Source organism: Strigops habroptila, chromosome 5 (genome assembly GCF_004027225.2).
Source record: "Strigops habroptila isolate Jane chromosome 5, bStrHab1.2.pri, whole genome shotgun sequence".
NCBI classification, from domain to species: Eukaryota; Metazoa; Chordata; class Aves; order Psittaciformes; family Psittacidae; genus Strigops; species Strigops habroptila.
In genome coordinates, this window is record NC_044281.2 from 35,009,904 (window position 1) to 35,298,261 (window position 288,358).

General features: G+C 40.5%; 4 protein-coding genes across 13 annotated transcripts; 3 read left to right on the top strand and 1 right to left on the bottom strand.

Moving 5' to 3' along the window:
- The first annotated feature begins 4,790 nt into the window (after window positions 1-4,790).
- NRBF2 (nuclear receptor binding factor 2) lies at window positions 4,791-19,966 on the top strand. Of its 3 annotated transcripts, none has more exons than XM_030488737.1 (4): window positions 4,791-4,987; window positions 15,632-15,716; window positions 17,242-17,282; window positions 18,424-19,966. In XM_030488737.1, the coding sequence occupies exons 1-4, from the start codon at window positions 4,934-4,936 to the stop codon at window positions 19,138-19,140; spliced, it is 897 nt and encodes a 298-aa protein (XP_030344597.1). In that variant the 5' UTR covers window positions 4,791-4,933; the 3' UTR covers window positions 19,141-19,966. The 3 variants fall into 3 exon arrangements, with proteins under 3 accessions (XP_030344597.1, XP_030344598.1, XP_030344599.1); XM_030488739.1 differs by lacking the exon at window positions 4,791-4,987 and adding an exon at window positions 14,146-14,286; XM_030488738.1 differs by lacking the exon at window positions 17,242-17,282 and having other exon boundaries at window positions 4,800-4,987.
- A 7,706-nt stretch (window positions 19,967-27,672) lies between these two features.
- JMJD1C (jumonji domain containing 1C) lies at window positions 27,673-193,162 on the bottom strand. Of its 6 annotated transcripts, XM_030488743.1 has the most exons (26): window positions 192,730-193,162; window positions 138,120-138,284; window positions 84,699-84,812; window positions 67,363-67,468; window positions 62,408-62,532; window positions 60,995-61,138; window positions 60,685-60,877; window positions 58,925-60,597; window positions 55,651-55,823; window positions 53,131-55,328; window positions 49,962-50,163; window positions 48,014-48,228; window positions 46,845-46,997; window positions 43,918-44,007; window positions 42,406-42,533; window positions 42,009-42,222; window positions 41,312-41,526; window positions 40,600-40,878; window positions 40,054-40,222; window positions 39,550-39,640; window positions 39,314-39,444; window positions 38,067-38,189; window positions 36,839-36,978; window positions 34,473-34,649; window positions 28,926-29,057; window positions 27,673-28,578 (listed from the first exon to the last, which is right to left on the bottom strand). In XM_030488743.1, the coding sequence occupies exons 1-26, from the start codon at window positions 192,880-192,882 to the stop codon at window positions 28,489-28,491; spliced, it is 7,593 nt and encodes a 2,530-aa protein (XP_030344603.1). In that variant the 5' UTR covers window positions 192,883-193,162; the 3' UTR covers window positions 27,673-28,488. The 6 variants fall into 6 exon arrangements, with proteins under 6 accessions (XP_030344603.1, XP_030344604.1, XP_030344602.1 ...); XM_030488744.1 differs by lacking the exons at window positions 138,120-138,284; window positions 192,730-193,162 and adding an exon at window positions 89,904-90,150 and having other exon boundaries at window positions 58,925-60,618; XM_030488742.1 differs by lacking the exons at window positions 84,699-84,812; window positions 138,120-138,284; window positions 192,730-193,162 and adding an exon at window positions 68,055-68,117 and having other exon boundaries at window positions 67,363-67,470.
- Window positions 193,163-218,184: 25,022 nt separating this feature from the next.
- Window positions 218,185-260,255, top strand: REEP3 (receptor accessory protein 3). The gene is made up of 8 exons (XM_030488747.1): window positions 218,185-218,712; window positions 238,380-238,452; window positions 242,759-242,835; window positions 243,347-243,467; window positions 244,782-244,895; window positions 252,228-252,375; window positions 254,859-255,010; window positions 255,779-260,255. The coding sequence occupies exons 1-8, from the start codon at window positions 218,681-218,683 to the stop codon at window positions 255,833-255,835; spliced, it is 774 nt and encodes a 257-aa protein (XP_030344607.1). The 5' UTR covers window positions 218,185-218,680; the 3' UTR covers window positions 255,836-260,255.
- Window positions 260,256-262,977: 2,722 nt separating this feature from the next.
- On the top strand, window positions 262,978-286,451 carry LOC115608938 (solute carrier family 22 member 15-like). Of its 3 annotated transcripts, XM_030488498.1 has the most exons (13): window positions 262,978-263,177; window positions 264,037-264,269; window positions 264,367-264,513; window positions 267,979-268,111; window positions 268,799-268,963; window positions 270,499-270,628; window positions 272,386-272,607; window positions 273,562-273,702; window positions 275,659-275,744; window positions 279,407-279,515; window positions 283,801-283,873; window positions 284,355-284,513; window positions 285,454-286,451. In XM_030488498.1, the coding sequence occupies exons 2-13, from the start codon at window positions 264,054-264,056 to the stop codon at window positions 285,475-285,477; spliced, it is 1,605 nt and encodes a 534-aa protein (XP_030344358.1). In that variant the 5' UTR covers window positions 262,978-263,177; window positions 264,037-264,053; the 3' UTR covers window positions 285,478-286,451. The 3 variants fall into 3 exon arrangements, with proteins under 3 accessions (XP_030344358.1, XP_030344357.1, XP_030344359.1); XM_030488497.1 differs by lacking the exon at window positions 262,978-263,177 and having other exon boundaries at window positions 263,976-264,269; XM_030488499.1 differs by lacking the exons at window positions 262,978-263,177; window positions 285,454-286,451 and having other exon boundaries at window positions 263,976-264,269; window positions 284,357-284,446.
- The last annotated feature ends 1,907 nt before the right edge of the window (window positions 286,452-288,358 follow it).

A 288,358-nucleotide genomic window follows, 5' to 3' on the forward strand; every position in this document is an offset into this window, starting at 1 on the left:
TATGTACAGATGACTGGAAATTTTTTCAGACGTGGTCTTGGTTCTGTTCTTGTTTTTTAACCCACCAGCTCTTTCTTGCTTGCAAATCTGACTGTTTTCTAGTTCTATCAGTTGCTCTGGTAGCTACGGAAAGCGCCAAACTGTGGTTGCTGATTTCTAAGCTGTGCTGAGGTTCTTTTGGAAACAAAATTCTCATGCTAAGGCATTCTAATTGCAAGTTTTTCACCCATTTTAATGACTCTTTTGGGGTTTTGTTCTGTTTGCTGACCACGTGTAATTATACAGGAAAAGGTCACAGAGGACATTAAGAAGCCAAAATCTAAACAGACACAAAAGAAGGGGAAAAGGCAACAGGAAAAGGTTTTCATTTAATTTACACCTTCTCCAAGATTTCACTGTCCTGAACCTTTCAGCTCTCTGAATGAGGTTCCTTCAGCGCCAGTTGTCAAAGCCCTCCTTCATCCACTGCTTTGCCCACAGCCCTTCTCAGGCATTCCCCAGAGGCAACCCAAAGAGGCATGGCACATCTATGGGGAGATCCTGAAATCCAGTTATTCTGAAAAATCTGACAAATGGAAGGAGGCCCATCGGTCCAATAGCTCTGTACATGTGTGGTGGGAAATTGTCAGAGGCATAGGGGAATCCCTTTTGTTTCAAAAGTGCTTCTTCAAAGAAACAGACATCCCCATCTCTCTTTGAGGAAGGCACTGCGTGGGAGGCTCTGTGGGCCCTCCTACAATGCCATGACTGAGAAGCCTGTCTTTAACTGGAGCTTAACTGAAAATGCACAGTCCAGATAAAATGCAAAGGCACAAAGAGTAAATAAAGAAGTAGTCAATGCTAAGCAAAGTGTGGGCTGAGGAATTCTGCCTCCTAAGGAGGTGACAGTCAAATGAAGCTGGCTCATCATGTGTGTCAAAAGCAGCATCAGACAGGTAAATAGCAATTCTACACTTCCCTCCTACTCTAAAATTCCACTCTTAAAACACAGGGTATTTTAGGAAGCTTCCTGCTGACAGGCACATCCTGCCCAGAATTACATTTTAATAGTTCTTCTTTCAGATAAACATTTAATTTATACTTATACAGTCAACATGTTATTCCCATGCAGTCCCCAGGGAGGAGCAAAACATGCAAAACACAGAAAGGGTGGTAATGAAAAGAAATAATCATCCTGTTTTCATTGATGAATTTACAGATGATGTAGTATACTCTTTACTAGGGTTCTGTTTTCTCTGGAGGGCAAATTTAAATCTCTTAGATCAACTCCGTGAACACTGGTAGAAAATGGTAGCCACTTTCAGTCCAGTGCAATGGAGGTTATCGCGCCATCTGGAATGAATACGTAACATACAGCACTCCAGGATCTTGGAAGTTTGGACAAAAAACTACAAAGTGTCCCGAGACTATTCTCCAAGTAAAGGAGAACTTCTATACAAATTTAGATTTTGGACTAGCAGTAACATCACTATATCACATTGCAACTTACGTTACACAGTTACGGGTTTTACGCACTTTCCAGGGTTTTACTCACTTTCCACAGCTGCTTCAGAACTTGACAACATGGTGCTTCTTGAAGGGCCAGCACACAATGATATTTTCATTTTGCCACAGCCAGAAAGGACTACTGGGGGAGGGGGAAGGGAAGAAATCACATTAGAAACTAAATAACTTGAATACAGTGTTGCAAAAGGCAACACTGATGGTTCTGAAGCAAATCCTGCATATCACTAGCAGCCCTTAAAACATGAGGTTTTAAAAAGTAATCTTGTCATAGAATCATAGAATCATAGAATAGTCAGGGTTGGAAAGAACCTTAAGATCATCTAGTTCCAACCCCCCTGCCATAGGCAGGGACATCTCGCACTAACCCATGTCACCCAAGACTGTCCAACCTGACCTTGAACACCACCAGGGATGGAGCATTCACAACTTCTTTGAGCAACCTGTTCCAGTGCCTCACCACCCTCACAGTAAAGAACTTCTCCGTTATATCCAACCTGAACTTCCGTTGTTTAAGTTTAAAGCCATTACCCCTTGTCCCGTCATGTTTCTTTTTATTTGCCTTCAGTTTTTTAACAGATTTAGGTACAGGAAACAAAGCATCGACACAAGTCAAGGGAAATGTCTCATTTAAGCATCTGCTAACAGTCCCTGGATGAGAAGAGGCATCACAAGATCCCAGGGGGCTTACAGTTGATACCAGCCTTGCTGGAGGAACAGTAATGACCACTGCTGATCACAGGAACAACAGGCACCCTGTAACACATTGGCTTGACCCAGCAACATGGCTCCTAAAGCCTTTGTTCTGTTGGCACAATATTCCTCACTCATTTAGCTCCTATTCCACACCTGGTAAATTGGCCCAGAATCTTACTCCTTTTTCCACTGAAGATAATGTGTCTTGAAATAAACATTAAAGCCCCTCTTAAAACCCAATAAATTAAATTTGTCTTTCCTGAGCCTAAATACTCTTTCCAGGAGTAATGGAAAACATTTCTTAGAACTAGTTTGTCTTATTTCTACAAAAGTATTTGACCTAATGATCTATTTTAGCAAACTGGTATGATTTATGGAGAACTGATGAGCACATAGCACATGTCAGCTATGCAGCTATCTGTCACAAGTCAAATATTTTATGTAAAATTAAAAATTGGACACAAACAGATCAGCAATATAGTTTAAATAAATGAAGAATATGCAGTTCAGTCACCAATGATGAAAAAAAGTTAGTAAAGCAGCTAGAAATAACAGCATGACAGTATGCAATTTAACTGCCAGTGTAATGTAAAATCTCATCCTACATAATATTTAGCAAGATCACCAAAATTTGCCAGTGGCTAATGCAGTATGAAAAAGGATAATCAAGGAGTTAAGTGTGTAAGATCTCATGTACAGATGCAAGAGAATGAGTACATTGTGACACATTAACTCAGTGTAACTTCATTAATAATTGAACAACCAAGTTTTCTGCTCAGATGTAAACACCTTTGGCAGACTTTCTGCTATTGTAGCGTGTAGCGTTACCATAAGGAGAGAAAAAGACCAGGCAGCACAGGGCTAAAGGTTAGAGAAGGGCTTGTTGTGAAGAGGAACAGTGACCAAGTGGGATGGTCAAGATGGGAGCTGTACTACTACAGATGACAGATAAATGTTATCTTTTCATGAGTGTGTGTCCATGCACTAAAAGGAAGGAAAACACAATGGCTAGGTTCAGCAAAACAAGTAAATGTTATCATATGTCTGAGTGTAAGTACTGCCAGAGAAGCACCAAGTAGCCTTTCTTCTTCACCCTGGTTGGCCTATACCTTCAATGACTGATACAGGACAACTTCATCTATCTGCTATTCAATCAGCAGGCTCTAGATCAAAACCACTCTGAACTATATAGGATCTGACATGGTAATACATAATTAAACCAAGTGATAGATAAATTCTTGCAAATGAAAACAGGAACTAGCAAAGTATCTTTTGGAAGCTCCTTGCCTGAAGAGATTATCTTGTCTAACCACATATGTTGGAAGGAAAACTCCCCCCAGCACTCCTGTGTTGCAAAGCTAGTCCCCATAGCACAAGGATAGCTGAGAGCTACGTCAAGTCAGCCACACAGACTCCCTCAGAGACCCACAGACGCCACTCATGTCTGAGGATCGCATCTACAAAGGATACAAAAGGAATCCTGGAGTTTCTTTACTTGTTGCTAATTAGCTCTTTTATTTCTTGTTTTCTAGATGTCTCATCTTCCCCTCCCCCTGTCCCCTTCTATCCTCCTCTCTCCCCTTTTTTTTAATTGGACTTGTTCCCCTTTCAGTCTATTGCTGCCATGCTCCTATGAACTCATGCCATCCTTAGTTCCACCTAAGAAAGTTCTATACAACCCCTTTATGGCAGTTTTCTTCTCTGTAGTCTTCATAAGGCACAATATTGTATGGATAAGGACGATCATGACACTCAGTAAGTTAGCCCTGCTTGGCTGACCTTTCTCAATAAAGTTTATTTTGAATAATTAATACTGTTATATCGTTAGCACATACATGGTGATCAGCCATTTTGGTATCGCTGTCATTGTTACCTGTTTTCATATAGTGTATACAGCTCCTGCAGTGAAGAGCCTGCCCACGAAGGGCAATAGCTGTTTCTTCTCCCTCTCATGGAGGGAGCTGGGGCGGCCACCCACCTGACTAGCTTTATGCCTAGGGCTGAAATAACAGCCCGGACGCCATTACCTCTGCTCGTATGGGGTAGCGCGCCTCAGAGCAGCACTAAGCTCTCCGGGCCGGAGCTGGTTTCGCACCATTGCGCTGGAAGGGCGCTCCTCGCTGCCTGTGGCTGCCCTGCGTGACCCTCTGATAAGGGCACTGGCCTGGCTGCCTGCGGTGATGGGTGTTTTCACCGACACGCTTTATGACGGTGCCGGCTGCTTTTTTCCTCACAGAACCCCACGCACCTATAGGCCGACGACCTGTGCCTCGCGCAGCGACGAATAAAAGGGGGATAAACAAAAGGGGGAAAATCACGGATGCGTGCGGCGGCCGCGGGGCCCTGGTCCGGGCTGCGGCCGTGCCGGGCTGCGAGCGCTTCCTCTCCGCCTTTAGGAGGCCGCTCACTCGGTGCCTCACACCTCACCCCGCCACCGCCTTCCCTCAGCGGGGAACCGGCACCACCACCGCCGCCGCCGCCGCGCACCCTCCTGCCGACGGCCGGCCGTTGGAGGGGCGGGGCGAGGAGCGGCGCCCGTTGCCCTGGCAACGCTGCCCAGGTCTCGCGCGACCTGGAGGCTCTCGCGAGTCTCCGCCCGGTGCGGGCCGGGCGGAAGCGGCTGCCGTGTTTACAACCCGCCGGGGCGGGGACGCGGGAGCGGCGGCGACAGTAGCCGGACCGGGCGGTGGGGGCCGGCGGCACCGGGAGCGGCGAGGAGGCCGCCTCCGCGCCCATGTGCCCGCAGCCCCCGCCGTCCATGGAAGTAATGGAGGGGCCCCTCAACCTGGTGAGCGCGGGGGCAGGGGGGGCGACCTGTCAGCCGGTCCCGGCCCGCGGCGGCAGCGAACGCCCGCGGCGGGCAGAGGTTTACACCCCTGCCCTCCCACCGGTGGGTAACCGGAGGGAGAAGCGCGACTTGAGCAGTAAATAGAGCCCTCCCTGCCCCCCTCCACTCCCCGCAGCACCTGTTCAAGGCTTGTGCCAGGCCCTGCCACGGCGGCACCGGGCCCTGGCCTGCCTGGAGGCGAGCGCGGCCGAGCGGCTGTCCCGGACTTGAGCCGGCCTCGGGGGTCTGCGGAGTGCTGGGCTCGCCACAGCCCGGTCCGGTGGCTGAGAGGCGGGGGGAAGCGACGGCCAGGCCACGGAGCGCTGAACGGGTACTCCTGTGGGGCCCGCGGCTGGGGCCTGGCGGCTCCGTGCCCGGGAGAGCATGGGCACCGCGGGAGAGGAGGCAGCGCAGGGTGCATGTAGCGGCATGTTTGGATCGGAGGGGGAGTGGGGAGTGTATGTGTTAAGTCTGGGCCAAGTTGTAAGCACAAGGGCAAGGGCAGTTCTGGAAGGAAATATGTAGGTGACACAGGCCGTATCTATGTGAGCTTAAAAAATTTTAGAGACCTCCAGGGCCTGCTACTGACTAGGTGCCTCTTAATTTCAGAAGGTGAAATGCTTTAAAATCTTAAAGCTGCAATTACTCTGCTTAAACCGAATCTCTAAGGAACTTCAGCTGAAACACAGATATCTGAAAAATGCATCTTCACAGATTTTAAAGCAGTCTAAATCAGTAGGTTTCTGTCACATAAACAAGATCTAGGGTCAAGAACAGTTAATTCTCTGCTGGCTTGGGGGTTTTATCGAAGCTGTATCTTGACTATGCTTCAGACATGGTGACACACAGAGCATTCCCTTAGAAAACTAGCTTTGGTCCAGCAGTCCAATTAGCCAGGAGCAGCATACTAGGAATACAGCTGCCATGCTTCCAGGAATTAGTTTGATCCAGAAATTGTTTAGACATTGTCATATGAACCTCGGAGGCTTGAGTGAGTTTAGTTTTTAATCAAAGCTTGTTTGCTCCAGCCCTGATAAACTCTTACTTGCTCCAGGTATTCCTGGAGTCAGGTATTCCTGGATTGTACTCTTCAGTTTCAGAAAGGCTTGTAAATTTGGCATTGCAGAACACCCATGAAATTAGGCCTGAAAATGTAGCAGGAAGATTGTCTGTTTGGATCTGAACTGATGGTGCAGAACTACTCTGGGTATGTCTGTATAGTAAAAACCTTTTTAAAAGTAGATCTAGTGCATGAGCTTCTAAGGAGAAGGTGGTAACTGAATATTCACTAGCCAATGGCTGAAAGTAGCAACTTGGTGGCAGTGTAGTTATCACCAGTTAGTAGTGTTTCCTCCTGAGACCCCTTGCTAAGGAGTATAGGAGTGACAAAGAATATGACTAGAGCCTGGTTGATGATCCTCTGCCCATGATAGGAGTGTGCAGTTACTATACCTGTCTAGCACCAGGCTTACAATAAGATCAAAACACTTCTGCATAACGGATGATACAGGAAAAAGGTTGCTTTATATACTTTGGTACAGAAAATTATGGAGTTGCCTGTGCATATGTTCCTACTGCCTTTTAAGGAGTATCCTGAAATACAAAAACTTTCCTTGAAACTGCTGCACAACACAGTAGTGAATCATCTTATGTAGAAAAATTACCTATTTTTTCAGGTTGTGTCAAGCACCATGAAAACTCTTCATGAATGAGAGCTTGAATGGGTACAGTACTGTGGCTAGAACATGCCTACGTTTTTACAAGGACATGAACAAAAGTAACTAGAGTTTTGCAAAACTCTCCTATTCACAGCCTCTCTCTGCAGCTGAGTTTCAGATTTGCAGCAGCATTCAGGGAAGGTGCCAACCTCCAATATAAGAATGTTCATATAAGTTTTTGATACTATCCAGTGTCATGTATTTCATGTACTTGTCCTGTAAATCTCTTCTCTTGACCTAAGTGTAGTTCTTGTGGATTGAAAGAGCACAACTTTTTTCCAAAAATGCCAAACCATTATTCTGATGAGTCTTAGTTGCTGGAAAGCATGAATACTGTCCTGAATTTCTGGAAGCTGATCTGACCAAAAAAAAAAAAAAAAATCTTTAGCAGTTTTGCAGTATCCTGATGTCTCCATTTCTCTGTCAACATGTATCACACCAACTGCACTTAATGACTTGTACTGGTGGCTTTCAGGTTCAGTTGTTGCTTATACATTTAACTATTTGCTTAGCCTTCCTAATTACAGGTGGCATGCTGTACCTTGTTGTATTCTGTTATTTCAATTACATTCTTTTTCTACCTTCTGAAAGATAATGTTTCTAGCAAAATAATATTTTATCTTTCTGCATCTGGGTCTTAATTAGTGCCTTAAACTATGTATGATTTTTTTTTTCTTAAGCTTAGTTACATTTTGGTTTCCCTAATCCACTGATCTACTTCTGTAGATAGCACTAAACAAATACTGATTTGCTTTCCAGATCTCTTTAAAAATAATAATAATCTATCACTACAGTGGGGTTTTTTTACTGGAAGTTGAAATTACTGAGCTTCAGGTCTAGTGACTTCAATGAGAACAGACCTATCTTTTTAGAATTTGGGCTTAAGGGGTTTTTTTGTTTTGTGTTTTTTTTTTGTTGTTGTTGTTGTTGTTTTTTGGTGGTTTTTTTTTTGTTTGTTTTTTGTTTGGTTTTTTTTTTTAGCTATTATAATCATGCTGAGTCTAAACCCATCTTTCCTTCTTTTAACCTTTCTAGGGCTTATGCTACAATACTAAATGCTGATTTGATTTTTCTGCTGAACTCTCCTCGAGGTATTCATTGCATCCAGTGATACTTCATTTAGGAATAAATTGAAACAACTTTTCCCAAATCTGTTGCCATGGGCTGAGTTATTAGAGCCATGGGGAAGTGTTTTGTGGCAGCTCTGATACTTGAGCATTTATTTTGTCTCTTACCTTTGCCCTTTTCCTTCTTTCCCTCTCCCCCTTTAGGGTACTATATGCTTTGCAGATGAGAAACATCATCTAATCCTGAAAGAATGGTTTAAAGCCCTGATCCTTGTGCTTTTACTAATAAGGAAACCAGTTCTTCAACCTTACAAATAAAAATATTTAGGTTGTGCTGTGGAACTTAAACCAGGTATGGACTAAGTGCAGTCCCTGCACCTGCAGCAACCATGTAGTGGATATTTAGTCCAGCCAAACAATTGTTTCGCACAGTCCAGTGCCATAAACTATAATATCTCAACATTTTAACAGATTAAAATTTATACTGCAAAAACATGGAGGTAAATTTCGTAAGTCTTAGGTACAGGAGCAAAAGGTATCAGTTAAGAAGCACAACAGCACACTGCTGACCATCAGAATTTTGGAAGTAACACAGTGAAAATAGGAGGCAAATGGTGTCAGTCGCAAGAGTCTAGAAAGGAAACTTGCTTGTTGAACAGAGTCTGACATGCAGGACTTTGTAACTCCGCAGACTCTGCTTTAATACCTCAGTATCTTCCTACAGAGTATTTGCTAAGGAGCTATACTGCCTCTATGTTGTATTCTTACTATAAGGTAATAGCACTTTGTATGGTTTATAATAAAATGCAATCCAGAATCTGGTGAATATCTATTGCCTACAAGCTTCTTAAACTGTAAGGGAAACAGCTTGAAGAGCTGTTTTGTTGAAAAACAGAAAGCACGGCTCAGTGGCTGGAGTGAGAATAACACATCAAAATGTATATTGCAAGAATCTCATATAGTGGAAGCTTTTAAAATTAATGCTGTGAGACATTGGTAGCAACTGTTCCAGTGGAAGCCAATCAATGGTCTACTTTATGAAAAAGTTTAAAAGTTAGGTGAATAGTACATCCACATGAGGATAAAAAAACCAAGCAGAATAAATCTGCAATATGGGAGAGTAGGAAGAGAAAATAGAATCTATGTAAGCTTGCTGGACACTGAAGGATTTAATACATGGGCCAGTGTGTTTGAGACTTAATGACAGCCTGCACCTCTGTTATGTTCATTCAAAAAACAGGAATATTATGTTAATCTACAGAAACATCCACTGAATCCAGTTTGTTTTCTTTGATTTTTTTTTTTTTTTTTTTTTTAAATCTTAACCTGAAAGCTGCTCTACTTGCTCTTCCAAAATAAAATGGAAAAAAAGAGAGGCAGATGCACTCGATTCTGAACTCAAACTAGAAAAAACAAAATTGCAGGTAGTGAAAGTGGAAGTATGATTATATAGAAATGCCTAACACAAAGTCTGTTTTTACCACAGGAGTGGAAGCCTTGTCTTTTTTTTCCCAGTAACAACATCAACATGAGCTATATGGGGCCATTCATTTCAGCTAAGGGAAATGTAAGCTGTGAACCCACGGAGGCAGCAGCATGCCTGCTGAGTGAAGTGACCGGAGGTGCTGAGGTGATGCATCAAATAGTCAGCTGAGCAGCCAGATCAGTTATAGCCTCTTTGGAAAAGCTTTACAATGTTGTATTCAGTCATATAACTACTGCCGAAGCACAACACAAAACTGTTCCATGTTGCACATATAACAGCTTGCAATAGCTCCCAGTCAATAACATAATTAGCTAAGCTTTGGGTGGTTAACAGAAGCATTATTTCCTCACTGTTATCTGTGCTGTTTGGGTACCTACCAGCAGTGCCTTTCTGCTGCGTCACACTGGCATCACGTGCATATTGTCAAACCACGCAGTTCAGCTCTGAGTAAGCGTGCCTAACAATTTAAAGACCCAACTGAAGCCTTGGCTGAAGCCTTTCTGCCCCACTTGTTTGCAATTATCGCTCCTAGAATAGTTTGTTTACTGGACTATTTGATGTGATGATTCAATTGTCCCTACTGAGGTGTAGCTCAGTTGCTGGAAGAGCTTAAGCCATGTGATTTAGGGCTACATATAGGAGCCCAGATTGTTTTTGTTTACTATCAGGGCAGTGAAACTGTTCTCATTTAGCTTATAACCTCCATTTAGCAAGACTTGTGTAGTACCAGCTAAAGCACTATATGTGGGGACAAGAAAAGCATTACCAAAGCAGCTGAGAACTGTAGGTATACAAAATGGCTCTGGCAAGCAAGTTGAAGCATTTAGTGTTTTTATCATACTAAGTGGATGAAAAGGAAGAGAATGAGGTTGATTTGACTATGCAATAGGTAAAAGGATACCATACCTTAAAGAAGTTGCAGGTGATCAGGGAAAGAGCTGCAGCTATGCCTTTATGGGGTTTTGAAGACTCCACCTAACCTGAGCAGGGTGAATGCAAGTTGGTTTCATATCAGATCTCTTAATTGCATTTGCATGGTAAGGAACTCAGACTAACCATTTTGTCTGAAATTTGGAATAGGTTAGGAACACATGCATAGTCAAAGCTATTCAGTGAATTAATATTGGCTGGTGAAACAACTGTTTGCTTGTCTGGCCATATATTTAAATTCTGTTACTATTGCTTACAAGAGAGTTGAACTTCAGCATCTCTACACTTCAATACAAAGTGAGTGAGGAATCTGTTAATATTGAGAATACATTCTCATGAGAATTTCACATACTTGTTTTGCTTTATAGTCACACTAACCTGTAATTTACAGTTGAGTCATTATTCTGTCAGGCTTTCAAAGACAAAAAATTGAGCTAACATGTGGCTAGTGGTCTTGGTTGAGCAGCCACAACAGGTTCTGCCATTTTTTTGTTTCTTTTTCAGTCAGCTCTATCTTTCTCTACAGAATACAAAGAGTATTTTTAAGGAGGCTTGCTTCTGTTGATAAAACTATACATTACCATTTCTTTAGGCTTAGTGGCAAATATATTCCCATTATTTAGCATAAGTTACAGTACAACTCTGTATTATTTATGCTTTTACTGTAACTGCCTGTAAAGACACTGTTTTGCATAGTCACCCAGAGTTTTATTCATCATTATTGCTCTTTTTTTATTTAGTTAGTTATTTAAAAAATTACGGCCAAGTTTATCAGTTGTATTGTCTCCTAATCCAATTTTTCAATACATATGTAGACATACGCATGCAAACCTTTCTAAGTTCACTATTTCCTGCTAAGAATGGGCTTGGAAGAGTTTTCTGTAGGTGTAGCAGTGACAGAGTGGTTGTGGGGTGGAGGGAACAATGGTCCACCACCTCATCCTACCCTTTGTGGCCTGCTGCTGTAAACATCCATGAGGAATATACTTAGAACTCTTTTTTACAATATGGAACCAATGCATTGTGCACTTTCTGACTCTTCCTTTCTTGAAAATGCGTTCTTAGGAAAACAGCCCTGTGTCTTTAAGGAAATAAATCCCCAGATAGATCCCTCATCATTCAAAAAAACACCTTCATCTTTGCTTTCAGCAGTAGCAGAGCATAGGTATTGATCCTTTCTGAAGAGGATAACTGGTATACACAGTTCATAGCATAAAATAGATGATGTTAGCAGCAAACAGTAGTTTCATTTAAAACATTTACAAACTGTTCTAGTAGGCAGAACTTCCCTGTTAGTTTTCCTCAGGCCCCATCATGTAGCAGCTGGATTTTCCTGCCTTCATTTGTAACTTTTTTAGTAAGTAAGGCATTGTAATCTGTGCTTCATAATCATATTAAAATATATCATTTCCTAGAGAGTCTCTTGCAACGAACAGAAAGGCTGTAAGCTTAACATCTTTGCAAGGCTTTGTCCACTGAAGAGCTGTTCTCATTTGGGGAAGAAACTAAAACAGAACAAACACAAGACTGTCTGGCTCAGCTACAGGAGGACTGTTGCAAATTACTGCTCTTAAAAAAGGGTATTAGGTGTACCCTATTTGAAAATGAGTAGCACTACATTTACCTTTTAAAAATATTGTAGGATTGAGCGTGTTTTTTCCTGTTGCTCTCTTTTCTGTAATAGCTAGCCATCAACTGGGATCATACGGGAAAAGCAGCAGCTGCTTTCTTTTTTTTAGTCCCCCAACCTAAGATAGGATCATATGGTTGTAATGCTTTAAGTTGTAATGGCACACTGTCTCTAGAAAAAACCTAGCATTTTTGTTTTTGAGTTTGAGGGAGTGGTAAGAGATCTGGTAAGTGGGCCTTACAGCTTCATTTCTCATGGCTTGCAGTCATATCGTTGTCTAGTTTATGTTGGAAAAAAAAGAAGTTGAGTGTTAATTTTTGGGCTGCTAAAGAAAGCTTCAGGCAAAGAGGAGACCTGCATTGCTGTTTAGAGGATGGCTTGATTTTTTTTTTTTTTTACTCTGTTGCTCAGAGATTACACAGGCAATGATTTGGACTAGTTAGGTGGAAAAATCAAATAGGAGCATTTATCTGGAATGCAGGTACAAACTTAAAGATGCAGGTGTCATCTGTTAACATCTCAGCTACAGTTGGAAAGTTTGAGGAAAGCTGTCTAGCTTACCCGCTTTCTGTAGTTGATCCAGAGTGGTTCAAATAAGGCATGCACAAATTCCTTATGAACCAAATACACTGGAGCAAGGTGAGGAAGCTTTTTAGCTTGGTCATGCCTCACTCACATCTGCTTCCTCTTACTAGAGTCAAATTGTTATACCTGTCCATTTGCCTACTGGGAATTCCTGCTCATCCGGATTGGGAGGGACATCTGGAAGTAGTTGTTGACCTGCTTCCCCCCTTCAATTCCATAACTTGTTAATAAATTATAATTATTCTTACACCACATCCCACATTTATTTCCAGCACTGCAACCGGAAGAGGAAAGAGAAATCAGATATATAAACCCACTGCAGTTAGGCAACAGCTGTTTCTGTCATCATCACAGCAGCAGGGCCAAAGTCAAAGCAGCCCTGCTTGAGTCTATTGGGAACTAGCATAGCAGCTCCAGAACTGTTGGTGTAAACACCTTCCATGTCCATGACATCAGACCAGGGATAAACTTGACAGTCTTTTTCTTCACTTTATGATATAGGACCAATTCTTCCATTGCCAATTTTATAACGGGATGCAGGCCACTCTGAGTTCAAAATAGATTTACTAACAATGGTTGGATGCTGTGTTGCTAAGTGTAACTGAGCACTAAGAGTAAACCAGCAGACTAGACAAGATGTAGAAGCTTATCCATGATATATGGCTGTTAAGCACCCAGGTACTTCTGTTGCAGCTTCATCACTTGCTAGGAAACAGTACCACTAATTTCTTCAAAATGCTGGTGATGAATAATCTACCATGAAAATTGCAGAAATTCCTTGGTCTCTCCATAATTAACTAATTGGAACAAACACTCGCAGGGTAGAATAAATGAGCAAATATTTCCTTGTCAAGCTAGCAGGAAAACATACAAAATGAGGAATTCCTCCCTCATGACCGAGTGCAAAACACCTTTCTCACTCACAAGCTGCTTTCTCTCACGGGCTGTGCTGAAACTCATTTTTCTCAGCTGCGGTTCCTGTTGTTTCCACTGGGGAAGTCCGTCGTTCCGGATCAGAGTAAGATGGCCTGACATCTGTATATTTTGATGTAACAGCAAGAAAGGCATTTTGACCCTGTAAACAGAGGATCCTAGCTTTTTGTTTTGCTAGCATCTCTGGACTGTTGTTTTCCTAATTTTATTCACAGTCTAAGCCCAACTTCTTCAGACTCCCTTCATCTTCACTGGGAGTTAACTGAGAATGGAAATAATTTAATTGCTCAATCAACAACTGACTGTCCTCAAATGTTCTGCATGTGCTTAAGTGATTTGAGTAAGATCATGCTTCAGGAGTTTACAGAATATGAAAATAACCTTTGAAAACAATCATACTCAAATTCTTCTATGCAGAAGTTAATAAATGGAACCAGGCCACTGGCTTGTTGACTTGCTTTCTTAGCTCTTCTGTTTCTAGCTACCCTGTTTCCTCCTCTCCTGTTTTTCTAGACCTGCCCATGCAGTTTGCAGAAGTAGCTGTATCAATACTAATTTATTGAAAAATTGTTTTGCAAGGAGCTAGCTCAGGTGTTTTTATGTCTGTGACATAGCTAATTTGTAACTGGATGAGCTGCCAGGAATAACCAGGGAGATGGCTCTATATGAGTTGATACTGTTAGTTCATTCCTGTGGGAAAGAAGTTTATCTTTCTGGCATATGTCAATTGTAGGAGTCCATAGCAAAAGGCCATAAAATAGATGGTTTTCCAATAGAAAAACACTTCCTCTTCTGAGGTTATTAAGACTCAGAGCAGAACCAGCAGGGAATGCTGACAGTGCTCTGAGGATTAAATGAAGGTAAGGAAGAAGAATATAACCAGAATATTTGTTGTGAAGAACCAAGGAGTTGTGGGTTTTTTCAATAACACTTCGTATTAGCATATGAAATCAGTTTTAGAAAAGCCAAGGGTCTAAATGCAGTGATATAACTGTTAGAGATCGCTTAAGAACAGCTGTTCTAGAATGTTTGGATATGGACAAATGGGCTTATTTTTATGTTGATCCTGAAACATGCTTAATGTGAATCGGTGACTTATATTCACCAAACATCTAAAGTCTGATATGTTTTATGCCTTTATTAGGGTGAAGGGAGGGAACGGAGAATTTGTATGGGTCAGAGACAGAATTAGAGAGGCAAATTTCAGGCTTTCAGCTCTTGTTTCCCGTACAGGTTCCATCAGTGTGGATTTGGTAAAGGCTTTCTTGGGAAACAGTAATTTTAAAGAAACAGGCAAAGACTTTCTTCAGATTCAGAAGTGTCTTGTGTTGTTTCACAGAGTCAGTGCCTGGTACCTGATGTCTGTTTACTTCAAAGTGAATATGTAGTAAAGCACTCATGAATACTCTCTGTTACTGGCAGTCTTGCCAATTAGTGATTGTACCCTTTTGTATTACACAGGTTGTCTTGGAGGAAGTACCATAAAATTCATGTCTTTTAGTAATGACAAAAACACTCGCTTTCATGAATGTTGCAGTGCAGGTTATGCAATGCTGTTTCTCACTGCGCATATGCAAATACTTGCATCAATTGTTTGCTTTCAGCAACATCCTTAGTCTTCATAGTGGTTTACATTAGTGGCTTACAAATACTAGTATAGACTTAACTGTTGTATGACAACAGCATGACTTTGATATCTTTAACTATAGCTGTGCTGCTTCCGTTAATTGGTGTAAGCTGCAAACAAAAAACCAAAGATCTTTTGCAATTTCTTCACCCAAGAGGTAAAGCCTCTTGGGCCTCTGGGCAGGGGGCAGCAGAAAATGTCAAACCCAGCTGTAAGCTATAACATAAATCAAATATATTGCATTCTGACAGATAAATTGCTTCTAAATACTTACAGCTTCTCATAACTTCTTATGGCCTACTGGTCTTTTTACATGACTACAGTAAATGCCTGCCTACAAAGAAGAAGATGTGCTTTCTGAGGAACAGCTTCAAAAGGATATGGTTGTGTACACACCATCTTTGCTGCATTAACAAACTTCAGTTCTTGCCTGTGCAGTACAGATTCTCATAAGGTAGTATTAAAGAAGAAATCAAATTATAAAGCTTGGAAGGGAGTGGGAGATCTGAGCCTAAAAGCCTAAGAAATGGAATCAGTACAGGTTTCTTAGATATACTGATTATTTTTTAAAACAGGTATAACTATTTGTCAGTTAACCCTCGTTGGTGTAATGTTCTTTTTATTTTAAGGCTCACCAGCAGAGCAGAAAAGCAGACCGTTTGTTAGCAGCAGGGAAATATGAAGAAGCAATTTCGTGTCACAAAAAAGCTGCTGGTGAGTAGTAATTTCTTACATTCCATATCTTAAAATCAGTTTCTATATTTGCATGCTTCATGTAAGTAGAAGATCTAGTTACTTGCAAAATTTTTATTCTTAAAATGTTAATTTGTTTTTTAGTCCAGATCAAGCAGGCCTTTTGGAAACATTTTTTCTAATATGAGCAGCTGAAGTCACATGTTTCCAAAGTTGTTTTGATTGGTGTGGTGATCACTGTGAAGGCAGTTCTTGACCAAAGATGAAACCAACACGCAGTTGGGAACCTGGTGTAAGCCAGCTTCACTTTATACTTCGTATTTTCTTCACTGCTTTCATAGCCGAAGTCACCTGCTTTCTCTGTTGATAAAGGAAATACTTAGACAAATATTTGCTTGCAGAATACTTACTTCCCTTTCCTAATGTCTGAATCAAGACAGCTAAGAACAGGTGATGAGCTCAGCTTTCCCAGAACTTGGACAAAACAGCAAATTGCATTGCAGGCCTTGACACTGTGATTGACAGCCTCTCCTAAGTGAGACTTTGTGCATTTACCTGTCCATTTAATAGTCATACTTAATTATTTGTGTTGGAGTCTGTCAGCTGTGTGACAGTGCAGCTACTACTTGGCAGAAGAAGAAAGAGGAGGTCTTAATTGGTGCAACAAGTAGGACATTTCCAGTGGCAGGGCTTGTGTGGAGACAAAATAAGTGGCTGTTCTGAACATCGTAACCTAGATACCAGGCGTTCTTACTTTGCATTCGTAAACACTAGAAAACCCCATAAAATGAGAAACTGATAGTTTCTTTAGTATTTATGAATAATCAGAGCAATGAGGGATAGCACTTCTAATATGCAGACTTCTCTTCTTTGTTTCCTTCACTTCATATACCAGGACAAAACCCAGAAATGTATTGAATGTTTCTTGCTTTCTTTATCTGATGATTCTGTGCCATTATTTTACATCCTTCTGTATTTGGTTAAGAATTCCTTATACTTCATCATTTTCAGCACTAGCAAGGTAAGTGCTGCTCTGACTTAAAGCCAGCAACTTTCTGGAGGAGGTCGATGAAAGAAGGGGAGAACTACAGACTATATACCTCTTTGTCAAAAAGCATGACTTCATAATACTGGCATGCCATGGACGAGGGGATTTTACTTACCCCATTTTGTCTTTAAATGGTTGTATGTTTGAAGTCTGGTCCTTGGTTGTGTTTCTTCCATTCAGGGGAAAGTTGTTGTTCTGGGACTTTTTGGAAATGGCTGCTGTCCTCCCCTGAAAAACAAATTGAAACAACCTGAGCTAACAGGATGCCATGGGAAGGGTGTGGTGCTTATTACATGATCTTACAGTAATTTTTTTCAGACTTTTGAAAAACATCAGGTGTTTCCAGCCACTGTAACTTGGTAAATATTTTGCCTCTGGACTGCTGCTTTTATGTGGGGATTCAGAATACTGAAGGTCTGAAGCCTTTTCTTAGCTTTTATGGAAACGTTCAGGTTTTGTAACCCTCTCCTAAGTGTGTATCAATTTTCTCTTCTGCAGCATACCTTACAGATGCTATGAAGCTGACCCAGTCAGAGCAGGTGAGACCAAAATGCAGCAGATGCCAGATTGGCCATAGCTCTGTTGTATGCCTGTGTGTCATATTGTGCCATGACTGATCATACCCCTCTTGGGCATTAGCCTCTGCGTAGTTGCCTGAACTTGTGTCAACTGCACCAGGAGTTTTGGAAGTGCAGTGATGCTAGCCTTCCTTGAGAGTTTTTCCAAGTTTACTTGGAACAGGGACGAGAGAGAGAACTACTAACCCATCCAGGGGTTCTCCAACAATGGTTCCTAGTTTGCAAGGCATCTTCAAGAAGGTGATAAAACTAGTTTCATATTTAACATTTGCTGTAAGGTACTTAGGCTGTTCTGCTGAGGCACAAAGCTGAGCATCTCAGCTACAGTCTGTAATTTTCATTTTATTCATCCTGACTGGGGGATCCCCAGAGCAACAGCCCTGCACCTATCTATCTGTAAATTCAGCAGTGTAGTCTGCTCAGCACTTTCTTAGCAGCAGGCTTTGAGTTTAGCCAGTATTACCAAAGCAAATGACCCTTGAAGATCAGACACCTGTCTTTCATCCAAAAGGTCATTATTTTAGAAAAATGGAAGCGTCTTACCCAGGTGGTTCCTGTGAGTTATTAACCACCATGCCACCCCTTTCATTAACTATGGCTGAATCATTTGGGACCGTATCTGGTCTTGGAGCATTTTTCTGCTTAGTGTTGGCTGTTATTAATGTCTACACAGATACCATCACAGAAGCATACACATACTTTTTATTATTTAACTAAAGCGTGGCTGTGCATGCCAAGTGACTCCTTTCCTGTGTTGGTCATAGGTCAGTTAAACAACTAGGGTCTTCACTCAGAGGTAGTGTAGCCTGGTCAGTGACTTAAAAACAAAACCCAGGCAAACAAAAGACCATACGTTAACTCACTCCTTCACAATTCCAGGAGTTAAGCTAAATTTGGGGGGCATATCTGAATCTGTTGCATAGTACAAGCAGCAAGCACTTCTAGTTGGATTTAATATCTAAATAACAAAAGCTCCTCCCCTCCCTTGGGCATGCTGTGATGCTGTTTATGTAAATATTTACATGTGTGTAACTTTATGTTGTGAATGTTTGGGTGGGATTAGGGATCACCAATTAAGTTGTTTAATCTTGTTCTTACTCAGGCTCAGCTGTCACTGGAATTACAAAGGGATAGTCACATGAAACAGTTACTGCTCATCCAGGAGAGGTGGAAAAGGGCAAAGAGGGAGGAAAAGCTGAAAGCCCAGCAGAATGCTGACAAGGAAATAGCTGCACACCTTCAGACTTCTTATAAGCCACCTGCTGAAGACTCTGATGATCAAAACGTACTGGTTCCTGTTACTCAGAAATACAGTCCTTCCACAGAGAAACATCCACAGGATATTCAGGGTGTCTTTGACAGGGACCCGGATACACTCTTATTTCTGCTTCAGAAAAAAAAGGAGCCGGTGGAAGCATGTATTGGGAGCAAAGCTCCAAAAGACGACAAAACAGTAATAGAAGAGCAAGCAACCAAAATTGCAGATTTGAAGCGGCACATAGAATTTCTTGTAGCTGAAAATGAGAGATTAAGGAGAGAGAATAAGCAGTTAAGAGCAGAAAAAGCGAGACTTCAAAAATCTCCGGTAGACAAGGAGTTGGATGTAGATGCTGACTTTGTTGAGAAGTCAGAGTTGTGGGGTCTGCAGCAACAGCCAGAAACTGCTTCTTCAGCTGCAACTTGGCAAAAGTTTGCCACAACTGCTGGGAAGGCAAAGGACATTCCAATACCCAACCTTCCCCCCCTGGACATCCCGTCCCCTGAACTCCCTCTGCTGGAACTCTCCGAAGATATACTGAAAGGACTGATGAATAGTTAAAAACCAGGAAAAGTGCTCAATGTACTCACTCAAACTTCAGAAAAGGGAAAACCACCAGGACAGTGGTGATATCTGAGGGCAGAAACGTCTAACACAATCCTACTGTTGGAGAAAAGGCATTAAAGCAACCTTGTTACTGTGAAATACACATCATATCTGATCTACTTCATAAAAGTCAGAGGTACCATAATCGGTATAAGATGGCAAGCTCTTTAGTCCTTCTCCCAATGTTTCAAACCAAATGACTGCCTGGAGAATGTTTCAAGTAACAAAATCCTTTAGGGTTTTAAAGTATGCTATACGTAATAGTTATCTATAATGCCATAAATGATGGTGCAGAACCTAACTGTTATGGTTGCCAGTCGGCTGCCACATATTGAAAAAATGCTTTCTAGCATGAATTTAAACTGTGCATTTCATTATGCATAACTTTGTTAATTGAAATACAGTGCAATTTATACACCTCCTAGATGGATTTATGTGCCACGCTCTATACTCCTGACCATGTTAACCTCAAGTCAGGAGAGATGTTAATTTCCATTCTATGAAGGAACCAACTTATTAGTTCTGTTGACGAGTTTTTTTGGGGGTTATCTGTTTACATAACTAATCAGGGTGCATTGAATCTAGCTATTGGTTTCTGTATAAAGTGACATTGTTTAAAAAAAGAAAAATATACTTAAGGAAAAATACCCTTTTTGTTTTCAGCGATGCATGAATGGAAGTAATTCTAGCTGGCAGTATTTGATTGAAAAAGAAATTGTTTACAGCTTAACCTGATTCAAAAAGGATATGAAAATAAACACTAAGGTGTTTTGACACTAAATCTGTGTTAAATCTCTACAAATTGCAGAGTATAAGTAAGAAATGAAGATTTTATACTAACAGTGTTAGTACACATGTACTGATGAACTTCTTTGTTCATCATCCAGGAAAGCTGGGTTGAATTCAGAGGGCCTTGCCTCTATACATGCCATAACTTGGCCAATAGCTGGCTTCTAACACCTACAGAGGGCTGAAGTGGAGGAAGCAGCACTTGGTTTTGCTTGGGGACAGGCTCCCTGGAGCTGAATGAATGGTGCCACAAGAGCTGTGCACTCTCACTTGGCACTTTGGTTCCTGAGCCCTCCTCACACTCTGCCCCTCTCAGCGTGGGCAAGCCCATGCCTGCCCCTGAGCTTCACCAGCCCTAATCCTGTGGTGGAGTGTTACCTGAACCCAGGCTTTCTCAAGCGGACGCAGAGGGGCAATGTGTAGTGGAGGCATTAGTTAACTTTAGCAGTTACGGATTAATGAAAATCATTGAGTGTTGCAAACTAACCAATTTTAAGTTACTTGTGTGCTGTTACAAGGTAAGCTTGCTTTCCAAGAGTACCTTTTTCTTCCAGAGGAGACTTGGAAGTGCAGCAGTTTTCCTTACTGCTGTGCGAATTCTCCCCTTATCTCTCTATAGCTGGTGTCTCCTGTGCTTGCTTGAAGGAGAGTAGGGAGTGGAGGCTAGAAAAAAGCTCTGGAATCAAAGGTAAGACAAGTTCATTAGAGGAGGTCCCTTGTGCTGAATTGTATGAGGAAACTAATTTTGCTGGGGAAAAAGAAGTTATTTTTCAGTTGAAACAGTTCAGCACATGGCCCCACAGAACAGCTGTGATGAGGTGACCTGTGCGAGGTCAGCCCCAGCTTGCTGCTCCCACAAAAAGGCAAGTTACCTTCTGCACTGTCACGTGCCTGGCTGGCTGTTGCAGGTAACAAGGCAGCACTTAGTGAATAGTGCTCCTATTTGGGTAAGTAAAGCAAAGAAAATGGTATGTGCTTACACGAAAGAAAGAAAATTATTTAAGCACCTATCTCATGTCACTGCCCAGGGCTGTTAGCTACAAACAGACATTTCAGCTGTCTGCAAATAGCAGCCAGAGGAGAGGAATCCAGTTTTTAGCCTAGCTATCTCTGCTGAAGGGTCAGGATTCTTCAGAGGGCAGGTAGAGGAATTGTAAGCTCTACCTCCTGTTTAAGCCTGAACTATTTCTTCATATATAGCTGCATAAGCAGAACAGCAGATTGCAAGGAAGCTGCTTCCTTGTAGGAAGACAGCCAAGCAGGGGCAAAACTCCATACTGCCTCTTCTGAAAAATGTTGTTCAAACTTTTCTCTCTCCTGCAACACAAATGTTTGTTTGTTCTTGCAGTCCTGCCTACTCAACACAACTGCTGCTGAAAGCTACCTCTCAGCAGCGTGGCTTAGCTCGAGAGTTCCATTCCCATGAATGAGCCAGAAAGGAGAATGGCTGCAACATTCCCTTTGTTAGGACAGGAGCACTGAGCTGCAGCATGAGCCCTGCTGGGCATTACACGAGCCCCAAGAAGGTGAGGTGGAAAAATGGGTATTTCTGTGTAATACTGAAAGTGTCCCAGAGCTGGAGCAGGTGACACCAGTAAAGAGTCCAACTGGGACCTGGAGCACTGCACAGGTGCTGCTGCTGCTGAAAGGAGAGCCTGAGCACTGCCAGCCTCTTGTCTCCTTCCCTGCCATGCAGCAGCACCCAAGAGGCCTGCAGAGACATAGGCGGGTGGGAGCAGGTAGGGTCACCTCTTTCAGCAGCAACATCCTATAGCCGAGAATCCATTGAATAAAGTACGGAGTAACTTCCTGCTCCTTCCTGTCTCCAAGTGCTTTCCCTGAACATGTATAATAACATGAAGTTACTTACATCTTTCAAATATCCATGAAAAGAGAAGATCCTCGGAGTGCCGCAAGACTATTATATTTTTACAGAAAGCAAGATTTGAGATGTTTGAAACAAAAAATGCCAGACTGAAATTACTATCAGCGAGTGTTCCTGTGACTTGTGCCATCTGACCTGCACCCAATAGGGCAGGTGGGGAAGAAAGGGCAAGGGATGCAGCATCCATCTCTGTATTGAATAAAGTTACTTTTCCTTATAAAGTTCCTTACATTGCAAGGAAAAAGCGAAGTGTATGAAATAAATAAGAGGAAATAGTTTAGTTTTTCCAGGTAAGGAATTCTCCAGTCTGAATTCAGAGCTAAACGCTTACATGGTCTGAAGAATGAAAGGTTGTATAGAGAATCCTCGCCACTAGAGGGCAAGTTTTATTGATACATAGTGGCAAACCTAAGGAAACGTTTCTCCAGTGTCTGTTAGCGGTTAGTTTATGCCCCGACACTGTAGAACTGTTTTAAAGGATGGTCGCCGTTCAGCTCCTTCGAGTTTTGGCCCCGGAAAACGCTGCTGGCGCCCGGTTTAACCCCTGCTCCCTCCCGCCGGGCCGGCCTCGGGCGCCACCTAGCGGAGCGCGGGCGCCCCGCGCGGCTCCTGCTGGAGCGGGGTTCCGTCTCCTCCGGGAGCGAGCGAGCAGCGAGCGCCCCGCGGTGCGGCGTCCAGCGGGAAACCCGCCGCGACACAGCCGTGCGGCACCGGGCAACCGCAGCCGGCACGGGCGGGCAGCCTCAGCTGGGCCGGTTTGTACCCCACAGAGCTAAAAGGTTCTGAGGTTAGTTCAAAGTGTCTCACCAAGGGCCAGTTTTAAACATGTGCCCAGACACTGACTGCTATTCATAGTAGAGTTCACTTTACCACAGAAGCCACTCTTGTCCTGAACACAGAAATACTATCCCTGTCGAATATAGCCAACATACGCTTGGCAAAAAGAGCTTGTAATTACCCAGCCTCTGGCTGTGTTGCTGCAGAAGGAAAAAACCAAAGACAGGCAACAGAGAAGCAATGTGGAGAGTCTCTTGAGAGTAAAACCTGCAGACTGCACCACCCATGGCTGCTTACAATGGCAGCTAAACCCAAAATACACAAGTGTCGGGGTTTGCATTTTGGTTTCATATAAAGGGAAAGGGATCTTGTGACCTCATCCCCTGAGAGCATTTCCATTTTCAGGAACACTGGCCCTGAACTCCTTCCTAGTGTCCTGGCATCAGCAGCAGCTCTTCAGCCATCTGCAATTCCTGTTGACCTGCTTTCAGTGGTGGGGACTAAACCTCACCCAGGCCACCCTTCCCACCAAACATTTGGTGACCTTTCAAGGCCCCTTCCACACCCTGGGCTGTTCTGTGGTTCCACAAAAGCAGGCTCACTAGCAAAACAGATGGAGAAAAGCAAGTACAGTCACAACAGCTGACAAAATCCCTCACTGAACTGGACTAAAAATACAGCAAAAACCAAAATCAAGCAATCCAACTGTTCAAAAGTAACTAGAGTGGTAGCATAGCTGCTACAAATCAGATGTAAGCTGGGCACCATTTGCCAGACCTTTCTGCCTTGGGTATGTGGCCCACGGAGTTCAGCTGTATAAAAAGAAGTTCATTGCTCCCTCTGGACTCAGAGCTACAGCCGTCTTTTCCTCTACCTCCTTCTCTCCCATGTTTGTTTTACCAGAAGTAACCTAAACTTACCCAGGCTTTGTGCCTTGTAATCATCTGAAGTGCTCCCTCAGGCCCATTTGCTGCAGACGTTCAAGTACTATTGAGATCAAAAAACACAAAATCCCTAGAGCTGTGAAAATAACAGGATTTCCTGCCTCAGAGCTACTAAACCCCGCAATTCCACTAAGGAAGCACAGAGCTAGGATAAAACCACATGCTCAGGGACTGGAAAAAGAAACAGGCATCTGTGTCAAGACTACATCATATTGGTATGATTGGAAGACACCAGAAATGTTCACTTTGAAACATAACAGTAAAAATGCTGCAGTCTACCACTTAGCTTTAAAAAGGCCCATGTTTAAAATGCAACTGTTTGCATGCAACACACAGGTAAAACATGTCTTCAATTTGCTGTGAGGCAAGATTTTGCTACTTGCTATATATAGATGATAACTTCCTTTTCAAACCTATGAGAACAAACGCAAGACGTGCAGAGGTTGGTCTGTGTGCGTGGCTGAGGCTGCGGATCATTTGTTCCTTGGTCAGAGTTTCCTAGGCCGCCCTGCTGAGATGGAAAGAAAGGGACATGGCGGTGGAGGCCCCATCAGAGGAGCCCCCGCGCCACCGCGTGCTCCCCTGCCCTCCTGGGGCACACATATCATGGGAACACAAAGGCAGGGAAGAGAAAGCAGCACTCGGGCAACAAAGCTCAAGTCAGGCCGTGGAAAGCGGGAGCACTGCAGAGAGCTGACATTGTTTGAGACAGAGATGGGGGTTAGGAGGGGAGAGCACAGCAAAGCCTCCATCCGGGAGTCTCCACAGGGAGAGGCTGCTTGTCCAGTGCGGATGTGGGGAAAGCACAAACATCCTGCTCAGGAAAGCAGCAGAACAGGGTGATGGTGGCTGTGGAAGGACGACGGAAGGAAAATTCCCAGTGACGGGCCTGGGGTGGGGAAGGCTGTCAGCTGTGAGAGGGCTTGACACGATGTCACGGGAGAGGGTACAACAGAACTACCACCTACCGAAAAGGTCAGAGAGCATGAGAACGTAGTGCTGATCAGATGGGGTTCGGTTTACACACACAGATCTGAGCAACTTCCGTGAAGCTGGAAGAGTAAATAGATTTTAAAACCAAATTGTTATAAACCCCTGCACGCCTGACCTGCGTAACGGGGACTATGGTTTCACTGCTGGCAATTCCAGCAATCTGGCAACTTCTGTTTCAGCTAAACCATCCACACCACCACCCATCCATGCTGAAATTTTTCAGGTCGTAGCAGGCCTGCTTTATTCTTTGCCAATTACTTACTCTTCCTGAGTTACCTCTGCAGTTACAATAGGAAGAAAACTGTCAGGTCATTTACTGTATGACAGTGCAGTGGATGGAGATGATGAGCTGGAAAGGAGCAAGGGAAGTGGTGGTGAAGGGCAGGGCTTGCAGTTTTGGTGCCTTCGAGATGTGAGCTTTCAAAGGGTGGACAAAAAAAAAGCTTCATGGACAGCATAGCAGATGAGCACAGCCTGGTCTCCATAGGGAGGTGACACTGTATGTCTTAGTCTTGTTCTAAGAGTTGACAGTGTTCCTGCACTTCAAACAGCTTCAGCTGATCCCATCAAATCCTCTTGACTTCAATGAAATAGTTGAGATTGTAGACCAGAAAGCCTCCTACAGGGTCTTTAGGAAAAGAAAGATGGGAGAAACATGCCCAGTAACACCTCACAGGGCATGGAAATGGTTGAGGGGAAAACTAATCTGAAAACACCTCCCCACAAACTCCTCTTTAGTCTCAAGACGTGAGCAATGAAAATCTCAGTCATGCTGGCAGTGAGCACACCACCAGCCCCACTTCCTGCTCTGATTTCCTGTAGTGGAACACGGAGCTCTGCTTCATTGTGATGGAGCCAGAAGATACCAAGTAAGCTGAATTTGCTACACTATGTACTTAAACAGAATTTTTGTCCTCTCTGAGTGGTATTTGGGAGTAGCTGCTACCTTTAACAATTTGTGGGCTGCTAATGCACGCAGCACGCAGACTCCTTCCCACTTGATCCAATAACCGCTTTACAGCACTCCCCATCACGCTCAGCTTGTGCCACATTTTCCTTGTTCACTTGCTTTTGGCTTCTTCCCCTCCCGCCAGTTACTGGGAAACACCATCACTGCTGTGGGCAGCTTATGAGACTGCCCCATCCGCAAGCGTAGCAATTCCCAAAGCGATCTGCAGAATGCATCAGGTTTTGTTTTCATGTGTTGCAAATCCACTAGATATACCCATGAACCACAACACTTTAAAACTGTTCATCTGGTGGAACTACCTACCGTATTATTTACTATAAACTCTACTGGACAAATGGATAGTTAAACTCTATAGTGACTACAGTCAAATCCTATTCATGCAGTTTGAATTAACACATCAATTTATCTTTGCTGTGAAAGCAGTGAAAGATCTACTTACCCCAGTGTAGCACACAGAGCCATGCTGCTTGAGCCCACCAATTCTGCTTCTCCAAAATGAGATGTTTTGTCTTAAAATCCCAGCAATCTCTCAGGCTTTTCTTTGGGATGATTCTTGCTGCTTCACCATCCGTTTCATCCACATGCTTTTGCAATTAACAACTCTGACATACACTTAAGGATTCATCAGCAAAGGTGGCGGAAAAAAGGTCACAAAGGAACAACTTTAATATTCACACTTGGAAATATGAATTAGGCTCTGCTCAGCAGCTCCCTCAGCTACCACCTGAGCAGGGAAGAACCTCTTCAATCTCACTGGCAGACACAGGGGTTCCTCCCTGTGTCCACAAGTGCTGCAGGGTGACAGGCAGCTGCCTGTGGGGACCCCAGGGACGGTACCAAAGCTCAGCCCTGGAAGCACTGCATGCTGCCTGCTGTGCAGTCACTGACAGTGGAGCACCTGCACGCCTTTGATAAGAGGCAGAGCTTTGGCCAGGACAAGGCACTGCAACGTGGCACTCCCCAGAGTACCCCAGGGGAAACCAACCCATTCCCTTCAGCTACAAAGATGCCCCAGCACAAGGAGGCAGCTGTGATGACAGCCACGGCCCAGGCCTGAACAACTGCTCTTTGTGCAGAAGAACAAGGGGGGATACAACCATCTGCAGCAGGAATGCAAGTGTAGCAGCCTCAAGAAATTTCACAGATGTTAAAAGTACCTCACCAAAACTCAGTTCAGGGGGGAAGAGACAGCACTTGATAAAAATTCACTCATTTACATACCCTGAACTGTAAAACAAACAAACAGAAGGTATGTGCAACTGAAGCCCACTTGTTATTAAGCAAACATACACTGGCAGCTTTTGCATCTTCAGCCAATGCCCTGTGCCACACACAGCCTAAAGGAAGATACTGCATGCAACCAGTTACAAAGTTGAGAATCAACTGCCAAGCACAGCAACATTAACCCTAAAGTATTTCTTTACAACTTCAAATAAATTCCAAGTTTTCAAACCAACTAAATAAAAGGACTTCACATTTGGAACCAGAAATTGCTTTTGTGTTTCACTGTTTGTTAGGTAATTTATATGGGAGGTTTGTTGGGTTATTTTGGGTTTTTTGGTGACCCAAAACCCAGCCAAAGCAGGAACAGTAAACAGGCAACTACAGCCTTTTGGACACATCATGAGCTAATGGCTGCACCTAACAGTTGGTATCAAATCTAAACATTTGAGTAGTTCTAATAATTTAAATCCATGTATACTTCAAATTTTCAAACTGACTCCAAGAGCCGGAACTATGCGCTAACATTCAGCATTATTAGAACAGATACAATTAAAAAAACCCCATGTTCTTTTGTGGTACTACTTAAACTGTAAAAAGCCAAGATGCTGTAAAAAATTGTTCTATAGAAGCTCCTTTCCCCCTTCACTCAAAGTAAACGCTGGATTATTAAAGACCGAACGTAAGTGACGTTTGAATTGTCTTATCCTCACGGAGCAGCGCTCTGGCTCAGCGGCACGCGGTGCTCAGCACTTCCCCTCGCAGTTTTGCTTCAAACCCGGAGATGGCAGCGCGGTGCACAGAGCCAGGGCAGCACACTGTGACCGTTCCCATGGGAGATGCGGCACTGGGAGCGAGCGACGCGGCTGTCACACACAAACGTAAAGAACGAGTACCACGAGACAACGTTTGATAAAGTCATTTTAATGGAAAATGTAAAACCCCTTTCAACTTCAATGTACAAAGCATGTGTAACACTTGCACTTTTAACAAATTAAAGCAAGCCAATGTTTTAAAAAAATACATCATTGAATGTATATATGTATATATTTACATAGCATATTAAGTTTAATATTTAGCTTTAAAAGTTCACATAAATTTTACCAAAATGAGACAATTTTTTAAATAAATTACACCTTTTGAAAACGTTTAATTGTACACTGAATAGCTTCAATAAAATACTGAAGTGTCTGTATTTAATATCTACTTTATATACTTCATATTTTACAAAGTTTACAATTATTTGGCAGTAATTTTCAGATTATGACATGACTGCTGTGCGGACTCAGCAAGATCCCAAATGCAGGCAATAGCTGGTGTTTGTGTCCTACTCTCACAGTAACTGTCTCAATGTAGTGAAAAATATCTGAATTATTTTAGCAAACTGTACAAGTCACATTTACATTTGATCAACAATATAGCATAGAATTTTGTGGGTTTTTTTCCAAAAATAAATACATCATCTTAAATCTTTAACATTTCACAAACTTCATGTACATTATAATACAGGACAGCAGAACACTGCTGAATCGTTTGCAAGTCTAACATGTAATCACAGTGGCTGTGATATGAAGCTCTACCGTTGCAGTGTCAGTAACAAGTAAATATGATGACTATTTTTTCTTGGCACTGATGGTTTGTGAAGCTTAAATTAGTGTGCATACTGTTCACCTGTTAGAGAAAATAACCTCCAGCTGATGTTAACACAAAAAAGCAGAGCACGCTCAGTTTTCGTCCATGTCTTCCAGTTCACCTTCGTGAATCTTCAAAGCTCTCACCATTTCCTTCACTGCATGGTACAAGATATTTTTAACCTGCAAGAACATTGGACAGATTTTAGTAAGGCCTTCCATGAAGGAACTCTGCAAAGTGACTGCATTTAGGACTGAGCCATAAGCCTAGCGGATGAAAAAAACAGGAAGGCTACATCAAGCCAGTGCTAAAGGAAACACGTTCTTACACACCTCAAAACGTAACACAGAATAAATAAAACCAGCAACTCAACAGAGAGTCATTTACACCCCTGGCATTCATGTTGCTGCTCATTGTTATTCTGTGTGAACGGCAGCAAGGAAGTAGCTCCACACACTGCTCCGCATTTCAATGAGCCTGAGCATGCCCTGCCTTCCCAACAGCTTCCAGAGCAGAATTCATTTCCTACCTGCAGTTTATCATCGTAATTGATTTCTTCCTTTGACAGCCTCAGCTCCTGTGTTAAGTGAAATGACTGTACAAGATGTTCTGGAGATACAAAGTCTTCAGTTACTTGAACGCAGCTGTGAAAATTTTGCACCTATCCAAAATAACAAGAGGAGACAACTGATAATTAGTACTTTGGAGTTATTCTTTGGCAGAGATACCCGAGAAAAGAGTGGGCCTTGAGATCTCTTAAACCACAGGCTTATCAGACTGAAGGGCGTCTCTATACGTTTTATGTAAAGAGCAATTAAGTGTATTCATCTTAGATAAGTTAGTTTCTGGCAAAAGGTACACTTTGAACAATGCAGATGTGCCCGTGCTTTGGCACTTCTTCCTGTACTCAGCTCCGACATTCATTCGGCATACTCTGATGTGTTATATTCCACCCTTTGACCAGCTGCACAGGCACTGCTGCTGTGTACTACTGCTGCACAGCCATGCCCGAAACACTGCACAGATCAACTCCACAGCAGCCTTGCGCTGTAGGACCCAGCTCCTTGGGCGACGGACGCATGCTGGAAGCCTGCAGTCTGCCAGGCACGACTGCCATGTCTGCTGAGAAGGGATTGCCACTGGAAATTAAAAATAAAGTATTTGAACAAAGGGCAGGTTCAGAAGAGGGGGGGGTTAGGTTCTGTTTTCTATAAACACACCTTCTTCCTGGTAAGAGGCAACTACTGAGAGAAATGGACACCGCCTCCTGCCACACAGGTCGTACCTGGAGGACAGGGGAAAGAAAAAGCCACTTCCTGGTTGTGACCTCACTACCAACTCCTGTTTGTCCTCTTCAGTAATGTACTGCATCAGGTTTTCATCCCTAAACACTTATGAATTACACATGTCAAAAACCTTATTTCCCCAAATTCTAACAACTGCTCATGAAGTTGTGCAACATTGATTCTGCAAACTTACAGAGGCTGAGGGGTGGGGAGGGAGAGCCCCTGTCATCCCAGCAAACACACAGTCCCACCTTGCTCAGCACTCATGAAGATCTGCCTATTTTAAGCTCGAGCCTAGCAAATGCTAGATTTTTTTAGTACAATACTCTAGAATTTCTGCTGTGATACCCGACCTTCAGAAAACCTTTGGGGCCTACACAGCTGAGGACGCAGCACTTCATTTGAAATACATTTTCCTCTTCAAAAATACTGCTTGAGTCTGCATTTACAAGGCAGCCTGCCCCATTACAGGTGAAATCCCAGAGGCAATCCCTAGCTCAACACTAGTGTTGCACACGGAGTTTCTGCAGCCTTGTAGTCATCAAGGACAAAGCAGTGCCATTCCCTCTCGCAAATCAATCACAAAAGAAATGCTTCCGGAGACGAAGAGGGTTTGTTGGTGCCACACAACCCGCAAAGGGCAGGAGGCCAGGAGCAAGGGAATAGCTGCACAAGTGCCAGAACCTGGCTCCCACCAGCACTCGGGGGATTTCCTAGAGCTTGGCTGAGACATCCCTGCCCTGCGCAGCTGGCTCCAGCCCCCTCCTCCCTCTCAGGCTTCTTGCCTGCTTCAAGTCTCCACCTGCCCTAGTTTTCCTTTCCACTCCATGCAAATCCCACACCGCTCTTTCACTTTCTCCTTACTGAAATAAGGTCTTACTGATTCCCTCCCCCTCCACTGCAGAGTGGGCAATATTTGTTGCCCTCTTTCATTCTGCCGTGCCTTAAACCTTCTTCCCTTCCAGGGCCTGTCTTATCAGTGTGCAAGTCTTTGCAGGGAAGACAGATTTTACCCAGCCAGTCTGGTACTTAACATGGGAATGCCCAGCTGACAGCCCACAGGCAGTTCTATTTATAATAGTTATAATACAAGCTGATACAATGACACACACAAATAAGTATGTTTAGCAACGATTCCCCTGAGATTTGCAGGGTGAGGATTACAGCACTCCCACGACTGCGCCAGTTCCAGCTGAACCGAGGAACAGCTTTGCCCCAGCCCAAGCCACGCAGAGATTTTCCAGCAGGGCCCAGGGACGGGTAGAACGTTGGAGCAGCCTCAGACCTGGGCCAGGACAGGGAAAGGTGAGCGGGCAGGGTGGCAAGGGACATCCATCCTCGTGGCTGCAGCTCCTCACCACACAGCCATCTCCCTCCTGCCCTTACACACTGAGATCAGCCATTTCCCGCATGGCTTAGCTCCAGGGCCATGCTCAGCCCAGCAGCTCTGCATACGCAACTCCCAGACCTTTATCCTACATCCTTACCGCAACATCACCAGGATGTTGCATTACCTCCAGCATGTTATTTTACAATACATAATCCTGCTGTTAAGTCAAGATAATACCACTACAAAAACAACATTGTAATAACCTGTTCTACTACGAACAAGTTTTGCATGTAGCCTGAACAACACATTTCAATCACCAACTCAATTATTTCTAGCTTCTAATTTATCACTAAAATACTTTGCAAATTTGGAGTCACCAAATTAAAACCACAGAGGGCATCCCTAGAGGACAACTGTGATACAGGATGACCCAGAGTGGAGCAGGAGAAAGAAAAATAATTCAGAGTAACAGTAAAAAACCCCTTTTTTTAGCTGGGTAAGTTCCCAAGCAGAGCTAAGGGTTTGCTGTTACAAGCGCCAGAGAGAGAACAAGGCCCACAAGCAAAGCTGAGATCCCCTACTTCTACAGACAACTAGAAAGGAGATACAATCCTACAGCGCACCACGCACGGTACATTCAGGGAAGCATGTGCAGAGGAGACCAGTCCAATGCTGTATCTATTTCTGGTTTCCCACTAAGAGAGCAATTCCTTCCACAAGAGGTGCTGACAAGGCTACCCTGAGGGTCACAGCTCACAGGAGATGCCCTCCTCCCACCCCACCACTGGAACAATTTGCCTGTTGAAATGATCAGAAGGGAGATGTGACTGCTGTCTGGAAGTACACAGGGAAGAAGGGGAAACCTGGGAAGCAAGACAAATGCTTTATGCTACCATAAAATACTAAGAACAAGTTACTTTAAAAGGCACAAATCCATAGAAGCTGGGGGGAGGGGGGGGAGGAGGAATATATATACATATATATGTGTGTATATATATATACACATATATAAAAGAAATCTCCTCCATGTGAGAACAATAAAATTCTAGACCAGTGTATCAGAAGCAGCAGTGTGACAACAATCCTAACTGGCTCTAGGATGGAAGTGTCTGAGCTCCAGTATGCAGTGACCACATGCTGCCAGGCTCCCTAACTCCATCCCTCAGCCTGATTTTCTCTGCTCCACATTAACGATGAGCAAGTAAAAATAAAAATGTTAATTTACCACTAAATTTAGTATCAACTCTCATCCAATTTTAATTATTAAAGATTCATGACGTGCATGTAAATCTGAAACACTTAACATGTAAACTTAACCTGGAATGTATTCTTGTGCAGACTTATTTTTAAGCATTTAATGTGCTTTGTATATATGAAGTGTTGGTGCTGATCCTTAAGGTCACTATTTATGCATCTCTATATAGAGAATACTATACACGTACATGAAAGAACACGATGCTTTCATTTCCTCCTACGTGGCAGATTCACAGGAACTTCTTACTGAAGATGAAAAGGTTCTCAGCTTCACCCACTAAAGTTTAAAAACACCATGTTATTATCTCCTTGGTGCCAGAAGCTAGAACATTACCACTTCAAAAGCAATCTGGAGTTTAAAGCCAAAGAGATAAAGAGTGGTCTTATTTTTCGTCCTTAAACCTATGAACTGCAGGGAAGCCTGGAACAGTCTTCCTACTTCATGTTTTACCTTCTTTATACCTTTATATGCCACATGCTATACGAAACAAATTTCCCAGTATGTTTATTATTTTCTGTGGGCTCCTTTTTCACTCTTGTATCTGGGATATCTCCCTTGTTTCAAGAGATCAGAGTAAGGTTGCTGGAGGATGCAACACATGACTGGGAGTCCTAACTGATTTAGCCTAAAAAGAGCTAAGAATAACATCAACGCCGGATGTTCCTTCACCTTTGTGAAGCCACGTCAAGCCGTGGAGACATGGGACAGGGAAAGGCAATCTACAACAAACCAAGACCTGGTCACCTGGGTTGTTCTGGGGTTTTTGGGGATTTTATTTTGGTTTTTTTTTTTCTTTCTTTTGCCAGAAAACAACTCCACACAGATTGCCCAGGGTTAACATACCATCATGTGAAACCATCTAAAGACGCGCTGCAATGACAAAGAAGTCTAGTCTGGGAAAGGTACCTGTTGCTTTCAGTGCCCCAGCAACTGACACAGCCAGCAGACAGACAGGGACATGACACCTGTGATCACTACAACCCTGTCATTTTTTTCCCAGAGAAAACCCTACTGCCCTGGTCATGGTGACATGGTAAGCCATTGCTTCCTCTCTGCCCAGAAGAGGCGGCTGGTTGAAAGCTGATCTGCAGATTAGAAACCAAACAGCATCTTCTTCAGAAAGGCCTGGCCTCCCTTGAACCTGGATGGAGATCAATGATAGATCTTTAACAGCAAGATGGTTTACAACTCCTACTGCAGGGTGGGGATGCTCCTCATTCCTTGACAGTCAGCTACCTAATTAGTGGTGCTTGACAGCTGGCCAGACAGCAAGAAAGCAGGCTGTATTTTCTGTTGAAACAGGGAAAGGTTCATGGAGTGAAGAAATAAATCTAGAACTGACCAAAAATCATGTCTGAACAATCGTGCTTTCTTCCTCTTTTCACCAAGCAGCTTGCAGACTATGAGTAAAAGATAGATTAAAAAAAACCCCAACACCAAACAAAATGAAGTAAACAAACCGTATGTGCTAGGAGAGGATGAAGCCTGCCACATATTCATACTGTTTCTCGCCAACTGCCCTACTGGCAGTACTTCTTCTTACATAATTAAGAATTAAACCCTCCCAGCTGCTGCAAAGGTGACAACACACTTTCTGACGGTGAGGAAAGCTGCTGAAGGGTCAATGATGACTCCTGGTGATTGATACCTTTTGTGTAAAAAGTAACTTAACGTGGAGTGGGAAAACAACCTGCAAATCTTGTCACAGAAACATCTCGTTACACTCAAACTGTCTCTACAATTCTCCTATGGATGAGGACAGAAACACCACCACCTGACATCCAGGTATTTTTATCTGCTTGGGTTGCTCTCCCTGCCTCTCCTGGGTTAGGTTAACTTTCAGTTTAGAATTAAAAAAAAAAAAAAAAAAGTATTAACCTGACTTTGCCATAACTAACACCAGTTTATTTAGAAATCTGCTAATGAAATGTGGAAAAAAGTGGTGAATAATCATGTGCTCATTTTTCATTTTAAAGGAAAAAAGGAACAATATTATTTCAAGCGTTCAAGTTGCTCTATGTTAGTACTGGCTGGTCATCTACGCAAGCAGATGTACCTTACTATAAATACCTATACACTAATAGCTACCAGTAAGAAAATAAAACCAATTTCACTACAGATGTAGTTACGTCCTTGAAAAAAGTTATTTTATTGTGTTTATGGTTATTTAATCCTGTGTGTCTTTCTTTAAACAGATGTACTTACCTGATGCAGTGCTCCTGCTGGCAGAATAATAGCATCACCCAGAAACTGAATAACCGTACATGTTTTCACTCCGTATTCTTCAAGAAGTCTTTGGCGAAGTTTTTTGTTCACATACCAACTCTGATCACGTATTGGATCATGCTCTGGTAAAAGGTCTAGGCCTTGCTCTTTTGCTACCTGTAAGTAGAGAAAAGATCCCAAGTCAAAAGAAGCTGAACCTTTTGCTGATGAGTTGTAAGCATACCTAATTTAACGAACAACATTACTGTGTTCCCAATATCCAAATGAGACTTTTAGTTAGGGATTCAAAGGAACCTCAAAAAGAACTGGGAAGTCCCACTGAGCTGAAGACATCTACAGGACTCCCATTCCAAAACATAAAACTTTGAAGAACTCTGCACAATAATCTATTAATAAGCAACATGCTTTGTGTGACTTCTTTGATAAAGAAAATAAAATCTGACCTCAAGAGCTCCTATGCTGCCAATTCCTCAAGCTCACAACCTTCAGTTTTGACAGAGACACGCAACACCAACTTCAGCTCAGGAAAAAAAAAAAACCCAGCAGATACAACTAAGGGTCATATGGTCCTGGGCAACTCTGCTTGAGCACAGGGCTGGACAAAAGGACTTCAAGAGATCCCCTTCCAATCTCAACCACTCTGTGACAAGAAGTTATTTTCTTACCATCCCATCAAGGAATCCAGAAAAAAACGATGGGCATAAAAAAAAATATTCGCTGACAGCAGTAGACTTAACTGCAACAACCATTTGTCATCAAGTTAACCACAGGGGAACAAATATTACCCTTAATCTATTGCTAATTACTCACTCATAGTGACTGAAGATAAAAAACACATCGCTAATCCACTTTTCATGACTCAGGAGCCAATTACCTTATATTTTTATTTGTATTTATATTAATTATACTCAATATGATGCAGAGCTTGAAACTGCTCTTGTGTGTTATCGCCTTCCTACTGGACTAATAAGATACTGAGATTTTCTCTTATCAGCAGGCAAAGTGGTCCAAAGGTCTAGTCATCAATTAATCTCCAATTCACTATTTCAAAACTACCACACCACAAACACAAAGCAGTGGCAGCAAATGACAAACTTTGCATTACATAGCATCTGAAGTGCTTCTGCTTTGAACCTGCTGCTCTCAGAGTTTCACAGTATCCCTTAACTGCTCTGAAAGAAGAAACTCCGAATAATACCCATTTGTCCACCTATTCCTTTGCATTCGTGATTTTGTTCAAAACTCTTTCCCAAAGGAAAAAAAAAAAAAAAAAAAAAAAAAAAAAAAAGAAGAGCCACAATCTACTTTGTGAATGAACAGAAAAGCCTCGCTGTGTAATTCATCATCTCCTAGAATTAGCTGTATTTTATTTACTAATGCTCTATTTTCCCCATGGTTCAGCTTGCCAAAGAGCAAATGTTTGAGTCACCAGAGGACAGCTGCCTTGGGACTGAAACACTGCCTCATTGTCCAAGAGAATTTTTAGTGCTAAATTTCTTGGGCTCTTCCTACTCACAGTAGAGACCTTTGGCCTCTGGCTTGTTTATGGACCCCTTTAAGTTTAGCCCATTAAAACACATCCAATCTTTTTTCCCCATAGCAGAAGACAGTGAAGATTTCTTTTCCTTGAGCAACCACTTGGTATTTCTATCTCATCCAACAGAACTGCCTTCCAGAACATGAAAGCATGCTGAAGACAAGCCACAGAAAACAGCTTCCATGATGGTATCTCTAAATTTAATGCCATCAATGGATATTCATCGTACATGGTAACGACCTGAAAGGTTCTGCTGTGGCTCTAACTTGTTCCTCACTTGCTGCCAAAGGAAGATCTGCACTGTAGCTAATGTTGAAGAAGTCTGCTGCCCTTGGGTGCATAAATGCCCCACCGTTTCCATCTCCACTAAGAGCCAAGGCATGTTCTTTGAGCTGAGTGACATGACACACAGTTCTTACAAAGATTGGTGGCTGCTGAGTTGCAAGGTCAGGGTTTTTTGCATGGGACAATTCCCAAAAATGTTCAGCATCTGATAATCAAGAACACGACGACAGAAAAACATTAATATAAAGGATAATTTGTAGGAAAGGGACAAGAGTAGACCTCCATGCCCTCCTGAGCCTCCAGAGTTTGCAGGCTCCCTGTAACTCTTGAGAAGTATGTATCATGTTACATATTTTATTTGTTGATGATGTAGCAGGTCAATTATAATTTATTTTATGTGCTAGAAAGAATTTTGCTTCCTTTCCTCCTTTCACTAAGCACAGGGGTTTGTAGTTTTTGCCAGCCCTCTTTGATTTACCGGTTACTTAGATTATACTTAGAAAATACATATTATGAATCTAACCTTTTGCAGGAACTCCCTTATCTTGTCAGCATCTTTGCCAGCATAAATGTGCCATAAAGCACCAGGTAATTCACTTGAATCTTTCAACCGCTTCCTTAAAAGGTCATCCAAATCTTCCTCTTCCAACTTCTTCAAAACTCCTAAGATTCAACAAAAATGTTTTGGTTTGGTTTTGGGGGTTTTTTGGGGTTTGTTTTTGTTTTTGTTTCTTAAGCGAGACAGCGCAAAAACTTTAACTAAACACCTTCTTTTCAAACTTCTTATGTGAGATTGAGCAGATCAAAGTTTGCTGAATACAACAGAAGCCCCCAGGTTATCTTTCTGTTCAGTGTTTGTACAGAACATGAATGCTAAAAAGTAAAAAAAAAATAAATGTTTTTAAGGTAACTTTTTTACATTTTTTTAATTTGACAGAACACATTCTCCCCACCTGAAATAAACAAGCAGGGCTGACACAAAAAAATTACAGATGAAAAAGGCATTTTCCTACAGTCAGCAAAAGCAGCGTTTTACGTGCTGCTCTGCAGCAGCTAGTCAAGAAGCTAGAGCTCTCCCAGTATGCTCAAGTTTGGCTGCTATTAACTCAGTGCACACACAAGTGAAAACAAAGCAAATTAAAGACAGCAAACCTTACTGCAGCTCTATTAGTCACACCCAAAATCTACATTTGCTGATTACAGAATAAGAGGATGAAAGAATAAGGGGAGAGAAACAAAACTATTTCAGTGATTTAAAGACTGTTTCACATAAGCAATAAACCTCTTACAGACAAGCAACATATACCAATTTCAGCTCTCTGGTGCTGAAAAATTACATTACAGTCCAAATCCAATAGAGCAAACACAGTGCGTCCAGAGGGAGCAGAGTAAACAGAAGCTTTGGCAAATACATCATCCTGACATAACTGTTAGAACTACCACAGCTTCCAGAGAAAATCCTTCATTTTGCACTTTCATTAGCTCTGCCAGTCCTAGCACAGGAATGGTACATCAATTATAGGTAATAGCAAAAAAAAGTGAAAGGAGTTTGAAATACCATATCATAATTCATGAACTGCAGTGTATTTTATGCAGAATTAATGTATGTGCAAATTCTTGAAAGAAGGAAACTTCCAGGTTTAAGCAAGTACTTATGGATATATCTTTCATCTGCTTCAGAAGAACAGTGTCAATTTTAAAACTGGCAGATCATTCAGTCCACCTACACCTCCTACAAACTGTGTGTTTACCTGATTTGGAAAGTACTCCATTTCCTTTTGCTATGCCAACATAAACAAGGATGTTCACGACATCAGAAACTTCAATATGGAGATTTGTGGTTCCTATATCATGGTCTTTAGTAGCAGCCACACCTATGTAACAGGGTAAAATTAAGATTTGTTATATTGTATATTCACCTTCAAATAGAAATATGCAACAGCTAACTGAGAAAAGATTTCTGAAAGTACACTAAACATCACAGAAAAGCATTTCATGTACAGGCAGGCTTTAATGTGAAAATACTGAAATATACAAACTACAAACATGCTTTTGTTTCACTTGCTAAACAAGAAAATGTTACTTTTTAGCAGAGACCTTGAGATATCTCTTAGCCCAGGTTAACTGTCCCTACATAGCAATTGTGTCAGAACAAAGCACATTTCAGCAGAACAGTCAATGACATTCTCTGACGACTCATGTTCCTTCCCAACCTTTCAAGTTGTTTGGAGCAGAATATAAGTACAGTGAATACACACTGTTATCAAATCAAATCAAATGTGTCACATTTATGCCTGGCTGCAAACGAAAGAAATCCCCAAGCAAAGAGGAAAATTAATTTCAGTTCTAAGAGGCGAAAACATACACACTTAAGTCAAAAGGACATTTCAGAACCCTGAGTCTTGCAGCAGTATTACATGAAAGCGTCATCAGTGAGTTAGTTCTTCAGACCCATGCCTTGATCACTATTGTTAATATGTTTATTTCAAAGACATCTGGAGAACTTTTTAAATCAAAGCCATCATATCACAAATTACAACTGATTTCTCATCTGATTGCAACAATTTGTGAAACAGAACCGAACAAATGTGTTTGGAAAAGAAGGAGCAGCTGGAAAATATCTGAGAGAAACAATCTTTTCTAAACAGGTTTTTGAGTGTATGGCACACGATACAAATTATGAAAAATACACTGAGAATTATGTATGACCAGAATTTTGAGTACAGTAGCACTTCAGGGAGTATTTTGGCATAAGGCATTATTAAAGACAGGATTTGTCTTGTGTAAAAGTAGCTAACAATTCATATGCTTCAGAAGATGGTAAAAGCACAAGAAAAGATAGAAACAAAAGTAGAAACAAACAAAACTCAAGTATTTCTCCTACAGTCAGTGAATTATTATCTCCAAGTAAGTTCAGCTTTCTATCAAGCATAGTAATATATGATATTCTACACTTTTAAGGGAAGAGGTAACTGGTACAAATCTAGGGCACACTCACCATATGCACTGCACAGTCTGGGTCCCAAATCTGGACGGACAAAAAATCCTGGCAGATGAGAAGCCAAGTTCAGTTTTCCTTCTGGACTACAATATTCAGGCAAGGGTAAACTTTTTAGTAAGTCCTCATATCTGGAGGAGAAAAGAAAGAAGAATGTAACTGAATTTGTGTTATTACATAGAGGAAAAAAAACAACATGGATTGATTTAAGAGTATCTAATATTAAACTCAAATACCTTGCTGGCATCATAGCCTTGAAATCTTCACCAGAAGGCCAATCTTTCAGTTTTAGTAGAGCTGTCTCCCCATTTTTTATTTTCTGCCGTTCTGCAAGTAACGTAGAAATTACTCAAAACTAAGACACTTGTAGGTGTTTCACTTTAAAATATGTAACAGATTTCTGAACCTGTCTATAAAGTTCTCCATAAAATGTGAGATAATTGATTTTGAGACTTGAGAATGATACAAAACAAACTCAACTACTCGAGGAACAATGACATTTTAGTCGGACCTAACTAGTATATTAATCCATCTTCCAATTCTGCAAAGGAACAAAATCCAAGTTTCCATCACGTTCTCTGGAAACAGATTACCTAGATCCTTCTCTTTAAATCTTCTTTAAAACTTCAAAACTTTAAAAAAGTTTCTTCAAAGCCTCCAGATCCACAAAGAATGTTTTTAACTGCTGTTTCTAACACTGTGTTCAGAATCAATGGAATAATACATTTAAAGTAACGTACTTGAAACGTCTTCAAAACCATCCCAGAACTCCTTGACATTGGTGTTTGAAATAATACTGTCTTTGCAATTCAAGATATCAGCTTGCTGGTTTCCAAAATCTAGACTAATGGACTCAGCTTTCCACAGGCTGAAGTTCATTTTCTTATGCATACCGGACACTAAAACAGGCTGTAAAAAATGAAATAAAATTTAAAAATCAATACTTATCCTTCAATTAACCTGGAATACAAATACAGCTGAAATACACGCTGAAGACCTTGACCCTTCTGAGCTGTTAACACGTCCTCCCAACCGCAACTATACCCAAGATGTCATACGCACATTTTTGCATTCTGAATCTCCATAACAGTAATTTCTTACTCATTATTAGCAGGTTACTGGAGTTTAAACTACACAGGGTCCATATACAGGCTATTCCTGATAAGCCTTTGCCCAATGCTAACAATACATTTTCAAACACGGAGTTAGGCAAATTTGTCCTTTAACACAGCTCTCCCAGAGTTTATACTGAGGCCACTTTACAGACCGAACGGCTCAATACCTACCCTTCCTTGTTTCCAGCACTCTTTGAAGAGCTTCCAGTTGTTGCTGTTTTTATGGTCTCTGAGCCACAAAACATGCTTATCACAGATCCAGGAATACTGAATATCACTGTACCGTTTACTGCAGTCATCCTGAATACACTTTTTATCATCCTTTGGCTCATCTTTTATTTCAGATTTTACATTTATCTTTGGTGCTCTATTTGGTGGAATCTTGTTTTCTACTACTGAAGCAATTATGTCATCAAGAATGTTTGGCATAGTCCTTCCACTCTTGCCACTCTATTATAGCAAACAAGCGTATGATTAAACTATGTAGAAACAAATAAAGTTAATGCAATTCTCTTTGGCAACAGAATGACATTCATTACCAATTAGAAACTTGCAGTTATCTACTTCCTTTGTAGAAAACTGCATGCGTTCTTACACACAAAAAGTTAGAAATATACAGTTATTACAATGCTCAATATATAGGAATCCTCTTTACTTTTCAGGTTAAGGTTTTACCTAACTTCATGGACATTGTATGAATCCATTATCACTATATATAAAAAATATTAATGCAAGTGTGTGTGCACGCACATATAAAGTTTTAATTATAAATGAGCTTTTAAAGCTACACAGCTATCAGACTATTTTAACTACAATGTACCAAAATTAATGATAGAGACTTGCAAATCCAGATATAAAAACTGTGCATCTTGTCAACACTTACTGCTGTTCCTGTAGAGTAAACTGGAGCAAAAGCAATACCAGCATCTGTAGAACCTAGACGCAGTTTGCCTGCTGTTGTAGTTAATAAATCTCGTAAGGTTGAGCCCTGCTCGTTGTTCTGGGATGCAGGAGGAGAGCTTTTACAGTTTTGGGACTCCAAATTATCCTGGTCTTTCTCTTCCTTTGAATGTTTTCCAGAAGGACATTCTTTGTTCTCTAAAACAAAAATAATCATTTGACGTTTACACTGTTGTATGACCATGCAGACATAGGAACACCACCAGTATCCTGTATATTATAGTAGTGGTAATATACTGTAGCACTTCATTCACCTGAAAACACACCAGAGGATTAACTAGACCCTTCAACATGCAGTAAAACAGTGTGACCCTGAAAACGCCACCCTCAGCATTTCAGACATGCAGCTGAGTGAATATCTGTCAAAAATGAGAGATGCTGTAGCTGGAAATACTGCCGCATTACACATGCATTCCAACAGTGGTTCTTGTGGTAAGAAGATTCTGATGCCACCAGGAGAAGGCATTGCAGTTTCGAGATTAAAATTCAGGCGGAAAAGAACATCATCTTTTCTTTTTGTTGGACAGAAAATTGTGTGAATTTTTCCTAATTGATTCAATTACCTACCACTGGTGCCCCCAAAGTCACGGATATACGACATGACAGTTTCAAACATATACCTTTCTTTTCTTCTCTGGCTTTCTGCTCTGCAAGATCAGCTAACCAATGCAGTGGTGACTGCGACTCAGGTGGTGTTAACTTGCTGTCTGTGCTTACATCACTCCTTGGACTTGTATTACCATTTGTCTCAGACTTTTGAGGAGTATTCTGCTGTTGAGACTCAGGCATGCACAGAGAAATTTTATTACTGTGGTTAAGGACGTTCTGCAAAACCTGTAAGGAACAGATTTATTTTTAAATAGGTAACTTTCATTTAACAGATTTCAAAGACAAGGTGCTTGTATTTAACCATAATATATGCAAATCAAAATACAACTTGTATCACTCAAATACAAAAATCCACAAGAATCAGAACACCTGAACAAACTGCAATGTACACACGTATTTTAGACTCACCTGAGACACACCATTCATTGCAGGGAGCTTGCCAGCTTGTGTGCTCTGCTTGCTGGTACACTGACAATGGGATTTGATTTCAAATTTTTCTCTAATATTGTGCATAGCATCTAAAAGATCTGTCAAAACTAGAAGATAAGAAGAAAACCATCAGCAGCTCTCAGTCGTTTTGTATGTGTATATTTCACAGTATACACACCCTGATACCAAAACGCCATCTCTAAACCTTTTTTAAAATATAAACTGGTGGAACTGCTAAATTTTACAAACTGCAAAAATATTACAAAGGGATTGTCCAGTTTACCTTAACGCTTGTGTAGAAAGAGACAAGGTCTTTCATTAAATAATTGCACACCACTCTTCTGAATAATCTAACCTTCACTCTGCATTCCTATTGCATGGTGCACACCAGGCAAGCCAGTCATTCATTATTTACTCCTCATTGTTCAATGGGTGCATCATTGCTTCATTTAATGAAACCGTCAAACTACAGACTGAAGTGAGCCACGTCTTGACAAAGAAATTAGTATGTGATTATGTAATTTAAGGCTGTTTGGTAATGGGTATGTACAGAAGAAGAAAACTGAGGTTACGTAGGCAGTCTTCACTATGCTGTTTCCAGATAAGTGGTTCACATCACAATTTAAAATTAAAACAGTTTCAGTCTGGAACCTGTTCTGGGGAATGTCACAATTTGAATTTATTATGGAATCTAACCAACCTTCACTTCTACCTGAACTAACATGCAGCAACCCATAAAAAAACCCCACGACTGGGTCTGTATTTCCAGCTTAAAATAACTTGGGAATTTACTTAAGTTTAAGGGCACATTTGAATTTTCTATTCTCTGCATCAGTGCTGCCAGAGATCACAAGCGAAGTTGCACTAACAACAACTACACCTACCTGCAGTTCTTCATAAAACTTACTTGGCTGTAAGAAAAATTCTGAATTTAGCTGCGTTTAGTTTCTATTTTTTTTGGCTTAGTTTCTCATTTATCATAAGCTTTTTCACTGCATTTTGTTTTAAGATGCTCAATCAGATGTCCGATAAAAACCACACATAAAATTTTACTTTTCTTCTGGGTGGGTGGGTGAGTGGGACAGAAAACAGTGAAAAGCAGATCCCCAGAAATCTGTTGCCACATAATGCTCCTTGGCAATACTATTCTAAGATTTTCATTTAACAGCCAAGGTCCGACTTATTAAGTGCATTCTTGGTGTGTTTATTCTGCTCTGAAAAAGTACAAAACAGTCCCAACAAAGACCCTGCATCTCTTCACTGCTTGTTTCCAAAACCCCTTCAGATATATGTCAGCAAACTCCTCTCTCTCCTCACAATCAGTGCCCCCTGGCTGACAACTGCTCAGAGTCACCTGCCTTCCTGCAATGATTTCACAGAACTTGCAGGTTTTTAGATGGAAAATGGGAAGTTTCAAGAAACAACTCTGGCCTTTCTTCATAGAAAAGGTCTGGGAAAAACCACATCCTGCTTGTTTGCAGGTGGTCTTACCAGAGCCTGGAATAATCTGCGTTGGCATCAGGTGTTTGTGATCATGAGGCTGTCCCTTCACACACTTCATCCAGGCATATAACTCTTTATCTGCAAAATAGCATTGCCAGTTGTTTTACTTCAGTGTTACAGAGACAGCGCTAACTAACATTTTTCAGTTTTTAGTTAGAAACAGCTTTCTATACATACTGTAAGTCTTCTGTCCTTACATCCTGCATAACAAAAGATTTGCATACAACAGCTACTTTTCACAACCAGGAAAAAAATAGAGTTTTAACAATACTGAAATCTGAAACAGCCGCATCTGTAACACAGACCCTTGCAAATAACCTCAAAGTATATTCCACACATTACATTTAATGCATTGCCAACTTAGCGTAAGCTGAAATCCTTTACAGTTGCTACCGAGGCAGTGAGACTCCCTTGATGAATTCTAACACAGGAAAGAGACACAATTAGGCTGCTATTGTATAGTTCATTTAATTTAACAGAATCCATGCTACAACTGAAAGTGGATGTCTTCAACCAGAGGGCCGAAGAAGCAAAAAAGATGAGTTTTTAAACTGAATCAATTCTCTGATTTGGCCTACCATGCGTTAATGCACGGCATTAATGCAGCTGCATTAACACTGCCACCACTGTTAATGGTGGCACAAAGGAGACAGAAGTTGCATCACAGATTTATGCCAGATTAAAGCAACCAGGAAATCGCAAGTCTCTATGTTAAAAAATTGTTTGTGGCAGCAGAGAGGGCCTAACTGGTGGGAGAGAGAGGCTTCCTATGAAGTTTCAGGAAAATGGCCATACTAGAAAAATATGCAGTGTAAAGACAAGACAGAGGAAGAATGACAGAAAAAAATGTCTGGCCAAGCAACTGCTCACCAATCTGCTATGTGATTTTGGGGCAGAGATTGGAAGACAATTTCTCTCTCAATCTCCAGTCTTGTAATCTTATCCACTGAACTGCTAGTTTTTTAAGAGACTCTTCAAATCTTTTTACTAGTTTGCTCAGCTGTAGCAATGTAAACTAAGGAGTACACCACAGGAAGCATTTAGCACATTTAATGCATTATTTTCTTCCACTGTAATAGACACACAACGTACCAAATGTTCTTTTCAGATAAGTATTATATTTGTCAGCTATTTTGTAGTTTTTGTAACTCTTAAAACATTGAAACATATGACTGGTCACAAACATAAATCACATAAAAAACCAAAATAGCATATTAACATATTTTACTACTGAAATGCCATAACATGGCTTTCCACTTGATGGTGCCATGAACTGTCTGAAGATAACAATGGATGCATATTCATCCATGTAGTAATGAGAGAAATCATGGATAAGTATCTGAATATGAAATATTCAAACCTCTAACATTCCTGCTGAAGCAGGGAAAAACCAGTGTATCCTCTGTTACATTTAGCAACTCTAAAAACAACTACGGGTTCCAGGAAAAATGGTGTAATGTAAGGTGCTATTATACAGAGATGGGTGGGTGGTTCTGAACTTTGTAAGAGACTGCCAAAAGAGCGAGACAGTTCACATGAATCCTACAGCATCGTTAGAAATATAGCCACAGAGAGGGAAGCTATCATACTTCTGCTTTTGCATGTAACGTGATGAACAGTAGGGCGACAGTCTTCCCTGTTAGAGAATCAAAAAGAAGCCTGCTTTTTTTAAGCTTTTAAGACATTTTACTAAGATTTTCCTGGCTGGTTAACATGCACGCTATAAAAAGCCTCTGACTGCATATTCCCACTAGGGTAAATAATGTTCGGCATATATCCCAAGCCACGTCAGATGGATGCACACACACACGCACTCACAGACTTAAGCCAGTTAAGAGTTGCTGAAGCAGCCTCCAGCCTTAAAGCATTAACAACTGTTCTTGGCTTTGGAAAACACTGACATTACTTCCCTAGAAGCTTCAGGCTTTGATGGAAGTCTCTGGGAACATCCTATAACTGCAGTGCAGGAAGCCTCTCACTGCCAGTCAAGGACAAAATGGATGAGTTTATTTATCAAAGATTTGCCACCTAACTGTTAAACTTTATTTTACTAACATTTCACATCTGTGACATTATGCTGCTATGACAAACATGGAAACGCATTTCAAAACAGCATTATACTTGAATTGGTTCCTGGCGCAGTGTTTGACCACAGGACTGTGCAAGGGCACAATGCCTGCCACCCAGGGGAAGGCAGTCCTTTCCAACAAGCAGCCTGAGTACCAATGTCACAGTCAAGGGTTGAATGATCAGATCAATCTTCCAACCCATTCCTCCTTTCAACTGCAAAAAGGCTGGGTCACTGAGAAGTCATAGGTTTGCAAGTTAACCTTGTTCTACTTCACTACAGTCTAAACTAGACATTTCCATTTAAGCACAGGATAAGCAGAATATGTGTGTAGGTTGTTGTACTGTGAAGCCTCCATTAACACTCATTTTAAATACTATCTGAAGTATTTTTCTTTCTCTCTTTTTTTATAATAAAAAGCAGGCTGTTAAGCCAATATGACAAACCATGTACTTCTGAAGGGAGGACTCCAAAAAAGCACTCAAATCAGGGCAAGTCTTAACAGCAGTGAGTTACTATAAAGCAGGTAGGAGTAATGGAGTGCCAGTCTCACAGCTGAAGAACAAGATCTAACCTTGAGGGGCAAGGCATAAGCAATCTAAGACAATCCACACAAAAAGGCTGAAAAGCAGACAAAGACCTAAAACAGTCCCCACAGCAGTTGCTTTCGGAATGACTGATCGTACATTGACCCGCAAAAAAAGAGGTGAAGAGATCTAAGAGGAACCAAAACACACAAGCAGTAATTTAACACTTTACAGAAAGGCAGTTACACTAGTGGATCAGCAGCTCTACAACAAATGAGAATAAACAGGCTATACAATACTCTAGTTCATAAAGAACTGACCTCTAGAACTTTTTCTTTCCTTTGCCTTGTAACAATCTAGGCAGACCACAAATCCACATTTCTGGCAGACCCAATGAATGTTAAATAATGTGGCTTCACATGCATCGCACATCTCACGGACTCCTCTCACTGCTCTCTTCCATGCAATTTTGGCTGAAATACAAAATAAGCAGAATAAAAGGACTGAAATTTAAATGCAAAGCACAGTATGAATAGTCTTTATAGATGAAACATTCGTCATTTTCCCCTCAGATGCAACTGGGTGTGGGGGGAGGAAAGCGATCCTTCATAAACAGACCATCAACATCTACCCCCTTAGTCGCATTACACAACATCCCCATCAATTCTACTATCAACACACTGTAAAGTAACTAAAGCATCCAAAAAAACCAGACTGAAGGAATACAGAAAGAATATTCCTGCTTAACATGAGTGGGCTGCAAGTATGAAGAACTTCTTTAACATATACTTTTACCCCATGCAATGAGGAGAGCTGGGGTTTTCATCTGGTTGCCTATGGGACATGTTTCATCTCAAGGGCAGCCAAACTGGTGAGTTTGGACAGTTAAAAGTCAGCAGGAGGGGACAGAGTGCCTATCCTGGAGACCTGGCTAGTACTTCTGCTTTTCTGCTCCACCTCCTCCTCCTATTGCCTGGAGTTAGTGGAGCCATCAGCCCGTTTCCAACCTGTGCCCATCTGCTATGGACCAGAAGGACGGACTAACTGTGGATTTGGTGAGGAGGAGGTGACGGTGTTAGCACATGTTCTGTGGGCACATGCTGTCACATTATTCTCCTTTGTTTTGGGAAGGAGACACGTCAGAAACACATTGTCTGTTGGCAGCAGTCGGTACCTGGCTCACTGCGGACCTTGGCTTGCAGCTTGCTGCTCTGGCTGGAGAGCTGGAGGCCATGCTGGGAACCAAGGCTGCTCCAAACCCAACAACAGCCTGGCCCCAGCCCTGGACCAGCACAGCAGGGGGAAATGGGCTGGCCCATTGAGGACAATCCCTGCCCCTTCCCAACATATCCTCTTACAAAATAGCCTAGGAAAATCCCATATGACATTCCAGTGAAGTGAGCTACTCAAAAGGAAGCAGTGGGTCACGATGAATGCAAACAGCTGAGTAGAACTCCAAAACATTTAAGAACATTTGAGACTTACTTACCGTCTTTTTTCACCCAGGACATGGCTGTTTTCTCAGATGTTACTAACTGACAAAATTTATCACCTATGATATCTAGAATGTATTTACAAGTTTCTAGGTCCAGTTCATCATCTTCATAGTTTTCATGTGTCCATAAACTCAGTGCTTCATCATCATATTGATCAGGAGAGGAGAAACCATCTATCCTAACCACTCCGTTCTTACTAAAAGATAACCTAAAAATGAAAACAGATAGTTTAACTGCACGTATCGTTACATTCTGTGACTTACAGTTTACTTGCTAATTTACCTTACTGCTCATGTCTTACAACAACTAAGTTTACCTTTTTTAGCATCCTGCCGTATTTTTTAATTTAAAAATAAATCCTATTGCCAAAAATGGTTTAAAGTTAACAGTAAGGAAGTATGAAAACTAACTTCTTAGACATCCTGCATTCAGTTTGCTTATAATTCTCTCTCTGTAACATTTACTACTGCTTTAAAATTGCAAACAGGAAAATTACCCGATTTCTCTTTTTTTTTTTCTGAATTTTGGTTCTACCTATTCCCTACCTTTAATTTTTAGAGTGTTTGTGACAGCAATCACTCTGTTTGACTCGTATTTTCTAGCTCTTTTGTCCTACTGCTCTCATGCTCAGAAAACAGGAGTTCAACACTCTAAGTCTTCCTAAGCAGAACAAATCACTAATACAAGACAATGTTTTTTTGTATCCACTAGTTCCTGATCTTTAAAACAACTGAAGGCTTTCCTTTATCCTACCTGATACCATTCCACTACCCCTGGCTATATTTAGCCTACTTTTAAGCAGTGACAATTAATTATTCCGTCTTGCATGATACAGGACAATTCATTATTCATACGTGATTATTACAACAGTTAAGGAATTTTAAAGCCATGACAGTAAAATAGTCCTGAATTCAGAACTAAGTACCAAAAATGATATTTAGATATTTAATGAACAAGAAGAAATGAGAAATTTTCTAATACAACTTCCAACTGCTGTGCAAATTTTGTTTACAATTCAAGCCATGTTGTCTAAATACAATGGAAATCATTAAACTGCTACAAAATTTACCACAATAGGTTCAAAACATTGAAATTTTTAAATTCCATAACTGTGTTTTAAAATGTTGGCAAAACTTTTATCACTCGTATTCTCTCCTTTACACAGCGTGGAAAACCCCAAAATTCCAATATTGCCACATTAGGAAGCAAATATTCTTACACAGAAGGTATTCAGAGTCCAACCTTGAAATGATTCCTGGACTGCCATACCAAGTCTTGTAACTAAAGTTTCATTATAAAATATTAACCCAAATCTTGGGAACAACTGCCTGTCCAAAATGAGATGGATATATAGTGATAACACAGCCCATGTGCAAATCAAAGCTGTTTTGTTCTGTCCTGACAGCTGTGCTGCGTGCACCATGTACGTGATGCTGCATCCCGGGAAATTTTCTTCCTGACTTGCGAGTTTTCTTTGATTAGCCATTAATGTTGAAAAAAGGAGGTCACAACTCCTCTGTCCTCAGAAAACTCCCAGAAAACCTCGAGCAGCATTCCCACCATATACTGGCATCAGAACAACTATGGGTAAGTGCAACTCTGTGGTTGTACAGCTTGTCCAGAATAACTGAAGCATGCCTTTTGAAAATCCCACTTCAAATGTCAGACACCTGTGTAATGATGATGTGCTGTATTTTCTGCTTGCCTAAGGTACACTGGGCAGATGTTCTGATGTCTTTGCTATAAAGCTTAAACTGCAATGAATTCAATCCGCAAAAAGAAGTAAGAAATACAGATGTAAATACTGTTGAAGTAGACAGTGTCTTTTATCAGGCAGACTGAGCCAGAAAAATCAGACAAGCTTTCAAGCATGCAAGTCCTTTGCCAGTATTATTTTTAATAGTTAAAACACCACATTATCAGGAAAATAGCCGTACTTACCGCCGAAAGTAGTAAAATCTACAAAATACTGGTGAGTGAGATGGTTCTTCTCCTTTCTTACTTCTTATTAACCTACATTCTCTGCACTTTTGCAAATTTGGTCCTATTTCAGAACAAGAATCATCCTGCAAAAAGGACTCTCCTGTTTGCTTCAGCTTCTTTACTTTGCGCCAATCTTTTAACACTGAGCGAGGTATACCAGCTGCAAAAGGAAGGAGAGTTTCATGTGAGATACTGGCAGCCCTTATTCGCAGAACCAAGTCAGATCAGTCAGCATTCAATACTTCTGAAAGTACACTTGTTACCTGCATAACATATTCCATTATTACTTCCATTTGTCCGTTTGTCAGCACTGAAGTTTAAAAAGCATAGCTACCGACTAGACTTAGACAGGCAGGAGCACAGTTAACTACCTGCTGAGCTACCAGAAATACCTAGGACACTGTATTTTCTCTTATATTAGTGCATTGTTCATCACATACTCCACTAAAACCATCTTCAGAATTTCCTTCTTACAAAATAAATGAAGAAATACAACAGCTCAAGACAAGAAAGGTTTGAATTCTGTTTCAAGTGAGGATGTATGCAAAAAAGGCAACAATTCAACGAATGAAAGCTTAAAAAAAATTCCCACTTCTTCAAGATTTATTTTTGCTGAGAATTACGGGTATGATTACAGATGAACACTCTATTCACACGTAACTCATCTGAACTTAACGTAAAGTATCTGGCATAAGGAATAACAGAATCCATTTACTGTCAAGTTTGTTAGCTTTGCAAGGCTAAGCAGTACAATTCCATTTTCAATATGAAAGTCAGCAGATCTGACACTGAGTTAACACAAGGAGCAAATCTATTGAGTAATATGTGCAGTTTTCACTACACACTTTGAAACTGAACCCTGTTGTTTTTTGAACCAGGCTTTCATTTTAATGACTTTAAAAAATGGCACCAGTTTTATCTGCAGATAGACAAAGTATCTGTCATTTCATTTACCACTACTCTTGAAAGTTCATGTCCTGTAAACAGGGATCTGATGTAGGATGATAGAGAGGTCAGGGTGCTAACTCTGGACTTGGTACCTGGGTCCAGATCTGTATTTTTCCAGAGACGACTTGTGCAAACTTTGCAAAGTGACAGTGTGCCTATGCCTCAGTTCATGGCCTACAAAATGCACTCCAAACTCATCCAAGGAACATCACTGTAACTGGATTAAAACTTCAGAGTAGAAAAGGCCAAAGTACAGGCTTGCTAGTCCAAAACCAAGTTTTCTGCCTTGGAACCAGAGATTCCGGGTGTCATCTGGAAGCTGCTAGACTTCAAGCTCTGTGGGCAGGAACTTGGAAGATCCCCAGCACTTGCAGGACTGTAAAATGCCTTGCTTTGCAGGAGGGAGCCTTGCAGCCTGGAGCTCTGAGCACTCTGGCTAACACACAGGCTCCCAGGGCTTTCCGAAACAGCATCAGGACAAAGCAGTTCTCAACCCTGGCAGTACCCAGATACCACCCACATTGTGAAACTGCCTCCAAGCCCCAGATCCTGAAGCACAGTTATCTTCAGCCACCTATGCGGAGCCCAGGCAGCCATCCAGTGAGGACCCATCTTTCCTGAAAGCTCCCCAAGGATGACTACGTTTTATATAGACCTTTGTGGAAAGTCTTTTTAGTAAGAAAATCTCTGACCAGCTCTCAGAAATTACAGCAAAGCTCCCCTGAGATAAACTGACAGGAGTATCAATGTTCAACTATTTAATGGGTCAAGCAGGAAAGACAGAAAGACCCCCTGTCTGTTAAGATTTCAAAAGGATGGCAAGCATACGCTTTCTGCTACCACGGCCCAAACAGTTAATGTGCAGGACACCGGCTGTGTGACTAGCAACAGAACATACGAATTCCCACCCATTTCCCAACCTAAGTTCCATGAAATAGTTCCATCATGTTTTATCATATAGCACTTCTATAGTCAGGTACTGCTAGCCAAAACAAGAAGTTATTGCCTTACCTTAACTTAGTTAAGCAATCCTTCTACAATAAACTCACAAAAAAAATCTCTTGCAACAATGCACAGGTCAAAGACCTAACATGTTACATGTCTGTATTTAGTTTACTTTTAGAACTGAAACTGAGAAAGACTTTATAGGCATGTTCTCCTTGATCTTCCCTTTAGCTGGGAGGAGGGAGGGGAAAAAAAAAAAGTAATAGTACTATCACTGGACCCAAGCCAGAATAAGTCAGACAGACTGCAACACTTCCAGCACCCAGTACAACTTAGGGATCAAGTACTCTCAAATACCAGAAAAGTAACTATACACTAGGCAGTGAAAAGCCAGAGAATGTAATAATAGGGAGCAGTACTCCCTTTTCTTACTACTTGTACTTAAAAATTCTTGTGAAAAGTAATTTAATGGTAGACATTCTCATACTCAACCAGAACAAAGGCAAGAGAATAGTCCCTGGAGAAGAATAAATTGGGATAAAAAATAATCTAAGTTCTTAAAATAAAATCTCATGCTGGCAGACCAGTTTCTCTGTTCAGACAAATCTAGTTACCATCTGTTACATGCTACAGTATTACACTTAAATTGAAAGTTGCATTTCCCTAAACTTATTCATTCCTTAAACAAGAGGGATGTTAACACAATGTAATACACATACTAGTTAGGACTGTGAAATGGCTCTCCCTCAAATCTTTCATTCAATTAACCGAATCATAACAGAGTGGCATCAGGCTCTCAAGGAACTGCCTCTGGCTTCCTGATCAAAGGATGAATTAAAGTTCAACAATAGAGAATCTTTCCCTCCAGTAGTGCTCCAAAAATAAATGCATTATATCTTAAAAAAACCTCAACAAACCACCACATATATGTATCTCAATGGTAGTGGCACAACTATACTCACCAGTCTGTTCAATTCTGATGGACAGCATAAACCAGTGTACTGCTTAATTTTAGGCCAAGAACCAGTTTGTTAACATATATATACAAAATGCTGAATTTCTTAGACCAGGATATTTCAAATGGCCTCAAGACAGACAAATCTGGACCTACTCATTCACACAAGCATGCTTTTTAACTCTTTTCCCAACTATAATGTATGACAAGCCCTCCAGGATTAACACTGTTAAGACTTCACATTAGCATGTCTCTTCCAAATCAGATTAATATACTCACTGCTGTTACTGCTGCTCTGTAACTTCAGCTTGCTTTTTTCTTTGGCGCTCCTGCTAAGAACACCATTCGGTTTTACTTCTTCCTCTGTATCACCCTTTTTTTTCTGCAAATCATTTTGTTTCTTTTTGTAAGTTGGCTTGGGCTGCCGTTTAGTCCTTTGCTCTGACTTGCTCTCACTTTCATCAGAGTCTCCGCTTTCAGAGCCAGACTCGTAAGTTCGTTTTGCTTTTCTCCTAGGGTGCTTATCTTCCTTCGCAAACTTATCTGACAAGATTTTGCTATCTATGTTATTTTGCAAATCATTTGATGTAGAAGCTATTAAATTGACGGTACATGGCTTAATAATTTCTGAAACACTGTTCCCTGAATTCTCTTTTTTATTAGTGTTTTTATCTTCCTCAGAATGCCTTGTTAGCCAAGCCTTTTTCAGTTTAGTGTGGTAGTTTGGCTGACTCGCCTGGGAAGTCTGCCCACTGCCTACAGAGTTCGCTTTGTTTATTGTATTACAGACGATAGCACTGTCTAGGGAGAGAGAGGTTGAAAATGTCTGATTTTTCACAGAGTTGGACTCAGTCTCACTGGTGTTACTACTTTTAAACTGAGCTGCAGCCAACGCTGCCTTGTGCTTTTTCAAATGAACAAAGTCGGTAGAGGTGGAGAATCCCGAGCTGGGTTGAGCAGCGCTGCCTGTCTTGCCAGCAGCGGGTGTAACCAGAGCTGGAGTGCTGACCTTGCATTCCTGGGTCTGTGCCACTGCCTGACTTGCTGTTCTCGAGGCAGTACACTCCAGCGGTGCACACGCCAAAACCGTGTTCGATAAGGAGTATGTCACTTCTGAACTACCCCAGCTTGACGCACTGGTAGTTGTTGCTGCTGATGTGGTGACATCCGTTTTGGTACTGCAGATCATAGCTGTGGTAGGGGTGACAGCATGAGGAATGCTGCCTTGCGAGACAGCTGGAAATTTCTTTTCATACTGTGTGCGAGCACTGTCTGAGTTCATATTTGGCAGAATTATTCTTCCAGTCTCCCTGGCTTCCGCTGTTTTCAGGCAATCTGCTTGATTTGTCACAGCTGAAGATCTCTCACTAACTCGATCTTTGGAAGCAGACTGCATTACTGGTATGCTCTCGTATTTCGTGCTAGAAGGAGGACGCACAATAACAGATGCTGTAGCGGACTGTGACTTTCCACTCATTCTTTCAACATGCCAATCCACTTTTTCATTCTTTGGGGCATTATTTGACTTCCATATTTCTGACAAATTCTGTTCAGAAGTGCCCTTGTAAACAGCCTGAGCTTCCTTAGGCTCAGGTACTAAAGTTGGTGGTTTCTGCAACTCCTGTATTTTGCTACCACCAGCATTAACGGGTTGAACAGGGGTTAGAGTTGGAGGTGAAAGACTGCTATAGCTGCTTTCCTTCTTCTCCAGGTTCTGATGCACAGGTGGGTGAAACACAGGGGCTCTATGCAAGGCAGGCATACTCCGGAGTGTATTTGCAGAAGAGACTGACAACTGAGTAGGGCTCCTGCTGTCACTTCTAAAAGAATTTACAGAGTGAGACTGCACTGACTGTGAAAGCTGCTCAGGTATCTTGCTCACAGAGCCTTCACTCTCTGGTTGGTGCTTAATTAAAGGTGGGGGTTTTGAAAGAGAAGAAATGTAAGAGGGGAGAGTCTGGGGACTAGCTGCAGTTGAAAGACAATTACTTTGCTTATCAACATACGTACTTGAAGTTTCCTTTGATGGATACGATCTTGGCGGTTCATTTACAACACTGTTAGACAAGGTGGTGAAATAGTTACTCTGTGGCACCGAATGCTTCATTTTATACAGTTCTGACACAGAGCGTTCAGCATCTTTATCATATTTTACTGAATGGCTTTTGGGACTTGAAGATAAGGACGTTACCCTGGAGTAGTTCTCTCTCTCTCCCTCGAGTGCTTTTATTTTAGCTGTAAAAGGAGCAACTTCAATACTTTCTTGAAGTATCCGTCTGTGTTCTTCTTTGTATTTGCTCAGTCGCTCTCCAGTCTCCTGTGGTGGCCTTGGCAGCTGGTTCAACATTGGATCTGCAAAATGCCTGTGCATATGGCTCTCTTTTGCTGTCTGTGTTCTGCTTTGCTCTAGCTCTGTTTTTACTGGTGCAGTTGTAACAGAACGTAAAGGTTCAATAAACGCTTTCCTCTCCAGTTCTCTGTTTTAAAAGGTTAAGCAGACACAGGTTAGTCTGAATGCAGTGCAACGTGCTAAACGAAGACCTTTTCTTCCCATGCTCTGAACAAAGTTATCCATTAACACAAAATAAACTTTTCTTTATACCAGGTACAATTTTCAAAAGTCTTCAGATGACTCATGAACTCAAGTACCATCCCAAGCCAACAGGGCACAGTCTGTTTTGCAGCACACTGAGGAGCTATCACAGTCACCCACATTTACAAATAAACTAAAGGGAAGCTGGAAGACAACATCAGCTGCTGAAATGTACCCTCTCACACAGAATTCAACAGCAAACTTACTCTTTGTGATGCTCTACGATACTTTTGGACAATGGTGGGCTGGAATGCGTTGTCAGTTTGAGAGGCCGAAGGGGATCTGCACTGGATGGTCGCACAGGAATGTGACTCAGTAAACCAAGGCTGTCAGCTGAGGTCACCGGGGTGGGCTGGTGCAACCACGGGCTGGGAGAATTCTGTTAACACCAACCAAATCAAAAAAACTAAAATCAGATTTCAAAATAATCATGGGACCACAAGAGTTACTGTACTAAGTCCTACCAATGATCAGAGGGAGTAAAGTATTTCAGCATCAAATCATACACAAGAAATAAAATTTAACATTTTAAGTCACTTTTTTATCAACTGGAACATCTGACTGTACTTCCCCTGGACTTGCAGCATACAAAATAGTTTACAGATTTCAGAAGTATTCTTAGAACTGTTCCAGTATTCAGCATGAATAGTTAATTCTCAAATGGCATCTCAAGCCCATCAAAATTAAGAAACCAATGATAGTCTGATGGCACTTGACTTCAGTTACTAGCAAACAGACCATTAGCTCTTCAGTGAATTGGAAGAAATATTTCTTTCAAAAGACAAACATGGTTTAGTAATATTTCTGGAAAACAATTTCACCTCCAGCTTTACAACAAATCTCAATGTTAAGGGACAGAACTACCTCTTCCCTGGATGATTCCTCTCCTCTCCCCAACCAAATGATTTAAGTATAATAATCCTAATTAATCTGCTTTCTTTTGCCAGGCATTTTTATTTGGCATAATTTCAGTAGCAGCACACTATTAAAACCATAAATGTACATGCCTGCCATACTTTGCAGCACGGCAAACACACAGGACACATAATTTTCTGCTGTGTACCTAAATACTCAAAAGGTGGGCAATACCAACCTTATTGTTTACACACACTGTGATAGTTTTAATTTATGATACCGTTTTGTAATTGACTACTTGGGTAAGTTTCTATTTTTCCGTCTTCTCTGAAACTTGTGTAACTCTGCAGAAAAGAGCAGCTTTCTCTATCTCCCCCCCTTCCCTCTCCCCTCTTGAGACCTGCTCACAAGAAACATGCACAGAGGAGTGGAGAGGCAGGGCACCCTGCTGGAGTGGTGCTCAAGAGCTAGGGACAAGCCAAGAAGGGGCTGGGACAAGAGTGAGTGGAGCTCTCATGCACCACAATATGCTGTTCCACCCCTAACTCCTGGCACTGCCCAGAACTTCTTCCCCTCCTCTGCTCCCCACCAGTCCATCCCTCTCCTCCCCAGTCTTGATAACTCCCAGTTGAGAGCTGCTGCAGCAGAAGGGGAGCCAAGAGCTCTCATGACACACACACACACACACACCACAGAATAGATATGCAGGTGCTACAACTTTGAAGTTCCGGTTCCTACACTTTTGAATATTCAAAGCAACCGCCTGGGTTTGCACTGGCAGTTTTAGTGCACACGTTTCCTAGGCCAAGAGTTCCCACGCTGTGGTGAGTTCCCACGAATAGCCTATAAGCTGTATTAAAGTATTATGCAAAAAAGGCCCGTCACCTTCTCCCTAGAGGAGCTGAGGAACATCTGCTTGAGCTCCAAGCATTGCCCAAACAGCTTGCGACTCCACCTGCAACCATCTACGGCCCAGCCCAAAGACTGGAGCTCCACAGCCACCTGTGGATGGGAGGAAAAGGTGGGCTTGGGGGCATGCTTCCTTCAGCACACAGACATGGCTCAGCCCTGAGCCGAGGGTGGCTGCTACTGCTGTTGCAGCTGAAGCACATATCCCTTTCTGCAGTTGTGGCATTCATGCAAACCAACTTTGGAAACGCCCATTCTGGGTTTCTAAGATGTATTTAAAAAAGGCCTTCAGTGTGAGAGCCAGAAGACAAGTCACCACAAGACAATTGCCACATATCAACATAATTAAAAAGCTACGTGCCTTGGTATGCAGGGCTGCATACTTCAGGCAGCCAAAGTGAAAACAGTCTATCCTAAGTTCCTTAAAATGGACTTTAGCATGGGGTAGAGCAGGCAGCAACATGAAAAGATCAATCCATCTCTAGTTTTCTCTTAGGCTTTTCTTCTCTGCTGCATTTGACTTTATCACATTTTAGATCAAACTGACTTCACATTACAAGGCCAACTCAAACTGACTGTTTGGGAAAGACTTAGCCACAATGGTTTGGCTTTTCTCAAGAATGAGGCTGGGGAAGAATAGCTTTCCCCATGATGAAAAAGAAAAAAAATCTTTATAACCATTCAGGAACTCCAAGCTTTGACACGAAGCCTTACAATTTGGCAGAAGGACCACTGTCAGCGACATGCCTTTTGTGGTCCCTGTGAAAATCTGCCCAAATTAGGCCAAGCTGTAAGTCTCTGAAGCATGCACATGCTCAGTGGAGGTTTGGTTGAAGCTGGCAGTAAAGCCCTCCAAAGTTTTTGTCCGCACTACAGATGCTTCATCTTGTACTGTTTCTCTAAGGTGCCTGCAACAATCATGCCATATCTCAAGCCTCCAAGAGCTAGAGAAAAGTTTTTTCTGTAAATGCCATGTCTGCCTGACAAACACCGCTCCGCTGCCACAATGGGCACTAGGCTGAAAAACACAAACCATTTCTTCTGAGACTTCAGTTAAGTGTATACCCAGCACACAGACAGAGGAATCACCCTGACTTGAATACAGAAGAGTAGAAAGCAGATGACAACGTAGAAATGTGTGTCAACAAGAACAGAAGGGGAGAAAAAGATATGCTAAGAGAGGGTACACAGATAAGTGTAGAGACAAGAGAAATGGGTGTAACAGTGCAAGAAAGATTTATAAATGCTAGTATTTCTCTTCAGAACTCCCCACTGGGTTTAGTACTCTTTCCATCTCAGCTCTTCTCCATTATTTAGTGAGCATACACAAAACTTCACTATGAAAATGACTGTCCTACCCCTCCTAGTATTTAACTTACACAATGACTTTCATAGTTTGATGTAGCAAATATTTACCCTGTGGACTTGAGGTCCCAAACCAGCTGGCTGACCTCGCCTGGTCATAAACTAAAACCAAATATTTTGTCTTTCTTTAAAACACTTAGGAAATTAATGTCTGGAAGAACTCCCTACTCACGTCCACTGTGAGAGAGTAGTTACTAGTGGATTTCTATTCCTAGTTCTCTGCCTACTTGAAAAACCCACCATTGCCATGCACTCAGTGTGACACGAACTACTGAACCTGTACCTAGAAAACCACTGTTGGGAGACATTAGCCCCAGCAAATTATGTCATTAAGAAATGAGCTCAACTTACCCTTCTCAAGGAAGCCTCTGCGTTAACAGGAGTTTCTGGGTGGACCCATTTGGATGAGGGCAGACCAAGTCCTGAGTAAGCATGTGTTCCGTTTGGATACTGCCAAATAATTGGATAAAGCCCTAGCTGATTATAGGAAGCAGAAGGATGAGCTTGTCCAAGAAGATGTGGAGACTGGTGTTGTAACATCTGTTGCTGCTGCTGGTGTGCTAATGCCAAATGGCTTAAGCTGCTAGCATGAGCAGTCTCTAGTCGTGGATGGCCACCCAGCAATGAGGCAGCAGGCACTCCGGGTAACACTGCAGGAAGTAGATGAGGGTGATGAACAGAATGGTGAGATGCAGTACTAAGGGGGTGAGTGTTAATAGCGGACAAGGGAGCCTGAGCTGAAGACCCAGCTAGCAGATGGGATGAACCGGTTAATGCAGGATGATGAGCATTTGGATTTAAACAGGTTCGGTGGGATGAGGAATGCAGAGGATAATTATGCTGATGCAAATAAGGTGAAATGTGATTAGTTCCTGTTTCTTGTCCAATCAGAGTGGGGTCCCTGTACACTGTGAAATGTTCATTCTTGTCAATGATAAGAGGACTTTTAGTAGCTTCTAGAGCACTAACTCTAGCTGGAACCGGATGAAAACTAGACCTAGGCAAATCATGATCAGTTTTATTGGCTGACCTTGTTAATCCAGTAGCATGGCTGCTTTGGGAACTAACCTTAGACTTCACAGTATCAGAAGATTGGGTGAATTTAGGCTTAACATCAGGTGACTTTGTTTTAGGATGATCAACTGAAGCACTGGGTTTTGACTTCACAGAATCAGAGACTGGACTGTGTTTATGCAGTCTACTCTCTTCTGCTAGAGAAGCTACATTTAATGAAGACATAAACGAGCCATACTGCGCTTTTTCTTTTTCAGGATTTAAGTGTTCGTTTACTGATAACGTTTTTACAACTCCAGGTTGTATCAAATCCGTTTTAACAACGCTGCTAACCCAACTTTGATCAGCTTCCTGTTTACTTGCTTCAAGGAAATTTGCATTTGCAAACTGTTGTTTTAAATCGCTGCTGTGAGATTCTATTTTCTGAACCGTTTGCACACCAAAGGTACTTGCAGCATCATCCTGGTTCTCCTTTTCAGAGCTGTTTTTATTAGTAACGTCAACAACACATTTTGGAGTAGGAGGCCTGGGTAAAAACTGCTCATTCTTAAACTCTGCTGCGTGATGTTTTTCAGCACTGCACTCTTGAACACGTGGATCCTTGGCATTCTGCTCATAAGGTGTTGGCTGCTCTGCTGCATGGAGTGAAGATTTTTCTTGCTGATCTAAGACGGATGACTTCAGTCTTTCTGTCTCTTCATGGCTTTTATCCTCCTGTATTTCATCCCATGGAGACCGCCTATCCGTTAGTGTCTGTTCTACCCCCTCAATAGTTTGGGATTTTCCTTCTTCTCCATTTATCTGTGAAGTGTTCTTGCTTTTTAACTCATTTTCTGAATTTTGCTCTGAGGATGAATCTGTTAATCTTTTATTTGAAATTTCTGAGTCACTGCTCTCAGAGTAATCCGAGATATTGTCTGTTCGCAGTCTCTTCATATTTAGTTTTTTTTCATCCTCTTCAGGTTTTCTTCTTTTACTAAGGAAGTGTTTACTTTTGGTTTTGGGGTTTTCTGTAAAAGATAAAAACATATCTATCACATTTTCAGTTTAATATGGTTTTAAGAAGCTCTCCCTCCCTTTCCAATAACTGCTTTTACCTCCTCGACCTATATAATCGTATCTATCTTCTTTCATCTTCTCTTCATCAGGCATGCTGCTGTCAGAGCCTTTCCTCTTATTTGGCCGAGTATTCCTCTGTTGCTGGTGCTGGTGAGAATTCTGTTTTGGTGCTGCAGTTTGGGAATTCATTGCTGGTCTGGGACTATTTGCTTGTGCACGTGTATAATGACCCTAAAAATAATTCTGTGATTAATGGACTTAATGCAATTTTAATTAGCAACTTTTAACATGTATTTTTAGTATTTTCAATACACAAAAATACTTAGGTAAAAAGATAAATGTATCTACGTGGACTGTGTTGCTGTTCTGGTTGGAACGAGACCGTCGGCGTGAAGTGATGCCAATATTTTCACCTTTCAACAAAGAGTGAACAACATCATCTAGAAAGGTCATCTGAACCATAGAAGGATCAACATTCTGAGGTTCTAACACCTGGTTTAATTAAAAAAACAAAACAAAACAAAAAAACCACAACAAACAGTGATCAGCAGATGTTCAGACACTGCCCTATCTGTATTTTCTATATCAGTGTTCACCAGTCTATTCCGTGTGCTAAAGACTGATCAGAGAAAAGCCCACTTAATCCTGACAAGCAGAACTGACATATGATTCTCAACAAAGGCTGGGAACAGAGTAAAACCAAAGCAAACATATCATTGCAAAAATTCTTCCGCCTCTCCACCCCCCCCCCCCCCCGAAAAAGTACACCACCACCACTTCTTCCCCAGCTTCACTGACCTGCAGATTTGAAATTAAGACACTGAGCTCAAGTAACCCTTAAGCAGCAATTATAATGTGCAAATATTTTATAAAATTTATTTACTATAAAATATACTGCAGAAGCACGTTACAATAATGCTTCCAACAGAAGCAAAAATGCTGAAAGGAACAAAAACAAACAAAGAAAAGAACTCTAACTCCAGCAGAGTGTTAACTAGAGAGAAATTTTCAGAAAAAAGGAAATGCCAACAGGAACTTCGATCAATGCGTCACTAAGTGAAAAAAATAGTATTTGGGGAAAATTAATTCGAGCAAATTAAGGGAAAGAATGTATCAGCATTAGACTAGTCTTAAATTTTTATTGTCACATGTGATTTTGCCAGTTACTTTAAGGCAGATGGGTCATTTGCTATATTAACATTGAGTCATTACTTTGGTCCTCTGAAACAGAATTCATTTCTGCCACTAAAAATACCACCATTAATTCATTTTGGAACAGCAACTTCAGACATACAACTAAAACCCACTACAGTAAAAGTAAATTAGGGCTACAATAAATGCTTAATTCAATGAACTGCAGACAGTAGGTATTTCAGTTGCTTGAAAGAAGTAATCACTACTGCAGCACTAAAAGACTTCAGCATTGAGAAAAGAAATTCTCAACAGAGCTGACAGGGAACACCAGTTCTTAAATCTAGATCGCTTCACTTCAAAGACTTCACTAGCCTAATAGCAACAACAGAGAAAAGCAACACTGTAGGACTGGTATTAATCACATCATTGCACAAACATTCAGCTTCAGGATGGTTTTAACTGCTAGCCCAATGCAACGTCATGCTGTAGTTTCAGCTCAGTAATAGACTCACCCTGCTGGAACTGAACAACTCAGTGGATTTCAGAGTACCACAAAACAATACTGAGAACTCACAACATGTAGTTTACTTGAAGCTTGTTTTCCAAGTTATCACATACCAAACTCACCTGGTCATTCATAACAACCATAGTGCGGGTGAAGAGATCATGATGAGTAATGATACCAGTAAACCACTGGGTGGCAGAATCCTGTCTGTACACTCTCACCCTATAACCATTTAAGGAGTACGGACCTTTAAAAGGGGAAGAAATAAAAAAAGCCATTGAGGAATTCAGGAAAAAAAAAAAGGTATAAATGGGTTTTCCTGAGTTTAGGTTCATAGCAAACATAGCATGCATGGCATGGGCAGCAAACTACAGGTAATTCTGGCACAGCACTTGCTGTGGATTTTACTTTTGTTCAGGAAGACATTTTGAAATGCAAATGGTACATTTAAGTATGCTTTAAGGTCAATTCTGCTAACATTTTCAACATGCAGTTTTCTTATCTAGCTAAATCTTTCTGCAACCATGATGACAAATGATGGGAAAATTCCTACCTACAAACAGCAACCATAGAAAAGTAATCTGAAAGGCTAGAAAGTGGCAGTAGCAGGTTATACAGAGGCTATTTAACAGGCTAGTCACATGCCCAGATGCTTTGCTGGCGAAAAGATTTATATCTTGGTGGTTAGGCTCTGCATCTGCCAAGTCTTTCCCATAAGTGACCACAGAGTTTCTCTCCATTACAGCAGTCAGAAAGGCAGTGGAGTGATCCCATCCCTGCTATGGCCACACAGAACACTCAAAACCACACACACTATGAAGACTTCAGCTCCTGTTTTCACATACATCAACTCCGAAGAAACCCCCCACAATGTCCCTTTGCAAAGATCAGTTTCATTCACCTCTAAAAGTCCATGAAGGTGGGGAGATAAGTACATACTGTATAATAAAGAAGTTATGTGATAGCTCGTTTCAAGACCCAGAAATTGAGATCCAACAATTTTATTCATGTTCAGTGTCTCACTTGATCACCAGAGCCCTATGTTTCATCACACTTAAGTGTTTGTGTAGCATGTGGTATGACCAAGCAACAATGCCACCAAGATCAGTTCCAACCGTGTGGGTTTCACTACTTATGCAATCAAACCCCAGGTCAGGCACGCAGGAACGGAAGCAAAACCAATCAGTGACAACCTACAAAAAGCCTAACCTAAATGATTTAAGAGGGCTTAGCTGCTCAACTGCATAGACATGGACAGAATTCCCCTGTCTTTCCTAAAGACCATTTTTCCCAACCCCTCTGCCCAGTACATAGAGCAAGCTCAAACACCTGCAGCAAACAAGCCAGGGACCTCACAGGTGACAGCTTCCTCTAGTAAAATATTCATATTCACATGACTGGGTCCATTACACTGCCTGCATGAGAAAGAGTGTGATCATAACGCCTGTTATTAATGTCAATATTTGAGAGATCAAGACAAGTGTAAAAGTGGTAATAATTCAGCTGTTTCCAAGTGGTCTTAGGGTTTAATTCTGGAACCTTAGTATGGCCTTTTGAAATACCTTTTGCATGTGATTATCTAGGTTTTGGAACAGCTGGGCACAGAAACAACATGCAGTGGCACTCTTCTTCTACCCACATCCACATCATTCACTACAGAACTGAAACCTTGAGACCTGCTGAACTGTGTGAGCTACTGGCATTAACTCATCCCCAGAGCATGTTTCCAGCTGCACAGACAAGGGTCAGAAACGTGCCAGCACAGGCACTGCCAATCACCAATACGTACAGGCAGAAAAAGAGGAAGAATCTACAAGCTTATGTCTCACATTCCTCATCTTGGACCAGACGGGGCTCCCGTGGGGACACATTTCCTGATGGCTTCTCTCCAACCCTTACTGCATATCCCCCTCCGCCCTCCAAACACCTCCAGCTCAGCTCCCACACTTCTGGCTGCTTGACCCAACCGCGTTCTCCATGTCTCGAACTTTTTATGGCTGTCCCAAAGCTCTACCTTATTCAGACAGCCTCACTAAATTCTACCTATGTCTCTTTGTGCAAATTTCCCATTCCTACTTTCCTATCCCAGCTCCTCCTCTCTTGCACCCTACTGTTAACTACACAATGATTTTCAGTCTCTTGCATAACCAGAACCAGTCTCTCCCCAGCTTCTTGTCTCATTTTAGCATTTACAATTGCAGGCCGCTGGCTTCCAAGTCCTTTCCCAGTCTTCTCAGCTTACAAGTTCCATCCTTCCTTCTCCATGAGCTTCCAGCTTCTCTTACTCTTCTGCACTGACCCAGTGCCAATTTCTTTCCTCTTACTCCTTGTTCTAATCTGTGTCTGCCCTTCATCCCAGATGTTATCCTACCTATTTTCATAAGAGACTTTATCTACCTTTAAAAACAGTGGTTTTTTTTTTCTTACATGCTGCTGGGGTGTCAGAAAGAAGGGGAAAGATTAAACTGCGGTCATACGACACAGGACAGCTCAGGTCCAGCCCAGCCCAGCCCAGCCCAGCCACAAGCAGCCATTACAGGAAAAGCCTGGCTTTGTCTCCAGTCCCTGGCTGAATCACACTCAGCTACACATTGTTGAAACAGCCTGTGCAGTACTATCAGGAAATATCTTCAGGGCTAAAGCACACTCAATGTTTCAAGAGGATTATTACACACACAGCCTCAGAGATCGTAGTGATAATAAATCTAACAGGAAGAAAAAAAGTCAAAGATTTTAATTGTTAAAAATCAAAGACACTTCACTATGTTCCTTGAACTGGTTTTATTTGTCCCAAAAGCTTTCAACTTGCCCAAGTTTCGGAGGCGTTTGGTTTTTTTTTTTAAAACAAGGAATAAACTACTTCCCTGCCAAACCTACAATCTCTACTGCAAACATGCTGCTGTGACTGCCGCCTGAAGAAAAGGTCACAAGGGCCAAGTTTTTTCTTTAGTCTCATTCTTGTAAATTGGATGAGTTCTGACTGAAATTCCCCCTCCTCAAATTCTTTTCAAACATTTGGAACTCAGTGTTAATGCTTGTATCCAACCCTCCTCTTTCTTTTGATAAACTGCTTTTTAACTTCTTGCACATAGTAGAAAATAATAAGATATGAGATGAAGGCTGCAGCAATCACAGACAAAAAGGAAAAGGCTGGATCCTAAAAATGCTGTAAAGGATGAAGTAAGAGAATATAGCAACAACCTTAATAGATGCGTCTAGACATGGTACAACTCAAAATGTTGCTTTATTTGCAGGGAACAGGAAAATGGTAATAACGGAGAAGGTGAAGAAAACCAGAGAAGGGAAGGGAGAAGGATAACATCACTAGATTACGGCAGCTCGCACTGCTAGAAGGCTGGCTGTAAGCCACTGAAGGGTTTGTGCCATACACAAAGTCTCCGTGCTGAAGGGCAGATTATGCCCCAGGAAAACATGACAGCAGCCTCTGCTGGCTGACCACAATCCTGTGGGGCTGAGGTGGTGGCACTGAAAAGGCCCTTGTGGTGAAAGATGCATCACTGCCCGAGGAAGCACTCTCCTCAGACCACGATGTGTCACACAGGTGAGCAAATGGATTTGACCTACAGCTTCTTCTTAGACAAGACAGCTGGTCTGCAAAGGATGTTTGGATTAGATTCATTTTGTCATCTAAAATACTCCTAATTTGTGCACTTTTCAGCATCCAAACATCTGATTGAGAAATGATCTAGAACCATCTATATAAAGACAAAAATACAGTTCCTGGAATGACAGGATGTGAATGAGTTGTGTGGATGATGGGCTGGCAGTTTCACTTAAATGACTCTGGGGCTTTGCTCAAGTATTGATTCTGCAACCAGCATACACAGAGGCTTTTATAATTGTCTTATTATTGTTACTATAATGAAATACAATAAGCAAGCTGAATTTCAGTTTCCTTTTCATACAGCCCTAATCTGATTTCACACCACCTCTCAGTCCTGTTGATGTGAATTTCATCAACAGACTATTAACTCATGTTGTATCTGAGGATATTAAGATAAAATATAAAATTACTAACACCAACACACCAACTTACACAATTCCACACATTGCTTTTTTTCAGCTTCCTTTCTCTGTGGCCCTTAAGAATAATCACATCTAGTCAAATTAGAAACTCCACAGAAGACAAGTTTTTTTACTGTAACTTCAGTATTATACTTACCATATTCCTTTGGTCTTCTAATCTTAGTTTCATCAAAGAAACCAGACAGCAAGCAAACCTCAGCACCATCCTTAGAATACCACATTATTTACTGCTCCTCTCCCAATCTTAATTTACGGAATGCCTGCTTAAGCATTTTTGTCCTAAAATTGCGTCATTGTTTGCCTGGGGATTTTAACCCAGACCCACAGAGGATAGTTTCTGCCTCCCTTTGCTAGGAATGCCTCTGCAGAGCTGCCTGTCAGTTCTGCAGGAAGTTAATGAATATACTGTAAATGCATACAGTATTTCTAGTATCAGCAAGGTTGAGCCAAAATAATTTATTCTGATTCACACTACTTTTCATGTAACTTGTATCTACAGTGTAAAAATGAAGTCTGCATTTGCTGCCACCCTCCAGCATTAGAATCAAGTTACAAAATTGCAACTGATTTGAAAGGCATTTTTCAATCAGGGGGTGAGGGTGTGGGGTGGGGATCTGCAAGTATTCTTCATCTGTGACAGAACAAGCACAGACAGGTATCTGAGAAGTTATCTCACATGATAGTAATGCTAACAGAGAGCAGAGCAGTTTTAAACATGCTAAAAGGCGTGTGGTTGCCATTCATACATTTTCACAACAAACTTTATAAAATACCTACTTTCAGACTAATGATATTCAGCTTTTGCTGTAATCACTGAAACATCAAACAAGTTAAGAACAGTGAAGAAGTCACGCACAGCTTCTTACATAATCTTGTTTTCTTGTATTAACAAATACTTCAAAAAAATAACTTCCAAGTAAGAAATATATTCTCCATTATATCACAAATGCTATGGGATGAATCCCACAGAACTAATGGCCTTAAACTAACTAACACAGTATAAAAATAAGACAATTTCCCACATAATTACCTTGCATAAAAATCTCCTGAACCTTTTGTTCCTTTACCCAGGCTTTTACCTCCTCATGTAACTGCGGGTTATCCCTGAGAACTGGGTTTAGACTGTCTACGTCGTCCTAAAGTAGAGATTAAAAAAAGAACCATATGTTATGTTTACTTGTAACATTTCTGTTTATTTTCCTAGATGTATTTTAGAGTACAATATTAAGTAGTTTGGTGCTAATTTTACTGATTGCCTACAAATCCCTGTGTTATTTTTAGAAAAAACTTTGAAGTGTAACATAGTGCTAGAAGTTATTTCATGGGAACATGGTATGTTAGATCCCGCATGTGGCCAGACTTGTAAGCTATTAATAGGATCACATTTTCATAAATACTGTCTTACTAGAAGCTAAAATTGTCTTCTAAAGACTTCGATGTTTACAGATATGCAGAAAGAATTGTTTAAATAATGATTAATCTTAAAAACAAAACCAAAAACCCAAACGAACAAAACCAAAAACCCAAACAAAATCCTGTTTTTCATATCTGTAAAACTTAGTACGGACATATTGTGCATAAACATAGATATAAACCCCACAAAGATAACACGTAAGAGAGAGCTGTATTTTAAAAGAAACAAATATTCTGAAACACCATTATTGATCTTCAAAAATGTAGGCCTTTATTAATTAGGCAATTTCAAATGAGACACACACTTTTTTTTTCCCAGTTCTCCCGGAAAAGATTCTTTTTCACTATTCAAGTAGGACATCATCTGGGAAATTAAGACATATTTGGTGGCACTGTCCTTCTAACGAGGAAAAACTAGGCACAAAATCCGGTTCGTATCCTTGAAAGCATGGCTTAAATCATCATTCAGCTCTAGACTCTTATAATACCTATTTCTCTATTTCAGAGCAAACTTGCTATTGCTGCTTTTGAGGCTGTAACAGAGAAATAAAGCTGCACCACAGCCTGGCAACAACTTGTGCAGAAGACGGCCTTGGAAATCCATGATCTGCAGGAACATTCATTTGTACCAAGAGAACTTCAGACAGCTAAAATAATCAGAGCAGTTCTCCTCATACAAAATGTAAAATGTTTTATCAGTACTGCAGCTGAGATCAAGCAATTTCTTTCCTTGATCTCCACCAAGTTCCTTGATGTTTCACAATTATTATGAAGAGCTCCAGCCACAGAATACAAAGACACAAGCAACACAGGGAATGGTGCATTGCTGGCAGGCTCTCAAATGACATGAGCAATTTCTCTACTCCTCTGGACGAGATTATTCCTGCTAACCCACTGATCACAGGACATCTATTTCAAATTCAAAATTCACTTCCTGACACTTGAATATTTGCTGTGCTCCATTATGGAGAATGCATCAATGCTTCGGTTATTAGAGAAAATTGCTCTCTTACCTTATACTTTTGAAAATGATATGGCCTTGGAATCAAAAGGAATGGTCAACATTTTCTTTTTAATACATGTAAAGTACAACAAAGTAGAAGTAACAGGAAAGATCAACAAGACCTCTACCACCAGGTTACAAACAACAACCATGTAAGTATGTTGCTAGCATTATCAGAGGCACATGAGGGTCAACACTACAATTTATTCCAAGATGGCAGACTAGCAATGAGGCAATCTAAAAAGCGTATTAGCTCTTCTATTTTCCTGTGCAAATCTATTTTTGCATTGATCCTACATACAGAACCAACATCACCAGTGGAGAGAGAATGATTTGCCAAGGGAACCCAACAGACCCAGGAACTGGAGCTGTGTAATGTTCATTCGTCTGTCCTTCTTTTGCACCCTCTTTCACAGCAGCTGTATGAGATTTCTGTACCAAAAATTTCCCCTCTCAGATTCACAAGCATTAGAGCTAAGCAATAGACTGAAGCCCTGCAACACTGGTAGTCTGGCTGACTTAAAAATGCAGTTAACATGCAGATCTTGTACATTTCGAGTAATTTCTTCAGTCCCATGTAAGAAAATTTGTATTTTAATTTTAAGACTATACATATCGATTAGGTACCACAGAGTGAGACCTATCACTCTTTATGTTACTCAGAGATGAGCTACAAAAGGCACAAGTGAAGTCAAAGATCCAACACACAAAGTGGATGCAGGTATGACTGCGATTATGTAGAGGATTCAAAGATATTATGGTTTTCTAAATAAACACATGAAATACAACATTTACTATCAATCATTGTAAAAAAAAACAAAAAAGTATTCTGCTTCTAGACATGAACATGCAATACATGGCTCAATAGAAACCAGTACAGCAAAGCAAAATGTAACTGACATCTGAAGCTCAGTATCAAGATACCAAAAACACCCACAGGTTCCTGAACTCTCAGAAACTCCGTTCTTTTGTGTACACATTACATATATCTATGAAAAAATGTGTGTGCCATGACTGCCCCTTTTCCACTATTTATCTTAAATTTGAACATCTAAAATCCAGGAAATAACTGCATAATGTGTTAAACTATAAAGGTAATGGCCTTAAGCATACTGGTTTAGCACACACCACAAACTCTGGCAAAACCAGGGAGATGAGGTAACAAGCAAGGGTGATGACTCGTGGTCTCTCCCCTGTCTTAGCACTGAAGACAAACAGATGACTCTGCAATGCCCAGGCCTTTCCCTTACCCTGTGTTTATATTGCTCAAGAAACAACTCTGTCCACCGATTTGAACCCTGGCAATTAGGCTTTCTCCTTCTTGATCAAAGTAGCAAGATTGGCAGACTAACACAGAAGAATTAAATGCCCTGGAGGATTTTCCTCTAGTCTTTTCCTCATTTGAAAGTAGTTTTACTCACAAAAGTAGAGTATGGTACCCTCTCCTAGACTAGCTTTTCTGCAAGTCCTGGAATACCTCTTCCAGGAGGATGTTAATGCTGGTTTGAAATCCTTATGAAATGCAAATCAGAATGCAAATAAATGGGACTGCAATCTTCTTCTTTGAATCTACTGTAGGAAGCTCTTTACATACTTCATATGGCAGTGCCCCTTGCTCCACCAATGACTATATGCAACAGTGGGAAAAAGACAAAAGGAATATGGGCTAGAAAGATATGGTCAAGATAATCCTTCCTGTCCTTCTGGAAGACAATCACATGAAATAATGTGACTATCAAAAGCTTACCAATCAATGTCAAGTTTTTTAGATCTCTGCTTTACTCTTCCTTCTTTACAGACCAAAAGAGGAATTGGAGTAGATTTTCTGTTTAATTACCAAAACAATACTTGAGTCAGCTGCATGTCTCTCTAGGTGGTAATTCCACCTGCTGGGGACTTACTCAACACCTAGGAATTCCTAAAAAGGATAAAGAATGAATTTTTTTCCAAATAATTAAGTGATCCGGTGTTTTTATACCTGTTCCTTCTTCTGATGCAAAATGACAGAGCAGGTCAGAAAGTGCAGACCATACCATTAGGTTAAGATACCAAGCTTCTCTAACAAGAAAGTGGAAATCTTTGTTCAGAAGTGTTTTCAGAGAGCTTCTTAGGACAAACATAATTTATCATTCAAAGCCACAGGTGAACAAGTACAGATCACTTATAATACTTTGAAATTCCCTGGAATTTTAAAGACAGTACCCACAGAAAAACAAGTCAAAATCCAAATACATACAGAATTCTCCTAGTCAAGCCCCATCCACAAACAAAATACTGTCCAAGATACTAAGAGGCATCCTTGGATGAGCCAAACCTGCATGTTGCTCAAAGACCATACAAAGAGCCTTCTGAAAGGCTGAAATGACCACAAGCTCCTTTTCCATTTTTGGCAGCTGGGCATGCCTGTGGAGGGAATGCCTGCGGAGGGAATGCCTGCAGATTTCCACAGCTCTCTACCTTCCTAACAACACTTGAACTAATGAAAGAAGTTGTTTCCTCAGCATTTAAAAATACTTCTCCAAGTCATTCTTCACAAACTTGAGAGGCAGCGAGTTCATTAAATCAAGAGATGAAACCCTGGAGCACAGAACTACAACTAAGAAGTGGATTCAGGTAGCCGCCCCTACACCCCATCACCCAGCCTGCATGCTGGAGATGCATTCTACATGCTTATAGGAGGGTGTAGAAACTCCAGTCAGCTGTCGACTCTCCATTTTCAGTGAAGGAGAAGAGAATCGACAACATGCATTCCAGGAAAACCAGCCCTGGAAAAAGAGTGGCTTTTGGCACTAACAAGGCTTAAATCAGAGCCTGAAGACCAAGCTTCCACATACGACACACCATACATTAGGAACCTGCAAGCATTTACTTGGGAAAGTGCCTGCCTTGGCCATGGTGTCTCTGCATTTGGCTTCAATGCATCAAGGACATCTTTTTAATATCAGTAGGAACTCATTTCAGCTAGTGTTTTACAGGGAAAGACTAAGCAGATTTTGCAGTCCTCACAAAGGTCAACACCACATTAGTCCTCACCATCTGTGGCTTAATTAACTATAGCTTCCTCTGGCTGCTTAGAGGTTTTCTGATAATTTAGGACACAAATTAAATGAAAACTAGTACATAACTGACTTGAGAGTCTTGTTTACAGTATTTACATAGCATGTGCTGCACAGAGAAATAAGCATTTTATTAGTACTTTAATGGTAGAGGGACCACATTTAAATTCAAACAGTGCAAATGAAAAATTCAGAGATCAATGTATCAAAAGCTTGAACCTTCAGTTTTTTTCTTGTTTCATGAGTATTTTGAAACCAGTTTCTGTAAAAAACTAAGAGAGTCCCCTTTTCCTGTTCTTTTTCCAGTAATTTTTTTGGAAATTATTTTACCAAATAATTTTTACAACTGCATGGAACTTCAGCTGCATGGAAATTAAATTTCAAATTCCACTCTGAAAAACAAGGCACAAGGTAAGTCAACACATGCCAACTGATTGTCACAACAGTCTTCAGAGAACAGTGGCAGCAGAAAGTATTGGTTTTGAAATGTAGACTGCTCAGAATTTATACTAGACTTCTAATGCCATCATTTACAAGACTACTTGCTCCCGTAAAAGAAGAAAAATTAAGTACCTTACCTGCACCCAGCCTCAAACACGTAAATTATTATTTTTACCCCTCATTTAAAAGGTCAGTATAATTTTCTCCTTATTTTCATTCCTCGATAACTAACCATTTCTTTTTTCTTCTTCTTTTCTCTTTCACTGATTGTGTTACCTGACATATCTGATTGTATCACTGATCTGTCATCTCTTTCACTGATTACACCTTTTCAACAAACCTTCAATCTTAATATCGGCCTGCCTGACATCAGAATGAGCAAGGGAAAAAAAACCAAAACAACGCATGAAACAGAACACTGACATAAGATCTGGATAGGCAGAATACCAAAGATCTTAACAAGAACATGAACTACTAATTGGTAGTGTATCTCTACCATGCTACAACACTTTTTTCCAGTGGCAAAAGATAAGAATCTAACTAAAACACAGAAAAATTGTCAGCAACTGACACCCCCAAAAGTATTAACGTGCAGGTACTGCCAATGCCACACAGACCACACCAAAACCCTACAGGCAAATCACCAGATTTAGCCAAGACTAAAATATACAGATCTTCTATTGCTTCATAGACATATACACATGCACAAACCACTGATAAACAGCATATTCCTTACTCCTTTCTGACAAGTGAAAGGCTACCCCAGCTGCCACACCACTGCAGCTGGTGGGGCAGGAGGTCAGCGAGGCACCGAAGGCTGCGGGGCTGTGCAACTCCACAGAAGACAGCAGAGAAACGCTCTTCCAGAGGGGACTGCTCCAGGCCGAACAGTGACGCGACCCACGGTGTGCCCCTGCAACTGTGCAACCTCTCTCCCGCTCCAGGCTTCTCATGAAAGGCAACGCCAGCCAGAAACACTGAGGTTACAGAAGGCTAGAAAGTTTTTTGGGAGATCGTAACTTCCCAGGTTACCTTAAACAGCTTTGTCTGAGCTGAGAGAAGAGGCTTAGGCTTACCAGGCGACGCTAGCGCTTTCTGTGTAAACCCAACCCACACTTGACCTATTTTCTGCTGTTCTGAGCGCACAGTCACAATTTACCTCATTCAAACCCGGCAGCTGCTGGGCTACATCTGAACCAGTTAAGTCAAGCTTGAAGGCACAACCCTGACCCCTAAACCAGAAACAAAGTCGAGCTGAGGTCAGCCCTGCTCACACGTGCGCAGAGGCACGTCACACAGGGAAAAGCAGGGACGGGCAGGGACGCTCTCCCTAGGCGCAGGGGCCAAGCAAGATAACAGGGATAATGAATCCCTTCCCAACAAGGGGTCTGAATGCATTGTTCTGACAAGGACAAATGTTTATAGATATTTCGAACCACAAATACTTAAGATTAAGGGTTATTTTCAGTGTATGACAGCACCAACTGTTTCTGTAAGTGGAAAGGTATAACTACAGGGAAAAAAAGATGAAGACTAAAAATTTAGTCATTTTCCAACTGTCAGTAAGCTTAACATCTCTCGGGAAAAACTATCAACAATTTGTATTTTGTTCCCCACTCTTCCCTATGCCTAATACTTCTCACACACTCCTATTTCCTTCCTTATTTCGCCTGTTCAACAGTTAAGGAGTTGATACTGATTTTAAAGTTTTAATTATCATGTTTGAGAATGAGGGGAGCAGGGCTGCATACGCCTCTCCCAGTCATGATGTGGGGGCTTGAAGAAGCATCACTGCACCAGTTAGTTCAGTTCTGGAAGAATAACTCACAGTCCTAAGAACAGGGCTGTAACTTATTTCAATTTAAAATACTAAAGGTTATCCTATGGAAAATATATTAAAGTTAGGACATAAATATATGGGGGGAAAAAAACCCTGACTTGTAGTATAATATTCTCCCTGATTTCAACTCACAAACACAAAAACAGAGCCCTTTGCCTTCCTGTAAGACTAGCAATGTCTCAGGTGAAATTGGCATGCTGGAAAACTTGCTTTTCACAAGTCACCTCACTATTCCTGTATCTGTAAATGAGGATCTAGTATGGAAAGACAGAAGGGAAAGAACAGCTGCATACAGAATGAGCATGCAGCAGGGAAGCAAGCAGCCACAAATGGACAAGCAAAACCAAACCTGGGCCAGGCAGACATTGTCACAAAACAATCTAAAACCTGCTCTACTGACTTCTACAATAGTTTTGCATTTGAAAATAGAGATAAAGGGGGAAAAAGAAAAAATATGACCCTTACGCTCATGGGTTATGTCACCCTCTCTTCGAGCAGCTGGAACAATCTGGGTGAGAAAAGCAAAATCTCTTGGAGTGCCAAACATACCTTTTAGCATCTGATCTAAAGACTTCTCCAAACAAGCAGCTCCTACGGACAAACCTAGTGGGCTGTTAGTTTCCACTTAAGAGCACTGTGGTGACCATTTGTACTACTTACATTCTCCACATGCAAATGAATGAAAGTCAAGTGAATAGCACTGCTCCATGTCCACCTCCCTCATTTTGATGACACAGCCATACATTTGCTTTTCTTTTGTTTTCCACTGAATCACATTTCCTTCCCCTTCCTCACTGCAGGCTCCTTACATTTATCACCACCATCTCAGCAATATGCAACTTTGTCCTAATTTTGCATTTTGTTTTATCTAGTCCTAAGAGAAACAGGAAGGAGTAGAGGCCCTACCCCACTCAGTCAGTAACTTCCAAGTCATGTGGTGATACTGGAAAAAGCCTTTGAGTCACTTAGCAAGCAACTCAATGCCACTATGGGAAAAAGAAACCTCAAAGTGCAGACATTTCCCTGAAGCAAGCAATTAGCAGAGTGAAGTTGATGCTAACAAGGAGAGTAGTAGCTCAGCAGATTGCAGAAAAATCTTTTAAGCTGAGACTCAGACACCCTGTGAATTGTGAACAGCTTTCAGAAGGTATCTAACAACTCCCCAGACCACAGCAGCTGAAGGACATGCTGAATGGATGGAGGTGTCTTTAAGCAAAAAAAAGAAAGTACATTCTGTTGATTACCAGTTGTCTGTACTAGTGTGCGGCTAGAAAGGCAGACAAGTGCCCCCAGAGATCAAGCCAAGAAATTAGTTCTTGCTCAAAGACTGATCATTTTACAGAAGACCCGTCCTCCTTTCATCAGGGACAGCAGAAATTACTTGCAGCAGCTTCAACTAGCAGAGCTGGAAGGCTATTCACCGCCACCACAAAAAAACGATGTATCAGTTCATCTCTTACCTCATTGTAGTTACCTCCATCAACTCTTTCATCAGGTGCATTACTCAGCAACAGTGTTCTTTGACAAGGCTACTGATAACTAAGAGCTTACTGTATTAAAGAGCAAAGGTCTCTCAATTCAAATCTGCAGGAGAAAATGGTAAACCACTATCCAATACATGGCAGACTGACAACAGCTCCTAGAATCAACACCACCTCTTAGAAATGTGCATCACAGTACCTCACTCTTGTGAATGACTCTCTGCTCTGTAATCTGAACTACCACCAACTCAGATTACCAGCAGCCACAGACCTACCCAGTCCCTTCTGCAAATATCCTCAACCCTATTTACCAAATAGGAACTCTGGGAACATAAAACTTTCCAGCTCTTTTGCCCCTGTAACTCATGAGGATTACAGGCAGAACACAAATCCTTCCCAACAATAAAAATATCTTAACCAGTTCTTTTGTCAAGAGGAAAGAATACATCACATATCTTCAAAACATTCTTGAAAGCCAGCTTCAATGGAGTTTGGTCCACTTAATTGCTATTACATTAATGTTTTATTTTCAAGTGGTTTTCCAGGGTTTGTTTGAAAACATGTTTCTTAGACTGCTGGCCCACATGCCAATAATATGAAAGTAGTTCAGAATAAACTATGCTTCTCTCATGGTTTAAACAAGTACCACTGTTTTTGCACAGAACTTTTCGAAGTTAATTTCTAAATGGGATTTAAGGCAGCACTGCACAGAAGCAACACATTTAGGTTGGAAAAACAATTAGCACACTTTTCTTGCAGAATTTACTTCGGAAGAATAAACTTCTCTGCCTTGGGGATACAGTGAAGAGCCTCTCCAACTGTCTGACTAGGCATATGACAGTGAGCCCATCACTGTGCAAACGTGGAAATGCTGTCTCTGCTCCAAGACAGTATCAGAAGCAATGCAGCCATCATTGTGTGCCTTTTTTTCTTTTTTTTTTTCTGTTAAGAGTGCTGTTCTGACCTGCTGGAGCCATTTTAGGAATTTTCCCTATAAATAACAAGAGGTCTGACCAGCTGGCATGTATATCATATTTGGATTAACACCACAGTTCTCAACAACTCCAGAGAAAGCAGCGGCTGTGCCTTTTACAGAACAGATGAATAATGGTCTTGCGAAGAGGAAAGATTCATTTGCTCATCAGGAAACAGGGACATTTCAGTCGTTGCTGCAATAAGCTCCTTGGGGTAAACTTAGGAAAGTCATTCAGTGTTTAAAATTGACACTATGCTCATCTATTTCGCAGTATTTTTCAATCGATAAATCTACTAGCACACAGAAACAAAAAATTCCTACTGAAAACACAACTCAAGACTGAACTACACCACTTGGGGGTGGGGGGAGAAGCCTCAGCCTGTCAAGCACCATACGTTAGCCACCAAGTCTTATGCATCCTGAAATCTGCTTTTGTTGTATACCAAAGTGGCACAGAGAGGTGAAAAGAAGATAGCAAAAAGGAAGAAAACATTCACACTGGGTAAAAACCCCAGCCTCTATGGCTGAAACAATTTTTAAACTGTATTCTTAAAATTCACAACTAAAATCATAAAATATAGAATAATTTGTGAGATGAACAGAAATTACTGTGCATCAAACTCACTTGCTCAGTAAAAACACCCTAAAATACTACTCCCTGTAATGCTGGCAGACACACACAAGAAGAGGGGGATACAGGGGAAAAACAGGAATAGTTTATTTTAATTCCATTCAAAAGACAGGAAATGTTTGCTAGATTGAAGGGGGAGGATCAGTATTTACAAACAATGGTAGTGAAAAAAACTTGAAGTATATTTAATTACATAGTATACTGCTAAAAAGAAATTAAGATTGATCAGGAAATGCACTGCACACCAAGATCTCTATATCAAAACATATACTGCAATTTTTATCAGTAGTGTTATTCCAACGTCTAAGAAAACAGCAAGATTTGTACTTTTTTCTAATTCTAAAAAATTCAAGTTTGCATAAAATTACTTGAGTTTCTCCCCAGATGTTTGGCCTGGAAAAGGAATGTCATATACACACCTGGAACTGCTACAGCTCTCAACCTGTAGCTTGCTCGAAGCTGTGGAGCAGTTCGCACAAAACACTAGACTACAAATTAGTACTCTACTAGGTGTAATTTCAAAAACATATTTTGTAGGAATAAGTTATAGAGTAGCAGCCCTGAACAAAGCAATATTGTATCACAGGAAGGAACAAAAGCAAACAAACCCATGAGCACTTCATCAAACGAGCTATTGTGTTTATCACGTCAAGCTAAAGTTTACTTCTGTTAAGAACACATTTCAATGAAACTCAGTTTCCCCCCCTACCTGAAATGCAGGAAGGCCTACTCTTTTCCTGGATAAGCACTCCCATACAATGACTGTGGCGTTCTACCCTGAATGAATGTCAGTTCAGTAATCCCAAGACTGCTTTTGAGAACTACTAAGATACTTCAGTGAAAACAATTCAATCTTCACCTTCAAAGAAGAAACAAGTTTTGTTCTGTCTGTTCTGTTTTGAATGCCTGACTTTTAAATTATTTATTTTAACACTACCTCCTACAGTAGAACTGTGGTCAAACCATTTAAATGACCATGATTTGCAAAAAGTTGTAGGAAGAGTAAAGCAAGTTCCTCTACAACAGTGGAAGGAAACCTGTTGTCCCACGGATTTGACCTACCTCCACTGGACCTCACAACTCTTTCCCCTTCCTCCTCATCTGCTTTCCCACAGCCCTCAGCAGTTCCACATGAACTACCTCCTACTACCTGGAAGAGCCACACTACTTATGGCAGCTATGCCACCCGCCTGCTGACCGATGGCCTCCCCCTCCATGCTGCTGATTTGCCTAAGGCTTGCCAGATCTGGAAGAACTCCACTCCTGCATCAAACCTTGTTGAGAGATTCAAAAAAGTAACTAAAGCCTTTATTTCTTACAAAAATCAAGGTAGAACAGAAAGGTACAATTTTATTCCACTTATTTTGAGAGTAAAACCAGACAAAGCCCTCAGGGAAGCAGCTCTTTCTCAAAGGGAGACACAAATAGAGGCTTGGGAGAGATGATGTACATCTCCCTCTGACTTTACAAAAGGAGCGTGCCAATCCCTCCTCCCTCTCCATGAGCACTCCAATGAAGCTCTTTCTGTCCCACACGTGTAGCTGTGAGCGAGGATTGGTATGAGTCATCTGACCCACTTCTAGCTGGATGCAGCCTTTTGCTTCCCCTCATGCTGGAACCATACACGTAAACATAGATGTGTCAGTAACAAGCTGTTTAGACCATCACTCTTTACAACACTGCCAGAGAAGCCAGCTGGGCCGCTTATGGGTGGTCCAGACACCAGAGACATGGGAAAGAACAGGCGGCTCTTAAATATGATTCTGAGAAGAGTTAAAGATGCAGAAAGTTGTGTGCATTTCTGTCGCCCGTGGAGGAAATGAAAGCGGGAGGGGAGCACAAGACGGCCACGGCCGCCAGCTGGCCCTCACCAGGAGTTCCCGAGCTGCTTCTGTCAACCTCAAAGGGTGGGACCAACCCAAAAGCTCCTGCCCACCCGATCACTGGAGGTACAAGTTTACGGGAAAAGCAATTTTCAGCTGCAGTCGCTATTTTTAAGCCTTAAGTTTAAAGTGAGAGAAGTCTGAACGATGAGTGCACATATGATTATGCGGTGCTTAGAGTACAGACAGAAAAATATTATTTATCCCTGTTTCAAGATATTTATAAATATTTTTTATGGGCACATGTCACTGCTACACAAGCCCTGCTACATGATCAGCTTGCTCTTCATGAGCAAACAAGTCATGAAACCCAAAAGCATCCTGGCCTGAAATACCCAATGTCTGCCCACAACAAACAGAAAATGAGAGTATTAGAGTTGCACAAGGCTCTTTTCTCAAGCCTTACTTCATGGCATATAGAACTTGCACTTCTAACAGATCAAGTAAGATTAGCGCGGTATTAGATCGTTAATCCGAGGTACCTATTTCATGATTAGTGAGAAAGTTTATTATTATTACTTTGACAATCTTAAGGTGTGTTAGACATTTGACCTGTCAGATCTCAGACATGCAATGCACGTTTAGAAAGAGAGCAAAGTACACATGCTGCATCTAACACCTCCCACGGAGGATTTCTCAGTGCCCTATCTTTGCAAATATCTTTGAAATCTGCAACCTTCAGCAAAGAGGTAGACAGACAGACCTTACCATTCTGAAACACTAAGGCAGTCAGCCTTGTCTTAAAAAAGTTGTTCCAAAAGAGAATGTGAATAGAGAAGAACTGAAATGTGGTTTTGATTCATTCCTAGCGGGATTTTTATTTTTATTTTTTTAAACCCAATATGCAGGAGGACTTTTTGAAGACTACAGACACCCTTCCACTTCCTTCCTCGAGTGGTCAAATACCCTCTTTGCAGGAAATTTCATGATTGTGAAGGAAAATTTGAATTCTTTGCCCTGTCTCAGCTGTGCACATTTGTTCCAGTGCTGTATGCTCACAAATCCTTTGGAAATATATTATCACAGACACATGAAATAATATGCGTGCTATGTATTGTGTATATATTTCCAAATATATAATCTATCACACACTCTGTTCTGCCCGACCCAGACACACAGCTGAAATTCACTGACTGTTTGGGGAAAGCAGAGTCTTTCTGGGTCTTTCCATAAAGTGGAAATAAATACACTTTTCGTAAGTATATTTTATAATGGAAAAACACAACATAAAACACTTTGTTATTCTTTATTTGCTTGTCTAAAATATAATGCAGTTGACTCCAGCTGCTTCAGCCAGTAACAGCAGAATCACACACTTCAGCCCAATAGTGCCCGTGACCGGTACTGACAACCACCACCCAGACAAAAACATCCCACTGATGAGGTCACATGTCCTATATGCTGAGCCTTAACACTTCACATCCCTATCTATAGTCCTTCAAGTAAACTACAATGCTTTATCAAATTAAAGCATGATCAGCTTTGCTGCTGCTTAACTTACTACATGTATCATAACAGACACAGAGCTGTCATAATAGTACAAGTAACTTGTTATTACAGAAACCATTTCAGTTCTAATTATTTGATTTAGGTCACAGTTGTATTTGTGTAGGCTTACTGTAGTTTTGCTTAAAATATTTTATTAACAGATGCATTTGAAAGTGTGTTCATTTTCAGTCTATAACAAGAGCCACAATAAACCCCATTACATTTGTCAATTTTTACTTACGAAATATGCGTAATATATTGTGAATGCAAAGTAGAAAAATTTTAAGGATTTGACTTACATATCCAATTTCAAGACTACCTTTTCTACAGATACTAATCTGATACAGAAAATGCATGTTGTAAATTTTATGTCTATCATTTCCTGCAAAGGAACAGAATTTTCATTTCACTGCAAAGCAAACTACCATGGCAAACGTTCCTATCTCCTTTACCCTCAAGATCCCCTTGTCACCACCATAAAAAGAACTACATGACTAAACGGTCTGACCATCCCAGATTAATGAATGAGTCACTCTCAGTCACACACAAGTTCCATGGTGAGAATAACACTGTGTGTATCCTCTATGAAGCAAGAGAGATAAAAGCCACCAGAAACAAGTTGTAGGTGGGTGTTTCAGGTACCACACATACAGGATCCAAGGAATTTTTACAGAGAAGGGCAGGATTCAAAGCAGTACACATGTAAGGGAAAAGTAAAATCAGGTAACATTTATCTGTAAAGAATAAACTTACTGACAAGTGTAATACTTGCTCTAGAAGACCTTGTGATGAAAAATGGGAAAAGGCTCATACAGTGCAGCTCCATATCATACTTTTAATAATGATATTCATCTAGCTCTTGTGAAGGTTGATGAATCTCTTAACGATTGAAACATGTCTGTTTATGCAAAGAGCAGATACGGCATGGGAACCCACGGTTCACGATTCTCCAGCGAGTCCTGCCAAAGTCTCTTTACTCTTGTTCTAGAAGAACCACTTCTGGTAACAACAGTAATTTAGTTCTTTGCCTATTCAAACTTTGTTTTTCCTGCCAAGACTAAAAGGATGCCAAGTGTGCTCTTTTCTTTGCCTTGAGCAGCTGTCACCTTTAAACGACAGCACCACCTAATTCATGAAGCCCTTTAGCCCAATAGTTATGTTAAACAGCACTGCGTTTTTGATGAGAACTGATCTGAGCAGAATTCATACCAAATGCTCGTCTGCTGCCCATTACTTGTATTACAAGTATACGTAACAATGGAAAAATTACTCAGCAGTTAAGAATTGTATCTGAAGTGAAATGGAGTCTTCCCACAGAGATTCAATCTTTCTTTGTTTTGGCAGAAAGGTACTGGACTTTTAGGCACTAACAAAATGCAGTTAAAAAAGTGTTTAGATCACGATGGTCTCTAAGGACTTCATACTGAAAATGTGCAGCCACAAGAGCTTACACCAAAAACTAAACACATTTAGAAACACTCAAAGTTAACTCATCTCTGCAAAGAACGGTTCCTTAGTTCTGTCTTCTGCTTTAGAGCAGGTTAGCTGTATTCCAGACCAAACAAGGGAGCAAAAAGAACATTTTTTTTTTTGTTCTTTTTAGAAAAGCAGATTTTGATTTTCATAGGAAGTTTATAAAAAATTTATCTAGGACCTGTTTTGTTGGCAAAGAAAAGAAGGCTTTCAAGAAAAAAAGGTACATGTAAAAACTACCTTACATTAAGTGAGCGAAGGCTAGGAATGTGATTTCCAGCGTTAACAAAAAATAACAAGCAAAACGAATGGAGACGATCCTCCCACTTCAGGTATCTTTCACGAGAAAACAGTCTTAAACTGATCAAGTTAGTACTTCCATTTAACACACTGCTGGTACATAATTCAGTTAGCATGTTTAAGAAATCATCCCTGTTCTCTTAAGGACATTATCACTCAGTAAAGCTCTTATCTGTACAATTAACTTGTAAAACTTTGCAATGAGACGCTGCTAGCCCTGCTAAGACATGTCTACATAAGCTATTTCTAAAACTTCTTATAACCTTTCAAATAAAGAAATCTTGGCACTATTTGTCAGTGAGCTCAATTTTATTATGTTTCTACATTCAGTATGTGAGCAGTATCCAGTTAAGATGCAAATTTTGGATGCCTTAGTACTTTAAAGGAATCTCTGTCAGCAGCCTTCTAATGTTAAAACGAACAGACAATTTAGGTCTCTCTTGTCACCAAACTACTTATGATCGATACAGAACAGTAGCCTCCGTCTCAGGCTTTAGTAGGTACTTGTTTGGTCCATGAGAGGGGGAAACAACCTGATCTCACACAAAGTTGCTCTCGACATCTCAAAAATGGAGGCCAAGAGTTAGACAGACCAAACTTACATCTGGAACTATTTTTCTTAAGCTACTGCTTTGTAGCTTTTTGACCAGATTTTGGTCAACACCTCCTTTAAAACTGAAGTGCTAATGCTGTTAATTAAAGTATTATCTACCAGGATATTATAAGGCCAGCTGTTCACATGACACATTTTCAAAAATGACACCTTCAATTTGTAGGCACCTCCCATATTAAGGTGCTTCTATGTCTAATACTAGATCAGTAAATACTTGAAGTGAAGGACCTAAAATGCATATAGCACAGCTACGTTACTGCCAGCCAGGTCTGGCAACAGGACTGTTTTACAAAAGGCAGTCCTTCTCATATATTCAATTTGTTTTACTCAGCTCATCTTGCAAGGAGCCAAAAGGAGATTGCCAAAAAGAGACTGATTACTGTTACTGGAATGAAATGTTATCAGAGACATGATCTTGATAAATTTCAGGCAAAGGACAGACGCTAGCACAAGTATTTGCTTTGTAAAATGAATCTGGAAGATTGCGGCTGGACTCCGAGGGTGAATTTACACTTCACAGCTCAGCTGATTTAAGAGGTCGCTGCTGCCAAAGGAGGATATCCCACTCTGCGTTGCGTCATCCTAACCCCCTCCCTAGAGGAAGCCACAGCACTTGCTGCACCCTGGGCTAATCCAGCTCAGCTCACTAACATCACAAGCCTTCTCCCACCTCCGTTTTTAAAAATCAAGGTTGTGCTGGTTTAAAAGGCTGAAGGCACTTAGCCTGGGGTCCGATAGCGGGAATTGTCCTTTTGCAGCAGAGCCAAGCTGTTCGAGCACCTCGAGTCACAACATGTAACCTCACCCTGACAAAAAGCGTTGAACTCATTTGGCCTCCCCACCACAGACACACAAGAGCATCAGCCCTTCCACAAACTGAACCTCCCTCTCCTTTCCCCAGGATTCTCTCTCAGTTGCTTCTCTTTTTCTAGCTCTATATTTGGTATTGAGTAAAAAAAAAAAAAAACAACATCTTCGTGAAGCAGAAGGGAAGAAGGGGTGTCAGGACAAAATTACATAGCATTTATTCAGGGCCATCTGTTATTCCAAGTCTCAAAGTACTATTTCTGTATCACCGCAGCACACCATCCAAGCCATAAGAAAGAATTTATGGCTATTCAAGTTGCAGTCGGTTTCAGCACAAGTTGAAATGTATCAAATGCTTTTCTATCTGTCAGAGAAAAGATTTTTAAACCTCCTTCTGAAGAGAGGTGGGGGAAAGGGGGAATAATCTCTTGTTCTTTAAATACACACACTAATATATTAACATGTTTCTAATTAATGAAAAAGGCGTTAAAATCAAGGCTACCAGAAATTTTAGCACGCTTAGAAATAACAGCAAAAGAAGGTCTTTTTTTCTTTGTAAAAATTTACATTTTCTGCTATTCATTCTCAAAAAAACTATGTCAGATACCACAGTATTACCGCAAAGACCTAGAAATGAAAGCCCAGCTTCAGAAGGGTGGACACTATCTTTCATCCGCTCTCCAATTAATGGTACTGCTTAACCTTTAAAGGGGTCAGGTATTTTACTTAAAGGTGGCTCAATAACAACAGTCGCACAGTACTCCTTGACATGATCAGATTCACTAGAATCAGACATAGCATGGGGTATCATCTTTCGCAAAATGAGCAATAATCTCTGCTAATAATCAATAGGAAATTGTTCCCGTAACAGAACTTGACTGTAAAATGCACTTTAAACAATAAACACATGGATTTTAACTAAGCTAAACGTAAAGTACTTATACAGTAATACATTTCTTACCTGATAGGGCTGAAAGGCACTATCTTCAGTTATAAAATCCAGCTGTTTGTCCACAAGGAATTCTACTGCAGTAACTGAATTGTACACACTTTTTCCAACCAAGGGCTTGAATGTCTATTGGGAAAAAAAAATAAAAATTAACTGATTAAAAAAAAAAAAAGCTCAGCACATCAAACCCTCAGGAGTGTATAAACACTGACATAATTATTCCATCAAAACAAGTTAAAACAGAATAACAAATACTAATTATATAAGAAAGGAGGATTTGGGGTTTTGTCGTTTTTCCTTTGTGCCGTTGGTGGAAAACCAACTAGAAAAGGGAACTACACCATAGGTTTTCCTTTCTCTCATTGTGCTTGAGCAAGAGCATTTACCACAGAAGCTCCAAGTACAGGAGCACGATTAGATCTTAAACATACAGCTTAGCACAGAGATCCTCTCTGCCTGCCTGCAGCACTAGCTAGCGCAGTGGTAATTACAGTAAGGACGCTGAAGTGGAAGCAGACTGCAGATGTGAAAACGCTCCCCCCCTTCCTGTTCTGAAATCGTTCACCTTGCCTGGAGTCACCCATCTCATTTCCCTGCTCCCACTGCTGCTGCCGCCCCCGCTGCCGCGCCTCCCTGCAGCAACCAGCTGCTCCGGCGCAACCGCTCTGGAGGCGACAGCGCCCCGTCCAGGGGCTTTTGCAGCGGGGCCGGGAGGTTTCCTGCCCACATTCCAGTTGGCCAACTGGCCCCTCGCCGCCTCCCCAGCACGTGGGAGGAAGCAGGAAACCTCCCGGCCCCGCTGCAAAAGCCGGGCAGGGAGAAAGGGAAGCAGGGAATAACGGGCTCCTCGACGCCCCCATGCAGGCAGTCTTTGCCCAAACCCTCCCCCCACTCCCCGCGCCTCGCCCAGGCGCTGTGGGAGGCGGTAGGAGAGTGGGAAGGGAGCCACGACTTCAGCGGGTCTGCCCCGAGAGGGGACGAGCAGGCGGTCCCCTCCCCTGCTGGCTGGGTTCCTGGAACAGAAGCGCAAGGAGAACGTGACTGAGTGTGGATGTACCGAGGGTATGAGTCAGGTGAAAAGGAAATCCCAGCGGATGGAGAGGAGAGAAAATGCCGCTCTGAAGACAGACGAGAACAGCAAGAGGAAGGCACGGGTGAACAAAAGAAATGACCAGCAGAAAGAATATGCAGGATATAAGAGAAAAACAAACATGGAGGGACAGAAGAAATAGAGGAAAGTTATTCTAGAGGACAAAACAAAAAAATAGTAATGAGGGAAAACAGGAAAGGAAAAAAGCCCTTTGAGATCGATTCTAAATTTAAAATGCAGCAGGAAAAGACAAAGAGGAGAAATAAAGGGCAGGTCAAACCACATGAAGCACTGTGCAAATGCTGCACTAACCCATGTAAGATGCTGCCATCGTCAAAAGGACATCACTAGCTCACATGCAACACCCCATAGCAACAGACCCCAAGGACATACAAGGAGAGGGCAGGATTACCGCTGCCTGTTTACAGGTGGGGAAACCGAGACACAAAGCAATCCCATAACTTGACAAAAGCCACCTAAGCAGGGCGGCAGCAGCAGTGACCTGCCCCCAGCCAGCCTGCAGGCAGCTTGTCAGAAATGCACTCAAGGTTTTATCAGACTTCATTACCTATTTTACAAAGGTGTTGCCTTGCAATTAGGCTAAATATAACCCAAGTCTCTCTGGAGCTTCAGCTGTGGCACTTACTAAACAAGTGAGAGAATACTTCATTGGAGATGCACAATACTTTAACAAACCTATCCAACTCTACGAATGCCCAGATCTAATGTGCTGCATTCTTGTTTCCATTTGATTTAAAGTTTCACTTCAGCTGTTACCTTTTCTCACATAAGCAAGGAAAAAACAACCCCACTTTATCAGCCAGCCAGGCATCTCAACAACAGGGTAACTGGATGAAAGGGCTGGAGGGGGCAGGAGAATATGATAGTATGCTAACTACAGAGTCTGAAGAGTAAATAATTATTTAACCTCTAATAGTTAAGAAAGGGCCTTTGGTCTTGCATCACTTTTCTATAATGGATCTTGTATTGCTAATGGTTTGAGTTAAGAAAGGGTGGAGTTCACATCATGAAATTGCCAAGCATTGGGTGTATGAATTCAAAAGCAGACAACCTTTCCTTTAAAGAAGTCGATGTAGCATCTTTTGGTTCTTAACTCGCCCCCACATCTTCACAAGCACTGTTCTACTTTTTCTCTTTCTAACTTTCTGGGCTATTATTCAGGTCAAGAAACATGTTTCTGACTACAAACAACAGGATGTACCACATCATTAGCTGAAATGAAACCATGTGGAATGTGGCTTGCAGTTATCATTCAGGATTCAGACAGCACTACAGATTAAGGCACATATGAGCCACTGGTTTATCTTACTGCTGGTATTAAAAGAACTAGTTCCAAATATAGATCTGTGAGGGTGATTATTCTGAGAAGAGGAACGTAATGCCTTCTCACTTGCTTTCATAGATCTAAGCCTCTAGACAGGCCAACGCCCCCAAAATACGCATCTGGAGGATGCGGGCTATCCCCCACGCACAGAGGAAAAATATGTAAATAAATAAAGCAAAACTGCCGTGTCACACACCTCCTCGTCTGTGGATGGCTGCTTAACTGCACCCAAGTTCAGATTTTTCAGGCACTATTAGAAAATATTTCCACTATCAAAGAACAACAAAACCCCACCCTTTAATAAAAGCAGGCCTTCCTGGGAAAGCAAAGTCCAGACTCCATCAGCTCTGGGAGATAGGCAGGCCACCAAGGACAGGAGAGGGATTTGAAAAATCTTAAGATGGAAGACATGACCAAACTTCACACCACACATCACATATGCACAAAGAAAAACAGACTTAGAGCACAGCAGGCAGGAGTCAGCTACTAAAGGCAAGCATGTAAGGCATGTAACAACATGAAAATAGATGTAAGAAGGTCCAACAAGCTCCTTACAGACTTTCGGAGGAAGACGCTCCCTCTTTCCGTTCCAAAAGTGGAAGACAACTCCTGGGAGAATAAAGCTTACTGGCTGAAACCAGGAAAAACTGAACCTCTTCAAACAAAAATCTCCCTTTCAAACTTGCATAAAGCTTCCTTTTACCATCCACATTAACCCAACTCCCTGAAGGCCACAATTAAGCAAAGGACCCAATTTTAGGTGACATCTGACTTAAGCACTCTCCTAAGCAGCTGCTTGGAAAAAATCCCACTTTTTTTCCACCAGATTTCCCTGCTTGGCCAAGGGCAGCTCTGTGAACACACACATACACACACTTTAGTTGCTTTGCCTCTACGTTCCCTGATGCTGAATAAACCATATTTCTTACTTTGACCCGCCCCTCCCTCCCCCGCCATCCATATCCCCACGATACTACTACCGCAGCTCATGCAAGAAACAACCTGCCTATGACAGGCATCTGGCACTGAGACCAAGAAGAAGAGTTGGTTTTCGGCCTTCTGAAAAAATTAAACAAATTTTTAGAAAATATTAAGTACCATCATGTCACAGCAAACAATCTCAAAGGTATTCAATGGCATTCACCGTACACCCGCAAATAGAGCAGATTACTCACGGACTGCTTTTCCTAACGCCCAGTAACACAACTCATCTATTTATTTATTGTTTCAAAACCCCCATGGCAACCACAGGCCCCGCTTACCCGAGGAAGCAGTACTGAGCAAGCACACTGCGTTTTTTACCTCTGCCTAACGCGATGAAGCAGCTGGGGACGTGGTGAGCCGTCCGCGCCGTGTGAGCCTGAGCAGGCAGTTCCCTGGCACCAGCCCGGGCTCCGGGAGCCACCGCACCCCGGCTGCTGCAGGCTGGCGCTGCCAGGCCGTGACACCCCAGAGGTTCACTGCAGCAAGCGCTCGAGTTACAGCTGAGCCCGCAGCTGCTGCCCGGCTCACCCTGCACGTACCACTGCCTCCCAGGAGGGAGCCTGCAGCCTGCTCGGCTGCGCACCCCGCACCCCAGCCCCGCATTTCCCTATGCACAGCCACTGCGTTTGCTTCTTAAAAAAAACCCCAAACCTGTAGCGAAATTTATGCCGTAAAATGAACTAAAAATATAAAGATCTATTCAAGAAAGCTATTCTTACACTAAACCCCGTAACATTTTATAGGTTTTCCTCTTTAAACCGAAAAAGAAATCGACAAGATCGTGTAAATATCGGTTCTACCTGCTATTCAGCAAGCTTTTCCACACATTGTTCTTTAGCCTCGCTGGCTAGTCTGCAATAGCACCAAAACTGGCACCTTTTCATTATGACACTTAATCATTCAAAATAGGAAATAGCTGGCGCTCTCTTCCAAGGCCTGTTTGTTGCCATGGTTTGTACTCAAAGGCTGAATTAACGAGTGGAAAAGAGCGGAAGACAAATAAAGCAGATTTGACATAAAAATCGAGCGTCGAGTTTTCTCACTTCACAGACTACTGTGCCTGCACTCTCTACGAAAGAGCTCGTTCCCAGTCCAGGCGTTACTCCAGGCGGGACTCTCCCAGGCCTTCCTCAGAAGGGGTGGCAGAGGCCGCACGCAGCGACCGGCGGAACGGGGAGGGGGGGAGCGGCCCAGCAGGAAGGCGGCGCGGCCCGGCCACGCCAGGCGGGCCCCCCCACACCCGGCGGAGACGCCGCACGGCACCGCGCTCCGCCTCACCGCTAACGGCTGGACAACGAGCCCCTGAAGATGAGCAGCCACTGCTCACGGCAGAAATGTACCCTCGCCAGGCAACGGGAGCGGGGAATCGATTCCTCCGGCTCCGCTCCCCCCGCTGGTTTTCCGCGAGGGCGCGGGCCGCCCCCGCCCGGCTCCCGGTGGGGGCAGGGACGTGTCCGGTAGTCACGGTGCCTCCGGCCCGCGTTCACCCGCCTCCAGGCCGCGCACAAAGCCGCGGCCAGCCGCGTGCGCGCCCGCGGAAGCCCGCCCGTCACGTGCACCCCTCCGCACATCGCGGGGAAGGGAGGGGGGAAAAAGGACCCGACAGCCCCGCAAGCCTCGGGCGCACCCCGCTCCGCCCCGGCAGCCCTGGAGGAAAAACAAAGACCTGCGGGCGTCCCTCAAAAAGTTAAACATGTCCGCTGGGGGGTGGGCCGCGGAGGTGCCCCCCGCCCCCGCGTCACGGCGGCGGATTCACCGACCCCAGCCGACTCCCGCCCCCCCCTCCGTCGGTACGCACCTCGCTCGGCGGCCCGGCCCGGCCCGGCCCGCAGGACCTCCGCGCCCGCCTCCGCCTTTGAACTCACAAGGAAAATGGTTCTCGCCGCGCCGCTTCCGGGTCGGACCGGGCGGCCGCGCCGGGGGCGGGGACGGCGGGGCCGGGGGAGGAGGAGAAGGAGGAAGGCTCGCCGCCCGCCCTTTGTGGGGCCGACGCGGGCTAGCGCGCAGCTGAGCCCGCCGCGGAGGCCCTGACGCGTCCCCGCTGCTGGGTCATGGCGCGCTGCCGCCGCTTACATAAGGGCCATCGCGCGGTGCGCAGGGCCGGCCATGGCAACGCTCGGCCGCGGCGGGAGGAGCTGGAACGCACCGCGCCGAGCCGCCGAGAGCGGAGCAAGGAGAGCACGCCGCGGGAAGGGGCGGCGCTCGGCAGGCGTGGGGGCGGGCGGGCGGCCACGTCCTGCGGGGCGGAGCCGCGGGCCACGTGTGGCGGTGGCCCGGGCGCGGGGCCGGGACGCCCGGGGGCCAAAAGGCTCCCGCCTCCAGCGGGGCGGCCAGTGCGCGGCCCCTGCAGAACCTGCAGCCTAGTTCATGGCCCGAAGAGCCCCCAGCTGGGCAGGCTGTCCCTTGAAAACCTTTCCCCATCCCTCCCTCGGGTGGGCTTTTTGAAGTCAGCAAACGACGGCTAGGAGTCTGTCCACATTCATGTATCACACACACCACCACCTCCAAAAAAAAAAAAAACAAAAACAGAACGGAGGGTCAGGGCTGACCGCAGTGCCCGATGTCGGTCTCGCAGCAGCCAGAGAGAGGGCGGTGAGGGGCCGAGCTGCACCCCGGGCTTCCCCACTGCTCCCTGCGCCGGCAGACACGGTTAAAAGCCCGCACGGGTTGTAAGGCTGAAAGCCTTTCACGAGCAGCACAGCAGGCCTCGCCCTGATCAGCAAGTATTAGAGCCTGTCAACTGATGCAAAACGTTCTCAAGCACAATTTTTTAGTTTTCAGCGTACTATCCGTTTTATCCTTGATGACCAAAAAATACCCCATGAAACATGTTTTCCCATCGTTGACCAGAAGTTAATGTGGCAACAAGTAGTTTTTTACATCAAAAACATCAATTCACCTGAATTGTCCGGGGCAGGGAGGGAGGGGTTAGGGTTAGGGAAGTGCATGGTGCACCATTTAGTGAGCAAATGGTTTCCAAATAGAAATATAGCAAGAACACCTGTAAGGCATTCCTTGAGTTTAGCTCGCATACACAAGCATGGATAGAAGAAGAAAAAAAAAACACCCCGAGGTTCTCAAGGGGGGGTTGCAATAGAGGCATTTATTTCCTCCGAAGCCTTTAAACATAAACAGCTGTACATTTTTTACTTCATGGAAAAAAAAAACCCGAAGTGTGTAGTTTGCCAAGAAAGTATGAGAATAATGGGAAATCAATGCATGACTACCCCTCTGTTCTCATCTTGAATTATTCCAAATGATGTAAGCTTAAAGGTGTACTGGAATGCTATAAAATACTGAGCCCTGAAATAATAAAATACTTAAATACAGTTAAAAATTGAACTGGAAGGTTCTCTACCCACCATGGACATGTCTCCAGCAACTGGATTTCTTTCACAACAGTTCATGACACTGCAGACACACAGCAAGTCACGAACCAGGCTACCTGTACATGGGTTTTGTATGCTTCTCAGCCTATGCTCAAGCCACGGAACTGCAGAACTGGGTTTTGTTCTGAAGGGACAGTGGCAGAGGCTGTTTATTGTATTGATTTTCCCTTTTAAGTGGTCTCCCAGCCTGGCGAGCTGAGGCAGCTGAGCAGCCTTATATGGCTGCAAGGCTGTGGGGAGGCAGCAGAGCCCTCAGCAGCCTCCATCTATTCCTGACCACCCAAGCCGGACAGTTGCTACTCTTGTCTTCAACACCCCTGCACAGCCCCTCACCAGATCCTCTTGCCCTCAGGGCTAGCCAGAGAAAGGCTGCCTTCTACTGCCAGCAGAGCACAGGCCTCACTAACCCCCTCTGCTCCCCTCAAAACACAGCCTCTGCCCCCACCAGGCCACGGTTGGGCTGCACTTCCTCATCTTCAGAGAAAAAATGAAACATCTAGTGACACCATTTTGACCTGACTTCTTTCCAATTCCTTCTTCTCTGGGGTAGAGGGGGAATAACGACTTGGCCACTTTCACCAGTACCAAGACAGGTCAAGCAGCAGCAGCAGAGACTAAAACGCATCCTTATCCCATGCCTGGGCCGCAGTCTGCATTGCCTTTACCCCTTTGGTGCCTAAGCGCTGCCCATTGTCTGCCACCAAACAGCAACAGGGCAGCCTGTCATGTGAGAAGGGGGGTCCTTCACAGACTCGGTTCTTCAGAGATCTCAGCACCTCCAAGAAATAAAACTTGACCTACCAGTAAGAACTGACACAAAGAAATATCCTGAAGTCAGACTTTGCCAAGTAGTCAAGAAATAAAGTTTTTTTCCAAACTTAATTCTGTACTTGTGTGATCTTCTTATTTAAATAAATAACTAAATTTAACTTCTAAATCACATTTTAGATTACCTCCAAGAAGTACTGAACATCCCAAAGACATCCTTACTACTACCACCACCAAACTCATACCCCTCTCATGCGGTTTCAGGGGTTTTGTTTTTTGTTTTACCATTTCTCTGAAGTAAGAGTCCAAATACTAATAGTTATTTCAGGAAGGGTAAACAGATAAATTACGCCTATGACAGAGCACAGCATACACTATTAAACGAATGGTGCTGTGACAGCTGTGCGGAATGTAGTGCAACTGTCAAAGCAGGCAACCCTTAATAATACTCAAGACAGACACTGTTAAAATACAAATCACAAGACTGTCTGGAGGACAGGCAAGTTTGCCCGTTTGGACAAAGCTTTATTAATAGACTGCAACTTAGTAACAAAGAATATTAATACCCACTGCAGCACCACCTATTCATTACCACAGAGGGATTTTGCTAAAAATTCTCAAGTAGCACCAGCTATGTGTGGAATACTAACCCAGCAACTCTGTTTCCAAGGGTTTCACTTATAGTCAATCTCAGCAAAAGTCCGCTAAGTGGGAAACACCTTTGAGAGTATAAAAAAAAATAACGAAGTTGCTACTGGTGCAACTGCTAATGTCAATATGCTAAGGTAACATAGGAGGAAGTTTACATCATTATGGCTTGCTAAATTTATCGTAATATATATGTGTGCATTCTTAAAAAAAACCATAATTTGCCATGTAAAGGCACTAACACTCAATTTAGAATTAGAATTTTAAAAATTAGAATCTTAAGAGTCCCAAAGCCTGTGTAAAATATTCCTACCAAAGCCTGGTTATGACATTTGCAAAATACTACACTTTAAAGCGGCTTATTTAATAGTCGCATTATTTTAGCACTGTTTCCAACTACTGTTTGGTTCGTCTCATAATCAGGCCTGAACTCTGTCAAACCAGCCATACTATAAGCTTGCAGAACAGAGCTGCCTTTGTTCTTTGGCACTGCCAGTCCCCTATGGAATCAGCCAGCACACTGAATTGCACTCGGCAAACAATCCCTGACCTTCAATTACTGTCTTGGCTCGCTGCCACAGGATACATGTATTGCTGGTAACACAGTGTGCCCTATTTTGCAGATAATCGCGAGAACTACAGATAATCATGAAAATCGACAGGAAAATGCAAACATTCCCTTCCTAAAATCGCAATTGTAACTTCAACTACAGCAAAGCATTCCTCTGGTGTGCCGCAGCAGCACACCCAGCCCAGGCTCAGGCCATGCATGTGAGGATGGCAATACTGCGGGTTTTATATTTTTAGAGACCGCATGAAGAATTCCAGGTGGCGTATGGCTTCGCCTTCCTCTGCTGGAGGTTTTCGGTTTGGGGTCTGTTTGCTTTGTGGTGGAAGGCACGCCGGGTTGTGCTGGCACGGTTCTGCAAGAGCTGCTCTTTTTTCCTCTTCTTTTTCCTTTTTAAAACACTGGCAGGTTTTTCACCCGAGCGCCCCGACACAGAGGCGTTTGCTGGTGCCCAGCAGGGCTGGCTGGGGCCGGGGCCGGGGCCAGCTGCAGCCCTTGTGCCTGCGGGCTGGCTGCCTGCCAGCACCCAGGCCCTGAGTCACTGCCCTTCGGGGAGTCTACTGGCAGGGTGCTGCTGCCAGAAACACCACAAGGACATCAAGAAACTAAAGCACACACGGCCGGGAAGGGGGTGGGGGTGAAAGTTCTGCTGTAACCCTCCTTTCATTTCTTGATGGCAGTAAACCCGTGTAACTGCAAACCACGCTCCTTCCCCACACCTCGCCCGAGGAACCCATCTGTGTGATGCTGCTGGCAAGGAAAGAGCACATGTAAATATTGCGAATGAGTAAATATTTTAACTTCAAAACAAATGAAAGTTATTTAAATCGGTCTTCATCATTTAAATTAGCGTTTTTCTACTAATCTTCTTCCTGTGTGTGCCACCCTACATTTGCTTAGCAAGCAGAACTGTTTCATAGCGATACTCCTGCAGAAATAATACAGTGTAAGAGCAGAGCTACACCAGTCTCACATTAGTGGAGAAATAAACTTTCTGATTACGTATTTGTGCAAACCAACTGAGTTCAAATGGTGTACTTAAGTGCAGAAGCCAAAGTCCAAAGGAGGAATTAATGTGTGTGAAACAATCATTACTACTAAGGCTGCAACACGTAAAATAAACTGTCATTTAGGTGTCAGTTCAGTTGGCAAATTCTTCATTTAAACTCCGCATTTTGGTTATGGTGGTGGATAAATCTCACTTGGATACATTCAGATGTGTAAAAACCTCACCAGGCTATCTTTAGTAATTTTTCCAAGTTGAGAAGCTGAGGACAACAGTGTATATGGAGGAACATAAGCAACAGTACAATTAGTACAGTTGCATATCAGTGTTAACTGATGTTACAGTATATTTCAAATTAATCCAATTTAAAATATAGTTTCTATCTTTGCAGTATTTTCAATCAAGTTTTGGAATAACTTTTGTCCTTCCCTGGGCAGGCACCACGGGGTTTAATGCTGCATGCATCAACATGACTGTGCAATTTTCTCCATTACTTCATCCCCATCTACTTCATCATACCAGTACTGTAATTCGCAGCTCTGGGAATAAGCTCTGATAGTAAACTTGCACTACTTTTGTGGCTGCATTGGTGTCCCTGCTGCAACTGGAGACCAATAATCATGGTAAAAGAATGAACAGAAGCAAGCATTAAAAATAAAAAATAATGCATCATTGTAGGCAATAGTATTGCATGAATTTTCTTATTCTGCATGAGTTTTCTGCTACTGCTTAAATGATCTGCAGACTTCAGAAACTATCAATTTTGAATGCTGACAAATTATTTCATAGTAAGTTGCTTTCAATTCTCCTGTTTAAAAAAGAAAAAAAAAAAAAACCAAAACCAAAAACAAACCAAAACCCAACCCATCCTTTGAACAAATTCAAGTTATTCTTTCAGGTCTCAGCTGCCTAAATAGTATATCTTACAATTGCTGCCCCTAGTTTCTTTTCTTCCTAGCCCAGTCTACATCTTCCCCTAATTCAGCTTCTGTTAGCAGCCTGCCACTGACATTTTTCTCTGTACTTAGCCTCTGCAGCATGCCATTTACAGGTACAAATCCCTGTACTTAGAACCTAGGGAACAGTGCTCTAACTCCAGATTTATGTTCAAACACAAAATATTGAGCAGCCTCTCAGGCATCCCTTTGTGGATATCTGTCATCTCAAGCCTAACATCACTATAACAGATGCATTTTCCTATACCCTCTCCTTTCATTAGCTGGGCAAAAATGATGTGACCCTCCCACTTACTCAAGTCCAGTAATACCAATGTCATGTTTAAGTGTGACCTGCTCTCTCTCTCACTTCTGGGTCCATGTTACATGAAATTCTTGCAGATCTTTCTTATAAAGCTTATGAAGCACATGGGTTTGTATCCATCCCCACAGTTCAGAGCACCAGACTACACTCATCCTGCATTTTAATTACCTAAGCCTACTTTACTCTGGCCTTAATAAATGCATACATGATCGGATCCACTCAAAATGCTGCCACAAACATCACTAGCCCACAGTGTCCACTCTTTGCACTCTGTCCCCCAGCAGTCCCATCACATCAAACTGCACTTTTGGAAACAGCAGCACCCAATCCTGCCATCGCTCATTTATCAATTCCAGGAAGAGTTTGCTGGCAACACTTGCAAAGCTGATCCATTGACATTTTTCCATTTTCTCCTTAAAACTCTGCTCTGCTGTACTGACCTCTGAAACCTTGACAATGGCTTGGCCAATGCTTTATGGAAGCCTCATCTTCCCTCATAAGCAATGCCTCCTATTTCCCATCTGCCTGTCTCTGTGTGTCATCTGCCCTTGACTTACTCTCAAATTTTACCTCAGTGGAGAAAGGAACCCTTTTCATTCTGTGTTTGTTCTACAGTTCACTGCACAATGAAATTCTGGACTTTCGTATGAGTTTCCAAGTGTCGCAGCAATGTACTACAACAGTCATTAACCTTAGGACTGGATTCTGTCTTCCACAAAGCAAGCACAACAGCTTCAAGATCATAATGTTCTTACCCACACTCCTTCTGCAATATTCATCAAACCCTTTTTTACTTGGGTGCCATCCATGTTTTTCAGTATTCACACTTCTTCAGCCTTCTTAGTTTCCATCACAATAATGCCAAACTTCCTCCAACTCGCTTCTTGGCTTTATTCTTTTCTTCCAACCCTATTGCCAACATTCACAATACTCTTGCATTCTTTTCCCCAAACTGACTGGATATAAAATTCATTTACCTAGCCTCCTTCCAGCCTCACCTCCAGAAAAACAACCTGATTGAGAACATCAGCTTTGGGCTTCTTACATCCACCAAATTGCTGCTCTTCTGATTCAGCACCCGACACTGCCTCCCTCTCATACTTCCAACTAACTGAAGTCCATTACAGAACAGGACTCCACCTTTCAACCTCCCACTACTTCCTGCCCCTCTCATACTACATTCCCAATTGCCTCACTGAAGCACATCTCACTTCCCGAGAGTCACCCAGATCTAGCTTTCGCAAGATCCCTTTCTGCTTGTATTCCCCAGAGCTTTAATACCTGCCTCACTTTTTTCCATCTCACCCCCTACATCCTTGTTAACTTTCATTTCCAAAACACTATTTTTCCCCCCCAATTCTCCTGTTTGTTTTTCAGTTCTTCACTGCCACTCCCTCTTCTCTTTCCTTTGTCTAAGGCATTTTATTCACCAGCTTAGTCAGCCTCCTGTCTCTTAAATGGACTGCATTTTATTTTGCACTTTTCTATTTGCTCTTCTCCAAAACAACTTGGGTGCCTCCTCACCACAGAAAGCTTGGCTTCCCACCGCAGTTCAGGCTCCCTGATTGCTCAGGCTGCTGGCAGGCCCTTCAGTCCAGGGCTGCCTCCTGGAAAAAAGCCACTGGCTCCATCTGAGGCGAAACGGGGTGCGGTTCCAAGGGAGCCTCACACCAGGCATCACTTCCTCCGTTACGGCAGCGGTGAGAATGCACCCGTGCCGATATTTTCCATTCCCACAGCCCTACGACAGTATCCAAGCGACTCCTGTAATATCAAATGCTCCCCATATGTCTGACACCACACCCAAGGCAAGCAACATATTCTTAACATCATGCTATAAAATGGTCACTTGAGTAGGCTGTAACAACTCAGTCAAGTAGAAAGTCTCTACAGGGAGTGGAATTGGCTCTTGAAACAGAGCTGGGATCAGGAGAAAAAGGTATGTTAAATAGGAGCTCCTGTTTGGAGCTACCTGGCATAAAAAGCCTCAAAACCATACAAAAAGTGAAGTACAAAAATCTTGGGGGGGTGAGGGGGTGGGGGGACCAACCCAAGAACAGAGAGCAGTATTTTAGAACACCACCTTCTGTGGAAGCTGAAAGAGGGAAATACCTGCTTCAATTATCACATGAATGAAGTTGTTACACATAAATGTGGATTCCATTTCTGAGAAGCAAAAGACTCCTCAAGGCCTTCCTCCAGTCTTCACATTTACTGCCTTTTACTGACAGCAGTGTGTTTTACTTTTTGTCAGGTGGAATAAGAGCTGTGGAATAAGCACATTCAATTTGCAACATATTCAGAATGGAAGTTTTTTTGGTGAATAGTTAAAGGCTACAACTTCTATTCCTTTCTCCTTCTCTGAGTTCATTGTCTCCAAAAGATTAGGAACCCCATTTGCCAGTTCTGCAGGCTTTCTATCTGGCTATCTCTGGATTCCCTTAATAGGGAAAGGCTATTCAGGGAGGGAAAGGATTACTCATTTTGGATTCAGTGCTTGTGTGCTCTCCTAGTCCCAGCTTGTTGGGAGTAAGGACATACTTGGACATTTCTCTGTGTTTTGGGATATATCCTGCTCATATCCTGAACATGTACACTTTAAGCATAAGATATCTTACCTTAAAAGTAGTATTTTCATATTTCCAAACACTAAAACTTAAATATAAAGTAACATCACTGCATTGTGTTTTAATGATCTTTGTAAAAACCTCCACCTTACTGAGACAACATGTTAGTGTATACTTCTCAGGTAAAAATACCAGACTGTTCACCACACCTTCGTGTGTCGTGCAAATAGGGAGAGATACAATCTAGTTTCAGACTATATACAGAAATACCTTTTAACCTTCTTGAGCAGTCTATTTTCCTGCTATGATTGTTTTAAAATCACACTGTGATCGTCAAGACATCCCACACTGAGATACGGCTACTAATACACTGGTTTGATTCCTGACTCTGTAGTACAAAAGGTTTGGGAAAACTTCTCAAAGACAAAAACCTCATAGGCATAAACCACTAAGAAGTCAAGGTTAAAAGTTTATGCTTGATAATAAAAAGTCTGATGGAACAGACGGGGTTTTAGTCAATATATCCCAGCATCAGCATAATGCTGAAATGATGTTGAAACACCATCAGTCTATCTAGTAAACGAATTAGAAAATAACCTAGATATCGTAATGGATTCCCCCTGCAGTGTTATTTTTAGATTCTCACATCTGCTTTCCTACACGCTTGTCCAGTAGCAACCTTGGTGGACAAACACGTTTTTTCCTTTCAGGAAAACACAGGACAGATGGTGTTGAAAGTACTTCTCTCTGAGATAAGTTTTCTGCTTTTTATAAATTCACTCATCTTCAAACCGTGACAGCTGTGAGTTTAAAGATAAAAACCAAAATTATTCCGATCTTGTTCATCTTCTTTCTCTAGGGTTCCTGAAAGGTCACACAAATATGCCCCACTTAGAAGTTTCCTACTAAATGTGAAATGCACTTCTTTTCCAAGTTCAGACTTACTGTTACGTTAGAAAGAAGAAATGCATCCCTGCGCTTTCAAACTTGTGTCCTAGGCCTGTATTGTGAATTCAGGATCTTCTGGATCCATTTGGATAGTATATCAGACAGTATTTACCTCCAAGAGCTATTTATAGCACTGATTACACATTCCCTCATTTTTCCCATACTAGCGTACAAGACAATCTTACTAGCCTATATTATCTACTCCCACTTAGTCTCTCATGTTGGATTGTACTTCTGCACTGTGGTTATCCTCATCACCATTCCCTGTATCCTGTTCAGTCTGAATTTATCTTTCTTCAGCATGGCTGACCAGAATTATGTGTGTCAGTTTAAAAGCACTCTTGGGGGCAGCTGTACGGGGCCTAGCATGCCTCCTCTATTCCACGAAGATACATTTCACATGTCCCAGAGTCACACCTGTGATCATCTCGACATAAACCAGCAGGTTCACAATCCTCTTTCCGACTTGCCAGAAGGCCCAAACCTTCTCCATGCCAGTGCTTCCACTGTAAACTGAGGTGGTTTAGTCTGGAGAGGAGAAGGCTCAGGGGGAATCTTATCACTCTCTACAACTGCCTGAAATGAGGAATGGAGCAAGGAGGTGGTTGGTCTCTTCTCCCAAGTAACAAGTGATAGGACAAGAGGAAACGGCCTCAAGCTGTGCCAGGGGAGGTTTAGGTTGGATATTACGAAAAATTTCTTCACAGAAAGGGTGGCCAGGTATTGGAACAGGCTGCCCATGGAAGTGGTGGAATCACCATCCCTGGAAGTGTCCAGAAACAGTGTAGATGAAGCCTTTAGTGACATGGCCTAGTGACTTGGCTAGACACTTTATTGTCCAACCTTTACATGTGTCCAACTCACTAAAGTAGTCCTGGGGTAAAGGTTGGACTTGATGATCTTAAAGGTCTTTTCCAACCTACCTGATTCTATGAGCTCGTCTACATTTGCCATCTGCTCCTAAATCCACCACTTCGTGTTTATGGAATAAAGATTTGTTCTAGTTTTATTACATACTTTTTCAGGGGCATTTGAATTGCATAAAACCCCCTCACCTTCTGTACTAAGGGCTCCTCCTATTCTGTACCATCTACAGATCTAATCAAATTTAACCAATTAGTCCACACATTTTAGTGAAAGCGCTAAGCAAGTCATTCTCAGAATGCATGAACAACTATGGGTAGACAGACATATTTCACCACTACACTGCTCCACTTATTTTACCACCACATAGCTAACATAAGATAGTTCCTACCTAATTTACTGCTCACGCCACTAATCCCTGTCTTCCTCTGACTGTTCATCACTTGACATACTGTGGAATGCATTACAAAAGTAATTGTAATTTTTAATTGCATTTTCTTGCCTCAGAACAAAGCCGACCAGCCTTTTTGTTCACCTGGGTCCATGATGTAGATTTCAAAGTGCTGATGGATGAATAGGATAGCCCATGATTAAGGGGAAAGGGAAGAAACACACAGTAGATATAACCAGTCTATTTGTAAAAGCTTAAAAGAAAATAAGGTGATGAGTAAAAGCCAGAATGAATTTGAAAATAATACATTATGTCAAAGCAAATTTCCTTTATAAATAGAAGAGCAGACTTGAGAAGCAGATCTATATATCCTGACTTAGTAAGTTTTTTGGCACTGCCTCTTACAATACTCATGTACACGAGTTAAATAGATTAGACTTAAATGAAACTAATGTGAATGCATTTCAAGAAAAAAAGGACTATACAAAACAAAAAAGCCCTAAGACATTCAGAAATCATCACCAGCTCACTGTCAAAATACATATCTAAAACGCAGTTCCAAAGCCATCCTGCAGTGGGTCTGCTCTTACTCTCTATTTTCATTAGTGACCCAGATGACAGAACAGAGATTACATTTATTAAATTGACAAACAACCAGCTTGGTGAGACTGCATATTGTATTGGAGGACAAAAAGACAAACTGGGTAAGTGGTCTGAAAAAAAAAGATGACATGCAAAACACTGCACATAGGCAGGAGAAGTCAACAGCAGAAATACTGAATGGTGAATAACTGGCCAAGGAGAAAGTCCACAGAAAAAGACAGAAGTTAGGTTCAATTTATAAACTGCTATGAGTTAACGGTATCATGCCATAAAAATGCAAACACAATACTGGGAAGTATGAATGTTACTGCAACCTGTGTTCAGTATTCAAAAGCCTTATTTGGAGTAGTCTAAAGTGAGCAGAATTTTGGACATTGTTCTTCAAGACAAGTACATGCTCAAAAGAGAGCAATAAAATGAGCAGTTTTGGAAAATACCATGGATGAATACAGACTGAAGAGACTGGGAGGGGAAAACAGCTGGGTGTGTCTGCAGCTATGAAAACAGGATGCTGCGAGGAATAATTTCTTCATCTCTACAGCAGACACAACGACAAGTTTGAACGGCCTCAATTTAGATTAGATGATCTCAAGGTCTTTTTCAGTCTTAGGATTCTAGAGTATCTACAGGGTCACTTGCCTCTCACAAATAAAACAGCAGTTAGAAACACATGCCCAAATTAATGTTATATTTAAGTCTTCTTTTATTATGCCATCTGCCTCTCTGCCCAGCTTCTCCGCCCAACATCACCTCCTTGATGGCTTCTCTCAACAGTTACAAACCATTGGTCCTTTGGGTACCATACTGCAAAAAGAAGAGCCTCAAGACCTTATTCCCTGGCAGCAATACTATGGCAGTCTTGAGACCTGTGAGGTACCAGCATCCCCCACCCACACTAATCCCAGCCTGCAGGTTTCCTCTGATGTAGCTGAATGGGAAGAACTGCAGACCTTGGGAAAGGTTCTGACAGATCATGCCTGACCTGAAAGCCACAGGTTGGCCTGCCTTGTCTAGAAAAAGAATTATTTTCAAATACAGGTATTAGGTCATGAAAATTTGCTCTTTGAAGTAGGTATATTGTGTTTTACTGCACTGTCTTTAATCTCTCACATCCTTGAATTTTTATTTTTTTTTTAATGCCTCCCAAAATTTTACATATTTTGAGGGCAGACTGACAGTCTTTAATTGGTTGCATAATTCTTCCTTTCCCCCTCTTTATGTTGGCAATGCTTTCTCCAATCATAGGTACCACCCTGAAGGAAAGATTAGCTAAAATAGTTACAATCAGCACTAATTCTTTCCTAATTTTGAGATGGAAATTTCTCTTGGTCTGAATATTTTACAATCCTTAAGCTCCTTCTGGTTGTAGTAATTTCCATTCTCTTATTATACATCTTACCTTATCCTTTGTAGTTTATTATCATCCTGACTGAAAATAAAGTAAAAAATATTTAATGTTTCAGTTGTGTATTATTTTCTCTACCTTTCTCACCATACGAAAGCTTCTTTTTATTAGTTTTCACATCATTTGCAAGATCAAATTCAACATTTAGAAACAAATCAGAATTAAGTCTTCTCACATGTACACATACACACTCTGCTCACAGGACTCCTGCATTAATCTTACTATCTTCAGGCTGGCTATTTATACATTTTGGTCTGCAGACCAGGAGAACTCATCCTTACTTTGGGATTCAGTTTCCAGACAAGTTTTACATATCTGTGACTTTAAGAATTTGAGTCCTCTGGCTCCTTATACCTGTGATCAGCTTCCTTATTTAAATTTGCCACTAAGATTCAAAACCTAAATTCTCTACCAACTTTCCTATACTTTTTTTTCAGATATTTCAAACTGAACCAACTCAGGATAACTGAGGGTGCAATTTTAAGTTCCACTTCACGTGATTGATTAACTGCAAACTGTCACTGAATGGGGAGGTCTTGAATGCCTCACCAGCCCCAAGCACTCATTCTTCCTCCTCTGGCAGCCTAATGCATCAGAGCTCACCCGCCCACCCCGACTGACTCATCTTCTCTAGAGTCACCTTGCTGATGTAACTCACGCCTTGGCTGTGCAACTGCTAGGATCAGCTAGACAGGGGCAGAAAGAGCGAAGCCAGCTCTTTCAGCAGCTGATTAAGCATAAAGTGAAACTGAATCCTCAATCCAAAATTATTTTCTAGAGTATCCTCACTGCTTTTCAAAATGAAGTATGAAGCAACACTGATTTCCTGTTGGTTCAGAGAATAGCTTAAGGAAGAAATTTGCCAGCAATCACATCCAGGAATACCTTGGCTCTATCATTTCTTCTCTAATCTCTACCTGGGAAAGTAAACCACCTCGTAACAAGCAGCATCTATCTAATAACACTATAGAGATCCCTATCCCTATTCAAGTCTAACCCTGAAGTTAACAAAGGATTCTTTACTCCTTCTCTCATCTTCCTCCAAACTGATTTTGAGCCAACTGATTTTGGTTTGTCATTTTTACACCAAGGTATTCTTTTCTAGTCTACCATATAATTACTACTGCACAACTTTTGCTTTTGTTTGGTTATTTCTGAACAGCACAAAATGCTTTAAATACATCTAGTCCAGTTATTAAGAGCATTCTACTGTGCTTCTGATACTCAGATGTTTTATATCCCAGCCTCTATCAGAAGCTTGGATTTCTCCATTTTGTTGTCCAGGCTTTCAATATGTATATACAACATTTCAGTTGTTTCTTAGTAACCACATCCCATTATCCAGTGAAACCTTTTCCCTAGCTGCAATGCTTGACAATCATTTTCCTTAATCTTGGAGCTCTTTTTCTTTTCAATTAGTACTAGGCTTCTACACACTGGCACTGCTTCATATGCTGAGACAGAAACAAAGATTTACACGACAACTCTCAGCTGAGAGCTAAAGCTTGAATGGAAGATGCAAAGGTTGGTCAAAGCTTTTTCCCTTACACTCAAGTTCCCAGCCATTACATGAGCCTTCTTCTCTAAAGGCTGTTTTCCACAGGTACTTGGGGGCAGAGCTTAGCTGTAAGAGTGAGCTCCTTAGGGCTCTCTGCCCCAGGGAACGTAATTCCACTGAAGATCATCAGAACATCTATTCTGTGTCTATTCCTGTATGGTATGCACATGTGTAATCCACCACAGTAGAGAATTTGCTGTCATTTATCCTATCATGAAGGCTAATGATGGAGTCTTTCCTTCCCACTCCCACTCAAATCCCTTCAGGATCTTTCTCAGCTTTCTCATTCTTCCTTATCTTCCCATTCAGCAACATCAAAAGTCCCACCAAGAAACCTGCAATTCCAAAGCCACATGAGCCTTCTCTTAATTCTTGGATCTGATTTAAGTTCCAGCCACATCACCAGTTGCATCTTGAGCCTCCCCCCTTTTCTATTTTTTTTTCTCTTTACTTTTGAACTGTATTAGTGATTTCATGCATATTATATTTAGTAATCTTTATGAAATCTGTCATTTTCAGGTTTCCTCCACTGCTCCCTTGATTACTAACTCTCATCTCTTTCAAGTCCTTCCCTTCAAAAAGGGTGCACACTAAACTCCCTTGATATACTCACCAGTTACATAACAACTACTTATCAACTGCTTGACTTTTGAAAGTTCAGCTCTACTTAGCAGCAAGATTCGGTCTCACACTGAAGTTCGAATGCTGTCTATAAATTATATTCAAATCAAACACTAGTCACTGATCCTCAAGAAACAAGATTTACTTCCCAACCTTCTGGAAAGGGTCCTGTGCTGGCTTTGTTGACCTCTACTAAAAGCTCAGTGCTTTTATAACAAACTGGATGTGTCAAAGATGTCTGCTTTGGCTGTTCCCATGGAAATCTATCCAAATTTGGCACAGTTAAAAGCTTCAAATAAATAATAATAATAATAAAAAAAAGGATAAAAAAAGAGTTCACAGATGTTTAAGTGCAAAGTGTTTGCAAGCAACGGGCTGTTTACTTTCTGCTCTTGACAAGTGAGGGCCATGGCCTCGATGAGACCAGAAAGTGTCCTCCATTGCTGGCACCCTGCACTAAAGGAAAAAGAAGACGTAAACCGAGGAGAAGGCACAGGGGGCAGGAAAAAAAAACACCAGAAGGGTAGGAAAGAGCCAACAGGCACAACAGCTGGCAATGGATAAACAAGAATAGAAAGCTCTGTGTACTACCACTACATATCCCCCTTGGAAGCTGGAAATACACCCAGAAACCCCATGCAACATTCCTGTTTTCCTACCAAGATGACTTACTGCTTTGTTTGTAATTGGGCCAGAAAACCAACCACCCAACTGGTGTGAAAACAACAGCTCTACCCTGTGAAGTGCTTGAGCACTAAGTGATAAACTGAGGAGTTAGGCTTCTCTGCACCTCACTACCTTTTCTCCATCACTGAAAACAAGCCTCCTTTGGGATCCTCCTCTCCCTCTCCAAATTAACTGGAAGAAGCAGTTATTTCTAAAAGTACTACCTGTTCTCAACAGCATCAAAGCAGAAATCACCCATGCACCCTCAGCATTCTCCCCATATACCATTCGGTTTGACACGTTCCTCTCTCTCCTGGCCTGTACCACTACTAAGTATTTTTGCCATTTGCAAGATGCTGCATGCTTATGTGAGGATGAGGAACATTGATTTTGGGTGGGGTTTTTTTACCTTTCAACTTAGTATAGCTCCTGTAATATGTTTTTCTTTTAATTCTCCTAATCATGTTCAATTTTTTGGAACATAATTTAATTTACTTTTAAAATTAAATTATTATTTTTTGGCCCAACAAGCCAGGGGTAACTGATACAAAACTATCACTAAATCAGATAACAGCATCCAAACTAGGACTATTCATAAGTTTGGGGGGGGGGTTTTACCCCTATTTAAGATACCCTCAAGCTGTGCTCATTCAAGATATAAAGCAAGCAATGAATGGAAGTTTAAAAATTAAGCCTCCCCTTGGTCTTTATATTCTCATACCTGTAAAATTATTTTAAGAACTTTACTCCCTTCCCCACCCCCAAAGTAACAAGAAAAAGCTTTACATTAGCTATGTACTGAGGGAACAAAAAGTAAGTCTCACTGACAGGTTTTTGTTTTCCTTTGAAAGATAGCTCTTTCAGACCAAGACCCACAAATGGAGCTAGACAACAGAGCAAGCACTAAATCTCTAGGATGCTTCCCCCCCCCCATTTCATAGTGCTGTAACATCATACATTGAACTACTCCAGGAGAATCTATAAAATGAATGACCCATTTCTGGTCAAAAATCCCAGCTATGAATCATAGACTATAAAAAGCAAAAAACATAACCTCCCCACCCCCAGTCTGTTCTCAACAGTACAAAAAAAGAAGTAGGGATGTTTTCCAATTAATATAAAAGATAAGGACTTTTTGAGAAAGAAGCATAGCTCCTTTCAGAACTACCCGTCCTTATGAAAAAAATCACTCTGGTATACCTGTATAGAGCTGTTTCATTTCCCTCTCCCAGACACTCTTCAGTCTCTGAAACAGCTTCTCTGTTAAGTTTCTCTATATCTGAGTTATACCTGACTTTCTCTGTAAATGGGCTAATCTTGAAAAAAAAGGGGATAAAGAAAAATATATCACCAATTTTGAGCTTATTTCAGCAGAAGACGCTTTGTATTAGGTGGCTTTAAGAGTGGTTTTAATGATAGAAGAGAATACATATCCAGCACAGGGAGATGGAACAGAGATAGTCTAGCTATGGAAGATCTCTTAAACTCAAGTACCTTTACAAGAATTGTGCCTTCCCCCCTACTAGCAACTTTTTCTGTGCCTTCAGGCTAAAAGATCACTTAAGTAAAGTATCAGTGGACTTCAGAAATAAATACCTCATCACTGTAATGAAAAAGAAATGGACCACTAGTTGTCACCGCAGAATCTAAATTAGGTTTCTATACTTAGAAATACCACCTTTCTTTTGAGGATAGTAACGTGCTTCAGTTGAAGGGCAAAAGAACTCATATGAAGCTGGTGCAGAAGAGCCTGAACACAAGGATGGGTGGCAAAAGATAATGAAGTGTAAGAAATTTTTATGTAATGATGATGAGTATTGAATGTAATTATAACATCAAAATTAAAACTACTCTTGTAGAAGACGGCAGGCATATTAAACTGGAAAGTGAAGTTTAACTAGTTAAGTTCTAGCTCTTTAAAGAAATTAAAAGGACAAAGCTAGTAATTCCATTATCAGCTTTTTACTTATGACCTTTCAAACGCAAATTAAAATATTATAATAACACCAGGTATTTGTTACAGTAGTAGTCTTGTAGTTATTAAGGTCTAAGGATTAAGATCACCACTTCTATTTCAGAACTGAAGAAGAATTTGCATTATTAAAGCTTAGCAGTTTAATTCCTTCTGTATCTGTCAACCAATAAAATATGTTAGCTCTTCCACAAGCCTTACTCCATCCATTATTTCACAAAAAATGTTGAGGATTTTTCTTCCACTGCATTCCCCCACCCCCCACTCCGTTATATTTCAGTTACTCCTTCACTTTTGGTCACTGACAGAGACTGTAGAAGGCTGATCCTCTGTAAGTGAAACATAGTATTTTAAAGTTTAAAGTGGACTCTATGAGGGAAAATTACTCCTACTTCATTTTTGCCTTTCATTCTGTCTCATTTTCTTGGTCACTGAAATGTTCCCAGTCTGCATTTATTAAAAATAGTCAAAGTGACCCTAACTCATTTAGTATCTAAAATATCCAGCAACTCCAGATGTTCCATTCCAAATATATCCAAATTTATTTTCATTTCAATTTAACCAGACAGAAGATCCTCTAGGACAGATAATAAGAAAAAAGTGCAACTTGCTGAGCAAAACTGCACTATGCAAAGTGTGATGGACTTCATATTAGAAACTACTCTGATTCATACATATGCAGCCGGAGGAGAAAAAAGGATTAATATAAAACATACTGTATTAGCCACAAGCCTGGAACGTAACAATTAATTAGGCTGGAAAAACATAATTCCCAATAGTATGCAACACGCATGTAATCTTAACATTCAGACATATAGCCATGAAAAGGAACTGACCGGCTAACTAGATGTTTAAACATTTAACAGAAGATTGGCAAGTTACTGAAATACTTGTCTGCCTTCTTGCTAAATCCTCCTGCCAACTCTAATTTCAGTATACATTCTCTCAGACATGATAATTTTAGAGAAAAAGTGAAACCTATCCTTTTTGTTCTCCAGTCTGGTAATACCTTGCAGCTCTACTTCTCACATGTAAAAACTTGCATGTTTTTCAAAAGTGTTTTCTCTATGATGCACAGACACATCCCACTGAACTCCAGATTATAAATAGTTTTAATAATATAAAATGCATTCTTTATTGGAGTTTGCATTCTGCTGCATGATCTAGCTTTTCCAAACAGAGGACTAACATTGAGCTAAAAGTTATGCTTCAAGGACAGAAGCAGATTGATGAGGACGGGAAAGAGCAAAACATATACTCGTGCAAACTGCTGGGGAGGTATTGTGCCAGGTAGACCAGAACCTGACTTTCAGCTGGAGTGCAGCAGGAAGCAGAGAGCAGAGGCACAGCCACTCTTCCACATATTGTTTGTAGCAACATGGCTGGAAAGCAGAATCTGCCAGGCCACAGCAACTGTGGTGCACGGGCACCCCTTTCACCACTGCTCCTCACCAGAGCACAGTGCGCGTACTCCCAGGCCACATTCAGTGCAGCTGTGAAAGTGCAGTGAATTAGCTTTTTTTTTTCTTTTTCATCAGCAACATTTTTGAAACCAAACTCTCATTTGAGAGGACACTTCATATAGAAGCTCGATGTCTATGAATGCTTCTTAAGGTATGCACCTCAGATAAACATGTTTGAATATATTTTGCCTATCATTTTAGGAATTAAAGCATGGGCAAGAATTGAATTTCAGCTTGAACATGAGCTCAATTAGGTCAAGATTATTATTAACATATTATTAGGAGCACTCAACCCAGATTTTGCATTAGGTGCAATCTAGCCATTTAAGCGTTTACACTAGAGCGTCCCTCCATGTCCCCTGGGAGGGACTGGGGTGAAGGGGAATTCTTGAACATTTAGACAGTCTGAATTCCATCAGGTTTTATATATTAGCAAAAGACATCCACTAACATATTAAACAATTTGTCTGAAACTCAGTACTGTTTTGTTCTTTGGGTTTCTAACATTTACTGAATCACTTGTTAATTTTTTTGCCTGCTGCAGAAGCAAGCAGTGGAGCAGAGGAATGCAAACATTTGAAAAGAGACGCCCAGTTTCAAGATCCTCTTCCGCTTGCTTCAGAGCAGTTTTCATTACTCCTCACCCTGAACCAGGAACCTCTCTCTCCTACCTCTTGCGTCAGCAGGGAAAGGAACCAGTTGACCAAACAACCCCCTGTGAAGGTTTCCATGAGACTTACTCTAAGTTTTAGGAACAGTTTATTTTGCCAAAAACTGCATTTCCATGGGTACCTCAACCATGTAACAATGACTGATGGTCTAATCCAGTTGGTTTACTAAAAATGAACTTCTCAGCTGGAAAGAAAAGTTACTTCTACCTCTACCATGTTATTACAGCTGAACGGGGGGAGAACCCCTTGCATTAGAACAATTAATACTATTCTCCACAGCACAAAGTACTGAATTCTAGAGGGTATCAGCCATCAACTCTGAAGTCTGTAGAGTCTTCAGTGAAGGGCAGCATTTAATGCAGAGAAAACAGGATTTTTATACAAGTTTCGCAAAAGGATTTCCCATGGGTAGTCTGCTTTGACAACAGTTACCACATTGGGACATATGAAATTACTGTAGTTTTTCCCACACTAAAAGTGGAACCTACATGACCATCAATTTCAGAAACATTTGTGTTTGTTAATTAAATGCTCAAGTTATCATGCTTACAAAGAAAAGGGGTAAAATGGGACCAATCAAAACTTACTAAACTAAGCATTAGGTTTATTCTTTAAAGCAGTATTATACCATAGTACGTTTTCTTCTAGGCACCACCAAGTTAAATAAATGTTAACTTTTTAATGGTTAAAGTAATAAAAAATTAAGCAGAAGATCCTTACAATCATTAAAATAAAATATTGTGTCATGGTGTCAATTTAGCTAGCTAAAACTCATGTATGTGAAAGACTTCCTCCTCCCCCTCCCCTAATAGATGAAGAAAAAATAAGATGGGTTATGTTGTTGAAAGCATTAAGTATGGTTAGATGCTTCTCAGAAAAGCATGCCTGGAAAAAAGATCCATTCCTATACTACGAATTGAGCTAATAAAGCTCTGGGAAGAAGTAACCACATTATTTGGTTTTGCAAATACTGTATAAATAAACTTACCATGTAAATATATTTGTATGATAAGCAATTGGAAAAAACCTAACTTTTCCATCAGATTATTTTCCTTAAGTTATCTACCTTCTTACTCTTAACAGAAATTATTTAAAACAATAGTGGTACATTGTCGAGAGTCTATGAAATTAATCTATTTACATTAGAGTTGCTCATAACTTAAAGGCAGCAGAAGCAGCTGACTGATGTAGTAGCCCATGTATTTACATTTCCTCACAGCTAGACTGAAGAACTGCAGTCATGCCTATGTAAGCCAGCTAGCTTGCTGCTGGAGCGTAATAAGGAACAGAACCCTGCACTCGGTCGTGCACAGCGCTGGGAACGCAAACCACATGCTCACAAGAGATCTGCGCCAGGCATGCTCTCGAGGAGCTCCCACTGAGCTCCCATCGCCACTGGGAGCTCCCGCCTGGAAGATGAGGCAACAGCAGTGAAGATCAATGACCAGAGTGGGCACAGTGAGGCACTGCACCATGCCCATCTGCCACACTGCTCCACACCATTTGCTCCAGTAGCCATAGCCTGTGTTACAGCCAGGCTCTAACGCTGTTGCTTGTCACTGCAGGGTCAGAAGCTGCTCTAGGTTCCTAAAACTGCCTTAGCAGGGGCCCTCATGTTAAACGTATCAGCAGCCACCCTCTGTCTGCAAGTAACAAAAACTCACATTCTTTTTAGCAGCACACTTTTCATGAGCAGAAATCTTTAACCTTATCAGAAAGGCCAGGAAGTCCTGGGCTAGGCTGGTAAGCAACTGCACACTTCTTTCTCCTGCAAAAAGTCTTCTATTGGACTGGTGCTGGCAAGGCCCCCTGAGAAGTCATGTGCTCTGGCATTTACTCTTTTATTGCAGTATATGGTTCCTCTTAACTTCCCAATGTACTGCTTCTGCTTCTCTGAGGAAGCAAGCAGATGTCCCTGTTATTTATTATATTCACACCACATTTCAGGATTTCATTTCCAAACATGAATGGGTTTTGGTGTTTGGTTTGTTTTTTTTTTTTTTTTTTTTTTTTTTTTTTTGGTTGGTTTTTTTTTTTTTCTTTTTTAAATAATAAAAAAAAATTTGGTCTTCCTCAAAATTGCAGGTGTGATGTACCAGACAAAAGCCCTATCTGCATTGCCCCTTCACATTTCTTTAAATTCAGATAAACCTCTTCCAACTCCGCAAAGATAATCACCCTGAGAAACCTCAGACATGAGAAACGCTCTGACTGACAAAAGCTACCCAGGGTGCGGCTGAAAAAAAGCAGCTTTTAATCACAGGTCTCAACATGCAGAGCTGCTATCAAAACAGCCACGCTACTATCACAAAACACAAAGCACGCCAGGTGGATGTTTACTTATCATACATGTGAAACTTCAAGTGCATGATACACTTTACCCAGTGCTGATGACCTCAAGTGCAGACGCTGCAGTAGCCCACTGATGCTCACATGAATTGCACAGTCTGGCTTCTGGCACAGAAGACAGCTTGAGGCTCACCTGAAGAGCTCTACCTAAACATCTCTGGATTTGCACTGGAGATGATAAAAATTTATTTCCCTCCACTATTACGTACGTAAAAGCCTAACCAGTGAAAACACGGTATGTCTGAACATTTAAATAAAGAGCGTTTAAATGTAGAGGCAGGATTCGGGTGCTGTGTACTGCATAGTACACCTACTGTGTTCCTTCAACACAGGTGCTCAAATTTATGTGGGGATTTTGATGTATGTGTTAACAGAGGACTGCCCATGTCATGTCTCAATTTGTATTTTATAGCTAAGACTTCAAAGTATTGACCTACAACATAAAAGCTTAATCCGTATTCCTGTTATTTGAGAACATTCAGTTCTGAAGAAGACTGCCAGCCAGTGCATATGGGAAGATCACAGACTATCATTCCTTGACAACAACATAGAAAAGACTTTACTCAGGAAGTTTTGTGGCAGTATCATGTACTATCCTCATGATTTTTTACAAAAGTAAAAATTCCTTCTTCACATCAATTCTCTCAGTACCTGAGATTTCAAGCCCTCTTTTTGTCAAGGGTTTGTTGCAGCTAATGCAATGATCAGGTTTACTGGTACCTTCTTCGTCTGGCATTCCCAGTAATTCCAATTCTTTTGCCTTTTCTGATGGTTGCAAAGCAGCTGATTGCATACATTTCTTACCAGGGACTGATAGCAGGAAGTTGTCTTCATGCAGCTTCATTTTTCTCTTTAAGGCACACACAGTAGCACTGGATAACAGTATATTCAAACTGAAGACTTTCTCATACGGTTGATGAGGCTGTGTGTGTACAAGGATATCAGGGAGCTGATGAAACACTGGATTTATCTCTGTGCCTCACAGACATGTAAGTGGTAGCCCTCAACACTGGCTGAGATATGATGACTTTTGAAGCTAAACCTCAGTTAACGGCTTGATTTTGGGGGGGTTGTCTTTTTTTGGTTGCTTGCTTGGTTTATTCCTTGCATTAACATTCAGGCTAGACAAGAAAAGCTACCTTGCATTTCCAAAGCCCAAAATAAACCACATCCAAACGTAGGGATTACGTGGATTTCCTGCCAAAACCATGAAAATCACAAACTGAAAACTATGGATTATTTTGTCTTGCTGTGTGAATTTGTGGTTTGCCCCTTTTTTTTTTTTTCTTTCCTGGAATACTTCTAAGTGGTCACAGAAGATTTGGATGAAACTTTTGTCAGAAAGCCACTCTCAGATACATGCCATGCTTTGAAGTCTTACATAAAAAGTACTTTAAGCTGACAAATACCCATGGCCATGCATGGCAGCTAATGCTAAGGAATTAAAGCTGGGATAGTCACGAGGGGACTGGGGAGAGTAATGGGAGTTTACAACCCAGGCAGCTGCTGAAGCAATGCTAATCAAATTCTGATGCTAGTAAGGGAAAGGAAAGAAAACTGGGAAGACTCAGAAATTTAATTTCTTTGTGATCATCTATCCCGTGCTCCTCATGCACTGAGGATGACATCACTACAGGGAGAGTTGTTCATTTTAATGCAAGGGCTCAAGAGGGCATAAAGAGAAACTTTCACGAGGGCAGAAAGAGGGCATGTCAAAATGGAAGAGCATAATTCCCTCTCTGACCACACATATAGCTCCCTAAACCACATCAAAGGATGTTACAAGAAGGAAAAAAAAACCCCAGAAACCTAAAAGGGAAAAAATAGCTTCCTAAAGAAGCTAGCTAACAAAATCTTGTCTAAGTGGTGTATAATAGCAGAAGGAACTGCTCACTACTGTTATTCCCATCCTTCATAAGAATATGAGCAGCAATACTAGTCCAGACTAAGTCGCTACCTGGTTTCAGCAGTTCCCACACACAAACACACTTTCCCCTCCTCAAGCACGTTAAGGGGCACACAGAACAATCTAGCAGCTACTGGTGGTTTACGGACTGACTTCCTGAGCGAGAGTCCGCATCCTATTTCATCTTCCTCTCCCTGAGTCAGCATAACCGCTTGCCATATCCATGCACGTTTTTTACCACCACAGCACAGCATTCTGCAGGAAAGGCAATGTGGTAGTAACTTTATTATTCCCTTTGTGAATAAAGTACTTCCTTTTGCTTGTTGTGAACCTGCAGTTCTGATGTTTCACTGGGTGTCCATTGGTACTTCAAGGCAATTAGTTTTGACATGCCACCTCAACAGAATTCATTGCCCCCCACCATCAGCCCTCTTCTAAGTTGGAGAACACAAGCCTACTTAAGACTCTGAGAAGTTACTACCCACTCAAAATTTTCTTTTGACCCTCTTTACTTTTACAGTTCTACTATACAATCCTTGAGGTAACCAGACTGCATTTACTACGCCAGGTAGACATGCACTGTTAGTTTATACACCTTTATAATTTTTTGCTTTTGCTTCATCCTTATACTTACTCTTTTTCTATTGCTTGCTGCTACTCAGCTGATCACTACAGCTAAAATCAAGACAGAAACAACAAGCCATAGTTAAGGTCAGTTAAGGGCATAAGATCACTACCTGCTATTTAGACTGATGCTAAAATGCTTGGTAAACAATCGAGTGTGCATTTAGACTCAAACATTTTAGAGGGCTAGTGGTTCTCCAGTACCAAAATATGGGTGTTCTTTCAAATGCCATCAATGCATTTCTGAATGAAAGAGCTACACAGAGAGGCTTACAAAGTGGAGAGTTTGTTAGGGGAATTTCTTCATTTTATGGGACTCCAAGTTCATAAAAATTTTAAATTAGAAGTAGTTATTTTAGATTAACAGCTGATCTACCAGAACACTGTGTTTCCATTAGTACTTGACACTGTCAACACTTGTATGAAACCAATGTACGCCTCATGTGGGAGATGGGTACAAGCCAAAATAACAATACATTTTAAGTTGACAGTATTACTGCACGGTCCTGAAGCAAGCTTGCATTTGTAAAGATCTATTATTTGAGAAAGAAGGCTGTACTAATGCTTTTATTTCTTTTGTTACTGTCAGTAGTTAAAAAGATGGCTTAGGTGAACACTTTGAATGCATTTATTTCATGCATTTTATAAAACCTGAAGTAATTTTTGCCATACAAAAGGCTTTATTTAAATTTACTGTAAAATCTTCATAGTCTTACAGACAAAATATTAGAAGAAAGCATTAACAAGGCAAGGTTTATAGGGAGAGTATCAAAAGATATAACTATAAAAAGATAGTAGACCACTTGATGACTTACAACAAGGAAATCTGCAAGCAAGAGTATCTTTAGACCATCAGAAAACTGTACCCCTTACCAGAGAAAAAGATGTACTTTCTCCAGTTTCATTATGTTATTTCACAAAGTCTTTTGTGTGTTGATAAATCTGACCTTGCTGTCCTGCACAAACACCAACCGGAATTTTGAATCATTGCCTTGGGTGAACTTCACATGAAAATACTTCCTGAGGCTGTTCAAAAGGATGTTTGCCAACAAAGCAGCTTGTTAAAATGCAGACTGAGCACGAAAAAGATATACTGATATTATTTTCAAGATCATACAAAAGACCTATACACTTCAGCCAAGAAAAAAATTTCCTTTATGTTTCCTGAACATTTAAAGACAGCATTTATAAGGTTCTATATTGTAAGAGTGCATTCTTAATGGCAACGACATCCTATCAAACCTCTATCAACAAATCCATTTTGGATAGAAAGGGAGACAAAGGTATGGTAGTTTCTTCTCCAACAATGGCTTTTAGTATAAATAAGAATATTTTTTCTTTTGGGAGTTCAAAAGTATGCTTGAATTCTGTGCTACATTGGCATAAAACAATCAACTGACCTGACCTCAACTTCAGGTGAACTCACAGCATTGTTGATATAATTTTTTATAAAGGAGGAAAACAAGGTATAGCTGTCTTCATAATTAATGCTTTTTAACTGGAAAACTATTTTGGGCATTAGGAAGTAGAGCAGAAATTACATTTTAGCAGTACTAGGAATAAGCCTTATGTAACTCCTGACCTAAAGTAAACATTTAAAAAAAGTGATGTTTATATTAAAAAGATACCTATCATTTCTATTTTTATAGCATTAGTGATGGAAAGGAAGAATTCAATTCCTGATTAACATTTAATATACCATGTATCAAGATACCATCTGCTCAGTTTTGGTTTGGTTTTTTTTTTTATGGATGAGTACAACAAAAATATAGTAAAAATCCATACTCTGAATACTTTATTGAAGTATTTAAAGTACTTTTCTGTAGAACAACTAAAAGACACTTCAAAGTATTTCACATAACACAGATTTTCATCAACTAAGCCTCTGCTATAGTTATTAAATTAGACCTCATATAATGTTCTCTGCCATATTCCACCATGGTATTTCGTAGAACTTCACAGAAATTTTCTATATTCATCTGTCTTTTACCCATCCTAGCTATCAAGCAAACTTTTCAGTTTTTAGGAATAAGCATGTTCTGGACAATTCCCAGCACTAGGTGCAGGGTAATGAGCAGAAGGGAGAATAAAGATACATCATCTGCATTATTTAAAATTTAAAAATATTCAAGAGTGTGAGAATGATGGGAAATGCACAGTGAATCACTGGGCTCCAGATAAGGACCATCTAACACTGTTGATAAAAAAACCCACAACCTAGTGGATCATCTATCTGCTGGATTTTGAGAGATGAGCAAAAAAGAATATTAGGCATAGATACTGTCATATTTTCATTACATATGCAACTTTAATCACAATTTTATTCAGTTCCTCTCAGGAGGAGAGGATTGAAAATTTAATCCTCCAGCCTCATCCACACATGAGAAAGCAAAATGTTTTCCAATTTGTCAATGGATGTCTTTGCAGCCTGAATAATGGCTTTAAAAGTATGAGTTGTTTCATGTGTGATCTCCTAAACTCAAAATTGAAACCAATATTACAGAAACTACATCATGTGGAAGTATACCAACCCACAGAGATCACAAGTGGTAATTTGAACTTTTATATTTCACTAACCAACTGAAGGGCATGAAAAAGCAGCAGGCGTGGGGGTCCCTGTCTGGAACTATGTGTATTCTCTTACTCTAAAATATTCTCTCTCCTAAATCAAAATGATAGCCTGAGATGAGGATCTTCCTGAGCTTCCAAAATTGAATACCAAGTGTTTCACTGCTCAGAAGCCAAGCAGCTATATTCCTCCCAGCAACTGATGAACCAGAAACTCTGGCAGGCTGCCACAGAACACAAACCCAGAAGACCTTGCTCAAAACCAGCCTACCTCGCCAGATGCCTTTTGAGCTAAGGAGCCTAAAAACCTGTGCTGCAAGGCAACCACAGCAGCTGCAACAGTTTTTAACAGAAGACTGTTCAGACCAGTCCCTAGCAGGAGATGAAAGACTGTGTAAATGAGCATCATAATTATTTGGTAGACAAGTTTTGATACTCAGGATTCACAGGTTTTATTTTTAGTTCTGAAAGGAAGCATGCTTTTTTAATGGTCAATCCCAGTTGGCCTCTTTCTGCTTTCACCACTCTTACCACTTTAGCAAGAACAATTACAGTACTTCAGCTGCTTATCAGTTTTCCCATAATAGTCATATGAAACTGGGATGAATTGATACTCACATTGTTACTCTCAGAACTTTACCAGAGAGATGGCTGCAACCAGAATTAATGCATAATTAATTTCATACTTACGCTTCATAGAAAATTCTTGTATGAATGCCTTACATTTAAAGAACTACTTACTCAGCTCAAGCAGTAAGCTCACATACAGTATTAGGGATATATCAAGCAAATTTGTTTTTATATAAAGAAAGTGCCAGCCCTATAGAAATGGAATGGTTAGACCTTGAGCACATTAAAGAAATCTTTCCACCTGCACATGAGACTCTCACTACCTAGAAATATGACATACTTATACTATTGGGGTTCCCCCCCAACCAGAAATATTTTTCTTTTGGAGTAACCACGCTTTCTTTTTTATTTTAAATAATTTTCTTATAATCAAACAAATAGAGGTTTGTGCTAGAGACACATGTCACCCTGTAGACTCATGATCAGTGAAGAAGGCAGCGCTGTGACTCACTACCCTCAAATAACCTCCAGACTGTTCCGACAAGAGCTGCAGCAGAACACGCTGGCTGCTGACTCAAACAGATGCAACACGCATGGCCTCATTCCCTCACAGAGCGCAGTGCCTTCTCTGTGCCATTAAATATGATTCATACACAGGACATTGCCAAAATCAAAAGAACAGATCAACATTAGCAGACAGTAAATTCTAAGTCTGCTCCTCTTTGAATATGACACGCAAATAATCTCTAGTATAATTCTGCATATAGCAACTTGCCTTTCAACCTCAGCAAGGATGTTACAAATATACCATCTTCAGTAAAAACACACATCCGTCTTGACCATGTAAGAACCCAAAAGAAACATCAGAGATGCCCGACACCCAATTAAAGTAAATAGATGCCAGTGTTTTGCATCAACTGTTTGCTACTAGCAGACTGTGGTGAAAGCACTGACATCAAAGTCATGAAAACCATGTCCAAAAAACACCTTCAGATTTCACAGAATCTAACACTCATATTGACCCCTCAGAAAATGAGCCAGGGCCTTTGGCAGAAAGGAGGACACGTGATGGAAGAGCTTTTGAGAAATACTGTCAGACAGCATGGCATGAAGAAGTTCCTGTCTTGACAAGAAAGTCAGAGAAAGACAGGTTTGGTTTATAATCCCATCCTTTTCAACCAGGCAGGATGTGGTTCTACAACAGAAAGTCACTATTGATTCCATTATCCTACAGTGCTGGAAACAAGTAATGAAAAATGTATTAATTTCCCTGCTCATTACCACCTTCAAAATAGCTACTACATGCTTACCTACCGCTTGCAGTATTTTTCAAGACAAGACTGTCATCCAGAGAGAGCAGCATTTCCTATCTCTAATACTTACTTTCTTAAAGAAAGAACAAATCCATGAGTTAAACCAAGTCTTTTTATCTGCTTATATTTTTATATATGATTAACTAGTCCCTTCCTATGCTATGGCAGACTTTCAAACTAGAAGAATCGACCTTGCTGCCTAGAATGTAAAGGTTTCACTAGCAAGAAGTTTAACTTTCAGTTTACAGTAATGTAAGTGGTGGGGTGTTTTTTCTGGTAAAGGAATAAATAACTGGGACAGAAAATATATTTTGAGACTGGTACTAATATGGAGATCAGCAAATAACTGTGTGAACATTTTACGCAACTAAGTTTTCACCAGTGATACTTGAGATCTGCACCATAAGCCACAAATATAAAATTAGAAATCATTTTTCCCCAAAAAGTTATCATAAAGGATGATGTCAACTTCATGACCAATACATACAGGTCTTTAGCATGCCATGGCTTGATAAACAGAAATATCCATTTAGTTACATAGCTATCTGTAGATCTCTTTTTTTTTTTTTTTTTTTTTTTTTTAAATCTCTTTCTCCAGCTTGTCCTCCATAAATCCAAGATGTGTAAGTCATCATGCTGTTTTGGTATTTAGCTTACTAAGCCTTTTCCTGCCTCTTTCTGTTTTTACAATAAGAACTTTGACAAATTAATACAGTCTGAGTCTGCACACTCTAACAAATACCAATTTGCAATGGCCTTGCCAATGAAACCACGCAGAGAAACTGTCAATATGCAGGAAAAATCCCTTCGAAAAAACTATTAACCTTTACAATGTATTTCTGAGACTGGGTTATACTCATTGAGTAACTTATTCCCCTCTCATGCAAATAATGGTTCTCCCTCTGTGGAACTTAGGATGAACAAGAGGCTTAAACATCACGCTCAGCGTCACAGGAGCATGATGGCCTTTGTGGTAATATTCAAGCTCTTGGAAGCTCCAGTGAATGCTCCTCCCAGTGATGTAATTCATTCCTGTGACGTGTCAGAGCACAGCACGTTCGGAATTGCACCACCAGCCCCAAATGGGATTTTGTGAGGAGTCAGCTCGCATCCCGAGATACCCAAGAGCATTGCAGAATAGTCACCTGTGACTCACAGCAAGCAAGAGCCTCTGCCAGCCTCTCCAGCTGCGTAGGGACAGGGCTATAGATAGGAAGGCTGTTCAAGCAGCCACAACCCACTTCCTTTCACTAAAGGCCCTCCAGCAGCTTGGTTACCAGCCAGACAGCAAAGCTGCAACAAAGGCACATCAGTAGACATGGGAAATGCCTGCATTTTAGCCATGGAGCCTGCACCCTTGTCAGGTGACTGAACACAAGCTGTATCCTGTGTGAGCTTCATCCCTTTAAAGAAGCATGTTCAGCTGCATACTGTGTGTCCTGTGAACTGCTGTGACTGACAACATACAGGCAATGCTGGAACACAGCATTCAACTTCGAAGTGGGCGCTGAGGAGAGTGACTGAACAACTGAAACATCCTGTGCTCTGAGAATTAATAATGAAGACTACTTACAGGAGATATTTGTTGTTAACAATCCTATACTCCACAGAAAATGCAAAGCTCTCTGAACTGACTCATGTGGAAAGCACAACTATAGAGGAGTATATGCACCCTACACATGAGGCAGGTACCAGCACCACAAAAACACAGCTGAATAACACAAAAGGGGACTGAGGATACATGACACAGAATAAATACCAAATGGCACTCAGGAACTGTAAAGTGAACAAGAGAGAAGGAACAAATGGCACAGTGACATGTTGCTTCTACATTTGCAATGCCTTTTTTTTTTTTGTTCCTTGTCTAAACTATTATGGCTTTGAGTTTCTTTACAAAATTAAGGTTACTGAAGCTGAATTCTCAGCAGACTGTGGAACCAGAGTTCCCACGAGGGGAGTGCTTTGAGAAAAGAGATTTGAAGCTAGTAAGAAACCTTTAAGAAAAGGTTTTAAGCAGCACTGTTTTTAAGACAAAGCTTTAGCAATCAGGAGGTGGCAGAGGACAAGCTGTCTGCACTCTAAGCCCTGTACCTGACTTCAAAGTGCATGTTCTACACACTGTTTTGACACAGGATTCAAAAGTGTGGTCTAGAGGACCTTTTATCTATTATGCCCCCAGGAAGAAACTCATCAGAGATTGTTACATACATCTGTGACCTTCCTCAGAAATCCAGTTAGCCTCTTCTAAAACCACTTAAGAAGAGGTTATGTGGCTCACTGCTCAGTTCCTAAAGGTTTGGTAAATACTGGTATTGAAAAGCTTTCTTTGTATTACACGGAGAACTTCTCCAGTCTGGCCAAGACAACCTCCCTACAGTCATCAATCTTGTGAAATGGATCCTTGCACAACACCCGCAAAATGAGGAAAAGGACTGGGGATGAAGAGGAGAATGGAGCTGAATAGTGTATCCCTTCGACATCCTATGTGTCCGAAGTGAGGAATTTGTAGCCATTACAGAAAAAGCATCAGTGATTCCTCAAACCTAGATTATATTGTGAATTCGTGAAACGAAAACAGAGCTCTCTGTGGGGTGACCACCACTGCAGTTCCTTCATCTTTGTTATGCAGAAGTAACATAGGGGGTTTCCTGCTTTCAGTTTTCCTTCCGAGAGTTCTGATGAAATCTGTACCTCACTGGTAATTTGGGACTCTACAAACATGCATACTCCTTTCACCAGCCACTCTTCTATGCAACACTCCACCTGCAATCAGGACAAGGGATTCTCTCTCATTCTCTCTGCCATCCAAGAATGGCAAAAATGACAGCATGAAAACATTACCACAAGGAACAAGAGGAAAAACTCACTGGAATCCATCTTATTCTGATCTGCAGACTTCTGTGGCAGCAGTAATCCTCCTTTCAAAGGCAAAACAGAGACAACAGCTACTACCAGGTATTCTATGATTCTGTTCATCTCAACAAGCAGGATCTATGCGCTCTGGTGAAAGAGCAGAATCATGTGAACCACCTTCAGCCTCTTCTTGCAGAGAACAGGGAGAACAAAGACTCCCCCTTTTGACACCAGTGAGCTCCTGCAACAGTTCTCTCAATTCAGAAGATGACGACCTTACATACTGGTAGTCACTTGCCTGCAGCAGCTATGGTTTAGTATATACCTCATTCTTACTACAGGTAGGAAGAGACTGAACCAGCGAGTGCTGGAAACTGAGTCTTACATGCCAACAAATTCAATCTAGACAAACAACAGCTGATGCTGAAACAGGAGAAAAACAATCAAAACCACCAGAAGAAATGGTAAACAGCACAACTACACTTTCCTCAGTCCCCCTCACACTGAAGTCTTTTGTTCTTTGCTCATGAATTCCCAATTCCCTTTTTGACCCTGTCAGCAGCCTCTGTCTCAACACAAGCTCTAAAAGCACCAACATTGCTTGCACTGTTATCAAACAGCAGCAGAGAATTAAACCAGGCACCGGTCACAGCTTGGAAACCAATATGAGCAGTTTAAGTAGACAACTCTACTGCTTTCACACCTATCCCATTACTGATGGTATCTCCTTTCAAACAGTGAGATATGACCTCCTATCTCAAAAACAAGCAGCACATCCTGGAGGCAAAGGAAGAACTGAATCCTTCTTTGTCAGCTAAGCAGCCATCCCAGTAGACAGAAGAGGAATTACAGAATAACGTATAGCTAATTCTTGCATGACTGCTAAAATCTTATCAAAATTGGAAACCAGACAAAAGGAGGGAGGGAAAAAGTCCTCTTTACTATTCTTGTGATCCCTACAAGTACAAAATCACAAGTGAACTCACCTCCTGCCACAAAACTACTCAAGAGAATGGCCACAAAACTACCCAAGAGAATGATCTTCTCAGTAATCAAACTGTATTTCCAGCCTCCATGGTTGCAAGCTGAGCCTAGAAATATTAACAGGCTGCAAGTCATTGCTTGCATGAGTCTGGAGAAATGACTCAGATCTGCAAACTGTCCCCTTAATCTCAAAGCAGAGCACCACTGAGTCAATGTCCATGTGGTAGAAACTCTGCCCTTTCTCCACATACAGCATAAACATGAATTTTTTGCTAATGAATTTCATGACTTGGTTGCAGTCAGGAACTACATTATTTCCCCCACTCTATAATGGTTCCCACTTGCAAGCTCATCCCTCAGAGGGTGACTAAGCCGCAAGACAGTTCAATAAGCAGTAAAATGTAAGGAACGAAGAGAACACAGGTTTTGTCTGCATGACAGAAAAGAAAAATATGGTCTGGTGAACGATCAAAGCCACTGAGGAAGTAGGAGGGTGGGGGGAGATTCAGCAAAGGTGGATCCAAGCTACAATCTCTGACACAGAACACCCAAAACACTATTAAAAAAAAAAAAAATCTATGCAGAAGAAACTACTTGAAGAGCATGATAAAAATCACTGGCCAAGAATTACAATAGTTGAAAACATCCAGGATTGAAAATCATTTACATATGGATTGTTTAAAACTTATTTCCACTACTCTAATGGGAAGGTTGCTTGAAGACTACATTACTTTAAAGGAGGAGGAAAAAAAGAAAACTGATTAGCCTTACTTATTACAGTTGATTTGTGAGTAGTTCATACCCACATTCTCATGTCTACCTTGGAAATAGAAAATAAGCCTCAGTTCCTGATAAATTAGCATGGCTGGTTTTACATGCATACATGGTTACCAATATTCCTTGGCTCCAAACAGTTTTGGATCATGGTTGAAAACAGAATTTAAATAAAGAAGCAAATCTGCTTTGTCCTAATGGCTTATTTTCCATAAGAAATTCGATATAAACAATTACAGGGTTTTCTCAATTTACTTTTTATAGTCAAAATGTTATTGCTGGCCAACATAACAACAGTATTCAGAATTTACTGCGTTTTAAAGATCTTGCAATGACTTTCCTGTTATCTCCCATCTTCATCTCTCTCTCAATTAATTTCAAAGATAAACTCTAATGGCAACTAGCACTAATCTAGATCACATTAATTGAAAGAACTCTACTGAAACTGTACTGAGAACGCAAATTGTAGCTAGTGCTTTAAACTCTCAATATATAAGCTAAAATATACCTGGTTAAACCCAGTTAAAAAGGTCCATGTGTGTTGAAGAAAAACATTTCTCGAATAGAAAGTAACTAGCTATTGACTCTCTTTCATAGTCTTACTGTGCCAAAAACACCCATATATAAGTAATAGATCCATACTTTCTTTAAACAATTAAATTACTTAACCCAAAACATCAGTGCCACGGTTTAAATACATATACTAAAGCTTATGTTAAAATATCATTAATATACAAAAGGAAGTATTTAGAGTTAGAACAAGGGGTAATGAGTTTATCTTAAAAGGGGGAGATTCAGGTTAGATATACAGAAGAAGCTCTTTACTGTGAGAGTGGTGAGGCACTGGAACAGGCTGCCCAGAGAAGCTGTGGCTGCCCCATCCCTGGCAGTGTTCAAGGCCAGGCTGGACAGAGCCTTGGGATATATGGTCTAGGGTAAGACATCCCTGCCTGTGGGAGGGGGATTGGAACTAGACGATCTTAAAGTTCTTTCCAACCCTAACCATTCTATGATCCTATGAATCCTGGAAAAGTGGGTGAAAAGTCAGTCTTTCTCCACTACTATCCAAAATTTGCTTAAAATATCACAAAGAAAGACCTGGGGCAGGCAGTTTTCTAATTCTCTTGCTAGGTAAGATGTCATACACTATATTGCCAAAAGGCAGGCAGATACAGAACCAGTCAAATGACATCCAGTAGCATTGATCTCCCCTGTCTGGACATGTAGAACAGTTGCCTTTCCTGCTTTCATTTGTACTTTGTACATGTACTTGTAATGTTTAAGGAATTGACATGGGTCATTTTGCCACTTTGAAAGGAAGCTTAGGTTAGATATTTTGAGGAGAATTTGTAAAGCCCAATAAAAGGTATAGTGGTTATTCTAATAAATAATCTAGCATACTATCTTATGTGTGCCAATAATGTAATTTGTATTGAAGGAACTCCAAGTACGTCTATCATTAACAGATTGTGCAATTGCAGCAGCCAAAGATGTTGAAATCGACATTCTACAGCAGTGGCAGTAATTTCAGAGCCATGTGCCAAAACATGATTAATAACAGTTCACTGGGTAATTTGATAGTAACACAGGAAAATAGCTTGTCACAGAAAAACCATATGATCAATTAAGAATGCCTTCAAGCCCCCCATAAGCATAACCTTCTAGTAGTATGAATACCACAGTGCTTATATATGCAGATTAACTGCCAAGTATAGGTTACATACACTTATACATAAGACAGAAGATTAAAACTACTAATAAGGGAGCATATGGAAAACTGCATAAATTCTTCCCTAAGAAAAGCTCATCTGAGATTATGCATATGTAAAGGAAACACAAATTGCTGCGCATTCAGACAGACAGCAGAGCTGCATTCCCACCCTACCACATTTTGGAGGGGGAGGAAAAGAAGCAAAAAGTCACAGCAAGTGATTCTATATACTAACACATACTGGCTAGGTTTATAAAAATCGTCTGCAATCCCTTCACCTGCAAATCAAGTCAAACACATTATTCTGCTAGGACTGCACCAGTTTTGACTAATCAGATACTGCTCCCGTCTGCAGCTACCTTCACCAGCAAACTTGATGGCACTCAGTGGAGGTTCATAGAATTCTGTCTGTCTAGGTGATGCCTAACAGAAGTCAGCCTGCCACAAAAGTTCTGATGCATTCTCAAACCCACAATTGCTTTTTTACAATAGGACAGAAGCTAGTATCTTACTATGAAGTAAGAAAACACCCATAAAGCCCTAAGGACTTAATAAATACACTCATTCTGTAATTCTGTTTTAGTTTTACATTATTTCCACTACGACAAAGTTCCAAAAGACATCTCTGGCAATTTAATTCCTCCGCAATCATCAATAAACTGTCCCAAACATTTCTGATCTTATCCATATAAATTACACCCTGATCCTAGAAGATGACTGCACACAAATACCTATCACTACTTTCCAATAAAGGATCAATAGTGAGTTCAAACTACCTCGTAAATGCTTCCTAACCAGAAAGTAAACCAGTATCGATTACGTCTGTCCTGAGTAATCTACAGAAGGAGACACTCTGAAAGCTGGAGGTACTGCCCAGTCTTCAGGATTAAAACAATCAGCATCTTGCCTCAAACTTCAGTAAGGATCTGATCCTGGCAAACTTACAGCAGTAATTTACAGAGGTGTCAAGTCCTCTTCATGTACTATCCACTACTAATATGATGCCTGAAAGGGAAAGTGGTTTTAGTTAATCTTCAAACTATCCTTTCTGCAAGCTACAAAGACACACCGTAGCATTTCTGTAGTACTTTAGATAACCAAGCTACAAAGACATACCCTAGCATTTCTGTAGTTCTTGAGATAACCATGATATGAAAAAAGAAGTTGGCTTTAAATTCAAAAGCAACAAATAAAAAAAGTTTTATGAATCATTTAGAGTACCTAAAGTACTATGAGTACTAAAAGCACTGTAATTTAGAATAGTAAAAGTACTATAAGCAAAATCCTATCCGGACATATAGAAATACTGGAACAAAACACCAACAGGCTTTAGCTTGGTAATAGAGTGTCACTAGAACACTGCTTAGAATACTGCCTATTCCAGACAAATACACCAAAACACTTAGGAACATTGTTCTCTAAAGAGCCAGCTATACTCTTAAATGCAAAATAAATGTAAAAAAATAAATCTGTAAAGGACATAAATCGATTCTGGTTGTATTCATACTAATATATAGCTTTATTATTATACTTTCAAAATGGCTAAATTCATCAATGAATGATATGAAGTGCTATTCAGCTCATTTCAGGACTCAGCTAAACGTTTCAGTGATTCCAAAAGCAGTGATAGAGTCAGCCCTACAAATCAGAATTTATTCTTATTGTGATGGTACTAATATAGTTTGTAGCTATTCAGTATATGCATCTAAAATCCCAGCAAAGTCCTGCAATGAGATATGTAAGAATTTTTCAAAGCCATCTGAAATTAAAGCCATGAACAGAATCGTATTTCTGCATCACTTATTAAAAGAAATTATGTACTTACCCAATGTCTTAAGATTCAAACTGATGAGAAATTTTAAATTAAACCACTTTTAAAGTCAAGAGTTTTTCAGAATGATGCATTACACATGAGTAATTTTTTTTGCTTAAACAGTTCTATTCAAAAATTGAATATTGAGAGGCTTCGTGTAAATTTCTAAAAGTTGCTTAATTAACAGACCAAGTATTTTCCATAAAGGCATCAAAACGGAACACAAAAGCAGCTAATAAAAGACCAAAAAGCTTAATATTTTTTTCTACCCATGACTGGTATAAACCCTAAGACAGTCAGTAGACAAAAAATTAACACCGTATCATTGATTGTGTTAATAATTCACCTATCTGTAAATAAGAAGTCAGACTTACTCAGGGTTAGATGAGGTCAGCCATGTTTCTCTAGTAAAATATTAATTACTGCTAAAGGATATTATTTTCAAACAAGGATCCATTTCCTAATCAATAGTAAACCATTCTGATAGCTTATGAAGTCAGACTAATGAATATTTTTCTGACATTGTTTTTGTTTCCGAACACTTTGTATAGCCCTAAACTTACAATTCTTAACATTAATTCACTTTCTGGTACTAAAGATATTCTATGTAATAATGGTTTAGACACGCAATGCACACTAAATAAAATATCTTAAAGAATTATCAATAACTATTGTTCAAGTAACTTCAAGCTTTACTGCAAAGAAAAGCAAAGATAAAATCCCCAAACATAAAACCAAGTTTCACTGTATGTCCTTTCCCCAATTATGTGAATGTCCCATGCATCAGAGGATAGAAAAACAGAAGTGTTGTAAAAGCACAGATATGACAAAGTGGCTGTTTCTCAATACTTGATGAATTTCAAAAAATTAAATGGTTTCAGTGTTGTTCATCATTTGGTTAAGAATGACACCATCCTAACAGGACACACACTGCAAAGAGAAACACAAATGTCTTCAGCTTCAGTTTTTGCTTTTTCTTTTAAGTCATACGAAGTATATTTGTCATTTCTAGCCCTTGACTCTATTTCCTGGTTTGGTCAGCAGCTGGAAGGATGTTAACCCAAGGGTACAAGAAAGGAAGCGATAAAACAATATGCTCCCAGCCCTGGCCTCTGCATGCTCACAGAGAGAATGGATTTTGAACCCACTGCAGACAACTGGATGTGGCATTTAAAATTTAAAAAATGCCTTTTTTTTTTTTCCCTTCCAATAAAAAAAAAAAAAAGGACAAGAAAACTGCTGAGCAGAATAGACAAACCTGTTCCTTCAGCAGCTTCCTCCTCTATACTTCTCTTCCCATCAATGCTCCCGAAATACACAGGCTTCCAATTAGCCTGTGGTTACTATCTAATCACATCTTAATTCTCGTCATGAGTGGCACAACCTGCAGCCAACCAACGTTTCTGTTCTTTGGGTGCAGCTGAGGCACACGCAGAGCCACCAAATCTAAGAAGGCTTCAGAAATGCTGATGAAACCCATGTCGGCATAAATGCTGCAACATGAAGTTCAGGAAGTAACACATGTTCCCATGCAAACACGCACCTGAAAGGAAATATCAAGTACTTCAGGAGACTGCTGTTACAACAGTGAAGCCAGGAATAGAGGACAGAGGACACAGTGGTTTTACTAAAGAGTCTGGTTTTCAGAAAATAAGCAAGTTTTTGTTTTTCAATTCAACATTCCTGTTCTCCCAATATTAACACCCTTTTCCACACCACAAGGGCTCAAAGGACTAAAAAGGCTTCCTCTGTGTCTTCTCCATGGTGTCAATTCTCTTTTTGAATGTAGCAACACAAGATCCCCCACCATCACTTATTCTACTTATTCAAAATTGTGAAAGATCATACCCAATGACAAGACCTGCTGCTACTGCTCTAAGTAGTAGTGAAGTGCTACAAGAAATTCCCAGAAGTCAAGAGAATATTATTTCATGGGCACCAGTTCTTGTGGTAGACCAAGAAGCAGCTAAAATACCACAACACAATCACGACATGACAAAAATGCTCTGTGGAGTCACTCCACCAAAAAGGAGACCTAAGAAGCAACAGCTGCCTTGTTTATACGCCAGTAACAAAAATTCAGGTGGAGCTGAGGTATACACTTTTTTGATACTATCAAAAAAGCTTTCTTCAGATTCTCAGTACTTTGCAAAATGCACAACTACCCTAACCTAGCAAAACAGTGTTTGGCCCTGACTGCAACATTTTGACTTCATCCAGACATTCATTTCACCTGAAGCTCCTATGTCTTAGCTGTTGAACAGACTCTAATCACACGAGGCCATGTATATCCAAACAGTAATGTGTGAACTACTGGAATACTTTTTCAGAAAAGGTGCTTCACATTTTGGGGGTTCTCCATACTGCTACACGTTCAAGGTGGACACTGAGACTTCATATGGCACATCATAGGATTCCCGATGAAACCCAGAAGAAGCTGCTGGAATTCTGGGAAAGGAGAACAAGAAACTGATAAAACTCTAATTATGCCTTCCATAACTCATTCAAGTAAGCACGAAGAGAGTAGTGCTTCAGTACTGCACAGCTGACAAGTCATTAATGCACAGAAGCAGCAGTGGAGATTTTAACAGTGGGTGGCTTTCAAAATTAGCTGCCAAGTAGATGTGACAGGCGTAAAGCCCAGCTGCTCCTCCCCACCACAAGAAAAGTACCAACCAGTTGCTCCTGGATAGAAGTTTTCTGGCACAGCTTTCCTCATTCTGGACTGCTACCATTCAGATGGAGGACAAGTACCATGCTGACATCCTTCCCTCATTGTACAGACTCTCAACAGGTATAGGCCAAGAGATTTTGGGGTTTTTAGTATTATTAATAGAGAAAGAAAAATGTATTATATATAATATATACCTTATATATATTATATAAAATATATATACTGTACACAATATATATAGTGTGTGTATATGTCTATATACACACACCCCCCCCATAAATACATACCTCCACAAATACAGAATGTATATATAAGTAATAATTTATATAAACAACAAATAGACTGCAAGTGACCAGACTGATGGAGATATACACAAGACACTGCAGGCACTCAGTCATTCTTCCCCTCTGGAAGCTGAATTTCCAAACTACTGTGCTGAAACAACCATCTGCATCCACACACCCATATTCTGCTCACCACTGTATCTCCGAAGTTGAGGTTATCCTTCTAGTTCACTGAAAAAGTTCAGACGATCTAAAGAGCTACAAAGCAATTTTTCATCAGCCCAAATGGAAAATTTATTCTCTAAATACTGAGGGAGGGGGTGGTGCAGTACCAAAAACTTAGGACTTCCTAGTCAATTCCAGAGGACCCAGCATAGCTCTTTGCTTTAACACCCAATGAAAGCACGGAGTAGGTCAATGGGGAAGTGTGAATGCAGTTCAGATACACCTACATTAACTTCGATCTAGCTGACTAGCATATCAACAGGAGTATAACCATATACTGAACCAATACAGGTTTAAGCACCAGTTATAAAATCAATATGCAAGCAGTTATCCTGCACTGAGCTCTCTGCAACTGTGGCTGCTCTTCTTCAACTGCCTAGCCTGAATATGGAAGTTTCAGAAGCTTTAAATCTATCTTTTACAGAAATACATACAAATTATTATCATCATTTCACTGCTATCAGTCTTCAGACCAGGTGCAAGTGCCAGAGGCACACTCAACTGAAAGTACTTAGTGTTGCAGCCAATGGATGCTAAACAATATCTATTTAATCTGCATAACCCTTGGAGAACAAAGATAAATGCTTTACCAGCAGAAAAAACCCTGAAGTACAGAGACCTCCAGGATGCTATGACACACTAAACCAGCTTTCTCTAGAGGAGCTGCCAAAATAGCAACTCCAAGCCTGTATGATCAAAATGACTTGTGCTTACTGTTACTTTAAGGCTAAAGTCTAGAAAATACTCTGTTTTGTCTGGAATCCTTGTACTCCTGTAAATGAATTTGACATTAAAAACAATTTTTAGCATAGCACTTAACTACAAAAAATATTTTATGTGTTTTTCATATGGAAGCATGCATCTACAAAACTAAATCCTTTCTAACAAAAAGGGTCTCCATTCCTTTGAGGTGCAAGTTTAACACGAAGAAAGTAAAAAACAAAAATAAGTGCAAGCTTGCCATTAGCCAACACCCTGAGACAAGAAACTTTGGAACAAACAATGCAGTAGTGTAAAGTGCACAGAAAGTACCAGGGCCACATACAAGTCAGCATCGCAGTGAGACTTTCCACTTCGTCACTCGTTTCTAGAGTGGGAAGCCACAGGACAACACCCATATTTCACAACGGAGCATCTGGGGAGGCAGATTTCAGTTTATTGCTCTTCATGTGGGGCATGTCCTGGGAAGGTAATGGCCTCTGCTTAGAAGGCTGTGTGGAGAGCAGTGGCTCCCAGTAAGCAGTAGTACAAAAAAAGCAAGTGCCAAAGTACACAGGCGGGACGTGGTACTGCTTGAGACGTTTATGTTCTGTGGGAATATTACAGTAACATACTCTCCAGCAAAGTAATCTTTGAACCACCTCCAAGTGCTGTTTCTGCATGTTACAGTCTTTCACAATGCAACAAAAATCAGGTCATTTATGCTCTGCTGAGTCAGTTATTTAAATTTTCTCTTTCAAAGCTCTCAAGTGTCTTAAATCTCTTCCAAGAAGCTGATAGTTTCCAAGCATTTTCTCCTGTTGTATGGATTTCATCTTTACCCCATACTAGCAAGGTATACAAGCACTAGAATTCCGATTCAGGGAATGGAGAAGCTGGGGGGGGGGGGGAAATCCACTATTCGTTTTTGATTGTTTTCCCTGGAAGCTACAGCACTTCCTCCCCTCAAATTTGAAATATCCTCGAAGTTTTTACTTATTTTTAGGACTTGGGAGACTGAGTTTTCTCTCTGCGTTGCTTTCCATATACACAGTAATCCTTTGTGAACTTATTTCTTTTTACTGCTGGAGTATTTTGAGTGTCTGCTGAGAATTTAATCACAGTATCTGGCAGAGTATACCTCTATTTTTCATTGTGCAGAGAGAGGAGATCAGGCTGCAGTAAAGTAACTGAATACGCACAGGGAACATTAGCAGTATCTACAGAAACACCTGACTTTGAAGGGGATCAATCTGATCCATGGGACCAACATATAAAAGAGAAACTTACTCAGAATAACTAAAATTAGACATCGAGACAAGAAACCCAGGACAAAAACAAATCCTTGACAAGAGTGAAAGAGTAGTAGTATGTGATGATATAAACAGGAATGAACAAGGGACCTGTTCTACTTTCCATCATCATGCCAAAAATAAAGGACTTGATTTGTCTCAAGAATCTCTGGAAGCTCTATAGAAGCTTGTTGTTCAATCTGTACACTTTCTTCTTTAATCGTGACACAAATGCCAATTAACTGGCACTTTATAAGTATTTGCTTTATAATCCAACACAAGCAAGCCAGCTGAAGCAGAATGCAGTCAAGCAAAAGGATTCTGCAATTGACAGCTGGGACAGAGGGGCAGGGATGGAGGGGGTAAGAGGCTACATTAGGTCAGAGGACAAGTCTATCCTCCAAGTGTCCATGAACACTTCTACTCTTATACTTCACCTCCAAGTACCCTAACAAGCTGTCAGCACATGAACATACGGCCTCATTCACATCTAACCAGAACAAACGTGTCCACTACCACCCAGAACAAACCTCATCTCATTCTTCTCCAAGACGACCCCCTCTTTAGCATGATGGTCAGACTGAAGGCCCACAGTCCCACAGGTGCCACTGGCACTGTCCACCATAAATCAGCTCCAGATTCTCAGTGGAAAAGAGTTAGCCACTGCCAACAAATACCCCCTCTTTGTCCCTGGTTTTGTTATAAGCCTGGCTAAAGCTCTATATTGTTGCACAGCCCTGGACAGAGTCCCAGGAAAGATTGTTCTCAAGCCACTGGTTTAGCAATGACTTCACTTGTTCCCAGAGAGACAGGCAAACAGGCACTTTTTTTTTTTACTGGGAGGAGAAGATGGAGTAGCTCCTGCAACTACCCTACCTTAGGAGACAAGCATATTCAGGATCTCCTCATTAAACGTATTTTAGTTTTTATACATACACTCTTCAGAAACACACAATTGCAGGAGAACCAGCTCTTGCTGTATGACAGCATCAAAACTGGAAACGATGCAGTAATTGCAGAACTTTGTATTAGATGAGACATTATGGCAAATTTGTTTGCTAGCTTTGTGGTACCCACCCTTGTCAAGCCAAGCACTGTCTCCATATTCAAACCAACAGAGACTTAGTATAGATTCTTTTGATTTATTATATATGAATGCATACTGAATTCACAAGCAGCACTGTTTTATTTATAGGTATAACAAAACAAACCATACCCAGTAGAACACATGAAACCCCTGACCTATCACCCATGCCTGTATGTAATCTTCCTAGGCACCCAGCTCTGCCCTGCCAGCTAAATTCCCCAAGCCCTGGCTTTCATCGTATCAGACCAAGTCAAACTGTTTCCTCCTTTAACATCTATCGTGCACAAGACTGTCAGTTTCTTCCAAAAGGAAAAGGCCAAAATAAGGTAATACTTTTCCTTCCCCTGTTCTATAATATTCCTTTCTTATTGCAAGTGCAGAAGTTTCTCATGTACACTCCCATCCAATGCATTCGCTTTTCCTTATCTCCAATCCCAATCCTTTTCTTCCCAGTCTCTCATATTCTCCTAGGTTCTTTTCCTGAATACACTAAATTGCCATAATCTATCCATTTTAAACACCTTTAATCTTAATTGCATTTTCAGTTACCCTTCTTGCCTTATTTTCCTTCCAAGATGATGGAACATGCCCTTAAATGCCTCTCTTAAATGTATGCTTTTCATTTCTATCTGTAGACCTTGAATGATTAATTTTAATTTCAGCACATCACTGAAGTTTCCAAAATCCTCCTTCTTAAACAAAATTATTAAGAAAAGGCACTCATTCCACACCTTCCTATGTCTTAAACATAGTTGATGCTGTTAAAAAAGTGAACTGCTACGTCAGTTTCTACCATGGTGCCCTCACCTATTTAGTCTATCACCTTAGATTTTTCTTCCACACTATTCTATTATTCTCTAAATTGTCTCTAGCAGCTTCTGTCCTTAGTCGTCTCTTTTTCTCCCTCTACACTTTACTTTTAGATACTTTAATATGCAACTAGAGAGTAATTAAATTCAAACCGACAGCTCACAGAAGCATTCTATTCTGTCCACGTTAAAACCTAGCCTCCAGCTTGTCACCCTGCCCACATACTTATTTCTATCCCTTGGCTGCTGAGGGGATACCATTACACTCCTAAGGCTTCAGACTGAATTGTATGTATCACAGGCATGACTTTATCACTGATCTCTAACATCCTAGTACCCACACTATTTCTACATCAGGGAGATTTACTCCCCCTAAAATACCCCCACCCCATCATCTCAATTACTTCAAAGTTGTTTCCTGAGGAATTAACAAATCAATTTTGCCTCATTTTTGAGGTACTGGTAATTCTCCTATGCATTCACTTTGAGCCATTCACTCCCCTCTTTTTGTATCTTTGTGACACACACCCACCCCATGTTTACCAAACTAAGATAGCACCTTCAATTTCAACACCTTATCTAGGCTACTTTTCTTAATCCCTTAACATGGAAAGACACCACTCACTTTCACTACCTGCACTTTTTAAGTTTTCAAAATACACAGATTTTTTTTCCTATGCCTACCTCTTTTGGCCGATAAGTTTTCTTCCATATTGACATCTGTAAAGCATCTCCATTACACCACTAGCACTGTTTACCAAACACTCTCTTCCCTAATGTCTAGGCTACATTTATGCTGGCACCACTTCCCACCACTGCCATTTCTTTATGCTTCTAGATAGTCTTCTCTTCTATGTTTGTAAATATCCCACATGCAGGGTGATTTCCAATTATTCCAGTCAGCTGGGCAGCCAAGAAGTCATCTCAGAAGAAGGAAAAGTATTTGATTACAGCTTGATAAGCTGAGGCAGTGCACTGCCTCTCTTTCACAGACTTGCACAGTGGCCCAGAACAAGTACCTAGTCAATACCATCAGAGTGACCCTAATACGATGAAGCACGTTGCTGCCAGTAAGACTCCAGGCTCATTTACAGTCAACTTTTCACCTTTGGCATGAATGAGGCAGGAACGCTACTAAAAGAAAATTTCATCATGAGAGAAACTGGATTCAGGGGATAATCTATGCCTGCTCTGTTACCAAGTTTCTAAACAAGGAGAAAGAGTTGGTACTTCTCATTTCTTCACCTTCTCAGCACCTGACATAAGAGCCTAAAAACTTAAAGCACAGCTACACGAGGTCGATGGACCCTGAGCTTTCAGTAACAGCTATACCTAGGCATTTAAAACCAGCAAACTTTTGTGACCAACTTGCATTCTATCAATTTCACCTATAAAGTGGAAATTACATTGTATCACACAATTGAGTAATAAAAGACATCATTAATTGTGAAGTACACAGATACTAAACTGATGTTTCCCAATAGAAAGCCCCAGAGGAAATAACAAACCTTCTTTGTTTGAACACCATACAGTAAATACAGAATATGTTGATCAAAGAAGAGAAGGTGATAACCATCTCAATAAATAAGCACTTTCCATTCACCCCAATAAAGGCAAAGATCCTGTAGAACCACTACATAAAATATACTTTAATATTGCTTTGTTGCGCATATGTTAGCATCCAAAAGAAAGCTGTACCAGAAACTTTTATTTTGGTATTTAATATGAAGACAAGATAGCCAAGTACATGAATAACTTTCTTCAAAATAGTTCACATGCATGGGAAAGATTGAGACTTTTCCTTTAATAACTACAGCACGACTCAACTTTTCCAAAAAGTATGCATTATTACATCCACACTTGGGGTTTCACATAAAAGTGCAGATATTCCTATTTGCTGTTTGGCAAATGAATTTTTTTTAAACCACCTTTTCCATTGCTTTCCCGTTTTTAGGAAGTCTTGTTTTAGGGAATTAAAAACAAAACCAGAAAACAAACACACCACCACCTAAATTTTCCTACTCTCATAGAGGTCATCTACTACATCAGAGTGTTCAGGCAGGCTGGAAATAAAACCCAAAAGTATTATGGCAATTTGAGCACCATCCCTGTTACTCAAGGCCTGGTGTGCTCAGTGCAGCTATTGATACAGAGCAGAAGTTTGGGAGGTCTCTGTGGAAGGAATCTGCCCTAACTACAGTTAACATCCTGTATCCACACTTTCCCTTGAATATGGGTTTTCTGGAATGGATGACTAGAGGGTTTGACTCAGAAAACAATTGCTAGAACATTTGTAGGCAGGCCAAGTACAAATGCTGAGAACTTGTAATCTTTAACATCTGGAAACTGTGACCCAACAAGCCATTTAAGCCCCACTTTGGACTACATGATTTCAATTTTTTAACTGTAAAAGCAGGAGGCAGATCTTTTGCAACCCTCCCTTCTCACATCCATCAGCTGCCTCAAGAACATAAACATTAAAACAAGAATAACAAATAATTTATAAGATGGAGATGGAAGAAAAAAATAAATGTTTCTGCATTCTGTTGGACCAACACAAGTTTGGAGAAGTCTCTACTGAGGGAGAGGTTTGATTAAAACATTTTCAGACATTAGCAAAGACATAATTTTAACCTGGGGACAGGATCAGCAGCCAGCCTAGAATTCTTCATAGAAATACACCCCTTCTAAACCCAAGACGGGTTTCTACCCTAGAGGGTGAGATTAAAAGCATATAAAATAGCAGAGTACTATGACACTAAGTTCTAAGTTGCAAATAGATTCTCAATCAAGGAGAGATAGGTAACTTCAAGAACACATTACATGACTCTCTAAACCTAAAAATTCTTGCTCAAGGAAATACTAACATGAAGCAGAAAATTTGCCTGTACAGGTAAATATATGAAACGGCCTTGTACATCCAGAAAGTTAGCTTGTTTTACTCATGCACATTAGCACAAACATATAAGGTGAGTCAAGTAAGAATACTAACTGAAGACGGGCTAAGCCCATCTAAACCATCTATGCATCTCTTTCCCTGCTAGGCTTTCCTGGACAGCCCGCTTTGTGACTTCCAGCACGACTGTTTCAAACACAGCTCCAGCAAAATAATCTTGTGACAACATTGTAGAAAGTCTGTTAAGTGCTCAGAGATGAGAATACAAAGAGAATATTTAAATGAAACACAGACACAGTTAAAGTCCAGAGGGAAAAAAAATACCATCATCTAAATTTATTACAACTGCAAATTTCTAAAAACCCAAGACTGAAGTTTCAGATACTAAGCTTAATATCAAATATAACCAAGAATTTCCTTCACCATTTTGACAAATTTGTTGGAGCTCCCTTTTACCTGCCACTCTGTGAGAAACCTTCCCCAAGTCTCTACAAAGCACAATCATCCAATCTAGTAGGTTCCTGAAATCTCATAATCTATTTGGCTCTTCTGAAGACTTCGACAGCACTACTAGTTTCTTTGGATAAAAAAGGAATACGCGCTTATTGCTTATTAGATTATCTCATCAGCTCCTCAGTATTCATCAGGTCTACCTAAAGGCATGTCAAACCCAGACATAACCTCCTAGCAGTTCTCTCAGCAGCTTTAATGTTTGGGCATTAATCCAGAAAGAATGAGAACCACAAATAGTCTCATATACCAGGCAAGCAATTATCACTTTATCGATCTTTGCTCACTTTTCCCATCTTTCTGAACTCTGACCTGACTTGTATATATGCTCAACTCCCACACTGAAGGTATCACAAGCTTAAGGGTTTATTTTTCACCTTAGCTTCAATTCTCCACAGAGCAGTACGATATGTTGCTGATAAGTTTATATTTGTAAGATGCTTTGACTATGTAAAGTGTCATTAGCTCCATTATGTCACTCAGAGACTAGGTTTGCAGTGCTTGAAGTTGATTCAAAAGAGAAGATGAGTGACTGACTATTATCACATCACTCCCATCGCAAACATGCTTCATTAGTATTTTGTTATTCTTTCCTTACCCATGCCTACCACTTTCCACCACCACTTAAGTAACCTAGACAGTTTCCTAAGGACAGAATGAAAGAGATCAAAATATTTAGTAAATGCAATTGCTCAAGTATCTTACCAATGCAGGCCATTGAATTTGTTTGATCTTTGATCCCTGAGTCTGGCTTGGGTCCTTTCTTTTCGCCCAGACCAGCTGGTACTCCACCAAGAAGGTTGCAAAATCTTCATAAACTTTAACCCATTCTCGCTTTTCCCATTCAAGGTCATCAAATTCCACATATACCTGGGGAAATTTAAGAACAGGAAAGGACATACATTATTACATACACACACAGCATGTGTGCATCTACATGCACTTTTGAAAGCATGTTTTAAAATTGATGCAAGAGTTTAGTATTACCCATTTTACTATTATGGTACTGAAATTATATAATCAGTTCCTGCATTACAGAAGTAATTTGTGCTGAAGAGTGCATTTGCGCTGAAGAGGAGGGTTACGTTTGCTAAAATATTGCCATTAACATTGGGTATCTTATCTCATGAAGTATTTAGTAGTATCATTCAAGTAATACATAAAGTTATTTACATATTAATAAATAAGTTTTAAGAATACTCATTCTCAGTTGAAATACTTGTCATGTAATACAAACCAAACAAATAGACACTGTTTCAAGGGGAAAAAAAAAAAAAAAGCCATTTGGAACAGAACCAGAAAGGACACCCTGAGCCTGTAGACCCTGCTACTAGAAGCAAGCACAACAGGAAGCACCTAACAGAAGCAGCTGAGGTTTTTGCCATTTCTGTCCTTCTGGAATACCGCTCCTTTTGAGAGAGAGGGGAAAAAAACCCAAACAAAAAACAAAAACAACAAACAAAAAAATAATAAAAAAAACCAACCCCACAAACCACCAAAAAAAAAAACCAAACCAAAAAATGAAGAAAAAACACCACCAAAAAAAACCCCAAAGAACCCACCCAAACCCACCACCCACACCAAACAAAAAACAACAAACAAACCAACCACCTGCACTTTGTTTCCAGCTAACTTAATTTGAAGCCAGTTTGCAACTACCTGATCTTGTGCCATCTCTGTCTTGTAGGTTATACAGTTCTACCCAACACATTCTAAGAGAACAACTATACCCTCACTCAGCTGCATTCACAAAGCTAAATATGCCAAACCTTTTGTCTCCTCTTGTGCAGAAAAGAGTGAACCCGAGCCAAAATCCAAAAGCTATTTGCATTAGCAAACACAAAACTTTTCTAAAACCATCACATTTCACTATCATAATTTAAAATAAAGAAGTCAACATGATCGATTGGGTTTTTTTCTGAAAGATGAGAAAATTCATAAGAAAAAAACCAGCTACCATTATGTAAAAAAAAAAGAAAAAAAAAAAAGAAAAAGTAAAAAAAGTCACTGCTTGTCACACAAGCTGGAGAAGAAGGGAAGATGCTTTGTTACCCTTCTGAATTTCAGCTCCCAGCCACACCCAAGGCAACTTCTGAAACTGGAGTTTTTTCCTCTATCTGCTTCTGTGACAGCGACTTAAGTTGATCACTGTCACAGAAATATTCTTCTAGCTTTGGTTAATTTTAGTCCTGCAACATACTTCCTTGTCCAGACTTTGTCTCACACTTTCCAAACGTGTACTATAGAGTGCTTTATAGAATCATAGAATGCTTTGGGTTGGAAAGGACCTTAAGATCATCTAGTTCCAACCCCCCTGCCATGGGCAGGGACACCTCGCACTAAACCATGTCACCCAAGGCTCTGTCCAACCTGGCCTTGAACACCGCCAGGAATGGAGCATTCACAACTTCCTTGGGCAACCCTCTGCAGTGCCTCACCACCCTCACTGTAAAGAACTTCTTCCTTATATCTAACCTGAACTTCATCTGTTTAAGTTTGAAGCCGTTACCCCTTGTCCTGTCACTACAGTCCCTAATGAAGAGTCCCTCCCCAGCACCCTTGCAGGCCTCCTTCTCCTGTGTACACAACTTAAATCTGGACCAAGCCTCTCAATTCCTGTATCAAAATTCATCATCCCAGTTTTCACCCTATACTCTTTTTAACCCATATTACTTCCATTCTGTTCCTACACACTCCCTTCCTTTTCTTACCCTATTTAAAGCATCAGATTAAGAAGATAACTTACTGCAGGTACTTTCTTTTACGACAACCCATTATTGCATCTCCATTTACAATTCATCCAAATAAAAAGGAAGAAAGCACTTTCTTCCCCTGTCAAGCTACTCTCAGTCTATCCACTTACTTCACTGTTTCCCCCCTCCAATCTCCACAAACTGCTCACTACTCTGACTAACCGCAGCTATCGCTCACTGCACACCTGACTTCTTTTCAGCCACGCCTCTACCAACTACTGACACCCAACCTGTTATCACGCACATTTATTGTCACCAATATCATATTCACAGCCAACCGGCCTTTCTGCCTCTTATCTCACAACTCAATATGCATTTTCTTTCTTCCTGGTCCTCATCACTGGGTCAAGATAGAGCATGCGCAGGGCAGTTGTCTGCATTAAATACTGTTCCTTCTTTATTTCCCAAGGGCAGAGCTTTTCCTCTGGATTCACCATGTCGACACCTGGAATTTCTGCCATTTGCCTGCTGCCAGTCCTCTGACATTTCAATTACCCTGGCTGATTCCAGTCATCCTCGCTGCTGCACCACCTTGCTCATCAATGCAACTACTTTTTTACCTTTTCCCTTTGCCCATTTCACTCAATGGAACTATCAGGAAACTACTGCTAGTCTTTGCGGTGGCATTAGAATCTGCCCTATAGGAACAGTTTGTATACAAAATTATCCTCTCACCTCAATAGTTCATTATTACAGCTATTGCCTATTATTTTAACAAAGCAAGTAGAAAACAGCAGCAAAAACTCAAAACTAAAAATGGTAAATTCACACATCTCACTAAAAAGCACTTTTTAATAATTTCTATAAATTAATTTTAAAATACAAAATGAAGTTACAGAATAATAATTTCTCAGTGAAAACAGAGTTAACAGTAAATATAATAATGCTTTAAAGCACTTACAGGAAAGCATAACTCCAAGTGATAAAGGAGCCAATGAGGAGAGGGGGGCTATGCTAGACCCTGTCCTCACCAACAAGAAGAGGCTGGTGGGGAAAGGTCCAGGGCAGCCTTGACTGAAGCGACTATGAAATGGTGGAGTTCGAAATCCTTAGGGCAGCAAGGACGGAGTGCAGCAAGCTCACTGCTCTGGACTTCAGGAGAGCAGACTTTGGCCTCTTCATGTATTTGCTTGGCAGAGTACCATGGGATAAAGCCCTTGAGGGAAGAGGCATACAAGGAAGCTGGATAACATTAAAGGATCACCTCCTCCAGGCTCATGAGTGATGCATCCCAACGAAGAGGAAGACATACAAAAATGCCAGGAGGCAAGGAGCTCCCGGACAAACTCCAACACAAAAAGGAAGCCTACGGATGGTGGAAGCAAGGACAGGTAGCTTGCGAGGAATACAGAGAAACTGTCTGAGCAGCCAGGGATCAGGTTAGGAAAACGCAATATAATTAAATCTGACCAGGGATGTCAAGGGAAACAAAAAAAAGCTTCTATAGGTATGTTGGTGATAAAAGGAGGACAAGGAAAAATGTGGGCTCTCTCTGGAAGGAAACAGGACACCATCTACTTAGACTTGTAAAAACACCTGATACTGTCCCACACAATGGGACCCTTCTCCTGCAAATTCCACTCAATTATTCTGGACTGGTCAAACAATTTCATGTTACTACCTGGAAGGACATCTTATTTGGGTAGTCTATAACAGGGTGTAAGACCTCACACAGCAGCAAATTAAAAAAAAAAAATAAACAAAATAAAAGAAAGAAAAGGAGGCAGCAAAGGGAATCAGTGAATAAACATTTTGAAAAACACGGATAAACCTAAACTGGAGTTGGCAGTTTAGAAACCGCAACACTAAAACATACTGTATCTTCTGGGCACTAGCCAAAACTTGTGGTTATCTGTGATACAATCTAGTGTTTGTGTGCAAGTTTTGCACCCCAAATAAACCGAAATCCGGTGCAATGACAGTGGGAGTTATTGCTGAGCTATCTGCAGTCTCCTGGCACCGTATAATTAGATCTTCAAAGGAGCAGTTCCAAGAAAAGTGGAGAATGGAGCATGGCGCAGAGCCAGCCTGCCATTGCCCAGGGCACCATATTCTTCCTCAAGTATGATACACACACAACCTTACTTGGGAATTACTTCTGCCAGCTTCCACCACATTTAGGTTTCAATGCCAAGTCTATTAACTATCTGCTGGCTTTCCAAAGTTCATTTTTGAAAGGCAGAAACAACACAGACAAAACAGAGCCCAATCCTTCAACCATTCACTTTTTTTTTTTTTTTTTTTTTTGGTAAGGAAATACTTAAACCAGGAAAATCCATGATGAATTTTTCTAAGGCAACAGTAAAGCCTCTGAAGAACACAGGCTTCCCCTTTCTCTGCACACTGACCTACCGCACAGAGAAGAGCAGTATCCCAAGCAGCACAGTTTATGAAAGGGAGTAAAAAGGGGAGAGGAGAAGGAAAGAAAGCAATCCAGCAACCTACGCCAACAAAATAAAATATAGAGCCAAAGTCCGACCCCCCTAAGGAGTGCAAAGGCTGAAAATATTTAATCTTTCTTGCTTCACTGATGAAACTCTGTACAGCAAGAAACTCGACAACATTTGCCTCCCTAAGAATGAATGTTGATTTTGAGTTTTCAGCCAAATTTTGCTTCCTTGCCTTGTCAGCTATACAGAAGTTTGTGTTCCCAGTGTGGCTGAAATCTTCTCACCACGTATGCATTCACTTGCATAAAAAGGAGAATTCCCACTGAGATTATATTATATTTATAATTGGCATTAATGTGCTAATTCTGTAACTCTATTTTCCAACAGGAAGCAGCATAAGCTTTAGCATGTTTTTCCAAGTAAAGCAAGACAACAAATTTATTTCCAATGGAGTCTGCCAAACAATTGCAACAAAATATTGCTGTTTCAAAGCCAAAACAGAACAATCATGGTGCAATTCTCTACATGCAGCACTGTGATCCAGAGTTTTCCAGACACTTCTGCTCCAAATAAATATGCCTGACCGAACAAATTCTGAAACCCTTTAAACTATCACGAAAGCAATGCTGACTTCCAGCAAATTTGACTCAGTGCTAAAAAGCATAGTCCATGCACCATCCACTTTCTTGAAACCACCTGAATGGGTGGATGCTGTTTGTAACTCTCCCAGCACTATAGTAGGGCATGTGTTGCCTGTGGGCTGGTTAGCAGTGAAGACAACTGCAGCACTAACAATCCAAAGGCTGACTTCAGGTTAGGTTTGCCCTGGCAAGAGCTCCAGGCAATACAGCTACAGGAAAAAACTTGCATCATTTTAAGGCAAAGTGATCTCTAGTAACAGGGAAATAGAGTGCTGTATAGCATTTATTTACCAAGTTTTTAACCCAGTGTCCAAAAATGATCCATAGACCTAAATTGTATTTAAGAGAATACAAGTTCTCTCTCCTACGGGAGACGTATACGGTTTCCTCCTTATCACCTAAAGATTGTTAGTAAGATACTTATTTCTACAAAGAAAAAAATCAAGCAATCTTCCTTAAGATGTTCTTAATAAGGCAAAGAAAAAACACTTCTATTTTTGTACCATATCGACTAGTTTTGCATCAATACAAATCTGGTTACTGACTTCAGGGTAATTCTCAGAGCTCATCCCATTGGGTTTCATACATAGCATTTTTAAATTAAAAGAAAGATACAGAATATTACAACATGTGCAATTATAACGCATATATACTTTATACGCCATTTGTAATAGAGTTGAGAACTCAAAACTCCAGCACTAAAAATCATCTGTGGAATTCAAAAGTCTTTTAAGTTGTGTAACTAAAGATACACCTAAAACTCCTAGCATGTAATCAAGCATCAAAAACCAGTTGTCAGAGACAATTTTCCAACCTTGTAATGGATGGTCAGGTAAATACAAGAATGTAAACCTTGCACATAATTTAGCAGAAATTTACTTGAAAATACACAAGTATAAAAAGGTGTGTTTCAGTAGCAATAAATAAAATCTTTCACCTCCCTTTCACAGAGGGAGGGGAGTTGAAGGGGTGTATTTTGTTTGGGTTTTAAAACCCACGGTACCATGATCAGAGGGAAGAAAAAAAATCCTATCTGATACCTCTAACTTACACATAATAAATAAGAGAAACAGAAACTACATTACAAGATGTCAGGACAAAATTCTCAAATTAGCAAACTAAAATGCAAGTCCAAGTTAGTTCTTCCCTCCTCATATTCTCCAGTGTTAAGTGCAGCTTACACACTTTAATTCTGGGGCACATACATTTTATGGGATACTTAAGAATGGTTTACTCTTGGCCCAGTAAAAAGGGCGTTGGGAGTTTCCTAGTTTTGAGAGAAAATCTACCTGCAGGAAAGAAAATCAAAGGAGCCAAGCAAGCAGCCAGTGCCTCCCCCTGCTGCCCACAGGGGTGGATGGAGGCAGCAAGACTGGGGATCCCAAACCAAACCACCACCAGCAGCGATGGCAGTTTGAAATTGGCAGGAATGTTTCCAGAGTTCTGAACACCACACAACTCCAGCAGCTTGCTTTGCTTCGGTGGGCTGTTTTTAGCATTGTATATAGCTGAAAATTAACACAAGGTACATTAGGCTCCGAAAATCTTCTCCATCTACTTATTGAGATGGATGCTATCGCCAACTACCTAACTGGTATAAAATAAAGCTAGTTGTAAGTACACAGGGAATGGATCCAATAAGAGTGTTTTTATAAAACTTAATCTTCCCATCATGTTCCAAATATCCTTGCCTTCTCAGGTTTTTACAGATTGTTTCTTTGATGGAACAGGCATTACCCAGCAGTCAAGTCTTTCTAAATATATCTTTAACTAATCAAATGCAATCAAAGCACAAATTATTATAAAGCAAAACAGCTTAACACAGTAAAATTATTACTATGTTATACAAGTGCTACCCATTTCCACGTGGAAAAGTGGTGAAATAGCAACCAAAGACAGCAGTACTGTTTTCTGTTTAATAAAGGACTTGCAACGTTGTTCTATGCTACCAAAATTTTCCCAATCTTTCACATTAGCATTTCATAGTCACTCTACATTAAAAAGAACTCATAAAAGAATCATTGTATCCTTTCCTTTATATATTGAAATGCTACACACATTTGCATTTTACAAACTCTTCAAGGAAAACAGGAAAACAGAAAAAAAAAAAAAAGAGTATTTGAAAATACATTGACACCGGTTCATACAGACTAAAACCACCCAGGACAGCTGAAACAATGGCAATATAGTACTCTTAAACTATCAAATTCTTTACAATTAAAAGATGAGGTTTATTGCCTCTACGTGTTCTCAAAAATCACCAGCATTTTTAATGCAAATTGGACATATTCATTCCTAAGTACAAAAATTTCACTTAGGATTTGTAGACAAGAGTATTTACTCTTGACAAAGAAATATAAATGTACTGCATAGTTTTTAGCAGGGGCAAGTGGACTCCCACAATGCCAAAGGAAGTCTTTAGAAGCCCTGAAAGTGTTCTTGACAAAACTGATATATGTTTATGAATCAGACTTTTACAATTCTTCCACCATTTAAATAACATAATAGCCTGCCTCAAAGATCCAAGAGCTCTGCATCTAACCCTGGAGCACTACAAAAAAAAGCTCTAGAATCAGATGTTTTACATGAAAGACCACTGAAAGCTCTTTAGAAGATGGGACAAATTAGTAGTGTTCGTTATTTTAAGCTATTTTAACACTTAAAACGTACAGTTGTTTGGACAAGTGTTCAAATCTGCACATCTGTTTTTATTACTTGTGGAGCTTGCAAGTAATAAAAAAAAAATTTAATAGCAGGAAATTTAATCTTCTCTTAAATGGAAAGAGAAAGTCCTGCTACTTTCAGATGAGCTGTGGAAGTCAAAAGGACAACTCCTCAAAGATTAAGACCTCTTTGACATACTCCACTACCATGAAACATCATACTCATTATTCTTAAATTCTCTCTTTATTCAAAGGAAAATGGAATAGGCATATTATCCCAGAAGCACTCCTCAGTTATAACCTGGGAAGTTGAAGTGCATGAAAAAAAAAGTGGCAGGCTATTAAGTCTCTGTTGTTATAAAACTGCCTGGAAATCTCCTTTTTTCAGCACAATGGTTCTGGGTCTGTCCAGCAGGAATGAACCAACGCTTATTTCCTGTAAACCACTGGAAGACCCTGCGAAACAGCATCCAGCTATAATTCCTCTGAAATACAAAGAGAGAAGCCCTACAAAACCACTACTCTCATTACTGAGGAAAAAAACCCTGCAGACTCAGGATCACCTGTTCTACATTTAAAAAACTATATAAAGGAGTCTGTATCCTTGCTCAAGACACACAGTGACAGACACACTCAAGCTGAGCCCATACTTTAACTGCCAACATTGCTCAATACACTTCATACATGGAAGAATAAGGAAGACAACCATGCCCTCTCAACAGGCTTTTGAATAAGCCAGAGAGACACACGTGCTGGAAGACATGTGAAACACATGCCAGGTGCAGGAGGGAACACGACCAGATGTAGTAAATACATGCTTCAATAAACATGAATTAGCAATGTAGCTTCCTTACATCAAGCTTTAAAACACTGAAATCCTAAAAACACAGGGAGTTACTAAATAAAAATAATTTACTTCAAGCGAAGAGTAGTCTCAAGATACATTACAGGGGAATAAACACAGAAATTATGAACATGTACAGTTTATGTTTAATTTTCAAACCCTAATTCTGCATTCCCTGAAATGCATGTTTGAACATTAACAATAAAGCAGCTTTTGCAGAAAAAAGTACAGACAAAAATGGTTGCAAAACTGAAGAAAAATACCAGTACTATCGCAACAGCCTGCTGCAGTCTGTAGCTTGGATTGCTAAGCAACCAGCACATCATGTAGAGTACAAAGTAAAATTGCAGGGAAGATGACAAAATAAAAAAGCCTCCTACTTACATGCCCCAATACCATCTTTGAAAAAAAAAAAAAAAAAAAAAAACCCAAAAAAACCCATTTAAAACATGCATGTGTTTCATCCCTCAATTTAAAATGCGTATTCTAAAGACAAAGCTGAAGGGAGAAATATGAATGACACTGAAATGCAAGGGAAAAAGAGACATTCTTCTTGTATGCATTTCTGAGTTTTAAATGAGTTTCTCAAAAAAATCACAGAATCACAGAATGGTTTGGGTTGGAAAGGACCTGAAGATCATCTAGTTCCAACCCCCCTACCATGGGCAGGGACACCTCACACTAGACCATGTCACCCAAGGCTGTGTCCAATCTGGCCTTGAACACTGCCAGGGATGGAGCATTTGCCACTTCTTTGGGCAACCTGTTCCAGTGCCTCACCACCCTCACAGTAAAGAACTTGTCCCTGATAAAAAGGTATCCACAGGAGTGACAAATCTTACTTTAAAACCTATTTCAATAACATACACATTTAAAATATTTGACATACCTATTTTGCTATTTTTTTTCTCTCACAAACTCAGATCCTACCAGCAAAAGGAAGTGACATGCAAACCAGAAATTAAATCATGACTGTACTGGACTTAAAGAAACAGAAGTGAAGCAGCCCCATTTTAAAAATGTTTTAGATGGCAAAAATACACGAAATTACTCATCCAAAATGAGAAATAGAAGTAACTTACTATTTTAGGAAAGCACAAACTATTAAATCATAGCAACAACTAGCTAAAATATACACATACTCAAAAACTTCCCAGTCCTTCAAGACTTGGAAAAAAACATCTTTTGAATTCTCTTTGCCATCACACAACACAGGAAACTTTTCTTATTTTACCTGAATTTCTAAAAACAACTGTTAAGAAGCATATATACTATAGAAAGCCTACACATTCAATTTAAAAATAGAGGGAATTTTGTATTTGAACCAGATATTTGTGATTTTAGACAAGGTGAACAACAGCAACAAAAAGTTTTTAAAAAATAACCATTTAGCTATTCAGACGGCTAGTTAAAAGCAATTCCCATGTGCATGTATGTACTTTTTTAATGTCACACTGAAAAGACCAACATATGTCATTTAATAAGGAATCGTTATTGCTAAGTTTCAATTCAAAAAAGATTATGCTGGTTTTAATCTGTATATATCTCATATTTGAAAATCTGACTAAAACAACTGAATGGAGATAAGACCATTTAAAATACTAATTATTAGTTGTTACATGTTAATGGCTTTCAGTCAATTTTTACAGTGCAATGGCTTGTTAATGAAGATAAAGTTTGTCTAGCAGGTTGTCAGCAGACACACAGCACCACAGGAAGCTGAATTAAAGTGCATACTGAAAGGAGTAGATTACTTCCTAGTTTGAATTCATGATTTGCTATTGTTCCTTATCCCCAGGGCAGGAAACTTCACCAAATCATTTGACAAGGTATGGCTGTAAAGCCACTCACGGGAAAACAGGGCAACTTCAGTTCTCCTGGGACGGTCTGAACTTAAGGAGATAACCATGACATAAGCAGGAAGCTATGATGATTACCTGAGTTTTTCTGATGTCTCACTGCAGCTGAATAGCCCTAACCCGAACCATTGCTTGAAGGAACCAACAGAAGTGCTAAAAGCACAGGACTTTGTCCATTTCTACCAAGACAGCCCACTTAGCTATCTTCAACAGGTGAGGAGACAAAACAGTCATCTTTCCAAGGTTCAAAGGACTAACCAGCCTCCCAGTGTCTGAAGGTGGCCTACAAGGATACTGGACAAGGACTCCTCATCAGAGACCGTAGCAATATGACAAGGGGAGATTTAGGTTAGATATATGGAAGAAATTCATTACAGTGAGGGTGGCAAGGCACTGAAACAGGCTGCCCAAGGAAGTTGTGAATGCTCCATCCCTGGCAGTGTTCAAGGCCAGGTTGGACAGAGCCTTGAGCAACCTGGTCTAGGGGAAGGTGGCCCTGCCTACAGCAGCAGGGCTAGAACTAGATAATCTTACGGTCCTTTCCAACCCTAACTATTCTGTGATTCCATTACACCTGGACCTAGATGTATTTATCAGTATCTACCGAGACTGAGGTTCAGTCTGTTTTGTATGCTGGTATGAAAAGTGATGTACTTCCAAAACTACAGCATAGAGCCTGAATAAACACTGTACTTTTCAACAGCAGATCTTTCTCTGAAGTCAAATAAAAAAGAGATCATAAAAGAAAAGCAAGGTTTTGAGCTGAACTTTTGATACCTGTACCTTGAAATCCAGACTAGGAAAAAAGACCAAGTGCCTCTCAGCTGCTCTGTGTATCCACGTTGTTCTCTGGACAACAGGCTAAACAAACCAGGAGCAGGCTTACAAACAATTTCCTTTTTGTCAGATAAAGCCAGGGATAACAAAAAGGCATCAGAAAAGCTTTAGCATAGCAACAGACAACACCAGAAGAAGCTGGTCAGCAGATTTTGTTTGTACCAGAGACATTTTCTCAAGGCCTAGTTCATACCAACAGTAAGAATACAATCAGACAATCTTTCACAATTCATTGCTGTTCTTTGATCAGCTTATAGGAATCAAGAGAACTATGGAGAAATATTAAAAGAGTAATCAGGAAACCAAGAGAAAAGTTCATCTACCAAAAAGAGACAGTACATCGTATTTTTTATAAATAATCAACTACGAAATGGTAATTTTCTGTGTTCTGACAGAAATGCAACATTTGCTCTTATAACCAAGATTATCAACCTTAAGCAACAAATCAAGAACATGAGAAAATTGTAAAAATTATTTAAAAAAATTAAAAAAAAAAATCTTCAAAAGCATCAAAACAAGAATCCTGAAAGGTAAGAAATTTAGTGAAATATTTATCTACTTCATTGATTATCCACTAAAATGTTCGAAAGTATTTTCCAGTTGTTTTTCCCTGTGAGAGGACTAGAATATTTGAGATGGGAAGTTGTTTTACCATATCAATTACTTTAAAGCTTTAGCTCTCTTCAGAGAAGAACATTTCACTGCCTTAACAATAACTTGCTGTCCTCTTTCCTTCACTTAACATGCTATCTATGATCAGTCTGCAAACTATTTCTCCCAGTCCTGCCTAAATCAACTCTAAACAGTATAATAAAAGCAAACAGTTCTTCCCAGCTAAGACGTAGAGGTATTTCACTTTTGCTGTTGTGTTCAATTTTTATTTTTGGAAATCTGAATACTTAAAGTCTTCTCCTTTAGTGTTGTGATTGTACTCAGTGCCATCTTGCAAGCTGAATCATTCCTTTGTTGTTTTAGTCAGAGACCACTTCTTACCATTCCAGCTTTTGGGTTTCTACCTCCTCCTTTGAAACTAAATCTCTATTTCCTTCACATTGTTGATCTTTGCCTACTCCTTCATACTGGAGAGTCATCACTCAAAACAGATTCTCATATACTCTGATGTATATGAGAAGCTTGAAGACACCTGCTTACAGAAGTCTACTCCTTTCCTATGGATCAACTGCAGCACTAGAGAATAAAAGTAAAATCTGTGCTCACAGGCTGAAGCTTCAAAGGATTAAAACTTTTAGGTATACGTGATCTTCCTTTATTATTCTGTTTGATCCAAATTGCAAGGCTAGACTTTATAGAGAAGAACTGGGTCATTACAGTTCATAGTACACCAGTGCATAAATATCCACAAACCAGGATCAAGGTTCATTCTAATACTGAACTGAGGTATCTCCAAGTATTACTGAAGGCCAGAGAAGATTATGACCAGGGTGGTGGCACATATGAGCAAACAAGACATCACGAAACATCCTGCCAGGTTCTCAACCTCTTTCCTTTGCCATAATGGCCACTTTTTTTTTTTTTTGCATTGGAATGAAGACTCAGTAGTAACACGCACGATTTGGTCCCAACTTAGCCAAATACTTATCTTTTGTCAATGCATTCCAAAGGTCTTCTAATAGTTGTTCTTTGTGTTAAAAAATGAAACACAAACACCACCCCCCCCCCAAAAAAAAACCCCTCAAAACACCCCCCTGCTAAACTTTAGACATTGATATTGGGAGTTTCTGCACTCTGTTCACAACAGCAGACAAGTCCCAATCTCTAGGTGCTTTAGCACCCATACTCTAGAATACTCTAGAAAAGGAACACAATCATTTCAACCCAGTGTTGCCTGTTTTGACCACAAACTCTTTGGGAACTGAGATTATATGTTTACATGATACTAAATGTAATGGACATCTAATGACAGTGGTTTTTCACTGAGGTGTTGCAATACAAACCAGCTGCTCTGAACAACTACCCACTTTGTTGCTGCTGCTGGTGCTAAGGATACAGCACAGAAAGGACTGCTTCAAATAAACAGAACCATTGGTGTGTAAAAGTTTCAGGAACACGGGTGGAAAGCACTTCAGGTTACAGAAATCATTCATGATACATACATGAAAACTCTCAACATGTTTGTCTACTAGCGTTTTTCAGAAGATACACTTTTTCTCTCTCATCTAACATTATTTTTCATCCCACAGCAAAATTTCTGAAGTATGTGATAAAGGTCATTCAACTTTTGATATTTTAACTAATTTATTTCAGTACCACAACTCTCCAAACTACAGAGAAATGTTTATGATTTGTACCTTAACTGAATTAAAAAAAAAAAAAAAACCTTACAGCATACCTCTCTTTTTTCCCTGCTTTTTTCTTTTTAATTAAAAATTGTTGTACAAGTCTCAAATGTACTACAACTCCAACAAAGAAATGAAGGCAGCGTAATGTTATGCATTTTCTGCTCTCCTAGTAATTTCTTGCAAAGCTCTTTTTAAGGAAGAACAATAGATCCATTGATAACACCAAGAGAACAATAGATTCAACATATAACACAATCAAACCCTTAACGCTTAAGCCCAGAAGACAGAACAAAACAGTGGCAATGAGTATACATCAAAAGCTGCCTAATGAACCACGTGAATAACCTTAATTACTGCATCAGCTATCTCTGGGTAACTTACTAGTGAAAAACTCAGACAGACATTCCCTGTCACAACAGCAAGAATAATATTTTTGAATGGCATTTTAAAGATTATAATAAATTAAAAGAATTTATGCACAATGATTTTATAGGCTGTAACTATAAAGGACTGTGTCCGGGATTAAGAAAAAAAAGTTCTCCTGCAATTCAGAATGAATGCTACAGACAATAATAAAGCATTAATTCAGAACTGTAGATAATTTGCTCACCATCTGTGCAAGTTTGAGACACAAAAAAAGTTTGCTGGACATCCTAGGCAGCTTTTCGTTCTAGAAACGATACATATGATAAATGCTTTTAATGTGTTGACTTTGATATTTATAAAAGTTACTTAAATCCTTTATGGAATTGGACAAATAAAATACTAAACCTAAAGCACAAATGCAAGGACTGGTAGTCTTCATCTCCTCTTTTCCCCCCTTTATTTCCCCATTATCATCTTGCTGATTAAGGTACAGTTTCACGTATACCCCAATTCAATCTCTGCTAGAGAAAAAAAAATGCAGAATAACTTCCCCCAATTTGTTTTGCACTCATTCTGTATTTGCAAGTTTATTTTCTAAGGAGTTCCTTGTAATTGTGATTATCACTTAAATTTAGATGAGGTGCGTTAATATTTGCTACAGAAACCCACTTGATTACGATCATACATTTTAAAGATCCTGATTAAAATCCACCTCAAGTTTTGTGAATGAGGAAACATCTTGAAAACAAACAAAATGCCCCATGAACTGCAATAGATTGTGCACTTACAGGAAGACTTCCAGAAAAAATTCAAGTAACTAAGTAGGGCCTTTATGACCTCCAGAGGTAACTCAAGCAACCACAGCCTTCCTTGAGTGAAAGAGCATTTGACAATTCTACTGTATTACAATATATCAGTGCAAGAGAAGATATAGCATATTCACAACATAGTTGTTCCTATTCCCCTTGGGAATCAGCAACAAAATTACTATTTAGGTTAAGGGACACAAGCGTTCCCTTCAGGAAAATGAACACACTGTAAGAAGATATTTTTGACTGGAGGAGTCACCAGCTGCAGAACTCTTAGTGGTGTAAGATAACTGAAGTACTCAATGATAAAGAAGGGAATCGGTTTTGAAAGCATATCTGGGGATGACAACTAAAGTTTCTACCTTGCTTTACCAAATGCCTTCTGCTTCACTGTATGGACGGACTACTTAAGATCTGGATGTTATTTCTAACAACGTCTCACTTCCTTGTGAATTGTATGCATAATATACCTTGTGCTAATGTAAACTTACTGTGAATAAGAAAGGAACAATTCATATTCATATTCATATGAAACTTCACTTAGCACCCAAGACAAAAATGCAAGACAGAAATGTCTGTCTTCTACTGTCAACAAACATTAATACTGCAATAAATTATAAGAATACACAACAAACACCTTTGAAAGTAATGTTCATTATTGGCATTCTCACAGCTTTTGGTACATTTATTTCACTGTGATACAAATACCTCACACATTGTAATCTATTAAAAGTACTAAGCATAGCCAAGGCCTGCAATAATGCAACTGCGATATACTTTGAACAGATAATAGTTTGCAACATTGCAAACAAATACATATACCCGTATTTTTGTTCAGTGTATGTATGAAAACTAACTGCATGGAGGGAAAAAAGAAAAAAAAAACAGTCATGTTTTTCTCCCATGCATTTCACTTCCCACAAAACCAGAGAGACCAAGATGTTTAATTCCCCAATCACTGCATGGAAAAAAACCATGAGGTCTGAATGCCACAGCTAAAACCCATTCTTAAGTCTCTCTCTTTGGATGGGACAAATTCATGGGAATCATAAAAATAAAGAAACATACCTGACAAGTTCCATAGCACTGGAAAAATTAAGTGTTCTTGAGCACTCAGAGCAAAGGGCAAAGATTTCCAGGCTTTCTAATGTGTGTGGCTTCTCTTAACACCACATCCCTTCCTTCCTTCCTAATCTTGATTAAAAAACCCTATGTATTCACAGGATACATTCTGCCCGGGAGTCCTCAACAGCAGGACCAGTTGTTCACTTAAGACTACCCCGTGCTTTTGGTACACGCTGGTTTCTTAACATGTTTTCTGCACCCAAGATGTTAATTAAAAAAAAAAAAGGAAAAACCCCATCCCTCCCCCAAAAAAGCATGCAAGTATGCAAGACATCTAATGCCAAGACAAGATTAACCCTTCTGCAATTATTTGATTTTTAAATTTAAAACCAGAAACAGGCAACTTAGTTGTAGTATTTTTTAATATTAAACCTATGTATGTATCTTTACATACTTTTTCTGCCCACATGCAACACACTGAAAAACAATTGTAGAGCTCTGAGGAAAGCCAGCACCTGCAGGAAAGGGTTTAATCTGGCAACTGCTGGTGTTGTTGAGTTATTCATCACATAAATCTCTTATTAAGTCCCACCTCTTTCCTGTAGTTCTAACCGTTGGAGTTTGAGAAAAACAGACCTCATTTCATGCTAAACTCCCACCACTAAGCAGCTGAATCTCCTATATTACTTAGGATACTGTTCGTGAGAGCAGACTTCACATGGAGTCATGCAACATCCTGTTCCAAGCCAAACGCTCCAGATGGGATATGTTTCACTGCTGCCTCCCCCTCCCCAGCCCATTTAAGTTTGTTCTTTTTTTCTTTGAAAGCATTTATCCCAAATTGATGCTATAACAGCATGCTAAAACTGACCTTTTAAGAAAAATACAGACAAATCAAAACTTACTTTAAATCTGTCTTTACTACAAAAAAAAAAAAAAAACACACCAAAAAATCCACACCACTTACATTATCAAAATATTTGTATTAGCTAACCAATTATCAAAACTATATATGTAAGAAAATAAATGACTTGATGCAGCTCTGCACTGCAGGAAAATCTGCCTTGTTTCAGAAAGTTTACTAATAATTTAAAAGCTTAACATTGTCACGCACGTTACTAATCTAATGGAAGTTCTCATCGACATAACAAGGAAAAAACTGTCTAGTCTGCTGATCATTCTGAATGCTGGCAATTTCTCAAACATCTGCTAAAGGTCAGATTTCCACTGCATGGAACCAATCAATGAAGCTACACAACACTCCCAGCACCATTGGAAGTGCCAAACAAAGACCACTGTTTTACATAAGCAAAGAAACTCAGTCTGAAATCTTTCAAAACGCTACCAAAGTCTTCACTCTGTCTCCACATAGTACTTGTCTACCTGGCAATGGTTGTTACGATTTATTCTAGTTTTGCTTTTTATAGAAGAAAGAGTTTCTTAATGCCAACCCATTTTTCTGCATTGTTAAATAGTATGCAGCCAATGCCACATACAGACAAACATTACAGAGGGGAAAATGAATATAATATTTATTTAAACAAAAGGGGGTTATATTTATATGTTAATCATCACAAGTTTCAGAAAACTGAATATTCACAAATTTGGTGCCTTTGTTTCAGTTACTTCAAAAAAACCTCACCCCTACTGAGTTCTAAAACCCAAGATCTTAGTGTTAAAAAACAGCCTGAAATCATAAAATTCTGCCCTAAAATCCTTACTAAGCATTCTCAGAAATATAATCGCAATAAGCCTAACAGATTAAGGAATTGGTGGCTCCTGCTAAAAACAACATGCTCTGTATTTCAACAGCTTATCACATGCCATAAAACCAAACGCTTTAGCAAGAGCCTACACAGAAGAAATAAAAGATCGATTCTGATGCTGCTGAAAAGCTGAGCTTGTTCTATTTTTACAGATAAAAAATTATTTTATATATGCACAATCTGATATTGATTTACAAGAAAAGCCTTCTGCACACAGGAGACAAGGGCCAGTAACAAAGCAATCCGATGGAATTTCAGGGACCTTTTTTTTGTGTATGTCACTAAGTGATTTGCAAACTACACCTTTACGCTGGTTTTATAATTTGTTGATGTTGTTAAAGAAAATCCATTTTAACTTCAGAGCCAACACGGATAAGAGAAGCAGAAGCCAGTAGACATTCCAGTAAGTTCAGCAGAAATATTCTGCTATCCTTCTAACTCAACAGCTAATACAGTAACGGTGTGCTTGTGGGGCAGTCCTGAATAAGGCAATATCCAATTAAAAATCCATAGCTATTGCTAGGTAATCACACCACCACACAGTCGACAGCCTTTGGCTGTAGCCCCCGCTGCACAATGCTGCAGTGCTCGAAGCTTTGCCCCTGACCCCGCGCTCTCCTTGCAAGTTGGGACACAGCTACCAAATGGCCTTTCAGCTCTACTGCCCGAGGTGAAGCTCAGTCCTTCTTGCAGGGGGACCACTCCCCCACACAGCAGAGCAGAACTACCACACCAGGAACCTGCAGTACCCGTGGCTCAGAGAAGGTACTATCCTGTGCGAAAGGACAGGACTGTACAGCAGTCTCCCACATGGGAGAAGGGACCAGCACCCCCTCAGCAAGACCAGACTCACTAGAAAGTGGTGTTTCATGACAGCAATGGCAAAACAACACAAGCATAAGCTGTTTCTACAAATATCCACCCAAAAGTTTTAACAGCATGATAAAACTTCATATTATCTGAGACACAAAACCGAAGTTACTAAAATGGAATTTAAATTTGTCTCTCAAAGAAAAGACTCTTCGATTTTTTTTATTTATTTTATTAAAGCTGAATAACAATAGGACTATACGGTATTTCAAGGAGACAGTTATTTCTCCATACTAGTTCTACTTAGTCTTTGAAAAATGTCTTTGGCTCCTTTAAGCAATGTTTTTTCATTATAGTTTCTTGCCACATCTAGCTGTCAGTGTTTGGGCTGATCCCAGTTTTGTGGGACACTTAGGGGTATGGAGTTTTGTCATACATAAAAAACAGAAAGCAGCCCCAGAAAGGCCCATAAGTACCCACCTGTCTCCTAATTTTCAGTTATTCAACCATCTCTACATTCAAGAGAAGCGAAAAAAAATGAACAAACATCTGTACGAGATTCTTTAGGGAAGAGTGCAATGACCAATAAAAGTATCTACCACACTATGTTTCTTCCAGCAGGTCTGTAAAACTTGCCATTACAAAAAGGTTTCTTCGAAGCATGTTTAGAAGCAGCTTATTTCCCATAAGAGAAGAAGCGTAACAACATACGCTTCAATGGCAATTCAGTACAAAGATCATAGATCAATAACATCCTATACCCATGACAGCTTGCAGAATTTGGGTGCTTTTATATGCAAACATTACCAATTGCATTACTGTATCTGAGCAGGTTTTATTTAAAACAAATATCGTACTCAAGCAGCAGCCTGGCAAGACAGGAATTCAGAATATATACGAATCAAAATTTCTTACATTAGTACACATCTACATACACAAGTGCAGGAGAGTATTGGCCTGGCATTCCTATTACTTACACTTTTACAGAAGGGAGGACAAAGGCATGCTTAACTCTCAGTACTGAAATGGAACTGTATTATGAACAGTCAGCAGAATTTACTTTTGGAAAAGATACCAAACAGGGTTAATTTTTCCAGCTTTCCAGTACATGTAGATCCACCTCTACCTTTGAGAGGTTTTAAGCCATTAATGCCAGTTTCCAAAGGTTTTTTTGATTACATAGTATTAACCCCACAAAACAGTAAGATACCAAGTGCCTGATAAATGTAAACTGCACATGCAGGGTGCACCTACATTACCTTTAACTCATTTAGCGTACAGCTTGGATGCTAGCCAACAAATGATGAAGAGAGATGTTAGAAGTGAACTAGAAGATCTGTAAAGACCAGGTTTATGAGTGCAGGCCAACTGCCAAAGCATTTACTTTGAACTCCATGTTACCATGGGTACGAGCACTTAAACCCAGCTCAAGAACATCTGCTCTGCACTGCAGCGCACATCCAGAACCTTGTCAGCTTGCTCTGCTTTACCCTGTGACATGGGTCACATGCTGCTCTTAGGGAATACACCGAGAAGCAAATTATTGAAGTCCTGGGTAACAACCTTCAGAAACACACCTGAGTCACAATGTCACCTTCTACTTGAGAATGAACTGTACTATGGAAGTCACAAATTTAGTCATTAAGCAGAGAGAAGAAAGGAAAAAAACCTGCCTAAATGCTGCCTCCAGAAGAGCTGTACAATGAAGAACCCAAGAAAACCACAAGTAGGTCACCTTTAGATAGACACTATCCTAGCTTCAAAAGGTCAGGAAGAAGTTCAGTACTTCAACCTAAGATTTAAAGCTTCTCATCCTGCGTAACTACAGTTATCCCCTAGAGAATTACAGCACTTACTCATTCAGTACTGAATGGACTTTATTTCTTTTTTTCAGAGAATTCTCAAAAGTTCACTAGTTCACAGTATGTAAAATGTTCTTTAAATATGCACTACCAGAATTGCTCCCCAAATCATCTCCATGTATGTATAGTTAAGATATCTCACAGTTTTTTTAGTGAAATGGAGAGGCTGTAAGAGGAAATTTAGATTTAGCAGCAATTTTCCCCCATGGCTCTTCAGAGAATGAAGAGTAATGTTCTCCAGAGAAGCTCTCAAAACAATTGCCCTTTTTCCACAACAGCTGCCATTTACTTACACTCTCGGAAGGACGGATGCCATAGGCTGCCTTTCAGCAAAAAATAACTGTTACCTTGCTTTCATCCTTTCTCAAAGTCATCATCTATATCCCTACAGATAGGAAGCCACTTTCTCCCCCGGGGACAGTTGGCTTCATTCCCAGTAGTGAAAACAGAAGGCAAGTAGTGGCCATCTTTGTTCAGGCAGTTGTGGCTTCAATCAAACTGAAAAATGAGAAGTTGCAGGCACAATGGAGGGAAACATGCTTTTAGGATCTCTTCCCTAAAAATTTACCTCTGTTCTAAACATCCTAAAAACTGCTGCCACTGAATTAGCCAGCAAAACGGATGCATGGAAGGAGGAAATAGGTATGTATGTGAAGCATGAAATGAAAAGGAAATGAGAAAATTCAGGAGTTCACAAAACATCAAGAATGAAAACAAACGGCGGGTCCTGTTGCCCTGAGTCAGTGAGGTGAAGCAGCTGTAAATCTGTCTAAACCAGCTCTGCATTCTCCAGTTGCTTTGTGGCTCCAGAATGCGTAAAACAGCTACCACATGCCAGTCACTCTGACCCTCCAAATTGTTAGAAGTCTACTTTATTTAACACAGATTCACTCTTTAGGGATTTTCTTTTGTACGAACTGTAAGAACACTGCCTACATGAAGTGTGAAAGATGGGTCAAGCCAAAGAAATTGCCAGAAGAGAACTACATAAAGGCTGAGTCAAGTCACTAATTTAGAATCAAAAGAAGCATTTTACTGGGCAAGAGGGGGGAGGGGGAAGAGACACACAAACAACATCACAGACAAAACAACCTTTCAAAGTTTAAAATATGTTATTAATTATGCTTATCATAATTAACTGCAAAGTGAGGTAAACGCAGGCTTTTGCAAGACACAGGCAATGCCATTTTTCTTAAAATTTTCTGTTAAAAATTACTATGCAATTGTCTGTTTAAAATGCTAATCTGAAGTTTATGGTTTTACTACTCCAGTTGTTTTGGTGATGATTACATTCTTCCCCTATCCTAAATTACCAATCAAATTCTCTACCTTAACTTAGTAGTCCTTAAGACTTTGCTGCAATGTATTAAAACTACAAAGTGTGGCAGGTAGGATTATTCAGCTGAATTGACAACATTACCATTTCCTGACATTTTAGCGCTTCACTTAGAAGCCTTTAATTACATTTTGCACTGGATTAACAAAGAATACAAAACAATATGAATCAACATAAATGATACTCTTAACTAAGGCTGCCAAGATGGTTTTATCTGAGAGATATCAGCAGGTTGCTTCTCAAAATGTTGAAAAAGGTATGAATCTAAAGTGCAAAAAATGTTTCATACCTTTTTCAACATTTTGAGAAGCATGCTCGGCAGCCAGGTAATTCAATGGGGTTAGTTTCATTAAATAATCTTGCATGTAGAATTTGCAACATTCATCCCCCTTCCCGCATGCAAGGATGCGAATACTCCATTATAAGAAAGTTTAATAGAAGTATCAAAAATAAATCAATTTAGAAAGCATACTTGCTTTCCAGTCCAAGAACATACAAATACCTAGATCTCTAGTTAAACTGTCGGCAGAGACAGCAGTGTATAAAGTTAATTAAGCATGCCATATAACATAAGACCAATTTAATTCCTTCACAAGATAAAAAAGCAGAATGGGAAAGACGGGGGGGGGGGGGGGTGGAACCCAAACCACCGAAGTTCCCATTGCATGTCCAACAGCCAGGCAGGATCCAGAAAGCAGAATATGCATTAGCACTGTTAATGCCAACAGGTACAGCTGAAATTGCCATCATACACACAGTGCCTATTATTTCGCTAGAGATTAAATGGGCTTCATGTAACATCTTCTGTTTATGCAGGTCAGGAAATTAAATTATCACTGTGTATGGTTCAGACAGTACTAAGAATACACTCTTGTAACAGATTCACAAATGCAATAAAGCCATGAAACATAAGGAAAAGGCTTTACTCTGTCCAAGCTTGCAAATGCCAGATCTCACTACTGCTCTGACACCACTGTCCAACCAATAATTCACAGACTTTGCAGGACCAATTAATAATAACTCATGCATACAACAAGTTACCAACATCCAAGAGATTAAATACAGTTGACATACACTCTAGCAATGGCTACAGTATAACTGAAGAACATTAATACCTATGACATATCTTGAATTACTGTACTTCTTATAATCATTATACCCAATTATACTCACAACCTATTAGTGATCAACTCTAAGAATTAAGAGATCTACCCCTTGCAATGCAATGGCTGAAGGGACTTAGCAATAATCAAACCCAGATTCTTGTAGACTTCTAGATGCAAACTTCCAGATGGCAACAAGTACTTATTTTCAGTTACATAGGTCCATCCACTCAAGTACTTCATCACCAGAAAATGGAAAGGAAGCACTCAAAAAGTCCCAAGATAGCCACTTTCGTATTTTTTTAATATGTAAAAGTTCTTGATTCACTGCTGTTCATCCCATATCTGAGAGGTATCTCACTGCTTTTATGTCATGACAATTCCCTTATTCTAGAAAGGCAAACATATTCAGGAATGCTTGATAAATAGACGAGAGTATCGCAATTATTCAATGTGACAAGAACACTTGCTTTATTCTTACCTCCCAGAATTAGCACCTTTCCATATTTCATTAAGGAACCAGGCAGCACACAATTATTTCTCAGAGTAGCATCACATTAACTTACAAATCATTGATGACTTAATTCATCTATCAGCTGGCCTGTTGAAATTGGCCAGTACAATTTCACAGAAGAAATGAGCTGAGACAAAACAGCATCATATGGTCAGCTAAATCTGAACGTGTAGAGGGGAAAAAAAGAAAAGAAGAAATCCTAAGAATTAGTACCTCAAGGCTTTTTCTAGGGAGCTTGACTCTGATGTTTCAAAGTCTACATTCCCAAAATTTTAGCATTCAACACCTAAGAGAAATAAAGGCATGTATGCAAATAAGGTATACCATAGACAACGATGAATGCTACCTTAGCGCGTTTGAGTGGCTTGCATTTGTGCACGGCTCAAGCCCAACAGGCAGTATGGACATATTCCAAGTCATTAAGTCTTACAGAAATCCAATGCAACATTTAAATTTTCCTTCCACCTGCAAGAGAAAGCATCAGAGACCTAACAAAACTAATACGCTATTAGAGGGGACTGTAATAACTTAATAAATGTTCAGTCTCTTATTTCAGTTTATGCTGCTATCATTTCAAAGGTGATTTATTCATAACCTGACAGCTGAGACTTTGTGAAGGATGAACAGATTTCACAGTCTGCAGTTCTGATTTGTTATTACATATCCTGAAGCCTCCCTGACATTTCAATAGTAAAACCTGAGTTTCTATGACATTTTCATGCCTATATAGCGGAAACCCGTGGCAGTGCAATTTTGAACCATGTTACATGGAGTGCAGGTATTAAAAAAAACAAGCAAACCCCCCCCACACACTTTAATTTCATTCTCCACATCACATACATAAACTGCTTTAAAGATTAGCTCTTGCTTCAATGTTTATACTAATTAACAGTGGCTTTATATAGGACATCTGCCACATCACACACTGCTATCTCCCCCCCCCCCGGAACTAACTTTTTTCCCAGGAGCAGATGACAAGTGTGTGGTTTTCTACATTCCCAAGTAACATACTCCCATCATAATACTCTGAATTCCCTATGGAGCTGCAAAATTGAGTTCCCTCCCAAAACATGCTCCAATCTCTTACTACATCCTGAAGTTTCTTCCCCTATCACCCTGTGAGCTTACCTTCACAAGACTATCCCATAGCTTTATTCAGCCTGGTCTGCTGGGGATATGACAGCACATGCTTGCGGCTTATGCACATGCATGACTCCTGCACAACTGATATGCGACCAAATTAAATCATCGCTTGCTGAGTTTCCTGTGCTTTTGTACGCAAAGTGTCAATTTGGGCTCCTGTCTACCACCCCAACCATTAGTTTTCATTGAATTCTCTATGAAAAAAACTCTTTAGTTATCGTAGTTTCATGCACTATATATTCACTGAAAACGGCCAAGAGATTCCAGTATCAGTGAGAGGAGACAGACAGACAAGACAAAAACATGGAAATATTTAAGCTTCCCTACCACTGTCCCAATTTTCTTTGCATCTGTCCTAACACCAGGCTGGAAGAAAAAAAGAACACAAACTTGAAATAAAGCTAATGAGACAAATTGTTGGAGACCTTTGCCTTTGAAGGACATGGGGAGATGTGCCCACCAGTACAGTCCTCCAAAACTGCCAGTAGGAGAAGCTGGTAGAGCTGAAGGAGAAGAGGCACAGAAAGTGAGCCTACATGGTACAGAAAAGAGGAAATTCTTATCTAGCAAGACAAAAGCAAATGAGGTTCTTCAAGAACGCGTGGCAGGGTTTTACCTTCCAACATAGTCTAGAAACTTCCCCAATTCTCTAGTTTAATCACGGAGAGAAGAACCAGTTGTTTAATTAAAGCTAGTACACTTAAAGCAGCAACTCCAGACTAAGCACTTTTAGACATTATTTACTACACCATGTAGTCTCCACTTCAAACCATGCTACAAGTTGAAATGCCTGTAAAAATGGGCAAAGTTAAAAAACTCAGCATAATACCTCTAAATCCTTTCTTTTACTATTTAACCATTTTCCAGAACAGCATATCCACTACCTAGTAACTGCCTCCCACCTATGTTAACATTTATAGTGCAGGAAAGAGCAGTGCTTCTCTGCATTCTTGACTAACTCTTGGCCAGACACCCAAATACTTTTAGAGAGCAGACCTTTAAAATTATGTTTCTGCCTACTGAAAGAGGGGATGGGGAAAACCCACCATGTTTTCTTCTGAAGAGTGTGGATATGGTTCATATAAATAATCATTTTAAGGGGGATGTTTAAGCAGCAGTAACACAAGAAAACACATTGGAAAAATAGAATCAGAAACTCCTGGATGGGTGATTGTACTTGGCAGGAGAGGCACAAATTCCCTTGAAATACTCTCCTTCAAGACATAATCAAACCACTGTAAAATATCAAAACCTATACAAAGGCATATTCATAAGCAGTATTTAAGAGCATCTTCTCCAATCTCTCACAGGCTCCCCTAACCAATAAAATTCAAGTATGACCTTTCAAGCAGGCAAAAGGGCTTGTCAACCAACAGCAACAGTGATCCCACAAAGCAAGCGATACATTAAGGTGAGGATGAAATGTTGAGTCAACAGCACTTGCTGGAATCAACAGCCCCCCTGTGCTGCACCATCACCAATGTAGTAATAGAGGGATCCAGGCATTTTTAAGCGATCACATCAGTTCTGACATACTGCCAAGAAAAAATATGGGGCACAATGAAAGTAGTCATTTAAACACTTTCTCAGGAGGGGCGAAAAGAGAAAAAAAACCAAAAGTAAACCAAAACTTGAATGTCTGCAGCTACAGTGTCTTTTACAGCCGTTTGGGGGGGGAAGACATCTTCTATCATCTAAAGCATATTGCCTCTTGTCAAAAATATCAAATAGCTAGCTGCTACCAGGTCACCTCATATATACACACACACACAAAACAAGTCACTCACTTCCCTGTTCAGACACAGCTGCTTAAAACATTTTGAAATGGGTTAGGAGATTGTCTGAGAAAGCCAGAAACTCAGGAGGTAAGGAAAAACAACCTGGCAAGTTTCCTTCTGAAAAGACTAGAGGTTGTTTACCCAGGAATACTGTACCTACCCAGCAGTACTAGATCCAAAAATACTGCAGTAGCTTGTTGATTTATCTGTGCAGAGATATTTTCATACATTTGGCAAGTCATGACTTGCAGAATAATTTAGCCCTTTTGTGAGACTGCCAAAATGGCAAGAGCCAGGCATCAGATTTCTTCCAACAATTAAATGGGTCAGACAGAAACTACCAATCAACTTTCTTCCACAGAATAAAAATATCCATAATAGCAATAAGTTTATATGAAGAAATGGAATTTATTATTAGGTAAAGCTAGCATTTTAGATATCACTGAATTAGGCCGCAAGCTACCTGAGAGCTGAAAGCAAAGTCTACGAAGAGAGTCCCCTGATAGTCTGATTGCTCTGCAGCTAGGAATGAACACAGGTATGCAATCCTACTCAACAGGAACAAATGCCTGCAGGACTAGGAAAATATCTATGAATTCTTCTTTTAAGTGGAAAGAATTATACATGTTTTGGAAGGCCCATGATGGAAGACAGAACAAGCAAGCAGTAAACACACTCAGGTGTTGCATATGAAAAACAACAACCATTTTACATCAGTGAAACAAGTTAAATCCACTACACTTGAACAATGTATTTCTGTAACACCATGTATCAGTGCAACTGGAAAGGACTGGATAATGCAGACTTCTTCAAAAAAGGACTCTCGATATAGCAACACTTTTTTTTAATGCTTGCTAAGATTGAGAACATGAGAAAATGGGCATCTAGAAGTGGACAGCAAAAAAAGCAACTATAGTTTGAGGTTCATTTGGTTTTGGGTTTTTTTTAGTTCCCTAACAATAGAAATTTGTGAATGTTTGCTATACAAACTTGTAAACAGAATGGTCTACCACATTTACTAAATAACCTCCAGGGACCTGACTGTATTTCCTTGCCAGTGAGTTTAAATTTCTTATATAACGTAACTTAAAGCAAGCAACATAATTATTTTATTGGAGTAAAGAATATCAATTTCAAGTTCTTCAGGTATGCTTGTATTGAATTCACATTCTATGAATGTGCATGACAGCGTAACAATGATTCTGCAGTTTCAGTGTATCTGTTGAAATACTGGAAAAAAAAAAAAAACCCAAATGTTTTTATCTGCTTCATCTCCAACAAAAACATTTACACGACAGTGTAATTACTTCAAAGTTATGCTAAAGCAGTAACCATGATTCAGATTATTTTATAGATATGGATCCTACTCATGAATGTACACATTCAACATAAGTTCAGAAAATTCTCTTCAGCAGTCTCCATTAGGGGTCCCACAAGCTCTTTCCCTGATCTCACACTCCCAGGCTGAAGCACATAAGGGTCAAGGCAACCCACGCTGCCACATGGGCCCCAGTGCAAACAAAAATAAGCTGCAGGAGCAGAGGGCAACTTGCTGCATCGACAAATACAGAACATTTCTAGGCACTATAGTTATATTAAGTAACAGCTTTTTGCTCATGCATGTGACTCTCACTTAGCAGCTTGGTTGTGTAGGAGATGGAAGTTAGAAATTCAGCTGAAAGATCGGAGAGCTAACTCTCACTGCATCTGTTCTCAGGGCTTCCATCAGCACATTGTTCAGTTAGTGCATACACGAAGACCACGTAGCTTCCCTCCAACCCCTCACCACAGGGACCTCACTGAAATGAGCTATGGAGACAGTCAGAGACTTAGCTGAACAACTTCCAATATACAGTGGAGCGTTTGTTAATATCATTCATTGTTATGCCTCAATTTGTAATCCACTTCAGTAGTACGTGCCAGAAACTACTGGTCCTACAGTCAAAAGAAACAAAACAATCTAGGCATTAAACAAACAGATCTTATTTTACACAAATACAGTATTTCAAATCATCAGACTCTATCATTTTGCTTCAGTCTGACAAGCAAGAGTCAGGCACTCTAGACTGAAGAAAGGTTCTCAGTTTGCGAAATCTTAAGTGTGATTGTTACTCTGTCAAAAAATAACGCTGTAACCATAAATATCTTGCTGTACAAGGTCTGATTAAAAACAAACAGTGAGGCTGTTCCAGAACTGGTGAGATTACCTGGGCCTTTAACAGTCCCAGAAGAGAAATAAGACACCAGTTAAGCCAAGATCCACAAGCAACACTGGGCCTTTTCTCTTGCCAGAATACATATCTCTGTGGAAGCAGCAAGTCTACTTGAAGGATTACTCATTTGAGGGGCACCAGGCTCAGAACAGACTGTCTTAGAGACTATTTTATGAACCAGAGGTTCTACCACAAAGAAGGTTGGCTAATTTGTCAATCTCTCCACAGCCATGAAATGTTTCATATTTACTACCAATCATACTCACACTTGGACTGCCCTTAGACAAGTTATTTACCTCCCCATTGATGCAACACTGACCTACCCAGCCATTCCTCAGAACATCTCAATTTTCTGCACAAAATCAGACGGAAGGATCTTCATGCTTGTGAGAGGTTGGTTGTTTTCACAAAACTTCATGTGAAATTTAATAATCATTGATCAAGTGATTGGCAGGCAATCAAAGAGTGAATACAGTCCAGTAAATTTTTTCTTTGTTCACCGTTAAAAAGTCTTACATTTATGTTTAAAAAAAAAAAGGCTGATGCACCAATGCAACCCTTGACAGTAGTATCACATATGTACAGATTTGAATGCATGCAATGACATCTATTTATTGCTGGTCGTGGGTGGCTTGTAAGCTTAGCAACAAATAGCTTTACATTTGAAATGCATCTTTATGGAAATCTTTCACAGTCTTGAAACCCCAAGACCACTGTAGAAAACGACACAGACCGGGACTGCCAGATTTCATCTTTTAACACTGACCCAGCAGGTCTTTGGGGAAAACAAATCACAAATTACTCTGTTTTCTGATGAGGGATGATTCGCGCATCTTCGTGTCAATGGATAACTACACCTACAGACTTTGCTACCAACAGATACACAGCTTACAAAATTGTGAGCTGCTTAATCGCAAAGACCTACAATGAGTAAAGTACTTGAATCTTTAAACCATACCAAAGTTTTACATAAAATTTGTTCAAAGTAGAGTTATTATATTATCAGCTAGTGTCTCCTGGGGAATACCAAAATACTGCTAATCAGGAATCTATCTTTGTACTAATACTAGCATCTGCTACACCAAGATACTAAAGCACTGCTCTGACAATTAACCGTTACCCAGAACAATCTGGCAAAGTTTGCTATCGAGCTCCCTGTTTGACAGAGGAATCAGTGATTGTTTTCCCAGCAAAATTTGATAGCACAGCTTAATAACAACCTGTTCTGCCTGGAAAATAAGGAGGAGGGGAAGGGGACAGGGACAATGAGAGGAAAAAAAAAAAAAACCAAACAACTTACTGACATCCGTATGCCTAAGAGATCAAATGTCTTTTATGCACTGTTGTTTTAATTACTAACTGCCGTGACTGCTAGGAAGAATTGAAGAGTACTGTAAAGATACTCAAACCCATTGGAAGGTATCCAATTTATGTGGTTAGAATGGTGTGATGATGTGGAAACAGAAGATAATGTGGCCCACAGATCTTTGGCAGGCTTTAAAATATCGTCTTTCATGGTAAAACTATTTTAAGCAGCTGACTGAAAGGTACTAATAAGGCATTTGGGTTGATGTCTTCTGCTGTGAGGACTGCACCATTTCTAAAAGAATTTAAAGCCTCTTGGCTCTTTTAAACAGCTCTTGAAAGTCCTCTATTTAAAGTTACCTACCTGGCACATCGGTCATCTGCATATTGAGATCTCTGTCAGATCTCAGTCAGGACAGGGCTAAGAAACAACTCTGATTAACCACCTGGTTTACATCACCAATATGACTCCTCTTGTTGGGGCCATAGCTGAGAACAGACAACTAAAGTCTTGATTTACCAGTCAACTTTGAGGGAACCATAAAAAAGCCTGCTTTGATAGCTAAAGCCAGAAATGTGGTTTAAGATCCATAAAAAAGAGAGGCATTTAAAGATCCACCTCTCCTGAAAGAGCTCAAGGAAAAGAAAGATCTCAAGCAAGGTATATTCGAAATTGAGTCACTTCACTGCACAGTTCTTACTCAAGTACTGGACTAAGGCACAGGACTGCACCCTTAAAAGTTAGCAGCTTTTTCTTCCTTTTTTATTAATCTGTCTTCGCTGCATAGATACAAAGCTTCTTTCTCATCTCATCCCTCTTACATCCTAACTGCATGAATATTAAATTTCCCAGACTTTCTACTGCTGCACATTCCCCCAAGTTACAAACCCTCAGTCAGCAAATACACCACTGGCCTCACACTCTGCTGTGTCTGAAAACTAACAAAAGCACTACTAAATGTAGAGTCGAAGCCAGAAAAGCAGACTTTTTTGTCACGCGTTGAAATACAATGTATTGAGAGCTGTGATACCAATTAAAGCTGCTCAAAGTAAAAAGAAGCTGCATGTTCTGTTGCTGAAAGAAGCTGGTTTAGATTAGGGCATGTCACAAGTTAATGCACTGCAAACACACAAAAGTAGCAAGCACTCTCTTGCTGACAATTTCAAATACAATGTGACTGTAATACTGATGTCTGCTACATCAAAGCACATGCAAACACTCATGAGGATCACATTTTCTTTATCTCAGCCAATGCAAGATGCAACTTGCAATTAATAGCTCTTTTCTTCCTTTTTCCTTGAGATAAAATTTACAACATTAAAGGCTGACTGTCTCTCCTTAAAGCAAACAGAATCATTGATTACCAAAAAATGATCATAAATAGCATCCATTTAAGCCATCAAATCACCAGTCACAGCATCCTTTCTACACAACATCTTGAAGCTTCTCAAAGTCCCTCTGATCCACTGAACTGGAATAGACATGCTGGTTATAGATATTTGGGTTCAAGCTAAACAGGCTTTCTATGACTCTCTGAATGAGAATTCTTTAATTTCTATTCCCCTTAGAGGTACCTTTCTACACAATGCTCCCCTGCCTTCTGCATTTGTTCCCATAGAAATCCACCTCTAAGCTCCAAGTGTCCCAACACAGAAATGGAATCGTCCTCAGTAAGAGGATCAGTCTATAAAATCTCACTGAGGGAACTGGCTATGCCTAATTATTTATTACCTATTTTAAGCAGCTCCCAAATGTTCTGGACCACTGGCAGCATTCAGTATGCCTTCCACTGAGCACCTTAATCAAATTTAGATTATTTTTCAAATATAGAGGCAATGAAGTTTTGCAGACATCTTGCTGCTTTCTTGAGGCCCATCAGCGACACACAGATCTCTCTCTCTTCTCAACAGAGCACACTGTCACAGACTAGGCGGCTATTTCTTTCTAGTTGTTCATACAAAACTGCATGAAAAAAACAACAGTCACTGTAGCCACAGTTTACAGGAACAAACCTTCCCAATACAAAGCACGAGTCCATTCCAACTCTCTGCCCAAGCACTGTAGAACACACTGATAGTTTAAAAATGCCCTTTATGCCCTTGTGAACAGCATGATGACATAGACTTCACATACAAACTTTTATGTGTATTGTTGGTGAAAACTTGACAAACTTCCCATGCAAAGCGTATCTGCAACAGTCACTCTTAATTTAGCCTAACTAACTGCATGGTTAATTCAGTAATAGCAAAGGCAATAACTTAACTTTTGAAAATTCTAAATTTTACATTGCTTCTAGGTATAAGAATTATTTTTTTATTTATTTTAAATCAAAGCATCAAACATCTTCCCACTTGAATTAGTTTTCAAAATGCAAATAAGGAACTACACCAGTCACCCAACTACTAACGTGCAAGTTATAACCAACTGGTTCCAAACAACGTTTTGGAAAGTCCTCCTCTTGACATGTTGCTTTGTAAGTTTTTAGTAGGAAAATCTTCTACCTGAAAATACAAATTAAACTTATAAGACTGTTTGCTGTAACTGAAAACACAGTACCTTTTTTTCTTTAATATCTCTATACAGGACAACCTATCAATAGCCAATTCCAAAGTCTTATTGATGGCTCAATTATAGTTTATGTTGTCATGCATCTGGCATGACAATATCACCCATTCACTGCTATGTGAAGAGTTCACGTCTTCTCTGCCCCCAGGCCTTGAAAGAGATGGCTTACCACTACAAGCAGAAGCAAAGCTGAAGTAAATTGAAACTGAAGAGATAACAGGCAAGCACAGAGGCAAAGAAAAAGAATGTACTGGCCAAGCGGTTTTGGGGACACTATTCAATCAGCAAAAAAATAAAAACCTATGGCAAATTAAAGCATTTTCCACTGCTCCTGTTCAGGGTTTCGTTATCTTGTCTGTGTGTTTCTGAAGTACAAGACGTTACAATTGTCCTTTTTCAGGGATGTAAACCTCTCCTTAAATTATCTTTAAAACAAAACCAGATCACTTCTGCACTGTTACTTTTGTAAGAAAAATAAATAAATAAGAGGTAATCTCAAAGGTTGTATTTATTTGTAATTGTGATTTACAAGTCTGAGATACGGATTATGCTAGAAATTCAGATTTCTTCCCCAAAACAGTGTTTCCAAAGACTTTTCTAAGTTACACAAATGATTTCTCTTCTTCCCTCCTCTCTCCTCTCCCCACCATCTCTTGAGAACCGCCTGAAGGCAAATATAATTGGAACCTTGCACTCACTGCAGACATGTCATGAACAAGAACATAATCCAGGGTCAGCAGCAGGCTAAAGCTAGCGCACTGCACTGCCATGCAAGATGATCAGTGTTTGGATGATAAGCATGCCTACAGGCCAGCACTGCAGCCAAGGCAAGCCTAACAGACCTCAGAGAGGGCAGCTCGCATTGTTCTCAAGCAAAATCTGTTCAGACCATCTACAAAACACCTCTGAGAACTCTGAAAGCAATTGCACCTATTCCCCCCTTCTCAGCTAAGAGGACAAAACATCAGGTCCTAAGGATTGGGGGGAAGGGAGAGGAAAAGTTGAAAGCAAGGATCCGCTTACAGCCAGAGAAGAATATCATTAACTATTAATAACAAAAAGGCTGCAATGCAGGCACTTGAAATCTGGTACAGCTTACTAAATCACAACTGCATATGAGACCATTATACTACGGTATACCAGTAACAGCTCCACAGTTCAGAATCCTTACCTTGAAATCTCAGTTTCAGCGAGAAATTCATACATTTATATGAAAACCACACTACATATTTCCAGCAATACAGCACTTATTATGATGAGAGCTATTTGAAAATGGGAGAAAAAAAAAAATCTTCTCGTTAAACATTCATTTTAAAAGTAGGTCCTTCTGAAACAGGATGCTTTATGCCAAACGATTTGCAGACAATATTCAATAAAGCCTAAGTGCAGATCTTACTCAGTCTGCAGTAACATCAGGGAAGGAGAGGAAATGCAAGTCATGCATACCTAACAAAGTTTCTTTATTAGGAAGAAATAATGAGTAAGTTTCCTCTGGAAAGAGTCCTGTGAAAGCCAGCTCCTTATGCCAAGATAGGGGTTCCAACTTCTTTCCACCTCACTTCAGAAAACTGGCAATCAGTAAGCAGTTAATACTGTATTAATAAGCAAGGCATGGAAGAGAATTTTGCTGAGTGCCAAATGGGGGGAGGGTGGCTTGGTTTGTTTTTTTGTTTGGGGTTTTGATGTTCAGTATGCTAGTGGCCTAGGTGGAGCCCTCTATTCACATGTAAGCAAATCAATTTAGCTGTTCCCACTTTCTTCCCATTCCCTGGACAGACGTTTCATAGAGTATTGATCTGCCCTTTCAGGTACAGTCTTCCTTGGTGAAATACAGAGTAACCGCTATCTGTTTTCCAGAATGACAGGAGGACAAAGGGCTAAAGAAAAGCAGGAGAGAAAGTCTGGAGGGAGAAGGGCTGAATCACACTGGTGCTATTGTTGTAATATACAATGGGCAATGCCAGGCATCTCAGAGCTGTGAGGTGACTAAAGAGCAAACCAAATTGGGATGAGAATGCCAGTGCTGAGGCACAGAGGAGAGCTGCAGCTGTTTCAGTGCTGCAGTTACCCACTCGTCCTTGCTGCACTTGGCTCACAGAGCTGGAGTTGCGTGGTCATGTTCCCCTGCTGTCACCCCACACCACACAAGCTCCACAGTGCAAAAAGGAGCTAAAGAGTCCAGCCCTAGTGCTCGGCCTCACTACTTACGTGCTGTCTTGTCTCAAGCCAGGTGGGTCTCATCATTTGGAATGTATTTTGTAAGAAGGGCGTATTTGATCACAGCTGGCTCTGTCCTGTTAAGCTTCTCAAAGAGTGGAAAAAGTTGTCCATACAAATGGATGTTGCATAAAGACAGGAAATAACAAGGGAAAGAACCATTAACAGAAAATCCTTGGTTGCATTCTTAAGTTTGCAAATAATAACATGGTTTCAAAGTAACCCATACAAGAAATATGTTTGAGATACAAAAATAAAACACACTTAGAAAACTATCTGTAAGCGTCCAGAGCCACACCAAGAAATGTCAGAGTGGAAAGCCAAGTGGGACAGTTCTACAACAAAAACTGCAGATAGTAGGAGGGTGGTCCACACACTAAAACAGAAATGGAACAAGAAAGATAATAAATCTGGAGTCACAACCACATTAAAAAAAAAATACTGCCTGTGTTTAAGTGTTAAGTTGCTTCTTTCTGGTGATTAATTTTATTTGGGATTTGAATGTAGCAATTCACTACCTCTGGGAGTAAAAGTAAAAACCCTGGAAAAACTTTAAATACTAACAAATCTAAAAAAACTCAAACCTAACCCCCTTCTTTCTCAGGCCTGAAAAACCAGCACAGCTCATTTTTTCATTTCTTTTTCTAGAACAAAAGTTGCCAACTTCTCAAAGTGGGATAGCATTATTTTTTTCCCCTTACACTTGAAGTTAAGCATGCTGGTAAGTTTTCCTCCCACCTTCCCACTCCCACTGAGTTTGGAACTTGCCAGGAGCCAAAGCCCAACTTTCACAGACACACGACACCAAAAGACATCAGTGATTTACAGCATCTTACCATAGTGAGAGACAGCAGATATCTACTCTCTGTGGGTCTGGAGTTCAGCAGAGCAGCTTTCTGCCCTTATGGCTGACCTAACAGTGGACCACAGCCACGTTGAGAGAGGCTCAGTCCAAATCGGGACCCAAGAGCTCTTTCCACTAAAAGATATGACCATCTGCTCACAAGCCAGTGTTCTCCAAAACACTGAATTTGCCATGTCAGAGCTTGCAGGATCCCTCCAGGAGGATCAAATTCGATGTTTCGCCCTGACATTCAGCGACTGTTTGTCAAAATTTTAACATACCCGCAGCAGAGAAATGCAGTCATGCATCCAAACACAAGATAAAGATGAACAAGAAAAATTAATGTTTGGCATGGATAAAGAGTTCATGTTCATGAACTACACTGATCACGAGCTATACAGTCAATTGTAGCAGGGCAGCACTCCCTTCAATAATGCAGTGCCAAATTAATGAAGCTTTGGGGTACATGAGAAACAGCAAATAAAAAAATTATTTTACCCAATATATGGTTGCATTCAAAGAGTTGCGGTCAACAGCTCAATAGCCAAGTGGAAAACAGTGACAAGTGGCAATCCTCTGCAGTCAGTATTGGAACCAGCACTGTTAAACGTCTTTGTCAGCAATATAAACAACCTCAGCAAGTTTGCCAGCTACCCCAAGCTCTGTGGTATAGTTGACACACTGGAGGGTAGGGATGCCATTCAGAAGGAGCCTGATAGGATTGAGTGGTGGGCCTGTGTAAACCTCATGAAGTTCAACAAGGCCAAGTGCGCAAGGTCCTGCACCTGGGTCATGGCAATCCCAAGCACAGCTAGAGGCTGGGTCGAAAATGGATTGAGAGCAGCCATGAGAAGGACCTGGGGGTGTTGACTGACAGGAAACTGAACACGACCCAGCAGTGTGCACTCGCAGCCCAGAAAGCCAACCGTATCCTGGGCTGCATCAAAAGGAGCGTGACCAGCAGGTCAAAGGAGGTGATCCTGCCCCTCTACTCTGCTCGTGAGACCTCACTTGGAGTATTGTGTGCAGTTCTGGTGTCCTCAACATAATAAGGACATGGAGCTGCTGGAGCAAGTCCAGAGGAGGGCCACGAGGATGATAAGAGGGCTGGAGCACCTCTCATATGAAGACAAGATGAGAGATGGGGTTGGTCAGCCCAGAGAAGGCTCCAGGGAGAATGTGCAAATATTACCAGGAAATACTTGACAGGAAAACACCAGACAGTAACAAGCCACTATGACAAAGTCATGACTGGGGCTCCTTAAAAATTTTTCTTTTTTTAGCTGCCTAAAACCACAAATATACTTTATTTCTCACCAACATTAAAAAAAATCTGCAGTCAGCAGCCCCCAACTTACATAAATATATAGAGATATCTAAGTCTCATAGAAAACTGGTATGTCATTCTCCTCCTCTTTGCTATTCATGAAGGCAAGGTGTGTTTGCATGATCCAAGCAAATCATCTGCTGAGAAGACAAGCAATAATGCTGTCTGAGCCACCAGGATCTGAGACTTTTTGAAAAAACAGTTTTGCATAACAAAATAATACTCCATCAGACAGCTTTTCATTTGCAGAATGCTAATAAATTAATATCCTCGAGTAATTAATTATGAAGACACTGGGCCAACAGGAAGTCTCACAGCAAACATGTACATTCAATTTTCATAGTTGTTTTCAAAGCTGTTTTGCCCCAGTTTGAGCTTCAGTTTGGGGAAGACACATGCCAGATGAACCGAGGAACTGAGTTTCTTTCTAACAGGTTGCAAATCTGTTCCACAAGTTCTCAGCTGCACTCAGCACCGTTGACTTTGAAAACCAAGCCAAGCACTAGCAATGGTCACTGATGCTTTGTTTCTTTCAAAAATTTCTGTACTTTAACAAAATATTCGCTTTAAACTTCAGCTACGTATCTTTTGTACTGAAAGCCTGTCTGTGGACAGCACTGGAGGATTCCAAGACCTCGTGTACTTCTCAACCTGTAAATCACAAGGCTTTTGCTGAAGTACTAAGAGAGCAAGACTCACAGTAACATTAGTCAGAGACTTGGTAGAAGGCAGCAGAGCAGCAAGATGGGAATCACAGGACTTCACATTCACTCTGTTGTGCTTCTCAACAGGAAATACAATGCTATTTTAACAACAATTAATCACTAACAAACGAAGATGGATTCACTACCCAGAACCTTCAAATCAAACCTGAATGCCTCTTCTGGTAAATATGCTTGCATTAAATGTACGCTGAAAACCAAGCAAGACTATCTACAAAGCTTCGTAGCCTCAATTATTCAAGAGATCGTTATTACTAGATCATCTAAATGGATTACTTTTATTGCCAACAGTGCTGAACACTGTGCCATATACTGCACTGATAAGTAAACAGACATTTCGAATACAAGAAACCCAGATTCTTCTTTTTATGTTTAGTTTTATCAATAAACTAAAACAGAATATACCACCAAGTGCCAGTGACATGGGATCTGCAGTTGCCCTGCCTCTGCAGTGCAGCAGTTCATCCGCCCAAGTAAACTCAAGAGTTTTGGTACTTAACTGGCAACAGATTTATTAGCCTAGAGTGCCACATTAGCAAAAGCAACCCTGGAAGAAGGGTAGACAAAGACCAGCTGAGAAAACATGAGACACGAGATAGATAGTGATCTGTGAACATGAATATGAGCACCACCTAAGCATTCAAACCCACAAGTAAACCTACAGTTTGTCAAAACTCTCAGTCAATACATGACAACTGGTTAAATCATGAGCAGGATTGATGGTGAATAAACAGATTAGTACTTAGCACAAAAGATCACAAACCAGTTTATGGTTTTGTTTTACAGAGTTCTTTTGCACAAAATACTAAGCTGGCTCCTGTCCCAACACTTAGCAGCTACATTAGCACCAGACAATGACCTGCCAGCACATCTAATGCCACCACAGTAAACACATTCTGCAACAGACATTGAAATCCTGGGATCTTGCACCTGCACTTTTCAGAACGCAACATTCCTCATCCAATGCACTACGTGCCTAACAGAAGCTAAGCAGTCACTGCAATAGTGGAGCTCATTAAAGAGACATTTATAAAGGACAGAAATATTCAGCTGCCAGAGCAGGACATCACTCAGAAAATAACCACTCTGTGCTCTCTGCCCTGATCCACAAGGGAAACCTACAAAATGTATTGCAAAAAATGAGCCTGGGAACAAACTTCACTGAATATCAAATAACATTAATTCAGCAAACTGCCATAAACCCAGTAATTTTACTCCCCTCCATTCACCTCTTCATGTTCCACACAAACTACGTTAATTTCCTTGCCTTAGAAAACATCTTATTTTAGCACTTCTTTCACTCCCTCTTCCCATGGCTTCCATTTCAAAGATTTGGGTGCTGAAAACCACCACCTACACCAAAACATTTAATAGTAAGTTCCTCTGCCTTTAAAACCTGGTTTGGTACACCCTCATACAGTCACGCAGTAATGTCCATCTTTCAAGGGATCTTGTGTTTTCTTCACATTTGCCAATGTAGATGTCCTCTTTTCTCAGGCTTTTGACAGCCTACTATATATACACGCACCATAAAGAGGATATAAAAACTGCCATCAATTCAGTTCATAAAAGCTTTTTCTTACAAAGGCGGATTTCTTCCCATCATAGCAGGGTAAGGCAGGAAAACGTAACTGATTCTTCTGAGGAGTGAACTGAATAAAAGTAGAATTTAGGTTTAGTTACTGAACTAGCTTTCACTCACCCACCTCCAGGGACACAGATGCTGCAACAGAACCTATCCATACAACCAATTCCTCCAACTGTGCTCTTTGACAAAACCTTGTAATAACCATTATTAGTACCCTTCATCACCTAGTGGGTCTACCTTGTTTACCAACTTTGATACTTTAGATTATCTTTCTAGGATGCAAACAGATTTCCTATTTTTATTTGAGCACAGAGGAGAAAGATTGAGAACTAAGTCTACAGAATGCCTATTTTAACATCTTGTTATGATACTTAAGGCTATCCTGATTTTTTTTCCACGCACACCCATTTTCAGGACTCCTACATCTCAGTCTGCATCCTTGAATTATTACAACCCACTCTTGCGAGTAGGAGTAGAAAATGCGTGAAAAAAATACCTTCTTTTACACATCCAACTTTGGCTCTTCTAAACACCACCATTCCTGTCGGCTGAATTAAAAACAAAGAAGCTAAAAAAAAAAAAAAAAAAAAAAAAAAGGAAAAAAAAAAAGAAAAAAGCCAACGAGGGATGTCAGAGTCACTGGCTTAACAGCACTCAAATTCTCTGCCAAGACACAAAATTCTTTCTGTTCCTGCATATTTTCCCCCAGACACCTCCACCTCCTCTTCCCCGCTAAACTAAACCAATATGTTCACACAGTTAAGCATTCCAGTAATTTGGTCAATATAAAATATTCATAGAGGCTCCAAATCTATCAAATTAGGATAATTATTCCCTCCCAACTCAAGAGGCATAAAACCTCAGAAGGCTGGTAAGCACACCAATGCTCTTGCCTCCTCTGGCAACTTTAAAAGGTTATCCTCCTGTGGAAGTATTAAAAACTTGGGTTTTAATGCATGGGTGCATTTAATAATAGCATGGTCCAGACTTTATCATGTTTCAGCACTTTCACAGGTTGGAGATGTTAAAACAAGAGGGTGTCGCAAACCCTACTTAACACCTAAAATTTTGTTAGGCAAAACTGAATGAATACAAATCAGAACATATGGAGTATTTCTTCTGTCTTTCTTGATGCAACCCACAGAAGTGATTAGCTTGGCTTGTGACCAATTTGACATCTTGACAAATTAGTCAGTTCCTCGCAGAAAAAGGATCTCAACTATTACATGTTTACGCAATCCAGGTTAATTTGATTATTACTCAAATCCTCTGTCACTCCCGATTATTCAAACCTCTACAGTAAAGTGAAAATCAAGAGGTCTTTGCCACATCTGTAACAAAACACAACTCACACCACAATGATGTATGAAAAAGCCTGCTGGCAACTCAAGTTGCCACCAACCCTTGTCATCAAGATGTCAATGACTGTGGGCCTACTAAATCATCAGAAACATTCAAATAAAAGTGATTCCAAAGCCTTTAGGACTAAAAAGCTACTGTTAGTATTCAAACCTTTTGAGATCAGTATTCATTTAAACTTTCATTAGAAATACCTGGTTCCACTTACCACTTAGTCTCCTAGACCACAAATGGTCTGCACACAGTTCACAAGTCACTCATGTAATCTATCTCAGAAGTTATTTCCCAAGTTCATACCACAGAAACAGCAAATGTGTGATGAAAATGAAATATACATTCTCTATACTGGGGGAGGAGGAATCCAGAATGTATTTAAATAGGAGGTGAATCAGACTACTTAGCACAACTCTATGGTTAGGGTCACAAAAATCGTTTAAACTCACTCCTTGACACTAGCTTTCATACTCTCCACCCTCAAGGACAATGTAGCTAAGCTGAGAGTTTTCAGTATTCATCCCAGTATCAACTCCTCCAACACCTTCACCCTCAGACCTATATTTACATCTTACCTAGGTTCCTACCTTCACTTATTACACCATTTTTTCCCCCTTCGGACTTCACAGAATTCTGTTCCACTTATCCTCTCACAATACTGATACACAATAACTGTTCTACTACATCACAATGACAGCATCTCTTTTTTACATAATTTTGCCTCCTTTCTCTATCCACACACCTTACTACAGTTTTGTTTTAAAAATCTTCAGACTCAGCTACAAAATGCTAAGTCCTGCTTCTGATGCATATTTAAACAAAATCTCTGTCACTGGCTGCTAAAAAGAAAAACAACCCAAAACAAAACCACCAAACAAACCACCAAACAAAACCAAAGCAGTTTCAGCCTGCCACCTTTGAGTTTTATCCCCGGCTACCCTTCCCGTTTGACAGACATAACCAATAAACACCAGTAGAGCTACTTTGTTATACGCCTCAAAAACCTCTCCTATCTCTCCTGTCACAAGCTTTCCCAAAGGTTAGGTTGCTGTACACAAACAGCACATCATTATAACCTCATTTCAGCTCCTTGTCCTTCCAGATTTCACGAACTCTGAGGCACAGACAATTTTAGCTCTGTGTTTGCACAGCACCTACCACAGAGAGGTCTTGGTCAAAGATTGTCCTACAAAGTAAACAGAATTGCATGGACACAGAAATGGTAATCTCAGTAACTCCAGCACTGAGACTTGGCAGAAGTTTATCATGCGATTCACAGTCTATTTACCCTAGAACACCTCAGTCTTACCTTCAAACAAACAAAATCACACACACACAGATCCATTTTCTAAATTAATCCCCCCCAATCTTTCGGATCACCTTCAGCAAAAACACACCACTACTTAATCTTTGCTCCATTTATTACCTACAGAAACATACAGCCAACAAAATTGTGTAACCACCTACTGCTAACAGAGACAGCCTTGATGTCTTTTTTAAGATGAGCAATCAACAGATTCAGTAGGTTTGAGCCTCACATAAAAAAATGGAATTTATGTTAGCTTCTCTGAGAGAAGGGAGGTTTACTGGAAGTCTTCCAACTGTGAGGACAGGACAAGATGCTTATGAGAAGCCTGAAGTACTCTGACCATAGAAAGATGCAATAGAGAGATGTGATCTAAGGAGAAATTAAAATACAGCTTATCAGTGGGGTAGGTAGGAAACAGGAGATGCTAAACAGGACTAGGACAACATCAGATTGAGTGTTTTGCACAGGATGAGGTAAGATTAAAGCACTGTCAATAATTTTGACTCACGCATCCAGAAAGAACAGTCTAATCTTCTATTTATACTTACATAACAGTAAGATGACATCTCCCTGCATAACACTTATTATTGCCAATTTTCTCATGCTGGCTACCTTGGTGGTTTGATATTTCTAACATTAGAAGGTAAGAAAAAACACAGGAGGCAGCAAGGTGCATGGAGATGTTATTTTACAGCACTCATTTGAAAGCTCCTCCACAATGCCTTTTAATTGGAAGGACCATGATATTAACTGCTCTGTGAAAATGTTTAAGGATTTCTTTGTCACTTATTTTTATACATTACAACCTGTAGAAATTTTTTTGTTGTATCTTCTTCCCCAGATGTGCATTTTCCATAACGCACACATACTTTAAGTTGTAAACTGCTGCACGTTTGATACAATGTCACAGGCTGACCACCCTTCAAACTCTCAAACCATTTGGCATGATTCTGCTAAAAGCAGACTTCATTTTCTTCCAGATTGATAGTAACATCTTTCATTAGAGTATCTGAACAAGCATCTTCCATTTTAAATAATGTTAATAAACTGTTGGGAAACAGTTAAAAGGACTATACAGAAACAGCCACTAGGGAAATAGAAACTTAACAACATATACTGCCCTAGTCCATCATCAGTGCTCACCGGAACAGCCTTCAGCACTACTACAAATGCCATACACCACAGGACCCACAACCCTAACTGTCTTCTCCTAACCAACAATAAAAACAAAGCAGAGCAAAGGTAAAGTCCTGCATGCGCCACAGCTCCACTCTGAAGGAAAAGGTTAATCCTGTAGCTCCACTTGTTCAGACAATAAAAATCCCACTGCAGAGAGTCTGAATAGCCTAAGAGTGGATAAAGCTGCAGTGGGAGTTTGCAACTCAGTAGACGTCTGATAAACTAATCTCCATCAAGGCTACCTGCCTGTTTAAGTGCTCATGACTAACACAATTCAACAGCAGCCTTAGTTAAAAATCAGCCAAAAGGTCAGCCAGCCAAGCGGCACAAACTCAGAGACAACTTGACTGCACTAGCACAGACACCCTCAGAACCACTTTTCTGTGATCCACAGGTAGTTGAAACCTAACACAGTATCAGGCAACACCTCCCTCCACGACAGTATGCATTAGGAAAGCAGTTTGTAAGACCTAACTTTCCAACTCCCATATTCTGCTGCTATATTATTCTCCATGGTACTTAGATTGCCAGCCTACAGTTATCTATCCAAGGTACCTTGCTATAAAGTAAGGTTTGAGTTCATGCTTTCTGTCCTATATGTGCAATGCCATGGAAGAGCCACAAAAAACTTCAGTTCAGCAACTGCCCTGAGAAATGCCAAACTTACAGCCTTAGGAACAAGAACTACGCGTGGCCCAAGCTATAATCTAACAGCAATACCAGCTTCATGTCTGCTCTCTGACTTTAAACAGTCAATGCTTTTTGAGTTGTTTTTTTTTCCCCCTGAGTTTTAGGAACCATTAGCTTTCAGTAAAACTGTGAATGTAGGTATTGAACTTCAACATTTAGATTTTTTTCTTTACAAATTTCTTACTATTTCCCTGTGCTTGAGAACGGACCCACTGCTTCAGGAGGCAGAAGCCTCCCAGGAAGGGATGCTGCACAAAGACAGACAAAGAGTCTTCCCACTTATATCACACGATGTATGGGTTCCCAAATCTAAACCACTATGGTCCTCTCTTCTTTCCTTCCTCCTCTGCTAATTGACCCATACACTCTAGTTCCTATATATGCCTGCCCAGTCTTACCACTGATCAAAAAAACCTCAAGAACTGATCAAAAGGTGTTCAGAGGGGGGGAAAAAAAAAAAATGAAAAAGAATTCCATTCTTTCCCACCTCCAAAAACCAGCCAACTCAGCCCTAATATCCCTAAGGACCATTCTACATGTCCTTACATTGTCCTCTTCTCAACTGAAGACATACTATTTAAAGCATGGAAGGTGGGGGAGAAGAAGGTATTGAATGATACAAATGATACAGACTTCATCAATTTCAAAGGTACCAACTGAAGAGTCCTATTAAGTTCTGCCATTACTTGGGTCTTTATTGCTCATTATTTTAGCAGTAAAGTAACATATCAGCAAACTTAAGACTTAACTTGTATACTGTTTATCACATTTGCAACCAGCCAGTGAACAGTGATCACCTTTGCAATATTACTGAAACATAAGCCATGCTCAAAGCTGTCTGAAAACCACTGGTTTTTTATCATCAAAATTAGACAATGGAAAACCCATTTAATGTCTAAAAAAAGACAGAGGAAAAAATGTGCCAAAGTGTACACACACCTCTCACTTTACCTGGACAAGACATTATTACAGAAATAAAACTTAAAAAATTCAGTAGTGTCAGCAAAGCATTTTTCCAAGTGTCAACAGAAAACCAAATCTTTCCATTTTAAAATATAAAAATCTTTACAATGTTTTATGAAATACTATCAGGTTAAAAAAAAAAAGCAAAAAATACAAACCACACAAACCACATCTGATGGAATTAGTAAGCAAATTAGTGAATAATTTAGCAAATGAGATTTTTCATTTTATATTTTATGTAGTCTTAGGCCCCACATTAAGTTGAAATATTGTCAAAAGCTATAGATAACAAAAGGAACAGATTAATCTAGATGACAAATTTCTAAAGGAAAAATATGGTAAAAAGTAACAAAGCACTTGAAGTATTTTCTATTTATACAAAGATAGACATTTCTTTCAATGAGTCAAAATTTATTATTTCTGTTAAATATCATGTAGAAGGAGATAAGTAATCCATTCATTATAAAAGTTACTCATCAAATTAAGAAGTGGTCATGACATTGTCTAAAAATATTCACGTCACATTCTGGCCTATATACAAATGTTAAAATATGACAGTATATAGAAGGATCAGGCATATTTAGGACAACCCACCTGGATTAACAGTTAGCAAGCCAGAAGTATTTCACAACCACCCTCTGTCTTTTTTGGTTACCATAACTGGAGGAAAAAAATCATCAATTTACCCTAGTGGAGAAAAAAATTTTTACAGTTTAAAACTCGTTTAAAATGTTAGGTTTTTTTCCAGGGGGGGAAGGGACACCAGAAGAAAACACCCCAACAGTGTTAAATTAAATCTATTCAGAAAAATCTGCAGAAAGGAAATAATGTGAAGATACGCATCTCCATGCTGACAGCCATTTAAGATATGCAAACAAACTGCATGCTCTTTGAAATAATCTGGTTCAAACAGACATTTATTTGGACAGTGTTGGGAAGGACTGACACGCAGAACAGGTATTTCCAAGTCTCTTGGGTTAAGAAACGTTAAAGGAAAATTGCCAGATTTATACGCTCCAATAGAGGAGTATGAAGTAGTACAGCAGAGCTAATAAAATCACAAGTGGCATGCAAATGTTAAACAAGGGTTAACTGTTGACTTTTATCTCACAACACAGAAACAAAGTGTGTCTGAAACAACAGCAAGCAATCCCCGAGTACAATGCACAGCTAAAGGCTGACCCTTTTTTGCCACAGGATGTTGAAGAGTCCACAGGGATTCAAAAAGGTTTCCTACAAACTCACTTAGGAAAAACCCAGCAAGGGCTACAAAACCCGAAGACCTCTGCTGCAAAGACTCCCTGAGCTCCAAATCAGCTTAAAGCAAGAGTGAGGAAGTGCAGCTATGTACCAGAACTGCAGATGTATGATAGCTAAGTGTCACGACTGCTCTTAAGATCACAGTACCTGATTCACATTCAGCCTTCAACTACATCAGCCTCTCTATTTTTGACTGAAATATTGTCACTACACCACTCTTAGCTCCTAATTCTTTAAATATCACTATAGGTCTATAGCCCAAAAGTCATTAACATCTCCCATAAAAGCAGCTCGCACCATGCCTTGCTTGCATGTACTTGCTTCTGCCTTTGATGAAGACCAAGGCTGCGAAATGAAATCTTTGAGTTTTGCCTTAGGAAAAATAGGGAAGCAAGAAAAGCTACAGATTAATGACAAACTCCAGTCTAAGACTTCACTACTAATTTCCTGTCACTCTTTCTCCAAGATTTTTTATACTAATTGAACAGTTTAAATCACTTATTTCCTATTACCCCAAGTTTGTTTGTCTGTTTGGTATTGGCTTTTTGGGACATTTTGGTTTTGGGAATGAATGACTGACTGAATAAATAAATAAATAAATAAGAAAGAAACAGCAAGCTGGTGGCCTTTAAAAACAAACCATCTTTGCTACTGCTCCTCAAAAACACAGCTTTCCAGACCAAAGAGATTTGACTTGGGCCACCTGGGAATGACTCAGCAAGTGCTCTCTCTTTCACACAGCAATCACACTCCAGATTTTAGATAATCATTTTATTAAAGAGCCCTGTTCTCTTACCAAAAAAGTAAACCCATGGTGAGTCAACCTAACTACTAAGTCAGCAGTGTCTACTTCAGTTGTCATACATAGCAGGAAGCTACTTGCAGTGCAGCCTAGCTGCAATCATTTCAACATCTACATTAATTACAGTGCCGATCATTACAATCAAAAAGATCATATTTTTGCAGAAATATCATATGCAATATTTCACTGAGGCATCAGAGGTATATGCATTTCACCATATAAATGCTTGTCTCCCTCAAAGCATTTAATTTCACATCTATTCTCCCAAAACTTGCCTTTGCAAAGAAGTATAGCATCAACAGATTTCAAATGATGTTATGTGTTTTAAACATATATTTCCTTATGCAAGTGAAAGAATAGGTTATTTATACTGAATTAATAGGTATCAATAATTCAACTGCAATACAAAATTCCTGCATTACAGCTGAACAAGTTAAGACACATTTACTAGTTACAGTGAATGAAACTCTAAGATATTTAAGTTAGTTTTCAACTACTTCATGTAGGCCACGGTCCAGAGACATTTCTCCCGGAAACAGTGACAGCTTAAGCTGCACCTACCCTCTGCCATTTGCCTCTGATTGATCCCATACCACCTCCTAAGCCTCAGTACAACTGCTTGAAGTGCCATAGCAGGATCAGGAAGCTGCTCAAGGTTAAAAAAAAAAATTAAGCCAGCAGTGCCACCAAGAGAAATGTCTGTGGAACCACAGCCTCCAAAACCTCTAAAAATGCTGCCATGGGAGGGCCAAGCTAAAAGCCTTGATGCTTACCCTGCATCTTCTGTGCCCATGAAGCTCTGAATAGAGTACATGAATTAGGTCAAATCCAGTTTATCTATGTAAATGGAGGCAATTTCCTCATGAGCAGATTAAGTTGCTCCATTCCACTCAATTCTGAAAGGCAGTAACGGCTATTTAAAGTAAAAATAAAATAATATTTTAAAGAAAATTAACAGAAAGCAAAACACAGCAAAATCCACAAGGTCCTTCTAGTTTCCCCTGCTCTCACTCTGTCTTATAACATGAAAGTTAGCTGATGTTAATCCCACGTACCACTAAAACCAGTAGCTTTCTTGATGAGTCAATATAATGCAATATAGCATTAGTCTAGCTTAGAATTCTCCACCACCTTCAAAGAACAAGCTGGTTACAAGCAGATCAGACTTCAGACCCTCTCTAGTAGGGATAGGAGGGAAACCATCCTTTCAGCAACACTGAATGTCCGTGCCCAAAGCACAAAAGTGGGCAATAACTGCACCTCGTAGCAGTGTCTCTTTTGAGACAAACACCCTGTTGCCAACTTGAGGTAAACTTCTCATATGATCAATACTTACTTTGTTCCATCAAAAGCAGAAGCAGCTTATCAAGTCCTACCGAAAGGGAAGGTCAAGCCTGATCCCAGCAGAGAGACTCAAGATCACCAGTGAAACTAAGCATCTCTACAAATCACTGACAGTAGGATCAGAAGAAGGTTGAGCTTTTTTTTTGGCCAAATTTTAAAAGGAGCACATTTAAAATTCACTCAATTTGACATTAAAGAACAGTTCTGCTGTTCTCAAGCAGGTTTTGAGATGTTGGTATGTGCACAGAAATAATGGCTTCTTCTAAAATGACTACTCATTCTTTAAAACCCTTTACAATGGCTATGCCCTGTTGTGCGTTGGTTTTTTGTTGGTCTGGTTTTTGGGGTTTGGGTTTTGGTTGGGTTTTTTTTGGTGTTTTTTTTTTTTTTTTTTGAAACACCTCCAAAGATTCACTCAAAGTTCTGGACCAAGAGAAGTCTGATATAATGCAAATCTGGAATAATACATTGTTTGCATGCATGGCATATAAAAGGCAAAAGCAAATACTTTTTTGATTAAGAAAATACTTGATATTTCTTTCTTAAAGCCTCCTGAAAGATCTAAGCACAGGATCAAACTTCTCCTTTTTCCGTATTTCATTTCCTGCTGCATACTTTGCAACTATGCAGCAAATTAATAAACTGATTAATGCCTAGCTCAGGACACCTAAATTCTGTTTGCAATCTTGACATTCAAATAAACTTTCCTCAAAATCCATCAGTCTAAGTATGTATTTACTTGTTGATCTACATCATATCCAGGATTCTATTAGTATAAAAGTAAAGAAGAGGGAAGGGCAGAGAATAAACCATTGAATCGTTGCAGCCAATTACATCAGAACACTTATCTGTTTGATCTTCTTGTCAATTACTATGAAAAAGATGCTCTTTCCTGAACACTAACTTCACGTGGCAACTCTGGAAGACAGATGAGGTGACATTCACAGGCACAGGATGACAAGCTCAATCTTATTAGAAACACAGAAAGGAAACAGGAAGTTTTCTTTACTCCTGAGCCAAGAGAAGATTGCTTAGCTGACATGTACCAAAACTTACAAGATTCTTTTTGGCTTCAATAATGGTATAGAATGGTAGAAACAACTGAAAATTGTCTAAATCCCTGTTGCATTTTGAGCTTCTCCCAGTCCTTTCAAACCAAATTCAAAACACATACAAAACGCATCCTACAACAACATCCCTTCTCTGGATCCAGAGGCAATAGTGATGTGATAAACTCTTGCATGTTTTCAGCATCATCTCAAATAGCTGAAGTAAATAACATGACAAGCTCGTCACCAACAACTTGCTCTTCATGTTTCACCCAGATGCTGATACAGAAACATGTAGCATTTTAAAATTCCATTATCCACCACCAAGCTATGCACAACTAGTTTAAAGCATATTTCTATATTTACTTTAACAATATTTTTACTGGATAGTTTTCTGCATCTTCCAGTTTATTTTAAGGATAACAAGTCAAAGCTGCAGAGCATGTACTTCTAAAATAAGTAATGAAAAAAAACAATTTAATTTTTAATCAGATTAGCTCAAATATATTAAGAACATTCAGTTTCTCCTTATGTACTATCTTAGTGAAAGGAAAAAACACATTGCACTAGAAATTAATATATGGCAGACAACAAATGTTACCCACAGAAGTGCAATTCTGTGCCTGTATGATAAAGCCATATGCCATCCAGAAAGTTTGGGAATGCAGAAGCAGGAAGGTTACAACAATTACAAGTCATAAAAAGACTGCACAAGAGCAGTTCCACACACAGTGAAGGCAAGTTTAACTTCATCTTTTAGTGAAAAGCTATCAGCGCATTAACTACTTCTTTAAAATATCTCATTTCCAAATTATCAGTAATTATTTCAAATTATTTTCATGTTATCTAGAATGCAATACTGATTAAGTTTCCATTACATTTTGTGACCTTCCATTTTACTGTTAAGTGAGGGCAAATTCAGTTAAAATAGACACACAAAGTCTGCAGCTATTCTCTTTAAATGTTTTTAACAGAAATACTGAATTTTTAACAATTCCTTATTTGCAAATTAGTAAAGATGAGGTATTTAAAAAATACAATTTACCAAAACTATTAATGTACTGTTTTCCCTATCTTAATAATTTTACTGCAAATAAAAATCAAACAACTGCTTCAAACTATCACTAACATTTAGTGGTTTATGAAGAATATCTAACATGGTGATTTATTGCCATAATATATTTCCCTATGCACAATTACTAAGTTTTACATAAAATATTAAGGACTACCAAACTACTCAATTCTTAATTCTGTCTTCCAATCCATGAACATCATGGCAGCAAAGTTCCTGCATCAATAAATACACAGTTACAGATCACTGCAACTTATAGCTATACTTTTTATTCAGGGTTGCACATTATGTGTTTAGAAGCTTATTTCCATTTTGAATTTCACGTGGAGAAAATATACAGCTGACTATAGGATTATATTCAATGTACAACCGCAGGACCATGAAAAGTCACACAACTATGAAGCATTTCTGGTAAGCAAAATCATTTTAATAATTTGGTTTATATTTAAAAAAAAAATTACTCCTCTAAATAATCACTTCTTAAGCACAGTATAAGAGAACACCTCTGCCATTACCATATCAAATCTCATCAGTAGTGATTAAACACACATTTTGCAATGTGTGGCCCAGAAAGCAATTCTTTTGGGACAGCAAGCCCAGGGAGATCATATGGCATTGACTCCACCTCTTTCCTCCTGGCCACTTCTTTATTTGACCAGAGTTATCACTGCAATCAGAGCAGCACACAGGCTTTTCCAAACAGTTAGCAGAAGCAAGGAAAAACAGGGTTGCCATCTTCTTCTAACAACACCCACTGTTACTTAAGCAGAAAAAATAGTTACGAATTCTCTCAATGACTAGTGAAACACACACACGCACATATACACACACAAATACATGTACGTATGTTAAACTTTTTTTGCTTGTATTTTTATTTATAGATAAATAAATGCTTTTCATGAAACAGGAATGCTCAAGAATGGAAGATCAAAAGGTCTATCAAGTTGTGACTCAGACTGTGAAAATCATCAAGAAAACTCCAGGATTAAATTTTATACATTCTACATATTGTATATGTAGAGCAGGTTTTTTAAAACATCTGTAAACATTACACAGTGACTAAGAACGAGGCAAGGGTTCCAAATCCTGCCAAGAAGGATCCGTAAGTAATGGCAGGAGCATTCATCTTCCAGAAGACCAACAGCACTCACACCCAGTGACAGTTGTTCTCACCATATTCCCCACTAGTGGTATATTAACAGGAAAGCTGAGGAAGGCAAAATCTCAATAAAATAGTGGAAAACACTTTGACACTGTTCTTCATTTTAAAAAAACAAACAAAAAAATCAATAAATCCATTTTACAATAAAACAGAGACCATATATCAGCTACGTTGCAATCATAAAAAGTGCTAAGTAAGGAGTCATTCAACATACTCTCCTGGAGTAGGAGAGACCTATCAGGAAGATACTGGATAACTGAATTCCTTTCTACATTTTCTTAGCACAACAGTAATTTCAACAATCAAAAGATTCCTTACTTTAGTTATGAAAATCACAAAGCACACTTAGGAGCATATGAAAACTGGAGTCTTCATTTGCCTGCTCACCAGCAGAAAGCAGCTAGTCCAGCCTTCAAGTCTGTAGTTCCTGATTTAATGAGTAGTTCTATTTACAGCAGAACTAATGAAGCTCCGTTTCCTGCAGATTTGCTCTTACAAGCCCTGTGGCCACTTAACATTAATTACGTCAGTTGCTTCTAACCTTGCCCATGTCTCCATAAGATCCTGCACCTCATAAAACTCTCTATTCATCCATATATTCCCATATCCACACTCACGCTTGCACTCATGCTTTTGTTAACACTCAGCTCTTTCTCATGCCTTTAAACCCACCTTCACATACCATCAGCTCCATCACCTACATATCTGGCTAAGCAAGAGGCAGCATATGCTGTGGCTGGTTTGAAGCTTGATACATGCTGGTTGGCCAGCTGGAGACCACCTCTTTGCTTCCAGGAAGAGCACACAAAATACCATGACCTCCTCACCTTTACGGGTTTTTCTGGGAGGAGAGCTCTCATGTCCCCTCAGATGTCAGCTTTCAGAGACTGGGGGAAGATAATCTTTCTCAGACCTCTCCCCACTCTTATATTGATTGAAACTGACTGGGGGGTTCATACTTATTAAGCAGTAAAAGACACAAAGACAGTGTACTGATACTTCCTTCCAAAGCCAGGATTAAAAGATAACTCAGTTTTGGTTGGTTGCAAAGCATCTTGAAAATGCCCACTGCTGCCCTCCTCCCTTCCAGCAGCTGAAGGCATCTTCTGCATTTCTGCCAGGTGCATCCCACTCAGAGGGACGAGGTATACACGAAATTGACAAAAAGTCAATTTCAAAATTTTTATGCTGCACCCTATGGGCAGCAATGAAACTGTCAACAAGAATTACCATTTCACTCCACTGATGAGTAGCAGAAGGGTCTGGAGCTATTCATAGGGATGGCCACCTAAAACCAAAAGCCATGGAAGTATAAGAGCAGCACTCATCCAGCTAAGACAGTTCACATGGAGCCAAGGCTAGCTGAAAAAAATAACCTTGTCCTGCACTGGGAGCAGGGGAAGAGGGTACTCATGTTAACCAATATCAACTAACAAATGCAAAAGGAGAGCCTAACCCACAGAAACTACCTGTTGCTAGCAGAAGTGTTATCATTTCTTCCTCTATCCACTCCCTCTGTGATTTATGCTTGTTTGTGCCTTGGGGACAGAAAACAGATAACACGAAAACCAAATATTGCACTCTAGAGGGGCAATGACACTCCAGTAGCTAAGTAATAGTCTGGGACACATTAGACCTAGACAGCATTTCCAAAACCTTCCCAGGCTTACAGCACTCCTAGGTGACTAGAAATGTATCTACACAGCATAATGCAGCACTGTGTTGCCAGCTTGAATACCAGAATGAATACGGCCACAATAGTACTGCACTGCACCCAGGCTGAAATGCAGACTGGAGCATCCATCCTGCTTCTCAGGTAGTTTGTACCTATGCAAATAGCACTCTACTAAAACATGTAAGAATATCCTTAGTCATCCTGCCTTAGAAACCAGCCATAACGCTACAGTTCTTCTTTAAATTACTAAGAATTGTAATGAAAGAGTATTTGAAGATAAAAACACTCAGCGAAGTTAGGAAAAGGAGCAAGTACTTATGATAGGCAGCATACATTATCCATTTAACATAAGAGATATAACCCCTGAAACACTTTGGTTTTAATGCCCTTTCTCTTTTTGTCAGCTCTGCCCCTAGAGTTTACAAATTATGGCTCTGACTTGTAAATGTTAGTAAATATCTCCTTAAACCTTACTCAGTGTTTCCATAATTGTATATAGATTCTAGAGAATACTACCCTGCAAGAATAACATCCAAAATAGGTTCTAAAAATAAAACATTCTAGACTATTCTCACATATAACTAAAGGTTGAAAATACAGGCCATTTTATAAAGAAGGGCATGAACAGCATGCTACTTCAATTATAGCTGGATGGGGGGGAACAAACAGCCCACAATACAGTAGAAAAAGTAGCACTTCAAGTGTCACATAGGTTCTGGTTCTAAAACAAGGCTTAAAGCCTGTGATGTATGAAAACAAGAATTCTTCATTTTTGTGAATCGCACTTCCCGCACCAAGCAATCAATAAGCTCTAAAACCAGGCAATTGTTTGCTTGATGAGTTTGTAAAAAAGGCAACATTCCACCCCGAACCGTGTTCGGCTGTGAACGCCTCCCCCGCACCAGTAGCAATACGGATTGCCCAGCGCAATTTGGTGATTCCTTTTTTCAGCCTACGTAATGCCCATTTACATAGTCGTGATATTTTTAAATGTGTGTTCAGAAGCACCAAATAATATAAAAATCAGAAGGAGACAGCCACAGCAGTAGCGTAGCACTCACTTGACCACAGAATTCACAAATGAAATAACGACCAAGTCCACGGAGCACAATAAAACTCCATTTTACAGATTATGCATTCGGAACACTAACCCAAGGAAATCCTGGTCGTGTTTCCCCCCCAGCGAGAGTGTGTCTGAGCACAACAGAACATATCCTGGCTCCTTCGCGAGCCTCCACGCACATTCCTACACCCCTTAGGAAAACAGTGACAGCGAATATAAAAGGAAGGGAAACAATGACATTCTTTTAATAACAGCGATCACTACCGCGTCCAGCACGTTAGCCCCCATCGGTCAGTGCTACACGACGACGCTTTCTGCATTCCCCTGGAACAGGCGCATTCGCCCCCAGCCCGAGCCCTGCTGCTCCAGGGGCAGGCTGATTTTCTCTCGGCGGCCAGGCCAGGTATTCTCCCTGTCTTAAGGCCACCGCAGCCGGAGGCAGCTGCACGGCCAGGGGCCGCATCCGCACGAGGGGCACGGAGGGGACCGGGTCCGCCGCCGCCGTCCCCCCCACGCCGCGGCCGCACATGCCGCGGGTAAACTCGCCTCGCCCCGGCCTCGACCCCCGGCGGCGGCGCGGGCTCCACGTCAGCCGTCCCCGCCGCCAAGAGCGCTGACACGCACTCTCCCCCTGCACTGCCGCCCCCCGGGCGAAGGGCTATGTCACGCCGGACCCGCCCGGGGCGTCCCGCCGCCCCTCGCCGCCACAGGCCCCGCGCCGCCGCCTCGGCCCCACCGCAGCCCCCCGGCACGGGACGGGACGCGGCTCTTACCGCCAGGTCGGGGCTATGGGAGTCCCGCTGGGACACGGCACGAATGACCCCGGCCCGCCAGCGCCCGCTCTCCAGCGGCTCCTCGCCGCCGCCGCCGACGCACAGGAACCGCTTCCCCACCAGCTCCGGCCGCGTCTCCACCGCCACCGCCATGGCCGCCGCCGCGCAGGCACCGCAACCAGCCACCGAGCCCGCTGCTCTACGGGCCGCCCATGGCGGGAGCGGCGCGGAGCGAGGGCAGGCGCGGGGCTCTTCGCCTCAGCGGCGGGCTGGGTGGGCGCCCCTCGGCCGGGCCGGCGCCGCGGGGCCCCTCCGCCGCCGCCTGCAGCCTGACACAAACACCGAGGGGCGGGAGAGGGTCGGGGGCGCGCGCTCCCTCCCTCCCTTACTCGCTCGCTCGCTCCCTCCCTCGCGCGCTCGTTCACCGCCGCGCTGCGGCCCCGACCACTCCGCCCACGCAGCCCACTGCCATGGAGACCGGCACCACGCGCCGTCTCCCTCCGCCAGGCAGCGCGCGGGGAGGGGGCGAGCAGTCGCCGCTGCCGCGCGGCAAAGAGTCCGGCCGCGGCGGCACCGGCACCCGGGTCGGGCTGGCACCGGGACCCCGCGGCGGCGCCTCCCGCCACCGGCAGGGCGGGCCGGGGGCCCCGGGCGTGCGCGAGGGTTCTGGTGCCGCAGAGCGACTGCCCCCGCGGAGGTCGCCTCTCGCCAGGGCAGCTCCGAGCCCCCGCCCCCTGCCCAGCCCCGCGGCGGGGGAGCACGGCCCTCACCTGCACACCTCGGCGGCCGCGGGCGCCCGCTCCTACCGCCACGTCTCGCCGTCTGCGGGTACCGGCAACTGCACATCGTCCTCCCGGCTCCGGTCCCGCGGCGGGGCTGCAGGCACAGCTTCTGCTGGGCACGTCTCCCCGGGTGGCCCGGGGCTGTCCCGCGCCCTGCTCTAGGCGCATCGCTCCGAGAGCTCGGGCTTGGGGGGACCGCTGCAGGAGCCGGGCACCAGGACGCCCATGATTCCGGCCTTCCACGGGTCCGGAGAGTTCGGAGAGGCGCTGCCCTCATCTGCAGCGCCTTCTTCTCCCAGTTTAGCTTGTTAATTAGCTAAACAAAGACAACCATCCAGCTTTTCCTACTGCAAATAAGGCCATGCAACAAGGCTTGAACATGATATTATGATGGACCAAACCATAAATATTATGATGGACCAAACAAACACTGTGTTCTCATAACACACAGTGTTTGTTTGGCCCATCATAATATTTATGGTTTGGTCCATCATAATATCATGTTCAAGCCTTTACAGGCATGAACAACACTTCAGATCCAGTAGACATTGTTTGACACTGAGTGCAAGTGAACAGAGGACATCAGAGCAGCCAGCTCAGGCTCGCATGTACTTCAACCGGGAGAGCTTGGGTTATAACACATAACAAAGCTATGTTCTGTAGCAGTTGCTATCAGCTTATTGTTTTCTCCACGAATCCTGGAGTCATGCTGTAGTAATGCAGTAATGCCATATTTGAGTTCTAAGAGTTTTTCCTTCATGCTATCTAGAGGTGTAGCTTTCGTGAACTTCTTTCTTCACTCATATGCTTGCTCTCAGGAGAGCAGGTTACTGATCTCTCATCTAGTACTAGAAGGCAAATTTGAATAGTGCATTTTTGAAAAATAGGTTATGAGGCTAAAGCAATAAATCAAGACTGCCAACTTAGCTCATTCCCATATATTTCAGTGAAACAACTTCTGGTACAAGAGGAGTTAATTAACAGGAGAAAAGAATCATTCACCATGACAGGTTTGTTCACAGTATTCTAACAATTTATAAAACATAATATTTATACACAAATCTACATCTGCCTGTCATCCCATTGGCAGTAGACTAGGGATGCACAGAGGTGTGCTCTTTAGCTGTAGAAGACACCACAGCACATTTGAGCTATATAAGATCTTCATCAACACTTCCAAGGTAATGCTACAATCAACCCAAGTCCTGCATCTTGCAGAACAAGCAAAAATTAGCTAAGTACAGAGCCATTATTCATAAAGGGTATAAAAAGAAGTTAAGAACAACTAAATAAATATAAAGCTCTTTCAAACTAGAAAGATTAGATCCCCTCTTTTTTAGCCAAAGAGTAATTTGAGTCAGGTGAAGTTCCCGATGACTGGAAGAAGGGTAATATAACCCCCATTTTCAAGAAGGGAAATATGGAAGTCCCAGAGAACAACAGACCAGTCAGTCTCACCTCTGTGCCTGGCAAAATCTTGGAGCAGATTCTCCTGGAAAGCATGCTAAGGCACATGAAAAACAACGAGGTGGTTGGTGACAGCCAACATGGCTTCACTAAGGGGAAATCCTGCCTGACCAATTTGGTGGCCTTCTATAATGGGGCTATGGAACTGATGGACAGGGGCAGAGCAGTTGACGTCATCTACCTGGACTTGTGCAAAGCGTTCGACACTGTCCCGCAAGACATCCTTGTCTCTAAATTGGAGAGACATCAATCTGATAGATGGACCACTCGGTGGATAAAAAACGGGCTCGATGGCCACACGCAAAGAGTTGTGGTAAATGGCTCGATGTCCAGTTGGAAACCTGTAACGAGTGGTGTCCCTCAGGGATCGGTGTTGGGACCGGTCCTGTTCAACATCTTTGTCGGCGACATGGACAGTGAGATTGAGTGCGCCCTCAGCAAGTTTGCCGACGACACCAAGCTGTGTGGTTCGGTTGATATGCTGGAGGGAAGGGATGCCATCCAGAGGGACCTTGACACGCTTGTGAGGTGGGCCAATGCCAACCTTATGAAGTTTAACCAAGCCAAGTGCAAGGTCCTACACCTGGGTCGGGGCAGTCCCAGGCACTGCTACAGGTTGGGCAGAGAAGAGATTCAGAGCAGCCCTGCAGAGAAGGACTTGGGGGTGTTAGTTGATGAGAAGCTTAACATGAGCCAGCAGTGTGCGCTTGCAGCCCAGAAAGCCAACCGTATCCTGGGCTGCATCAAAAGAAGCGTGACCAGCAGGTTGAAGGAGGTGATCCTGCCCCTCTACTCTGCTCTCGTGAGACCTCACTTGGAGTACTGTGTACAGTTCTGGTGTCCTCAACATAAAAAGGACATGATGCTGTTGGAGCGAGTCCAGAGGAGGGCCACGAGGATGATAAGAGGGCTGGAGCACCTCCCGTATGAAGACAGGCTGAGAGGGTTGAGGCTGTTCAGCCTGGAGAAGAGAAGGCTGCGTGGAGACCTCATAGCAGCCTTCCAGTATCTGAAGGGGGTCTATAAGGATGCTGGGGAAGGACTCTTCCTTAGGGGCTGTAGTGGTAGGACAAGGGGTAATTGGTTCAAACTTAAACAGGGGAAGTTTAGATTAGATATAAGGAAGAAGTTCTTTACAGTGAGGGTGGTGAAGCACTGGAATGGGTTGCCCAGGGAAGTTGTGGATGCTCCATCCCTGGTGGTGTTCAAGGCCAGGCTGGACAGAGCCTTGGACCACGTGGTTTAGGGCAAGGTGTCCCTGCCCATGGCAGGGGGGTTGGAACTAGATGATCTTAAGGTCCTTTCCAACCCTTACTATTCTATGATTCTATGATTCTATGATTACTGAATTAGACACTTAAATAGTGTGCAACAACCCATAATGAAAAAAAAGTTACCTGATTCTAGACTGAACTTGTAAATTTGTTACAGAACACTAACATGTTAAGAATAAAATATTTTTAATTTGTTCCAAAAATTCCTGTCACAAAGTGATGACACCAGAATCATGTTTTACAGAATCATGTTTTAGTACAGATTAGAATTCACTAAAGGTTATTGTTCAATGCTGTAGCATTTTGTAGTTGTTACCATACTTCCTGAAAATACCAGCAAGATCAAGTAACATCAACCTGGAGGTGTAAACTCCCATGGCAGGCTGTCAGTTCACAGACATCCAGCGAGAAGGGCAGGACCTTTGCTCAGGTCCCTGCCACACCACTGAGCACAGGGCTCCTCAAACAGCTTTTCAGGTACACCAGGAGAAGACAGCTTAAGAGCAAGCCTTGGCATACTGTCAGGGCAGCTGCACTCCCTGGTCACTCTGCAACTCAGCTTTAGTCTTTCAGTTATTAAGCTTTGAAGAGCTTTTGTTACCTGTATGTGCTTTAGGAAGGTCAAAATTACTATTTTCAGGTGGATCAGCACACAAGAGACCCATGGGTTGCTGAATACATTTCCCACTTAAGCAATTTACTTTCTTAGCCTCTGTTCACCATTTCTTCTTTGCTTCCCCTTTTCTCCTCGTTTCTCTGCAAAGTGCTGGAAACTGGGATAGTGCTAAGAGTTCAGGATGTGGGTAAGCCAACTCAGAGCCTCTGGCTGCAACAGAACATAAAGTAATGGTACTGTGGCCCAAGGCCTGAAGATAACCTAGAGACTAACTTTTTGATAGTCTGTGCTCTATAACATTTCAGGAGGACTTCTTCCTTTCTCAGAAGTCTTTGCAGATGTCAAACCAACACATTAGTGCCCCTTTCCTTCCTCCTCTATTTCCTTGATAAATATTATGCAATACTTCAACTGAAACTTCCAAACACCAAAATTCATGGGATTGAAAGGATTAGGGATGGTATGAATTGATGCATCTTTTGAAGAAAGTGGCATAAGGAAGTCTCTTCTCACAGATTACTCTGAGAAGGCCAGAGGAATCATCCTCTTGGAGCTCAGGGGCAATACCCAGAGGCAAGTACCCATGGACAACAAAACAGAGCTGACATTTTCAGGCTGAAAAAGTCCAGAAAACACCAAAGCAAAATGCCTCAAGGCTGAGCCCCAGGGAAGGAGAGCTCTTCTTTGGAAACAGACTGTGAGGAACTCCCCCACTGCATTCCTATGTCGCCCCAGTGCAGCTCTGGCAGTAAATATGGTGACTGTTCAATTCAGTCACCAAGATTTACAGGTAAAGTAAAAAAGTTCAGCCATCCAAACAAAGGAAAAACAACAGATACTAGATATGACCTGCTGGGTCCATCCTCTCACCCAAATTGCACATCAAACCGATGCTAACCACCTGAGCCCACCTGAAAGAGGCAACCAGATCCTGCCACAAAGGCATGGCAGTAGGAAGATGGCTGAAACAAGACTCCATGTTCTATACTTTCAAGTGTCAAGAAGAGATTCACATTATTTCAAGAATCACTGCATCTTCCATTATTTTTAATATAACTGGAAAAAATATTGATGGTGCTGTTTATATTTTGAACAAATGGCTTCTATGGCTATAGACCCCACTTCAGCTGGGCATTTAATCATCTGAAAAAGCTGTCATGCATATACTGTATTGACAGCATCCTTTAAATCACAGAGATTGCTAAATAAAGGGTGGTTTTTTTGCAGATATTTTCGGTCCCACTTCCCCAAAAGCATACACATTGGTCAGATGCAAAATTAAGGTCTTTACTGAGAGCTATTTCTAACTTTCAGATTAAAATCCAACGCAGCCTGTATTGACAGTAATTGCATCTTATCCATACAGATAAATACTGCATTTAGAAATGGTTATTTCCACTTTGACAGAGGAAGGCAAAATGAATTGTCACTGTCACAACTCTTAAGCAGAATGAATATTGAACCAGCTCTTCCTAAAATTCTATGCTATATACTTTTAGATCTGTTTTACCTTGCCTTGGGAGATAGCAAACATCAGTTTCCTCTAAAGTCGTAATTCCTCAGAAATTTGGACAGTCACACTTAATACTTTCCAGAGCTCAGTATCAGAAATTAAGAACCTATATTTAATAGAAATTTGCATCATTTGGTTCAAGAAGTTTCCTAATGTGAAAATTCATAGCCAAGAGAAAACCAGTTTCTCTCAAACATCAGTTATTTCTACTGCAAAGATAAGGTAAGACAGTTGGAAATCAAAACTTATCTTCTACATAGAGTCCAAGGGCTTTTCTTAATGCATCCTATCAAAACCATCTTTCTTGAAAAGAAAATTACTTGAATGGTGAGGCAGTCCTTGAGAACTGAATGGGACTCAAGGGCCAGTGGGAAAATATGATTAAAGGCAGCTATTTAATGCAGGTGCAAAGTCTCCATTAAACACCTGGGTGTACAAAGGTACACAACTGTAAGAGTTGGGGTTCATGGGATTATTTCCCCAGCTCTACCACTAACATCCCCTATGGTGATTTACTATTACTTGCATCACTGTCTAACAGCCACAACTCCATCTGGGGGTGTCAACTGGCCACTAACTGATCTTTTCCTGTGTTTTGGCTTTCTCACTTGTAAAAAGGCTGTAAATTTACTGCTATATTTACACCACAGGTGATTAGAGCACCCCACCATGCCTGGTATTGCCTTCAGGACTTCCTTGATACCATCCTGGCTGTTGCTGCAGGCACACAAAGGAGGAAGATTTAAGTTTATTGCATTTGCAAATCACTCCAGTCATACCTGCACTAGAAAACACTGTAGTTCACAGGTTGCTACTTCATTCAGTGCTTACAATAGTAAGGAGCACTACTGAACCTCCATGTGATGTTTTGCAGTCAGTTTATAGCCTAAACCAGATAAGCACTCACAGCACACTCAAATCCCAACATTTCTTTCTGTTCCTGTTAATGAAGTATCACCTAAAAATGGCTGAACAAATTAAATAAATACGGCCTTCAATACATCCCCTTCCTCAGAAGCTTGCTGACATCTTAAGATATTAACCCATCCATATTTCGTCTCCCTTCACACACACTCCCCCCCACCCCTCAGTCCCTTATCATCGTCAATCACTTAGCATTGCTTCATACTTGAGCTGATAAAACAGAGCTCACAAACATCCCACATCTGGTTTAAACATGCAGTCACCCAGCTCAGCCCAATGAAGCTGCAAGGGCAGATTTTCCTGAGCCTTGGGACTTCTGCCCTGGAGCTGCTGAGAGGCACGCATCCCTTGTCCTTTACTGTGGAGCTGGCCACCTTCCTCCAGCTGGGGATGGTGCCACCTTTAACAGCTGCCACTCCTTCCTGCAGGTAAGTATTTAACTGCAGCCTGAAGACAGACTGTTACTAGGCCTATGCTACATTTTGGTACCAAACAGCCTATTGTACTCCTGATGAGATTATACTCTATGGAGGTGAAAAGTAGAGGGTGGGGGAACAGCAACAACAAAGCTGTTAGTCTCCACCTTTCCCTGAACATCTGCATGCTTAATTTGTCAGGTGAAACTTTAGGGTCCTACTTTGGCCTTATGTCTCCTTCTAAAACAACCTCTTTGAATTTGCTTGGAGAAAAATGTTCTTAGTTTCTTCCAGCCACAGATGGAAGATGCCATTTCCTAGTTGGCTAATGGTCGCTCAGCACAGGTGCAAGTACTGAGAGCAAGGATGATGCACAGGCTGCATGTTTTTGTGGCTATTTTGTGGCCACCGAAGTAATGTTAGATATCCATTCAAGTTTCTTCCCTACCTTTCAGCAAGCTGTTGATGCTAGCTTGAGGCTTTGGTATTTCTTGGGAATCAGACTGAGCTTTAGGTATGTCTGTCAGCCCCTAACAGAGCTCTCCTGGGATAACACACACTCTAACACCCACAACAAAGAGCCAGAACTGAGAACAAATTCTTATGTAGCTGAGGGAATCTGGCTACATAACAGAACTCTAGAAGAGATCGGGCATCTTCAGAGCCTGAGCAGCCTCAGCAATGCTGATGTTCTTCCTGAAAAGGCCTGCCTTTCAGTGGACTGCTCCCAGCATTGGTGCTCCTTTCTCCTGTCAATCTGAAACTGCCATCCTTAAAAATGAATTAATCACTTTTCCAGGAACCTTTGCCTCCAATACTGCTTCCTCTCACTTGCACCTAAGCTGTATAAAGGCCAGTAAGTGCTTGGTACTGCTGACAGGATATTAGGTAGCAGTACTGCTTGGTATATAGAAATGACTGCTTCTCTCACAGAGGCCTCTAGAGCACAAACTTTGTGTTCAAAAAGTTTCCTAACGTGAAAATTCATAGCCAAGAGAAAACTAGTTTCTCTCAAACATCAGTTATTTCTACTGCAAAGATAAGGTAAGACAGTTGGAAATCAAAACTTATCTTCTACATAGAGTCCAAGGGCTTTTCTTAATGCATCTTATCAAAACCATCTTTCTTGAAAAGAGAATTACTTGAATGGTGAGGCAGTCCTTGAGAACTGAATTTTGTGGGTTATCCAGTGTGTATTTTTACCTAATGTTAAATGTTTGGTTATTGTTATCTCTTATGTTTTTGCAATTAGTAGGTTTAGAAGGTTAGCAGATGGGCAACAGTAAAAACAACAAAAAAACAACTCTGAAAATATAAGTAACTATGTGAAGGCAATTATTACTTCTATGCTGAAGTCTCCTAGAATCTCGTAGTAGAGCTTCTTACTGTGTTGGATGAAAGGTGTTGAAGTAGATCACTTTATGAGCAGATACTGTTGCTGATGGAAAAAAATAGCACATATTCAGCACTGAAATAAATGTATAGATCTGCTCTGAATTAACTGGGAGCTGGATCATGACTCTTATCTTTATTAGAGATCACTGGTGTATTGTGTAGTAAAGATAAAAAAGGGAAAATGAGCAACTATATCTGACTGCAATCTGCTACTCCAAGTGCTTCAATCCACCACGTGGGCTACCATAAGAACCTTTAACCAACTCTAATTTAGGAGGCAGAAGTGTTATAATCTAATTAGTACTCTGTATGTAACTTTCTCAATGTTTATATCAAAGCTTCTTACTCATCTTTAAAAAAAAAATCACTACTAAAAGCTGCATTGGTGCTGCCATCCAGGTGATTTCTTACCTACTAAACTCTAGTTTCTATATGAATTGTGTTGGGGTTATGACCCCCTTCAGAAGCAGGGGCTCTTGCAAACAGCAGCTTGTCCTGGGTTCAGCTATAGCAGTCATTTTTCTCCTGCTTAGTAGCTGGTGCAGTGCTGTGTTTTTTAACTTTCAGCCTGGGAACAACGCTGATAACACCGATGTTTTTAGTTGTTGCTAAGTAATGTTTATTCCAACCAAGGACTTTCTCAGTCTCATGCTTTGCCAGGGAGGAGGGGAAGCCGGGAGGAAGCACAGACAGGACACCTGACCCAAACTAGCCAAAGGGGTATTCCATACCACAGCACGTCATGCCCAGTATATAAACCGGAGGGAGTTACCCGGAAGGCCCTGATCACTGCTCGGGTCGGGCTGGGTATCGGTCGGCGGGTGGTGAGCAATTGTATCCTCTCCCCTTGTTATTTCACTAATCGTTATTATCATTGGTGGTAGCAGTAGTGGTTTTGTGTTATACCTTAGTTGCGGGACTGCTCTTATCTCAACCCGTGGGAGTTACATTCTTCCCATTCTCCTCCCCATCCCTCCGGGAGCGGGGGGAGGAAGAAAGGGGGGGGGGGGGAGTGAGCAAGCGGCTGTGTGGTTCTGAGTTACTGGCTGGGCTCAAACCACTACAGTTCTTTTTGGCGCCCAACGTGGGGCACGAAAGGTTGAGATAACGACAGATCTGACCAGAGTGTGTTTAATCATATTTGTGATAAGCATTCATTGTTACTACTCGTCACAATGGTGATTATTTGGCTCTCAGACTTGTTGCGCTTGATCTCAGAATTTCAGCATGTTGTACCTTACTTACAGCCACTATTTGCTGTTTTAGCGTTTATCGGCTGGGGGGCCTGGGCTAAGGTTCTTGTTTCACTGTACTTCATGGTAATGACTTGTAATACAATAGACTCATTGATCATGAAACTGGTCTGGTTTGTGCTTCCAGCGTGGCCATCACCACTATACATTGGGAGGTATATAATGAAATATTTTAGCAATTGCATATCTTTTTTTTTCTCCTCGGGGGGTAAACTTACGAAGGAAGCATTCTCTTTCACCCCCCGTTCCCCCACCAGCCTATTTGCAACAGCAGTTGAGAGTTCTGAAGGTTTTAGATGGCCTTTGAGTACCCTTGAAACCTGCCTGCTGATTGTGCTGGGGATCAGCATGTTGGCAAACATACGGAGTGTGTTTTACCCACGGCCATCCCGTCGTAGGAACATCCTATTTCGTTTAATGTCAAAAAATTCAGCAGTATCAGGTTCGAATCTGGTCTAGGGTTAGACGACGATATAGGAGGACCACCAGGAGATTTTCCCTGAGGCTGGACAGTTATGAGTGGCAGGGTGTGTGGGATAGTATGGGCAAGTACCTAGGCCAGTGGGCCCCTCCAGTGCTTTGGAACTTCACCACTGAACAAGTGCAACATCCGGAAAAACTAGTAAAACACTTAAACGAGGTGTGCTGTCGTCCTGGTTATACCAGAGAGGGACAAATTTTGGCAACGTGCTGGGGCTTGGCCTATGCCTACAGAGCCCTGCTCAACACTATCCAGCACCTTCAAAGGGAAAAAAATGTCTCTGGATCTGATGGCAAAGCAACAGACAACGCAGCTATGCCAACTACAAGCACAGCAGCTACTCAGACCCTGACCACAACAGTCAACACAGCTACTCCAAGTACAGCAGCTACATCAACCCCAGTGACAAGCACAACAGCTACTCAAACCCTGACCACAACAGACAACGCAACTACTCCAACTTCAAATACAGCAGTTACACCAACCCCAGTGACAAGCACAACAGCTACTCAAACCCCGACAGCAACAGACAATGTGGCTACTCCAAGCACTGCAGCCACACCAACCCCAGTGACAAGCACAGTAGCTACTCAAACCCCGACAGCAACAGACAATACAGCTACTCCAAGCACCACAGCTACACCAACCCCAGTGACATGCACAGTAGCTATTCAAACCCCGACAGCAACAGACAATATGGCTACTCCAAGCACCGCAGCTACACCAACCCCAGTGACAAGCACAGTAGCTACTCAAACCCCGACAGCAACAGATAATGCAGCTGTTGGTGTTACTCAACTCCCAAGCACAACAGCTGCACCAACCCCAGCAATAGACATTGCAACCACTCCAATCCTAGTGGCAGACACTGCAGCCACTCCAACCACAGTGACAAACACTGCAGCTAAACCAAATGTCCAGTTTGTGACAATGTCTGTTGCCCCTGTAAGCAAAAGCAGACGAAAGGCACAAAGAGCAACCCGCGAAGCGAAGAAAGATGAAGACCCAGTGCCATTACTATATGCAACAGCACCTGAACAAGAGTTACTACTACGTGGGTCAGAGGAAGAGGAAGAAGAAGAAGAGGTCACTTCTCGACCCCGGACCTCAACCGAACTACGGAATATGCGAAAAGATTTCACCCGTCTTCCAGGGGAGCACATTGTCACCTGGTTGCTCCGGTGCTGGGACAATGGGGCCGACGGTCACGAACTAGAAGGTAGGGAAGCCAAGCAGCTGGGATCACTTGCTAAGGAAGGAGGAATTGACAAAGCGATTGCAAGAGAGAAGCGAGCCCTCAGTCTTTGGAGGCGGCTCCTGGCAGCTGTGAAGGAAAGGTTTCCCTACAAAGACGATATTACGAATCGCTCAGCCAACTGGACCACGATAGAGAAAGGCATCCAGTCCCTGAGGGAATCAGCCATTATAGAGATGATCTATCGTAGGCCGGATTCCAGGAACACATCCGTAGACCCAGATGAAGTCGAATGTACATGACCCATGTGGCGGAAACTTACACGGAGTGCGCCATCATCATATGCCCACACATTGGCATCAATGACCTGGAATGACGGAATATCACCAACAGTGGATTGCCTGATTCGTCAACTCCGAGAGTTCGAAGACAATCTCACCCCTTTCATCATTTCAGCTGTGGAAAAACTGTCCCAGGAGTTCAAACAATTGAGAGACGATTTATCCGATCTATCCAGCTCTCCACACGTACCAACCCATGTCTCAGCTATTAACAGAAGGCGCCCTACTGCTCGAGAAAGAAAATATAGGAGGTACACGCCACGGGCCACCCTATGGTTTTACCTGCGGGATCATGGAGAAGACATGAGAAAGTGGGATGGAAAACCTACTTCAGCTCTGGAGCAACGGGTGCGTGAACTGAAGAGGAGAACAATGGTCAAGGATGATCCTCCCAGGAAAGCTGCTGCTCCAGTCTCTGGCGAGCAGTTTCCCAGATGGAGCGAAAGAGCTGATTTTACTCCAGCTCCTGTGATAAGGAATACTAATCCCTTTCTACAAGACAGAAGTGGAGAATTTTGTGATCACTATTAGAGGGGCCCTGCCTCCAGCCAGGTGGAGGAGAGGGATAATCGGGTTTACTGGACTGTGTGGATCAGATGGCCTGGCACATCAGTCCCACAGAAGTATAAGGCTCTAGTAGATACCGGTGCACAGTGTACTCTGATGCCATCAAGGTATCAAGGGGTGAAACCCATTTCTATTTCTGGAGTGACAGGAGGATCCCAAGCATTAACTATGCTGGAAGCTGAAATCAGCCTGACTGGGAGGAAGTGGCAAAAGCACCCCATGGTAACTGGTCCAGGGGCTCCATGCATCCTTGGCATAGACTATCTCAGGAGAGGGTATTTCAAAGACCCAAAAGGGTATAGATGGGCTTTTGGTATCGCTGCCTTGGAGACAGAGGAAATTAAGCAGCTGTCCACCTTACCCGGTCTCTCAGAGGATCCTTCTGTTGTGGGGTTGCTGAAGGTCGAAGAACAACAAGTGCCAATTGCGACCACAACAGTGCACCGGCGGCAATATCGCACCAACCGAGACTCCTTGATTCCCATCCATAAGCTGATCCGCAGACTGGAGAGCCAAGGAGTGATCAGCAGGACCCGCTCACCCTTTAATAGCCCCATATGGCCAGTGCAAAAGTCTAATGGAGAGTGGAGATTAACAGTAGACTATCGTGGCCTGAACGAAGTCACACCACCATTGAGTGCTGCCGTACCGGACATGTTAGAACTTCAGTATGAACTGGAGTCAAAGGCAGCCAAGTGGTATGCCACAATTGACATTGCCAATGCATTTTTCTCAATCCCTTTGGCAGCAGAATGCAGGCCACAGTTTGCTTTCACTTGGAGGGGCGTCCAGTATGCTTGGAACCGACTGCCCCAGGGGTGGAAACACAGCCCTACCATCTGCCATGGATTGATCCAGACTGCACTGGAACAGGGGCAAGCTCCAGAACACCTGCAATACATTGATGACATCATCGTGTGGGGTGATACAGCGGAAGAAGTTTTTGAGAAAGGGAGGAAGATAATCCAAATCCTGCTGAAGGCCGGTTTTGCCATAAAACGGAATAAGGTCAAGGGACCTGCACAGGAGATTCAATTTTTGGGAATAAAATGGCAAGATGGACGCCGCCAGATCCCCACAGACGTGATCAACAAGATAACAGCAATGTCTCCACCAACTAACAAGAAGGAAACACAAGCTTTCTTAGGTGTTGTGGGGTTCTGGAGAATGCACATCCCAAATTACAGTCTGATTGTAAGCCCTCTCTACCACGTGACCCGGAAGAAGAATGAATTTTGAGGAAACCAGACGAGCTCAGCAGTGACCAGATGAGTTTGGCGGTATCATCAGCAGGCAGCAAGCAACACTACGTACCGTCCCTCCTGCCCTGAAAGACTATTACAAGAGATGGAGCCTGACATCATGGACTGGATGAGTTCAGCAATTTTACAGGGATTGGTCCATGGACTAGGGAATGATATCTTTCTCTGTGTGTGGGTGTGGGTGTATATATATGTGTATATATGGGACAGGGGTGATGGTGTGCTGAGAGATGTGGGATCTGAGCATGACGTGAATGGTATGGAATAAGGGGTGGATACTGTCCTGGGTTCAGCTATAGCAGTCATTTTTCTCCTGCTTAGTAGCTGGTGCAGTGCTGTGTTTTTTAACTTTCAGCCTGGGAACAACGCTGATAACACCGATGTTTTTAGTTGTTGCTAAGTAATGTTTATTCCAACCAAGGACTTTCTCAGTCTCATGCTTTGCCAGGGAGGAGGGGAAGCCGGGAGGAAGCACAGACAGGACACCTGACCCAAACTAGCCAAAGGGGTATTCCATACCACAGCACGTCATGCCCAGTATATAAACCGGGGGGAGTTACCCGGAAGGCCCTGATCACTGCTCGGGTCGGGCTGGGTATCGGTCGGCGGGTGGTGAGCAATTGTATCCTCTCCCCTTGTTATTTCACTAATCGTTATTATCATTGGTGGTAGCAGTAGTGGTTTTGTGTTATACCTTAGTTGCGGGACTGCTCTTATCTCAACCCGTGGGAGTTACATTCTTCCCATTCTCCTCCCCATCCCTCCGGGAGTGGGGGGAGGAAGAAAGGGGGGGGGGGGGAGTGAGCGAGCGGCTGTGTGGTTCTGAGTTACCGGCTGGGCTCAAACCACGACACAGCTTTAGACTGAAGTCACTTTGATGTTGATGTTACTTACCCTGACATAACTAATACAGGTGGTGGTTATGGTAAGGAAATCGCTTAGCATGCTGCTACACAATACACACAATAAAAAGCCAATGGGAACTTTTAGGCTCTAGAAAAGCTCTAAAGCCCAGGTGAGAAACAGCTGAATTTAGCTATTATTAGACTATGCATTGCTAAGGGACAAAGACTTGACAATATCACTTATGGCTACTTCCTTGTTTGGAAAAAACAAAACCAGGTGATTGGGTCTTTCTGAAACTGAAGTAGAAAGAAAAGCTCATAATCACCTAAAAAAAAAAAAAAAAACAAACTTTTTGCCAGCTCTTCTTTTTGTAAGGTTCTATAATAACCATTCTTCTCAGTTTCTGTCTGTCTTAGCCTCACTCTTACTACTCTGCTATCCAAATTCCTTTGCATTTTCCTAATGCAACTGTAGTACTTTCCGTATATGTTTATATCATTAGGCAGAATTGTTTAATATCAGCTTTGTCTAAACCAGTAACGATCACATGTGGTAACTACCCTTGAACAAACTTTTCTGATGGCTATTTTTGTGTGATGCTAGTTCTTCTTTCCTCCTGCCAGCATACTGGCTCCAAATTGGATTAAAACCAATACACGGGCTTCTTTCTTGTATTCCAGCTGCCCGTCTTGTTGAGTTTCTGTGTCAGGACGGGTTAACAAATTAGTGTTAATTGTGTCCTGCAATTCAGCAATAGCTACTATCTAACAATTTTTAACTCTTTCGTAAATATTGTCTTAATATTTCATAGTGTTGTATAGCACAGGATGTAAACAAATTATGTTACAGATTCCGTGCTGATCTTATTTTTCCTGGCACTGTTATCCCAATTAAAACTCACAAATTTTCTATTGAGCCAGTAACAACTTTGATTAATTTACTGTTCTCATTAGGAGTGTTCCAGGGCCTATCTCACATTTGTTAAGGCTATACTCAAAATTGGCCTTGGAAAGGGAATTAAGTCTGCCCTTACTGCAAGAACTGTAATGAAACATTACATCTTATAATGACAGTCTGAAAAGGCATAGACCTACATCAGCAGAGACATGAGAAGGGACTTGCTCAGATGTGCTTAGTCCTCAGTAGTTGCAGGTATCTGAATTGCTGCTGTTCCCAATGTAACTAATGCTCAATCACATTTCTTTATATCATTATTTTCCTATTGCATATGGCTTCTGGACCTGAAGTTTCTATTAATTCTAAGAAATTAGTCTCTTCAAATTTTTATCTATACAGGGACTTATCTGGTCCTGTCCCATGCTATTTTGTAGTATGATGTAGCAGGAATCCTAAGAAAAAATATCTGCATATTTATAATATTCCAAAATGCTCTTAATACAACACCTGAAGAAATTTTAGTGAGGTATGTGTAGATGGTTGCATGCAGGACACAGACCTGAACGCAAATTGCACACGTCTCCAGGAGACCAAGCTCCTTTCAATGAGTGGTCTGAAAGTGGGCTTGCTCTCACTGTCGAGTCCTAAATCCAAGAAACTAATGGATGCCAGTTACTGCACTCCCTTTCTACATTTAGATACCGATCATGCTTTAAGAGTAATAGGCCAAAATACTTGTTAGCTCTAATATTAGAAGTACATGAAGGGAGACAAAAGGAAAAATAGTATCTGAAGATAAATCTCTGCATTTCGGTCTTCTATTTTTTCCCCTCCCTGTCATCTTTTCCCTTTCAATCAAAATGCTGTTTCAAGGTAACTTCGATATTACTGAGTTGCAGCAGTAATTATATGGGAATATTCATTATTTGACCACATCTAAAGAAAGATGACCCCAAATTATAAAACATTGAGTTGCAATTGTAACTGCAATAAGAGAATACAGTGTGCAGAAAATTCCCCAGCGCAAGCTGATTTGTATCTAAAAGCACTAGGTGTAACCTGGACTTCAGAAAAGGCCAGCAAGTAATTTTTGCTGGCCCTGTAATCCCAGTGATGTTATTTACCTGAAGCAGACTTTAGATGACTGCACAGAGATCTGAGATGATTCAGAAAGGTGAAGGTCCAAGGCAGGTGGTGAGCCAGCCTGTGTGTCTGTGCTGATGTCCTAGACTGGGGAGTGATGTTCCCTTTACAGGAAGAGGAGTCAAATGGCTCTTATTAAACCCATAATTTGCGACTCTTGTATGCCCAAATGTAATGCAAATCTGCTGTCCTTCTTGTTTGAAATTACTGACAACAGAAGGATGAAATGGAAGTTCAAGGAAATGGTTATAATAAGCACCACCTCAGAGCCTCATGCTGACTCCAGTTTTCTTATGTCTTTCCCTGCTTTGAACTCTCTAAGTTATGTCCCAGCAATTTTACGCTTGTGTTTTGTGTTAGGTGAACCCTTTTAATATAAAAAAGGTCTGAAAGTGCATGTCTGGTGATAACTGCTAATTCAGTTAAGACCAAAGTCATCAATACAAGAGATTTTAGTAGTGCTTACAGTTGTGATGCAACTCATTGAAAGAGAAATAAAGTAAGGGTAGATAACTAATGTCTTCCTTCCAGCATTTGCATTAGCTACAAGACTTGTTCTATGCCAAGGATGATAGAGCTTGAATAGTTGATTTGTACCCAAGAGCCCAGTGGGTCAACCACTCAAAACAATAAAGGTGACTTTAATTCAGCTGATCAACACAATTAATTGTTAAGTATGCATCATTTGTGGAGTTAGTGGTCCTAAGTACTTCAGAGATCACCTGCTGAGGTTCCTGAGTTTTAGGTTGCGCTTTAGGGATGGTGCTGGTGGGGTTTCTTTTTGTTGGTGATGGGTTTTGGTGTGGGTTTTTTGCGGTGGGGGTGTATGTGTGTTTGGTATTTTTGTTGTTTTGTTTTTAACTCTATGTGTTACTTTGGGTTTCATGCATCTTGGTGGATTGTTTTCTAAAATGTGGGAGAGAAAAAAAAGAGCATGTGGAAGAACTGTGCCATACAGGAATATGGTGGGAAAGGAAGTTATAACAAACCAGCTCCTGATTCCTGTCTTTGACTTGTTGGATGGTGCCTTTTGGTGTCAATTTTTGATGGCTAACAGTTCTTTCTAGCAACTTCTGGGAGACAAGAGGTATGCAAAAAAGGGAAAATCTCGGCAGGAAGAAGTTTTGATTTGTCTAGACAGAGCTTCCTTGACATAGTGTAGATAATTGCTCCCTAGCCTCCTGCAGACTACCAGCTCCGAGCAGCTACAGCAGCAGTGTATTTATGCCTGTTAACCAGAAGTTCTGCCTGTTGTTTTTCCTGCCTTCATCACTTTCCACTGCTATAGTCCAGCTATGTTATACCAGGACAAACATTCAGCAAACAGAATGTCTAGACAGGCTGAAGACTGTCTGTGCTCCATTCTTCAGAGTCAACTTTCCTAATAATTAAAAGGCTATTTGGAAAGAGAAGATGGCAGAGTTCCTACTATGAGACATCTTCAGGCTGCCTTCTGAAGCGAATATGGAGTAACAGACTCTGGTAGGGATTTCTAGCAGTGCACAAAATTCCTGTGCAAACCTCCCCCTTTTCCCCAGAGAGGCTTCAAGCATTTGACAGTTATTGCTAATGTCTTAAACAGCTTGCACTTGTATTCTAAGGATACAATACTACACAGAAATGTACCCTGTTAGCTGGTAATGTCCTGTTTAAATAACAGAGGAAAGGGCTAAAAGGTGACTTCCTTGCCACAGAAGACATGAAGGATCTTTTTGAGGTAGAAACAAATGGTTTCCATTTAAAGCATGGGACCTGCGGACCAACAGAAATATTTTGCTTTGCATATATGCTAGTTTTAGAAATGCTAAGCAAGTAAGCAAAGTAACTTTTTTCCATATAACCTTTGCTTTCTTCAGAGCTGACCTTTATGACTCTGTATAGTAAAAAGCAAGTACTTGTTTCCTGCAGGGTGGAAATTAATGTTGTCTCTAGAAGCTTTGTAAACTGAAAGTTTGATTAAAAAATAAGGGCTGATGATCCTGTCATTGTTAATCTACCTGCACACTCTGTATGATTGTGCCATAATGTCATAGAAAACTCAAGCTTTGATTTCAGATCCCAGAACAAGCCTGGGAGGCTTTGCAAGAGGATGGAGGATGGGAGGGCAGGCACCCTCTGCAGCATTGCAGCACTGGCTGTTGAATCCTTGTGCTGCTTGCACGAGCGAGGACGCAAGGGTGCTCCTATCCAGCCATGCCTTTGGGGTCCACTCCAGCTCCCCTTTCCCTGGGTGTCTGAAGATTCCTGGGAAGCTTTTTGATAACCTTCTTAACTTCCAGTGAGGTTAGAACAGCATCCTTGTGTAGGTGCTTAGTACCCTGCACTCTTTAAAGCAAAGCAAATTTTGCTGTGTTAAAGAAAGATGAGCCCTTCAAGAACAGAGAATATCAACAAAGCCTTCAGACCAGTGGCCAGGGTATTGAAAAGCAGCACACAAGATGCCCAGATCAAAAAGGACAAACAACTGAATGAGAGCACCCACTAGATGGAGTGGCTAAAAGGGGATAATGTTTTTACCTGTATTGATGACAATAAAAGGTAGGTGGCAGGTTTACTAATTTATGCCATTCAAAGTCGTATAGAGTTAACAAAAATCTGGTTACAATGTTCAGTACACTAAAGTAGTGGAAAAAATTTGGGTTAGAGCTAGAAATTTCCCATAAAGCATTTAGGGACTAGAAAAAAAGTAATTTAAAGAAGGTTGCAATTTAATTTGTCAAGAGATTGAAAGGTGATTTAAGCATGCGTAAATCCTTGTAGAGAGAAAATGAGTACAAGAGAGCTCTTTAATCTATCACTTAAGAGTATAGCAAGAACCAATAACTGGAAACTAAAGACAAATGCAAAGTTTAAAAGCATGTGTCCTTTTTCCTATAGGGAAAAACAATTCACTTACGAAAATTAAAAAAACCCAAAACAAATAACGAAACCCCTAAAGGTCTGATGCCTTCAAATTAATGTCCTTTGTCGGCAGCACTGCTCCTAGAAAACAAAGGTTATCTAACGCAAAACACGAATTAATGATTTCTGGATTTCTGTGTCTTGGGTTTAAGTCAGATGAAATGATTTGATACTCCCTTACAGTTTTAAAATCTGTAAAATGAGACTTCTTCCCCAATTCAGGGGAGAATGCAGAGAGAGGACAATTCTTGGGAGAAAAGGAACCCAAGCAATGAAGAGACAGAAAGCATTGCTCCAACGGGGGGAAAAGAAATAAAAAAGATACTGTATTATAAAACAGATTCCTTAAATGCATGTTTTGGTCAGTAGTTTTGACTACACCTGTCATTCATAGGACGAACAAGGAAGGCATAGTGAAATCAGCTGGCTGAAGACTAACTTTCAGTTGTACGTAGGAATTGCTATCCAGGCTCACTGCAATGGTCCCCCCTGAGTAGCTCTCCCAGCTAATCATGCAGTTATGCCCTGGAAGGATGGGAGAGGGAGAAAAGGAAAGGGAAACGTGACAGTTCAGTGTCCTTTGCTGGCAGCCTTTTGACTTGCTGGATAATGTATGATGTAGTCCTTCACCTCTTGGTATTGATTAGGCTCTTCTGTAACTGTGTGTGGGAGTTTGGGCTCCGCATTTCAACAGAGATGGATGTAATAGAATCTAAGTGTCTAGAAAACGTGCCATAAGGAACTTGGCTTGTTTCTTCAAGGGAATATGTAATAGCTTAAGTACTGGTTTCAGTTTTTAAAGTTGCTGCAAAAGGAAATTAACACTTTTCCTTCCACACTTGAAGGAGACAGGATCAAAGGCTTCTGAATACCCCTTGACTCAGCTAACTTTTTGATAAAAGGCAAAGCTTCCCAGTAAGGTAATGAAGGACTAGTAAACATAGCTAAGAAAAGGCATGTAATCTCTGTTGAAAGGCTTCAGGAACAGGTAGGACAAAACATCTGTCCAAATGACATGGGGTGATCCTCGTTTTCTTATGCAGCAGATAAACTTGGGGCCCTTTCTGGCTGTAAGTTTTTTTGGGTTTTTTCCTGCTTCTTCTGGGCTGATGGCCATGAGCTTGTGCACTGTTTAGCTGGAGGCTAGGACTTTCTGCAAATGGATATTATGCTGAACAAGGTTCTAAGTGTTGCCAAAGAATGTATATCTCCTCTTGATTCTAAGTAAAATCTATCAACCAGTTCAAAAGGCAAACATTGTTCCCTGATAAAATGCATCTGGTGTGCATATGAGCTTAGTCAGCAGACTATAAAATAGCATAAGCTTTCCACAGTGATCAGAAACATCAAAAGCAGAAAGTGTATTTAAAAAAAAAAAACAACCCTCCAACAGATTGTTATAATTATTAAATGTGATGCATCACAAATAGTGATAGAATATAGCTGACATGATATTACGCAGACAGGAAGAAATAATATGGCTTTGGTCTGCGTCTCTGTATACAGATTTCAAAACCCTGAGAGAGGGTGGATCATTAGACACCAGAGTATGTGTAGCCCATCATTTAAAATGGGTTTGCTCTCATGAGAGGGGCATATATTTACTGGAACATACAGGTGCAGCTTTTGAACAAGTTAAGAGCTTTAATGCCACTCTACCTGGGAACACAGGAAGATTAAACTATGCAAATCTGTTCAGTGGACTGCCCTACTGAGATGCATTGGTGTATAACCCTGGTGTGTGGTTAAACTTTTCTACAGAGTAATGCTTGCAGGTTCACGTGCAATACCTGTCAAAAACCTTCCTGTTTAAAACTTATCAAAACAGAAGTAGGGGAGCGACAGAAACAACACTGCTGCTTTATGGGAGTCTCTCAGGTACTCTCAATGATCTGGAAATTAGCTTCTCTGTTGCCTCTGCTTGCCCTTGCATGGCTGCATCCTGTATGTTTTCAACTCCAAATGGAAGCAATAAGGTAGGATGGACATATGACTGCTGCCAGGAGAGCAAGTCTCAGATGGAGCTGTTCTGAACTTTCCCCTTCCTCTTTAGATCACATTTCCTTAAGAAAAAACCTAGGGGGGTGCTCTTACATTTCTGCTGAGGAAAAAAAGGAAACCAGAGGCATTTAACCCATTGCAACCAGTCTTTAAAAACTGATACAACCAATCAACAGTTGCATGGTAAGCCTTTTCATAGCATGGTGAATTTTCTGGAAAAAAAAAAAGGGGGGGGGGGGCAGAAGTACCTTTTTATTATTTGCACTTTTAATCAGATTCATTGGGTGCTGTCTGAATTTCTGATTGCCTGGCTCTATTCTATTATGCTGCAGTCAAAACAGGCTAGAGGTGGAGTGATGAAAATGCTTCGACTTTTTATTGACAGGGCTGTTCTGGATTTCTTTCAGTGCTCTGTCTTGGCCTTATCTAGTTTCCCTGACCTATAACTTGCTGAAGTAACACCTAGACCTGTCTTTTGTAGTCTTTATCTCCAAATTCTGTATTGCTTAAGATTCAGTACTAACTGAGATTGTCAGGGCCCCACAAGTCAGGAAACTGACTTCAATAAACCCTCCCCCAAACCATTAATTTTATGTTCCTGTTGCTTTTCGAGTTTTTGCAGGTATATCTGGTAACGTGAGGGGAAGAAACTATTCAAAACCTAAGGATTTTGCCTATTGATATAGCAAGAAGTAATAATATTAATGTAAAGAAGCAAGAGCTTAAAAAGGAACATGAGACTGCATAATAAAACTGTGAGAACAACAGTGGTTAAACCTACCACGTTAAAAAAATATGCAGAAACACCCATTTTAAACTGTTTCTTTTTTTTTTTCATTAATTTAGATGCTTCACATTCCTAATTGCACACAAACATATTTCTGAAAAACAAGGCAACTTACAGCCTCTTGGTATACTGTCCGTAAAAAAATCACTTACGACACAGTTGTGTTGGACACCAACCGGCTTTGCCAGGTTTCCCGGTGAGATGCTGCATTGGGAGGCTGGAACACACACAACAGCAAGAAGTGGCATCTCCAGAATTTTGCACAAAAGGTTTAGCGGCTTGATTTTAATAAAACGTCCTGAGTATTGCCCAATGATCACTCTCAGATGAAATCTCATCAAGGCAGTAGGTTACCAGGCTGTTTATCTTGTGATCAGAGCCTACCTTTGCTGTCACTTCATGCATAGGAAAGATACATGAAGAGTTAAATAGTGGAAGTTAAATAATAAATTTCAACCATATTCATTAATAACCAGTTATGAGAATAGCACCAGCTTAGAGTATTCTAAGGAACAGTCATCTTCACCTGCTCTGTATTCTGGTGTCTCAACAAATAAACTGGTATTGTCTGTTCCATATTCTGGCTCCGAAAATGTCTCTGGTATGATTCAGTAACTGACAGAATTCGTTTTTTGTTTTTTTCCAAATTGTTCTATATTTGAGACTAATTTAGAACATTCATACAAAACAGCAAAGTTAAGAAAAACCCAGCACTGACTAAAATACATGAATTTCCAGGAGCAGCATGAAAGTGGTGCTGTCTCTGGGGAACTCATCCTCCTAGCGCAGGGGGCCCACAGTCACCATTGAAAGCTGTCAAAAACTGGCTAGTGTCTTCCTAAATGTTGCCCAATTGCTGTTTTTGCAGCTGCAAAGTAGGAAAAATGTTTGTTTACCTGTAAAGGTGAAAGTTAAACATCAATGCTTGTATGCATACATTGAATTATACCAAAGTTAAAAGAAAACTGAAGATGGGTGACCTTTACAAGTGATTTTCCAAACACTGTTACAACTATTTAAAGCAACTTTTAACTATAGTAAGTGGCTTTGGAGAGGGGGGGCTTAAAAAATATCCTATAATGAGAGAGCCGTGTCTTCCTTATATAAAAATAGACAGACATATGAGTAAGACACCCCAGGTTTGAATAAGTACACGGCATGGATTTAATTGTCATGCCACTCCCTGTGTTTCTACTATGCAGGAGCATGGATTATCAGTCTGTGTGAACTGGAATACAAGGAAGTCCATGAGGCACCATTCTGCCTGTCTGCTGGGGGCCCAGCAAACACCACCCAGCTTCTTCAGCTGAATTAAGTCTCAAAACATTCTATGAAATAAAGCGTTATCTTCTTAGCAAGATAAGATACTCTTAGGAGCCATCTGCCTTTACCTTTTAAAAAATGCCTCTTTAAATGTAAATTTAGTTTTCCACCAGAGACAGTATTGCCATGGCAACAAATGCAAGAAAAATAAATGTCTTTATACAAAATAGAGTGTGGGTTTTTTTCCCCTCTTAAACATACTTTATATGAAATAAAGTATGCAGCTATGGAATTAATGTATACACTATCTCCGACAGTAAAAAAGAGTATCAGTCTTTTCCTGGAATGGTTCTCTGAGATAGTATCAAACGCACAATTGCTTGCAGTAAAGAAACACATTGTGTACTTATTTAACATGCTATAAACTAGAGCTCTCATCTTGCAGTTACTCTACATGGACTGGAATGCTACAACCTTCAGTGGCGTGCTATGCATGCAGCAGGATCTGCCTCTGCACGAGTTTACAGAACTAGAGTCTAAAATGTAATCTCTCCTAAGTAATTTATATTTCAGATGCCTTGGTGTGTAAGTTTGCTTTGGACAGTCTACCACTGGAGAGGTTTGTTATTCAAGGAGCATATAAGTACTAGTTCAAATTTCTCCCTTCACTGAATGCAATGAAGAATGCATTCAGGTTAGGTTTAAAAAATAAGATTAATGAGTGGTGTACTTTAAATTGCCCACAAACAAATTCCTCCATCTCTTTCTGCATCTGTTACCCCCTACAGAGGTTGAAGTAAGGAGAGACCCAAGATGGACAATATCATTATTTTTAAGATGTGAATCCCTGCATGGTAAAAACAAACTTCATTTTTATATTATTGTATACTTTTCCATGTCAAGCTTCGAATGTCACAGTATACAACTATAGTGACAGTTTTCAAACACTGTCATTGTTGAAATGTTCCATGTTTGTTTATTTACCCTCTTCTTTCTTTCCCAAGTCACTTTTAGCCTTTTGACTGCACGTGTTGTGTTTCAAGGCTGCAGAGGAGTTAAAATGCCTGTGCTTGGATTTTACCTGTTTGAGGAGGTGAGGAATTCTGCTGCTTGCCTGTGGAACAGAAACCATACTGCACTCACCTTGCACCTCTCATCTGAATAAGACAATGGGTTACAAAGATTAAGCCATTTCTTCTCACTGTATGGTAGGCAGGAAAACTACATATTATCCTCACATAAGTATATGTTGAAGAACTGATTTCTGCTATAGATTGTGATGCTGACCTTGGTATGTCATTCACTGTGAGAGAGTCAGCAGGAATGGTGTTGAAAACAGCAACCTCTTTGCCCGAACTGCTGATTGGCATGTTCAGTAGCATTGGCAGCTATTGCTTTGGGTACCACTTTGTTAGATTTGTTGGTATGAAAAGAGTAAAGTTGAATGTTTCCAGCAATGGTATGGGCAGAACTTTCTACAACCTCCTCTTCAGAGAAAAGAGAAAGCAGTCTGTTTTGGAAAAATATTCTCCTTTTACGTGTACGAACAGTTATGCATTACATGTAAAGCTGGTATGCAAAGTTGGATTGCAATGGATTAGCTAAGGCATCAGGGAGTAGTCAGCTTCCCCTGCATGTCTTGACCTGCCAGACCATGAGCTTGACAAGAGTATCTAGGCTGGGTCATGCTGTGCACGGTCTTACCCAGTGTCCTGCCTTGGGCAGTGGCTGCTAAGGAAGGAACAAATGTAATAAGGCACACTGGCACTGATCCTTCCCACACATGCTCTCCTGCCCTCACAGTTACCTGAAGTTTTGGATCAACTACACGTAGCAGTCTGCACGGCCTGTATAAGGATGTGTCCTTAGACAGCCGTGGGGACTGAGTGCTTGTAAACAAGTATGGAGGAGAAGCACCTACCTGCAGCAGTTCATACAGGTGCTGGAGCCCTGGGGAGTCAGCCGGCTTCACAGCTCTGCTCTCAAAGTGAGGACTTCAACTGGGTAAAGTGCTGCACCCTCATCCAACCCCTCCAGCACACGCACAAGGGGCTGGGCACGCTGTGTCCCACAGCAAGAGAGACTTGAACACGTGAAATGAAGGTTTTGGGACATCCTACAGCACATAGGATATGAGCACATGGGGGATGCAAGCAACAGGTAAAGGCAACGGGTCCCAACCTGCCTTTCTTCTAGAGTTGGTCGCTGTGCTTCGAAGGGAAGTGATGAGGGGAGAAAGGGTGCCTTATTGCACTCTTTATTCATTCTATCTGCTCCTTTCTCCTTCGTGCACAGGCTCCGTTGGTGCTGTGCAAAAGCTGTGTTCCTGTGGCAGTCTAAAACCAGACGGCAGTGCTGCAGGACACCCGAGGACGAACCCACCGCGCAGGCAGGCCCTGCCCGCCACCGGAGCGGGCCAAGGCAGAGCCGGGCCGTGCCCGAGGATGAACACGCACCCATCTGCTCCTCCCGCCGCTGGCAGGGTCGCGCCCCACACCTCCCGCCACGCCCGGGCCCGCGCCGCCGCCAGGGCGCATGCGCGCGGCCGCTGAGCCAATGGGGCGGACAGGGGCGTGGCCGCGCCATTCGGGCACGGCCGGCGGAGGGGACGCGCGGCCGCCGCCGTGATGGTCTCTTGGATGATCTCCCGGGCTGTGGTGTGAGTGCCGGCCGGGGGGGAGCGGGCAGCGGGCAGCGGGCAGCGGCTTGTCGCCCGGGCGTGGATGGGCCCGGGGCTTCCCCCGGCGGGGCCGGGCCGGGCCGGACCGGACCGAGCCGAGCCGAGGGAGGCGGTGCCCCTACCCCTTTCCCCCCACCCCTTTCCCCCCTTTCTCCCGTTCCCTCCTTCCACCCTGTCCCCCTTAGCTGGGCGCCCTGCGCCCGTTGGGCGACCTTCGAGCCGCCGTTGGACCGCGGGCGGCAGAACGGCCGGCTTCGCCACTCCCGGCGCAGGTGGGGCGGCTTCCTCCGGTGCGGCGGGGGCCGCGTCGTGCGGGGCCGGCTGGGCTGCGGTGAGGGGAGTGGGCGCCTGGGCCGAAGTGTCGCGGTGCTGCATCATCCGACGGCTTAGAAGTGCTGTGTTTAAATAAACTATTCCGCTGCTAGGAGTTTAATCAGTAGCACCCTACTCTCTCGCTCTCTATCTCTCTTCCCCTCTACACCCCCCCCCCCCCCCCGAAAGGAGTGAGGTAGTGGGCGCTATGGTTCTGCCCAAGAGTGGCAATTAGACTTGCTTGGCAGCAGTTGAGCCGTCTGGTGCCTCAGAGGGTCGTTTTGCTCCCAGAAGTGCCCGCAAAACCAGCACCGGTCTCCTGGGGAGCACAGGTTGTCTGTCCTGCTCACACTGTGTGTCTCTTGCTGTAAGGGCATGTTTCCTAGGGCTGTAGAGGCAAGAAGCTCAGGCCGCTGATGCCTGTCACATAAAGTGTGAGCATTGCTTGTAAATTGATTCAGGTGAAGCTATAAAATCTGTTTGGTAACTGTTCTTCTCTTTAATTTCTGCCAGAGCTTGAAAGGGCTAGGAGAATGCTGGGGAGCGGGAAATGGGGGTCTGTGGTGGGTATAGGTCATCAGCTGATGAAGAGGTAGACTGGCAATGTTATTGTGTACTAGTCTTTGTAAAGCTGAGTTTTTGGCACCCAAAGGGGCAAACTTCCTTAGGTGAGAAGTACCATCTTGCGTATTGTCCAAGTTCTATTTGAGAAAAGGTAAACTCCGGTGCAGCCTCTAGTCTTCTTCTTGTGGATTGTACTATTTGTTCATGAAACTGATGGGTTATTTTGCTCATTTGAATAATATTCTCTAACAAATGTTGAGTAATATTTGAGCAACTGAGTCTGCCTCGTGCTCCTTGCTGAGTGGCTCTGTGACTGAGGGGGGGCCCAGTGCTTATTGGGTTGCTTGAGCTGAATTTTGCTGTGTGTGACTTTTTGCCAGGCAAATGAAGTGAATCTGCTCACAAAGCAGTCCAGCAAATGTCTGAATTAGTGCAAAGTATGGAGCAGAACTGTATGACCCAAAGCAGGGTATAATAGGATTTCCCTGTTCTGTTGGTGACAAACATCCCTTTTAAGCTATCTGGTGTAATTTCATCTGAAAACTTTGTTGTCACGAAGTCTTCTCATACTGCCACATACATTTTCCTGCTGTAAACTAGCTACCTAGAGAAGTAGCAGTCCTCCTCCCTCTCCCTGCTTTCCCTGAGACTTGTCAGATAATTGAAACTTGTGAATAGACCATCATGTTCCAGGATTGGCAAAGGATGACATTGGGTTGGAAGAGAGAAGCTATGGGAAGAATTGCTGTTGGTGCACTTTGTCAATGTGGTCTTCCCATGGGCAACACACAAGCACTAGAGGCAAGAGGCATACGCTGACTTTCTGTACATCAAATGTGGCTGCTGAACCTGTTTCTACTTTGTTATGTAAAAGCACCAATGAGAAAGTTTTCGTTTTAACAACTGAGACTGTGTTGATTCTAAGGGTAACACCAGCGATGGTGAGGACCCCAGTTTCTAATGACTGGATTCTGGTGAAGTTAGTTGGTTTTCCCCTGAAATGAATTGCTAAGGGTTGTGTTTGCATTTTGAGGATTAAGTCCTCCATGGGCCTAAACCAGTAGTACAGGGAATGAAGAGAATAGCTACTGCTATCCATAGGTTCATTGCAAGAGGCGATAAAGGACAATGTATCGTGCAGTTCTGTGTAGTTTGGTTTTCTGGTTGCTCTTGGTCAGTCATTTATGTGCCCTAATTATTTTTGCTAAAAAGGGAATCCCTAATTTTATATATAAATCCTCTCCACCTTTTTGTGTCCTTGTTTCTTAGCTGTGGGACTTAACTAGCTTGCCAATGTTCAGCTTCCCAGGAAGGGGAAAGTGTTCAGTGAGAACTTGGACAGCTTCAAGACTATTGTTTAACTTTGCTTCGTAGAGCAAAATTCATGTGGAAAAGGAAGGTGGGAAGTAGCACAGAAGTAGATGTGGTGTGATAAAGAGGTCTTAATTTCAGTGGTTTTGAGACTGTCCTCCTTGACCTTTTTCTCAGTGTCCCTTATGTTATCTTCCTCAATGTGGTCTGTTTTTCTTCCTGGTCTCTTTCTAGACATACCTGTTCCAGTGGCTTTGTTTCTCTGACTTGTGTCATGTGTTCAGAAGGCATATACTACCTTTTCCTTAAAGGCCATAAGAAAGATAGAAGTATTTTTAATCACGATGTAGCTGCTGAGACCTGGCGTTCTCTCTTATGTGATGGTGTAGTTTTGGTGTGGTGACTTTCTGTTGTATGGGAGAGCGATGAATATCCTACATTGTCCGTAGCAAGTCCAAGAAGCCCTGTTGGGCAGCCATCAGGAATACCTATTGTCTAGACTAGTGATTAGAAGGAGAGCAATTGTTCAGGCTGCAGCAGAATTCTCTCCTGACTGACCTACTATTTTTCAGGGAGAAAAGAGCAGCAAAATATTAATTTGTAGGTGTGTCACAGTGCCCTCTGCTGACTTTTGACTTGGGGGATTTGTTCTGACATGCATGTCCCAAACAAACTTGACTTCTAATTCAATTTGAGAGCTTGCAATTTGGGGTTAATCAACTCCACTACAACAGTTTGGTTAAAGCTCTAAGGAACTAGGGAATGGAACTAGTAAAGAATTAAATTTTTTAATTGCATTGAATTGTCTCAGAGTCATGCACAGGAAATGGGGAGTGGTTCAAATTCACTGCTCCACATAATAATCTTGGGCAAAACTTCATTTTAATGATTCCCCCCCCCCCCTTTGGTTTATAGATGCTATTATACTTAGGCATCTAAACATGTGAAATACCTTTTACTAATTGCATGTCATCTTTCGGTCAAGAAGCAGAAGACTTGAAGCACATAATTAAAATATCTTTTCATTTTAAAGCTTCATGTGTATGGGATGCTGTTGCAGTAAGTACAGGTTGTTATTAATTCGAAAACACACTGGCTATTGCAGTAGTTTTCAGAATGATTACTGCAAGGTTTTTCCTTTTCTCGCTTCCAAAACCAACAAGCAGATAGTAATTTCTCTCAGAGGCTCAGAAAACTTCTCAAAGTGGTACAGCTTCTCAAGTTCTTAGTCTTTAACAGTGGGAATAGCTTTTTAAAAACTTGTGCTGCCCATCTTGTTAACTTCTAATAGAGCCTATGCCTGACTTTTAGTCTGCTTTGATTACTTGTTCTTATCATTTGTAAGGTCTGAGCAATTGTGTACATGTCAGTTGCTGAGACGGTATTTAATAGTAAACACACTGAGTACTTGTCAGTCACAGCCTGGTATGGATGAAATCAGACTATCCTCTCGTGCCAAGCAAAGATGTGAAGCATCCTAAATACAAAGTAGATGGCCATTTTGTTCTTGCAATCTGTTAAAGCAGACTGTCTGCTGTAATCTGTTAGCGTTTTTTCCTGTCCTCACTTAAAAACGAAAGTTCCCCCATCTGTGTTGGTTTGTAATGCTCTCTCTACCCCCATGTTTAAATACATGGGTTTTTTTTCCAGTAAAGTTGGTCAGTGGTCATGACTGGTGGGAGAGTTGTAATAGTCCACAGGAGGATGTATTTGTCTCATGTACTAGTAGTTACTTTTCTGTCTGCTTGTACCTATAGTGCCTGCCTTCCCCACCATCATTTTAGAGCCTTGCAAGGAGCAAAAGATGTACAAGTGAAAGGTTCAGCAAGCGTTGCTTGGTTCTAATATTGATTTATAACTGTAACTACATTTAGCTAGACAAAGACTGTTTGAGGCACACAGGAGGTGACCTGAAGGTAGGTAGTAGTGTTAGGCTCTTCACCACTTTAAAGATTGGAGCTGTTGCTTTCATGGGAGTTTCCAAGGCATCCTCTTACTCTACTTTTAATGCTTCTATTGTTGTTGTTTGACCATTTCCAGATGTCCAGCTACCCCTAGAATTACTTGAAATCTGAGAATACGTGGCTGAAGCCATAGCTTCAGTTCTGATTGGATTGTCATCAGGAGTATTTGGCTTAGTGTGGTGATGATGTTTTATGTAACTGTCTGTGCTTTGATTGTAAACCTGGATGGGTCTTGCTCTTGGAACACAAATATTTTAGTTAAAACCAGTAAATACAAAAATACTTACCACCTTGTTTGTTAACCAACATGCTGTCAAACATTTTGTCTTGAAACACACATAATTCATCAAATGGAATTAAAAAACAATACCACCACATGCTGCGTGGATGGAGTAGCTGTATACAGGCTAATCTTTGAGTCAGCAGGGCTATCTGTGGGAGAGTTTGACTGTTTGTAGCCTACTCTTCTGGCAGGGTGGTTCCAGCTGAAGTACGAAGGATGCTGGGTGCTGAATGCCTTCTGGTATGCTTCTAATTTAAAGGCCTATAAATTGCTGCTGCACCTGTGGAGGAAAAAGGAGTTGCTGTCATAGTGTGAGTGACTGAAATGGAGAGATGTGCTGAAATGTCTGTCTTGCCACAGAACTGCAAAGATACGGTCACCATGTATCAGTTATCCTTGGCACTTTGTGCTATGCTTAAACAGATCTGTCTGGCCTCTTGCTGGGAGTGGCCATCCTGCCCTTCATGCCTCTGCTCACTCTTCATTTTCCACAGGGTCCAAAAGTTGTGTGGCCAGAGGGTAAGTCTGGTTGTTTTGTCAACCCGAATGAAAATTAGTGTGCTTGAAAGAGGTCAGTCTTATTGCACTGAACTGTGTCAGCTCGTGTAGTTGCTAGGTAAGTGCGTGTTGAGAATGAAAAGTTGCAGGACAAAACCAGCACTGTTTCTGGCATCAGCATGTTATCAGACTGGTTAAAGTGTGCTCTGAAACTACATATTTCACTTGCACATTGCTGCTTATTCTTTCTTGTGGTGAAACTAGTTCCAGTAAGAACAGTGCAGCTGTTCTAACCAAACAAGGTGTCAGATTTTTTTAAAGGGTCTTAAATTTTACAGGCTGAAATCTGTAAGCATATGTAAATCTAGGGATTAAGTGTATTGTCTGTGTGAAAGTTTAAAATCATTTACATAATTGAGCAGTGAAATCATCAGAGCACTTCTATCCAATAGTTTAGCTTCACAGTTAGGCAATCCTAATATGTACAGCAAAAAGGGTCTGCTCACTAAACTTGACTGGTAATACCTAATCTGTAAATTAGCGCAGTGCAAAATGACTGGCTCTGACAAATTTTTCGAAGTAAGTGTCTCCACTGCCTGCCTGGCACACCTTTTTTTACATGAATGTTTGCTACGCAGTCTAGCTGCTCTTTTCTCTCCCGTGTTTTGGGATAGTATAGATGCAGAGCATGCGTGGTCAGTGTTCACAGCCCATGGCAAGCGGGTGGACTAAAGCTTGCTCAAAACAGATGGAGCACAACTAGAGGCATACTGTGGAGTCTGACATTCTTTCTTAATGATCTTGGCGTGTACTCTGTTACAAAACGTGCTGAAATCCACATCTGTGTCCTATGTATTGTAGACAAAGAAATACCAAGAACTGCATGGTCTGGCACAAAAGGACCTTTCTAATTAAAATAAACAGCCTCCACTCCTGCATGTCCAACAAACCAATGTCTGCTTCGACTGAGCATATTTTAAGCTTTTGAGCCTTTCTGCAACTTAAATGGAACGGCTTGTCTTCCCTGATTATTTTGTATATAGAGCCAACTCCTGATATGCTCATGTAAGGCTGAGGAAGATCCTAAGCCAAATTCTGATATATATAAAAAAAAAAAAAAAAAGAAAAAGTTGTTTTGGCTCAATAACTTTTAATTCTTGCTAAGAAATTGTTGAAAAATGTATGTAAAAACATATCTGGCAGAAACCTTTGTTCTGGTGCTTCACATGTAAAGAAGTTTTCTCTAACCTTTTTGATCCCTTTTATTCTGCTTTTGAAATTTTGGAATTTCAAATCGTATACTATTACATAAAAGAATTAGGCTTTTAGAGAAGAAAATATTACAGCTGAAAACAATATGATCTCTATTGTGAATCTTTCAAATTTTAAAGACCCACCGAAATAGATTCTCACAATTTAGTGCTGAACAGATGAGATGAGGTATATAGAGTCTAGATAGGAACGATTATTGAAGGGTTTTTGGTGACCAGTCTGACTTTAAACATGACTGGTCTCGATGGCACTGAAGGACCAATCTGATAAGATGCTTTTGGACATACAGGAAAATAAAACACTCCATTGTGGCTAATGCTGTATTGAGCCTTGCCAGCCATCACTGTCACTTTCTCGTTCCATGTTTCACTGGCAAAATAATAGGGCATTACTTCTGTTTCTGTTGTGTCTTACAGCTAGTCTGCAAGCATTGACATGGAAGTGGGTTTAACTAGATGAATGTTTTACCTGTGTTTATCATCTTTGAAATGTTGCTCACATATCCTGAAGACAGTTGGAACTTGCGTTTGGTGTTGAAAGCTAAGTGCAATTTCTTGCAAAAGCCTTTAACCCAGCATTTAAATGCAAGGATTCACAAAACAGTATTTTTGCTGAAGTGTGAAGTCTGGTATAATGCTTTACTCTTTTCTGCTAACAAAACTGTTGGAACTTGCAGTGCTCGAAGGGGAGGATCAGAGAACAGTTTGTGCTTGTGCCTTCCTCCCACTTTCTGGTTATGTTATTTCCTCCCCCCACCCCGTTTTGGAACTCACTGATCAAAACCATGGGAAGGAGAGTGAGAAAAGTGCTCACTACGCTAGAGATACCTGATTAGTTTTGATAGTATAGTAACATTACGTTAAACTGTAACAGTAAAAAAAAAAAAAAGTAAGTTATTTCTTTGGCTTTGTGCTCTTGTTCACTTTTGTCTGCTAATCTTTTTCCCCAGACTAGGACTTTGTTCTAGAACGCATGGTTTCCTTTATGTCTAAAAGCATGTCTAGTTGAAGTGTATTTACTATTAGACTTTTAGAAGCCAGAGAAGAAGCTGACCTATTCACGTTTTCCAACAGCCAACAGCTGAAAGTTTACTTGAAGACAATATACACACAAAAACATAAAATACACATTTTTAAATGACTGCTTTGTTAGTTATTAGTTTGCCGTATATGCAATATAAGCAGTGTTGGTTTTACTATTCTACATATAGAACTTTGTTAGTTCTTCTTGAATTAAAGTTAACCTTGAATGCTTGAAACAAAATGGAATTTACATTTGTATAAAGAGGGTAATGCGAATCAGGCAGATTACCTTTCAGCTTTCTGGAAAAGCACACTTACATTTGCTCTGTATTTTCTGGTTTCTTAGCCTGTTTACATATTACCAATAAAACGTATTTGTGTTAACAGAATTATCTCAAAAACGAACTTTTGGCTAGTTAGCATGGTGTGCATTGTTTGTTTTTTAAGAGCCAAACCTACCTCTCAAACTAATGCTAAATAAAAACCAGTAAATGATTTGGGTTCAGAAGGGAGGAAGTGGCGGTATCTTTTAACATGGTATTTTTGACATTAAAGTTAAGTTACTAGTACAACTATATGAATAAGTTTGGTAGAGATTTAGCATGTTGTCAGTTCTTAACTTGGTGTCTAACAGCATATTCACAGAGTTCTCTAAGTACCGGTTATAATTGAGGAAACATGTATACTTTGGAATGACAAGTCCAGATGTTATCTCAATGGTATCTGCTAAATACAAATTTCATAGAAGCAGCCTTTTCCTTTGTACAAGTTTGGTTTCTGAATGCTCAAAGAGGCTTCAGAAATACTTTGCTGGGTCGTAAGAGTAACAGAATTGTTTGGAAATCAGGATCCTTAAGGCAAAACCTGGGATGCAAATAACTTGTGATGGTCAAAACAAAAAACCCCCGCTGTCTAAGGAAGAGATAATACAGGCTAATTTTTACTTCAAGGGTTTTGGTGTTGTGTGGTTGTACTTTTTTTCTTTGCTCAAATTCATGTCAATTTGTAGCATTTTTTTGGGAGTGGCAAGACCTTGAGGCTGGTCTGCAGCAACACCCTTAAGTTCTAGGGTTTGCAGCCATTAAGTAGGAGCTTTCCAGGCCTTCAACTTAAGACCTTTGCTTTTTTCTTTAAACCCAGCCAGCCAGAGTAGTATTCCACAGTGTGGCCTTTAGCAGTGTTGTATGCTTTTTTTATTTAAAAATAAAATGCAACCCATATGACGAATGTATGGTTTCATGCAGTGTGGTTTGTCTTTCCCCTACAAATGACTCAAAAATAAAATGTGGTTTTCCTTGGAACAAGCAGAAGCAATTCTTAGTTGGGACCACTCCTATTTAAATGTTAGCTTCCTATAGCCAATTATTTTGATGTTGACGATGCTCCAAGAATGTTGAGAGAAGGTGCTCTCTTAGAGCAGCAAACAATGGCATGATTGTGGGTTTTAACTTGTGAGATTCTCCAAAGTCTCTAGGAGATCCATGTAAAGTGAAAAAGCAAACTTGACAAAGTAAAAATACAAGTGGAAATCTATTTTGGTTAACTATATGGTATTCTGAGGTATTAGAGGGAATGAGTCTAGTCTATAAGTGATGGCTGAGGCCAGGATGGGGAAGCTCCAGTGCAGTGGCTAGATTTAAAGCCACTTTGCAAAGCTGAATAAAGCTTTGAGTTCCAAAAATGGTTGAGAATGAGCACAACTTTATAGTCTGATTAAAAAATTGTTTTGAAGATGCTAGACTCAAAGCTAAGATTACTAAGTAAGTAAATAAGAAGGCTGGTAATCTTTTACTTCAGTTTCTTAAAGCCAGGAAACTAAGGATCAAATATGTTATATGACTTTAAACCTCATGGTAAAATTAAACACCTCATTCTTGTATTTGTAATGTTCATGTTGCTCTTGTTCAGCACTTCATCTGCATTAAATTATTGATGTCTTAGGAGCTCATCAGAAGTATCCTAAATTGAGAGGATCCTGTTGCTCATGGAAACTGTATGTGTAAAGGCTGTAGTACCTCTAAGAATAGTACGCATAAAGAACTTTTTCAAATCCAAGGAAGCTCATAAATATGTTTCTCTGTCAATTACCTTTATTAAGTAAACTTTTTTAAAGCATAATCTTCTAAAATAGAGTTTATGCTATGTGATAGTTTCTTTAAACATCCATGGTAGGTTTAGGCTTTCATCTTTAAACTGAAAAAATAGTTGTGGTTCTAATTGTGTTCTTGTTCACCTGCTTCATGGAGTAAGCTTATTCATGCATGTACTAAATACAAATAGGAAATATCTGCTGAAACCTAGAGTTGATTTGATTTTTGTTCCCCCCCCCAAATGAAAAGTAACAATTTAGTCACTTTGTCTCCAGCTGTTAGTCCTTGGTGATCATGAAAAGAAAAGCATGTATCATTTTCGTTGAACAGAGTCAGGCCAGGTTCTTTCAAGAGCTGTGTGAGAAGTAGATGCAGTCTTTCCTAATTGTTGGCCAGTTCTCAGTGTTTAGTTGTGGTCCTGCCTGATGCCACAAGTGTCTGCTGTGAGGCCACAAATACCTTGTTTCCAGTGGTAAATGATCACAGCAATGAGTGCAATCAGGGACTGTTTAAGGTAAATGTGAAGGAAGATAACTTATTTGTGGTTTAGGTAGGCAGCTTACTTTTGGAAATACTTCTCCAGCAGGGATGAATATCTGTGATTGAGCTTGAGGTAAGAGCTAGGTAAAAGATTTAAGTTCCCTAGTAAGGGTTACTCTGTACTGAAAGCCTTCAGTGTTTGCTTTATGTCACATGGAAGTGTTATAAATGCATTCTGTTTCAGTTCCTCAGTGTGGGTGCTGGAAGTTATAAGCTCACCTGCTGACTGTTCTGCACACATGGTTGAGCTTAGTAAGTCTGTAAACAGGAAATAGTACAGGGATAGTCAGGGTGCTATTATAGTAGTCATCAAACATGTATGTTAAAATAAATTAATAGATAGGCATGCAGAGAAGTGACTAAGAGTTTTATAACAATTTTTATTGTGCTAGGTTTTCTATTTTGCTTTCTAGTACTGGCTTTTTGGGTTTTTCTGTATTACTGGGTTTGTTGGGCCTTTTGATTGTACATTTTTAACAGGATTTAAGAGCTAGTGTGGTTTTTTTATGTTTTTGTGGTTTTTTGTTTTTTGTTGTTTTTCAATGAATTGGTGATGGCTTATACCTTTCTGTTAAAATATGTAGCCAATCCAGCAGAGCAAGAAAAGTTGGTCAGTCCTGAACATGAGGTTTGTACACCATCTCTAGACATAGGCATAGATTTTTCTAGCACAGAAAATGCTATGAAAGTTTCCAATGCTTTCAACTCTTTTTTAGCATATGGAGAAAACAAACGGGAATTCTTAGGGGGATGCACTTATAGGTGAATTTTGCTTAAGGTAATGACAGGAAATGAAAATCTTAATTTTGAACTCAAAGAAATCTCTCTGTAGAGGAAATGGGTTAAAGGTTTAAATGTTCCCTTGGCAACTATGTCTTGTTTTCTCTGAGAGAAACTTGGTGAGCCTATGTGAATAAGCGATCAATCTTACTGATGTATCTTGCCTGTAAGTACGTCAGTACTTCCGCACAGATTCCAGTACACAACATCCCTTACAGAAGATAATTTTTTTCTAATTGTTTTGGTGTGCTCTTTTTAGGCTTCTTTGTAGGTTTAGGCAGGGCTGTTCCTGGATTGAGAGAACTTGAAGAGTATCTGTCAACAGGTTCCCTATTTTGGGAGTAAAGTAGTATTCCATAAATGTGAGTGGATAGGATACACATAATGGAGCCTGAAGCTCTGCATTGGAAAAAAGGATTAATTGTCTCTGATCAGACTGCTTGCAATTGTTATACTTAGGAATTATTAAATGTTCCTGACAGAGGAAAGTCCAACTTTCTAGTGGGATTTGTAGGAAGGTTACTTTTCCCCTTAAAACTTTAAGGTGATTTTCATGAGTAATTACTTTTGGTTATATTGTGCTTTGGAAGAATCTGGCAGTTGCTTTGGAGAATTCCAGCTTCCTAAGATGGAAAGTTGATAGCCTTCTTGCTGTGTTCAAGAATGTGCTTTATTCAGATCTATCAGTACTTCTGGATATATTCTTTAACTGTTAAAACTTTTTTTTCTATGGCTTTTTGGGATATTTTCTATATAAGAATGCTGTGAAGATTTGAACAGACTTGTTTCTGATGGCATTCCTGCCTTTTGGTAACTGTGATCTGCTAAAGGAGTTGCTGAGTTTAAGCTTTGCTACTATTAGCAGATATGTTCTTTTAATGGGATTTATGTGATGTCCCCTGCTCCTTGCCCAAGGTGAGGGGTGGAAGAAAAAGTAGGATACAGTTTGGTGTGAGGTTCAGGATCTTATCTTCAGGCTCCCCTGTCCCTGTAACAGACTAGCATTTTGTTCTGAGTGTATTTTTAAATGCTTGAATAAATAGTCTTTTAGTGTAGATTATGGTTAGTGTTGTATAGTTGTATGGTAGCAAAAGGGAACTTAATTCTGTCAAGTGCTGGAGAGAAAGACTTCAGTTTTGTGTAGTGCCTTTCAAAAACATTCAGGACAAAAATGCCAGGGTGAGCTTTTGTTTGTCTGGATGTGTAAAAACCAAGATAGCTGGCTTAGTCTAGAACTTACTGCCCAGTGGTAACTCTTGGGGGGTGTTCGTGGGCATGACTGAGGGTCTTGCTTTTTCTGTTTAATTGAAGTATCTTGGGTTTGGATGTCAAGGTTTTGGTAGTGGAGGAGCTACAGGGGTGGCTTCTGTGAGAAGCTGTTAGGAGCTTCCCCCATGTCCAATAGAGCCAATGCCAGCCAGCTCCAAGGCAGACTCAGGTTCAAGAAGTTTACGAAAAACTGCCTCCCATGGAGCAGGGTAAGAGTGTGAAGAGAGGAGGGAGTGACAAAAATAATGTGTGATGAAATGACCACAACCACCACTCCCTGTTCCCCTGTGCCCAGGAAGAAGCGAGGGGTGGGGGCAGAGTGTTTTAAGATTTGGTTTTATTTCTCAATGTCCCACTCTGATTTGATTGGTGATAAATTAAATTTTTTTCCCCAGAGCTTGTTTTGCCTGTGGCAGTAATTGCTGAGTGATCTTGTGTCCTTATCTCAAATCCTGAGCCTTTTGTTACATTTTCTCTCCCTGTCCAGCTGAGGAGGGGAGTGATAGAGTGACTTTGATGGGCACCTGATGCCCAGCCTGAGTCAACACACCACATGCAGGGCTTTTTTTCCCCTGTTCCCCCATTAGGATTCTTACAGATACTCCTTATGCCTTATTTGGAGGATGAGGGTACCACAGAGAGATGCATAGCAGCTATAACTTGGTATATAATTGGTGAGCCTTACAGCTCTATAGCCAGAAAAAAAAAAAGAGAGAGAGAAGAAAAATCCAAACTATTATTCTTTTATGGGAGTTAGGGGAGTGGCTTACAAGTATATGAGTAACATACAGTCTTAAACAAAAATGTTTATGCTTTTCTAGTATGTGCTGATTGAAACCTCAGCGGACACATTGTTAAGGAGTATGGCCTTTTTAAAGCCAAAGAACAGCCAGCCAAAGACTTGAGCATTGTTCTTCAGACTAGATTTCTAGTTTCCATTAACAAACTTCCCTTCAAAAGAAATCTTGCTTAAACTAAACCAGCTAACCATAACATGAAATAGTAATTATAGTTCATAGAGAAGCAAAGTAATACTATGTTGTGGTTTATACTCAGTAGGTAAGTACTACACAGCTGTTCCTCACCCACCACCACCCCCCCACCACCCCCTGTGATAGGGAGGAGAATAGAAAGACTGTAAACCCCATGGGTTGAGATAAGAGCAGATGAATAACTAAAGTACAATATAATGCTAGTAATGATAAAGGAAATAACAAGAGGGAAAAAAAAAAAAAAAAACCCAAAACAAAACCAAAAGAGGAAAAAGGAAAAAACCAACAATAAACACAAGTGATGCACAACACAATTGCTCACCACCTGCTGACCGATACCCAGCCTGACCCAAGCAGCAATCAGTCCCTTCTGGGTAACTCCCCCCAGTTTATGTACTGGGCATGATGTGCTGTGGTATGGAATACCCCTTTGGCTAGTTTGGGTCGGGTGTCCTGTCTTTGGTCTTGTGCCCCTCCTCACTGGCAGAGCATGAGAGACTGAAAAGTCCTTGGTCAGCGTAAGAGCTACTGAGCAACAACTAAAACGTCAGTGTGTTATCAGCATTGTTCTCAGACTAAAGCCAAACTACAGCACTGCACCAGCTACTAGGAAGAAAAATAACTCTATCACAGCTGAAACCAGGGTATACTGACAACATCAGGCTTAATTTCTGCATAGGTGCTGCAGTACAGTTAAGGCTTTTATACCACAAACAGCTGTGAGTCATCTATGTTACTTCGGGTATTTTCATGGTGGCTGACCAGCTTTTAGAAAAGCTTCTGTGTGTATATGGCAAGAATTGAAGGTGCTCCTATCCTAACTTACAGTAAAGACTAGTATTGGGAGGGGGAACTGGGCATGGTCAGCGAAGTAAGGAAGTGTATCAGGTGTTGGTATTTATATTCGTTTTGTGGAGTTGGGGAGGATTCTTTTATTCTCCACCGTGTCAAATGCTGTCAAGTGGTACTTAAGGATGTAGGTGCATATTTCCACTACAGATGCACACATTAGCAGATGTCTGGTGCTCTACCAGTCTGTGCCAAAATGGTCTGTCTGTTAGTGGGTGGACAAATCGGTGTCATCTCTGTTGCCGAATCTGTTAAGGAAAGGGAACTTAGCAGGGAGATGCTTGTCTCCAGACTACTTCTTACTGAACAGAGTTTCCTGAGTGGCTTTTACTATTAGGGAACACTTGTGGCCCTTGCCTTTCTGCATTTCAGAGGAACAAAAGAATAAAGTGCCAAACCCTACTCCTTACTTCGGGCAATTCTTTGGCAATGCCAAGGGACTGTAGTCTTAAATGCACTGTTACTTTAATGGCTTAGTGTTTTGGGAGTCTGGATGCAAGTAGTCCTTTTGAACGACTTGGTGGCTTTCATTTGTCTTGGTTTTTTTTCCCTTTATTTTTATTTTATTTTATTTTTTGTGTGTGGTGGGTTTTTTTGTGGTTTTTTTTTTTTTAATTTTTTTTTTTTTTTTTTTCATTTTACATTAGCTTTAGATATGTTTGCTGTCCAGGTTAGTTGCTATAGTTGTTGCTATCCAGTTGTTTGCTATTCAGTGCCAGAGCAGGGTGTGTACACGTGACTGTTCTGGGTTTTTTTTTCAGTTGTCAGTCAAATACAAACTCAGTTGCTTTGCTTCAAAAATGAGTTCTTCAAATAGTTGTACACTTTAAAGCTGTTTAAACTGTAAGACTGTGGATTATGTGATAATACAGGCAGTAGGCTATGTGTGTTTTAATACACAAATACATTGTTTTATTCAGATTTCAAAGCTTTTTGATTTTTTTTTCTTTCTTTGCATTTTTATTTTAATCTTCTAGTATATTTGAGAGACATTTCTCTTTAAAGGAGCAAAATGTCTGTAGAGGAGGGGGCTGTACCACAGCTGGAATGCTACATTGGTTGCTGAGTACAGCTGAAAAAGTGAAATAGCTAAGCCTACAACTGGCAGTAAAATTACATTGGTAAGCAGGATTATCCATATATCTACTAGTAGAATAAAGTCAGTGACATCACACTCAGATGAAATCTGTTTCATCTGTGGAAACTGGCCTTGGTTTTGTTTGCTACGTTAGTGCAGTGTGCAGATATCCAGTGTGAAATACAAAGTGCACTTTTAAAAATAACACTTTAAGCTTTTAAATTTGGCAGTCCTTGGAATAATGGGGGATGTTGTACAGTTACTGTAGAAATACCAGATGAGGGATGCACTTAGAATGCGTAGCAGTAGGTGTTGCTAACAACATTGAGATTTTTGAGCGTATTGATGCAAACAGGAAAACTACTAGAAAATGCTTCACTGTTGTAGCTCTGTCAATGATACTGACTGTGCCTAGGCTGCCTGCTGCTGTTCTATGTGTTTCTGCTTCAGGCAGCTGCAGTGATCTCTCTTTTGCCTTTATGCTAATCTGTCCTGTATAGATTGAGCTTAAAAGTGAATTTGCTGACCTTCAGCTAAACTCACTGGCTTTTCTACTGTTAAATTTCCTGGTAGCTTTAACTAAGGTTAGATGATTTTGCCTGTGTGAAGAAGGTAGTAATGCCAGAGCTGGCGACAGCATCATGCCACACTTCAAATGTCAGCTCTGGTGGTTAGGAAGTAAAAACTTCTGGATACTGGTTCCTATTATTGCTGGTGAAATGTGCTGATGTTTTTCATTTTAGTCCTGTCTACACACTTCTAGTGAACAAGTGACAGTTTTCCCAATACTTCCATGTTACAGCAGTATTGAACACTAACAAGTCATGATATATTGTGATGTTAAGTTTCTTTTTTTTTTCTTTTTTGTTAAAAAGTGATTTCTAGAAGAAATTTTTAAAAGAAAAAATTAAGTGAGTGCTAAAATAGGGATCTTACTAATTCCTGATTTGACCAGTATTGAGTAACATAAAGATTAAACTACTTGTGGAGAATTAGCTACTTTATTGTGTTTAACTTCTGCTAGTGTTCTCATTTAACTTGAAGTCATCTTAGCTTAGCCTTATGATTTTTTTACTGTTACTGTAATATTCTTTCTGCTTGAGGATGCATTGTTTCCAAAGCGGTGTTCTCAAAATTCTGTTCTGTCCCATTTCTTGTTTCTACCAGATTTTAGAGGGCGACACATTCAGAGGATAAATTGCAGTTTAAATTTAAAAATACGACTTTTTTTTTTTCTTCCTGCTTAGTAGAAGTAATGCTACTAGACCATAAAGTGAGTGAAAAGTATAGACAAAAAATCATTAAGTGAAAGATTCAAACTGTTTCTATTTTGTATGCTTCATAGCAAGAAACTTACATGTGCAGGCTGCTGGTAGCTATTTAAATAATTTAGGACTATTTTTTGAGTATTTGGGGATGTGCATAGATGACCAGTAACTGCTGGCATGTAATTATGCAGCCATCTGACAGTTGGTAGTGTTTATGGTGTTCAGGAACTTATTCGGTATCTTTTTGTTGAACAAATAAATTTGTGCCCTTTATGAAGTTTGTGTTATGTTAGGATTATCAAGGCTTTCCTTATCTCTGATAATGATTATAATTTCAGCCAGGAGAACAGGGAAAGGTGAGAGCTGTTAGAGCTGATGGATTGCTGTACAGGATATTCCACAGGGACAAAAAAAAAAAAGAGCTATTGACTAAAGAATTTTATTAAAATAAAGGGTGTTTGGTCTAATATTCCTTCTGCTTCTAGATCTCTGCTTAGTTGGGTGAAGTGAGGTTTCTAACCTGTGTTGTTAGGCTTTTCTCATAGTTGGGAATAAATCCATTTGGGGTTTTCTGAGTATTGTTTTTCTTGGCCTAAGGATGAAAGGTCTTTGGATTGTAGTACAGCTGTATTTGGATAGGCTTCTACAGATGAGCTGAACTGGAATTCAAGTAGTCTGGACTCTTTCAGAAGGCATTTCAACATCTGAAACATGTAGGTAAACTCTGCTGCAGTGGATAGCAGCTTGCCTATACACGAGAGCTTCAGGATCCATCTTCTGTAAACTCCAGTTTAGTGTGATTTGTGAAATTCTGAGCTTCCAGATCCAGGTTTTAAACTGCTGCTATGGTACACCAGTTATGCTTTTTCGTATCAGTATTGTTTCAAGTAATCTGCAGTGCATTGTCCCTTCTCACTACAGAGGAATCTCACCTCGTGGAGACCTGCTTGAAGTGCCCTTTAGCTCCTCTGCTGCTATCAGCTATTAAAACTCTGTTGTATGGGTAAAGGCTCAATGTATGCAGAAATTACAGATGTGCCCCAGAAGATTTGTTCACATCTAGTCTTGTGTTGTAGAAGTGAATGCATCCTAGAAAAGAGTTGTACATGGTTAACTAGCTTTGACTCTTACTTATAATCAGGAACTAATTTTTTTTATTGTCCTAAAATCCAATTTTTTTTTTTTTTTACAGTCTTCTTTATTCTTTAAAGGTAAGAAATATATGCTTCAGTGTTTGGGGATTTTTCTTAAGTTGAATTTTATAATTAGATAATGAGGAAAATATGAGGAAAACATACATATATTACACATTCAGGAGAAAATGTAGATGTGAGGTTTATGCATTTGACTGTGTTAGGCTTTGAGCTTCTTAGTGCAAGAAAGCTATTAATTTGTTTGAGGAAGTTCAGTGGAGGCCACCAAGGTAGTCATAACAGATAGCTTCTGAGGAGAGTCTGAATGAACTGGGCTTGTTCAGTCAGAAGAGAGAAGGGGGACTTGGTAACAATCTTACGTAACTTTTTGGAGTTTATGAGAGCCAAGCCCGTTTTGTTGCTGTGCTACTCAATCAGGAGAGACAATGGTCATAAACTTCTGGTTCTGACAGGATATAACTGAAACTTTGCATTAAGAGGCTCATTAAGCATTGGAACAGATTGCCTGGAGAGGATGTGTAATATCTCTTTGGAAATCTCCAAGACCTGACTGGCTGAAGCCTTAAATAGCCTGGTCCAACTCTGATGTCGACTTTTGCTTGAGCAGGAGATAGGACTAGATGACTTCACAAGGCCCTTTCAAACATAGAGGGCTCTGCAATTATGCCTCCATAATTTCATCCTTCTCCCTCACTTGTGGCATTTATAGCTTAACATTAGTACCTCTGCCAGTATTCTCGTGCCCCTGCAACAGGCTTCCTCCCATGTGTTTGTCTTGCACTCAAGATGGAGAAATGTTCTCTGTGGTATCTGTGATGTTGAAGAAAGTATCTCACCTTTGCTGTTAACAATTCCCTGGGTTTTTTTTCTCACATATGTATATGAGTAGAGGGAGATTACTTTAGTACTCTAAATTGGTTTCCTACGAAGCAGAAGACTTCTGCCTACATAGCAGAGTAGTGCTTGGAAGATGGTGTATATCAAACTGACTGAATTAAAACTCACATTGATGTTTTGTATACTAGGAAAGTTCTGTGGTAGTCTTTACAAATAACATCTTGCAGAAGATGAAGGCTCTTGCAGTCATTGCTTTTAAAAAAACCAACAACAACCAAACAGTAGAGTAGGCTACAAGTTCTTAGAATTCTTTTCTGGGTTTGACAGTAAAGTAAAGCTTGGTAGAGTCGTGCAGTGTTCTGCAGTGGCTCTGTAGGTAGAACCATTTGTTTAAAGCTACCTGACACAACTATAAAAGCTTAAAATTTAGTTGATTATTTACTTTAGTAAACTTCAACCATTTGAGTTGAGATCTCACATCTCATATCTGTCCCAGGTGGACTCTTATTAAAACAAAGCAAAACCAACAAACAAACAAAACCCCAAACCCAGAACCCACATGATGCACCTTCATTTGCCAAACGGTGAGAAGTTAAATTACTTAAGAGTTACGAATTTTCTTAGCTCACTGGATATCCCTACAAATATAAATTTCTTCTACATAACTATCCTGAGCAAGTGGTAAGTGATGCTGCAGAGATGCAGACAGACTTTTCCGTGATTGCTGCTTGCTGGAACTAAGGGCAGGCAATTGCTTGACTTTACAAAATGTAACAACCTGGTGAAATAAAAGTGCAGAGCTCTTGCATTTGTCAAGGATATGGCAACTACTGCTGTTCAATTTCTCAGAAAGAACTGTTCCACTAGTGTGTATCCAAGATTCTTACTAGAAAATTCTGTGCTGTAACAAATTTGTGTTAGAGCAGATCTTTTTTTCTGATCCTTTCCTCAGTATGGATTGCTTGGCATCCTCTCCCCCTGCTCTGCACCTTACTTCTGATGAATTTTAGCAGAAACTTGCTGTCTGAGCAAAACTGAATTAATTCCTACTTGCTTCCATTTCCATGTGTTTTTGCTGCAGAGTTCTAGCAAAAGGAGGTTAAATTATGTAATTAATCTTGTCTTAAAATTGCTTTTGAAGAGTCTTTTGATAAAAGTAGGTGATTCTGGTTACCTACTGTAGTTGTTAGAGGCTCTTTAAGTCTGAGAACACTTCCAGTGTGTAAACAGTCTTCTGGTATGGAGATTGCCAGACTAGTTTTACTTGTAGCTGAACCAGAAATGCTACTAGTTTTACATTATCTACTAGAGGCAATCTTACGAAACCATTTGTTGTCTTCAGGGCACACAGCCTTTTCAGTTCATGTTGCTCTATTTTGTGTATTGCTAAACTTCCTCCAAGCAACCTATAACATTGTGATTTCCTCCCCCTACCCCCCCCCCCCCACTAGAGAATGGGATTCCTTTTTATTAAGTTGGCTGCATCACTCTAATAATGTTTTGTCGTCGTTCTGTCGTATACAGTATAACAGATTCTGAATGCTCTTTTTATTTTTCCAATAGGCTGGTGTTTGGGATGTTGTATCCTGCATATTACTCATACAAAGCTGTGAAGACAAAAAATGTGAAGGAATATGTAAGTCACATTCCTTTTAATTGCTTAAATACATGCTTCTGCTGACATAGAACAATGAAATTTTCATTACACAATGCAATAAATCACATGAAATCTTTATGTGACTATCTTAGTATTAGATACAACAGTTGTGTGAACCTAGTGGTAATCCTGGGATTTTGTCTGAAGGGCTAAATTTAAGGTTTCTCAGACTTTTTTCACAGACTTTGCTGAAATGTGTCCAACACACTATGCTGTATATGAATGTTCTTAGGATTTTTAAACCTAATCCTTAAAGTGTTGACTGCATTTCAGTGAAGTGCCCAAAATAATGCGCTCTTGGGTGGGGGTAGAATAAAGGTTCCCTAATTCTGCCAACACCTATAGTATAAGCAATGACAAATTGTTTCTCAGTGGCCACTTAAAGAGTAGCAGCAGTATAATTGTAATTTTATAGAGCTCAGTAGGGGATTCAAATCTACCCAAGAAAAGGGTAGCTGTGGTTAATCTATTTTTCCTCAAAGAGGAGGAAAAAATGTAACTGGAGAAGGAAAAGATTTGGTTAAAGTGATGTGGAAGAAAGAAGAACAGACAGAAAAGTAACGTGGAGAAAAACACAATTACTGTAGTTACTGCAGTTTAGAATTAATCTGTTAAATTATTTACTTTTCAGTGTAAGCAATGATGATTACCACAAGAATGTTACCCAGTTGCAGTCACAAGGAGCTTTTGGTCATTGAGTTACTTCCCTGTTTTAAGAGGCAGCCTTTTGGCAACTAACCTGTATTCTCTCGTGAACCTTGTTCTTAACTTGGCTGCCTGACTCAGGATGGAGTCAGTGCCATCACTTTAACTTGGCAGCTGTAGCTGTGACCTAATGCTGCTGTTTGGATGTGTGATGTCTCTGCTTTGTATGTGGCTGTAGTAGTAGAATGCAGTAGCTGTTGTTGTTCCCCTTGTATGTCTTACATTTAGTCTGATTGCTCCATCAGGGCTCCAAAGTGTACATCATATTCATACTTCTGGTTTCTGGGTACAAGCTGATTAGAGCTTACTTGTGCACATAGAGCCAGTGTGTGCCAGACCTAAGCTTCGGGGAAAGAAAAAAAAAAAGAGAAGAATTTTCTGTCTCATGCTTACTTTACCCTGTCAGGAAAGTATATAATGCAAAGAATTTATAATCTGCTTTTCCTCCCCACTCCCTCAAAAGAGATCCATAGGCTAAGTAGAGGATAGCAGTTTCAAACTCTTAATAGAAGAAATCACTTTAAGAGGTTACCATTACCTCTTATAATGTGTTTTCTAGGAAAAAAAGTAATGTTTGTAGAATGCTCAGATTTTTTTATTCTTTCTTACCTCTTGTCCAGTTAGCTATGACTTAGCTGTCTTTCTTGGGCATTCTTTTTTAGATATGCCTGTCATTTGCACAAGAGCTTTAGTCAGGGCCTGGAGACATATTTTTCCAGCTGTATTTTCATTCAGTGTGAAACACTGCTTTTCAGTCATATGTGGTCTTTGAGGAGTCCCTGAACTTGCAGTTGCATCAAAATGTTCATGGGTCTGAGATGAATGACACCCATCACAGTGACTTCCGCAGGCGGGGAATGGCACTGATTCATCAGTGAATTACCACTCTGTTGCTGGTTGGGTTGAATGTCCAAATAGATCTTGGGGACAATCCTTGGCTTTAATCTTCCTAGCTGGGTCAATTTTCTTTCACGGAGGTTTAACTGCAGCCTTCCAAATGGCACAGCTCTGCTGCCAGCCATATTATGGGCCAAGCACAACTTCCTTTCCAGGGTTATGTGTGGCTCAGGAGCCATCTGTTTTTGTTTACTGGATTGCAAGAGCTTTGTAACAGTGAAATTATTTACTTATTCACTGCTTCCACCAGTAAAAAAACAAACAAGAAGTGCAGATATCTTGATTTGCTGTGTAGGTCATGATGCAGCAGATTGTTCAAAGATTATTTCAGGGGGTGGGAAGAGTTACTTCTGGGTTTGGTAATTTAAAAGACTTACAGACTTTAGTTCTAGAAATTAGGATCTGTGCCTTTGAAAAGATGTATTTGTTCTTGTGATTACCCTGGTTTAATGGTGTTGACTAAGATCTTTTGAGGATTTTTTTTCACTGTGTTATACCAAAGTGCTTCTAATAAGCCTCTGAAATGTAGTTTAGAAGTCTGAACCACCAGTTTTCTCAAATCCTGGCTTCAAAATCCTGACTTGAAAAGATGTGCTTCAGCCAAAGCCAACAAAGATGAGCTTAACACTTGGATGGTAGAAAAAAAAGCTCAACAAAACAAATTGTAATTGCTCTTTCATCATAAAAAGCAAAACTCCATCAAAGCTTCTGTAACTTCATCTTTAAGAGTTAAGTAGATGATAGTCTTCTGGGCAGTGTCAAATAGGACCTTCTGTTTTATTTGTGGTTTTCCCCACGCTGTATGAAAACCCTGTAACTCACTCAGGTTGTTGTCAAGGATACTTTGGTACCTAATGCATTAGTTGTACTAGAATATGATCTGATTTGTATTTTTGAGAATCTTTGCCCAGACCTCAGCAGGACTCATGATCTCATCTGCCCTTCTGCAGAGCATTTCTTACTGTTCCTAGCAGCCCAAAAGAAACTTCACTTCTAGTGTTTCTAACTGGATGAATAGATGTTGATGAAAGAATGAATAGCCTGGATAAAATATATTGGGGGAGGAGGGAAAATCAGTCTTGCATGGCATCCTAAAAATTGCATTGCATTATGCTTAGGTTGATGGAGCAAGGGTGGATGTTAATTTTATCTTTGTTCAGGTGTTGACTCTGGTTCATGGAAAGGTCACCAGTCTAAATGTCACATGTCCCATCAGAGATGACTTCAGCTGTTGCGTGTGTTTGTCTTAGTTTATTCAAGCCTGAAATAGCTAAATCCTTTGAGAGATTGAAGTGAAGAATGTCATCACATGACTGAGTTTCTTTTCAAATTGAAATGCAGAAAAGCATTTAAGATAAATGGGTCTCAAGTTGTGACAAAGGAAGTGATTTTTAAAGCATAATGTACGGCTAGGAAACAGGCAGCAGTGTAGCATTAGGTTTTGAGTACTTAAGTCCACTTCAAAAAAAGATTGCTTTAAAAGTGAAGATTATGTCTAAACAACATCCTCTGTATAGTATATATGTTCTGTCTTTTAAAAGAGGGTACCATGAATTCAACAAATATGGAGTTTAATGCTTTGTGGGTATACCAAAGAGTTAGTAGTCTGTATATTACAGATGAAATGACGTTAACTGCGTCTGGTTGTGGGTGATGCTTTTCTCCTCTTTTTTTTTTTTTTCCTCCCCCCTCCCCCCCCCCCGTTTTGGTTTTATTGTAGTGTAGATAGTGTTGGAATTTAAAGAACAAGTGGGCGTTCAGTTAGTATGAATAACCAGTGGTGGTTTGCACTGGCCTGTTTTGGAAATACATTGCACTTGGCCACTGTTGTCGTAGAGAAGACAAATGCGTGGAACTGCTACTATAATATTTATTCTGGAAGATGTAATCAGTTTAGACAACCAGGTTTGAACAAATGTTCAAGGAAAATGAATGATTTAGTTAACTGCTAGAAAACAAAACTAGAACCTGTATTTTAAGAGCATTGTCTGATCTCAAAACAATGATGTATAGTGTAAATCTTAAAACCAAAAAGCGTATAAATGTAACCCCCTGAAGCATTAAGATGCTTACATGTGAGCTCTCCTAGTAACAAGAATTTTGTGGTTCTTGGCATATACATAGAATTAAATCTCCATGAAAATGCCTTTTTCCTGTCTTGCCTCATGTTAATACCATAATGCTAAGCACACACGTAGAGCTCAACTGCAGAGTGTAGCTGAATAATGTGTATTGTGAAATGAATGCAAGGGCTACCTCACATACTAATGCTGACTTGTGTGTGTATAGTATGAACATGGATGAGTGTGGAAGAGAATGAAATATCCTTTAGTGCTATAGTGGGAATTGCACTGCATACTTGTGATAATATACTGACTCTTTGCATTGGTTTTTTTTCTTATCACTGAAACTTTCTAAAGGCAGAATAAAATATGTGAAGCCAGCCTAGGTGAGGTTGTGACCTAGCCATTTCACTTAGCTTGTTGCAGCTGCTGCCAGTTCTACTTAAGACCAGAAAACCCTTAGGACCTTCATAAGATTTCACTTCAAACCCAGTTGATGCAGGCTGAGATTCTGTTGAATGTCTTGCTCTGACAGGTCTGAACTGATTGTGCAGTGTGTAGCGTATTCTGTATGAATGTGAAATTAAAATTCTTACTGAAGATGGTGTTCTAATTTTCAGGTCCGCTGGATGATGTATTGGATTGTGTTTGCTCTTTATACAGTTACTGAAACAATAACTGACCTAACAGTCTCTTGGTAAGAGCCTTATTTTTATGAACTCTGGATGAAACTATACTTGCTTCTGATGTTTTTTAATTTGTAATGACTTAATTTTTATAAAGAAATTGTGCTTGTTGGTAGCCCTTTTTTTTTTCCCGGGAGAAGATCTTGGTGTTTGTGAAGAGTAGCATGTTTCCAAGCTTGCCATACACTGTCACTGGAAGTAGGGACTATAAAACTTCCACCTTTCTATAGAAACTGAATAGCAGAATGAAACTCTTATAAGGATGGACTGTAATTTCTCTATGCAGGAATGTATAATGCAAAGCAAGTATATTAACTGTTCCCATTTATTAAATGACATTACAGTCAATTAAAACAAATACATCAATATTTAATTTTTGTCTAATATAACTTCTTGTATGTGAAGAAGCCTATATGCTAGTATGTAATTGTGTTTTTTGAAGAGATCTCTTAATGGTAATTAATTACCATGCATTTTCTTACTGCAGTTGTTGATTTCATGCAACCTTTAACTTGTCTGTAGGTTTCCACTGTACTATGAACTGAAGATAGCTTTTGTTATTTGGCTCCTTTCCCCATATACTAGAGGGGCAAGTTTAATCTACAGAAAATTTCTCCACCCACTTCTTTCTTCTAAAGAAAGGGTAAGAAATAACTTCTCACATTTTTAATGCCTTATATGGAAATACCATATGCTGAAGTACTAACTGTTGCTAGATACATGATAAAAGCAGATCAGGATGTTACTGGTTGGCCAGGCACCATGAACTTGGACTAGCAGAGACAACTGCATGTGACTATCCATATGCATGCTTCAGTTTGACTTGCAAGAGCAGACAATGTACTACTTTCTATTGACATGAGATAGCTTGGTGTTCTCTCGTCTACTTACGTAGTGTGCTTTGGGAAGTCCAGTTGAGTGGAAATGATTTAGTTTGACTTTCTACTGGAATAATGTGCAGTACTCTCTGTGCAGAAGCATGAATGCGGTTTTAGCAACAACTCTTCGTGTTACTATTTTTCCTAGCACAACCTAGTAATAACGCTTCTCAAGACAAATGACATTGACTTTTCTGGTGTGTGAACTGACAGGATAAGAGGAGAGACTTTCTACTGAGGTTTAAGGGAACACCATTCAGGAACAGAAAATGCACAAACAGAAAATAGCTAAAAGATACTTAGCTTTAGCCAAAGTAGGACAGGGCCATAGATCTGCTTAGCTCTTTTTCCATGTCCTGTTTGGATGCGTGGAAAGAGTGATTAGCAAAAGTGGTAAGACTACCACTGGAAGACCTCACAGGACAGAAAATAGCATTCATAAATGTCAGTGCTGGGCTTGGCCTTTGTTAGGCAAAACAGGTAGTTGACATGATTGCCACTGATAAGAACAGTAAGGTCATCTTGACCTTCTGAAGGTTGAACTGTAAACCATTTGCAACTTCATAAACTAAAGGGATTTTTCCCTGTAGTCTGCAGGCTGTGGTGAACTACCTTTAAGCCTTTAGCTCTAGCTCTAGGCATTACCATAGCTTGGGATAAATGTCATGACCGTATTGTCCTTGGTGCTTAACTATGTCAGAACTCTGGCTTCAGATGTTCTTTCTGAGTCAACTCTACCTTTCTAAGGAGCTCTCTCATTTCATCTTAAGCATGTTATTTCTTGAAGAACTTTTGCCTGACAAGTTAAGCTTACTCTCTGTAAGGAAGTTGCTATGTAGCTGCAAGGTTTCTGTGCTGTCCAGAAGTGATCCATTTTATCTTCTTTGACCACACATTCTCTTTTAAATGAGAGAGTATAAGTGAACAAAACATCAGTATACAAAGGCAAGAGTAATTGTCCTATTAAATATTTTCTTAAAGATATCTTCTGTTCTTTGTTGATGGGAAAAATAATACTGTGGGGTAATGTGACTTTCTTATGCATAGCCCTCTAAAATTTAAGTATGTTTTCCTTTTAGGAGATTGACGAGTACATCGTACAAGCCAAAGAAAGAGGCTATGAGACCATGGTGAATTTTGGAAGGCAAGGGTTGAATTTGGCAGCAACTGCTGCAGTGACAGCAGCTGTAAAGGTAACTTTCTGCTTGCATTAATTGCTTTTCTCCTTGATCTAAACCAGTGTAATTGTACTGAGGATTTGCCATTTCTAAACAAAAATATTAATTCTGCAAATGTATTGAAAACTTGGAGCACAACTTAAGGGTTGCAGTCCTCTACTCCTCATCCTATATTTGTTGTTTAAGGTGGCTTATAGTTTGTTCTTGGATAATGGGGATCAGTTTACTGTAATTCAAAAGATACCATGCAGATTTCTATGCAGGCTTTTGGTAAAGATGACTTGTTTCTTTTCTGTCTCTATTATGCTTTCTTGTTTGTAAACAAACTGTTTAAAGGATTTCTGGCTTTTCTGCTGGTTTTCTCCAATCAACTAGAGGTAACTCCACATATGAAGTAAGGCATGAAAGATTGCTACCACAGATAAAAGTTATCTTGACACAATTAACTTGTTTGCAACTTGTTGGCTGAGTTATTAAATTAATACACTAAGCATTAGCTTGCATATTGCTCTTTAGCATACTCTTGCTTTGTCCAATTTCCATTAAATCATGAATTAACCTGTGATTGTTCCTACAAAACTCATGACCTTCAGTTGAATCTCAGAGAAAAACAAAATGCAAGCTTACAAGTAAGATTCTAAGCCTGCTGTGGCCCACAAAAGGAGTATAACTTCAGGCAGTGTGTATCCTACCTATTATTTATTTAAACCAAAACACAAAAAATAAGTATGGAAAGAAAGATTTGTATAATTAGTTAAACGATAGTTTTAAGGTGATCAGGATAAATTTCTTTCTGGGAATAAATGAAACTGCTGTGTTCATAGTAACAGGACTGAAAACCTGAACCCTGTTAGTAGATAACAGAAAGCAGGTCTGTGTAGAGGTCCCTGGATGTCAAAGTTAAGTGGGTACAGCTAGCATTTAACTTGTGTTTCTGTGTTTGTATGTGAACTACTTACTTTATGAATCAGATATGTCTAAAAACCTACATTTTCAAATGCTGTCTCAAAAATGCTTGGAAAAATACTCATGCATTTCTTGTTTGTCCATTTTCTCTCTTTTTAAAGATATATGTGGGTGGTAACATAAAATAGCAATTTCGATTCAAAACATGAACATAATGAGCCTAAAATACTAAGAATGTGATTAAATTTGATCACTGGTTCTTTTTTGTTATTCAAACTCTCAGTATTGCCTCAAGGCATGAAATAATTTAGACTGAAATAGAGTACACCTCTAAAGGAATGACAGTATTAATAGTGAAAATAGGTTAATTTAAAAAAAAAAAAAAAAAGACACCCACCCACCCCAACCCAAACAAACCAACCAAACAAAATCTTCAAGTACTCTACTGGGAAAAAGTTTAAGAACTAGGCTAACTGCTAAAATGCAAACTCTTTGCCAAACAGCAAATCATAATTTCTTACAATGTGCACCTGTAACGATCCTTACATGTTTTCCTTGTGTCTGGCTGTCTGGCTAAGATTTTTTTTCTATTTCCTTGTTAATCCTTATGGTGCTACAGAAATATTGTAAAATAAATAACACAAATGTCTCCTCCCACTTTCTACTGAAATAATGAATAACTTTTTCCTAAATGTCTGTGTTTAGATTTCATTGCCATTCAGCTGTGACTGGCAAGATGCCTGCTCTATTTGTTAAAACTTGTTAAACATGCTTATGAATATTTGTACAGAATTAGTTCAGTGCAGATGAGATGCTTGGGCAAAACGACCACCACAATACCGAAGACCTAAAAAAGACATAATTTTTAAACAGTATGAAAGAGGAGACTCTCTCAAAATCTTTATTTTGGCATGTTAAACTTCTCTTTAGTTTGTCATTCAAAAAATCTGAGCGTGACTGTTCCATGCAAGCAAATGGAGACAATGCATGTGTTCCTGATTTTGTTCCCTGTTTTTCAAGAGTTGACTGCTGCCTCCAGCAGGTGAAAAGATTATCCCTTCAGACTGAGCTGGTGGAGCATGCTATAGGATTTCAGGAATGGAATCCTACTAGCGGGATCAGTTTTGATGGGAAGGAGACACACTTTCATCACTTTTGAGGAGCAGGCATGCTTATTCTGACATATCAGATCTTAAATTAGGAGCAGAGAATGTGGGAGGTTAAACACAAGAGGTCCAAGATAGCTTCTGTTCACTAAAGTGTCTAAGCAAGATACGCTACCATGTCTGCTTATGCTGACTTGGAGGGTGATAAAATTGTTTGAAATTTTCTGGAATATTTTCAAGATCAAGTGTGGGAAAGAGTGGTTTACTCCAAGGACTGACAAAGAAATTAAAAGGCTAGTTGGCTCTGTAGGGGAGGCTGGAGCAGCCAGCCAGGTCAGTCTACTGAAATTTGACATACATTTAAACCTGCTCCACTGTAGTTAAGTTGAAATATAATTGGCAGGAGTCATGGCTTATAACTTACATTCCTATACTGATATTTTTAGCTGGCATTAGTTAGCCACTGTTCACATAAAATTTAGTGTTTCAAAACCTGCTAAATAGCATACATTAACAAAATAAATTTTGTTACTTAATTTAATGTGGCAGAAATATTTGTAAAATCCCACTTTCAGAAGTTTGAGATGAAGTATAGTCTGGGCTGACTTTTCCAGTTTATTAATAAAAATATTCTTTGGGATATAAAATAATCAACAATAAGATGCCTCTAATGACAGGAAAGTTGTTGGAGCTCTTTCAACTCAATAGAATATGGATTTGTGGAAATTATATCTACAACACTAAGTTCCACTGATATATCTTGTATTTTCCTGCATCTGCTTTACAGATCTTCTGAGATCCTAGTTACCTGTACATTCCAATTTTTGCCGACACAAATTCTGACTTTTCAAGTTACTAGCGAAAACTGGCTTCTGTATCACCAGATGTGGGACAGCTGCTGATTAAGCTGTGACACACACGGTCCTTCTTAATGAGGTCACACAATTATTGTTCATTTGTAAAGTAGTATTTCATGGTGGTGATCATAATGTATTTTGAGGGCTGTGTTTCTGCCTGTCTTTGAGTCATCCTGGGTCTGCTGCCTCTTTGCTGGTTGAACATTAGTCTAAAGGCCTTGTACAGACTTCCTCTTCTTCCCACTCAGGGCATGGCAGAGGAAGGAGGTATCTTGCAGCCAGCTGTGGCATACAGCCAGTATCAGTATGAACAGCTCAGCTCACTAGCAATATTGCTTTCATTCTTCCTCCCTGCTGGGACTGCCTGGCATGCTGCAGAGGTCATTCACAGGACAGCAGTCCCTCTCCAGGTTGAGAGGGAACAGAAGTCATTCCCTGTCAACCTTGATTGGATCAGGGAGAGAACAGCTGGGAATGTGGGTGCTGCACGCTGCAGGTCTGCAGCCACAAAGCTCCAAGCATTTCTGTGGATGCAGAGTCCATTGAGAACTTGTCCAATGAAGGCAAGCAGCATTATTCAGTGATCCTGACCACTGAGGGGATGCAAGTTCAATTTAAGCAACAACAACAAAAGAGAGTCCCTGCAGCAGACACTGTGTGGTGTCTGTTTAGAGCAACTTCCCTGGGTTAAGCACATAGACTATAAAAATACATGCTCAGTAACAAAATAGAGAATGGCATTTCATGTATGAGGGTCAGCTGATGAGACTGCATACTAACAGCTTACTAGAGTCTGAGTAATCTCAAAAGGAGTCCCTTAAGTAGGCTATATTTATAAAAAAAATGGATTTAGAAACCTATTACAACTTTAATTAGTGTTTCAGATTGGTCACTGGTAATGAATGTGGTCTCTCAAAAGCATTTTGTATGTTTTAGGAAATACTGTTGAATAAATAAACTCGATCTTTAAGACTTGCTTTTTGTTTAAGACAACACAAACTTCGTGGTTCATCTCTTCAGCATTCACTTGCATAGATACTTGAGCACTGAAGTTGTTCTGTGCTTTTTTTGCCTGCATTGTAATTGTAAATGTATGTGTCTCAATCTTTTGTGGTGTAATTTAGTTGGCAGCCTCTGGGCTGGATGCAGCCTGCTGTATTTCTTCCTTACTGGTAGGAACTGTTGCAATAATGGGACACCAGTGCAGGTGTGGCAACTGCTCTGTCATCTTCTTGCGAGCAGTATACTGGGACTCTGTGTATGACTGGGGAGAGGTGATGGCTGCTGTCATACCCATGGCATGAGTGTGGAAGCGGGAGATCCCCTTTCAGGTCCATCTGCAATTGGATTGCTCTACTTTCTGTTTTGTGGCAAACATCTTCCAAGCTGTGGCTAGTAACTCTCTCAGCTTTGAAACAAGATACCAAATTTCTTAATGCATTAATATTCTAAATGTGAATGTTACTTTCATGTTTCCTGCTGTAGAGAGTATTTAATCTCACATTTCCTGCAATAAGAGGGTATATAACATTTTTCAGCCAGACTTGCATTCTGAGCTGATGGTAATCCAGATCCGGAATGCTTTGTTGCAGCATAAAGCAATTATCTGCTGCTTCAGGGTATGGAGCATGGAAGAATCTTTATAAATCTTAAGTGCTGTATGAGCATAGTGATGGGTTGGTTTTTGTTGCAGCTTTTTTTTTTTTTTTTCTTTTAATAATTAAAACACACACAAAACACCTTGAAATGTGGCCTTCAATTAATCTGTGCAGTGGTGTGGAGTAGAAATCAATCTTGATTTGGCTAGACTGGATCTTTATAGGGTTGGGATGGAGACTGCATTCAGGCAGGAGACTGCGGAAGACTGTACGGAGTACTTGCATAGGATTAGTATAATGTGTGACCATGACTGTGCAGTACAGCAGTGGTTGTGCAGTCCCCATTCCTACTGTGACTCTCGGTGTGTGTGTGTGCTGCATCTCTTATTTGTATATGTATCCTTTCAAACTTCTTAACTTTTGCTGTGTATAACTTGAGTAAAACTTTCTATCCTGGTAAATAGTTTCGGAGCGAAGGGCCCATTGTATGAATCCGTTTGTCCTCCCTGAATGAGGCAGTGCACCACAGGAGCTCTAGCTTCAGCAAGAGTGCAGTGTGGTTAAGGAAACAATGTTATTTTATGGCACAGTTGACTTTTTCCCCCCTCTTGGAAGAACAAAATCCTGTATCCAAAAGATGCACTGAAAAATAAGGCTGAACGTTTCCAGCTTGGACCTAGCCACTATATTTATAGTGGAATAGGAAATACAGGCTTGTAATGTGACTTCTTAGCATGTTATTATAATTTTAATTTCATTATCTGGTACAATTTCCACTTTTTTTTTTTTTTTTTTTTTTGTAGTATATAACATGATGAATGAACTCGCTGTGCAACTGTTAGGCAGGTGTGTCTTTCTATACTCTAGCTTCTGGAAGAATCCAGCTTCTGTCACTGGATTATGTCCACACTTAGTGAGTGGGGTTGTGCTGAATTATTTCTATGGACTCTGCTGAGAACCAACTGCATCTATTTTATGCATTCATAAGTGTTCAGTGATGGAAACCTGAGTCCAGTTGCATATCTTCAAGCAGTGGATACAGACTGATCAACAGTCTTATGTGTTATAGCAGATACTGTAAGCTGTTACTTGTTGTCAAAAGAAGCAGTGATGTCTCTCCAGTTCTCTGCTATAGTGTCCTAGCGTCTGACTGTAAGTTCTCAGGCATAGCTAGTTCCTGATTTGGTTTACCGTGCAAATGCTTTTCAATGCAAGAGGTGCAGTAGTGGAAGGGCAGGATTCCTGGCTTAAGGCAGGGCAGGCCTGCCTTAAATAAGCCATCTTACGGAATAAAGTTAACTTAAGAATTTCTACAGTAGTTTATACACAGACTGTATGTTGTCCATAGTGCATTTTAACTCAAGGGCAAGCTGTAGGTTGTGTTCTTGAGACCCATCAGTCATCCAACAGGTATGTAGGAAGAACTAGAAAAGTAAAGGCTTCCACTTCTCTCATACAGAAACCTTCCTTTGTTAATGTTTAGTGGCAATGTATGAATGGTGTTGCAAGAATTAAAGTTCTTATGGCCTGTGTAGCACACCTAGTTTTACATGCTATACTAATTACTAGTCATTAGAAAATTAATATTAAGTTCCCTTTCCCCCCGTCCCCCTTTTGGTAGCCATGCAGTCTTAAGGAGTATCACTACTGTTTCTTCGCTTCACATGGCTATTTTTAACATGGAATAATTTAGTGTGCTGGTCTACCATCTGCAAACAGTTGTTGCCATGAGGGTGGGAACAAACGGTTGTGGCCAGTGGTGCAAGAACAGCCTTATGCTTGTACTGTTGCAGAGAAAGGTGTGTGGATTTCTGCTACTGCTAGCTAACACATTGCTCAAATGAGGATTTTCACTTAAAAGCTTCATTTGTAAGAATGAATGTTGTTTCATTTGTAAGAATGAAATTTTGAACCGTTGCTCAAAGTAGAATTAATGCATACGCATATTAACCTTCTTCTGAAACGGTTATTTTTTGACTAGTATGTCAGAGAGGAAAGAACTAAATGTTATTTTAACATGACATTGAGTGATGTGCTTGTACTTTTAGTTGCTTATACAAATAATTAATCTTCAGTGCTTCAATAACAACATCATCTGATGTTAAGATGAAAAGCTGCTTGATGACCATTCTTTCCAAAGAGGAACTTTCTGTATGTCCCAGGTAGAACAGATGTAAAGCCAATCAGAGACTGAATACAATATTAACGTTCAAATGTGGTCAACTATTCTTACCTGTAGCATTAGATTTTGGGTTGGTATTATGTCAGTAAAGCTAGTTAGTCTGAGAATCTGCTAGCCTTTAGTCCAGGCAGGACCCCTTTGGTTCGTGGTTTCAAGTTTCTGACAACTAGAGCTGTTGTAGTGCTGCCAGTTTCTCAGTTACTTGAGTTAATGTTGCAGAGTGTATTTTTAACACTTATGCATATTCGGATTTGTGGAGTGTAAAATATGAAATAGTGGATATCCTTATCTTCAACCACACTTTTAAAACCGGAAGTGCTAAACTTCACAGTACGTAGCGCTGCTGGAGAAATACCATGTTTGTAGTGAATCTGGTGTTTCTGATGTGTGTTGTGTCCTGCCCCCTTGCCCCCCCACTGAAACACTTCCCCTCACCAAAAAAGCCTTTAGTTGCTCAGATTAAAGGAGTGAAATGAGACATTTGTAATGAAACTGCTAGTTTCTGTAACCTTTTCATCTAGGAGCAATATACAGTTAAGCCTGAGTTAAAGCAGTGAAGCAAAGGCAAATCTGTCGCATGCTTATGTTAAATGAATTTTGTAGTGCAACAGGAAGCATGGGCTTAAACATCTTAACACAAGTTGACAGCAAAGTTAAACCTCTGCTTTGTTTTCAAAGATACTGTTGCTGTATTTCAGAGTCAAGGTGCCATAACTGAGAAACTGAGAAGCTTCAGTATGCATGATTTGACTAGTATACAAGGAGATGAGCCAGTAGGGCAGAGACCATATCAGACATTACCAGAAGCAAAAAAGAAAACCAGAGCCTCTGCAAGTGAATCTTCAGGTAAGTATCTATCTTTTTTTTCCTAGCTAAAAGAACAATTTACTGAAGATAGAAGTGGGAAAGCAGAAATACATTTAGCCTTTATAGAAATGGAAGAGGCCTCTAAGAATTCCAGTATACCTAAACAGAGTTGACTTGAGCAAGAGATATTATGACAGTTGAGGAAATCCTCCCTGAATTATTTTTGTATTGCAGCCACTAAAAGTGTAGTCATACTGTACTCGTTACTCCTAACTTTGCCAATTAGCGGTGAATTCCTTGCCAAAGTAAAGCTTAATTGGAAGTAAAATAAAATGTGATTAAGTGGTATTTCTGTGACAAATGTACAAAAAGTTAAACATGGTAACTTACGGAAGCGCAAGAAATTTTGAAGAGAAAATTAATGGAAATGAATTCAGTAGGTCTTAATGGTAGTTCAAAATGTGAAATGGCTTGTGGTGATAGGAATAATGAAGGCATTAAGTTGTCATAATGGACCAATGCACATCAGTGTTCAAAAGCTGATGGTGCATTGTGTGGTGACCAATATTTTTTCGGAGATATTTCATTATTAGTCTTACTTTATTTTTACATTCGTTGTTATCATCATCACGTTGCTCTTGAGTCTGTGATCTTTGAAGGAAGGTTTCAGTGGAAGGCTGTCAATTGCACCTTTTTAAATGGTGAAGCTACACTGTAAAGTAGTTATTTCCCACAAAAGAAGTAGTTCTGTTCTATTTCTTTTCTTTTCACCCGAGTCCATCATTTCTTCTCATTCCTCTGTTTTGGGAACGGGTGATGCTTGTGGAGTACAAGGAATTCCAGGAATTGAATGGTAGCCGATGGTGTTTCTGAGGAATAAATGGCCACCTTGAATGGCCCTAAGCTGCATTGTTAGTTGAGCTCAGAAGGTATTCTGTGCAGGTCAGTGTAAAGACAGGGGGCACTGGCCATGGTACAGCCCATGAATTCATCTAGTTGCGTTAGAGATGATGTCGCTGCAGCTGTTTTGCAGGGGCTATTCCTTAGTAAGAGACCATTAGTTATCTACCCGAAATAGCTTGGAAATGCTCAAAACTCCATTTAAAAAAAAAAAAAAGGTACAGTTGATACTGTGTAAATAGCCACTGCTTGTAAGATTCAATCTCATGTCAAAATGTGAGCTTTCTTAGAGCTAGTTTAACTTGTTTCTACTCCTGGACTAAGCCTTGTGTACGCCTCTTCTGATTTCTTAGAATTTTCTTCAGCATTAGAGATTAAAAAAAAAGAACAAACCACGGGTAGAGTTAGGAGCGCTATGTAGCAGTATTTTGTTGCACTTAGCAGAATGTTGGGTGTTTTTGTCTGAGCTGGGAGGTCCTTCGCAAATTAGTTCAAAAGACTTGGTTGTAGGACATTGATCATAGGATGATTGAGCTGCCAGTATGCTAGCTGTGAAAAAGGCAAATACGATTTTGATGCATCAGAAGAGGTGTTACAAATAGAGATGATGAAGTACTGGTTTCACTGCAAACATCCCTAGTTAGGATGCGATTTAAATCTTTCATATTGAAAAAGATGAATTGAAACTGTATTGGAGGCAGGGAAATGCTGCCTCTAGAATGGCGGAAGATGCAAGTCTGCGTGAAGTAGCTGCGAAGTGGGCGATTGTGATTCTAATTTCAGGGAAAAAAAAGAAATGACCAAAGGAAAAGAATCTAAATAAGCCTAAGGGAAATACTGGCTTAAGATGAAATGTACATGAATAAAGTTGGGTTTGGAGTCTAAAAGGTGTCTCTGAATGTTACATCTTGTACCTTCTGGTATGGCCTTATAAAAGGAGAGCTTGGCGAGGGTGAAAGAACGAGACTACATTTGGGGGCTTTACGATACGTCTATGTTGGGGATTCAGGACTTTTGGACCCCAAGGATCTTTTCAGGACATGTTTTTAAGCAGTTTGCGCCCTCTAGTGAGAAGCTTTGGTAATAATGTTGGTCCTATTTTCGCAGGATGTAAACAACCCTTACTAGTAAGTACTTTGACGTTGTATTCGTCTGAAAAGAACTTTAGTATTAAATAACCAGTGCCATGCAAGTGGAAGAAAGATACTATGAATCGAGAACGCTTTGGACTGGAAGGGACCTTTAAGGATCATCCTGTCAAACCCTCCTCCCATGGGGACTGTGGCCAAAAACCTTAAGTACTTCTCAAGGTGACCACTGAGGTTTTTGCAGTTCAGTGTAAAGCAGAAGATGGTAGCATGCTGATGGTTAAAATTTTGACAGTTGGGGAACCACTGCATCACATACATATGGCACAAAGTGGCTTGTTACTTACAAATGGCAGAATTGTAAGTAACAAGTTCCTGGCAGACAAGGTGTTTCACTGTTTTGAAACAGCTGGCAGACTGACCATACTGTTTAATAGAATAAAGGGTGTGTGCTAAAGATGAAACTCCTGGCTTTCTTAGAAATCTAACAATTACAGTTCTTATAAAACTTTTTTACAAAACTGTTTTTTAAAGGTTACAAAACTCCACTGGAAAAAAACCCTGGAGATGATAAAACAGATGAAGAGGTGGAGGGGACACATTCAGAGGATGAAATGTTTGCTCAGAGAGGCCTTCGAAGAACTCAGAGCATGAAATCTGTGAAAAGTATTAAAGGCCGTAAAGAGGCAAGTATAATCTCGGCTAAGTATTGAGTTTGGTTTTAGCAATGTGCCTTGGCTTTCTATTTTTTTCCCCCCCCCCCTAAATCTTAGAGGGTTTATCAATGATAACTGGGTTGTAGAATGCTAAATGGAGAAGGAAATATGTGGTAACAATTTCTGAGCTTGGAGCTTTTCTACTTTGGGATGTTTAAGGGAAAAACATGAACAAGTTGAACTAAGCAAGGAAAAAGGGTGAGGAGATGAAACAGACTCTGTGCTCGTAATGCTAATTCTGGCACCACCAAGCCCAGACTCTAGGAACTGCTTACCTTGAAAGGGATATAGATAGTGATATTGTCATCTGCATTTGTGTGTCTTGGTTGTGCACACTTAAATGTTAATTCAATTGGATTACAGAAGACTCAGAATTTTTTAGTTCCCATAGACATATAGCCTGCTTTGATTTTAACTCACAAAGAGAAGATTCTATGTAGGATTCAAACTGTTTCATATTGGCACGTGTCACGCAATTTAAGGATACTTCAGGATAAATCTCAATGGAATCTTATAAAAGCTTTTGGATAATTCTGGGAAAACAGTTGAGACTTACCTGTCTTGCCCAATTCTTTTGAAACTGTATCTTGTTCAGTCGTAGGTAGATTCTTTTACTGAAACCGTGGAGCGTCCAAAGCACCTTTAAAAATGCTTACTAGATTGGATTAGCAGGAAGTTAAACAATATTTCTGCCTGAAGTGATCTCAACTCTTTGTTATAATTTTTATTTTCCCTCAGATACGGTATGGATCACTGAAATACAGAGTAAAGAAGAGACCCACTGTATACTTCTAAGTGTATTGCACAATGCCTGCAAGACAAACTGCTGTATTATAATAACTTGAATTCAGTGTGTCAAGTGATAAAGATCTTTGTATGATTCATATAATGAGTATATATTAATAGAAATGGTAGGACTTGGTTTTATGAACCTAAATGGTCAGATAAAGTATTGCTCTGCTTTTCTGTAACTGCTTATGGTTTAGACTTAAATCTGGACAAGCTGTAATATGGATTTCAGCACTCCTTAAACGGGAGTTAAATGAGTAATAGGAAACAGTCTTTTTCCAGAGGTACTGAACAGACGAAAATAGTTACGACTCCAAATGAATTAGCAGAAGTATTTGCAACTTGTGAAAATTGAACCCAAAGTGTCCCCAAGTTTACATAGAAAGATAGGTATACTTGAAATATTTTTCTGAACTACAATTCCTGAAAAGGCCTTTGTGTAATTTAAAAATGTTCAGTTTAAAGGATGGTCAGTGATGGTAGGGAAGGGAGAGGAAAGACAAGGTAGGTATGGTACGTCTTTAAGATTATCATCTTTTTGCATCATATTGCCAAGCTTAACAAACTTATATAACACTAATAGGTGCAAACTGAGGGTACGTTTAGCACTTTATGCAAAACTGTATAGTTTTGCACACTTACTGATTTACAGCTGCACATGTAATTTTAATGACTTCTTAGGTAGGTCAGACTTATCTTCTGAATGCCAGCAATTCTTGTATTTCATGATCTTATTTTAATTTATCCTGATTGCTTAAGTACACTTAGGATGCTGTAGATAATTGCTACTAACACTTAACAATATTATCAGGTGCCTTTCTATATATTACAAGGCTGTGTGGGTTTTTTGTCTGTGTGGGGTTTTTTTGTTTTGTTTGTGTCTTTCTTCCTCCTTTACCTTGAGGTGTGTTACATGATTTAAGTCAGTTTTTGGTTAAAATTGTGGTAAGTAAAACTAGTAGCAATTCCAGTGATAGACCTCAGGGATCTGATCAGCCCATCAGCTGTGTGTTAGAAGTCATACTGACATGAAGGCATATATGATAAATTATTCAGGCCCTGGTTTGGTTTTACTCTGCATTGCTTTAAGAATGAATATATGTATATATTAGAACATGTATGTGTGTGTATATTTCATATATATGTGGAGTCTAAAATTGGCTGTGTAGTACTTTTATTGCTAAAGTTATTTCTAAAATATTTACATACAAATAGTTCTTTCTAAAAGGCTAGCTAATTTAGACAGCCGTTTTATAACCTAGAGTCCTATGGCAAAACCGTTTGCACAGAGATTAATTTTGGAATGTCATTCAAGGCAGGGACTTATCAAAATGACTTTCTGAGGTCCCCTTTGGTTCTATTTTCTGCAATTCTGAGAATTAGGCTGACTTTAGTTTTCTGTTTGACTATATTTCTACTGTGGATTCAGGAGAAAACACCCACTTTTCATAGACAGCATTTTATTACTTGGCATGGGGAGAGATGATGTTACTGTTCTTGAAGAGAAAATGGTGTGTGTGATCCTTCTTATCCTTGGATCTTGGACTACAGTCCTTAAGCCTTCCCCCAGGTATGACAGTCATTTGCAAGTCTACTGCAGCGCTTTTAAACATACGCCTAAGGCTTGGGCCTGCCGCTGTTCTTGTTCTTTATATTACAGCTATCGCGGGTTCACTGTTGGTAGGCACTTAATGGCCTGTTAATGTATACTGGCCTTTGACGTAGTCTTCTAAGAACTTTGGGCCAGGGTTTGAATTGTATGGCTAAAAATGCAGCTGGTCTGTATTGGCATTGTGTTACTCACTTGCTATTGTAGGCATCTGTAAGCCAAGTGCAAAGCCTTGGTCAAATATAACAATAATGATGGTGCAGTGCTTTTAGCATCTCCAAGGAAGTTAAATGCTTTATTAAGAAGTTGCAACGGTCCATGTCTGATTAAAGGCCAAAGCTTGTATTACTTACTCGAAGACGCAGTTTCATACCAGAATACAGGAAGGCTGCTCTCTGCAAAATGAATATAGTGCAAAAATTCTATTCTCTAGCCAAAACTGCAATTTGTGCAAAACTGCAAGCTTTTATAAAGAGATGTTGTCTGTGGGGAAGGCAGTGATGAGATAAAGTGGTTTATCACTTGTGTCCCAGGAACGTTTGTGCTTCTCATCTGTTTCCCTGAATGCAGGGAAGGGCTGTCTGTGTGTTGAGGTATGTAAGACCTTAAAGGAAACTGAGGCTTTTGTATTTGCATCTCACCCTGCTCTGAGAATTAGACTAACCTGGGCCTTGTGTGGTATCTCTTAACCGTTACTCTCTAGTTGAGCGTCCCCCTTGGGCACTTGTTGCCACATCTTGCTTTAATTCATTGTTTGTTTTATTGGCAAGCGTGGCAGTGCAATTGTCATCTTTCTACAAATCTGAATCCTGCATGAAGGAGCAGGGTAAGCTCTTCTTTCAGAATTACAGTTCCTGTTACAGGTTTGTGTAGATCCTGTTACAGGGCTTGTGTTCTTCTGACATTTCTAGATGTCTAGACTAGAGATCATTTGAGTAGTTTAGGCTCTACCACACTCATGGTCAGTTAGTTGCTCTGTGTGTCACAATGTACTTCTGGCAAACTTAACTTGCTAATTAAATAATGACAAAAGCTAAATAAACTCTCTTTTCTGAACTATGCATGGAACTAGGAAAGCTGGCAGTATTACTCATATTCATTACTGTTTGCATATAAATGTACATGTGTTCTCTCAGATACTATCTTTAAGTGATAAAACTTCCAGTGTTTTCCTGCTGTTTTTTTCAGTCTAATACCCTACTGTAAAATTCTCTTGATGGCTTGATTTTGTTCTTTGAACTCATACTGAAACTGGTTCACTGTATTATCTTAAGGTTTGGTTTTGTTTGTGTTTTCCCTTGTTGTTCATTGTCAGCTGATGCTTGGCAGGGCGCAATGGCATGATCAGCTTTCATCCCAATGATACTGTATTTCTCTCTGCTTGTTGAATTTAGTTTAGTTTGGTTTTGAAATACTACACAATCTTTTAAACTTTGTGTAAGGAATTTTCAAACTTTTTTGCTTTAGCAGCTGCAAAAGTCTAGCTCTTGCCAGTAAACTTCTTGGAAAAATGTTATACTAAAAATCAAAATCTAATATAACATTCTTTTTGGTTTTCAAGTGTAAAATGTAGTTCATGTCAAATTATGTAATCCTATGAACAGAGCGTTTCCCAAGAATTAACTGACTGCCACTAACAGGACTGCTAACATAGTGAAAGAAGAATTTAGAGGTCAAAGGTGCTTTAAAAGAGAATGTGTATTTCTTGTTAAACCATGTGAAGGTTTCGAGCCTTTCCGAAATATATCTGAACTAGCTCAGATTTCTTAGCAAGAGCCTACTGTACCTGATAAAATACACATCTTGTGATGATGATTAAATCAATGGCCTTAGTTGCAAATAAGCTTTGGCCAGACTCTGATTACAAGGTAATTGCCAATATTAGCTACTTGATGCTAATTGCTTTGTTATGTGAAAGTAACTGAATATCCAAGATACTTTTTTGCAAACTATGATGAATTTTAAAATGAACAGAAGATAATTTGGTTAAACAGAATGGTGGAGTAAATGCTAGATGCATTTAACATGCTGTCCATGACAAAAGATGTGTTTTATTTTTGGTGTGGCTTTTATTAATGGGAAGTTGGTCTTTTTAAGTATTTTTCTACAAAAACGTGTATGTGCAAAGGCAATACTTCAACATTTTTCAAGAACTCCTATTTTTAGATGCTACAGACCAGAGACTGTCTACATTAAGGCTAAAGTTAGTAGCTTTACAAAAATACAATGTAAGCTTTAATTTTTATATTGTAATAATAACTTGCTGTCAACTTGTTTACATATTTGTAGGAGGGAAAGCTTCATTATGCATTGACTTATCTTGATACTATCTTTAATAAATGCTGCTTTGAGCAGGATGCAGTGGATATTTTATTACCTGAAATACAACTAACAAAGCAATCACTGTAATCTGTATTCTGTTACCTATTATAATTTTTCCAGTACTGACACAACCAGTCTGAACTTTGAAGAGACTTTCAAACTGTTTGAAGTACAACTAAGCTGTCACAGAGGTTTTGTTTTGGAGCCTGATGCTAATTTAGACTTAAATGAAACTTGGTGTGCTAAAGGCAACTTGAAAATGCTGTAGTGTTGCCTATTTTGATTAGATGTTCAATTCAGAGTAAACTCAAAATAAGATGCTTAGTCTCCCAAGAGTGTGTAGCTTCCTGGGGAGCTGCTGGATTTTCTTTTCTTAAAATTAAGCTATTTCTAATGCTAGCCTCTTCTATTGATGTAGCTTTACTGTTGTTTGTGCCAACAAGCAGATTTTGTTTTGTATTTCCTAGTCAAACAGAGTTCTCCTGGCATCCCGAAGGAGGAAGTGTGTAGATGAACTTGGGCCTTTCCTTTTTCAAACCTCCCTTCAAGTAAGCTGTTAACACCTCTAGCAAAACCCAAGCAAAAAACCTCTGTTACCACATTTTCCAGACTTTATTTGCAAGGATTCCTGACATATTTTCTCAAAGGAAAGAATTTCCTGATACGATTAATTGAGGAGGAAGACTTTAAAACTACAGTTTATTGCTACTGTCTCCTAAGCATTACGGAAATACATCCCAGGAACAAATACTGTAGGGGACCTTGCAGTGGTTCAATTCCTAATGTCAGAACGGTTCATACAGTACGAAGCCGTTGCCTACTGAAGAAATTGTGGATGTCAGAAAACAATGCTGTTCTGTTTTTTTGGTGTTTTCTTTTTTCCCTTTATTTGTTCAAATAATGTTTAGGAGGTAGCAGGAACAGTCGTGAATGTGGGATAAAAACTGTCTTCCTGCTGTTTAACATGGTGCTGATGAGACCTGCTCAGGGAATGGTTATCTAGTCGTTTTAAAATAGTGCTGGTACATATGTCCTAGGCTAAAGTGTTCAAGACTAAGCAAATGCAGCAATAGTGACAGTTTTTTGGGGCACTTTTTTTTAAAGAGACCTCAAGTGTTGTTTATTTTCCACACCAATACAGGAAAACAGGCGATTGAACATGAGGCGGAACCTAATAGGTCTCGTAAAATCAGTATACTTCCAAAATTATTTTCATCCTTCCCGTAGATCTATTTAGGAACAGAATGGGAGCCTGTCTTGTTCATGTTTGCCAAGGTTCAGCAACAGATTGCTCTGTTTGAATTAGGGTAGGAATCATGAAAGCAGCTGGAGCAGAGACTATAAGGACTTCAGATAAAGCCTAGGATGTCACTACTGTCTGCTAATGTGCAGTGACTACATGGATGTGGAAGCTCAGAAATGATTAGGAAGTCTTTTATCCACACTGTCAGTTCCAAGGTAAGCAGCACTTTGACCCTCACTTAGCTCTTCCTGGGCAACATCCTGTATGTTGCATGGCACTCGCTGCTTTCTCAGTGAGCTGTGCTGTCCCATCCAGTCTTTCTAGTAATTTCAGTTCTCCTTGGTAAGAATACTAAGGGGAGGTCATCCTAACTTACTGCCTCGAAGGAAAGAATTTCTTGATATGGTTAACTGGGAAGAAAGACTTAGACCCCAAACCAAAACAAAAGCCCTGTGTAAAGCTAGTGTAATAGGAAAGTTGCATCTTCAAATGTAATGCTAGGAGAAACACTTACATAACCATATGTATTACTGTCTTTAAGGAATTATACCAAAGAAGACATTACCAAAGAAGGCATTACCAAAGACGGCTACTCGGCATGCTTTTGTCAACCCTCTTTCCCCCAGGTCCAATTAATAATTGTTAATGTCTATCCTTAATACTAGAATCGCCAACTTCACTGGAGTTTCTCCTGTTGTCCGTAGGATGTGGAGCATTGAGGTGGCGCTCTGCAAACTGAATGGAAGCCGCAGGGTGAGCAGAGCATTTATGGCAGTTTAATTTGTTTTATTGAATCAGCAAGCAGCACTGCCTTGGTCTGTAGGTGTCCAATTACCAGACCGAGCCAGAGACAGCAGCCTGGGCAGAAGGCTACAGGGCAAAATTAACTTTTGGTAGCAGGCTGTAATTATCTAGGCTAATTAAATCCTGATGAAAAATCCTGCTTCTCTTAAAGTCGAGGTCATGGAAGAGGGAGAGTTGCTCCCATTTCAAAACAGCTCTGGAGCAGCTGCTGAGCTATTCTGCCCTTCACAGGGGCATCTCCTGCAGCTTCGCTTTGAGTGCCTTTTTGCTGGAGAGATTTGGCCATATCCCCTTGCATCCTACCTTGAGCAACTCGGTGTATTGGTAGCCTTTTCTTCCTGGAGTAGCGGTGAGGCTGTTCACCACCACCACCACCACCTGCTGCTGCTGTCCACTCTGCTCAGCCTACACAGTGATTCTCCCGGATCGCTTTTTAACTAATCGAATACTTCACCCCGTGAAGCGGCTGCTTTGATATTTGTGCCGAGAGCGGCGCGGCTGCTCTAGAAATGTCGTCTTTAAGCAGGTCCCTGCCCTCAGCTCGGCACTTGCCGCTCAGCCGGCGGGCGCCTTGGGGCGCAGACCCCGCAGGTGAGCTGAGGGCGGGCGGCGGCGGGGCCGGCGGGCGGGGCGGGGGCGCCAGCTCAGCGCGGCGGCGGGCGGGCCATGGCGGTGGGGCTGGAGGAGGCCTTCGGGGCGGCGGGCGAGTTCGGCGGCGGGCAGCGGCGCCTCACCGCCTTCCTGGTGCTGCTGCAGGTGAGGCGGCGGGGGGCGCCGCGGGCCGGAGCCGGGGCAGCGGAGCCGGCCGGGGCGGGGCGCGCCCGCTGGTCCCCGTGCGGCGGTGTCGCTCTTCCGTGTTTTCTGGGTTTTAAGTTTGTTCGGCGTTGGTTTGGTTTCTTTTTCGTTCCCCGAACAGCAGCATTCCGGGGAGGGCGGCCAGCGCGGCGGCGGGACGGGTGGAGGAAAAGCCGGGGCCCGCGTGTGTGCCACGGCGCGGGGTGCTGCGGGGCACCCGCTCGGACGTGCGCAGCCGCCTCTCCCGTGCTCGCCAGGATGCCCGTGCCCATTCGGGACCGCTTCCTGACCCGCCCGGCGGGCTCGGATGGCCTTCTGGGGAACGGTGTCACAGCGAGAGCCGGGCTGCAGGCCGGGGGTCCGGGGTCCTGCCCCCATCGCAGCTTCTCGTCTCTGAGCAGCTTCCCTCTCGCTGGTCGTGGCACCGGCGTCTTGGCCATGTGCTCCTCTGCTGGCGCTCTGGATGGCGGTAACTCTTGGGCAGGAGGGTGGCGAAGTGACCCTCCGCTGGCATCTCTGCGGCAAACAGCCCCGCGGACCCCCCTGAGGCTTGTGGGCGTTTCAGAAAGGATTTGGTGGGGTTTGTTCCGTTTGAGAGTTGCTTTTCAAGCCCCTTTCTCGTCCAAGTGCTGTCTTACATCTCAACTTGGCAAAGTTTATGATGCTTTCCTTGTTTCTATGCCCATCATTTTCACTTCTTCACTTTAAGAGTGCCTTTTAAGCGTGTGCGAAGTAGAAGGAAATGGAGTCTAACAGCAGCAACTGTGTGGTTTTTTTTTTTGGTTGTTTTTGTCATCTCTTGTGACATGCGGTGTTCAGGGTCTGCCTTTAAATCGTGTCCACACCCCACGTGCAAACACTTTCACTTGCTTAGTTTCTTCCTAACAGCTTCCTGCTGCATTTTGAATCAATCTGCTGTTGTGAGGGAGGGAGACTGTGCTGGTTGCAGGTTTTTGTTATAACTTGTTTCTGGAAGAGTGTCCAGAGTGAGCACAGGATAAAATGGCACATTAAACCGATATCTAACCAAATGCACCACCCAAAGACTTGTGGCCCAACGTAGAGAGCCATTCAAGATTCAAAACTTTTCCATCAATGGTAACATGCTGAAAATCACCAATATGTGGGTATGCTTAGGGTTAGTGTTATTTTAAGTTAGAAAAAATAAAATTAGATGTAAAGCCTGGAAGACATTCAGACCACCTTGACACCCATATTAATGAATAAATATTCTCATAAGGGTTTCTTCACAAAAATATTTTTTTGTTCCTGCATATTCTAGTTTTTATAATGACCAGGTTAAGGTTTCAGTCTCTGCAATGAAAAGAGCAAGCAGAGGCTTTTAGAAATATAATCTTAGATTTCTTTTATAGTTTGGGTTTTTTGTGGGTTTTGTTTATTTTTTCTTAATAATAATCTTGGTCTAACTGTTAGATCTCAGCTATGAAACTATGATGAAGTTCTTAATACCTTCCTTTCCTGTGCCTGCCTACAAAACTGCAAGAACAAATGGGACAACTTTGCCACAGGAAGGAGGGCGTCAAGATGGAGCTTCACTGGAATGTGCCAGTATCTCTGGAGTGGTACCCGCTGCTCCCAGCAGCCTCAGTGACCACATCTGGGAATTTAAACACAGTAGACTGACTGCATTTTGTTTGTGGTGCTGGGTAAAGGGAAATTGTTAATTGTTTAATGAAAAGCATACAGTATTCCATCGGGTCTCTTGGGATTGTTTTGGGGTAAATGATTGTGTCTAATTTTAAGGTATATGTGGCTTGTCAGTCAATGCTTATTGTGCTTGTGGGAGCTGTGCCTGAGTATCACATACACCAAGAAGAAATTCCAGCGAACAGAGCTGAGCTTGCCAAGCGTATCCGTTTTGTGGACAACTTCACCTCTATAGTAACTGAGGCAAGTAATTCCATGCATCTAACCATTTCTTCTTGGGATTTATGTCACGGGTGCAGGACGTGCTGCTTGTAAAAGCTGAGCAGGGCTTAGTGTAATGTTTTGCTTATGCTGTTAAGAATTATTGGGAACCTTCCTTCTGACTCTTTTATTTCATCATTAATAATATACTTTCAGATTTAAAATAAAGTATTAGTTCAGCTTTCGTAGCCTAAATCTAATAATAATTTATGTTAAACTTTATGTGTATTATTTATTTTGTTTTCGGTTTTCTTTAATTACTAATCAACAAAATCATTACTAAAGAAGAAAGATTATTTAACTACAGTTTACAACTCTGGAATTTAGTATGAGCTCCTCCCAGTGTCTGTTTTCTACCAGGAAAAGGTTCAATTTGGCATGTCTCCACAATCTGCTGTGGGTGTAACTTTATCATGTTGTGTTAGTTTCCCACAGAAGATACATCTTAAAGATTAGAACTTGCATGAAAGTGAAACTCATGTACCACATGTCTGGGTATTTTCATGTGTGGTGAGAGCAGGAGATGGAACAGATTGGAGTTTGCTCAGTGGGACAGAAGCTTGACCCTTTATCCTCACGCCTTATGAATTCCACACAGGAGGCTGCATTTGTGTTTTGCTAGTCCCTGGGCTATAGTCACTCAGGCAAGCAGGAGTGACCTAAGCATCACTGCCAGCGCCAGAAGAAAGACTGTGTGGGTGGCTTGGCTTGTAGCATGAACTGTCAGAGTCCTGCTGGTTGAATTCTTGGAGCGGTTGCCAGTAAACTTGGACAAGACAGGTTAGCACTTGCTGTAGCTGGTGCCAGATTCTTGCTTCCTTCCCATTATCCCAAATGTGAGTGTATAATGTTTATCTTGGAAAAATGTAGTGACCTGACATAAGAAGGAATGATGCAATATTGGATCATATCCTCTGTCAGAAACAGCCTGTTTTCCAAGATCACCCCTCAGTTTCAGACTCTCAGCAGGATGAGTGACATGGGGTAATGCTTAATTTATAATCAGAAATCAGCAAATTTTAACTAATACTGTGTTTTTAAAGTCAGTGTCCCCATTTCCAAAATGCAGGAATTCTCAAGAGTTGTCAAAACAAATTTATGTTGCCCTTAATTTCCGTAACTTATCATAAGTTTTTAAAAATATATTGCTAATAGTCTTTTCATGGAGTCTTTAGATGCTGGCCAACGTTTTGCTGTGTGCTAGTGGTCTAGCAACTAAATCAAACTCCATGTGGATTTAAAGTGCTGAGAGGATGTCTGTTTTGGTGATAGCAAAATTGGCAACATCTTTGTTGGCAGGCTACAGTTAATTTTGACAAATACTTAACAAGTTCCTTTTGTGCAAATAAAGTAGATAGACACATGCTTTTAAAAGTTATATTCTTCACATATTATTATACCAGACTTGCTAAAATCTGAGCATTTTCCAGCAACGTGCTAAGCAGCACGAGTAACAGCTTGCAAAAGCAATCTTTTCTCTTGTTCTTGTCTTGAGAGAGGAAGCTGCTTTTGCAAAGTTTATTTCCCTTATTTGGGTGATGGAGCTTAATCTGTAAATATTTTCAGTTCTGTTCTGGTTTGGCAGGGGCACTGTTGTGCTCTGGAGCTCAGCAATGCTCCAGAGCAGGTCTTCACTTCTGCTTCAAGATCTAATTGTAATTAATTTTGGCATAACTAAGACTTCATAAGTAACAGCTTGGGCTTGGTTCATGGAAAATACAGTTGTTAGAATTCTTGATCTGGCATCAACTCAGCCCCCTGACAAGTGATGGTGCTTAGGAAGGCGAGTTCAGGAATGTTTTACATTTGCTGTAGAAATAGTCCTTTACTTCTGAGAAGCTGATTTTTACAACCACATCCAGGAGCCTGAAGTTGTTTTGTTTCTTTGTATCAGCCTGAAGCACTCTGCAGACAAGAACTAGGAGTTCAAAGTTTGCGTGCTGTGGAGTGCTAGCACAAGCCAGCAGTGCTCTGTGCCTTGGAGAGCACATGCTGTGGTATTTTTATACTTGAAGTTTCCTGAGGATTCATGCCCAGAAATAGTTAATTACTAAAGTCTCCTCAGAAAGTTAAGAGACTGTAAGTTTTGGGGCTACATCTTTATCCAGTGAGATAGAGTAGAATCTACTACCCAGTGGGGTATAGTAGAAACCAGCTGCAAATGCTGCTGCACAGGAATTTTACCATCCGAGAGTATCCAAAAGTTCCCCAGAACTCTGAAGTGCTGGAACACTGGGTGCATCAGGCTAAAGAAAGGGTCCTGTAAACATGTTAAATCTGCTCCTGCAACCTATGTCTTGCAGGGTGCTGGATGGGTAGAGCATAGCTAGCTGGTGGGTTACTGCATGGATGGAGCCATGTCTTCTCTGTACTTTGCCACTATGTGAGTTCCAATTGAGTAAAAGCATATGTTTCATGAGGTTGCTATAAGTAAATTTTGCAGTAAATACACTAGGAATTATTTGGAATACTTAATGATTAAATATTGGTTTGGATGACATTTTGCATTAAATAGTTAAATTCTTTTCCTGGAAAATTGCTTAGGATTTTCTGCTTGCCATTCTTTCCCAAGTTAATGTCAGGCATGTTTGTAGTCTCAAAACCACATTTTTGAATGTTGATTCTCCTTGTTTGTAGCAGAGGGGCTGCACAAGCTGCCTGTGTGCCTTGCCCCATCAGGAAAAGGTGTAAGTTTAATTCCAGCTGTCAGTTAATTTTCTTTTCTTCTCACAGTTTTTGACTATGCTGCATAGGTTTAGCTTTTGTATGAGGTAAAAGTACATTTTATAAAGAAACTCATCATTTGTTTCTAACTTTTGTTTGATTGCAAATGCATGTGCACAATAAGATACTAAAGTACCAATGAGTAGTTGATAACTATAAAACAAAGACATCTTTCCATAATCCCTTCCTGCCTCTCTTCAACAATTCAACATGTGTATGATGAGGAAGGGCACCAGGGATTACTCGTGGTTCAGGAAGCAGAGCTGCGCAGCACTAACTCTCTAAGTACTGAAGTAGTGAACATGCATTTTTCTTGTTAATGAATAATTTTTATTACCTGCTTATTGAAATAGTTAAGCTTGTTCAATGTTGAAATGGCTAAGCTATTACCAGTTCAGGCTTACATTGTTTTAATAACTTGAAATAGTTTGCCTTGCCAAAGCTTGGGAATTCGGGTACAACTGATTACACTTATTAAGTTGAAAGTTTATATTGTGATGAAATTTCTTGGGGAAGAGAAAACAGAAAGAGATGTGAGAGTCTGTTAGGAAAAAACCAGGACTACTGTTGGCTTACTTTGAACAAAATTTGAATTGGATATAAAGTGAGTGGGAAATGGCAAGAGAAGAATTTTGATAGTTTTTGATAGGTTTTTTTGTTTGTTTGAGGAATTCAACTTGGTGCTAATATTTTTAACAATAAGGACATTCTTTTTTTTGACAGTGGTACCTAATCGAACAAGAAGCCTACAAAGTAAGCCTTGCATCATCCCTATATTTTGCCGGATTGCTTATTGGAAATGCCACGTTTGGCCCTTTGTCAGATAAACTGGGCAGGAAACCAGTGTATATCTCAGGTAAGATTGTTGAAAGGCTTTTCTTCAGCATTCTGCATAGATAACATCATCTCTTTCTTTGATGCCCGTGGGCCTCTACCTGGAGGCTGACCATGCATGGGTCACCTGCTCTGTCAGTGATACAGAGTCAATGATCTGTATAAGCTTTTCACTTGAAGTAGAGCAGCGCTAAAATTGGTTTCTATGACTGTGCTAAGTAGCATAGTGCTCACTGGAGTATCAGTGGGAGATGAAAAGTAATGTGGTTTTGCTATGCCTGTCACTTTTGGAGCACATTATTCCACGCACTGCCTAGCCATATTGTTCTCAATAAAAAAAAAATTAGCTTTTTTTTAGAGGGGGTGGAGGAAAATTAATTACCTGAATACTGAACACCTTTAGAGTGTGTTACTCATGTCCTGGGTTCTGTTTCCCAGCTGTGTTTGCAGCTGAAAGGGTGTTTTTGTTTAATGGTAACATTGTCTCAAGAGAATATAATCTTTGGCATGGTAGACCTCAAGTGTGTGATGTGAAAATGGTTGTAATTTTCATATGGTGTGATTTCAGAAAGCCAAATGTGAGAGATGAGAGACAAGAGTACTGTAGACCACTCATTACCATCAGTAACTGACTGTGGTCCCTGCCTTTCTTCTGAGTTCAAGCTGCGCAGCATAAGTACTAATTACTAATTTTATTCTCTCTCTACAGGTCTATTTTTTGATGTCGTTTTTGGGTATGTCACAGCATTAGCTCCAAATTATGACATATTTGCAGTTTCACGGTTTTTTGTTGGAATTGTGAACGGTGGAATGGCTCTCGTGTCTTTTGTCCTAACACAAGAATATGTAGGAAAATCATTTTGGTCATTTACAGGTGGGATTTGGGAATATTTAATCTTTTTATTACTGTGCCATGTTATTGTTCTGACTATCAATACCTTACATTTTATATTTGTACCAAGGTTGTCAGGTTGTAGCATAAGTCAAGCAAGTGTGATGTGATTCATCCAAGTTCTTCTTTGTGTGGGAAAGGTGCACCTGACTAAGGAAGATGGGATTGAGTTTGATAAATAGCAAAACTGAGGGTTTAAAAAATTGGTACATTGATTCCTAAAATTTCTCAATTTCTCCAGTGTATTACATTAAAAAAAGAATATATGCTTTGGGAGATTCTGCCAACTTCCAAACAATGCTGTATGGTATCTTGGGAAGGTATTCTTCAAAGTGTTCTTCGAAACTTCCCTGGACCACAAAATGACTTAGTGCCTGGATAGTGTTTTTTCCGCTGCTGAATGTGCTGACCATCCAGTATTTTTAAATGTCCTTTTTCATATGCCGCTGCCAAGACTTAAAATAAATTTAACACTTGCACGTCAGAGTGCTGTAAAGCTGGAGTGGCTCAGAGTGTAACACCTTTTTGGCTAGCACAACATGGGGAAAAACATGGTCCAAATGCCTACTTGCTGTGGCTATAAGCGTATTTCTTTCTCTCCCATTTCTTCAGTTACCTCATTCTACTATTTTTCTTATTTCTTCCCTGGGCTCCTGGGGAGTTATGAGACAGTTGTGGTTCAGCTACCGCTTCCCACTTAAAGTACTGAATTTTCTTCTCCCGGGTTCACTTTTTTGACTCATGCCTTCTCTCTCCCCAGCCCTGTTGTTTCTCTGTGCTCTTCCCAGCCTTTCTCCCTGCAGGTCCAGCCTCCAGATGGACTGAAGAGACACTCCTGCTGCTTATCACTCTAGGTGCTTCATTCTAGTTTTGCTAGGCTATTGAGAAAGAGGAGCTGAACATCTGATCAGGGGCTGAAGGAGGGGGAGCTGCTGAGTGAGCTCAGCAGTGTTAAAGAAGCTCTCCTAGATGTTGGCTGTGAGCTAGTCATTGTGGGTGATAGCTGAGAGTTTCTGGGTTAGTACAAGATCTCTTGTTAGTCTGCAAAGAGTTTGTTTTTAGGCTTTTGGAGTTCAGATTGATCCCATATTTTTAACACATTTGTGCTTGTTCATCAGAATTCTGCAATAAACCTCTGGCTTGCAGCTGGTTTTGCACTGAACTCTGTCCTTGAACTTTTATAACTTCCAATTTCTGTTCCAGCTTGCCACCTCTATTGAAGATTAACTTAATAGGCCAAAATAAATCATTCACTCTCAATACTTCCCTTTGATGTCCTCAGGTTTTCTCTTTAGTCCGTAGGTTTCTGTTCGTCCCTTGCACTCTCCTATGTACCACCCTATATTTTTGAAAGGGGGAACCTCCCATACATTATATGAAGCTATTCTTTACTGGGATTACATATTATACTTAATTATAGTATTATACATGGGCTAGAAAATTTTTTTGTTTGTTTTTTGTTTTGTTTTCTTTTGCCAATGGTTTCTGTAGTCACCGTTTTGGTCTTGTGTTTTCAGGTTCATTAACTAATTTGACATTTGCAATTGGCATTGCTGTTTATGCTTTGCTGGGTTACTGTGTAAGAGAATGGCGCTACCTTGCCTTGGTATCCAATACTCCAGGAGTCATCTTCCTTCTTCTTTCTTTGTAAGTGGTTCATGTGAATTATAATGGTAAGAAAAAATATGCAGGAATTTAACAGTTACTTTTTCTTGTCATTATTCAAGAGAGTGGTGGATGACATTTTTCTATATGGCTTTATGAACCAAGCAAGAGCAAAATCATATTGTGGAGGAAGAAGTGGTTTTAAATGAAGCAGAATGTCAGGGTTACTCAGAAGACAAGCTTGTGTTTCTGCATGCTGTTACAGTTGTGATGGCCAGCATTGCAAAGAGCAGCTGTGTGCCAGCTGTCCAATAAAACTCGATTACAAATCTTTTTGGGGAAGGGAAGGCCTGCCAGAGGCTGTGAGCTGGAGGATCAGCCAGGAACACTGCCTTCTGCCAAGGAAGGGCTTCAGCGCTTAAGAAGTTTTGGAAGTGATCCTAGAGAGATTATAAAGTTTCTTTTCATGAGACGCATGCAAAGGGAAGTAAATGAGAGCACTTGGAATTGCCTTTTTAGCATGATATGCTATGTATCTGCTTGCTTTTGAGGTCCCTTGTGTGCATTCCCAGCATTGTTGTGCTTGGGTGCTCCTATTCAGAATTCCTAAATAGACATGATCATAAAAATGATTATGAAATGCATCAGTATTTAAGGAATTGAAAGTGCTTAGCTTTGTCTGGCCTGTGTTGTTACAAAATATTCTTCTACTATATCAAGTAATATACCTGGTATGCTTCTGACACTAGTGAAAGCTGTAGAAGAAATGAAGGAATTAGTTTCATAGGTTGTCTATGCATCAATACAGGGAATGTCTAGCATACAGCACAGAAAAAAAACTCCTCTGATTTTTATTTCATTTCTTAAAATTTCAATTTTAACATCTGATTTTGAAATTAGATCTGTTCTTGAAATAAGTGACATTAAAGAATACACAAAAAAACCCCCAAACCCCTGCTTCCTGTAGTGAAGGAAAACAAAGCGTCTGGGCTGAGGAAGGAAGTTCTGCATAATGTATCTTCCTTTATGGTGTTCTGTTTCTGGTGAAGTAGAATTACTTGTCCCAAATACTAAAAATATTGGGATCCTCTGAAGTAATGAAAGCTTAGTTTGGTTGTAGGATGTATATTTGTTAAGAGTACCAGAGAAAATAAAAGTTCAGTTAAAAATATTCCAGTATTTATTTTATGGTTCATATAAAAGTAGCAGCACACTCTATGGCCTAAAAAACAAAACAAAACAACCCAAAATAAACCAGGAATCATGAACTGAAGTTGTGGTAAGTAAGGATATTCTGATTATACTTGGGAATAAGACATTTACAATTTAATGTGGGCAGCGATGAGCTGGTACTGGAGCCTGATAAGTAATTCCCCAGTAAGGTTTCTTTTTTTCTTCACTCCACCTTGAAGCCCTCCCATAATGGAGAAGCTTGAAATTTACTTCGTGAAAATAAAGTTTTGCCTAGGCTGTTCGGACAGATGTGAGATGCTTCCTGGATAATGCTAGCGTAGCATTTCCTAAGAAGTCAGTTCAGCAGAAGTCAACATTTACATTTAAACTCCTCTAGCATGACTGGGTACTTTGTGAAGTATCTCCAACAATCCTTCTGTAAGATGACTGTATAATTATCAAGTATGTGGAATTTGATAGGCAAAACAATGTAAGTGGAATGATTTCTCAGAATTTTGTATGGATACTTTAAACATTGATTTGAAAAGTGGAAAGATTGACTTCAGTGAGTGCTGTGTTACTAGGAATGAACTTGTCATTGTTGATTTTCTGTTCTTTCCTGTTAGTACGCTCCCAGAATCACCACGATGGCTGTATTCCCAAGGGAAAATGGCAGAAGCCGAAGATGTATTGCAATATATTGCCCTTGGTAATGGAAAAGAGAGGTTAAACCTAAAGTTAAAACCAAGTGCAGGAACTTTGAGAAAGGATGAACCAGCACCTGGTATCCTAAACTTAGTAAAACACCCTGTCCTTCGGTGGCGAACTGTTGTACTGATGTACATCTGGTATGTAATAACAAGACGCTGAGATGCTGTGACTGGGTCAGGCACAAGGAAGCAATTAAAGTTTTCATCCTTTTTTTTTAAAAATCCTGTCCTCGAAACTAAATCAAATTTGTCAGTTGGTGGCAGACAATAATAATCTAAAATGATGTGTTGTAAAGTTGATGTTTCATTATTATAGCTGTTGCGTTTTATTTTCAGTGTGTCACTTAGAAACTGCTTCAAAACCTACTAAGAAGTAATCCGATGAGAACATAATATTTACATTGAGTGAAATGAGGAGCTGAAGCAGAAATTACTGAGAGAATGTGGATTTGAATCAGTCTTAGGAAGAAAAGGACTATGTGGATTAGACAACAGTAGAGAGCTGCAGCAAGAATAAGCATTAAGAGCCCAAAAGCACATTACACAGGTTCACTGGAGGAAAACTGGGGGCAAATAAAATACAGATTGCATAGATTTATATTAGGTGCTGTCTTGAAAAGCCAGTATTGTGTTTGGTGGGGTGGAAATGTGCAGGCTTAGTTCTTTCCAAGGCAAATGACAATAGGTTTGCTGTGGAAGCCTTTTCTAGGTTTGGAGAATCCACTTGATGTTAATCAATGGTTGTACATATAATTTTCTTTCCTAGGATTGCTTTGCAACAGTTAAGCATCAGCTGCTTACAGTTAAGCTTATTAGCTTTGCTGAATAACCTCGGGGAAAAAAGGCAAGCTAATAGAAAATTCTGAAAGTTGTGCTGTGCATATATATGCATGCCTCTTTTTTTCTTTCAAGAAGTTACTTTGTATAAGTAAATAGCAACTATTCTCTTTTTTGGGGGGAACTAAGAGCTCTCTTCCTAGCACTTAACTCGAGATAGCTAATCCATAACTCCACGTAATTTCCCTTTTAAACACTTTTTTAGTCCTAAAGACAACTTAGGTTAGTAATATAACTTTTATGGGGTTTTTTTAGGTATGTCTGCAGCTTTGTGTATTACGGACTAACTTTAAATGCTGGTGAATTAAGAGGAAATCTGTATTTAAATGTGGCTCTTTCTGGTCTTGTAGAAGTTCCAGCATTTCCTCTCTGCATGTTTTTTATTGAGAAATCCTGGTAAGAAAAACTTATTTCCTAGTTTTCTACATATGTATGTTTGATAGCTTAGAAAAATATTAACATTTTTCTCAGTAAGATACTTCCCTGTTTTTCTAAACAGTGTTGGTTTTTTTGGGCATTTACTCTGCTGCAGGGGTTTCTGCAGTTGATACAGAAATGGGACTCTGAGTTTTCTACCTCTTTTTTCAGTTTTGTTCATCTTTGAAACGCTTATCTCTTGAGTAATTCAAATTATTAATGTTATTAAAAAAGGCTTGATCTTTATGGAAAAAAATGTGAGTAGCCTAGTTATTTCAGTATCTATAGCTTAGATATCTCTCTTACGTATTTTATTCAGAATGACTTGTTTTTGTACTGCCTACCAACTGCAGTTGAAAGCAGTTTTCAGCATTGATCGTTTTTACTTAAACTTTTCAAAGAGAACTTTGAAGTGAGAGCCATTCAGTTTTTGTTAATGTATGAATGATCAATGTCCATGTTATTTTCATACATTCTGGTGCTATTCGGAGGCCATCCTTTATGTGGGTATTTATTTCCAAAGGCCAAACAGTCTGGCAACCCAGAGCTACTCAGGGTTTTACCTAACCTTCAGTTTGAGTATCTTTGTAATGATACTTCAGTCTCACTGAGATCAGTGGCAAAAATCCCATTTTCTTCAGTCAGGTGAGTATGTCACGTTTTCGGGGTTTTTGGGCAGTAAAAAGCTGTCATCTCAGTGAAGCTAAAAAGCAAAACAACCAGCCATCCTTCACCTCAAGCCCAAGAAGCCTGAGGCAAGGACATGCATTTAAACCGCAAACTGCACAAGTTCTTTTCTATGTCTTTTATTTCCATTGTAATTTATCAGGTTAATTGTAAAATGAAAGCTTTTGGTTTCCTGAAGTAAGGATGTGTGTAGTTCTAGGTGCTTAGCGCAAAACAATGTGGCAAGCCAGCTGCACTGTTCTCATTCAGTTTTAGTGGGCAGTATTGTTAAAGTACAGCTTTTCTGTTGCAAAAATAGAAGTATTATGTTTTTCATAGATAAACTGTAGTTCTGCTACTGTAGGGCAGTAGTTAGAAATAGCTGTGAGAGTTCACAAAGTGACAAGCATTTGTACTATTTCTACATGCCTGCACACTGTTACTGTGAATATCTTTTTGTGGTTCTTTGCAAATAATGATGAAATAAATTGTAATATGGCAGATGTGGAGATGGACTGGTGGTTTTCTATCCCATTGTTGTCTTCTCTTTTAAAGTAGTAGGCAGTAGAAATAGACTTTGCTTATTTCTGCGTGTATACTACTAGACAAATGCATACAAAACAGCTTTACTGTGTGTCATGACTGCATACATTTATGCAAAGTTGTAAAAGAGAAACACAGGTTAGGAAGCATTAGAATTGCATTTTCTTGACCAACATGAAATTTGATCTTTGTGTGTATGCACTGTAATACTGTTTTGGTGACAGGGTCCATTGTCTTGCTCATATAGAGAAGAAGAAAAGTCAGAGCTCTTGTTGCTGAAGTAGATGGGGTTTAGATTAGATATAAGGAAGAAGTTCTTTACAGTGAGGGTGGTGAGGCACCGGAATGGGTTGCCCAAGGAAGTTGTGGATGCTCCATCCCCGGCAGTGTTCAAGGCCAGGTTGGACAGAGCCTTGGGCAACACGGTTTAGTGTGAGGTGTCCCTGCCCATGGCAGGGGGTTGGAACTAGATGATCTTAAGGTCCTTTCCAACCCAAACCATTCTATGATTCTCAAGGCTACATATTCAAAAGCTTGAAAATTAGAACTTGGCTAGAAATAAGAAAACTTTTTGGGGAGGACCTCAGTACACAGAACTAGGAAAATAATGCAAGATTTGAAGCACTTACCAAGGTACAATAGGTTTAGTTGGTATCTTGCAGACAAATTAAAAAAATACTGAAGGACTTTGTTTCCATCTTTATCTGGATGCTCTTTTGCTTCTAGGTCTGGAAGACGTAAAACTATGACATGTTTTCTGATATTTGCAGGATTTGCCTGTATATTTACCATGTTTTTACCAACAAATGCAGGTAAGTATGTAATGCTGCTAAAGTAGATGTTTGTTAATTTGGACAAAAGCTAACAAAACAAATTAATGAGTATTTTGTGACCAAGTATATGAGGGCCTAAAGGCCTGTCCATTTATACCTCTTTCTCCTTCCGGGGCTGGTCAGGGAGCGAGAGTCTTGTCTATATTGCTTTTAACTTGTTGCGGGCATAATTTGACCCTGTTAGCTGACTAAGGTTGTCTGACTGCAAGCCCTTGGCTCTTTGAAGGTCAGACCAAGCTATCACATTCTGTCTCAGATATTGACAGCTGCCTTAATGTATCACTACTAAGCAGTTTACCTTAAAATACTGGATTTAATAGCCAGACTGCAGTGCATTGTAATGTTAGTTTGACTGGACTTTGATGTTGTGGGATGCTGAGTAATTTTACATTTGTTTTGGTGGGCTGTAATATTTATAAAAATAGGAATGGAGGTTTTCCTGCATTAGAAGGTTAATTCATCATTAAAAAAATCCAAACCACTAAAAAGCTTTAAAAAAATAATTTGGTACTTGAAAATCAGAAATTCAACTCAGACTTGCAATATGGAAACCATAGGGATGGCAAGAAGCTCACTGCCTTTCTTGGTCTTATAATGCATATTGCTGTGCTATCCGGTTGTGAGGACACATCATGGTAACATGGAGTATCATCAAGTATATTTTGCATCTCAAAAGATGTGTGTTTTCTAACATTGTCAGTGACACTCACATATGTTCGGTTTTGTATTTTCACTTCCTATTTCAAGTACAGTTTTTCTTTACTAATACTTAGCTACTGAAAAGTCATATCTATATGACACTAACAGAAGTGGCTTCTTGTATGTTGTTTTAATGCTGCTTCAGTAGAAATTCTTTAGCCTTAAAAGTGTTTTGGCTGAGAAGCACCAGGGATGCGATTACAAGGTAGCCTTCTGTAGGTTGTGTTTATCCCTAACAGTTATAAATGCTGTCTGGCATCCAATTCAAATTGATCTTAGAGAAGTCTCAGGAAGAAAAACAGAGAGAGATAAAAAAATCCTGTAATCCTGTTTGCTATGCTGGTGTTAATTCAAGTCCTCAGATGTTTTGTTGCTCCTTTTATTGAGTTTTTTTCCTTTGTTCTAATGAGTTTGCTCTTTGAGCTTCTTTTTATATATTTTAAAACAAAATGAAAGAGGAGCAGTAGTGACTAGTCAGGATAGGGTAATAATTCCTGAAGAGTTGCTAAATTTCAGGAAATCTGTCGTTTCCAGTTGACTTGACTATAACCCCATTAAAACATCTTATTTTCCACTGCAGTAAGAGTAAAGCTGGTTCTTGGCTCAGAGTGATCTGTGTCAGTTAAGTAGAAAGAAATTCAGCTCCACGCATGATGAAGATGAGTCATTTTGGATGAAATTAGGATTGTTGCATCTCTAGTCTGATGCTCCCGTCAATAAGGAGAACACTTCTTAGATTTGTCTAAGTCTGCATTCTTCTGAATGATAAGATCCTTGATTTTATTACAAGGGATTTAAGATTTTAATGAGAGATTTGGCACTTGCCTCTCACATCTTCACTCCCTTTGATAATCTGATCAAAGTAATCTCCCCTGTGGAATAAACCAAGAACACTTCTGTTAGTAAAGATCTGTACTGAGGTTGAGACTAAAAATCTCTTCAATGGTTAAGTTAAAACTGATATATCCCTCTGCTCCCTCTTACCTTACCACATAGAATGCATCAATTAATTAGTGTATCAGGTTGGAAGATAGTGAGGGAGAGTGGCAGTGGAGGGGGAATGGAGCTGTAACATTCTTTTCTTTCAAAAGCTGCTGTAAAGCATGAAGACATTGCTTTTTGTGCCTGTGTTATGCTATAGCAAGCAAAGAAGACTTCGAGTCTAGGGGTAACTAGATTTTAACTTTCATTTAGATTTATCATCTTATGCTGAAGACAACAACTTTTTTGTGACTTTCATTGATATGCTTTTCACTGAAGAAGGAAAGAAAATGAGCAATTCATTAACAAGTATTTCCTATTGCATTGAGCACTACCCTTTCTTGGTGGATATTTTTTCTGAAGTAAATTTAAAGACTCTCTTATTTTTAAAAGTACTGCTTAAGTTAGTTAAAAGAACTTTTACTCATGAAGATGACAGCCAGAGGGTGAATCTACATAATGGCACTGCAAATGAGACTAGTAATGATGTAACTCCTGTTCTAAAAGGTCTTAAACATCAGCACCTTTGTGACCATTTGTTTTCTCTGCAAGAATTGCAAAAAATACGTTCCAAGGCTCTAAGGAAAATGTAATGTCAATGTCTCGGCTTATCCAGGGAAGCTGATGTGCAGAGGCTTTCCAGTGTAATTCTAATCCTGCAATAATTCCCCATGTGGCCAGCCTTCAGCCTCCTCTGAGGGAGGGAATCTGGAGAAGACAGTGCATTTTAAATTCGCTGCTGAGTTTGAGTGCTAATTTCTCTGTCTAGACAAACTCTTCTGTTTTGACAGTAAGACCAAAACTTCCCAAGTGCACTAATGCTACGCTTCTGAGATATAGATATGCAGTGTTCAATTTAAGTCTCCCTGGGAGAGGAACAGCAAGTTTTAAAACACATTTGAGAATTACAAATCTCTTCATTTCATCTTTGGTTGATGGAAGAAAAGGGATGTCCCAGCTTCCTGACAGCACCCAGTGAGGCTCTGAGGACCAGGTTCACACCTCTCCATCTGGTGATTGTATCCAGCATTTAACTGAGCAAAAGGAGAACTTGGATGAAAATGTTGCATCTGTTTTGCTTGAATTATAGAAACAACTGCAGAAATGCATCATGCTTAAAGAAATTAAATTAAGTTTCTGGATTTCAGCTTATGTACAAATGAATTTCTGCTTCAGTTGAAATAGAATCTGACTTGATCAGATGAATAAAAGGGCAAAAATTAAAAGAAAATCAATCGAGAAACAATCAGATTTTCCATTATTAATCAACATAATTTGATCCAAACCAAAACATGCTGAACTTGGTGCTGAGGAAGAGAACCTGAAACGCAGCTAATTGGAGCATTTATTCTTTCTTATGATTAAAAAATAAATAAATTAAATTATCTTTTTTTTTTTTTTAATGGATTATGCAGACACAACCAAATTAGGATAATGAAAGACAGATTTTGTTTGGCCTTTAAATGATGCACACTTCAGTTTAGCCAGTGTAGCTCTGTCTATTAGTAAACTGGGCTGCATTAGCACTTGTTATTTCCAATTACAAAGCTGTTGCATTTTAAGTCCCAACAGGATGTCCTTGGGGAGCCAATAAACTGTTGAGGTGAATCAAGTTTTATGGTTTTAATCTAATAAATTAGTCAAGGAGGCAATGATGTCTGTTTGTACTTGTCAAAAGATGCTGTTACCTGGTAAGGTATTCTGACTGCAGAGCGGGAAGTCTTAGCCCTTCCATTCAGAGCTGTGATAGTTTTATACTTCCCCCACCAAAATGGGTCCAGTTTTCTTGATGGTAAATATAATTTTATTTATCTGTTCTTATTCTAGCTCTTAAAATGATTGGAACTGAAATACTGCTTTTCAACGTTGTTATTTAAAAAAAAAGAAAAAGAAAGAAAACAGACTATTTATGCTTACAGCTTGGTTTTTTGTTTTTTTGTTTTTTTGTTTTTCCCTGAAAGGTCTGCTCTTCAGTCCCACTTTGTTAGCTTTATGTGGAAAAATGATGGTCAGTGCTGCTTTCAACATCGTGTATATTTATACATCTGAACTGTACCCAACAGTACTGAGGTAATTACCAGAGCTTCTGGGTAAATGAAAGTACTCTTCATGCATGGCAATACTGATTTCTGGTGTGCTTTAATATTTATCTGTAATGACTTTTACCTGAAATATCAATATGAGTTCTTTCTGTAATTAAGGCAGCTTGACAGGGCTTGAAAGGGCTTTTTATATTAGTCACGCGTTTTGCACCCTTGCAGTTTCCTGGGCTGTTTGTGGCAACTTCCTCTAGCTTTGAATCTGGAATAAAAATAGGAAAACCAACTTCTTATACTGCAGTGCTAGGTGCTGTATTTCTCATTTCTACTATTGATTTTTGGGGATAAAATTACAGGGTGCAAACCCAAACATAATTATGTGATGGAAGTATATGCTGACTTAAGCATAAACATAGGCTACGCAGTAAGGACTATTTACAGTCCCTCTGTATACTTATGTCTCCGATACAATTATGCTTGTTTCCCTGCTGGAAAGAACAAGTGCTGGTCTATATCTTTGTTATTTAATTAAATATTCATAATGCAACTCATTTTAATAGTTTATGTATGACACTAATCTGCTTTATACCATGTAATTCATGAACAAGTGGGCTAAAACCTTATTTTTCATAGTTCTTATGGACTCTTCTTATGACTCTCTCTCCTGTTGTCTCAAGATAAACCTGAGATAGGAAAATAAAATATCACAGGGTCTTGTTCTTCTCACTCCCATCTCAGTTCCACAGGATTCTCTGAACTGTACTCTAAGTACATGTTCAGAATTTTGCACAAGTTGCTCAAGAACCATATTGCACAAGTTGTTCAAGAACAGCAACTACAAAACTACTGCAAAAATTGAGCCCTTCTTTAAAGAGAGCAGGAAAGTTGAAAGCTGATGTGGAGTAGGAAAGCGTTTCTGGCTGGTAGATGTGTCCTGTCGCACTGCAGAGGCAATTAAAACGATGACATAAATCACTTGATTCTAGGACACTGAGGTCTTGATGGGGGAGCGTTTGGGGGTGGGGATGTGTGTACATAAAAATGTGGGTGACTCTTTGGATTGGCTTTTTTTCTCTTTTGAGGTTCACAAATTGCCATATGTTCTGGAGGCATAAAAGCTAGACTGTGAATGCAGGTTTTGTGTTTTGCAATCAAACTTGTGAGGGTGGAGGTGGATTGTCTGTTTTCAGATACTGAGCTTGTGGTTCTTGGCACAGATTTAGGTTTAATATGCAAGTCCCAAATGCACTGATGGAATTTGGGTGTGGGGGTTTGTTTACATTCTCCCAGTCCAAACTTTTGTACTTTTTTTTTGAAGCAGGCAGTTTTTGACTTTTCCTGTCCCCTCCGCTTTTCTGGAGTTGAGAATCAAGAGAATTAAATCCGAGAATATTTTAATTCCTCAACTTTTGCTTGTTTCACTGTGTTTCCATATGATGCTGTCTTCCTAAGTCTCACTGATGTTCAGTGCCAAGCATGTGACAGCTCATACCTAGCAGGAATTACAGAAGTGTGTCTGTGCATTTGAAACTAAGAGTTTGTGATTAGGAAAATTTAAAAAAAAAATTAATCAAGTAAAGGGCTGTTTCGCTTGAGAATCCACACTAATATTGTGGTAAAAAAAGTAACTTTGTGTGTCAAATACACAGCCTGCCAGTGGAGAAAATGCAAGAATAAGGGCAGTTTAAAAAGCTGCAACTTCATTAGACCACTCATGTTTAATACTGTGGCAAACCGTTAAGTTAAACCGTAGGAAAATTCCTCACATGGCAACTTATGTGTTTAAAAATGTTTGATATCTCTCTGGTACTGTCATTGCAAGTGTGAGAGTTTATGCAAGAAAAGCAGTGATGGGCGAGTGTTCAATTTAAAGCAAACCACCAGCACCATCTGGTGGTCTTTGCAAAGCTTCGTTCTGGTCCTGGCGTGGCTCTGAGCGGAGCTTAGGCAGGCCGTGTGCTGAGACATGGACCATACAAGGCCAGCGGAGAGCAGGTGGAACACACTTTTTTTTTTTTTTTTTTTTTTTTTTTTTTTCTCCCCTCCAGTTGGATGTTTTACAAAAAAAATTAAATGTCTCTAGTATTACTGCTCTTTATTTAAACCTACTTACTGCTTTAAGCATGAAAGCTGTTAGGCATATCTTTTTAAGTTAACTGATACATGGAGTAATGACAACTACAACTCATGTTAGAAACGGGGAGGTGCTGCAAGCTGGAAAGTGTGTACGTGCTTTGGCCTTTTGTCCTTTTTGATGTGTCTTTAAAATACCTTCTGGGAACAAAAAAGTTAAAGTTAAAAACAAGTTAAAAATACCATTGCATTTTGGACAAAAGGGAAGGCTGTCTTTTGGAGCAAAATTTAATCGTAGCTCTAATAATATAGATGTAAGGCCAAACTCGTGGGGTTTTTTTTGTTGTTTGTTTGTTTGGGATTTTCTTTTGGGGGGGGGGACGTGTTTCATTGTTTTTTGAGGGTTTTTATTTTTCTGTGAGAAAATGCTTGTGAAATGATGACATCCTTGTATGTGATGAGTGAATTTGGAGTGGGGCCACTGGACTGTCTAGGATAGTTTTGGAAAGCTCATTTGCTTATTTTCACAGTGGGGAAACTATTGTATTTTCACTTAATGTCAGTGGTGGTAGGTGAAGTTTGTACTCCCTTAAAATACTTGTCCTTTGGATCTCTGGCTTTTTTTACAAGAAACAATCCACAATTCTTTCTGCTGAATTGCCACACGAGGAGTGCCACATGGCATGTGTTCCTTGGCAGGCACCTGCAGCAGGACTAACTGGCTTGAGCAGAGCTGTGATTACTCTAGTTGTAGAGCTGTTTTGGCTAACATTAGCTCAGTGGGTGCTCTGTGGGATCGCAAGAGCACATGCAATCAGTTGGGTTTAGTAGGTGCTCTACTAAGAGTGGTGAAACCAGGGCAGTAAGGCAAGACAGGTGGCAGGTGGTCAGATATTGGCAGTGCAGCATCTCAAGAATACTTGCTAATAGTGCTTGGGCAATAATGCATTTTTCCTCTTGGATACCATGACGTTCTTCTACCTAACCCAAATTGTGGAATTCTCCATCTCTGGATATGGACAGGCTTAGGGTCTGTGGGAAGGATGCTTCTAAGTGAATGGTTCACGCACAGACTGGTGTGTCTCATCTGTTCAGGGATTTTGTTGACAGGGAAGGTGCTTGACCTTGTCTTGTGGGGTTTGGGTTAATGTTGCCTTAATGTGAGGAAGTGTGGGTTGCTAATTTCCTTTTCCCAAGAGGACCTGATAAGAGAGAAAGTTGCTTTGTCTGTTTATTTTTATAGCAAAGTCACTGGCTCCTCATCATCATCTGTTTCCTTTAACCTGTGCAAAGGGCCATTAGGAAGGGATATGCAGGTGGGCGGTTTTGGTATACTAGTGACCCATGTCACCTCTCTGCTTGTCATCTTTAATCCTGTCACTGTCTTCCTGTCTTTGGAGGAGGAAAAGGAAACAGGGTAAGCCAAAACCACTCAGCTCAGTGGTGTGACTGAGGAGGATGATGATGAATGAGAGGAAGCAACCGAGAGATGTAGGGAGAACAACAGCCACTGTGAGCTGGTTCTTGCTGTCTCAGTGATGACTGGTGCCAGTATCAGTCTCTGAATGGGCTGTTAAATACCATATTTAGGAGTGAAACAGAGATGGAAGATTTCTGTATTTGATCAGCAAAAGACTTTTAACTTTCTTTGAAGAGGCTCCTGCTGTTCTAACCTGTGCTTTGATTATCACAGTCTAGGTGGGATTGTTTTAAATTTGGCTGAAAATTGAAGGGAGCGCAGAATTCAGCAGCCCTTCTAGTGACACATCTGGCCAGATGTTTGCAAGCTTCACACTGGCAAATAGTTAATTTCTGTTTGGAGGTAAGCACTGGTGTTTCACCTCTGCATCCTGAGGTGGCAGAAGAGAGGCTGCTACCGACAGCCTGAGCTAGAGGTAGCATTCAGGATCTTCTGTCTGAAGATCCTGCCAAGTTTTGAAATCACACCCCAACCAGCACAGGGATTTCCAATTAAATTGCCCTATGTGGCAGGCTGGAAAACCTCTCTCTTTGTTCAAACTTTTGTGAAGGATTGCACAACAGGGTGGCTTTGTAAGGGCTTTAAAGGATGTGATTTACCTTGCTCGCAGATACTTGTAGAAAATCTTCAGCATAACTGCTTGAGACTATTGATAACTTAAAAAATAAAGTGTAAGTTGGTTCTGGAAGTTCCACCACATGTTCCTGCATGATTCAGTTGTGTATTCTGAAACTACAAATCTTTCATTCTTTGTTTGAAATAGAAACGCTGGCTTGGGTGTCTGTTCCATGTCTTGCAGATTTGGAGGCATATTGGCTCCATTTGTGCCATCTATGGTAAGATTATTTTCTACTTATAATGTAACTCAGATTTATTAAATTGTCTCAAAAGCACTTTGCTATTTTTTTTTTTTTGCTTGAAAGATTTGTTTTATGAAAAATTAAAGAACATTCACTCGATTTCAAGAATTAATGCACAAGATGTTTAAAAGTACCTGGAATTTTATTCTTTTTACAAATTAGATAATGTTCTGTGTTTAATATTTCATCTGTTAGTGAAATGATTATCATAATGCATTCAATACTGCTAAAGCTCGCTCAGTATCTGAGTTCTTTTAGTAAACAAAGTTTTGGTATGGGGCTGTTTCTGTGAAGTGACATTTACTGGGTTTCTTTGTTCTACTAGTATATGAATAATTGCACAGATTGCTGGAGTGAAAACTTGTAGTCTTCTGGTTTTGAGTGCAGCTCATATGAATCATACATTTTAAAAGCAGGAAACAATGCTGGCTTTTTACTGTGAATTTTTAATTTTTAGAGGTCTCTTAGTCCTTCTGTACCGTTTGTGGTGTTTGGAATCACTGGGCTGTCAGCAGGATTCCTGACTCTCCTTCTGCCGGAAACACTGAATAAGCCAATTGCTGAAAGCATTGAAGATCTCCAGAGTCCCAAATACCAAGTGCTTAAAAGAGAAAAGGTAGAGTAATTTTTCTTTTTTTTAACTGTAGTTTTACATTATTTTCCCCTCAATCTTATGTGAGCCATGATCTAGTGCATACTGGTTAGATTATGCATGACTGAATGTGTGCATGAAGTTTTGTAAAGCTGTTTCTCTTGCGTTCAGTGGAGATTGAATTTATTCTTATTTTACTCTTAAAGATGAAAAGGCTGACAGCTTTCACCTGCTATTAAATTAGATGTAAATTAATACTATTTTGTTTCCTTAAAGGAAAACAAATTGTAGAAAGGCAGTCTAAAATAGTCAGGAACAATACATTTGGCAACATTCCTGGGTTTTACAGTAAAACAATGAGGCATATTTTTCATATATTGGATTATGCCTTTTTGTTCTGTTTTGTAGTGGAACATAATCTTATATATCTGAGGAAGTGTTTTATCCTTCATTAGTCTCCTGGGTTAGAGACATTTAAAGTGTTTTCCTGTTACTGATATGCACTAAATAAAACTTACACCGTGGGAAATGAAAGTTTTCTTTGTTTCAACAGGTAATAGAAAATGTGAAGCACAACCCCTAAGTTTGGGAATGGCTTCCCAGAATAATTAGTTTTAAAAGGGGGGGGTGGGGAAATTCCCATAAGAAAGGAACTGTTTGCTTAGACCTAAGTAGGCTTAGTGCAGATATAAATGTTTTTCTTATGTTTTTTCTTGATATGCTAGCTTAGTTGTCTGGTAATTATTGTACTTAATAATTTTAATCATATTACACACACTATTATGCTTGCTTTCCTAGTAATCTACATTCAGTTGGAGTGGGAAAAAAATTGAGCTTTTAACCTCTAATTTTTAAAAAACCAACAAATTCTCATTTTCATATTTAATATTAATCTATAAAATAGGACAAGAAAAATCAGACATGCAAACTGTTTTTCAATAATTATTTTTCTTCTGTCTGACAGGCAGTGTTAGAAGAAAACACTTAAGTTTCAGAAGGCTTGTCTGTGGTGGAAAATGAAGCTTCCATTGAGAAGATGCTCCAACAGTTGAAGAGCAGAGTCTTGCTCTATGTATGTGACAGGAAATGTTGGAGCACTCGTGTGTAATGCTGTTTGTAGCATGTTAAACAGTTTTATGTGGAAGCAAATTGAGAAGATGGAAGAAGTTGATCAAAGCTTGTGAGAAAAGAGATGACAAATTGGTGCATTAATGACTTGGCATACTTTAAATGTTTGGCCTTCTCTACAGCTTCTTAAAATGAAGTATTAATTTATTTTACAAAATGCAATTGCTTGCTTCAGATGAAGCTATAATGTTGTAATTGAAGTTATGTGTATAATTTAAAATTTAGATGGCCTTACATATTCAGGCAAGCTGTAATCATGAAAAGTAACAGCATCCTGTATATACTAATTTTCTCTACAGAAATTTTTTCTTTTTTTTTTTTTTTTTTTTTGCCTCTAAATTACAGCGTACCTCACAATGTGAAGAGACCAAGGATTTCTGTGGGTTATTTGCCTTAGTATATCTAGCATAAGAAACCTGAACAGGAGATCTGAAAGGAGTATAAACAGATTTTATTGTGGGAGTAAATAATTTTTTTAATACAGTTGTACATGAAAAGATATGTAAAGTTAAAAGTAATACTATTTTGGAAAAATTATGTCAGATCTTTAAGAGGGACATCTAAGGGAGAGGATTGTCTAAATAACCTTAGACAAAGGTTATTTAATTCGAGTTGTACATGTAGAACTAGAAATTACTGAACAAGTCATATATTGTATAATATATGTAATAATATATAATCCAATACGTTTCACAGGTGAGTTAGAAATTCTTCCTGTGAGAGGGATGTGTGTGTTTGGTTAACAGTTAATATGTTAAAATAAATGCATCACATGTTACAGTTTTCTGACAGCCAACACAGTTCTGTTATTAAAAAAGAAAATTATTTAACACATGTACTATGAGTGCTGCTTTTTCCAGGATGTTTACCCAGGCTTTTTGAAGACTACTTGTATCATTTTGATTTTGGCCCTCTATCTAATGTATCTGATAGGAAAAGGTTAATTAAAGTCCTCTGGATTTTGAGCAAGTTCCATAGTTAAATAATAGTTCCGCAAATGAATGCGCACCCATGCAAGTGTATGTGCACTTATGCATACATATATGCACGCATAAGCAGGTTGCTCTGCCGGGATGTCTCAATGAAATCTGTGATGTGTTCATGCATGCTGTACAAATGGCCTGATAGGTCCCCAAGAGGTGAAAATCAATTGGCAATCAGAACAACATTTAGATAATGCTGATATACAGGTGGATTGCATGTGCATTTACTTAACCTCCGGGGCTGAAGCTTGATGACAAACAACTTTATAGAATATGCTGCAAACTTTTATCTTCTGATCATTTATTTATTCATCATTTCTGTAATTTTTCACTTTCATGAGGATTAGAATTGAGTTTGTGAATTTCCTTTTTCTGAGTAATATTAATGCGTTCCATTGCATGAATATTTATAACCATAGTAACTGATTGTACCTCTTCAGAGGATAATTGGGTCAGCAGGGATATGGAAAGAGCAAGTTTTGTTATTGTTGCCTTCAAATTTTATTACAAGAAATAAAATTTAATAAGAAATAGAATGCTATAAAGTTCTATTCCCAAAGCAGAGATAAGACTGGAACAGGAAGATTGTAAAGGTACCATTATGTGTGAGTGACATAAAGGTACCATTTGCGGTGTGAGTCTGTCTCCCTTCTGCCACGTTATCAGACCGTATCACGACATTTTCCTTCTGCATTTTATTTGACGTCATGTGAAAAACAGGTAACGAAGATCATTTACATTTTGAACATCCTTATTTCTGCTTTATTTGACCTGGAATTTTGCCTGGGCTGACTTGTGTGAATTTTGTGGATTGATGATCAGAAAACTCTGTCCCCTGAAAAGAAGTTAATGACCTTTTCATCAGCTCTGGCATTACTCATGGTGGAAGCTGGTGCTGGAAGCTAGTTTGGTACTTTGTCTCCAAGATCACAAAAAAAGGATATGGATAGAAATATTGACTTCCATTTTTTCCATTTTTCAATTCAACACCTTGTTTGACTTTTAACTTTAAATGTCCTTGCTGCATTTTGCTATTGCTGGATAAAAAGATGCAATTAAGAGGGAAAAAAAAAAAGGGGTTTTTTGGTTTTTGGTTTTTTCCCAGTTACGTGTTTAGAAAAAAAGGAAACTATTTGTAGCTATATTATAAATCTTTTCAGTTGGACTAATGTAATCAGTGCGTTACATCTTACAAGGTCCTAAAGTTAAGAAACCAACTGTGTCATCCATTACTGTGTATATCACAGCAAATCAGAAAAGGCAGTGGTTTTTTTTTGCCAAATAACTGCTTTTTGGAGTGGGTATCTTAAAGCTTTTGACTTTGTAGAGTTAGAAAGTCTTCACTTAGAACAACTCTTTTTCCTATTATTTTTTTAATGAAGACAAAGCAATTTTGGGGAGGGATGTCCTAATAAATTCTTTACTCAGCGTGGGACTATTATCTATTGCTTTCCATTTCTCTGTAAAAAGAACAAAGGCAGCTGAGTTAATTTAAGTGGTTTAATTATACCCATTAGGTCACAATCACCATCCTTAAGTACCACTTCTAGCTCTTCCCCTGTGCTTTATTTGTGTGTAGAAACTTGATTATAATTTTGCATCTGCACTGTTCATCTGTTTGTGTTAGAATGTCTTCAGTGCTTAAGTACTTAGTTGTGAAATTGACTATATTTCTTTATCTGTTTTTAAACTGATTTGAAGACTTTTTACTTCAGCATTTGAGAAAATCCTGCTGCTTTCTGGCTTTTATGTTTCAGC

Bases quoted from the DNA above. Each gene is read 5' to 3' on its own strand.
- JMJD1C (XM_030488743.1), bottom strand. From the start codon at position 192,882: ATGGCGGTGGCGGTGGAGACGCGGCCGGAGCTGGTGGGGAAGCGGTTC. The intron at 61,139-62,407 runs GTGAGTTTGGTA...TAATTAAACCAG, and splicing joins TGGTTGTTATGAATGACCAG to GTGTTAGAACCTCAGAATGT. The intron at 40,879-41,311 runs GTAAGTGTTGAC...TTGCTATAATAG, and splicing joins TTTACTCTACAGGAACAGCA to AGTGGCAAGAGTGGAAGGAC.
- REEP3 (XM_030488747.1), top strand. From the start codon at position 218,681: ATGGTCTCTTGGATGATCTCCCGGGCTGTGGT. The intron at 242,836-243,346 runs GTAAGAGCCTTA...ACTTGTCTGTAG, and splicing joins ACTGACCTAACAGTCTCTTG to GTTTCCACTGTACTATGAAC. The intron at 244,896-252,227 runs GTAACTTTCTGC...GCTGTATTTCAG, and splicing joins CAGTGACAGCAGCTGTAAAG to AGTCAAGGTGCCATAACTGA.
- NRBF2 (XM_030488739.1), top strand. From the start codon at position 14,230: ATGAAGGTAAGGAAGAAGAATATAACCAGAATATTTGTTGTGAAGAAC. The intron at 14,287-15,631 runs GTGGGTTTTTTC...TTTTATTTTAAG, and splicing joins TTGTGAAGAACCAAGGAGTT to GCTCACCAGCAGAGCAGAAA. The intron at 15,717-17,241 runs GTGAGTAGTAAT...TCTCTTCTGCAG, and splicing joins GTGTCACAAAAAAGCTGCTG to CATACCTTACAGATGCTATG.
- LOC115608938 (XM_030488498.1), top strand. From the start codon at position 264,054: ATGATGAAGTTCTTAATACCTTCCTTTCCTGTGCCTGCCTACAAAACT. The intron at 264,514-267,978 runs GCAAGTAATTCC...TTTTTTTGACAG, and splicing joins TCACCTCTATAGTAACTGAG to TGGTACCTAATCGAACAAGA. The intron at 283,874-284,354 runs GTAAGATTATTT...TTTAATTTTTAG, and splicing joins CTCCATTTGTGCCATCTATG to AGGTCTCTTAGTCCTTCTGT.